Source organism: Canis lupus, chromosome 2 (assembly GCF_011100685.1).
Source record: "Canis lupus familiaris isolate Mischka breed German Shepherd chromosome 2, alternate assembly UU_Cfam_GSD_1.0, whole genome shotgun sequence".
Lineage (NCBI taxonomy): Eukaryota > Metazoa > Chordata > Mammalia > Carnivora > Canidae > Canis > Canis lupus.
In genome coordinates, this window is record NC_049223.1 from 35,427,818 (window position 1) to 35,630,557 (window position 202,740).

At 43.0% G+C, this 202,740-nt stretch overlaps 6 protein-coding genes, 2 long non-coding RNA genes and 1 pseudogene across 44 annotated transcripts; 5 read left to right on the top strand and 4 right to left on the bottom strand.

The window, feature by feature from the left end:
• Positions 1-5,580: 5,580 nt before the first annotated feature.
• On the bottom strand, positions 5,581-7,120 carry SLC25A2 (solute carrier family 25 member 2). Its single transcript, XM_038529615.1, has one exon. It carries the CDS (start codon positions 6,988-6,990, stop codon positions 6,085-6,087), a length of 906 nt encoding a protein of 301 aa, XP_038385543.1. The 5' UTR covers positions 6,991-7,120; the 3' UTR covers positions 5,581-6,084.
• Positions 7,121-7,311: 191 nt separating this feature from the next.
• On the top strand, positions 7,312-201,592 carry LOC478038 (protocadherin gamma-C5). 37 transcript variants are annotated; one of them, XM_038530434.1, is made up of 5 exons: positions 7,312-7,406; positions 20,823-20,908; positions 187,023-187,081; positions 194,711-194,799; positions 199,588-201,592. In XM_038530434.1, the coding sequence occupies exons 2-5, from the start codon at positions 20,906-20,908 to the stop codon at positions 199,812-199,814; spliced, it is 378 nt and encodes a 125-aa protein (XP_038386362.1). In that variant the 5' UTR covers positions 7,312-7,406; positions 20,823-20,905; the 3' UTR covers positions 199,815-201,592. The 37 variants fall into 37 exon arrangements, 32 of the variants coding, with proteins under 32 accessions (XP_038386362.1, XP_038386363.1, XP_038386333.1 ...); XM_038530435.1 differs by lacking the exon at positions 7,312-7,406 and adding an exon at positions 17,353-17,577; XM_038530405.1 differs by lacking the exons at positions 7,312-7,406; positions 20,823-20,908 and adding exons at positions 27,278-29,842; positions 38,589-38,669.
• TAF7 (TATA-box binding protein associated factor 7) lies at positions 14,937-17,260 on the bottom strand. The gene has a single exon (XM_038530445.1). It carries the CDS (start codon positions 16,508-16,510, stop codon positions 15,461-15,463), a length of 1,050 nt encoding a protein of 349 aa, XP_038386373.1. The 5' UTR covers positions 16,511-17,260; the 3' UTR covers positions 14,937-15,460.
• LOC119870210 lies at positions 51,071-58,406 on the bottom strand. Its single transcript, XR_005355462.1, has 2 exons — positions 56,788-58,406; positions 51,071-53,920 (listed from the first exon to the last, which is right to left on the bottom strand). It is a non-coding gene; the product is annotated as an uncharacterized LOC119870210 (long non-coding RNA).
• On the top strand, positions 70,225-76,290 carry LOC100685940 (protocadherin gamma-A6). The gene is given in 6 exon segments (XM_038530436.1): positions 70,225-72,424; positions 72,427-72,983; positions 72,986-73,667; positions 73,670-74,059; positions 74,062-74,670; positions 76,154-76,290. Coding segments are annotated over 5 exon segments (2,367 nt in total). The 5' UTR covers positions 70,225-72,213; the 3' UTR covers positions 74,589-74,670; positions 76,154-76,290.
• LOC111092022 (ATP synthase subunit f, mitochondrial-like) lies at positions 75,918-77,476 on the top strand. Its single transcript, XM_038530451.1, has one exon. The coding sequence runs from the start codon at positions 76,337-76,339 to the stop codon at positions 76,601-76,603; it is 267 nt and encodes an 88-aa protein (XP_038386379.1). The 5' UTR covers positions 75,918-76,336; the 3' UTR covers positions 76,604-77,476.
• Positions 103,565-104,549, top strand: LOC607624 (protocadherin gamma-A9; the record flags this gene model as incomplete). Its single annotated transcript, XM_038532048.1, is given in 4 exon segments — positions 103,565-103,764; positions 103,766-103,862; positions 103,865-103,958; positions 103,961-104,549. Coding segments are annotated over 4 exon segments (768 nt in total), but the record flags the coding sequence as incomplete, so codon positions are not given.
• LOC119870209 lies at positions 107,960-128,886 on the bottom strand. Its single transcript, XR_005355459.1, has 4 exons — positions 128,114-128,886; positions 124,404-124,817; positions 115,774-116,054; positions 107,960-109,824 (listed from the first exon to the last, which is right to left on the bottom strand). It is a non-coding gene; the product is annotated as an uncharacterized LOC119870209 (long non-coding RNA).
• On the top strand, positions 130,777-136,488 carry LOC119876070 (annotated as a pseudogene).
• Positions 201,593-202,740: the final 1,148 nt, after the last annotated feature.

Sequence of the window (202,740 nt, forward strand, 5' to 3'; positions counted from 1 at the left end):
GAACCTAGACTGGGAACCCAGAGAGCTGGTTATAGAAGAGTTGGCCATTTCTCCAAAGGCAGAAAGGAGCCTTTACTCTGAATCACTAAAGAGCCATTTGATTTTCAGCAGCAAAGAAAGTACACAGAAGGTTGCCTTAGTTAAAGTCTGCCAACAGTCCAAGTGGCTGAGGAGAACCTAGTGAAACGACTTCAAACTGGAGTAAAAATAATATTATAAGACAACCATCAGGCTTCCCTTTGGCAGAAATAATATTGTTTCTGGGGATATCCTCCCACATCCTGAATGTGTAGGATTGTTAAAAAGTGTTAAGTTTCTACAAAACTATTTACTGACCTGTGAAGTTTTTTTATCTCAAGGTGCAGATTTTTTTTTTTTAAGGTGCAGATTAAAAGCTAGTAATACCAAGTATGCTGAACTAGTTTTGGAAAAACCATTAAGCTTGGTTCAATGAACCAAGCATCAGTTGCCCAGCATCAACCTTAAAAAGGTAGGCCAGGACATAGGAAGATACTAGTCTATCTTTTAAACATCATTAACAGCCTGTATTTAAGTGTTGGGATTAGGAGGGAGCTAAGAACACTTTGGACAGTGTATTTCATGAGGCAGGCCACACAGACTTGGATGATAGTTCTGACACTGAAATAATTAACTTTCTAAAAAGATTCTCAGCAAAGACTTCTGGGCCATTCCAAATGAATCTAGAGACATCAGAGAGACCAGAGAGCTACACACTTAAATGGTGATCAAGTTGGAAATGCAGGCTCTGGGAAAAGGGATACCTTCTGAACTTGAGCAAAAAAATCTGTGATTTTTTTTTGTTGTTAAGATGGATGAATGGATGGATGGATTGATTGATTGATTGATTGATTGATTTCAGAGAGCTCTGAGTGCATAAGCATGAGCCAGGGAAGGAGCAGAAGGGAAGGAGAAGGAGGGGCCAAGAATCTCAAGGAGATCTCAGAGGAGCAGCTCAGAGCCCAACACAGCCGAACATGATCACAATCCTGTGATCCTGACCTGAGCCAAAATGAAGAGTTGGTCGCCCAACTCACTGAGCCACTCAGGCATCCCTAGTATTTTATCTACACAATTACTTCCTGAAAATAATATCACCCTTCTTTAGAGCTCTGAGCCAGAACAAAGAGAAACTATTTTTCTTTCTAATTCAGCAACTTGGGGATATTTTCTTGTTCAAGCAAGAAAATAGGCAAGTTTGACACTCTATTGTCAGATATGGTTCTTCTGAGGTATCCCATATACTAAACAGCTTGGTATCTCATTAAAGCTAGACAAGGAATGAATTTCTAGCTGCAACATCACTGTAGCATTGCAAGATGCAGACCACCAGGTCCTGAAAGTAAACCAAAAGGCATAGGAGAAAAGATTTTTCAAATTTGAGGGTTAAATTTTTATGTGAAAGTGAAATCTAAAATAAAGGTAGGTTGGGGGGATCCCTGGGTGGCTCAGCGGTTTAGCGCCTGCCTTTGGCCTAGGGCGCGATCCTGGAGTCCCAGGATCAAGTCCCACATCGGGCTCCCGGAATGGAGCCTGCTTCTCCCTCCTCCTGTGTCTCTGCCTCTCTCTCTCTATGTCTATCATAAATAAATAAATAAATAAATAAATAAATAAATAAATAAATAAATCTTTAAAAAAAATAAATAAATAAAATAAAATAAAGGTAGGTTGGGATCCCTGGGAGGCGCAGCGGTTTAGCGCCTGCCTTTGGCCCAGGGCGTGATCCTGGACACCCGGGATCGAATCCCACGTCGGGCTCCTGGCATGGAGCCTGCTTCTCCCTCCGCCTGTGTCCTGCCTCTCTCTCTGTGTGTGTGTGACTATCATAAATAAATAAAAATTAAAAAAAATAAATAAAATAAAGGTAGGTGTCGAAAAATGGATTTAACCAATTTTAATATTAGAGATAACTATCTCACCACCCACACACAAATAAATGGTAACTCTGTTGAGGTGATGGATGTGTTAACTAACCTAATTGTGGTAATCATTTCACAGGATACACATATGTCAAATCATCACATTGTATATCTCAACTTACATAATGTTATTCGTTAATTATATCTCAATAAAACTAGGGGAAAATAAAGAAATACCATGGACCAATTTAAAGAATATAAAAAAATCCCACAATACAAAAACAAAACACAATTAAGGAAAAGAGTTCCTTAAATTCAAAGATTCTCTTACTGATTTTACACACACATAAAATTTGGATTCTGCTTTTTCTTTTTTTTTTAATTTTTATTTATTTATGATAGTCACAGAGAGAGAGAGAGAGAGAGGCAGAGACACAGGCAGAGGGAGAAGCAGGCTCCATGCACCGGGAGCCCGATGTGGGATTCGATCCCAGGTCTCCAGGATCGCGCCCTGGGCCAAAGGCAGGCGCTAAACCGCTGCGCCACCCAGGGATCCCATGGATTCTGCTTTTTCATTTAAAACTTTATTATAGAGGGATGCCTGGGTGGCTCAGTGGTTGACACCTGCCTTTGGCTCAGTGCATGATCCCAGGGCTCTGGGATGGAGTCCCACATTGGGCTCCCTGAGGGGAGACTGCTTTTCCCTCTACTTATGTCTCTGCCTCTCTATGTCTCTCATGAGTAAATAAATAAAATCTTAAAAAATAAATAAATTTTATTCTAGAATATCACTCTTTTAACTTGCTTTAAAACAAGCATCTAAACCATGAGATCCCTGAGGACAGAAACCAGATGTCATTAATGTCTGAATACCCTTTTACACTGTAAATGGTGTTGATTAAATATTTTATTTAGGTAAATAATAATATAAAACTCAAATTTCTTTAAATACATTATTTCAAATTACTACATTTTTTTCTGTAGTACAAATCTAAAATGATACAAATTGTACCCAAATATCAAACCATGAATTAACCAAATTGAGTGGAAAAAAGTTCTCCTGACTTAGATTTCTATCTTTCTTACCTGCCTGTTTCTATTGAAGGTATTCTAAACCTTTGCTGGACAATGTGTAGAAAGGTCTGCCTGCAACAGGGCTGAGACAATCTCACAGGTGCTAGGCAGGGGGCCTGTGGACTCTGAGGAGGTCCACTTCCTGCTGGGAGCCAGTTCTATTCTCTATTTTGGTTTAATTCAGGTCTGCTTCACTGAAGCCCCACTAAGCAGCTACTGACCACTTAAGTATGAAATTTATAGAACAGGGGAGCCTGGGTGGCTTAGTCTGTTTGGCAGCCAACTCTTGATTTTGGCTCCAGTCATGATCTTAGCGTTCTGGAATCTGAGCCCTGTGTCAGGCTTCTTGCTCAGTGGGGAATCTGCTTGAGGATTCTCTCTCCCTTTCCCTTTGTTCTTCCCCATATCCTGCACCTCCGCACACACGTGCTTTCTCTAAAAGAAATAAATCTAAAAAAATAGGCCTTACCAAGTGTACAAGTTTCCTATATTTATATGATTTTCTACTTATACTTTTAGAAATCTGTACATTCCCAAAATATTTTGGGCCTCAGTAACACATTGCTTCAAATCTTAATTTTAAAAGCTGTTCTATTATCTTCTATGTCTTATAAGTACACTTTATCTGTTATACACTTGTGCATACTTATTAAGATATAAAATACACTTGCAAGTTAAAAAAAGAACATATGTACATATAAGTAACTTAAAAATTAAGTAGAAAAATGGTTTTCTTTTATTTATTTTTAAAGATTTTATTTATTCATTTGAGAGAAAGCAAGCACAAGCAGGGGGAACAGCAGAGGGAGAGGGAGAAGCAGACTCCCCAGTGAACAGGGGGCCTGACATAGGGCTCGATCCCAGGACCCTGGGATCACAACCTGAGTGGAAGGCAGATACTTAACTGACTGCCCTCCCAGATGCCCTGAAAAATAATTATTTTTAAATAAAAAGCAAATGGAAGACCAGACATTGCTCTTGAGCACATGAAGCACAGCACTGAGCCTCCTTTCCCCCAGATGTCTGCCACAATCATCATGTGTTAACGTCTCATCTCTCTGACCCTCTTGTTTCTGGCACTGTGGCTAGAGTTACCACAGAGACTTTATGGATAGCAAAAAGCCAAAGGAAACTGGAGATTCCACAGAAGATTCCCAACGGTGATAGACACATATAGTGTGTACTGTTAGCCTGCTTGTTTCAGTGTCACAGGCTTCTTAAGAACACTTTTTATTGTGAGAAATGCTGCAGGTCTTGGAGTAGCAAAGAATAATGAGGCTTACTTTAGTTGTAACCAGAATGACCCTCTGTATACCATATGACCAAAGAACAGGTATTTGTCTATCTCCAATTCTGTGAGGATCAGATCAACTCTGTTTTGTTTTGTTTTTTTTGTTGTTTTTGTTTTCTGTTTTTTTTCAATGCTTATACACATACAGATGATATGGTTTAGTACAATTGCTTATGTTTAATTGCCTTATAAAGTCACACCTCATATACAGTCATCGGTAAAATTCCCTGATTGTCAATACCAAATTTAGAAGGTTCAAACATTGTAAAAGAATGACAAAGAGTTATATACCTTGAGATAAATTTCAGGATGGGTCAGCTCTAGCTTTATTCACTGTGGAGTGAGTGCAAGTACTAAGTTCTGTCTAGTTCTACCTGAGAGGAAAGCACTACATCTATGAATACTGTCACCTACCACTAAACAATGAGCAAAGGTTCCTTTGGCTCTAGCACTCTGTGTTCCCCTGGAAAGGTTTCTGACTAGTGGTGGCAGAGAGGACAATGAATAACCCAAAATGCATCAACAGCCCCATCCCAATAATCAATCTCTCAATCTAAAGCCCAGCAGAGGAGGAAGCTCTTTGGGATGGAAGAAGAAGGTAAGTTGGTACAGATGAAGGCTGTGCCACTCCCAAGCCCTGATGCTATAAGCCACGCCTAACTAATAATGCAGAATATGGGGTCATATTTGAAAATGAATTTCACTATTTTAAGGATAGAGCATCTTGAACTGAAAAAAAAATCACTAAATTCTATCCTGAAATTAATAATATACCATACGTTAACTAAAGTTTAAATAAAACCCAAAACAAGATGCTTTCTGAATATACATATCTAAATATATATATATAAACATAGATATAGCACAGATATATATCTAACATATATCTAAATAGAGATATCATAGATATATCTAAATATATATGTAAAATAAAATAAAGGGCAGCCCTGATGGCCCAGCAGTTTAGTGTCTGCCTTCAGCCAGGGGGCCTGATCCTGGAGACCCGGGATCTGGTTCCACGTCCAGCTCCCTGCATGGAGCCTGCTTCTCCCTCTGCCTGTGTCTCTGCCTCTCTCTCTCTCTGTCATGAATAAATAAAATATTTTAAAAATAAAAAATATATTTTATATATTCATTTTATATATAATATATAATCCTGCATTTACATATACTTATGTAGAGCATCTTGAGAAAATGCAGTGTAGAGCATCTTGAGAAAATGCAGGATTGCTTATTCTGAAATTTTAACTCAAGAATGTAGAAGCTACACCAGCATGTGGGTATATTGTTCTTTTAAAAATCTGGATGCGTATTTGGGGTTTCAAGCACCACACAAAAGCTCTTTAAAAACTTTAATTGCCTAGTATAATGAACATATTAGGCAGAGGTTTAAAGAGACCTACATCTTAAATAGGTTAAGTCATCATTTATGACCATCTTCATGAAACATGGTTAACTCTTTCTGGTGATAGGAGATTAAACATGAAATCAAACAGTTTTACTCACAACAGATAACCAACTAAATTGCTTTACATGTACAGGTTTATACAAAAGCTGTGATATAACTATATTGACCATTTCAGATCAGGGTTATAGGCCACCTGCTCACTATGTATATCCTACCAAACACAAAAGCAACCATCTTTCTATTTTAAGACAATTATGGGCATAAATCATATGATGCAATATAGAAGTTCTTCTGTAAAGTTTAGAGTAGAAGAAAGGAAGACAAAAAATTCCCATGAAATAAAAAATAATTCCACACTGGTCCCGTACTCCATGAAACCAGAGATAAACTGTAGTCCTCTAGGCATTTACTTGGATCCAGTTCACCAAGACACTTCAGTATGCTTCAAACTGGTTCATCATCATTCTCCTACTATATTCATAAGCCAAAAATAGTGACCCATTGGCAGGGAACGCTCGAATCATAGTAGCTGTCAGCCCAGAATATAAAGCTGCTGTTCCTTCATTTTTCACCACACTTAGAAGCGTTCCCAGAAACCCAGCCTGTTTTCCAGATATGGAAAGAACCTGAATTCTGGATTTGATACAATCCACTGGGTATATGACAAGCCAAAGACAAATTCCAGCAATTCCACCACTTAACATCAAAGGGACAGGGCCTAGTTCATCTTTTGATCTCCCGGAGGCAAAAAATGACCGACTCAGTTCATAGCCACAGAAGAAGAAGAAATAGCCTGGTACTTCCTGAAGTAGAGTGCTCGAAAGTCCGTGGTAGAAGCCCAAGGGGCCTTCCTTTCTAAGGATACTTTTCACGACGGACCAGATTGTATTTTGGCTTTTTGCTATTTTCCCTGACATCTCCATTTCGTACATAGTCTGTAGCCGGCACTTCACAAGCTCAGTGGGACACAGGGCCAGCGCGGCAAACGCGGAGGCGAAGGAACCCGCAGCTGCCGCCTGCAGATCGGTCAGCTTCTCCTGCTCGTCCAATCCCACCACCTTCCTCACGAGCTGTTGGCAGAAGCCATAGCACATGAAGAGGACAGAGTTCTCGGCGACGTAGGCCATCAGCGCGGGGCCGGTTCCCTTGTAGAAGCCCCGAAAGCCCACTTGGGAGTACGTTTTCAGGCAGCAGTCCACGAGGCCCTTGTACAGGCCGGGGAACGTCTGCATCTTCACTTTCACTGTGTCGAAAGGCTGCCCGGTCAGGACACACGCCGTGCCCCCAACGGCACCCGCGGTGAGGTCGATGGCGGCTTGGACGGCAGGGTTGGACTTCATGGCGCGGGCCTCTGTGGGAGGCCACCCTGGCGCTCAGGGCGGGTGGCTCACGCCCAGCCGCGCACTCTCGGCTCTGCTCTCCCTGCTCGGCCCGAGAAGCCGCTTAACCCCAGGCGAGGCCTCGGGCCACCCTCCCCGCGCACTGAAATAACCCCCCGCCCCGCCCCGCCCCGGCCGGCGGGCTCGCGCCAGGCCCTCCCGCGCGGTGCGCCCCGCGGCCCGCCGCTCTCAGGCCCGGCAACCGCCGCCGCTGCCGCTGCCGCCGCCGCCGCCCGGAGCCCTCGCCCGCCCGCCTGGGACGCAGGCTAACGCCACGCCTCCCCCGCCCCTTCCTTACGTAGGTTCCACCCAGGAGCCCGACCCGGGGCTTGAACTCAAGGGTCCATGGCTTAACCGACTGAGCGCTCGGGCGCCGCGTAAGTACACACTTTTAATGAGTTTATGATACAGCGATGGAAACCTATTCGATAAATTCTTGCAGTGACGGCCAGAGACTAGACGCGGCTGTTAACCAGCGGGGGGGGGGGGGGGGGGAAGAAAAGCTTCCCTTTCCGGCTAGACCCCCCGCCTGAAGTCAAAGGGTCAAATCTACAGATACAAAGGTTTAAATTAGGGAAGACAAACTACCGGGGTTGGGGGGCAGGTTACATTACAATTGATGACTACTTTTGATCAGAAAACCCTTAACGTCGCCAGGACAGGATTGGCCGCGCCTCTCTGGGTCTTGCTCTTCCCTCTCCCGGGGAGGGGCGGGGGGAGGAGAAGTCAGAGGCGGGCGGATCCGCTCCGCCCTGCCCGCGGAGCTGGGTGGGGAATGGTTACTTTCGTGGGAACAACGCCAAAGATCTGCGGCTGGAGTCCTGAGAACTGGTGGCTCTGAGTCCTCATCATTTCTAGAGATAGGACGCGGCGCTTTACAACTGACTTGGGAAACGGGTATTGATACACTGGGAAGAAAGTGGATACAAAGGAGCTGTGTGGCTCCAGGGCTCTCTACTGGCTTTAAATCCCTGAAGAGCCAGAGCCTCCAGCGGCAGCAGAAGATCAGGATATAAAGAGAGAGAGAGAGAGAGAGAGAGAGAGAGAGAGAGAGAGAGAGAGGGAGAGAGAGAGAAAAGATCAGGATATAAATAAATGACAACAGGCCAAGCTTCCAAGGCAAGATGGGCTTTTGGACTTTAGCTTGAGGATACCGCTGTCAGGACACACTTTTCCCTCCCAGATAGGTGCTCATCATCCTCAGCGTTAGAATGAATTCTCTTGAGGTTTACACTCCTAAGGCCCAGTCGGTGTTGGACAGACGGAGGTAGGGCCTCTCCAAAATGGATGACCTAAGACTAATAGGTGGGGTCACCCTTTCCCCAGATGTCACCTCGGATAAGTTCCTAAAACTCATCAAGTCACAACTCGCGACCTACCGAGACCCCCCTAAAAGAACACCTGAATCAGCCAAAAACAAGAACATGCACCCTGTCTCACCTTATCACATAAAACCACATGTCCCTAACCACCCCATTTTTTCCCCCTTAACTTGCACAGGCATAAAAAAAAAAAACACACACACACACACCCCTTCCCCTCCTGGGCGCGACTTCCCTGACTCAGGCCTCCTCTCCGAGTCATGGAACCTCACCCGGGAGCGCTCCCTATTAAAGCACTCTCAGATCTACCGCCTGGCTCTGCTGTCTTTAATTTTCTCCACCAATCATTGAAAAAAAAAACAAACTCTAACAGTCAGTATTTTACTTCAGTGGTAAAAATGAAATGGAGAGGGGGCAGGAAGTAGGCTAAAACAATTCCCTCTTCGGAAAACTTTCCTTGTCAGATTATCTTCGGGTGTCAATGAATAGATAAAAGTGAGGCACTGTAAAGCAGATGATGTGTGAATAGCTTGCCAACAGGTAGACTTCCTTGTATTAGAGAGTGATCTGGCCTTTTCTTTGGAGAATGCCCAAATGTCAGTACTTGATTTCTTTTCGCTGGACCACATGGTTTTTTCAGAGAATAATCTTCAGATCTTAACTCTGTGTTGTGTGTCTGTGTGATATGTATGCCTTGGATATTGATTTAATGAGAGCAAGAATGGGAAAAAAGGGGTGACATTACCACAGTATATATAGATTCTCAGATAATTTTTTTGATGCCATACACTTCCTTATCTGTGCCTGTTTTTTTCTGAGTTTGAGCCTTCTTTGGTTCAATTTACCTAAAAAGTATACTTTCCATCTGTGGGCTGGGGAAGGAAGAGTCATCCAAGGGAGGGCTAGGGATCCTGGACATCCCACAACAATGAATATACTTTAATAAATCCCATATGTCCAGCTGCATACCTTTCTCCCTTCCTTGGAAACTTCTGCCTGCAAACACTGAGCTTCCCACAGGTTCTATATCAAGTGGCTTTGTCTCTCTTTGTATACTACTGCCTTTCAGACATTTAGCATGTAACTTTCTTTGATCTTTGAATTAATTTATCTGTCCTTCCTCTGCTTTGGCCTTCTGAAAAGGCCATTCACTGTCTCATCACTTACTCTTTTGACCTTGAGGCTTTTTTGTTATCTTGGTAAACTTTTTGACAGAGAAACTATGTGAGAACACTCCGCTTTTTTTACACTGGAGAAAGATTTTAAAATTCTTCATGTGAAAAAATAAAATAAAATAAAATTCTTCATGTGAGAACACTCTGCCTTTTTACACTAGAAAAATATTTTTAAATTCTTTTTTTTAAGTAAACTACCTCTAACTGGGGCTAGACCTTACAAGCCCAAGATCAAGGGTTGCATGCTCTCCTGGCTTCAACAGCCAAATTCCCTGAGGGATTTTTTGTTGTTTTGATATTACCCCCAAGGAAGAAGGGGGGAAAGAGCGTATTTTAATATTTATTGTGGAGACCCTATCAAGTTATCTATAAGTGCTTTCAAGATTTCAATGACCACTGATTGTCAATTAATTAGATCTGGTTCATTGTTCATTATTTTAAAAAACACGTACTGAGTTTATACAAACACAAGATATACAGTAAACTGCAATAAATCAACTGCTTTTGCATTAAGTTCATATATACGTTTTCAAGAAGCCAAATTAGTGATCCAAGCCAGGGATCACAAGGGCATTAATAGGGAAATGGTCTATACCTTCATTGAATTGCCAGGTATAGTTGCATAACTAGTAGAGACAGAGATCAAGTGCCATGAATTATTTTTTTTAAGATTTTATTTATTTATTTATTCATGAGAGACACAGAGAGAGAGGCAGAGACACAGGCAGAGGGAGAAGCAGGCTCCATGCAGGGAGCCCGACATGGGACTCGATCCTGGGTCTCCAGGATCACACCCTGAGCCAAAGGCAAACACTTTAACTGCTGAGCCACCTAGGCGTCCCAAGTGCCATGAATTAAACTAAACTGCTGGATTTGGAGAGAACAAATTCCAGCATATATTATATCACTGCCCACATAATAGGTAAGCAACTGCAACCATTTTTTTATTCTAACCAAAATGATGATGCTTCTGTTTTAAATTTAAGCAGTCTTCCCAAGCATACGCATCAGATAATAATGGCAAAGAATTTCCAGCTTCTCTTTGAAGACCATTACTCTTGACCAGATAAATGCCCAAATCACACGCTCCCTAGCAGTTATTAGATTGAATAGCTAGATAGAATTACCAGAGAAAGTGGAGTGTGAGCTAAGGCCTGAATGACAAAAAGCCAAACATGAGAGTATCTGAGACTGTTCCAGGAAAAGGGAACTGTACATGCTAAATAAAGCTCTTGTGGTGAAAGAGAAATTGGCACTTGAAGTACAGATAAAAGTCCAGTATGGCTGCTGTGTAGTGAGTAGTCTTCCCAGTCTATATTTTCACATAGAATTCTTACTGAGTAATAAAAGATAAGAACCAGAGTTTGATCTCCAAATTAAAAACGTCAGGCTTTATGACACTGGGAACTGAATATAAAGATCTCATTTACCTAGTCTGTAGATACAATGAAAATTGGATATTGTTATGTTTATTCCAGCATTTGATATAATGAAAAAATTAGAGATGTGTGGGTGGCAGAGGTTGAGCGTCTGCCTTCGGCTCAGGGCATGATCCCAGAGTCCCAGGATCAAGTCCCGAGCTGGGCTCCCTGCATGAAGCCTGCTTCTCCCTCTGCCTGTGTCTCTGCCTCTCTCTCTCTGTGTCTCTCATGAATAAATAAATAAATAAAATCTTTTAAAAAAACCTTTTTTAAATGAATAACCTGAATGACCAGCAATAAGGGAGTGGATAAAATGTTTTTTAAAAAAACCTGTATCATAACAGAAGCAGTAAATCTACATATACTGATAAGGATACTTATATATTTGAGTCATAAATTTTATAATAGTGTCTACAAAAAAATCATATATACTTTTTCTTTATAAAACTACATAAATATACATAACTAATTGTACACCAAATAAAGGCCTGGAATCATGTATCTCAAAATGTTAAGTTTACAAAGTTGGTGTGAAAGGGACTTTACCTTTTGTCTTTTGTACTATCCTGCACTGGAGCCACTTGGGTGGCTCAGTCTGTTAAGGGTCTGCATTTGGCTCAGGTCATGATCCCAGGGTCCTAGGATTGAGCCCCAGGTCTAGCTCCCTACCCAGTGGGATGTCTGCTTGTCCTTCTGCCCCTCCCCGTTCATGGTCTCTTTCTCTCTCTCTCTCAAATAAATAAAATATTTAAAAAATATATCTGCAGTGTTTAATATTGAGAACTGTACCCTGACTATATACCATACTCATTAGCCAAGGGAACTGTGAGAAAAGTGCATCCTTTTGATAACACAGGACTTAACTTTAAAAGGGAAATGGATCTCTATCTTCTTAAGTTTTTCTCTTTTGAAGTTTGCCAAAGAGATTAATTACTCTTCCGGATTTCTAAATACAAAGCCACGTTATTAAAAAAATCAAGTAAAAGACAAAATTATAGTAGTTAGCTGAGTCAGTTTATGCTACAGATATAAACAGATATGCTGCAGAAGTAAACTGTCTTCTGTTGTAATTAGATTTTTTCATTTGAAATCAGCCACTTAAAATGGATTTTTTAATACTTTTCTTCTTGATCATTTTTTTTAATTTTTTAATTTTTTTATTTTTATTTATTCATGATAGGCACACAGTGAGAGAGAGAGAGGCAGAGACACAGGCAGAGGGAGAAGCAGGCTCCATGCACTGGGAGCCTGACGTGGGATTCGATCCCAGATCTCCAGGATCGCGCCCTGGGCCAAAGGCAGGCACCAAACCGCTGCGCCACCCAGGGATCCCTCTTCTTGACCATTTTTAATTCAAATAATTATTTAATCCCTGTTATGTTCAGACACTAGTAAATAGGCAATAATAGATTGCTTTTACTGTTAATTTGCTGTATTTCAGGCATTGTTCTAAGTCCTTTATTTGTATCAACTAGATATACATAGTATTATCACAATGTTATTTAATGATGAGAATACTAAGAAAAAACAGATTAAGTTACTGGCCCAAGAGCACACAACTAATAGGTCACTGAGCTAGCATACAAATCCAGGCACTGCATCTTTTGACCTTGCAATCTTAATCTCTTTTTCTTTAGTAAGTTTACAGTAACTAACAAGCCAAACTGCCTACTCTCAGTGAACTTACAGCCTAGTAAGCCTACTAGGATGAGCCATAGGTAGTTTACACTTTGGTATGACAAATGCTTAAGACTATTTTAGAGTACATGAGATTTTAATAGACACTAAATGTTTAGTTCAGTACTTCATATCCAGTGTTGGTACTGTGTGGCACAATAAGTATTTGTGGAATGACAGGGAAACACTGAGTAGAGGCAAAGCCGTAACTGAGTTGCTCTAGATGGAGATCAAGACAGCCTTGCTAAAGTTAGTAATATTTAGTTTGAGAACTGAAGGTTAAGTAGGGTTTGACCAAATATGTCTTTTAGATAGTGACGTAAAATAAGTGAGAGGATGTGGTGAGATGAGGGTGAAAAGGTAATTTATGCACTCACAATCTGTCTTTTTAAAAATATAAACTTAGTTTTGGGGTACCTGGGTGGCTCAGTCAGTTAAGTGTCTGCTTTTGGCTGTCATGATCCCAGGGTTCTGAGATTGAGCCCTGCATCAGGCTCCCTGCTCTGAAGGAAGCCTGCTTCTCCTTATCCCTGCCACACCCCTGTGCTTATGCCATCAAATAAATAAGTAAAATCTTTAAAATATATATATTTATAAACTTAATCCTGAAAGCAGTGGTGTAACATTAAAGGGTTTTAAGAAGGGGAATGACATGATCATATATATCCTAGGGAGATCACTTTGGTGACCAAGTCAAAAAACTAAATTGGATAAGAAAAAAAAAGTTTGTACACATACTCACAACCAGTTAGAGAGCTACTGCCAATTGCTAGGCAAGAGATAATAATGACTTGAACTAGGGCAGTGTCAGGGGATGAAGTAGTGATTTAAAGCGCTTTTTAGGAAGTAGACTCAGTAGTCCATGGGTGAGTGGTCAAAGTTATGGCTTATGCTTCTAGCTTCATTAACTGGAATGTGTAGTAGGGCCATATATTTTCACTTAAGTCATAATACAAGGAGGTAGAGCAGGTTTTTAAAGGAGGAAATGAGTTCCATTTTGAACAAGAGTTGAGTTGCCTGAGGGATACTTACAAGGATTTCCAATACACGGGTGAATATACTAAATCTAAACATTGATGGGATCAGGCTGAGAAACAAGGATTTGAGAATCAGCATAGTGCTAGTAACTGAAAGAGTAGTCCCACAATCACTAGACAATTTTGTTACTGTATGCAGCATCTCTCATTCCTATATAGATGAACTCAGCCTTCACTGGTGTTGACACCTTCACAAGAATAAATTATTTTGATAAATAACTCACTGTAAAAGGTAAATATAGTGGGAGCTTTTCAGTATCGATGCTGTTAAGTGTAGCAAGATACTAAAGGTACTAAAACAGAATTTATTACCTACCATCCTAAAATACTAAGAAAACTTGCTTCTTCTTCTTTGCAAAAATCAAGAAATAATCCAAAGTTTGGATACTGGGAGAAACCTTAAGCCTCTATATTCTGTACTGAAATCTGAAAAGTATGACAACATTTTGGTAAAAGAGAAATGAGGAGATAATCTGAGAGAAAAATTAGTCTTGTGAGATCTCCAAACATTAGCATGTATGATTTTAGACTTGAGACGTCTGGACAATTAACATTTCACCATTGCTGTTTCTTATCAAATACAACTAAATCAGGCTTTAAATGTTTGCTTCATGAGGCCAATTTTCAAGCTAACTTTGACTCCTCCCGTCAGAAGTGAACTGCAAAATGCAACTCTGCATTTTGTCAAATTTTTCAGTTTTCACAAATAGCTCGTGCCAAGGCATTACATTGGAATCTTAAGAATATATGAAAAATTTTAAAGAAACTTTGAAATATCCCACTATAGTGATGACTTCCTTTTGAACAATTTTGACGAACATGGACATATCACCTGAGTTCTGTACATACTATTAAATAATTGCAGGAATGGAAGTTGAAAATATTTAGAAATGCAATCAATCCAAAACAATGGGTTGATTACGTGAACAGTACGTAAGAGCCTTTGCTTTGTTTCTACTATTTTAACAAGATGAGTGTAGTGCTTTAAAAAAAAAAAAAAAGACAAAAATAGACCTTCATGTACAAAAGTTAGGATAGTTTAGGAAGGTTCTGTACGCAGTATTTTCTTAACCTACATATGTAACAGGTGGGTTGGAAAGTTAACATAAAGCAAAGACAGATTTCCCAATCTTTTTGACCCTACTGTGTTTTCTTAAAACTCAACATAACTTCTTTCCCTACAAAACAGGATCAAATCAGTCATTAAACCCCACCAAGAGACCACCTCACCAGAGGACCTGATACCCACTACCCCTTAAAGAGCAAGACACATCATGAGGTGAAAATTAGTTGCTTTTATTTATTGTTAAAACAACTTTTTGAAATGGTTTATAACCCTACATACATAAGAACGCTTTGAATACCTGGGAAAATAGCTACTACTTCATGGGAAAACATGCAAACCAACATCACTGCCTGCACACTAGACTCTGCTTACTGATTTCTGATGGCATCACAGAGAAGGAACAGCCACTCTGGCAAATGGAGAAACAGCAGCAAAATCCTTCAGTAAAGTTTTAATTACTAAGGTTACACTGTTCATTCCACTGAGCCTACAATTTTCCTACAATCACTTATCTGTCTATACATTCTTACTTTCTACAGGACACAGAGCAAAGTGGTTCTGACAAACAAGATAGCAATTCACATATTTGTAAGACAAATTCAGTAGATAACAGTGAAGAAAATGAGAACTACTGCAGTTATATCTAGTCCAGGTGTGATGAAGCCAAGATTCTTCTTTCAATGCTAAGGAATGAAAGCAGTCTTAGGAATGAAATTAAATACGAGAGCTCTTTTCACTTCTCCAGGAGTGATTCTAGCTCTTCCTGCAAAGAGCTGAGCTGCTCCCTTTCTCGGTCTTCCTTTTGTTTGAGTTCATCCAGCACGGCCTGAAATCTATTCTTGAGAGCCAGGTTTTCGACTTTCATAATGAGATCCTCCTGTCGTTTTGCCCTATCCTGGGTCTCTTGTAGTTTGCCTTTCATATTATCAATCTGTTTCTGAATTCCCATAACCAGTTGGTTGGTCCCCTCATTTTCTTGGTGCTGTTCATCTGATTCATTCAGCTTCTCCTGTAGCTGTCTTTCCAGATCTTCCTCAGTGTCAATGATGTTTATATCTTCTTCATCTTGATGCTGCGTCTCATCTTCATCTTCACTGCTGCTACTGAGGTCATTGAATATCTCCCGAAGCTCATCATGTTCTAATGAGTCATGGCCCTGCCTGTGACCAGACATTCCTGGAGAAGATATATCAAGGCCTTGATTTTCTGTTTCTTTTGTTTCATCTTCAGCAATTATCTCCCAACGAGTACTCACAGCTTCAGCATCTGTACTTAGCAACCGCTTCACTTCCTTCTCCACATCTGGAGATTCAATATACTTCTTCTTTGCTGTCTTCCGAAACCTTCTCTTTCTGACATTTTTTAGAGGCAGAGTAATTCCATGGTTCCATATAAACTTCTTCTCTTTGTCCTTATCCTTTTTCTTGCTTGCTTTGGGATCAGTAGTAGCAACTGGTTCCTCCACAGGAGGATAGAGATCACCATCAACTGTGGAGACAAGCATCTGACATATATCAGCTGTCTTGTAAAAAGTTTTTTTATCAATGGTTTTCAGGCTTTCCATAACACATGGCAGATCTACCAATTTGGAGGCCAATGGAACCCGGTCCACTCTGACGATTCCGTGACGTCCATCAGGGTGTAACTCAATTGTCAGTCTGTCCTTCAGATTGACATGACCAGACTGTACTGCCCGTCTCACAGTAGAGGCATATTCCGGAGGTAGCCGTAAAATAAACTGGCTCTCCAGTTCGTGAGGAGCATCATCTTTGCTCTTACTCATCTTTCCTTCTTTGAGACTCACTTCTCAACCACCACTTGTTGCACTTTAAGTTCCAGCTACTGACAACAGGTGGAGGCCAGTTTGTTATGAACTGAAATCCTTAATTACAAAAGTTTTAAGCAGAATAGGAGCTAAGCGTCTACTGTGAATTAAGGCCCAAGTCTTTATAAATCTGCTGTGATTGAAATACCAGTCGTTAGGGACACTAATCAATTAAGTCCATTTAAAACTATTAGCTGCAATTCAAGTTCCAACCTCTAGATGCCGCTGCCGGACAATGCAGACCGAGCTACCTAGCAGGAAAGCAAATGGCGGCTTCTGCGAAATGATTTTCGACACAAAAAGTAAGGCCCAGCAGACACTCCCATTTTACACTCTCTCCCGGAACAAAGGTATTCAAAAAGCAGAACGCAGTGAGCTTTCTTCGCCTTGGGTACTTACAATCCAGTGACGATTATAAGCCCAGCTTCTCCGGATAGGAGCGAGCGGAAGAGGCAGCCACTCCGAGCAAGACGGCCAGGAGCCGAGCGTCTCCTTCTTTATTCCTTTGTTCTTCCCAGGTCTTAGGAAAGTGATCCGCTACCGATTATCAATGAAATGCCGACGGCGGGCAGTGCGAAATCTCGCCGAGATCCGCAGCGCCAGACTCGGCAGCTCCGCAGCTCGGGGGATCTCAGTCCGGAGCTGCAGACCTAGCGGAGAAGAAAGCACTACGTCACACCGTGGGGCGGCTATGAGTGACAGCACGATTAAAGCGGAAGTCCGGGCTGCCCCAGCGCGCGCAGGCGCAATTACATTATCCGGGGACTTGTCCTCTCGCGATGATTTGACTTTACGCGAGAAAACGATAAATGTTTCATAAAGAGCTGTTGGTTTGAAAATATTTACAGACAAACATTGCAGCGAAGACATTGGCCCTCGCGTTCACCTTTCCCGCTCCGCTAAGCCAGAACATTTATTGGTCGCCGTGGTCCGGTTATCTCCTAGGCTTCTGAGTGATTTCCGGAAACAGGGCGTCCGTGCAGAAATCGTCTTTGCCTTTTGGAACATCTCGGATGCTCCCCACGGTATATCCATTCTGGAGCAGATACAAGAATTATAGTTAACTATAATTGTTATATATATAACAGTGGATTTTAAACTACTCAAATCAGTGGAGTGAGAAGGACATGCTGACCACTATATCATTCTAAGTATATGTTTTGTTAATTATGGAAAATGCCTGGAGGGGACCCATGCCTTAGGGACTCTTTCTTTTTTGAAAAACCACAAGGGTACATGAGTTATTCCTCTTTTTAATATGTTTGACGTAGATCTAAATGTAAACAAAGAAGCGAGTGTTCTTCTGGAGGCATATATTCGTTTAGAACATAATTGTCTGACAAACGGTCTGATTGAAGTAGAATAAAATTGAAGTATTACTCCCTGTCACGCATTTGCCTGTACTTTTTAAGTTAGGATTTTTTTTTTCATTCCACATCTACTCTTTTGAAACTGTTTTCTGCTTGTCACTTCTACGGGTAGTGAGGTACTCATTTGCATGTTTTGTAGTGTTTAGGCCTAAATATGTAACAGTTTACATTTGCTCCTATTCATTTCCATTTATTTTTTAATAGGATCAGTTTGGTTAAGCATCAAGGTCATTAAAATTTTGTTTCTGTCTTCTAAAATATGAACAACTTCATCTAAATTTAAGCAAACTCACTTAAAATGTGATTAACACTTTCAGAATTCGTTTTGTTTAGGTACTTGACTGTTTCTCTTGCACCAGATTGGAAGCTCTGTGATAATCAGGGAGTTTTTGATATCCCTGTTCATGGTGTCCCAGGACCTATTACCAAAACATGGGAAACACAAAAAAATATTTGCTAATTGAATGAAAGTTGATTCATTTAGAAATGACATATAGTCTGTTTCCCATAATAAATAATTTGTGAGAGACAATACATTCTAAAATGAGACAGAGCTACTTTATATATATTTTCTCTCTAGCCAAGGGCAGTGCCAATTGTGAGTGGAGAGGTTTCCTAAAAGTGCGTGTGAATGTGTCTGTTTTGGTTTAGGTAGTCTGTGGTATTGGGTGTCATGTGAGGAAATTAAAATGGCCTGGCACCAGTTTGGATTTTTTAAAATTAAGTTTGAAGGAGAAATTACATTCTTCCAGATAACTACATTCGTTCTGTTTGTTCTATAATGTGTTGCAGAATATTAGCTGATTTCAAACTGTAATTTCCCAGAATCATCTATTTCCTCTTTTTGAAGGTGAACTTTCAGTGTGTCTGTCCCTTAATTATACCTGGTTTTATTTATCTTATACATATAGGAGGATATCTGCTGGCTTCTGCATAGCACTTTATTTAACCATATAAAATGTAAGGATATGCCTATACATAAAAATAATCCAAGTATTGTTTGCATTTTAATTGCCTGGCTTTTTTGATGCTCAAATATCCTTGTCACAGAAAATAAGATAAATTCTATGTTATTCTGATCTGTCAAAATTATGATATATTTTAGTTAATAAAGCTTTAAATGGAATATTGTCAGAGATAATTAAAAGGATTAACTGAAATTTTCCCTAAAGTATCTGCCTCCTTCAATCCTGAACATATTTTATGCTTTTGAGTTTAACACATTTTGTAAATGCTGTTTTTTTTTTAGGAAAAATTACATCAATTCTAAAATGAAGGGCTGGGGGCATCTGGGCGGCTTAGTGGTTTAGCGTCTGCCTTTGGCTCAGGGCGTGATCCCAGAGTCCCCAGATCGAGTCCCGCATTGGGCTCCCTGCATGGAGCCTGCTTCTCCTCTGCCTGAGTCTCTGCCTCTGTGTCTCTCATGAATAAATACATAAAATCTTAAAAAAAAATAAGACTAAGGGCTCTCCCATTTCACCCACTACCCTAATGTTTATTGATTAATCCAGGTTTTTTAAAAATCAAATCCATTAGGGATACAGAAACACTCTAAACTGATGAAGGAATTACATTCCTGTGGTTGTTCCATGATATATCTAAGATACTAGCAAACCAAAGATTTGGGGAGAGCAAAAAATTCACCATTGTGGTAACAAGTCCTCCAAAGAGTTCCTTTCTATAATAAAGGAGTATCACAATGAGGCTAATGCTGGATGTTTGAAAATTCTCTTTAATAAACTTTTAATAAACTTTCACACTCCTTATGTTGTGGAGATTAAAAAATTATCAGTGATGGAAGAAGCCTTGCTTATATTTTGGGTATCAAAAATTATACGGGTGAGCAAATTGCAGATACCCCCAAAAAGTACACTTATCCACTGGTTTATCATTATATAAATAGCAATAAACAAGTTATCAGGGGTGCCTGGCTGGCTAAGTCTGTAAAGCACGTAACTCTTGATCTTGTAGTTGTAAGTTTGAGTCTCACATTGAGTGGGGAGATTACTTAAAAATAAAATCTTAAAGGAGTTCCTGGCTGGTTCACTTGAACGAGCATCCAACTCTTGATCTCAGGGTCATGAGTTTGAGCCCCACATTAGGTATACACAGGGATTACTTAATAAAACTTAAAATAATAAGATGAAATCTTAAAAGCAGGTTAGCTAAAATGTAGCAGTCTCCTGTATCAAGTGGGATATGCTCTTTTCGTTTTTAATGATTTTATTTATTTATTTGAGAGAGAGAGAGAGAGAGAGAGAGAGCATGAGCTGGAAGATGGTTGGAGGGAGAAGCCGACTCCCCATTGAACAGGGAACCCGAATAGGGGCTCAATCCAAGACCCTGAGATCATGACCTGAGATGACGGCAGACACAGACTGAGCCACCTAGGTACCTAAAGTAGGATATTTTCTATAGAAAAAAAAACAACCCAATTTACGCTGATTTAAACAATTAGAAAATCTGTTATCATAAAAACCAGATAGTCTAGAGCAACTCTGTCCAATAGAGATATAATGTAAGCTACAGATGAAAGCCACCAATGTGAATTAAATTACCTAGTAACCAAGAAACAAGTGAAGTTAATTTCAATAATTTTATTTAACTTAATTCAAACTATCATTTCCACATGTAATCAGTGCAGTAATTATTAATGATATATTTTACATTCTTATTTTGTACTAAATCTTCATAACTTGGTGCATATTTCACACTGCACATCCCAATTTGGACTAGCCATATTTCAAATGCTCAGTGGCCACATGTAGCTTGGACAATGCCATTCTTGAAAATATGGCTCCCTCTAGGTATAATAGAATCATGACTTGGCACAAATTGTTTTTCTCTTCCTAATTTTGGAGAATGATCATTTATTTATACTTTTTCTGTTATTCTTTCAGCTTTGCCCTCGTCTTGTAAACTTCTCGAGTCTGTGGTCACAAGAAATCTGCCAGTAGTAACCAGAGAACTTCCTTCCTTGTCCATGGTAAGTTCAGAGTGGCTCCTCCCAACCAAAGTTCATGTTTCAATCTGATTGGACAAACTTAGATCATGTACCTATCCCTGGCTCAATAATAGTCACTAGGACTATTAGTATACCCTATAACACCTGCTAATACTTACTATCCCCTGAGCCATACCATTTTCAGTGTGGTGGGAAGGAGGTGATGTTTGGTAATGTCTGGAGACACTTTTGATTGTCACAACTATGGGGGTTGGGTCTACTGGTATCTAGAGTGGAGACTAGAAATGCTGCTAAATACCCTACAATACACATAACAGCCTTCTTTCCCACAACAAAGAGCTATCTGGCTCAAAATTAATACCATGGTTGAGGAATCTTATTAAGTCTATATTCTTAACTAAACACTGACAAGAGGAATGAGACTACCATTATTGGTTTAGATCTGTCAGAACCTATTAAAGAGGTTTAGCTTCCCATTTCAGAAGATGGGCTTCTAAACTTAAAAAAAGGAAATGTTAGAAGAGAGCAAAGGGCATAAATAACTTAGTCCATTTGAATTACTGTAACAAAATACCATAAACAGTGGCTTGTAAACAATACAAATTTATTTCTCAGATCTGGGGACTGAAGTCAGACATAAAGGTGCCAGCAGATTTAGTGTCTGGTAAGGGCAAGCTTCTGGGTTCATAAACAGCAGACTTTTTACTATAACCTCACATGGTGGAAGAGGTGAGGGAGTTCTTTTCAGCCTCTTTTACAAGGCACTAATACCATTCATGAAGACTGCACCCTCATGGCCTAATCACCTCTCCAAAGCCTCCAAATATGATCACACTGGAGATTAGGTTTCAACATATGGATTTGAGGGGACACAAATACCAGTCTATAAAAGCTACCAGTAGTATCCTTGAAAAAGCTGATTATTTGGGGGGTTATAATAGTATATGTATAATTCCAAAACATACAAGTGGACAATAAGCACATAAAAAAATGCTCAACAGGGATGCCTGGGGGGCTCAGCGGCTGAGCGTCTGCCTTCGACCCAGGGTGTGATCCCAAGGATCTGGGATGGAGTCCTGCATCGGGCTCCTTGCAGAGAGCCTGTTTCTCCCTCAGCCTGTGTCTCTGCCTCTCTCTCTCTCTCGCTGTGTCTCTCATGAATAAATAAAAATCTTTAAAAAAAAAAGATGGGTCAACATCACTAATTGTTAGGGAAACACAAATCAAAACAATTGAGATACCACCTTATACCGTTAGGATGACTACTAAAAAAAATAACTCAGGAAATATAAAAATTTTGACAGGGATGTGAAATATTTGAAACCTTTGTGCATTGTTGGTGGGAATGTAAATTGGTACAGCCAGTGTGGAAAACAATGTGGAATTTCCTCAAAAAACTAAAAATAGAATTATTGTATGATCCAGCAATTCCACTTCTTTGTATATATCCAAAAGAATTGAAAGCAGAATCTCAGAGACATTTGTACACCCATGCTCATAGCAACGTTATTCATAGTAACTAAAACTTAGAAGCAACCCAAGTGTCTATCAACAGATGAATGAAGCAAAATGTAGTCTGTACATACAATGGAATATTGTTCAACCTTAAAAAAGAAGGAAATTCTGACATATGCTACAACACAGATGAACTTTGAGGATATTATGCTATGGAAATAAGCCAGTCATAAAAAGATAAATGCTGCTTGATTCTACTTGTATGAGGTATTTAGAGTAGCCAAAAATCATAGAAAATAGTGTTTGCCAGGGGCTGGAGAGAGGGGAGAATGAATAGTTATTAGGTAATGGGTATGGGTTTCAGTTTTACAAGATTAAAAGGGTTCTGGAGATGGATAGTAGTACTGATTGCACAACATTATGAATGTATTTTAATACCACTGAACTGTGTACTTAACAATTGTTTTAAAAGATGGTTAAGATCTTAAGTTTTATTTTATGTGTATATTACCACAATAAAAAAGAAAAAAGTGTATATGTACTTACAAAGTATGAATAGTCATCAAATATGATAGAATGATTTTATAATTACTGGTAGTTTAAATTTTTTATCAGTATTTTCTACTTTTGTACAATAAAAAATTTTATTGTAGAATTTACAGTGAGAATGTCATTTTGTAATGAAAAATTATTTTTACAATGGATAATTTCTTGACCAGAAAATTTTTTTTAAGGAAAAGAGGCTTCAGTAGTGTATTATCCTCAAAAAGAAATATCAAGAGGGAAAATTCTGTGTGAATTATTTTAAGTTGATGAGTTTTAATAAAAGCATTCTATTTTAATAATGTGAAAAGGCCATTTTAAAATATTTTGTCAAAAAGAAATAACAACTTGCAGCCTTTGTCTAAAATAAGTCTTGGAAATAAAGCAAATACAGTCTTCTGAATTTGAGAAATAACATTCAGTTGATACTGTACCAGATCTCTGGGTGCCACTGTCTGCCAATCCATGGCTAGAGTGAAACAAAGCAATCCATTGGTATTTGGACCCAGTGATCCCTGCTGACTTTTGTGAAATAACTCTGGAGTGGATTCCAAACATCTTCTCTCCCACTATCTTTTCCAAATATCTGGGTCAGAAATGTCAGGATGTTTAATGACCCACAGTGAGATGTTGCCTTTTCTCTCCAGCGCACCTTTGTTATTTGGGAGCAACCATGGCAAGGTGTATTAGAATCTGAGAAGCAGCACCAAGAAGAGATAAGAAGTCCTCTGAAGGGAAGGCCGACCATGGGCAGAAAGCAGTTTCCTTTACTCATGTCTTTATTCAGCCTAGTGAACTACACATCAGATGGGCTGCAACATTGCAGAAGAGAATCCACTGGTTTAAAAGTAGAGAATCTAGGCAGAGAAGTGTGTCTCAGTGAGGAGAACTGCAAGTAAGTGCTAGGAAGCCTCTTTACCACCAGTGAGGCCAGAAGGGAAGAGAATGACAGCCTAGATCTAGCAGATATGCTAAAGGAAGTCTTTAGGCCCCTGAAACTGGAACCCTCAGGGGAAATTCCATAAATGCCTTTCATATACATGTATTCACTCTGAATATAAATAATTTATAGCTTTTAATAGACATTTTGTTTTAAAAATTGTGGAAAACATCTTAATAGTAGCATAGTTCACTCTAAAACCTCAGCATGTTTGGATCCTGCAAGTAATTCTCTATAAATTTATCACATTAATTTCAGTAGCTTTCTCCCTAGTCCCCACAAGTAAAAGAGATAACTAGGGCAGGAATGGACCAGAGGAGCAGAGTTGCCACCACTTAGTGTTGGGGAGGGGTAGAAACAGCTCATGACAACGTACAAGAGTTGGATGCTAATGCCGTCCTCCCATACTGAGCCACAAGGAGTACAGCAGAATCTGCCTGCAGGAAAACCTGCTCTCCAATACATCCTCTGCATTCTTCAGGTTGTTCCCCCACTGACCTAAATGACACCCTTAAGGTAGAGTTCCCCTACACTTACTACACAATGTCACAGGGCATGCAGCATACATCTGTCATCCAATAACAACAGTATCATCTTTGATTTTGGAGCATGAGATTTGCATCATGGAATAGAAGAGAAGATTAGAGGCAGTTTAAGGGCCCATTTCAGAATCCTGATTGAAACAGAGGTCGAGAACTATAATTCTGTGCAGAGGACTTTCAGCTGAGTGTTTAGTACTATTAAAGGCAACAACTAGGGATGCCTGGCTGGCTCAGCGGTTGAGTTTCTGCCTTCAGCTCAGGGAGTGATCCTGGAGTCCAGGGATCAGGTCCCACATCGGGCTCCCTGCATGAAGCCTGCTTCTCCTTCTGCCTCTCTCTCTCTCTCTCATAAATAAAATCTTAAAAAACAAAGGCAACAACTACAGTTGTCCAAGCCAAAACAATGGAGAGATGAAAGATCTCCTTATTACAGGAAGTAATAAACACATAGTCAAACAGTTCACCTGTAAAAATTACTATGAATTCTTTCTAAGCTACAGGCAGATGGAATTCTAAACTGGGAGCAGAACATGAAGGGCAGTGTTACCACCAAAGCCACCAAGGACAAGCTGTCCTCCTCCAGGGCAAGCATCACCTTGGGTATCACCCCCATCAACAAAAATGCTCTTGTTCTCCAGCAGGCCTCTTATATGGCCCAGGATAATAGGAACACCTGCTCAAACCTCCGTCATACACTTCAGTACTTCTTACCCAGATGTGGGGCCCTATGTGCCTATTGCTTCCTGACCAGCAACCCGGTACAGTGTGCAGCATCACCCAACATGTCAGTAAGTGCGGAGCAGCCTCCTTATGATGATAGACCACCACAACAGAATGCACAGGAAACACTGTGCCAGGAGCTGCAGCAAGAATTCATGCCCTCTGATGTGGCACCATGCACAATGCAACTGGCTACCTGGTCACCAAGGTGGGTGCCAACTGAAGAGCTTTGCCTGGCTGTCCTATCACATGCTTCAGACCAGCTAATATGACTCTTCAACCTAGGAAAGCACAAGAGAGATTAGTACTGTGGTGCTATTGGCAACAGAGATGCTGCTCCACAGAGCTTGATGGTCACTGTGCACAGTACCAACAGTCATCATGCTACACCTTGTCTTTGCCTACAGTTTGAAGGAGTTCCTGCCACAATGGTAGCAATGTGGCACCAGCAATGGCCTGGTACCTGCTGCCAGGCAGGCAAAGCTACAGTTTTACCTGGTTGTGGACTTGTCCTTTGTGCTCTTCTCAAAGTGACTAACCATCACTCTGGTCCTGTGAGGCTCCTCCAGCCCTACTTTCAGTCTTATCTTTGGTCCAAGCATAGATTTGGAGTTGCTTCTACTTCAGCCAGTGAGATTTGCCCTATCTCTACAAACTTTTTGTGGCTTCAGGTATTGCAAAATCTTAATTTCTTTAAGTTAATTCAAGAAACATCTTTTAACTGGACATTCTCTGTGGTGCCTGCACTGCAACCTTCATTATTACATTGGATTCAAATATTTACCTGTGAGTTTTAACACTTTTGTTTTGTAAATATCCTGCTATAAATCAGCCCTGCTTGGTTTTTGCTGTTGTTGGAGGAGAAGCTCTACAAGTTCACTTTATAATTTCTGCATTTTACTTTCTTTCATTTGCCCAGACAATCCCATTGGTGAAAAGTTTGTGCTATTACTGTACATTCTAAAAACTTACATTTTCTGCTAAAAAGTCCTTTCCTTGAAATATTGAAAGAAATTCACTGAATCTTTCTGCCTTTGGACTCCGTATAGTTAGTTATACTTGTTTTGAGAAGCTGAGAAACCATAGATTCAGTTTTACAGGAATGAATATTCTCTTTCCAAAAACTATTCTTGTGGCTTTTGTTTCCTTTATTTCCTTCTTCTCTGGACCATTTTCAGTCATGTCCATGGGTTGACCACCAGTATCTGGTCCAATTAGTTCCTAAAATGTAAACATCTGGAATGCAGAGATCATTCTTACCTAACTTTTGGGTAGAGATAAATCACTCCAAGCCTCAGACATTTTAGTTAGTAACCTTTTACTAATATTGCACTGAGTAAAATAAGGAAGGCAATCTAGTTTAAAAGTCTTGCTATTTAGAAGACCAATTTCTCCTGAAGAACATATTGTGATTTTAGGAGAATGCATATTATTTTAATGGCCTGTCTAAAAATAAAGATGTGGCCATTTCCTTTTCATTTTTGAAGACCATCATTACCTCTTGTGCCTCTTAAATTTGAAGTCTTAGATATTTATATGACATTTTTCCAGTGAAATTCCAAGATCCCAGTGTTATTTTATTCAAAATATATTAACTTTGGGTGAATGAAAGGTCTTTTAAAATACATGTAATACATAGACACTTCAGAAAAGGGGGAAAACAGGGATGTGGGTAAAACATGTCCTTCAGAATTCAAAGGTTTCAGATAAATATTCAAAGCACAATGGAAAAAGGACAGTCCATTTTTCAAAAGGCCAGCTTACATTCTAAAAGTTTATTTATCCCCTGTTTTTTTTTCAATCTCCAGTCAGAGGACAGTTGCTCTTCTAGTCTGAGAAACTGTCAAGTGGTCAAGATATAGTGGAGAGGTGGAGGTATGATTTTTGTTTGCTGTGATGATATTACCTGAATAGCAAACAGGGAAAGCAGATAGCTTAGATATGCTTAGATTCTCCTGTATATTGCAATTTAGTAAAGATACAGTTAAATAAACATAGTAGTTTCTGATTTTCATGCATATATTGTATAATGCATAACTACTTCCTTGACAATAAACCAAGACTTAAGGAAAGAGGAGTTAAGGAGAAGGAAAAGTTAAGTATTATATAGGGGTGTAGTAACCGGTGCGGACTCTGGGCGCCGCTGTTCACCAGTCTAGGAGATAGAAGGCAGCGCGCACGCACACACACCCCAGAAGAAAAAAGAAAAAAATTGCTTCTTAGAACCTCCATCAGAGGTTTCAATCCATCAGATTGAAAACCGTTTCCATGAAGCTCCCCAGACCCTACTTCTGGACTACTTTTTGCTCTGAAATCTGAAAATTCGGTTAATTTGAGCTTAGAAGAACAAAGAAACAATACTCTTGGTACTGGACTGGGAGAAAACTACGAAGGGAGAGAGCGATGGTGATTCGGCGGAAGCGGCCCAGCTGCAGCGAGCTGTACCTGCTGTGCTTTTTTCTGGGGCTGTCGTTGGAAGCTTGGGCCGGAAAGATCCGGTACGTGGTGCCAGAAGAGACAGAGAAAGCTTTCTTCGTGGGCAACATCGCTGAAGACCTGGGGCTACAACCTCAGGAGTTCAAAGAGCGCGGAGTCCGCATCGTCTCCAGAGGTAGGACGCAGCTTTTCGCTCTGAACCCTCGAAGCGGCAGCTTGGTCACCGCGGACAGGATAGACAGGGAGGAGCTCTGCGCTCAGAGAGCGCGGTGCCTGGTCAATTTTAACATCTTGGTAGAGGATAAAATGAAGCTTTTCCCTGTTGAAGTAGAAATAATTGATATTAATGACAACACTCCCCAATTTCAGTTAGAGGAAGTAGAATTTAAAATGAATGAAATAACTGCTCCAGGTACCAGGATCCCTTTGCCTTTTGGGCAAGACCCTGATGTGGGTATGAATTCACTACAGAGTTACCAGCTCAGCTCCAATCCTCATTTCTCCCTGGATGTGCAACAGGGAACTGATGGATCCCAACACCCAGAGATGGTGCTGCAGAGTCCCCTGGATAGGGAAGAAAAAGCTATGCACCACCTCCTCCTCACAGCCTCTGATGGGGGCAGCCCAGTCCGTTCAGGAACCCTCCACATTCGTGTTCGGGTGGTAGATGCAAATGACAACCCTCCAGCATTTACTCAAGCACAGTACCACATGAGTGTCCCAGAGAATGTGCCACTGGGCACTCAGCTGCTTATGGTAAAAGCTACTGACCCAGATGAAGGAGCCAATGGGGAAGTATCATACTCATTTCACAATATAGACCACAAAATAGCCCACATTTTTCAGCTGAATTCTTACACAGGAGAAATATCAAATAAAGAAGCCCTGGATTACGAAGAACACAAAAGTTATCCAATGGAAATTCAAGCTCAGGATGGTGCCGGCCTCATGGCCAGAGCTAAGGTGCTGGTCAAAGTTCTAGACATAAATGATAATGCCCCAGAGGTGACCATGACCTCTGTCACCACTGCAGTCCCAGAAAACTCTCCTCCTGGAGCTATAATTGCTCTTATCAGTGTGCATGACCAGGATTCTGAAGAGAATGGTGACACTACATGTTCCATTGCTGGAAATATACCGTTTAAATTAGAAAAGTTGGATGAAAACTATTACCATTTAGTGACAGAAAGAACACTGGACAGAGAACTTACCTCCAGGTACAACATCACAGTAACAGCAGCAGATCATGGAACTCCAGCTCTGTATACTGAAACCCACATTTCACTCCAAGTGACAGATATCAATGACAACCCCCCTGTTTTTCCTCAGAACTCCTACTCTACCTTCATTCTGGAAAACAATCCCAGAGGTGCCTCCTTTTTCTCTGCCATAGCCTATGATGCAGACAGCAATGAGAACGCACTAGTCACTTACTCCTTGGTGGAGGACACCATCCAAGGGATGCCTCTGTCCTCGTATGTTTCCATCAACTCAGACACTGGGGTCTTATATGCCCTGCGATCCTTCGACTATGAACAGTTCCAGGACCTTCAACTGAGAGTGATAGCCTGTGACAGTGGGGACCCCCCACTCAGCAGCAATGTATCAATTAGCCTGTTCGTGCTAGACCAGAACGACAATGCGCCAGAAATCTTGTACCCCGTCCTCCCCACCGACGGTTCCACAGGCGTGGAGCTGGCGCCCCGCTCCGCAGAGCCTGGCTACCTGGTCACCAAGGTGGTGGCAGTGGACAGAGACTCGGGCCAGAACGCCTGGCTGTCCTACCACCTGCTCAAGGCCAGCGAGCCTGGGCTCTTCCAGGTGGGGCTGCACACGGGAGAGGTGCGCACAGCGCGGGCCCTGCTGGACAGAGACGCGCTCAAGCAGAGCCTGGTGGTGGCGGTGCAGGACCACGGCCAGCCCCCTCTCTCGGCCACCGTCACGCTCACTGTGGCCATTGCTGACAGCATCCCAGATGTCCTGGCTGACTTGGGCAGCCTGGAAGCCCCACGTGACTCCCAAGCTTCAGACCTCACGCTGTACCTGGTGGTGGCCGTGGCCGCAGTCTCCTGCGTCTTCCTCGCCTTTGTCATCGTGCTGCTGGCGCTCAGGCTGAGGCGCTGGCACGCGTCGCGTCTGCTCCAGGCTGCAGGAGGAGGGCTGCTGGGCGCGCCGGCCTCGGCCTCGCAGTTTGTGGGCGTGGACGGGGTGCGGGCGTTCCTGCAGACCTATTCTCACGAGGTGTCCCTGACCGCGGGCTCGCGGGAGAGTCACGTGATCTTCCCGCAGCCCAACTATGCGGACACGCTCCTCAGCCAGGAGAGCTGTGAGAAAAGCGAGCCTCTTCTGGTAACTCAGGATTTACTTGAAGACAAAAAGGAAACATTTTCTCAGGTAAACTTTTCGTAAATTTATCTAGGTAAAAATAATTACTGAATTTACTTACTGTCACTCCTTACTCCTCACAGTTCTATTTCCCCACATATCTTTGCAGAGTTTTATTTACAGATTCTGGAAAATTATTATTAAGTGATTATATCCAGGTATAATGTAGGTGGTTGGAATAGAGTATGTGTGAGGTGCAATCTTGGTTGTGGAAAGAGCACTGCATTAGAAACAAAAAGATAGGACTTCTAATATTTTCTTCCTTTCCTCTAGCCAAAGAATTTTTCTGGTTTTACCATTCACTTATCTGGCAAGGGTAGGGGTTTGACTAGAACAGATCCACCAATATTTATGTGATTAATAATGTTTTCAAATTTCTCACAGGTATAAATACTAACTTATCCTTAAACTTAATAAAACTATCACCTGGCAAGGTGCTATTTTATTTAGGGAATTTTGAAGAGGTAAGATTGTCTCAAGTAATATTTTTAGTTGTGTTATAATTAAAATGTAGAAATATATATGGCTTGTAAATTTTTTGTTGAATATCTTAGCCCTTGGTTTAGGCTTTTATTTTGAGATATTTTATGCATTCTGAAGAATACATTAGATATTTAAGTAACTTACAAAATGAGGTAATAAAGTGAATGACAGAAAATTTACTGTGCAACTTGAGAAATAATTTTGAAGCCTCTTGACTTGTGTATTACGCCCATAATGGAAGTGACTAGCAAAAACAAGTATATATTCCATTTTAATATGTGTGTTATTTCTTCACAAGAAATATATCATAGGGGAGTAAGTCCCTGCTTTTATATAGTTACTGTGCTCCAATAATTTAAAGATATATATAAAATATAAATAGAAGATTTTGTTATGCTATATGTTGGCAAATTGAACTCCAATAAAAAAATTTAAAAAAACAAAATATAAATAGAAGAAAGCAAAAGCAAAAAAAAAAAAAAAAAGAAGAAGAAAGCAAAAGCATGGTAAGGTGCAAATGAAAGATAAATGTATAAATGGACTGAAGATGGAACAGAAGGTGGTGAACCAGGCTAAAGCTGTGAGAATTCTAGTCTGGCTCAGATGCAGGCATTGAAGGTCAGGAGGTTGTTCAGCACTGTAACAGAGACAAAGTGCTTCAGGTTAAACAAGGAACCTGAGTCAGACTTAGTCTTTGATCCAAAATAAGCAGTTTGGCCCCCCTCATCTAGTTAAAAGGGAAAGAAACTGCTTTAAAAGGCTGCCTACCAATGCCTGCGAAAGGAGACAATCTGCGGACAAAAGGAGAGAAGTGGATATAGATGCTAGCTTCAGAAAATGAACAGACATGAGATGTAATATTTACAGTATTACTGCTGCACACCATTAAATGACTTACTTATGGCCCAAGACCTGGAATAGAAGCAATTTCAAAACCATAAGAGACAAAACCCTGAACCTAGGACAGTAGCAGAGTGGGGGAAAAAAAGTAGAAGAGAGACAGCAATTAAGGAAAACAAAAACCAACTCTTCCACTTAAATGTACAAAAATGTTGAAACACATCGTCTTCTGGAATTATTGTTGCTAATGAGATACTATCAACAAATTGTCCTTATTTTAAGATATCTGTCTTCTCTGTGGTGCCTTTTTAAAAATATCTCTCATCCTTGCTGTATATCTAAGTCTTGATTTTTATTATTTTCTGTTTGGATTACACTCTCAGTAACATAAGTTATTTTATGGAGCACCTGGGTGGCTCAGTTGGTTAAACGTCCTACTCTTGGTTTTGGTTCAGGTCTTAATCTCAGGATCCTAGGATGGATCCACCTGGAAGGCTCCACCTTCAGTGGGGAGTAATCTTGAGGATTCCTCTCCCTCTGCCCCTCCCCTACATGTGTGCTTTCTCTCTCTCTTTCTCTCACTCTCTCTCAAATAAATAAACACATCTTTTAAAAAGTATAACATATAAATAACATAGGTTATTTCAATTCTGGATTTTCTTAGCTGGTGTTAATTTAAAATTTTGCTTCTGTGTGTATATAAATGAGCTAGGTTTACTTATTAAAGCACAGAGATTACCAAGTTGGATGATTTTAAAAATCCATCTAGGGATCCCTGGGTGGCGCAGCGGTTTAGCACCTGCCTTTGGCCCAGGGCGCGATCCTGGAGACCCGGGATCAAATCCCACATCGGGCTCCCGGTGCATGGAGCCCGCTTCTCCCTCTGCCTGTGTCTCTGCCTCTCTCTCTCTCTCTCTGTGTGTGTGTGTGTGACTATCATAAATAAATAAAAAATTAAAAAAAATCCATCTATACTCTGCCAACAAGATACATGTTCAAAACAAAATTACACTGAAATATTGAAAATAAAAATATACATATATACACACACAAAAGAAAGCAGCCATGTTGATTTTAATATAACAGCAAAATAGTGTTTAAGACAGCAAACATTAATGGTGACTTTTTAAATGAACTGACCATAATTACAAAAACAAACAAAAATATATAAAAAAGATGAGCCCCCATCACTGAACAACATAGCTTTGAAAATAATACCAGGAGGGATGCCTGGGTGGCTCAGTGGTTGAGCATCTGCCTTCAGCTCAGGAGGTGATCCCGGTGTCCAGGATCAAGTCCAGCATTGGGCTCCCTGCAGGGAGCCTGCTTCTCCCTCTCCGTACATCTCTGCCTCTCTCTCTCTCTGTGTCTCTCATGAATAAATAAAATCTTTAAAAAAATAAAAAAGAAAATAATACCATGAGATTTAAACTCCATTCCATAAGAAATAATACACCCTACAGGCACAAAATTACTAAACATATAGAACATTTGAACAGAATCTCTAAGCTTGATCTAATAAATCTGTATAGAATCCTATGCAAAACAAATATAGAATAGCTATTCTTTATACGAGCATATGGAAAATCTACAGCAATTTAGTATATAGTCATCACAAAAAAGGCAGAGCAAATTTCAAAGTACCGATAATATAATGCCTTATACATATTTATGATTATGTTATATGTAACATAACATATTATATATAACTTAGTTCAAAAACCTGGGTGGGGGAAATAGGGAGAGGTAAGTAAAATGGTATAAACTTTCAGTTGTAAAATGAATAAGGCCTGAGTATCTATTGTATAACATGGAGACTACATTGTATAATAGCAATTTGCTCAGAAAGAACTTAAATGATCTCTCTGAGCAAAAAAAGAATATTTGAGGTGAAAGATGTGTTAATTAATTCGATGGGGGAATCCTTTCACAGTGTATACATATATGAAATCATTGCATTGTGCAGTTTAAATATCTTACAATTTTATTTATTGATTATAATTCAGTAAAGCTGGAAAAATTACAAAGCAAACATTTAAAAACAGTAAAAGGGGGCAGCCCTGGTGGCGCAGCGGTTTGGCGCCGCCTGCAGCCTGGGGTGTGATCCTGGAGACCCGGGATCAAGTCCCACATCAAGCTCCCTGAATGGAGCCTGCTTCTCCCTCTCCCTGTGTCTCTGCCTCTCTCTCTCTGTGTCTATAAATAAATTTTAAAAATCTTAAAAAATAAATAAATAAAAACAGTAAAAGGAGGGACGCCTGGGTGACTCAGTCAATTAAGCATCTGCCTTTGGCTCATGTCATGATCTTGGAGTCCTGGGATTGAGCCCAGACTCCCTGCTCTGCTTCTTCCTTTCTCCCTCTGCCTGCCACCCCGCCTACTCGTGCGTTCTCTCTCTCTCAAATGAATAAAATATTTTTAAAAATAAATAAATAAAAATAGTAAAAGGAAACAAAAAAGCTTTGGACACTTAAATCTATATCCCTAAATTACTCTTGAATTTAAAAAATCACGATGGAAATAACTGTTTAGAAAGGAACAAAAACAAAATTATTATTTAAAACTGTGGAATATAGGGGCGCCAGACTGGTTCAGTCAGTTGAACGTTCAATTCTTGATCTTAGGGTCATGAGTTAAAGCCCCATGTTGGGTGTGGAGCCTACTTAAAATAAATAAAATAAAATAAAATAAAATAAAATAAATAAAATAGTGGAATACCTAAAAGAGTACTTAGGGGTAAATTAATAGACAAAATAACTCAAAGCAAAACAAAACAAATTATTTAAAATAAGTGAATTGAGCAAGACCCTCCAAGAAATGAAGCAAACAAAAACCATCGTATCAGCAGAAACTTAAGGAAAATAATAGGAAAAATAACAAAGATAAGAGTATAAATTATTGATGTGCAAACAAGGATGAATTCTGATGATGAAGCAATAGAAGCAGACAATAAAAGTCATACTGAGACCAGTGGGGAGAAATTAAAATTCTATGAAGTTCAGTGCTAGGACTAATACAGAATAGGCAGTTGGCATGACTAAAATTCTTTTTAAAGATTCTATTTTTTTAAAGATTGATTTTATTTATTTATTTATTTATTATTTATTCATTCATGAGAGATGGGGGGAGAGAGAGAGAGAAAGAGAAAGAGAAAAGAAGAGATATAGGCAGAGGGAGAAGCAGGCTCCATGCAGGGAGCCCGATGTGGGACTTGATCCCGGGACTCCAGGATCACGCCCTGAGCCAAAGGCAGATGCTTAACCACTGGGCCACCCCAGGTGTCCCTTTTTTGAAAGATTCTAAAAGAAAAGTCCAAATTCTGATTTAAAACAAAGATTTGGAAAAGGAGAAAGAAAAGCAAGAGAGGCTGGGGAAATTAAAACAACTTGATACAAAGGAAGAAGCATGAGTGGGAAATAATATACAGAGTAAAACCAGATCATCAAAGAACGGATAAGTCTTTTTTTTTTTTTTAGAACATATAAGTCTTTAGAGAGCTGCCATAAGGGATGTCGATCAGTTACTTAATGAGACTTGAAAGTATCAAAACAATGTTAATGAAAAGATTTTAAAAATCTAAAAAAGTAGGGTCCCTACTAGAAAATAAAGTAAGTTGATATCACTTGTTGCCATTTTTTTCCATTCTCAGAGGAATGGATAAAACTAAAAATGAAAAAAGTTCAACAAGGAAGAAACCAAAAGATAAATAGATTGAAGTGAGATCAAGGGTGGGCAAACTCATTTAAGAATGTTGATTCAAAAATCTTAATTAAGATATTATCGAAGGGCACTTGAGTAGCTCAGTTGGTTAGGCTCAGGTCATGATCTCAGGGGGGGTTTGAGCCCCACTGTCAGGCACCCTGCTCAGTGGGGAGTCTGCTTCTCCCTCTCCCTCTGCCCTTATCCCTGCTTGTGCTCTCTTTTTCTCTCTCAAATAAATAAAATATTGAAAAAGAAAACAAAAAACAAGCCCCCTTCACTTTCCTTAATATTCCATGCAGCCTTTTACCTCCAAGCATTTGTACTGAGGTTCTAGAACATTACTCCAGCCTCCTCTTGACCCGTTCCTACCCTTTAGGAGTCCTCTTCAACAATGTATTGAAAATGTTCTGACCCCCCAGATCTAGGTTGAATACCCTTCTTATGTACTCTTTTCCATTGCGCAGTATTTCCTACCTTTGTAGCAGTTAACATATTCTATTGAAATACTGTAGTTTTCTGTGTCCTCTTCTATCCTCTAAGCTTCCTGAGAACAAGGACTGTGTTCATCAGGTTCACCATTTCTTTCTCCAGCATCAATCAGGCAAAGTGCCAGGTATACAATAGTCACCCAATCAAGTGTCTGATAACTCAATTTTTAAAATACAGATGAAGTTAAATTCTAAGACATCAAGCACAGAAATACAGACTATATGACTTTAGAAGATAAGGTAGCTAATGTTACAAAGTTGAACTTACTGCCTTTGAATATAAAATAAGTTGGAAATATTTGGAGCAAGGGCAGCAGCAGCCTTGATGAATGCCTTGAGTGTTCACTGATAATACTTTCCTAACAACTACTATCAAGGTCACATTTGTTTACAAATTCTTATTAATTCTGAGGAAAAGACTCCTGACTTGAAAGGGCTGCTTCTAAGATATCTTAAAACTAAGATTCTTCAAAGCAACTTGAAAATAACAAAGCTAACAAGCAAGAAATAACCTGGGTTTGCCTTAGAGGGTGCAGAGATTACTTAGGCCTCTGAGCGTCGCTGTTGACCACCTAAGAAGTAAAAGCCTGCAAGACCTCCAGTCCAACAATCCGGTTCCCACAACAAAAAGGGCTGGGCATTTGGCCCCCAAGCTTCCGGACAGAAAAAAAAAAAATCAGTCCAGCAGCTTAAATTTCTCTCTACAGTGACCTGGGTTCTGTGAATGTTGGTCTCCTCAGACACTGAGGAATAGAGAGTGGAATCTCGCACTGGATGCTGGAAGTTGCCTGGGAGAAAATATTGCAGCAGAAGAAATGGCGGCTCTGCAAAAGTTGCCACAACACGGAAGGCTTATGCTGCTGTGCTTTCTTTTGGCTGTCTTGTGTGAGGCCAGAGCTTGGCAGATGCACTATTCTGTGCCAGAAGAGATTGACAAAGACTCCTTTGTGGGCGACATCGCCAAGGACCTGGGGCTGGAGCCCCTGGTACTGGCAGAACGTGGAGTCCGCATCATCTCCAGAGGTAGGACGCAGCTTTTTGCTCTGAATCTGAGAAGTGGCAGTTTGGTCACCGCAGACAGGATAGACCGAGAGGAGCTCTGCGCTCAGAGCGTGCGGTGCCTGGTGAATTTTAACATACTCCTAGAAGACAAATTGAGTATTTATTCAGTAGAAGTGGAAATAACAGATATTAACGATAATGCCCCTCGCTTTGGAGTAGAAGAACTAGAGCTAAAAATCAGTGAAACGACTACGCCAGGATTCCGAATTCCCCTAAAGAGTGCACATGATGCAGACGTAGGAGAAAACACCCTTCAGAAGTACGAACTGAACCCAAATGACCACTTCTCCCTGGATGTGCGAAGCCGAGTGGATGGGAACAAGTACCCTGAGCTGGTGCTGGAGCACTCCCTGGACCGCGAGGAAAAGGCTTTTCACCACCTTATCCTTGTGGCTTTGGATGGGGGCAGTCCCATCCGATCTGGCACTTCCCGCATCCGTGTGACTGTCCTGGATGCAAACGACAATGCGCCTGTATTTACACAGCCCGAATACCGTGTAAGTGTTCCTGAAAGTATGCCCATAGGCACCCGGATACTCACAGTGACTGCCACTGACGCAGATGAGGGATACAATGCCCAAGTGGCATATTTTCAAGAGAAAAACCTGGGAGAAACCTCGAAGGTATTTGAGCTTGAGTCGACATCTGGAGATATAATAATCACAAAGAGTTTAGATTATGAGGATGCCAAAGTCCATGAAATTGATATTGAAGCTCAGGATGGCCCGGGCCTTTTGACCAGAACAAAGGTTATTGTGACAGTTCTGGATGTGAATGACAATGCCCCAGAATTTTACGTGACATCTGCTACTAGCTCAATTCCTGAAGACTCTCCTCCAGGAACCATAATTGCACTTTTCAATGTACATGACAGAGACTCTGGGCAGAATGCATTTATCACATGTTCACTCCCAGAGAACCTTCCTTTCAAGTTAGAAGGATCAGTGGACAATTATCACCGACTGGTTACAACCAGAACCCTTGACAGGGAACAGTTTTCCTCTTACAACATCACTGTGACTGCTAAAGATGGAGGGAAACCGTCTCTGTCCACGGATGCTCACATTTTGCTTCAGGTGGCAGACATCAATGACAACCCACCCACCTTCCCCCACATGTCCTACTCTGCCTACATTCCTGAAAACAACCCCAGGGGTGCCTCCATAATTTCCGTGGTGGCCCATGACCCTGACAGTGAGGACAATGGCCATGTAACTTATTCTTTGATTGAAGACACTCTTCATGGTGCACCCCTGTCCTCTTACATCTCCATCAACTCTGACACTGGCATCCTGTATGCCCTGTGCTCCTTTGACTACGAGCAGTTCCAGGATTTGCAGCTGTGGTTGACTGCGTGGGACAGTGGGAACCCTCCACTCAGCAGCAATGTGTCAATTAGCATATTCGTGCTGGACCAAAATGACAATGCGCCTGAAATCTTGTACCCCGTCCTCCCCACCGACGGTTCCACAGGCGTGGAGCTGGCGCCCCGCTCCGCAGAGCCTGGCTACCTGGTCACCAAGGTGGTGGCAGTGGACAGAGACTCTGGCCAGAACGCCTGGCTGTCCTACCACCTGCTCAAGGCCAGCGAGCCTGGGCTCTTCCAGGTGGGGCTGCACACGGGAGAGGTGCGCACAGCGCGGGCCCTGCTGGACAGAGACGCGCTCAAGCAGAGCCTGGTGGTGGCGGTGCAGGACCACGGCCAGCCCCCTCTCTCGGCCACCGTCACGCTCACTGTGGCCATTGCTGACAGCATCCCAGATGTCCTGGCTGACTTGGGCAGCCTGGAAGCCCCACGTGACTCCCAAGCTTCAGACCTCACGCTGTACCTGGTGGTGGCCGTGGCCGCAGTCTCCTGCGTCTTCCTCGCCTTTGTCATCGTGCTGCTGGCGCTCAGGCTGAGGCGCTGGCACGCGTCGCGTCTGCTCCAGGCTGCAGGAGGAGGGCTGCTGGGCGCGCCGGCCTCGGCCTCGCAGTTTGTGGGCGTGGACGGGGTGCGGGCGTTCCTGCAGACCTATTCTCACGAGGTGTCCCTGACCGCGGGCTCGCGGGAGAGTCACGTGATCTTCCCGCAGCCCAACTATGCGGACACGCTCCTCAGCCAGGAGAGCTGTGGGAAAAAGGATTTTCTGTCAGCCGCCCCTCAGTCTTTACTTGAAGAGAAAGGAGAAGAAACATTTTCTCAGGTAAACTCCCTTCACAATATACTTACGAGTTATTGCTAAAATAAACATGTATTTATTTACCTAGCTCCCTCCATTGTTTACATCTTTTCTGTTTCACATATTTCCTTATGAATCTATCAATTTTTAGGAAATGAGTCCTGATGAATTATTTCTCAGTAGTTCTAACTGTTCACATCCTGTAAGGGGAAGTGGGGCTAGAATCATTGTATAATGAGTATAAATCAGGAGTTCGTATCACGTGAATATTTAGGTTATCACAGAGCATTCCATTAGGAACTGGTGTATCTGGTTTCTCATACTTCCTTTCACATCTCTGGACAAATAATCTAATACACCTGAGTCAATAATTCTTTTTCCATTAAAAATATGAAGGTTGAGGAGCTCCTGGCTGGCTCAGTTGGTGAACCATGCTACTCTCGATCTGGGAGTCATGAGTTTGATCCCCACGTTGAGGGTAGAGGGTTCTTTTTTAATACAATAAAAAGATAATTTTAAAAAAATAAAAGTTGAATTTTATGTTTATTCAAGTGCTTTAAAATTCAAGGTTTTGTTTTACATTTTAATCTATGAATAACGAAATTCTTTAGTTTCTTCTCACTCAATTTTAATATTTTTTCCTTCAGTTTGACAGTGAGGTGCTTCATTTTATTTGATTTGTATGACCTTCTCTATTTAAAAAATGGAAATTTAGAAATATATGTGTTTCATTGTGTTTTAGGAAGGTTTGTCATGGTATCTGCTTAGTTAAAAATCTTATTCTAAAGTAGCTGTTGCTTGAGAAAGTGATTATTGTTTGCTCTATAGTAAATGGGTTGTGTAATAGTAAACACATGTTTACAGTAAACACAATAAAAACATGTTTTTATTTTCTTACATCTGGAACCTTTTTATCATTAAAAATAATATATATCCTCAAGGGATTCAGAGACCATATCAAATAATTATGCAAATATGATTATTATTATGATTATTGTTTGCTCTATAGTAAATGGGTTGTGTAATAGTAAACACATGTTTACAGTAAACACAATAAAAACATGTTTTTATTTTCTTACATCTGGAACCTTTTTATCATTAAAAATAATATATATCCTCAAGGGATTCAGAGACCATATCAAATAATTGCCTCTAAAAATCCCCCTTATACTTTTCTCCTCTCAAAGATTCCTACTCACAGCAACTGTTCCCTCACCTAACCTCAATCCCTGTCACAACCACTGTCTTCCTTCCTCATTCCTCTTTCCAAGTTGGCTTTTAGTATATTTATTATGCTTTTAATAATGAAAACAAAGACTACAATAATATTCTATATAACTGGGATCATTTTAAGTTTTGATTTGGAAGTAATCATATACTGAATCTTGTATTTAATGGTATTATCATCTTTCAAGGTGCTATGATTTTTTATTATATTTAAGGGCATTTGAGGAGAGCTGATCTAAGCCAATGTTTCTTGTGTTTATTATTATTGCATAATTCTCAGAGATAAAACTGGAACTTATTGTGGAATAATTAATCATAACATCTTTACTTGTAGGTAATAAAATATAAACAGAAAAATTAAAACCAGAATTCCTTTAGTGTTTAGAATATCTCTTCACAAGAATAAACACTTTATGGATAAGTTTATAACACTACATGCTTGAAGTGACAAATATATTTCTATTTCTGTGCTTGGAGAGGAAAACAAATAGAGAGGGTTTCTGGAGCATAAAACAAATGTTTATCTCTACTAGTTTCACTTTTGGTCTTTAAAAACCACCCTCACTCTAGATTTAGACAAAGTGAACTACTTCCAGTACCCTGAAGTTCTGTGATTTCTCTCTCACGTCTAGACTTTGGCATACTGTTCTTTCTCACATCCAGGCCTTTTCCCTGATCCACTTCTGTCCTGTTTCTTGGGAGAGCCTTTGCTATCCTTCAAGGCCAGGTTGGAGGCCCTCCCATCACCTTTGGCTTCTCCCATTATGTTAGTTTTCTCAATGCACTGGAATTCCTTGTTTGATTTTATATATTCACAGCTTGGGTGTGTGTGGGAGGAAGTGGTTCTGTTCATATCATTTACCTTGAATCCCCAATTATATGTTTAAAGAATGGGTTAAATTACAAATATTGAAACTAAGATGTCAGCTTATCAAGGACAAACTTCAATAAATATAACCTATAAATACGGCTGATATTTCTTTGTGGTTTTTAAACTGAACATTTCAAAGTTCCACCATGTTTGAAGCATATTGGTGGTGTTAAGGTTAGAACATGACTTATTGAGGAACTTGAAGTTACACACTTTAACATAGAGCAGTTCAACTGTGCTAAATAGACACCAAAACCATTACCTCTGATGAAGAGTGTTTCAGGTGTTAGGAAACTTAAAAATTACTGACATGGGTTTGTCTCAGAGGGTGCAGTAAACCATTAGGCCTCTGAGTGTCGCTGTTGACCACTTAAGGAGGCAAACGGAGCTGGGGAGCTAGTCACCATTTTCTCCATCCTAAAAAGCAAAGAACCAGTCGATCAGACTCCGGAAGTCCGAGGCTGCTACAAAGCTCACTTTGTCAGTCACCCAGCTCTGTGACCCATAAATTAGGACCATAAAAGGCTTAGTTCCTTGAGAAAAAATAAGATTTGAGTCCGTCGTGGGCAATTGGAACCGAATTCACAGAAAACAATTCACCAAAGAGGAAATGACCAAATACCTGAGATTCAAACACCGCGGAGGATTGGCCCTGCTGTGCATACTTCTGGGGATGCTGTGCAAGTCTGGATCTGGGCAGATCCACTACTCAGTTCAGGAGGAGCTGGACAAAGGCTCCTTTGTGGGCAACATCTCCAAGAACCTGGGACTCGAGCCCTGGCAGCTGATGGAGCACGGAGTCCGCATCGTCTCTAGAGGTAGGACGCGGCTCTTTGCTCTGAACCTGCGAAGCGGCAGCTTGATTACAGCAGGCAGGATAGACCGGGAGGAGCTCTGCGCTCAGATCACACTGTGTCTGGTAAAATTTAATATCTTGGTTGAAGACAAATTGAAAATTTTTGAAGTACAAATAGAAATTAAAGACATTAATGATAATGCTCCTGATTTTCTAACAGAGGAATTGGAAATAAAAATCGGTGAACTAACAGCTCCTGGAACTCGATTTCCACTTAAGACTGCATTTGACCCAGATGTGGGCATGAACTCCCTTCAGAACTATCACCTCAGCCTCAATGACTACTTTTCCCTGACTGTGAAGCATGTCTCTGGCGGGGCCAAGTACCCAGAGCTAGTGCTGGAGAGGGCTTTGGACCGTGAGCAAAAGAAAATTCACCAGCTTGTCCTCATTGCTTCTGATGGTGGCAACCCTGTCCTCTCTGGCAACTTGTGCATCCGAGTGATAGTTCTGGATGCAAATGACAACCCACCAGTGTTTACTCAATCTGAATATCAAGTAAGTGTTCAGGAGAACTTGCCAGTGGGTACCACGCTGCTCACAGTGAATGCCACTGACCCTGATGAAGGATTCAATGCTCAAGTGTCCTATATTCTAGATAAAATGCCTGGGAAAGTCGCTCAGATTTTTTATCTCAATTCAGTGACTGGAGATATATCAATTTTGAGGAGTCTAGATTATGAGGATGCCATGTTCTATGAAATTAAAGTTGAAGCACAAGATGGACCCGGTCTTTTTTCAAGAGCTAAGATCTTAGTCACAGTTCTGGATGTGAATGACAATGCCCCAGAAGTTACAATCACTTCTCTTACTGGATCAGTCCCAGAAGAGGCTACTGCTGGAAGAGAAATTGCCCTTATCAATGTGCATGACCGAGATTCTGGGCAAAATGGGCAAGTCACAGTTTTTGTCCTGGGAAATATGCCATTTAATTTAGAAAAATCAATAGACCAATATTACCGATTAGTGACAGCCAGATCTTTAGATCGTGAACAGGTGTCTGAATACAACATCACTCTCAGAGCCACAGATGGGGGAAATCCCCCACTGTCCACAAACACTCATATCATTGTGCATGTTGCAGACATCAATGACAACCCACCTGCCTTCAGTCAGGCCACCTACTCTGCCTACATTCTTGAAAACAATCCTAGGGGAGCTTCCATCTTCTGTGTGACCACCCAGGATCCGGATAGCATCCACAACGCCCACATTACTTACGCACTGATGGAGGATACTATCCAGGGAGTGCCTCTCTCCACCTATGTCTCCATCAATTCCAACACTGGTGTCCTGTATGCGCTCTGTTCCTTTGACTATGAGCAGGTTAGAGACCTACACCTATTGGTGACAGCCTGTGACAATGGGAACCCTCCACTCAGCAGCAATGTGTCAATTAGCATATTCGTGCTGGACCAAAATGACAATGCGCCTGAAATCTTGTACCCCACCCTCCCCACCGACGGTTCCACAGGCGTGGAGCTGGCGCCCCGCTCCGCAGAGCCCGGCTACCTGGTCACCAAGGTGGTGGCAGTGGACAGAGACTCGGGCCAGAACGCCTGGCTGTCCTACCACCTGCTCAAGGCCAGCGAGCCTGGGCTCTTCCAGGTGGGGCTGCACACGGGAGAGGTGCGCACAGCGCGGGCCCTGCTGGACAGAGACGCGCTCAAGCAGAGCCTGGTGGTGGCGGTGCAGGACCATGGCCAGCCCCCTCTCTCGGCCACCGTCACGCTCACTGTGGCCATTGCTGACAGCATCCCAGATGTCCTGGCTGACTTGGGCAGCCTGGAAGCCCCACGTGACTCCCAAGCTTCAGACCTCACGCTGTACCTGGTGGTGGCCGTGGCCGCAGTCTCCTGCGTCTTCCTCGCCTTTGTCGTCGTGCTGCTGGCGCTCAGGCTGAGGCGCTGGCACGCGTCGCGTCTGCTCCAGGCTGCAGGAGGAGGGCTGCTGGGCGTGCCGGCCTCAGCCTCGCAGTTTGTGGGCGTGGACGGGGTGCGGGCGTTCCTGCAGACCTATTCTCACGAGGTGTCCCTGACCGCGGGCTCGCGGGAGAGTCACGTGATCTTCCCGCAGCCCAACTATGTGGACACGCTCCTCAGCCAGGAGAGCTGTGGGAAAAGCGAGCCTCTTCTGATAACTCAGGATATATCGGAAACGAAAGGAAACTCCAGCTTACTTAAGGTAGGTTTCTTTCTTTCTTGGAATATTATAAAGAACAATTATGCTGGCGTGGCTAATATAAAGGTTTTAATACAAATTTTTTTTGAAAATAAAACAACGTGGTCGTCTTCAGTTTTGTTGTTTAAATATTTGTTTCTCTCTTCTTCTGGGCTTATGGTAGAGCTGATCTTCCTGACGTGGTTATGACTAAGTAGGCCTAAGTAACTAGTTCTATTATATAATAAATGAGAATAATATGTGCCTCTTCCTGGAGGAAGCTCCTGTTGGCATTGTAAGAATTTCCAGATTTCTAAGTTATTTTTTGAAATTGTGGCTGTTCCTTCTATCTGAATGCTTGAATATAGCAAGAGCTCTGTGGTTGTCATTCACTAATGTGTATACCTTTGATAAATAGACCTTTTTCATTTTAATTTCCTGTGATTTGAGGTTTGTTGCTCCAAACTATTTAGCTTATCCTCACTGGTACAAATAAAAAATATAAATATTAGGTATTTTAGACTCCTGTAAAATGATGCTTGCTCTTTCCATGCCGCGCCATATTCTTCATCTCAATGACATAAAAACTGTTGAGTAAAAAAATGTAAAGTTTGGTCAAATGTTTTTACGTGGCCTGTATTTCTTACTGTGTATACCTGAGGTATGCGTGATGTATGTGCTCATTCATACTGATTTCAGCCTTTTGTCTGAAGGTGGGGAGGTCAATTGCCTAAACTGTTAGGAGTCTTGAAGTGACATTTCTTGTCCTTTGAGAAGGATAAGAAAATGCCGGAGATATGTTTCAGTCTCAGCAGGACAATTCCAGACCAGCTACTCCAACAATGGAATAGAGTCCTTTCTTGAGCCAGAAATTTTTGGCTCATTTTGAAATTTATGAAATTCACCCATCAAATCACCTCAGACAGTCATCCAAAATCTATTTCATTAGGTTTCAAATAAAGTAACATATCTCTCCCTCCATACATTAGAAGGAGATATTATATTCAATAGTGTGAGATGCAGGGCCTGAGCCAAATAACTGAGAGCAGAGCAGAGGAAGGTATATTTTCACTCAAACATGCAAATACCTCACAGAAAAAGCACATGATCTTCAAAATGTCTTCTTTAAGGAAGAGTCTTTATATTAGTATCACTTTCTTCATGAGAAAAATTGCTAAATGGGTAGTGCCCCAGGAACTTCAGCTGCTCTAAGAGATTTTCTAATAATCCTGTATAAAACAAAGTCTACACAAATGTTATGAAAGTGTACAGAGAGTACAAAGACTGTACAATTTCCATCAACTTGTATAGATGCTGAAAAGTCTCAGACATTCCATTTTCATAGAAAGGATTTTCTTAAGGATAGGCAAGAATTCATTACAATAGAAAGGGAGAAGGTTAATGGCAAAAGGAAGAGAAAATATAAATTCATAAAGTAGGGAAAACAATGAAAATAAGGTCATAGGAAAATAGTCTGTTATGACTGGAGTGTAATGTGAGTTTGGATTAACATTGCAAAATAGGAGAATAAATCATTATATTGGTATCTAATTTGGTAATGCATTTGAAATAAAAGTATTTGTTTTAGTTATTCAAGGTGAGTTCAAGGATTATAAGGTAAGTTCCAAAATGGAGTGTCTAAGGACTCTCAACACCTCTCCAAGATTTACCAGTGATCAAGTCAAACTCACTATACGTATCAATGGAATAAATCAGCTGGATCTGAGTATTGGCATTATGGTGTATTACATATACATTCATATAATAAAAAGCACTGATTTCATAAAAATAATAAATATGGCATTCACAAGATTCAGCTGTATAAAAGCATGTGTACTAAATTGTCACTTTAACAAAGTTATCAGGCTGTGCTGTACTTAATGAGAAGACTACCTGTTTTTATTTTATTTTATTTTTTTAAGACTACCTGTTTTTAAAAAGTGAGCAATACATTAAAATAAGTCTAGGGTCTTGACTTTTTTGCAAAGATTGTATCTTTGAAAAGTATTACTGAATTGATAAAGTATTTTTGGAGAGAGTTAAAATACTATATAAAGGAGGTTATGGATTTTACAAAAATGTATGGATCATAGTTCACGAAAGTGTGGGTAAAAAGCCAGTAACTTATTTCATCTGCACTACTCACACCAGTGTTCACCAATACAGTGAAATCACTGAAGATATTTTTACCCCCTAAACTGAAAAAAGGTGGTATGCCTTGTGAATTTTTTAATGCAAAAAAGAATGTAAAATGATAACAATACTTACGAAATGATAAAAACTAGAACATGCCAAATATAGAGGGTAAATATGAATACTTAGGTTTTCAACAAGTAAGATACATAGATTTGAGAGCTTGCTCGTGGAGGGTAAATGGCTGGACAATATGCAGTTCTCCCAGACAACCTCCGGGCGCCGCTGTTGACCAAAGGGAAGAAAGGTTCTAAATTCTGTGGGAGACTTAGGCGGTGTTTTCCTGCTTTGTCCTGCACACATAAGAAGGCGGAGGCTGCACCCACCAACTCAAGTCCTGCCCTCAAATCACAAAAGCCCAGGTGCTGTCTTTTATTTTTTTAAACATCTCAGAGACATCCTGAAAAGAAGCTTCCCGGTGAGATAAAAAAAAATGCAAAGAAGCTCCGGAAAAACTGAACTGATGAAAATTCAGGTACTGTTTCTCTTTCTGCTGTCTTTGCTGTGGGGGGCTATATCCCAGCAGATCCAGTACACTATTCCAGAGGAGCAGGCCAAGGGCTTGCGGGTGGGGAACCTTGCCAAGGACCTGAAGCTCAGTGTCCAGGAGTTGCCAGCTCGAAAACTGTGGGTTAGTGCAGAGAATTTCTTCAGTGTGAGTACAGAGAGTGGGGATTTGTTAGTGAATGGTAGAATAGATCGAGAAGAAATTTGCGGGAGGAAATCGGAGTGTACACTAGAATTTGAAATGGTTGCTGAAAATCCAATGAATGTTTTCCATGTGATTGTTGAAATCCAAGATATTAATGACAATGCACCACGTTTCATGGCAAAAGTCATTGACTTGGAAATCTGTGAGTCAGCCTTACCAGGTGTAAAATTCCCTTTGGATTCTGCACAAGATGCAGATGCAGAAAGTAACTCATTGAAGATATACACTATCAACCCCAATGAACACTTCTCTGTGACAATGAAGGAAAGTCCTGATGGAAGTAAATACCCAGAATTACTGCTGGAAAAACCTCTGGACAGAGAACAGCAGAGCTCTCACCAGTTAATCCTGACTGCCATGGACGGTGGAGACCCTCCCCTAAGCGGCACCACCCAGATTCGGATTCAGGTCACCGATGCCAATGATAATGCTCCAGTGTTCAGCCAGGACACATACAGAGTTAGCCTCCAAGAAAACGTGCCCTGGGGGACCTCTCTGCTGCAAGTGATGGCTACCGACCAGGACGAGGGTGTTAATGCAGAGATCACCTATGCCTTCCTCAGTGCCCCAACAAGTACCAGCCTCCTCTTCAATCTCAATCCAAATACCGGTGACATTACAACCAATGGTACACTGGACTTTGAAAAGACAAGTAGATACATGCTGGTTGTAGAAGCCAAGGATGGAGGAGTGCACACGGCTCACTGTAATGTTCAGATTGAAATTGTTGATGAGAATGACAATGCTCCAGAGGTTACATTGATGTCCTTTTCTAACCAGATTCCAGAGGATTCAGATCTTGGAACTGTAATAGCCCTATTTAAAGTGAGAGACCAGGACTCTGGGCAAAACAGTCTGGTTACCTGCTATATTCAGGAAGAAGGTCCTTTCAAATTAGAATCCACCTCCAAGAATTATTACAAGCTGGTGATTGACAGTGCCCTAGATAGGGAGCAGATGGCAGAGTACAATGTCACCATTACAGCCACAGACAAGGGCAAGCCATCCCTATCCTCCAGTAAAAGCGTCTTCCTACACATCACGGATGTCAACGACAACGCACCAGTTTTCCAGCAGGCCTCCTACGTGGTCCACGTGGCCGAAAACAACCCTCCTGGAGCCTCCATCGCCCAAGTCAGCGCCTCCGACCCCGACCTGGGACCCAACGGCCGCGTCTCCTACTCCATCGTGGCCAGCGACCTGGAGCCACGGGCGCTGGCGTCCTACGTGTCGGTGAGCGCGCAGAGCGGCGTGGTGTTCGCGCAGCGCGCCTTCGACCACGAGCAGCTGCGCGCCTTCGAGCTGACCCTGCAGGCCCGCGACCAGGGCTCGCCCGCGCTCAGCGCCAACGTGAGCCTGCGCGTGTTGGTGGGCGACCGCAACGACAACGCGCCGCGGGTGCTGTACCCGGCGCTGGGGCCCGACGGCTCGGCGCTCTTCGACACGGTGCCGCGCGCCGCGCAGCCCGGCTACCTGGTCACCAAGGTGGTGGCGGTGGACGCCGACTCGGGACACAATGCCTGGCTGTCATACCACGTGCTGCAGGCCAGCGAGCCGGGACTCTTCAGCCTGGGGCTGCGCACGGGCGAGGTGCGCACGGCGCGTGCTTTGGGCGACAGGGACGCGGCCCGCCAGCGCCTGCTGGTCGCTGTGCGGGATGGGGGACAGCCGCCCCTCTCGGCCACAGCCACGCTGCTCCTGGTTTTCGCTGACAGCTTGCAGGAGGCGCTGCCAGACGTCAGCGAGCGCCAGGCGCCCGCTGATCCCCAGGCTGAGCTGCAGTTCTACCTGGTGGTGGCTTTGGCCTTGATCTCCGTGCTCTTCCTCCTCGCGGTGATTCTGGCGGTTGCCCTGCGCCTGGGACGCTCCTCCAGCCCCACCACCTGGGGCTGCCTTCGGCCTGGTCTGTGTGTCAAGTCCGGACCTGTGGTTCCTCCCAACTGTAGCGAAGGGACTTTGCCTTATTCCTACAATCTGTGCATTGCCTCACAATCAGCTAAGACAGAGTTTAATTTTCCCAACCTGAAACCAGAAATGGTTCCTCCTCGGGATCTCCTTTGTGATGATCCTTCTATGGATGGATGTGTCAACAATGAAGACCCCCAACTCGTTTATGAATCAGCTTTTGCCTCTCACGTGAGTTTCTGCAAACCTACTTTTATTCTCCTGTAGTGCATAATTATTTTTTACTATTGTTCATTTTTCTAGTGATAATTCTAGTAGAAGAGGTGTATGGGACGGGTGGAGTTTGGTTCCTTGATTGTTCAGTAGTCTTGGCAATTGCCTAATTAATACTTCTCAATCTGTACTGTTAACAATTTTGTATGATCAGAAATTATTGCTAAAGAGAGCTTGTTCTTGGATGCTACTTTTAATAATAACACTGCCTTTCTTAGTTGATGTGTGATACCTTTTTTAAAGCTTTATTCTTAGTATATGGTTTGCCAAAGTGAGCACTCAAGCTTTATTCTTTATAAATGTAGTTACAGTTCTACTTAAGTTAGTTTATGTTCATCTTCATCAAATATATTATAGTTTTTCATCTTTTGCTGCAATGTGTATTTTTAGTAGAGCCTTCATAATTATGCCTCTTAGCACTTCTTTGCCTTATCACATGTAGTAAAGACCAATTTGATCGCTAATTTTGGATCAATTTTATTAACACTCCATAATCTCATTCAAAAATAAATTTCCAGTCACCTGGCTGGTTCAGTCAGTAGAACATGTGAGTCTTGATATCTGTGTTGTGGGTTCCAGCCACACACTGAGTGTAGAGATTACTTAAAAATAAAATCTTTAAAAAAAATCTTAACCATTCTTCAGTAATTTATTTTTATACTCTTTATACTTTGTCAGTTATGATAAGGAATGTAATGAAACTTTTTTTTAAAGACTTATTTACTTATTCTTGATAGACACACAGAAAGAGAGAGAGAGAGAGAGAGAGAGAGAGAGAGAGAGGCAGAGACACAGGCAGAGGGAGAAGCAGGCTCCATGCAGGGAGCCCAAAGCGGGACTCGATCCCCAGACTCCAGGATCGCGCCCTGGGCCAAAGGCAGGCACAAAACCGCTGAGCCACCCAGGGCTCACCCTGAAACTTTTTGTATATAAAGCCTCTCTCATATTTCTTTTTTTAAGTATAGGTTTCTGAGAAGTGAGTCTAAGTTTTTCTTTTTTTTTTTTTTTGAGTCTGTTTTTCAAAACATCGCATTTTACCTCCTAATCCCCAGCAATTTGTGAGTCCTTTGAGGAATGTGAAAATTACCTTTAATTTGCTCCCCAAAGTCTTGATGATTTTATTACTCTGAATAAATAATGGACTTTCTTGTCTGATTAAAATTTATGAATAACTTCTAGAAGCTAATTAGTATGTGAGGAATAATCTAAAGAATTGGCTATTTGGTGCTTTATATCAAATTTTGTAAAATTAGGGGCAGCCCCGGTGGCGCAGCGGTTTAGCGCTGCCTGCAGCCCAGGGCGTGATCCTGGAGACCCTGGATCGTGTCCCATGTCAGGCTCTCTGTATGATGCCTCCTTCTCCCTCTGCCTGTGTCTCTCCCTCTCTCTCTGTCTCTATGAATAAATAAATAAAATCTTTAAAAATTTTTTTGTAAAATTAGTTAATTAGTCAAAGTATTCATTTATAAGAAAACTGAAACATTCAGTAATAACATATATACAACTACTAAAAATTTTCCTTTTTTGTAGTTATTTCTAAAATCAGATCTACAATAAACTTATAAATGATAGTAAAATAATAATACCTTCTGGATGTGTCTTTATGTGAAAAAAGATACTGAAAATGTCTGTTTTTTTACAAAGTTTCCATTTAACTTTCCTGTCATTATTTATTTTAATATCAGTTACTTATTATTTTAGGCTTTGCAGTTATATTAGTGATACACTCATTAAACATTGGAAAAACTTTGTGTTTGAGTGTCTACTCTATGGAAGGTGCTGTTCTAAAGTTTTAGTGCACACTGTGAACATGATGGTCACAAACATAGCCTGTGACCTAAAATCTTCTAATACAAAATTAATGAACAAATTAACTTCCCAGACCTACTATCATATTTGCCAAGCCCATTTGCACGGGGTTAAGGATAGCTCTTGAACAGTAGATGTTTTCTTAAAAGGGAATTCAAAAGTTGCGCCAGATTCTAAAGGGTCAACTCATGTGAGGGAACTTATTTCTATAAGGAAGGACTAAACCTCCAACTTCTCTGAACTGACACTGTTTTTTCACCTACCTATGCTTTCATTCTTCAAGTTCATCCTTGTTTCTGGAAAGGATAAATGTGTCCCTTACACAGTGCACTGCACCAAAAATGGACTGTGAAAATAAATAATGGAAAAGTTTAAAAGATAAAAATTCTTAGAAAAAATAATTTTTCTTTGAAAATAAATTACTTTGGAAGGTTTATTGTACAGTAAGCTTTGGATCATGCTTGGATTTTCATTGCAAATAAAAACAGGAGCTTGAATTTTATTCTTTTAGGAAAAATAGGTTATGAAAAAGAAATGATATAAACAGGTAGTGCTTTTCTTTACCAAAAATATATTGCAGTAACAGGTTAGGACTCTGAGTGTCGCTGTTCACCAATCAGGGGAAACGTAACCAGGAATTTAATCCGAACCAGAAGATTTCTGCATCACAAAGTATTAGCCCTGTGGCTTTAGGAAGCTTAAGACTGGACCCCAGAATTCCAACATCCAACGGTGAAAGCACATAATCTTGGACCCCGAAGATCCTGGGGCTCCTCTGGTCTCCACTGAGGAAACACCCAAGTGCAAGCTATTCCGCAGCGGGGCGGTAATGGCGGCTCCTCCTTATCACCCAGACTGCAGCCGGCTGGTCGGGATTTGCGTTCTCCTGGGGGCCCTGTGGAAAATCCAGGCCGAACAGATCCGCTACTCTGTGCCTGAGGAGCTGGAGAAAGGCTCTTATGTGGGCAATATCGCCAAGGACCTGGGACTGGAGCCCCGGGAGCTGGAGGAGCGTGGAGTCCGCATTGTTTCCAGAGGTAGGACGCAGCTCTTTGCTCTGAACCTGCGAAGCGGCAGCTTGGTCACGGCGGGTAGGATAGACCGGGAGGAGCTCTGTGACAGATCTCCAAAGTGTGTAGTAAGCCTGGAGATTCTTCTGGAAGACAAAGTGAAGATTTTTGGAATAGAAGTGGAAATTATCGATGTTAATGATAATGCGCCCACCTTTGGGATAGAGCAAAGGGAAATAAAAGTTGCTGAAAATGAAAATCCTGGGACAAGATTTCCTCTTCCTGAAGCTTTTGATCCAGATGTAGGAGTAAACTCCTTGCAGGGTTACCAGCTCAGCTCGAATGTTCACTTCTCCCTAGACGTGCCAAGTGGAGCAGATGGCATTAAGTCCCCTGAGCTGGTGCTGGAGCTTGCCCTAGACCGAGAAGAAGAGGCAGTTCACCACCTCCTTCTCACTGCCTTTGACGGAGGTGACTTGGCTCACTCTGGCACTGTCAAGATTCATGTAACACTTGTGGATACCAACGACAATGCTCCTGTATTCACTCAGCCAGAGTACCATGTGAATGTTCTAGAGAACGTGCCAGTGGGCTACCGGCTACTCACTGTAAAAGCCACTGATCCAGATGAAGGAGCCAACGGAGAAGTAACCTATTCTTTCCGCAAAGTGAGAGATAAAATGTCCCAACTATTCCAATTGAATTCTTTGACTGGGGACATAACAATATTGGGGGATCTAGATTATGAAAACTCTGGATTTCATGATATAGATGTAGAAGCCCATGATGGACCTGGTCTCCGAGCCAGAAGTAAGGTACTGGTGACAGTTCTGGATGTAAATGACAATGCTCCAGAAGTCACTGTTACATCTCTCACCAGCTCTATCCAAGAAACTTCTTCCCCAGGTACAGTAATTGCGCTTTTCAATGTACATGACAGTGATTCAGGAGAGAATGGCCTTGTCACATGTTCTATTCTGGATAATCTGCCATTCACACTTGAAAAGACCTATGGAAATTATCATCGGTTGTTGACACGCAAAACACTGGATAGGGAAGAGGTCTCAGAATACAACATCACAGTAACTGCCACTGATCATGGAATTCCACCACTGTCCACAGAAACTCACATATCACTGCAGGTGGCAGACATCAATGACAACCCACCTGCTTTCCCTCACGCTTCCTACTCTGCCTACATTCCTGAAAACAACCCCAAAGGAGCCTCCATTTTATCCATGTCTGCCCAGGACCCTGACAGCATGGAGAATGCCAGAGTCACTTACTCCTTGGCTGAGGACACACTCCATGGGATGCCTCTCTCCTCCTATGTTTCCATCAACTCTGATACTGGTGTCCTGTATGCACTGCACTCCTTCGACTATGAGCAGATTAGAGACCTGCAACTGTTAGTGACAGCCAGCGACAGCGGGGAACCTCCACTCAGCAGCAATGTGTCTTTGAGTATTTTCATTCTGGACCAAAATGACAATGCCCCCGAAATCCTGTACCCCACCCTCCCCACTGATGGTTCCACAGGTGTGGAGCTGGCTCCTCGATATGCAGAGTCTGGCTACCTGGTCACCAAGGTGGTGGCAGTGGACAGAGACTCTGGCCAGAATGCCTGGCTGTCCTACCACCTGCTCAAGGCCAGCGAGCCTGGGCTCTTCCAGGTGGGGCTGCACACAGGAGAGGTGCACACAGCTCGGGCCCTGCTGGACAGAGATGTGCTCAAGCAGAGCCTGGTGGTGGCGGTGCAGGACCACGGCCAGCCCCCTCTCTCGGCCACCGTCACGCTCACTGTGGCCCTGGCCAACAGCATCCCAGACATCCTGGCCGACCTAAGCAGCCTCGAGTCTCCTGACAACCCAGACGACTCTGACCTCACACTGTACCTGGTGGTGGCCGTGGCCGCAGTCTCCTGCGTCTTCCTCGCCTTTGTCATCGTGCTGCTGGCGCTCAGGCTGAGGCGCTGGCACGCGTCGCGTCTGCTCCAGGCTGCAGGAGGAGGGCTGCTGGGCGTGCCGGCCTCGGCCTCGCAGTTTGTGGGCATGGACGGGGTGCGGGCGTTCCTGCAGACCTATTCTCACGAGGTGTCCCTGACCGCGGGCTCGCGGGAGAGTCACGTGATCTTCCCGCAGCCCAACTATGCGGACACGCTCCTCAGCCAGGACAGCTGTGGGAAAAGCGAGCCTCTTCTGATAACTCAGGATATATCCGAAACGAAAGGAGACGCTAGTCTTCATCAGGTGAGTCAATCTTGCCACATCAAAACATAGGCAGAGAGCAATATAAATGTCTCCAATTGAATAAGATAGGTAATATATAAAGACATTTGTCTTTTAGTCTTCTATTACTTTAAAGGGGAGGGGCAAGTGATACCTCAAAAATAATATCAGTTACTACTCATAAAAGTTATTTATTTCATTTGTAGTCTTCATTCAGTTTTAGTCTCAGCAGCAATTTCTTAATTTTATACCTCTAAGCATCTCCCTCCTTTAAGTGTCATTTTCATTTAGATATTAGTGAAAGGATAGATTAGAACTGTGAAATGTGGAGCATTTGGCTGCTCAGTGGGTAGAGTATGCAACTCTCGATCTTAGAGTCATGAGTTCGGGCCTCGTGTTGGGGTAGAGATTACTTCTTTTTTTTCTTTTTTTAATTTTAAAGATTTTATTTATTTATTCATGAGAGACAGAGAGAGAGAAGCAGAGAAACAGGCAGAGGGAGAAGTTGGCTCCATACAGGGAGCCTGATGTGGGACTTGATCCCAGGTCTCCAGGATCATGCCCTGGGCTGAAGGCAGGCACTAAACCACTGAACCACCCAGGCTGCCCTATTTTTTATTTTTCTAACTAGGTTCCACACCCATGGTGAAGCCCAACACAGGGCTCGAACTCACAATCCTGAGATCAGGACCAGAGCTGAAATCAAGAGTAGGCGGCTTAATGGACTGAGTCATTGAGATGCTCTAGATGATGACTTAAAAAAAAAGAACTGAAATGAAAGGCAATTGTATAAAATCATATTATTCTGTCGTATGATGCTGTTATTGATTCTAGCTTGACTTTTTAAATTTCCTCTTTTCTACTTTGAAATTTTCTTTTTTCTGAAAATTAAACAGTGACAATTTATAAATACTGGAGGAAATTTAACTTTTAGGTATAATTTTAATAGGGATAGTTTCTCAATTGGATTGGTGTATTTCACATATTTTGTTGTTGCAGTTTTTGAGAGGCACCAGCAGTAACTATGTGATTCCTTTGGCATACTTCTTTGATTACCAAAAATATTGACCATTATTTCATTCATCTTTAAGTAGGTTGAAGGAATAATTTTAGTAATTTCTAAATTTTGGGGTACCTGGGTGGCTCAGTTGGTTGAGCATCTGCCTTCAGCTTGGTCATGATCCCAAGGTCCTGGGATGGAGCCCCACATCATGCTGAGCAGGGAGTCTGCTTCTCCCTCTTCTCCTGGTTCATGCTATCTCTTGCTATCTGTGTCACTATCTCTTTCTCTAAGTAAATAAATCATTTAACTAAATAATAATTTCTAAATTTCCTATTATGGCATCACAATGAAATCCTTCTTGATTTCTAAGGAAAATATAAGTTTCAAAACCTTTCCTTTCGCATCATGAGAGTGACTTATAAATGTTGGGTAACTTGGATTCTGTATTGATACAATTTATGCTACGTAGTAAGTAAGCCTCATCGTTGCTCCTGAAAATTGCTCTCAGTTAGCTTTGAGATGGCTCTGGGATGATCTGATATGGGGAAAATATTTTGCATGCAAGGGATATACAACACTTTTGTTCTTTGTGCCTTCCTTTAGTTCTGTGAGTTAACTAAGAATTTGTGAATGTCTAGGGCTACACAAATTAGTGCTCTTTAGATAGCCAGGAATTGTAGTAATAGATTGTGGACTATGCTTCAATTCAACTTAAGAAGGAGCATTTTAGTTTCTAAATGCTTTTTGTCTTTGTGGGAAACTGTGAGATACATGGAAAAATAGAATGTCATGTGATACAATTAGCTGACAGGGGGAAAGGAGAGAGAGGAAATATTGAGATTCTGAGGAGAGATTAAAATACTGAAGCCGGGGCACCTGCGTGGCTCAATAGGTTAAGCATCTGCCTTTGGCTCAGATCATGATCCCAGAGTCCTGGGATCAAGTCCAGAATTGGGCTCCCTGCTTAGCAGGGAGTCAACTTCACCCTCTTCCTCTGCCTGCCACTCCTCCTGCTGTTCTGTCTCTCTCTCTCTCTCTCTCTCTCAAATAAATAAATAAATGAAGTCTTTTTAAAAATAAATAAAATACTGAAAAAAATAAAATAAAAAAAAGAAAAAAAGAAAAAAAATAAGATAAAATACTGAAGCTTTAAAATAAAATTTGGAAATATCAATTGGCCTGAAACTGCATCAAGCATATTTGGATGCTGGCATTAGGAATATATTCCAGAATCAGAGTGATACATATTTTAAATGTCTAGGAGAACAGTAGATAATTGTTACACTAATATCACACAGAAAATGTATTTTTATTTGAGTAGCCACTTGATTTATTTTAGAAAATAGTATTTCTGGTTAAGTAAATTATTGTGCAACCATATGATGGAAGAAATAAATGAGAAAGCCCTTTATGTACTGATACGAAATAATTTCATGATATAATGAGTGAAAATGCAGAATATGTTATATTGTATACTTACATTTATGTATTAAAGGGGGGAGAACATTTATAAAAATCTGCACTATACAAAACATCTCTCTGGAATGGTACACAAAAAAAAGTAACACTTATTTCTCCTGGAACAAATGAGTTCATGAAAGCAGAGGAGAAAATGTTCTGCATATACCTTTTCAATTTGGAACTATATGGATATATACCATTTTAAAAATTAATAAATACTCTCAGTAAATTAAAAAAAATGTATTTCGCAAAACATTTACAAGAAATTGGTGCACTTCCACGAGAAGACCTCTGGGTGTCGGTGTAGGTCAAAAAAGTGAGAGAAGATGCATTTGGGAGCCTCTTAGAGGGTAACTTCCTGCTCAAACCAGCCATATAGAGGAGACCAGTAAAGATTCAGATACGGAAAACAAAAGCAGAAAGAGAGACCCTACCCGGCATTTTGCCATCCACAGAGGGCTTATTTCTCCTCTTGACCAAAAAGCAGAGCCACGGTGGAGAAAGAGGATGAGGCCGAGAGCAGAGTGGAGCAGCCCAGCGCGGTGGCGGCAGGTATTGTTGCCCTTCCTGATGTCTTTGTTCTGCGGGGCTCTCCCGGATCAGATCCGCTATTCAATTCCTGAAGAGCTGGCCAAAAACTCGGTGGTAGGAAACCTCGCCAAGGATCTGGGGCTCAGTGTCCGGGACTTGCCAGCCCGGAAACTGCGTGTTAGCGCGGAGAAAGAATATTTCACTGTAAATCCTGAAAGTGGGGACTTACTTGTGAGTGACAGAATAGATCGAGAGCAGATATGCGGAAAGAAGTCTCTGTGTATTCTGGATTTCGATACTGTCGCTGAAAACCCACTAAATATCTTTCACGTAGCAGTACTAGTGCAGGATATAAATGACAACACCCCAGTATTCAAACATAATAAGATTGATTTAAAAATTGGAGAATCCACCAAGCCAGGTAAAACATTTCCACTAGACCCGGCCCTGGATTCAGATGCTGGTCCTAACTCACTGCAAAGATACCATCTTAATGACAATGAGCACTTTGATCTCTCAGAGAAACAGACTCCAAATGGACATAAATATCCTGAGTTGATTCTGAAACATTTTCTAGACAGAGAAAAACAGAGTTTCCATCAATTGGTTCTAACAGCTGTGGACGGTGGGGACCCACCCCAGAGCGGCACCACCCAGATCCAAATTCAAGTGACCGATGCTAATGATAACCCTCCAGTGTTCATCCAAGACATCTACAAGGTCAGCCTGCAGGAAGGTGTGCCCCGGGGCTTCTCTGTGCTTCGGGTAACAGCCACTGACCAGGATGAGGGTGTCAACGCAGAGATCACCTACTCCTTTCATAATGTGGATGAACTAGTGGAACAGTTTTTTAACTTAGATAAAACAACAGGAGAAATCACAACAAAGGATTATTTTGATTTTGAAACTGCTAATAGTTACACTCTCAGTGTAGAAGCAAAAGATCCTGGAGATCTAGCAGCCCACTGCAGTATCCAAGTTGAAATTCTCGATGAAAATGATTGTGCACCTGAAGTGATGATGACTTCAATATTTACTCCTCTACCAGAAGATTCGCCACCAGGAACTGTGGTCGCCTTGATAAAAACAAGGGATAGAGACTCTGGAGAAAATGGAGAAGTTTACTGCAGCATCTTGGGAAAGGCCGACTTTATACTGAATTCTTACTCAAAGAACTATTACAAGCTAGTGACAGATGGTCCCCTGGACCGGGAGGAGATTCCGGAATACAACATCAGTGTAATGGCCACCGACAGGGGAAAGCCGCCCCTCTCTTCTAGTATAAGCATCACTCTGCACATTGCGGATGTCAACGACAACACGCCAGTTTTCCAGCAGGCCTCCTACGTGGTCCACGTGGCCGAAAACAACCCTCCTGGAGCCTCCATCGCCCAAGTCAGCGCCTCCGACCCCGACCTGGGGCCCAACGGCCGCGTCTCCTACTCCATCGTGGCCAGCGACCTGGAGCCACGGGCGCTGGCGTCCTACGTGTCGGTGAGCGCGCAGAGCGGCGTGGTGTTCGCGCAGCGCGCCTTCGACCACGAGCAGCTGCGCGCCTTCGAGCTGACCCTGCAGGCCCGCGACCAGGGCTCGCCCGCGCTCAGCGCCAACGTGAGCCTGCGCGTGTTGGTGGGCGACCGCAACGACAACGCGCCGCGGGTGCTGTACCCGGCGCTGGGGCCCGACGGCTCGGCGCTCTTCGACACGGTGCCGCGCGCCGCGCAGCCCGGCTACCTGGTCACCAAGGTGGTGGCGGTGGACGCCGACTCGGGACACAATGCCTGGCTGTCATACCACGTGCTGCAGGCCAGCGAGCCGGGACTCTTCAGCCTGGGGCTGCGCACGGGCGAGGTGCGCACGGCGCGTGCTTTGGGCGACAGGGACGCGGCCCGCCAGCGCCTGCTGGTCGCTGTGCGGGACGGGGGACAGCCGCCCCTCTCGGCCACAGCCACGCTGCTCCTGGTTTTCGCTGACAGCTTGCAGGAGGCGCTGCCAGACGTCAGCGAGCGCCAGGCGCCCGCTGATCCCCAGGCTGAGCTGCAGTTCTACCTGGTGGTGGCTTTGGCCTTGATCTCCGTGCTCTTCCTCCTCGCGGTGATTCTGGCGGTTGCCCTGCGCCTGGGACGCTCCTCCAGCCCCACCACCTGGGGCTGCCTTCGGCCTGGTCTGTGTGTCAAGTCCGGACCTGTGGTTCCTCCCAACTGTAGCGAAGGGACTTTGCCTTATTCCTACAATCTGTGCATTGCCTCACAATCAGCTAAGACAGAGTTTAATTTTCTTAATGTCACCCCGGAAGTGACTCCCTCTCAGGATCTCCTCTGTGAAGATGCCTCTTGGGTACCAAATACAAATCATGAAGGTTTACCATTTACATCAGATATTATTTTAAAGGTGAGCTTTAATTTACTTATTTTTACTTTGGTTGTCAATGTTTGTTAGCAAATCACCCAACTGCAGTAGAAGTCTATTTCGTATTTTGTCTTGTGGGTTCAATTTAGGAGTTTTCTGCCTCAATTATCTTAATCTAGCTTAACTAAATCTTTGACACGGGTTTTTCTATCTGATGTATGAGATTTATTTGTCCATAATTACAAGCCTGTACTACCTGAAATATTTCTCTTTCTTTTTTTAAAAAAGATTTTATTTATTCATGAGAGAGAGAGGCAGAGACACAGGCAGGGGAGAAGCAGACTCCATGCAGAGAGCCTGATGTGGGACTCCAGGATCACACCCTGGGCCGAAGGCAGGCGCTAAACCTCTGAGCCACCCAGGGATCCCCAATATTTCTCTTTCTTCTTAATTTCTATATTCCTTTCCTATGAAATTTCTTTACTATTGGGACCTTACGCTATTACTTTCACCTTCAGGGTCTTCATTACTCAAATTTTAGTTTTACTTCCTCTTAAAATTATAGCATTTCAGGGATCCCTGGGTGGCACAGCGGTTTAGCGCCTGCCTTTGGCCCAGGGCGTGATCCTGGAGACCCGGGATCGAGTCCCACGTCGGGCTCCCGGTGCATGGAGCCTGCTTCTCCCTCTGCCTGTGTCTCTGCCTCTCTCTCTCTCTCTCTCTGTGACTATCATAAATTAAAAAAATATATAGCATTTCAGAGTAAAGAGAGCTCTCTATGTTGCTAGCTTGAGATAACTGGGAACAAAAAAAAGGAAGGAAGGAAGGAGAAAGAAAGAAAGAAAAAAGAAAAAAAGAAAAGAAAGAAAGAAAGAAAGAAAGAAAGAAAGAAAGAAAGAAAGAAAGAAAGAAAGAAAGAAATTACCCAGTGTGGTGGTTGCCAACAGCAAGGGACAGGTAGGACTGAATTGTAGACCAGCATTCTAAGTGTCTTTTCAAGCTAAGCGTCCTGAGATCTCAGATCTGTTTTTAAAGGATGGGCAACATTTGAGGCCTGCAGTGCCTATTTTATGAGTGTATTTATTAAATGTGAGAAATCTTTCTCATTCATCCAAATAGCTTTTGTGAAAAATTGCACATTGATAAAAGTTTTGCAAACTGTGCTTACATTGTTTACTTAAATTTTTCTTTTTGAATTTTCTAATTATAGATATAAATGTCTTCATTTTCTTTTTCTTTTTTTATAAATTTATTTTTTATTGGTGTTCAACTTCCAACATATAGAATAACACCCAGCATTTTCTTTTTCTATGTAGGTGTCATTAGGTAAAAAATGCTTTTCTCACTTAATGGACTCTCTGAAATACCCTTTTTTCCCAATCATGAGGCGTTTTTTTCCCCTTCTACCATATAAAGGTGATAACATTAAATATCTCTCTCAATATAGGAAGACCACTCACTGCCTGCTCACTGAGTATCTGGGCATGTTTTTTGGCATAGGTAATGAACTAAAGCCCTTTCCTTCAGTCACTATACGGATTTCTCCAAGATCTGTCACTGTAAAATGCCTAACTCCAGTTTATACATGGTAATAGGAAAATATAGATAATGCAAAGTTAACCCAACTCGAACTCTTAGTCTGATGTGGTTTAACTTTCAAATTCTTAGTGTGAAAATCTGGGAACTTTCTCAAAGACCTCACAAATAACAAAATTGCCTCTTTATTTTTTTCTGTTTATGACAGCTAATACAATTTGCTTGAATTAGCAGGCGTTTTTGCACAAGTGCAATGAGAGTTAGGTTTCTTTCCTTGACATTCTTATGCACAATGGGCACATTTTCATTAATATACCCGAAATAAAAATATGAAATTTTAAAACCTACAAAACTAAGAATTCCAGTGTCCTAATACAATGAACTCAGCATAGGTAGGAGGTAAATAAAGGACATAGGCTCAATGGCACTTAAATAAAACTTTTCTAAGGAAATAAAAATCTAATAATTATATTGATTTTAAGGTTTGTTGAAGACTTTTGCCATTTCAGAATTAAATATAAACAGTGTCACTTGATAATAAGTTAAAGATACAGCAAAATTATTAGAAACAAAATATGATTAAACATTTATGAAATAAAACGGAATTGGTGTAGTAACTGGTTAGGACTCTGAGTGTCGCTGTTCACCAAAGTGGAAGAGCTGCTTGCTGATACGACCTGACTCTCAGCTCCTTCCGCATTAAACAAACAGACCCAAGAAGTTTTTGGGAATAGCCTCGCATTTGTGTCAAGTAATATGCTCCTTTTGGCTTGAAAGAAAGAAGGAAACAGCAGACTGGAATTAGGACTAAGAAAACTGGTCGGAGAGAAAGCAATGGCGGATCCACTGAGGGGTTGGTGCTGCATAGAGCCGCTCTTGCTCTTCCTGTTCCTGGAGACACTGTGGGGAGTCAGAGCCGCGCAGATCCACTACTCGGTGCTGGAAGAGCTGGACAAAGGATCCTTCGTGGGCAACATCGCCAAGGACCTGGGGCTGGAGCCCCGGGAGCTGGCGGAGCGCGGAGCCCGCATCGTCTCCAGAGGTAGGACACAGCTTTTCGCTCTGAACCCAATAAGCGGCAGCTTGGTCACTGTGGACAGGATAGACCGAGAGGAGCTCTGCGCTCAGAGCATGCCGTGTTTGGTGAGTTTTAACATCTTGGTTGAGAATAATATGAAAATTTATGGAGTAGAAATAGAAATAATAGATATTAATGACAACTTTCCGCGATTCCGGGATGAGGAAGTAAAAGTAAAAATTAATGAAAATGCGGCTACTGGAACGCGATTAGCACTTCCCTTCGCTCGAGATGCTGATGTGAGTGTGAACTCCCTCCAGAGTTATCAACTCAGCCCCAATATCCATTTCTCTCTGGAAGAGAAAAGCGGAGATGATGGACAAAAATACCCAGAACTGGTACTGGAGAAGCCCTTGGACCGCGAGAAAGTAGCTGCCCACAACCTGCTCCTCACAGCTTTAGATGGTGGGGACCCCATACTCTCTAGTACTATGCACATACGAGTGATGGTCCTTGATGCAAATGATAATGCACCCTTGTTCTCTCTACCTGAGTACAGAGTGAGTGTACCAGAGAACATACCGGTAGGCACTCGGCTGCTTATGCTAACTGCCACAGATCCAGATGAGGGAATAAATGGGGAATTAACTTACTCTTTTCACAATGAAGACGACAAAATTTCAAAGACTTTCCAACTTGATTCGAAACTGGGTGAAATCTTGACTCTGCAATCACTGGATTATGAAGAATCCAGATTCTACCTCATGGAAGTGATAGCTCAGGATGGAGGTGCTCTTCTTGCCAGTGCTAAGGTGCTGATCACAGTACAAGACGTGAATGACAATGTCCCAGAAGTGATCCTCACCTCTCGTGCTAGTTCTGTTTCTGAGGACTGTCCTCCTGGAACCATAATTGCACTGTTTAGTGTACATGATGGTGATTCTGGAGAGAATGGAGAGATCCTATGTTCTATCCCTAGGAACTTGCCTTTTAAATTGGAAAAGTCAGTTGATAATTACTATCACTTATTGACCACAAAAGCCCTGGACCGAGAAGAGATCTCAAATTATAACATCACAGTCATGGTCATTGACTGTGGAAACCCACCCCTATCTACAGAAAGCTACATTTCCCTTAATGTGGCAGACATCAATGACAACCCTCCCATCTTTCCTCACACCCCATACTCCACCTACATCCTGGAAAACAATCCCAGAGGCATCTCAGTCTTATCTGTGACTGCGCAGGACCCCGACAGCGGCAACAATGCCAAAGTCACTTATTCTCTGGCCGAGGACACATTTCAAGGAATACCTCTATCCTCCTATGTCTCCATCAATTCCAACACAGGCGTCCTGTATGCTCTGGACTCTTTTGACTATGAGCAGGTTAAAGACCTGCAGCTGTGGGTAATGGCCAGTGACAATGGAGACCCTCCACTTAGTAGCAACATATCACTGAGGCTGTTCGTGCTGGATCAGAATGACAATGTGCCTGAAATCCTGTACCCCAGCATTCCCACGGATGGCTCCACAGGCGTGGAGCTGGCGCCCCGCTCCGCAGAGCCCGGCTACCTGGTCACCAAGGTGGTGGCAGTGGACAGAGACTCTGGCCAGAATGCCTGGCTGTCCTACCACCTGCTCAAGGCCAGTGAGCCTGGGCTCTTCCAGGTGGGGCTGCACACGGGAGAGGTGCGCACAGCGCGGGCCCTGCTGGACAGAGACGCGCTCAAGCAGAGCCTGGTGGTGGCGGTGCAGGACCACGGCCAGCCCCCTCTCTCGGCCACCGTCACGCTCACTGTGGCCATTGCTGACAGCATCCCAGATGTCCTGGCTGACTTGGGCAGCCTGGAAGCCCCACGTGACTCCCAAGCTTCAGACCTCACGCTGTACCTGGTGGTGGCCGTGGCCGCAGTCTCCTGCGTCTTCCTCGCCTTTGTCATCGTGCTGCTGGCGCTCAGGCTGAGGCGCTGGCACGCATCGCGTCTGCTCCAGGCTGCAGGAGGAGGGCTGCTGGGCGCGCCGGCCTCGGCCTCGCAGTTTGTGGGCGTGGACGGGGTGCGGGCGTTCCTGCAGACCTATTCTCACGAGGTGTCCCTGACCGCGGGCTCGCGGGAGAGTCACGTGATCTTCCCGCAGCCCAACTATGTGGACACGCTCCTCAGCCAGGAGAGCTGTGGGAAAAGCGAGCCTCTTCTGATATCTGAGGAGATCAATGTAAATGAAGAACTAGGAGTTGTTCAGGTGAGATTCTTTTTCAGTATGCTTGCTTGTAGCTTTTTTTTTTTCATTTGTTTCCTTAATCTGTTTTCTGCCACATTCGAAACTGATTAATTATGGAAATATTGAATCGTATGTTTCATTCAGAGATCAAGTTGATCTAATTGGGTGATTGATGCTATCTCCGTTTGCTTTCAGGTTATATTTTGGGTTTAAAGCCTTCTTTTTTCAATACGTAAAATTTTAGACAATCTAGCTGATACCCATAGGCTTAAAAGAAAGTGGTTAAACACAATCATCTTACCCAAAGACTTTCTTACACTAGAATTGTTATTATGTTAATAGAAGAGTTGTTTGGTTAGTCCAAGTTGTTATATGTAATATTCTCTTTTGGATATTTGTGTAAACACCAATAGCGAATAGGTTTTGGAAAGGATGGTATACAGCACTGATATTTTAGTATACCTTCACTTTGCATAAGGAAATAATTTATAGTATTTTCATAAATCAATGGAAGAATATAGAAAACTTCTACATGATAAAAATCAGAAAAACAGATTAAATTTATAGTCTATGGCATTCTCAAGTCTGAGAACTTTGGGTTAACCTATGTAATTACTGGACACCCATATTTGTTGAAAGAAGAAATCAGTGAGAAGGAACCTTAAAACTACTTTATTCAGTGTGCATAGGTGGCTCAGTCAGCTAAGCATGGGACTCTTGATTTGGGCTCAGGTCATGGTCCTCAGGGTGTTGGGGTAGAGTCCCAAATGGGGCTTCTGGCTCAGGGCAGAGTCTCCTTGAGATTTCCTTCCTTATTCCTCTGCCCTTTACACCTCCACCCCCACATGCATTCTCTAAAAAGAAATAAATATTTTTTTAAAAAAAACTATACTTTATTCTGTGGTGCAGTTTAAAATCTCCAAAGAATTAGATTCTGCTACATGCATTAATACAAATATGCCACACACCTGGCATCTTCTGGTTACAGATAACCCTTCCCTTTTCAGAGTCAGTATCTACTTGAATGTTTGCACCTATGCACGCGTCAGTAAAATTCTGCTTTATCACTAGAGCCTAAGATTTGTACTTGGAAAATCAATTCAACATAAAAATTGTTTGAAACTTTAAAATTCATTTCTCAGGGGTATGCTCTTCTTAAATTAATAATTTTTCTTAATTAAATGCAAGTCTATGGGTCTCAGATTTCTTGAGTGTGTGTTGTGTAATGGAAGAACTGCTCCCTGCATTTTTGGTATCTAATCTACTATAGATGATTTTCAGATGCTTCATTTTAAGATTTTCAATCATCCAAATATTGTACTTTCAACAGCTTCTTCAGTTGCAAAGTGTGACTAAATAGGAGAAACGGCAATAAAATATTATGAATGGGATGGTAGGCTACATCACCTGACCAAACAAATGGTTTATTGTTACATGTGGGAACCACTTGATTTTTGTTTCTTAAATAATTATTTCAAAAAAATAATTATTTCAAGGTGATCCAATATTTGTATATTGAAGGGGATCCAATTATATCTATATATGGTTAATTCTGATTGCAGTGTAAAATGTGCAGACCCACTGAATACTGAATGCATCCAAAGAGTAGTGAGAATTTGTGTGATGGAGATTGGTATCATTCACTTCTACATGAAAACTCACTTTTCTATTATATTTTATAATAAATAGTATTTTTATATTTTTCATTATATTTTTAAAATAGATTTTGGATATGAGTTAACGTTTTCGTGCAATGGAAAATACCTCTTAAACCTCTATAAACTTCAATAGATTTTATGTAATAAAATGCTTGATCCAACACTGAGTGTATATACTATCTACACTCGTTTAAATATTTGAATCTTTAGTTTCATATGTGCTCTAAAAAGATAACTCTCCTGTATTAAATGTTCACACCACGTTGGAAAGGCACTTGTTCAGTCATATTTTGGAGCAAAGTTTTGAGTCTATGTTTTTTATGTTTGTATGAAGTAGAGATATCAGTGAGTTTGTCTAGAATCCTGAATATGGTGAGTAGTTTAAGATGTCAAATGCTATTCTACTGTTAGTTCAGCATTGCTACTCACTAAGTTTCAGGATTACAATGTATTGTATAGGCTTTAAAAATTTCTTTATGAAGATTTCTAGTTTTGAAAAAAAGATTTCTAGTTGTGGAAATTGAATCAAAACAGTAAGACACCTATCAGAAACATAAAATTGACATGCTTATTGACAAAGGAAGAATGTCAATAACAAAGGGTTGGAAAAAAAAAAAACAAAGGGTTGGGATAATCTGATAGTAACCTGGGGACCAAGGAAAAGTGGACAACATAGATTACTTTAGAATATATAACTAAGGACTCATACTTTATCTCTAAAATTTAAATAATTTACCGTTGCTAGGCGACTTCAGAAGAAACGATATACAGTTAAAGACAATGGTAATGTAGTGTGAAAAAATAAAATCCGTGGAATAGTTTTTAAATCATGATCGTTTAAAAGTAGACACTTGGAAACCAAGGAAAAGAGAGTTTCTTGCTTCTTACCGTACATCTATTTTATAAGGACAACCATATCTTTTCTTACCTATCAATTATTTTGGGGGTAAAGTGATAATGATAATATATAGGGAAGTAAAACACAGGATAAAACTAAAAGCTATGAGATTTGTAACGTTTATAAGTTAGAAGAAAAGCGAGTGTAATAACCATACATATCAAGCTGATATTTCAAGCATTTTCACATTACAATTTCTGCCATAACCTACTACTTTCATTTGTGTCATTTTCTACATATCATTTCATTTGGTCTTCAGTTTTACTAAGGAACACAGGACAGAAGTTATGACCATTTTATGAAAATGGAAATGAAAACCATGATGATGCCAATAAACATCTTCAGCAAGTTACCTCTGCTCTTTGAGAAGTAAAAATCATTTGATTTAGATGGATAAAGTTCAAGTTCAAATAAAACGACCTGCCAGATTTTAAATATAGTAGATATTTAAAATATTAAAATCCTTGTAAGATGGGAAGAATGAGATCTGTCCTGACACAGAATTTTCTTCTAACCCACTCCTTATTTGGAGCTCATTTAGTAACCACTACTGCAGTTTTGCACCCGAGACGCGGGGTGCCACTGTTGCCTAGTACTGAGCGAAGTATCAGCTTCTCCCGACGCAAAGGAATCGCCTGCCTACCCCGGAATGGCGGTAACTGGGCACTCTCCGATTCTCTCCCGCTGACCTATCTGTTAAACAATCTGCCTGCCAAGACAAATCTAGGAGTTGCTCCTGCTCAAAGAATTCTTGGGATCCTTTGGCAATCGTAGGTCTTTGGCAAAGTCGCACAAAACAGGATGGGAGACCGTTTGGGACAGAAGGACTCCGCCGGGTGGAGACGAATGGCGTTTCTCTTTTGGCTGGTTTTGTTCAGCCCAGTGATACCGGAGCAGATCCGGTACACTATTCCAGAGGAGCTGGCCATGGGCTCTCTGGTGGGGAACCTCGCCAAGGATCTGGGGCTTGGCGTGCAAGATTTGCGTACTCGAAACCTGAGGATTAGTGCACAGAAGAAATTCTTTACAGTAAGTACTGAAAATGGGGACTTACTTGTGAGTCACCGTATAGACAGGGAGCAAATTTGTGGCAAGAAGTCAACATGTGTTCTAGAATTTGAAATGGTCGCTGAAAAGCCTTTGAACTTTTTTCATATAAGTGTGGTAATTCAGGATGTCAATGACAACCCACCAACCTTTAGCCAAAGTATCACTGAACTGGAAATTAGTGAACTGGCCCTAACTGGAGCCACTTTTGCACTGGAATCCGCACAAGATTCAGATGTAGGTGTCAATTCCCTGCAGCAGTACTACCTCAACCCCAACCCACACTTCTCTTTGATTCAGAAGGAGAACCCAGATGGCAGTAGGTATCCAGAACTGGTAGTGAAGACTCCCCTGGACAGGGAAGAGCAGTCCTGCCACCACCTGGTCCTCACCGCTGTGGATGAAGGGGACCCAGCCAGAAGCTGCACTACCCAGATAAGGGTGGTTGTGGCAGATGCAAATGATAACCCACCAGTGTTCACCCAGGATGTGTACAGGGTCAGTGTTCTAGAGAACCTGCCCGTGGGCTCCTCTGTACTGAGTGTGATGGCCACTGACTTGGATGAGGGGGTCAATGCTGAGATCACCTATGCTTTCATCAACATTGGTAATGTAGTGAGACAGCTGTTCAGACTGGACAGTAAAACAGGGGAACTCACCACTGGGGGAGGACTGGACTTTGAAGAGAGAGAGAGCTACACAATTGGGGTGGAAGCAAAGGATGGTGGACGTCACACAGCACACTGTAAAATTCAAATAGATATTCTGGATGAAAATGACAATGCACCTGATGTAATCCTGGATTCTGAATCTAAACATATTCAAGAAGATACTGAGCTGGGGACGGTTGTTGCCCTGATAAAAACACGTGACCTAGATTCAGGATTTAATGGGGAAGTTTTCTGCCAACTAAAAGGAAAGTTCCCATTTAAAATAGTTCAAGATACAAAAAATACATACAAGTTGGTCACAGATGGAGCCTTAGATAGAGAACAGACTCCAGAATATAACGTAACTATCACTGTAACCGACAGGGGAAAGCCGCCCCTCTCTTCTAGTATAAGCATCACTCTGCACATTGCGGATGTCAACGACAACGCGCCAGTTTTCCAGCAGGCCTCCTACGTGGTCCACGTGGCCGAAAACAACCCTCCTGCAGCCTCCATCGCCCAAGTCAGCGCCTCCGACCCCGACCTGGGGCCCAACGGCCGCGTCTCCTACTCCATCGTGGCCAGCGACCTGGAGCCACGGGCGCTGGCGTCCTACGTGTCGGTGAGCGCGCAGAGCGGCGTGGTGTTCGCGCAGCGCGCCTTCGACCACGAGCAGCTGCGCGCCTTCGAGCTGACCCTGCAGGCCCGCGACCAGGGCTCGCCCGCGCTCAGCGCCAACGTGAGCCTGCGCGTGTTGGTGGGCGACCGCAACGACAACGCGCCGCGGGTGCTGTACCCGGCGCTGGGGCCCGACGGCTCGGCGCTCTTCGACACGGTGCCGCGCGCCGCGCAGCCCGGCTACCTGGTCACCAAGGTGGTGGCGGTGGACGCCGACTCGGGACACAATGCCTGGCTGTCATACCACGTGCTGCAGGCCAGCGAGCCGGGACTCTTCAGCCTGGGGCTGCGCACGGGCGAGGTGCGCACGGCGCGTGCTTTGGGCGACAGGGACGCGGCCCGCCAGCGCCTGCTGGTCGCTGTGCGGGATGGGGGACAGCCGCCCCTCTCGGCCACAGCCACGCTGCTCCTGGTTTTCGCTGACAGCTTGCAGGAGGCGCTGCCAGACGTCAGCGAGCGCCAGGCGCCCGCTGATCCCCAGGCTGAGCTGCAGTTCTACCTGGTGGTGGCTTTGGCCTTGATCTCCGTGCTCTTCCTCCTCGCGGTGATTCTGGCGGTTGCCCTGCGCCTGCGACGCTCCTCCAGCTCCACCACCTGGGGCTGCTTTCAGACCAATGTTTGCTCCAAGACTGAATCTGGAGTTATCTCCAGTTACAGCGAAGGGACTTTGCCTTATTCTTACAATCTTTGTGCTGCCTCACATTCCTCAAAGACTGACTTTAAATTTCTCAATATAAAGCCTGAAAATGTTCCACCACAAGATCTTCTCTGTAATGAAGCCTCTTGGTTTGAAAGTACCAGCATTGTAGATTCCCAGATGACTTCTAATTCAGTCAGTTTGCAGCAGGTGAGTTATTTCAAAGCCCTTTATTTCCATAAGCATAGCTAGATGTCAGTAATTGCTATAGAAGTAAAATGTATAGAGGCTATATGCCTTGATTTTATTGTGTTTTGTTGATTTTTCTGGGCATTACTTGGGAAATGCGTTTAGAATTTTTTTGTTCATTTATCTGTGTTGCAGTCTTTCATGGAAAATGGCCTTGTGATGCTGAAATTTTTGTTAAATTTTTTAAGATTTTATTTATTTATGAGAGGCAGACAGAGAGAGAGAGAGAGAGAGAGGCAGAGACACAGGCAGAGGCAGAGGGAGAAGTAGGCTCCACGCAGGGAGCCTGATGTGGGACTCCATCCCAGGTCTCCAGGATCACACCCTGGGCTGAAGGCGTTGCTAAACCACTGGGCCACTGGGGCTGCCCAATTTTTGTTAAATCTAAAACCATCAGGGTGCCTAGGTGGTTCAGTCAATTGAGCAACTGCCTTAGACTCAGGTTATGATCCCAGGATCCTGAGATTGACCCCTAATTGGTTTCCCTGCTCAACAGGGAGCCTGTTTCTCCCTCTTCCTCTGTAGCTCCCCATTTGTGTACTAGCGTGAGCTCTCTATCTCCCCCTCTCAAATAAATAAATGAAATCTTTTTTGGGATGCCTGGGTGGCTCAGCAGTTGAGCATCTGCCTTTGGCTCAGGGCCTGATCCCAGATTCCCGGGATCAAGCGCTGCATCAGGCTCCTTGCATGGAGCCTGCTTCTCCTCCCTTTGCCTGTGTCTCTGCCTCTCTTTCTGTGTCTCTCATGAATAAATAAATAAAATCTTAAAAAAATTTTTAAATCTAAAAGCATATATCCTGAAACATTTTGATAATTAGTATCACGCGGTCATTGAGAAACATTATCTATACATAATTAAACACAAATGAAGGCAATAAGTGGTTTAGTTTCAATCCAGTTAATCCTAAACTACATATAATATATAAATATAAATTTTTGCCATTGTAGCAAATATATTTTCACGTTTTATTTTAAAACTTTTTTATTCATCTAAGCAAGCTCTACACCCAACAGAGGGCTCAAATTCACGACCCCTGGAGCACCTGGGTGGCTCAGTGGTTGAGTGCCTACTTTCAGCTCAGGGTTGTAATCCCAGGGTTCTGGGATGAAGTCCCGCATTAGGCTCCCCAAGGAGTCCGCAGAGGGAGAACTCTGCCTATGTTTCTGCCTCTCTCTGTGTGTCATAAATAAATAAATAAATACATACATACATACATACATACATACAATCTTTTAAAAGAAATTCATGACTCTCAAGATCAAGAGTTGCAGTCTCCACCGACTGGGCAGCCCAAAACCCCCTTTTCATTTTTAAAAAATTATACAGAAATATTGCCTGAGTTAGGTTGTTTGTTAACCTATGCATTAATAAAATAGGTAGTGACATCTAAAAATGACAATACTTGTAACTAACTGGCAGTAGGTGGATAAGTCCAAATGTGTCTTTGGTGCCCTTACTGAAAATGGGACAAAAGAGACTTTTAACTACAGAGAACAAATTGAGGGTTGCTGGAAAGGAGGTGGACAAGGGGGATGGACTAAATGAGTGATGGGTATTAAAGAAGGCACTTGTGATGAGCACAGGGTGTTATATGTAAGTGATGAATCTCTAGATTTTATTCCTGAGACTAATATTACACTATAGGTTAACTAACTAGAATTTAAATAAGAACTTGGATCATAAAGAATGAAAATGGGACAAATATAAATGATGGAATGTGAAAATTCAAGACTTACATGAAAATGTAATCTTATTTCTGTTCTCCAAGGCCCTAGGAGCTATAACACAAAAATAAATGGTAAATTACAGGGAACATATAAAATTATTCAAATATGCTCTTTTATTCTTTTGGGGGAGAGAAACACTATGAGTGACATGTAAGTAGATTTAGCAGAAATAAGGTTTTCTATATGATGGTTTCACAAAAATGGTGCAGTATTAAATTAGAACTCTTAAGTGTCACTGTTCACTAACCCAGGCAAGGAAAGCAATGATAACTCAAGTTATATCCCCCAGCACAGAGATCAGACATGGTTTCACCAGTTGCGCAGAAATTCTAGTCTAAAGCGCTTCTCGGGATCCCTGGGTGGCGCAGCGGTTTGGCGCCTGCCTTTGGCCCCGGGCACGATCCTGGAGACCCGGGATCGAATCCCACGTCCGGCTCCCTGCATGGAGTCTGCTTCTCCCTCTGCCTGTGTCTCTGCCTCTCTGTCTCTCTCTGTGTGACTATCATGAATAAATAAATAAAATCTTTAAAAAAATAAAGCACTTCTCATCTGACCTCCACTTGTTTATGGACCTTGGCTTCCAATTCTGAGAAGCACCAAAGTGATTGCAAGCCTGTTCCCCCTACTCAAATCCCAAGGAAGTCCATAAGGAGCCAGTAATGGCTGCTCTGCAAAAGTGCCAGCACCACAGCGTGATAGTGGTGCTCTTCATTCTAGGGACTCTGTGGGAAGCTGAGGCCAGGCAGATCTGTTATTCCATTCCTGAGGAGTTAGACAAAGATTCCTTCATGGGAAACATAGCTGACGATCTGGGGCTGGGGCCCTAGGAGCTGGTGGAGCATGGAGTCTGAATCATCTCCAGAGGAAGATGTAACTTTTTGCTCTGAACCTGTAAAGCAGCAGCTTGGTCACTGCAGGCAGGATAGACCGTGAGGAGCTCTGTGCCCAGACTGCACCGTGCCTGGTGAGTTTTAGCGTCCTTATTGAGGATAAACTGAATCTTTATTCCATACAAGTGGAAATAGTGGCCATTAATGACAATACACCCTGATTCTTCAGGGAAGAATTGGAAGTGAAAATTCTGGAAAACGCAGTCCCATCCTCTCGTTTTCCACTATTGGAGGTCTATGACTTGGATGTAGGAATGAACTCTCTTCAGGGCTTCAAACTCAGTGAGAATAGTCACTTCTCAGTGGACGTGTGGAGCGAAGCCAGTAGGCCCAAGTATCCAGAGCTGGTGCTGGAGCATGCACTGGATCGGGAGGGACAGGCCATTTATCACTTGGTCCTTACTGCTGTGGATGATGGTGATCCTGTCCACTCAGGCACTGCAAGAATTCTGGTAATTGTCCTAGACGTTAATGACAATGCTCTGGTGTCTACTCAGTCTGTCTACCGTGTGAGCATTCCTGAAAATTTGCCAGTAGGTATGTACCAGTATTGTCGGTAAATGCTACTGATCAGGATGAAGGAGTTCACGCAGAAGTAACGTATTCCTTCCTGAAGGTAACAGAAAAGATCTCAAAGATTTTCTGCTTAAATGTTTCCACTGGAGAACTATCAACTTCTGCAAATCTAGACTATGAGGACTCAAGTTTTTATGAGCTGGATGTTGAAGCCAGGGATCGGCCAGGTCTACTTGACAGAGCAAAAGCCTTAAAAACTATCTTGGATGTAAATGATAATGTACCAGAAGTGGTAGTTACATCCGGAAGCAGATCAGTTGCAGAAAGTACGCCTCCAGGAACAATAATCGCTCTTTTTCAAGTATATGATAGAGACTCTGGACTGAATGGCCTGGTAACATGTACTATCTCTAGAAGTCTGACATTTGAACTGGAAAAATCAGTAGAAAATTATTATCAATTAGTGACAAATACAGTACTAGATGGAGAACAGGTATCCCTGTACAACATCACTATAACCGCTACAGATAAAGGAATTCCACCTTTGTCTACAGAAATACTTACCTACCTAGATGTGGCAGATACCGACAACCCGCCCGCCTTCCCCCAGTCCTCCTATTCTGTCTACATCCCTGAAAACAACCCTAGAGGTGCCTCCATCTTCTCTGTGACTGCACATGATCCAGACAGCCAGGAGAATGCCCATGTCACTACTCCCTGTCTGAAGACACTCTCCAGGAGGCATCTCTATCCTCCTATGTGTCCATCAACTCTGACACCGGTATCCTGTATGCTTTGCACTCCTTTGGCTATGAGCTTTTCTGTGACCTGCAGTTGAGAGTAACTGCACAAGATAGAGGGGACCCACCACTTAACAGCAATGTGACCTTGAGTATATTCGTGCTGGACCACAATGACAACACACCAGAAATCCTGTACCCTTCCCTCCCCAATGATGGTTTCACAAGTGTGGAGCTGGCTCCCCGATATGCAGAGTCCGGCTACCTGGTCACCAAAGTGGTGGCAGTGGACAGAGACTCAGGCCAGAACATCTGGCTGTCCTACCGCCTGCTCAAGGCCAGCGAGCCTGGGCTCTTCGAGGTGGGCTGCACACGGGAGAGGTGTGCACAACGCGGGCCCTGCTGGACAGAGATGCGCTCAAGCAGAGCCTGGTGGTGGCGGTGCAGGACCACGGCCAGCCCCCTCTCTCGGCCACCGTCACGCTCACCGTGGCTGTGGCGGACAGCATCCCCGACATCTCAGCGGACCTGGGCAGCATCAGGACCTCAGCTGACCCAGACGACTCCGACCTCAGGCTGTACCTGGTGGTGGCTGTGGCCTCAGTCTCCTGCGTCTTCCTTGCCTTTGTCATCGTGCTGCTGGCGCTCAAGCTGAGGCGCTGGCACGCATCACGTCTGCTCCAGGCTGCAGGAGGAGGGCTGCTGGGCGTGCCGGCCTCGGCCTCGCAGTTTGTGGGCGTGGACGGGGTGGGGGCGTTCCTGCAGACCTATTCTCAGGAGGTGTCCCTGACTGCCAGCTCGCAGGGGAGTCATGTGATCTTCCCGCAGCCCAACTATGTGGACAGGCTCCTCAGCCAGGACAGCTGTGAGAAAAACGAGCCTCTTTGATTCAGGAAGACTCGGGTTTTTTTTTTTTTTTTTTTTTTTTTTAGACTCGGGGTTTTGTAAAGAGGAAGATTCCCTTTTCCAGGTGAGGTTATTCCTTCTATTGGTTTTATTTGAGCAGGAAAGTTTAAAATTTTCTTTGATCTGCTTAGTTTTCTTACTCTTTGCATTGAGTCAGTTTTCAGAAGCTTCATTTTTATATCAGTAGAGCTCTATTAAATCTTAGTACTCTCTAATTTCACGAAAAACTTCTTAATAATGTATGCTGTAGGTTTTCTTTACTTTTCTCCTGCTAACAAGCCATTCATGCCTTGGGTTACGTCTCTTTTGTTAGGGTTTCCCCCACCCCCACCCTCACCCTGCATTGTGACATTTGTAAGATTCTTTTCCTAATGGGGGCACCTGTGTGGCCCAGTCTGGTTAAACTCTTGATTTCAGCTCAAGTCATGGTCTCAAGGTCCTGATCCTAGAGTGAGACTGAGCCAGGAACCCAGGGCTCTGCACTTATAATGGAGCCTGCTTAAGACTCTATTTCTGTACAAATCAAAACCACAATGAGATACCACCTCAAACCAGTGAGAATAGAGGAAATTAATAAGACAGGAAACAACAAATGTTGGAGAGGATGTGAAGAAAGGGGAGCCCTTTTGCACTGTTGGTAGGAATGTAAACTGGTACAGCCACTCTGGAAAACTGCATGGAGGTTCCTCAAAGAGTTAAAAATAGAACTGCCCTGTGACCCAGCAATTGCACTGCTGGGGATTTGCCCCAAAGGTCCAGATGTAGTGAAACACCAGAACACCTGCACCCCAATGTTTATAGCAGCAATGTCCACAGTAGCCAAACTGTGGAAGGAGCTTCGGTGTCCATTGAAAGATGAATGGATAAAGAAGATGTGGTATATGTATACAATGAAATATTACTCAGCCATTAGAAATGACAAATACCCACCATTTGCTTCGACGTGGATGGAACTGGAGGGTATTATGCTGAGTGAAATTAGTCAGTCGGAGAAGGACAAACGTTATATGGTCTCATTCATTTGGGGAATATAAAAAATAGTGAAAGGGAGTAAAGGGGAAAGGAGAGAAAATGAGTGAAAATATCAGTGAGGGTGACAGAACATGAGAGACTCCTAACTCTGGGAAACAAACAAGGGGTAGTAGAAGGGGGGATGGGCAGGGGGATGGGATGACTAGGTGACAGGCACTGAGGGGGGCACTTGACAGGATGAGCACTGAGTGATATGCTATATGTTGGCAAATTGAACTCCAATGTAAAAAAAAGACTCTATTTCCCTTTTCCTCTGCCTCTTCTCCACCCTGCATGCTCTGTCTCCTCTCTCTGTAAAATAAATAAATAAAATCTTTTTTCTTAAAGATTCTCTTTCTGATGTAAAAAAAAAAAACCCAACTGAATTGCAGCCTCTTTTAAGAAGATCAAGGTCTCAGTTTTTCCCCAATATTAACTAAAAGGAAGTGTTTTATAAAATAATGGAGATCTAAAAAAATAAAAAATAAAAAAAATAATGGAGATCTGTGAGAGATATTTCCCTTTTTTCTACATAGCAATCAAAATTATTTTTATGAAAGAGAAAAGTAACTGATGTCTATACCAGAGAAGACCTGATCTTTGGTGTTAGAAGACCTGAATAATATTCCTGGAACTGTTATTCTCTTGGGCCACAATGTCTATAGTTTTCAAATTAACATGAAAATTAAAAAGACTTGGCGGACACCCAGGACTCCAAGATGGCGTCGCCCATACCAGTGAAGGAAAAGAAGCTCATGGAGGTGAAACTAGGAGAGCTGCCAGGCTCGATACTGATGCAGGATTTCACCTCTAAGGGCATCACTGGAGCATTTCAAAGAGGTTACTACGGGTATTACAACAAGTATATCAATGTGAAGAAAGGGGGCGTTGCTGGGATTTCTATGGTGCTGGCTGCTTATGTGCTTTTCAACTACTGTTGTTCTTACAAGGAGCTCAAACATCAACAGCTACGCAAGTACCACTGAAGAGGGCCCAGTGTGGAAGCACATTTGGCATTCCTGACCATGACTTTTGCCTGGCATCTTTGATCCTTCCGTTGCTTAATTCATAATTAATATCCAATAAAAGTTGACTGGTACTTGAAAAAAATTAAAAAGACTTGTCTTATCTACCTCATGCAAATTCTGAGAAAATATAATAAAATAATTTTTATAAAGCATTATAGTGAACAAATATTTGTTGATATCACCAGTATTATAATTTTGATTGTCAACCATGTAAGCACCTGATGCTGTATGCCTACTACAGTGTCTTCTGCAATCTATGTGCTTGATGATATTTAAAAATGAGAGTGAATTTTTAAATATGCTCATTGTGTCCACTTACAAGGCCATATCCCTAAAAAATAGAGGGCTAAAGAGTGGGAGAATGAAGGATTAACAGTATTCAAATAAGAATTTAAACAATTTAGCAAATTTAACCCATATAAAATAAGGCTTCTGTCATGTAGAAACTCTTCAAATAATTAAGGAAAGGAAGGTTGTCATTAGAAGAATGATTAGTCTAATTCATCATGGCTCAAAGGTGTGAATGAAACTGTGGCTTGGTGTGTAGAAAAAAACGAAGTTTTGAGTTGTTGAAGTTGTTCTAATGGAAAATGGATTGCCTCAGAAGTAGGAGGTTCTACTATTAGCTCTTTTCAAAAGTAAGTTGATGGCCTGGAGTTCATAGAATACAGAGGATAATAGATTTTGATGAGTTGTTTAAGTACATGATAGCCAAGGTCTTTGCCAGTCCTAAGTTGGAGGATTCTATGATCTGGTAATGCAATGATTGGCCACTTATGCTTCTAAATTTGCTATGCCATTTAACATAAATAATTAGGGCGGCCCAGGTGGCTCAGCAGTTTAGTGCCGCCTTCAGCCTAGGGTGTGATCCTGGAGACCTGGGATCAAGTCCCTCGTCGGGCTCCCTTCATGGAGCCTGCTTCTCTCCCTCTGCCTGTGTGTGTGTGTGTGTGTGTGTGTGTGTGTGTCTCATGCATAAATAAATAAAATATTAAAAAACATAAATAATTGAAAAGCTGTCTTGAAAATTAATGAGAACCTGCTTTGTAACCTGAAATAATCAGTCCTCTTTAAGATAATACTGAGTTGATGCCTTTGAATTAGGTACTAAAGGTAATATGTTTCTCTAAATCAATATTGTGATATTTACATCCCAGCAATTATTGTAAAATTCTTTATTACAAGATTCCAAATGTGTATGTCTAAGACATTCCATTCACATACATTTTTGAATCTGATTTATTTGGATGTTTGTGACATAATTCTTTGATTTTTTTTTAAAAAAGATTTCATTAATTTATTTAAGAGATAATGAGTACAGAGGAGGGGCAGAGGGAGAGAGAGTGAAGCAGACTCCCAGCTGAGCAGGAAGCCCAATGTAGCTGAGTAGGAAGCCCAATGTGGGGCTCAATCAGAGGACCTGGAGATCATTGCAGTCACTTAAGCATCCGACTCTTGGTTTCAGCTCAGATGGTGATCTCAGGTCCCCACGTGATCTCCATGCTCAGCACAGAGTCTGCTTAAGACTCACTCCCCTTCTCCCTTTACTCCTACCCCTGTGCATGTGCTCTCTTGCTCTCTCTCTCTCTCAAATAAATAAATAAATCTTTTAAAGAATAATTTAATAGTAAATAATTTTAAAGAACTTGAATCTTGGGTATTGGTCATAGGAGTCAGATTGTCTCATCCAAGCATTAAGATTTGGTTCATATGATCTCAGAGTATAAATACTATTTTTTATATCACTAACTCTGGATGATTTAAACTATATCTTGAAACAACTAAACAAAAATAAATTACATCTTGAACCTCCATTTATAAGCACAGCTCACTAACTGGGTTTTATGGATAGTAGACTGGCTTATTTTCTTATCTGCTCACACACTAACTGGGGTAGTATAGAATGGTTTATTTTATTCTCTTATCCGAGTTACCTCTGACCATTTCATTTAAATGAATAAAATATTTTAGTGAGAGAAAACTATCAGATTCTACTCTCAATAATAATCATTCATGTAGACCAATCATGGAATTTGCTAAATTCTGACTAAGGCTCTTGGAATTATATATCATATAGATGATTGATAATAAGATAAGCAGTCAGAAATTTTGAGTATATACTGAATTTTGAGGCATAAGGAAAAAAGCATACTAAGTTATTGGGCTAGTTTTTAATCCCTGAACACCACCCATCTGATCAAACTTCTGTTGAGGTAGCAGTTGTCAAAGGGAAGGAGTAAAATTTCAGATAGAAAATACTGGGATGCCTGGGTGGCTCAGCGGTTGAGCTCCTCCCTTCGGCACAGGGCGTGATCCCAGAATCCGGGATCAAGTCCCACATTGGGCTCCCTGCACGGAGCCTGCTTCTCTCTCTGTCTGTGTCTCTGCCCACCCCCCCCCCCGTATCTCTCATGAATAAATAAAATAAAATCTTTAAAAAAATAAAAAAGAAATAGAAATAGAAAATACCTGCATCTTTACCTGGGGATGAAAACCTAAACAAAACTCCAAACAAATGTTTCCTCAATAGAAAAAAATTCCATGAAGAAAGGAGAGGATGGATCCCTGGGTGGCTCAGTCATTTGGCGCCTGCCTTTGGCCCAGGGCGTGATCCTGGAGTCCCGGGATCGAGTCCCACATCAGGCTCCCTGCATCAGGCTCCCTGCTTCTCCCTCTGCCTGTGTCTCTGCTCTCTCTCTCTCTCTCTCTCTCTCTCTCTCTCCCTCTCTTATGAATAAATAAAATCTTTAAAAAAGAAAAGAAAAAAAAAGAAAGGAGAGGAGATGAATAACTCAATGTCTGGGAAGTCAATTAGACTTTTCACAGAATTTTTTTCCATAGAATTTTTTTTAATGCAAGTAGAAAACTGAAAGTCGATTCTTCCCAATAACTCAATCAATAATAACATACTTCTTTTAAAACTGTAAACATTTCAATTTTATATAGTAGGCTTGTGTTATATTTAATATATTTTAGTGGTCTTGTGAAGATCTTTAATATTTAAATTTATGTTGTAGAATATCTTAGAAAACTTTGATTACTAGAGATAATGCATACAGTTACTCCCTTAAATATGCTTTTTGTTCAGAGTATGTTCATAATTTTATTTATCTAGATTTTACTTATTTAGCTCCAAAGAAGTTATCCAGAAGTAATAAGTTAATTGAGACTTTTTTAAAATAGTAGAATAAGAAACAAATATGAGATGACACCATGAATTTTGAAGTGTTAGGTAGAAAAAGATCACAGCATCAGGAACTGTAATATCCAGACACAAAATTTTGTTTGAAAATGTCTGCAAGTACCTATGATCTCTAATGACTTTGCTTACATCAACAGAAAGTTCAAAATTACTACTAAACAAATAGTATTTAGCTTCCACTTATGGAATTAATCTGTAATGCTCATATCGGCTCCTTTGAACAAAATGTTATTTTTATCTACTTAGTGAAAGCAAACATGGTTATGAATTATTTTGATAGATTGAAACAGCATTTCATTCAATGCATTGCCTATATTTTGGACCAGTGCCATCAGAGAGCAGAAATATATTACTTAGTTGGGAAGTCCCCAGCAACTAAGCGAATAAGCATTTTCAGTGTTACTTCTGATTTCTCCTTCTGGTGCTCCTATCTACTCCCCTATGGCTTAAAATAATTTACAAAGGAGGGTTATTTCCCTTTTTAACGTTTATTTATTTATATAAATAATCTCTACACCCAACATGGGGCCTGAATTTACAGCCCTGAAATCAAAAGTTATGTTCTTTTCTGACTCAGTCAGGCACCCCATAAGGTAAGTTTATTTCTTACTAGCTCTTCATTTCAGGACAGGCAACTCTTCTCCTGCAATTAGGTGTAAAGAACTTTATTTCTATCAGCTAAGGGTAAACTCAGATCCATCAACACTTCAGTTTTACTTAACATCATTGGAACAATTGGTACCTCTAAGAATCTTCTCAGGACAGTGTATACTCAAAGGCTATCTGGAGGCCCACCTTTTTTCAATTATTCTAGAATCTGGTAGGATGATTATTTGAATTGCATAATGAAAAACAAGTCTACACCCACTTTCTTATGAATCTACAGGCAGCAGAATCTCTGCAAATTCCTGCCTTCTGTGCAAAATTAGTTGCTTCTATAGCTGATTGTTGGTCCTTGGGTTCTCACTTCCTCTCTAATGGCACTTTTTGAGAATAAAGTATCGGCCAAGGCAAATGATTATCTTTTTTCTTCTCAGAACACTGGGAGTGAGGATATTTGTATTCCAACCATGATTCTATTATATAGTCAAGGACAAGGCACTTCCTTCTGATTTAAAAAATCATTAAAATGAAGGTATAGGACTATATCATCGCTAATATTCCCTCCAATCAAAAACTGTATTAAATTACCTCTCTGTATTTTAAAGAAAATTTGAGTCTCTCTGATCCTTACATTGTGGTGTCTAGAACATAGTAGGTGTTCAATATTATTGAATTAATTTGTTACACTCTGGTGTAAACAGTTTCTATATAATATCTTTCTCTTGTATACATAGACACTTTTCAAAATAAGTCATACTTTTTTACTTGCAAACACTGTGTTCTATGAAGTCTGAGGCAGTACCCAACATCATTTCAAAGTTAAAATGCAAAACAGAAAAAATGTTTTAAATTATCTAGAATTAATAAGTACCTATCATGAACAGTGTTGCATTAATTCATTTTCTTGAAATGTATTTTTAAATTATATCAGAGATCTGTAGATCGAAATAATATAAATGAAATAATTTTGAAAGATAAAACAACTTCCTGAAAAATCAGTTATTTTGCTTCAATATGGTGCAGTAACTTAGTAAGGACTCTGAGCGCCGCTGTTCACCAACCAGGGGGAAAATGGTGCAAAAGATCTGCCAGAACCACTGAGCTTTTGCCATAGGGAGAAACACCTGACTAAGACAACTCTCTTCCAAGCTGCATCAAACTCAGGTCTCTTATACTAGATTCTAGGCTTCTTTTACGAATACAAAAGATTCCACGCTGACACACTGGCATCCAGAAGCATAACAGGAGATTGCCCAGCGTCTGAACAAGATCAGCACAACAATGGCGGCTCCGCAGAAGGGTGGGGACTACAGAGGATTCATCCTGCTCTCGATTCTCCTGGGGACCCGGAGGGGAGCTTGGGCAGGACATATTCTTTACTCCGTGCCAGAGGAGACAGACAAAGGGTCTTTTGTGGGTAATATCGCTAAGGACCTGGGGCTGGAGCCCCTGGAGCTGGCGGAGCGCGGAGCCCGCATCGTCTCCACAGGTAGGACGCAGCTCTTTGCTCTGAACCTGCGAAGCGGCAGCTTGGTCACGGCGGACAGGATAGACCGGGAGGAGCTCTGCGCTCAGAGCGCGCGGTGCCTGGTGAACTTTAACATTCTGATGGATAAAATGAATCTTTACCCTATAGAAGTGGAAATAATAGATATTAATGACAACGCTCCTAGATTCTTGATGAAAGAAATGACTGTAAAAATAACAGAGAACACTGCTCCTGGGGTGCGATATCCGTTAAATGAGGCTCGGGATCCAGATGTAGGCACGAACTCCATCCAGAGCTACCAGCTCAACTCCAATCAGCATTTCTCCCTGGTTGTGCAGACTGGAGACGATGGAGCTAAATATCCAGAATTAGTGCTGGAAAGGGTGCTGGATCGAGAGGAGGAGGCGGTTCACCACCTACTTCTCACAGCCTCTGATGGTGGCAACCCACCCCGATCAGAAACCGCCCGCATCCAAGTAACAGTGGTAGATGTGAATGATCATGCGCCAGTCTTCTCTTTGCCTCAGTACCAAGTTAGTGTCCCTGAGAACATGCCAGTGGGCACAATATTGCTAACAGTACATGCTGTTGACCTGGATGAGGGACTCAATGGAGAAGTGACATATTCTTTCCGGAAAATAACTCAGAAGATTCTACAGATATTCCAACTGAACCCTCATACAGGAGAATTATCAACTTTAGAAGGCCTAGATTATGAAGTGTCTAACTACTATGAAATGGAAGTTCAGGCTCAGGATGGTCCTGGTAGTATGACAAGGGCTAAAGTAATGATCACAATTTTAGATGTGAATGACAATACCCCAGAAGTGACTGTAACATCTGTAAGCAACTTGATCCCTGAAGACACTCCTCTTGGAACAGTAGTTGCTCTTTTCTACCTTCAAGATCGAGATTCCGGCGAGAATGGTGAGGTGACCTGCACTATATCAGAAAATCTGCCTTTTAAATTAGAAAGATCAATAGACAACTATTATAGGTTAGTGACAGCGAAAAACCTAGATCGGGAAAAACTTTCTGTGTATAACATCACACTGAAAGCCACAGATGGTGGAACTCCACCCAGGTCCTCAGAAACTCACATCTCCATGAATGTGGCAGATACCAACGACAACCCACCTGCCTTCCCCCAGTCCTCCTATTCTGTCTACATCCCTGAAAACAACCCTAGAGGTGCCTCCATCTTCTCTGTGACTGCACATGATCCAGACAGCCAGGAGAATGCCCATGTCACTTACTCTCTGTCTGAAGACACGCTCCAGGGGGCATCTCTATCCTCCTATGTGTCCATCAACTCTGACACCGGTATCCTGTATGCTTTGCACTCCTTTGACTATGAGCTGTTCCGTGACCTGCAGTTGAGAGTAACTGCACAAGACAGAGGGGACCCACCACTTAGCAGCAATGTGACCTTGAGTATATTCGTGCTGGACCAAAATGACAATGCACCTGAAATATTGTACCCCACCCTCCCCATCGACGGTTCCACAGGCGTCGAGCTGGCTCCCCGATTTGCAGAGTCTGGCTACCTGGTCACCAAAGTGGTGGCAGTGGACAGAGACTCAGGCCAGAACGCCTGGCTGTCCTACCACCTGCTCAAGGCCAGCGAGCCTGGGCTCTTCGAGGTGGGGCTGCACACGGGAGAGGTGCGCACAGCGCGGGCCCTGCTGGACAGAGATGCGCTCAAGCAGAGCCTGGTGGTGGCGGTGCAGGACCATGGCCAGCCTCCTCTCTCGGCCACCGTCACACTCACCGTGGCTGTGGCGGACAGCATCCCCGACATCCTGGCAGACCTGGGCAGTCTGGAGCCCCCGGCTGACCCTAATGCCTCAGGCCTCACGCTGTACCTGGTGGTGGCCGTGGCCGCAGTCTCCTGTGTCTTTCTCGCCTTTGTCATGGTGCTGCTGGCGCTCAGGCTGAGACGCTGGCACGCATCGCGTCTGCTCCAGGCTGCAGGAGGGCTGCTGGGCGTGCCGGCCTCGGCCTCGCAGTTTGTGGGCGTGGACGGGGTGCGGGCGTTCCTGCAGACCTATTCTCACGAGGTGTCCCTGACCGCGGGCTCTCAGGGGAGTCATGTGATCTTCCCGCAGCCCAACTATGCAGATATGCTTATCAGTTTGGAGACTTGTGAGAAAAAAGATCCCTTATCCATCGATTTTCATGAATGTAAGGATGAAGCTGAAAACATTCAGGTGAGTTCACTGATTTATCTTTATGTCCTCAAGGAATATTATTTTGTGTAATTTTCTTTGTTGTTTTGTAAAAGAATTGTTTTGAAGATGTGATGAAAAACCTTTAGGAATGCCTGAATGGCTCAGCAGTTGAGCATCTGCCTTTGGCCCAGGGCGTCATCCTGGAGTTCTAGGGTGGAGTCCTACATCAGGCTCTCCGCATGGCGCCCACTTCATCCTCTACCTATGTTTCTGCCTCTGTGTGTGTGTCTTATGAATAAATAAAAAATAAAATCTTTTAAAAAAAACCTTTAAAGAGGTAAAGCAAGCTCAACGATGTATTTCGGTGGCTGATACTTTAACATAGAACACTTACTGGCATAGGTTTTGGTGTCCTTTCGGTAGTGAAAGCCTGTGGACAAGATTGTGAATAAGTGGACTATCACATTTTTATACCTTCCACCTATTTTCCACTCAGTGTTCTTAACTCATGTGTTTTATAAATGAGAATCAATTGTTACATCTTTCTCATTGCCCTAGGATACCCACCTCCCCTCTGGTATCCATCAGTTTGTTCTCAATAGTTAAGAGTCTGGTTCTTGGAGGTGGCTTCATTGGTTAAGCATCCAGTTGTTGATCTCTGCTCAGCTTTGATCTCAGGATCATGAGTTCAAGTCCTGCCCTGTGTTGGGCCCTATATGGGCATGGAGCCTACTTAGAGAAAAAAAAAAGTCTGTTTCTTGGCTTGTCTCTCTCTTTTTTCCTTGCTCATTTGTTTCATTTCTTAAATTCCAAATATGAATGAAATCATATGGTAGTTGTTTTTCTCTGATTGACTTATCTTACTTAGCATTATAATCTGTAGCTCCCTCCATCTTGTTGCAAATGGCAAGATTTCATTCTTTTATGGCTGAATAATATTCCATTGAGATATATATATATATCATATTTTATTTATCCATTCATCAATCAATAGACACTTAGGCTGTTTCCATAATATGGCTAGTTTAAATAATGCTGCTATAAACATAGGAGTGCATGTATCCCTTTGAATTAGTGTTTTTATATCTTGGTATATACCCATTAGCACCATTACCGGATCATAGGGTGGTTCTATTTTTAACTTTTTGATAAACTTTCATACTGTTTTCCACAGTAGCTGCATCAGTTTGCATTCCCACCAACAGTGTAAGAGGGCTGCTTTTTGTCCACATCCTTACCAATACTTGTCATTTCTTGTGTTTTTTATTTTAGCCATTCTGACAGGTAGGAGGTGATATGTCACTTCCTGACATACTTAAAGCATAATCACCTATTGAAGTTAGCTTATGCTAGATTATAATAATGCCTACAGATTGAAATGTGTGGGGTGCCTAAGTGGCTTAGGCCCTTGGCTCAGGTCATGATCTCAAGGTCCTGGGATGGAGCCCTGAGTGGACTCCATGCTCAGTGGGGAATCTGTTTCTCTCTCTCCCTCTGCCCCTCCCTCTGCTTGTGCTCTCTTTCTCTCTACCTCAAATAAATAAAGTCTTAAAAAAAGATTAAATGTATGCATCAAGCTTTATTAAGATCTCTATCAATGACATGGATCTAATGCAATAATAAAGGTTATTGTCTGAAAGCAATAAGATATGACATCAAATAAAATGTAATTTCAAGTGAAACTTGTGACATAAACAGTTACATGTATCAAAACAGAATTCCATTGGGATATTTTAGTGGTACAGACATGTGAAGTGTTTGTGAACTCTCCTAGTGGGAGTTTGGGAATGCTTGCTTTATGAAACAACCATATACTCAAGTATTAGGCCAGAAGTTGATTCAATTTATTGGATCTGCTGAAATATTCTGTTACAAATAATCCAGTCTGGGGTTAACTACTTCTATATTCATTATATAACATTTCAGTAAAGCTCGGTATATCAGTTGATTAGCAACTAGAAGAGGATGATGATGACAAGTAATCTTGTTTGCTTGGATCTACTTGTTTACTTGGATCTACTTGTTTACTAGGAACTATGCAAAATATTGTTCCCTTGTAACTTTGAAGATTGATGTTACATTTTGTAACCAGGATATTAATTGTGCAATAAGAGGGAGGGGGTAGGCTATTTCCTGGCTGTGTTTAAAGTCTCAAGTATTAAATAAAAGGACAGGACTTTTTTTCTAACATAGCATTGAGTTTGGTGGTATTTTGCATAAAAGGGGATTGCAATAGTGCAGAAGTATGTTTCAGATATTATACAGTATTCAGATGTATAATCACTTGGAGAGAAGACAATATTACTGACATTTTGTGAGGCAGAAATATGATTATCAGGGATTCCTGGGTGGCTGAGCGGTTGAGCATCAGCATTTGGCTCAGGGCTTGAGCCCTGGTCCGAGTACAAGGCCGCATCAGACTCTCTGCAAGGAGCTTGCTTCTCCCTCTCTCTGTGTCTCTGCCTCTCTCTGTGTCTCTCATGAATAAATAAAATCTTTTTTAAAAAGAAATATGATTAACAGATATTTTGAAGAGGAAAATCCAACCAGATTCATTAAATACATACAAATATTTTTAAACAAAGGAAAGAAACCACCACTAAACGCAATAGTATGTTACTGCAAATGAATATTCTAAGGACTATATCATCAAGAGATATTGTATTTAAGCACACAGCTGGAAACCGGTATCTCACTGCAGTAGACCAGGGTTAGTGACTTTCTGTTGCAAGACAAAATATATATCTCTGCTGACTTTAAAGATTGATGTTATATTTTATAACAGAAAAGTAATGTGCAATGTAAAGGAGAGGGAATAGGCTAACATTCTTCCCAGCTGTCATTTCCTTAACTGGTAGAAGTGTATGTCAGATAATATTACTATAAAGAAATTGTGGAAGCTATTTTGAAAGAAAGAAGAGTTTAGAGGTAAATATAAATTGTGCCCTTTTTAAGACAATTTAGCATTACTGATGGTTTCTGAAAAATTGAAATGACCATAGAAGTACCCAAAAAGTAAGGAAATCAAGAGAAAGTAGAAACAAGGAAAGAAGGATAAAACTTTATTCATATACTGCTAGTTAATAAGTATTCAAAATTACTGTACTCTGAGATCCTTTAGGCAAAGTCTGTTACAGTCATCTATTTCAGTGCGAATTGAAGAAAGAGGAACAATTATGTCAACATATTGATTAACCTAAAAACCTGGAAATTTGGTATATTTATGTAGCTAATACTATGAAATAATCGTCATTAAATATATACACATATAAAAAGGATTTGTTCAATTAGACACAGGATTATAATTATAGTAGCTGGTTAAACTGAAGCATCCAAGGCTGCAGTTTCCTAGTGCGGACTGTGGGCGCCGCTGTTGGCCAAAGTGGAGAGCTTGGGCACTGGCGATCTCCTCGCGCAGCCGCAGCGCACTTTCCCTATCAGACTCTCTAGCCCGAGCCTTTAACACCACTTCCTCCTTTGGAAAAGAAGAAACCCCGACCCTCACACAGGACTTACAGCCTTTTTGGAGCTCCGGACATCTGCGGCACAGAGATCATTTGTAATCCGGCGTCTCCGGGCCGGTGAGCAACCTGAGCGGAGCAACAGGGATGGGGAGCGGCGCTGGAGAGAGGGGCTGGGCTGAGAGGTGGCCAGTGCTCTTTCCCTTCCTGCTGTCTTTGTTCTGCTGGGCGCTCTCGGAGCAGATCCGCTACCGGATTCCCGAGGAAATGCCCGAGGGTTCGGTGGTGGGGAACCTCGCCAAGGATTTGGGACTCAGCGTGCACGAGTTACCGACTCGACAACTGCGCATCAGTTTGGAGAAGCCTTACTTCACCGTGAGCGCCAAGAGCGGGGAATTACTTGTGAGCAGCAGGCTAGACCGGGAGCAGATGTGCGGGAAGAAGTCAGCCTGTACTCTGGAATTTGAGGCTGTTGCTGAAAATCCGTTGAACTTTTATCACGTGAGTGTGGACGTCGAAGATATTAATGACCACACGCCAAAATTCACCCAAACTTCTTTTGATCTGCAAATAAGTGAGTCTACAAAGCCCGGGGCACGATTTATTTTAGGATCTGCTCATGATGGGGATATTGGTACCAACTCACTACAGAGTTACCAGCTCAACCCCAATGATCATTTCTCACTCGTGAATAAAGATAAATTAGATGGCAGTAAATACCCTGAACTCGTACTACAGACGCCGTTAGACCGGGAAGAGCAGAAATCCTACAGGTTGACCTTGACTGCGTTGGACTGCGGGGATCCACCCCTAAGTAGTACTGCCCAGATACAGGTCCTAGTGACTGATGCCAACGATAACCCTCCCGTGTTCAGTCAAGAGCTATACAAGGTAGGCCTTCCGGAAAATGTGCTTCCGGGCACCACTGTGCTTCAAGTGATGGCCACCGATCAGGATGAGGGTGTCAATGCCCAGATCACCTTCTCTTTCACTGAAGCAGGCCAGATCACCCAGTTTGACCTGAATGCTAATACTGGAGAAATTACTATTCTAAATACATTAGATTTTGAGGAAGTCAAGGAATATTCCATTGTTTTGGAAGCAAGGGATGGTGGAGGAATGATTGCCCAATGTACCGTGGAGATAGAGGTCCAAGACATAAATGACAATTTCCCAGAAGTGGTATTCCAATCTCTGCCAGATCTTATTATGGAGGACACCAAGCTGGGAACACACGTTGCTTTGCTTAAAATCCGTGACAAGGATTCTGGACACAACGGAGAAGTTACCTGTAAATTAGAAGGTGATGTTCCATTTAAAATACTTTCTTCTTCTATGAACACCTATAAATTAGTGACAGATGCAGTTCTAGACCGCGAGCAGACCACTGAGTACAATGTCACCATCACAGCCACCGACAGGGGAAAGCCGCCTCTTTCCTCCAGCTCAAGCTTCACCCTACACATCGGCGATGTCAACGACAACGCGCCAGTTTTCCAGCAGGCCTCCTACGTGGTCCACGTGGCCGAAAACAACCCTCCTGGAGCCTCCATCGCCCAAGTCAGCGCCTCCGACCCCGACCTGGGGCCCAACGGCCGCGTCTCCTACTCCATCGTGGCCAGCGACCTGGAGCCACGGGCGCTGGCGTCCTACGTGTCGGTGAGCGCGCAGAGCGGCGTGGTGTTCGCGCAGCGCGCCTTCGACCACGAGCAGCTGCGCGCCTTCGAGCTGACCCTGCAGGCCCGCGACCAGGGCTCGCCCGCGCTCAGCGCCAACGTGAGCCTGCGCGTGTTGGTGGGCGACCGCAACGACAACGCGCCGCGGGTGCTGTACCCGGCGCTGGGGCCCGACGGCTCGGCGCTCTTCGACACGGTGCCGCGCGCCGCGCAGCCCGGCTACCTGGTCACCAAGGTGGTGGCGGTGGACGCCGACTCGGGACACAATGCCTGGCTGTCATACCACGTGCTGCAGGCCAGCGAGCCGGGACTCTTCAGCCTGGGGCTGCGCACGGGCGAGGTGCGCACGGCGCGTGCTTTGGGCGACAGGGACGCGGCCCGCCAGCGCCTGCTGGTCGCTGTGCGGGATGGGGGACAGCCGCCCCTCTCGGCCACAGCCACGCTGCTCCTGGTTTTCGCTGACAGCTTGCAGGAGGCGCTGCCAGACGTCAGCGAGCGCCAGGCGCCCGCTGATCCCCAGGCTGAGCTGCAGTTCTACCTGGTGGTGGCTTTGGCCTTGATCTCCGTGCTCTTCCTCCTCGCGGTGATTCTGGCGGTTGCCCTGCGCCTGCGACGCTCCTCCAGCTCCACCACCTGGGGCTGCTTTCAGACCAATGTTTGCTCCAAGACTGAATCTGGAGTTATCTCCAGTTACAGCGAAGGGACTTTGCCTTATTCCTACAATTTGTGTGTTGCCCATACTGGAAAGACAGAGTTTAATTTTCTGAAATGTAATGAGCAGTTGAGTTCAGAACAAGACATACATTCTGATGATTCATCTGGGGCCTTATTTCCACTTTGCAAATCCAGTGAGTCAACCTCCCATACGGTGAGTTTTCTTTTAAGCATAACCTGCTTCTTATGATCTATCCAATTGTTTTATATTCATAGGAAAATACACAATTTGTAAATCTAAAAGTTTCTCTAAAAAGTCAGAAGTCTGTCATACTATTCTTCAAGGGAAGTTGAAGCAGGAGCAGTTACGTCTCTTTTAGGAATGTCTTACCTGGCTCAGATCTACAAAGCAGTGAGAGGGTGGTTTTATCTATGAAGGGAAACAGTGTTAGAGACTATCCTCCAAAAGCTAATGAGATTTCTTCCTATTTTTTTCTTCCTATTATTATGTGTGTATATATATATATATATATGGCTGGACATTCTTTAAGTGTAAAAGTGGGCAGTCATTTAAGTAACCCTTTAAAACAAACAAGCTAAAATTAGACATTTTTCTTAACTGATTTAACTGTTGTTTTGCTTCCTATATTTTTTTCCTTTTGTTTCAAAGCCTCCTAAATATCTTAACCTGGGTTTATGTAGATGGATACATTGCAATGGTGTGTATGTTTAAAAGCATTTTACTCACTAGTAAGACCATTATGCTCACCAGAAGATAAACATACTTTCTTTTACATAAACAGCATAGGTTTTCATACACAACCCTATATAATTTTAAACTATTTTGCAGCCTTAATATAGTCAGAGGTCTTCTAGTCATTCTCTTATCTCTAGGAGAAAAATAGAGTCTTCAGTTCTTCAAATCTTAGACAAAATTGCCAATGTGATGTGCATACAAATATATATTATAATACTTTTTAATATAATTTAACTTTTTAATATAATTAAAAAGTTTTCATCTTTGCTAGATTTCTGTTAGTAACCACTCAGTTACTGGCCACTTCACAAACTACTGAAGAAAAAAGCCAATTTTTTTTGTACCCACACTTTTTGACTGCTTGGTGATAATTATGTGTTCTGTTTTTGTGGTTCTCTTTATCAAAATACTAATTAAGATAAAATTAACTTTAGATCCAATAAAAATATACAAAAATATGTAAATCAAACTTCAGCAAAAAATATACAAAAATAAAAATAATAAAATTAACTTTAAAATAGATCTTTCTTAAGGAGTTAGTTAAGTCGGTTTAAAAATGTAAACATCCCTCATTGTAGAAGAGTAAGATGGAGATTTGCTTTTCCTTGTGTATTCATTTGTATTTCAAAAATATTTCCTATTCAAATAGAAAAAATACATTATTTAAATAATGGAGTGCCTGGGTGGCTTCGTCAGTTAAACCTCTGCCTTCAACTCAGGTCAATATCTCAGGATCTTGGGATCAAACCCCACATGGGCTCTGTGCATCTTGAAGAGTCTGCTTGTCCCTCTCCTCCTCCCTCTGCTCCTCCCACCACTCACAGTCTCTCTGAAATACAATACAATACAATACAATACAATACAATACAATACAATACAATACAATACAATAAAATCTTAAAACAAAACAAGGGTGCCTGGCTGGCTCAGTTGGTATAGCACTGGATTCTTCATTTTGGGGTTGAGTTTGAGCCCCACCTTGGGTATAGAGATTATAAATAAATAAATAAATAAATAAATAAATAAATAAATAAATAAATAAATAAAGTAAAATAATATAATCTCATGAACATTGAAAGTAAAAGCATTTATCCTGTTAAAATTTCACAATATTAATTTGAAAACAATCAATATGTAATTAAAATGGCATTTTAAAAAGAAACTTAGAAATCAACAGCTCTAAAAGATTACTATAATGATTAATTGGTTTACATCAAGTACAATATCTTCTGAGTCAATCATTTTCAATAGCTCTACTTTAGTCTAAAAATGAATTTACTTCCAGTGACAACTGGAGTCCTTAGTTAAGAATAGATTTACAATAAATCTTAGAGCATAGTAAGAAATGAAATTTAATGATTTACATTTTGAGTAAATTGGGGATTCCTGGGTGACTCAGCGGTTTAGCGCCTGCCTTTGGCCCAGGACTGATCCTGGAATCCCAGGATCAAGTCCCACATGGGGCTCCCTGCATGGAGCCTGCTTCTCCCTCTACCTGTGTCTCTGCCTCTCTCTCTCTCTCTCTCTGTGTCTCATGAATAAATAAATAAAATCTTTTTTAAAAAAAAGTAAATGTATTCCAGAAATTTGAGTAATGTGAGATTCACCCATAAATTTTGGGGGATCATTTAATAATACTATATAAAACTTTAATCCTACTTAATCTCATGCTTCTTGGCAATGACTTTTAAAATCTGAATTCAGAAACAAACTAAATAAATTCAAAACATACTATAAAAGGCAAGTAGTATTTTTTTTTTCTCTCAATAACCTAGCGCATATTATTACATTTCTAAGTGGGTGCAGTAACTGCTTAGGACTCTAAGCGCCGCTGTTCACCTACTTGGAGATCAATGTAACAAAATGCCATCCGGTTACTAAGCGCTCCCATTTCGCAAAGACCCACAGATCCCACAAACCAACTGCAGGGCTGCGGAAACTCTCTCCCTACATCTGAGACACTCTAGTTTTCTATAAGATGATCTTCATAGCATCAGCAAAAAGGTAAACACGACACATATGCCCAATGAGGATTCTGAGTGGATTCAGTAGTAAAAGAATAATGGCTGCTCCAAAAAATTACCAGAGACGCGGCAACCTGGTCCTGCTGTGCGCGCTCCTGGGCACGCTGGGGGAAATGGGGAGAGGACAGATCCACTATTCAGTGCCAGAAGAGAGCGACAAAGGATCCTTTGTGGGTAACATCTCCAAGGACCTGAATCTGGAGTCACACGAGCTCGTGAAGCACGGAGTCCGCATCGTCTCCAGAGGTAGGACACAGCTTTTTGCTCTGCACCAGAAAACTGGCAGCTTGCTCACAGCGGAGAGGATAGACCGGGAGGAGCTCTGTGCTCAGAATGCGCGGTGTTTAGTACATATCAACATCTTGGCTGAAGGCAAAGGAAAACTTTTCAGGATAGAAATAGAAATCACTGATATCAATGATAATAACCCAAAATTCCAGGTCGAAAATGTGGAAATGAAAATTAATGAAATCGCTGCACCTGGAACACGTTATCCCCTCCCAGAGGCTGTTGACCCGGATGTGGGCATGAATTCCTTACAGAGCTACCAGCTCAGCCCCAATCGCCACTTCTCCCTGGACGTGCAAACTGGAGAGGATGGAACTCTACACCCAGAGCTGGTGCTGGAGCAGGCCCTGGACCGCGAGGAAGAGGCTGTTCACCACCTGGTCCTCAGCGCCTCTGACGGCGGTGACCCGCGTCGCTCCAGCACCATGCATATCCACGTGACGGTGTTGGATACAAACGACAATGCCCCGGTTTTTACTCTACCGGTTTACCGAGTGAAAGTCCCAGAGAACGTGCCCCTGGGCACCCGGCTGCTTACTGTGAGCGCCAGCGACCCAGATGAGGGAGCCAACGGAGAAGTGGTCTACAGATTCTGGAAAATTAGTGAAAAACAATCTCCGTTATTCCAGCTTAATGAAAATACTGGGGAAATATCAACAGCAGGGGATCTAGACTATGAAGAATGTGCATTTTATGAAATGGAAATACAAGCTGAAGATGTAGGGGCACTTTTGGGGAGGACCAGAGTACTCATTTCAGTGGAAGATGTAAATGACAATAGACCAGAAGTGATCATTACATCTCTGTTTAGCCCAGTCTTGGAAAATAGTCTTCCTGGGACAGTAATTGCCTTCTTGAATGTGCATGACCGAGACTCTGGGAAGAATGGTCAAGTTGTCTGTTACACACCTCATAATTTACCTTTTCAATTAGAAAAATCAATAGATAATTACTATAGATTGGTGACATGGAAATATCTGGACCGAGAAAAGGTTTCTATGTACAATATCACAGTGATGGCTTCAGATCTAGGAACTCCTTCTCTATCTACAGAAACTTACATCATTCTCTATGTGGCAGATATCAATGACAATCCACCCACCTTCCTTCAAGTCTCCTATTCAGCCTATATCCCAGAGAACAACCCCAGAGGTGCCTCCATCTTCACTATGATGGCTTACGACCCCGACAGTGGCAAAAACGCCCAGGTCACATACTCTGTGACCGAGGACATCATCATGGGGGGGCCTCTATCCTCCTATGTCTCCATCGACTCAGACACAGGCATCCTATATGCATTGTGCTCCTTTGATTATGAGCACATACGAGACTTGCAGTTACTGGTGACTGCCAGCGATAGTGGGGACCCTCCACTTAGCAGCAACGTGTCACTGACCGTGTTCGTGTTGGACCAGAATGACAACAGACCAGAGATCCTGTACCCTGCCCTCCCCACTGATGGTTCCACAGGCGTGGAGCTGGCGCCCCGCTCCGCAGAACCCAGCTACCTGGTCACCAAGGTGGTGGCAGTGGACAGAGACTCAGGCCAGAATGCCTGGCTGTCCTACCACCTGCTCAAGGCCAGCGAGCCTGGGCTCTTCGAGGTGGGGCTGCACACGGGAGAGGTGCGCACAGCTCGGGCCCTGCTGGACAGAGACGCGCTCAAGCAGAGCCTGGTGGTGGCGGTGCAGGACCACGGCCAGCCCCCTCTCTCGGCCACCGTCACGCTCACCGTGGCTGTGGCAGACAGCATCCCCGACATCTTGGCGGACCTGGGCAGCATCAGGACCTCAGCTGACCCAGACGACTCCGATCTCACGCTGTACCTGGTGGTGGCGGTGGCCGCAGTCTCCTGCGTCTTCCTCGCCTTTGTCATCGTGCTGCTGGCGCTCAGGCTGAGGCGCTGGCACGCGTCGCGTCTGCTCCAGGCTGCAGGAGGAGGGCTGCTGGGCGCGCCGGCCTCGGCCTCACAGTTTGTGGGCGTGGACGGGGTGCGGGCGTTCCTGCAGACCTATTCTCACGAGGTGTCCCTGACCGCGGGCTCGCGGGAGAGTCACGTGATCTTCCCGCAGCCCAACTATGTGGACACACTAATCAGTCTGGAGAGCTGTGAGAAAAATGATTCTTTGTTAACATGCGTGGATCTTCATGAATGTAAGGATGAAACTACTTCTGTTCAGGTGAGTTCAGTTCTTTGTTCATGTTTAATTCTCAAAAGAATTGTATTTTTTTTATAAATTTATGTTCTTAGAACACAGTTCTTGGAGATAGTTCAAATTTTTTTTAAATGACAGAAAGTTTTTGGTTTGTTTTATTGGTGATACTATAAAATTGAGGTTCTAATCATGATAATTTGCTTCCTTTGCTTTATAAAGGCTCAGACACATTGTTTAAATGTTAAACTCTCAACTTTTTAAAATCCATATGTGGGACACCTGGCTGGCTCATTCAGTAGAGCATGTGATTCTTGATCTCAGGGTAGTGAGTTCTAGCCCAGCTTTGGGTGTAGAGCTTACTTTAAAAAAATTATTAAATAGGGGCGCCTGTGTGTTTGGCTCAGTTGGGCCTCAGACTCTTGGTTTCTGCTTCGGTAGTGATCTCATGGGTCATGGGATCAAGTCTTGATAGGGCTCCTGGCTCATTGAGGAGTCTGCTTGAAGGTTCTTTCCCTCTGCCCCTCCCTGCACTTCTGCTCAAGCTTTCTCTCAGTTATATATATTTTTTTTCTCAGAAAAAATAGCGGAGACTTTTAAATCCTTGTATTAGCTTAGTAAAAGTAAACTACATCTCACAATTTTAGGATTCTGTTTAGGGTTGGATCTTGAGGGTCTAAGGTTTTCTAGGCTTTTGAAGATTTCTTCACTTCAGTCCCCTTTTATGAGGCTTGTGTTTGCATCAGTACCTTTCAATTTTTAATACTTATTATATTTCAAAATGCAAATACATTTGAAAGGGTGGAACCCTATAGTAGGTGAGGCTGGTTCCCTTATGTGTCAGTGGTCTCCAAGAGCTCATACTAAAGTGGACATAGAATCTAAAGTTTAAAATGTCCAGCTCCCCCAAGGAAACAAAAATAAAAACAACAAAATCATATTTGAAGTAAAATATCCTTTTGTAATATGCAGAAAACATATTTTCAGTAAGTAAGAAAATATGTAAAATACAGAAAACATACTTTCAGTAAGTTCCAATGAGTTCTTTTGATTGGGCAGCCATGTGAAATGTGCTGTGTTCTCATGGTGAGAGATTTTGAGAATGTTGGTTTTAAGAAAAAGTTTAATATAAACAGATTCTAAACAAGCTGATCAACTCAATTAGAAAATAATTCCATCTGGATTATATGTTTTCTGTATTCCTTGTTACAGCTTTAATAGTGCTCTTAATTTGTCATCACATGAGAATGAAAATAAAGCATTTGTTATAAAAAGGTTACTTCCCAAGGATTGTGTAGTGTTTCTTCCTATTTTGCATGTACTGTGGGTGGGATTTAACTTCATATTTTCTGTAGTGTGTCTTCCTATTTTGCATGTACTGTGGGTGGGATTTAACTTCATGTTTTCTGTAGTGTGTGTGCACAGATATTTGAGGGAATAACTATATTATTGACACTATGCTATTTTTAATTTTTAAGATTTTATTTATTTATTCATGGGGGGGGGGGGAATGGACACTGGCAGAGGGAGAAGCAGACTCCATGCCGGGAGCCTGATGTGGGACTTGATCCTGGGTCTCCAGGATCACATCCTGGGATGAAGGCGGCGCTAAACCACTGAGCCACCCGGGCTGCCCAACGCTTTGCCAATTTTAAAAGTGTTTGGAAATTTACCCTGATGGAAAGTCCTTTTCTCTTGTTCAAAACATTCACTGATTGTTTAAATATTTCAACAAATGGAGTAAAATAATTAGAACAAATGTCATTTGCCGAGGAAATTTATGTGAATAAACTTACCATAAGCTCAATTCTAAAGTTATTACTTCCGGACAAAATAGGTACATAGATAAGAAAGTAATGTGATCTACAATTCTTTTGTGACTTTGTATTGAATAATAGATAAACATTTCCCTGGTGACTTAAGAATGAACTAATGTAATACATTGGGTATGACGTAAACCAAGTAATTTTGAGACATGAAGAAGAAGGTAGAGTAAATCATCTCTTGGCTGCATCATAGGGACAGGGTTTTTTTTAAATGAATACTTCCTTAGATAGTTAAAAGAGTAAAAAGAAATTATTTTTAAAACAGAGGATTGATATTATCAGAAGAAAGAGATGTTTGAAGATGTATAAAATTGCACAACTTTACAGAATAATTTTCTTTTTTAAAAAGATTTTATTTATTTATTCATGAGAGACCCAGAGAGAGAGGCAGAGACACACACAGGCAGAGGGAGAAGCAGGCTCCACGCAGGGAGCCCAATGTGGGACTCAATCCTAGGACTCCAGAATCATGCCCTGGGCCAAAGGCAGGCACTAAACCACTGAGCCACCCAGGCGTTCCATACAGAATAATTTTCATCAGTGTTAGTATTCTCTAATATATGTGATATTAAACAGCATCAATCGTGTAGAAATGTTGGGGAAAACATTTAGGAACCAGTGAAAGAAGATTAAAATTGTCTCACATTCCATACTTAATAAGGAGAAATAAATTTTTGAAGTCAGTAGATGATAAACTCTCTGAGGTCAGGCCTCTGTCATTCATTTTTATATTGCCACTGACAAGGGCAGTTAATTAGCACAAGGCAAAAGTTCAATGTATGTTTCTAGTAGGGGGAAATGGATGGACTAGTATCTGTAGGTTTCTAAAAAACAACATATTTCTAATAATTTGAAAACATGTCAAAAGCTACCTTAAAGAAGGCTTTATAATTTAATATATTAAATATGTTAACATAAAAACAAGGCTGTTCAGTTAGATTGTAATTACAGTAGCTGGTTAAACTGAAGCATCCAAGGCTGCAGTTTCCTAGTGCGGACTGTGGGCGCCGCTGTTGGCCAAAGTGGAGAGCTTGGGCACTGGCGATCTCCTCGCGCAGCCGCAGCGCACTTTCCCTATCAGACTCTCTAGCCCGAGCCTTTAACACCACTTCCTCCTTTGGAAAAGAAGAAACCCCGACCCTCACACAGGACTTACAGCCTTTTCGGAGCTCCGGACATCAGCGGCACAGAGATCATTTGTAATCCGGCGTCTCCGGGCCGGTGAGCAACCTGAGCGGAGCAACAGGGATGGGGAGCGGCGCTGGAGAGAGGGGCTGGGCTGAGAGGTGGCCAGTGCTCCTTCCCTTCCTGCTGTCTTTGTTCTGCTGGGCGCTCTCGGAGCAGATCCGCTACCGGATTCCCGAGGAAATGCCCGAGGGTTCGGTGGTGGGGAACCTCGCCAAGGATTTGGGACTCAGCGTGCACGAGTTACCGACTCGACAACTGCGCATCAGTTTGGAGAAGCCTTACTTCACCGTGAGCGCCAAGAGCGGGGAGTTACTTGTGAGCAGCAGGCTAGACCGGGAGCAGATGTGCGGGAAGAAGTCAGCCTGTACTCTGGAATTTGAGGCTGTTGCTGAAAATCCGTTGAACTTTTATCACGTGAGTGTGGACGTCGAAGATATTAATGACCACACGCCAAAATTCACCCAAACTTCTTTTGATCTGCAAATAAGTGAGTCTACTGTGCCAGGCACTCGGTTTATATTAGAAGCAGCAGAAGATGCAGATATTGGCTTAAATGGTCTTCAGATTTATAAACTCTCTCTTAGCCCTCGTTTCTCATTGATAAATAAGGATAAATTAGATGGCAGTAAATACCCAGAACTGGCACTGGAGAAACGTTTAGACCGGGAACAACAGAGTTACCATTGTCTAGTTTTGACTGCCTTGGATGGTGGAGATCCGCCGCTCAGCGGCACCACTGAACTCCAGATCCAGGTCACTGATGCCAATGATAACCCCCCTGTTTTCAACCAGGACATATACAGAGTAAGCCTTCCAGAAAACGTGCCCCCAGGGACTGCAGTGCTGCAGGTGTCAGCCACTGACCAAGATGAGGGCATCAACTCTGAAATCACTTACTCCTTCTACAGGACAGGGCAAGTCTTCAGTCTGAATTCAAAGACCGGGGAAATCACAACTCTAAGGACGCTGGATTTCGAAGAAACCAAGGAATATTCTATAGTGGTAGAAGGGAGGGATGGTGGAGGACTAGCTGCGCAATGTACGGTAGAAATTAACATTCAAGATGAAAATGACAATAGTCCAGAAGTTACATTCCATTCTCTAGCCGAAATGATTCTGGAAAACGGACCACCAGGAACGCTAATTGCTTTGATCAAGATACATGATCAAGATTCCGGGGAGAATGGGGAGGTTAATTGTCGATTAGAGGGTGAAGTTCCTTTTCAGATTACCTCTTCATCCAAAAATTCATATAAGTTAGTAATAGACGGGACTCTGGACCGAGAACAGACCCCTGAGTACAATGTCACCATCACAGCCACCGACAGGGGAAAGCCGCCCCTCTCTTCTAGTATAAGCATCACTCTGCACATTGCGGATGTCAACGACAACGCGCCAGTTTTCCAGCAGGCCTCCTACGAGGTCCACGTGGCCGAAAACAACCCTCCTGGAGCCTCCATCGCCCAAGTCAGTGCCTCCGACCCCGACCTGGGGCCCAACGGCCGCGTCTCCTACTCCATCGTGGCCAGCGACCTGGAGCCACGGGCGCTGGCGTCCTACGTGTCGGTGAGCGCGCAGAGCGGCGTGGTGTTCGCGCAGCGCGCCTTCGACCACGAGCAGCTGCGCGCCTTCGAGCTGACCCTGCAGGCCCGCGACCAGGGCTCGCCCGCGCTCAGCGCCAACGTGAGCCTGCGCGTGTTGGTGGGCGACCGCAACGACAACGCGCCGCGGGTGCTGTACCCGGCGCTGGGGCCCGACGGCTCGGCGCTCTTCGACACGGTGCCGCGCGCCGCGCAGCCCGGCTACCTGGTCACCAAGGTGGTGGCGGTGGACGCCGACTCGGGACACAATGCCTGGCTGTCATACCACGTGCTGCAGGCCAGCGAGCCGGGACTCTTCAGCCTGGGGCTGCGCACGGGCGAGGTGCGCACGGCGCGTGCTTTGGGCGACAGGGACGCGGCCCGCCAGCGCCTGCTGGTCGCTGTGCGGGATGGGGGACAGCCGCCCCTCTCGGCCACAGCCACGCTGCTCCTGGTTTTCGCTGACAGCTTGCAGGAGGCGCTGCCAGACGTCAGCGAGCGCCAGGCGCCCGCTGATCCCCAGGCTGAGCTGCAGTTCTACCTGGTGGTGGCTTTGGCCTTGATCTCCGTGCTCTTCCTCCTCGCGGTGATTCTGGCGGTTGCCCTGCGCCTGCGACGCTCCTCCAGCTCCACCACCTGGGGCTGCCTTCGGCCTGGTCTGTGTGTCAAGTCCGGACCTGTGGTTCCTCCCAACTGTAGCGAAGGGACTTTGCCTTATTCCTACAATTTGTGCGTTGCCCATACTGGAAAGACAGAGTTTAATTTTCTGAAATGTAACGAGCAGTTGAGTTCAGGACAAGATATACTACTCTGCAGTGATTCATCTGGGGCCTTATTTCCACTTTATAATACCAATGAGTCGACTTCCCATCCTGAAACTCTAACCTCGGTGAGTTCTATTTAAGTATCTTCTTGTCATCTATCAAATTTTTCATATTTATATGGAAATATATTGCATTTCTAAGAGTAGTGAGTTTTCTTAAAGATATTATAGCCCATCAGAAAGCTGTATTTCCATTCCTTAAGGATATTGGTGAGTTGGGAGTAGTTATGTGACATATAATACAGTTATAACACAAGTTCATATTTACAAAGTAGTGAGAGCGTGCTCCTTGCATCACAGCAAAAGCATTATATCAATTTCACATTTTTTGTAGGTAATAAAATTTACCCACTCTTTGCCTCACTTAACGTGAATTTTTTTACATATAAGTAAACATTAAATTTAAAGTAGGTGATCATTTAATTCATCCTTTAAAGCAAAGAAACTACTACTAGCCATCTTCTTTCCATAGTATAGCTTCCATCTTTTAAAATGTTTATTTCGCATATGTAGTTCCTTATATCTACCTAGTCATGACTGTTGAATACTTTAAAATTGTAAGAAAATAGTTTAGTAGGGGAGAGGGAGAGGGAGACTCAGTGAACTCATCAGAAGATGCAATCACTATCTAAATTCCTTCAAATTTTCTTGAATTTAAAATCCTCCTCTTAAAAAAAATCTTCCTCTTTCTGTTATAGTTAATAGACACTTGGCAAAAAAAAAAAAAAAAAAAAAAAAAAAAAAAAAAAAAAAAAAAAAAAAGGAAATGCCCTTGCCTCTATCACTTGCTGTCATTCCTGACCTATATTTTTGGAAGACGTTGGGAAAGTCACTGGATTTGTCTTATTATTTGGAACTCTAAACATTAGTGAGTAGAGGTTTTCTCATCCTTGTATCTGTAGGAGGGAAGGAGAATCCTGAATTTTCCATTTTATGACAAAAAAAACTAATTTTAGGCTCTAAGTTACCATTTCTTTTTTTTAAGATTTTATTTATTCATGAGAGACTCAGAGAGAGGCAGAGACAGAAGAAGCAGGCTCCATGCAAGGAGCCGGATATGGGACTGGATCCCAGAACTCCAGGATCACACCCTGAGCCAAAGGCCAGATGCTCAACAGCTGAGCCAGCCACCCAGGCATCCCTAAGTTATCATTTCTTAAGAATAGGTCTTCTACGTAGTCTTTCTTATCAGTTGCTTCAATAAATGGTATCTTTACAAACTGCTGAAAGAATTTTTTTAATATAAGCTCTATGTCTGGTGTGGGGCTTCATTTCACCACCCTGAAATCAAGAGTCACATGTTCAACTATTGGAGCCAGCCAGGTTCCTCTGAAAGAATTTCTTGTAATCACACTTATTGCTTTGTAGTGATAGTAATGTGTTCTACATCTGGTCCTCTTTTTCTCTCTAATTATTACAGAGATTTAAATGACCTTTATTTTTTAAATATTTATTTATTTATTTATTTATGAGAGAGAGAGAGAGGCAGAGACACAGGAGGAGGGAGAAGCAGACTCCGTGCCGGGAGCCTGACGTGGGACTCGATCTCAGGACTCCAGGATCGCGCCCTGGGCCAAAGGCAGGCGCTAAACCACCACTGAGCCATCCAGGCATCCCCTTAAATGACCTTTAAAATAAGAAGTTTAAGACTACTTTAAAATTGCATAATTTCTTTATGGAAGGATTGAAATGGAAACTTGCTTTTCACTGTGTGTTTATTTGAATATTCCAAATGCCATAGACTGTGTATGCATTATGTATTCTCATAGAAAACTAAAAAATTTTTTGAAATACCATAAATGTTTAACATCCACAAATATGTAACTTAAAAATAATTATTTCAAACTTTATCAATATTAGGTAAGAAAATCTATTACTCTTGCCTAATTAAAATTATTTTGGTGAATGAAATTTTAAGGAAACTTTAATCCAGCAAATTTACTATCTGAATAAATTAACCTTATAAAACAATTTCAAAGTAAATAGTCCATATATTCACTCAATATAACTTATGTAATGTATGTATAATGTATAAAACTAAGAAAAATATGAATGTATTTCCAGAGGATTGCACATCTTAGTTACTTCAGAAAAATGACATTTAGAAAAATTTTGAAGCATTATAAAAAGGAAATTAGAATAATTTACATATATAAAATGAGAGCAAAATTCTACCACGAAGAAAAAAAATTCTACAGAGTAAGTTAATCTGATATTAAGAAAAAATGTTGAGGGGACCCAGGTGGCTCAGTCGGTTAAACCTCTGACTCTTGCTCTCAGCTCGGGTCTTGATCTCAGGGTCCTAAATTCAAGGCCTACATTCAGCTCTGTGCTGGGCGTGGAGCCTCCTTAAAAAAAGAGGAGATCCCTGGGTGGCTCAGCAGGTTTTGTGCTTGCCTTCCACCCAGGGTGTGATCCTGGAGTCCTGGGATCGAGTCCCACGTCAGGCTCCCTGCATGGAGCCTCCTTCTCCCTCTGCCTGTGTCTGCCTCTCTCTCTCTCTGTGTCTCTCATGAATAAATTTTTAAAAATCTTTAAAAAAAAAGAAAGAAATGGCGACTTAACGTGTATTATTAGAAGCTTCATTCTACTTCATTTTCAACTAACATATCCAGAAATGGTATTTGCTTTTGAAGTGAGAATGCAAGAAACAGACAAGTCCACAATCATGGTTAGAAAAATATTTTCTTTTTTAGTCATCTATAATCATCATCTCAGTGGGTGTAGTGACAGATTAGGACTCTAAGCGCCGCTGTTCGCCAGCTCTAAGAAAAGCTAAATGAGCTCTCTCATTTCCGGAAGTTACGATCTACAGCTACGCAAAGCTTCACAGATGCTTTGAATCGCAGCAAAAGCTGCAACAAAACTCACCCTCTTAACTTGCGGATCTTTGGTTTCTCCTAAGAAAAAAAGATCATCGTAATTTGCAGAAGGAAAAAAAGGAGTCAATTTGCACAGAAAGCTTTCTGGAAAAAAAAATACATAATGAAGCAACGATGGCCACTCCACTGAGTCTCCCGCCCCACTAAGGACTGGTTCTGCTGTGCCTTTTCCTGGACAGGCTGTGGGAGATCAGAGCCAGCCAGATCTGCTATTCGGTGCCTGAAGAGACAGAAAACGACTATATCGTGTAGGGACATCTCCAATGATCTGGGGCTGGAGCCCCGGGAGCTGGCGGAGCGCGGAGTCCGCATCCTCTCCAGGAGTAGGACACAGATTTTCAGGAAGCAGCAGCTTGATCACCGCGGACAGGATAGACCGGGAGGAGCTCCGCGCTCGGAGCGCGCGGTGCCTGGTGAACTTTGAAGTCCAGGTGGAAGACGGAGTAAAACATTACGGAATAAAAAAAAAAAAAAAAAACATTACGGAATAGAAGTAGAAGTGACTGCTATAAACGACAGTGCGCCACAATTCCAGGCTGAGAACTGGAAATGAAAATTAATGAAATCACTGTGCGTGGAACACATCCCCTCCCCGAGGCTGTTGACCCGGATGTGGGCATGAATTCCTTATAGAGCTACCAGTTCAGCCCCAATCGCCACTTCTCCCTGGACGTGCAAACTGGAGAGGATGGAACTCTACACCCAGAGCTGGTACTGGAGTAGGCCCTGGACCGCGAGGAAGAGGCTGTTCACCACCTGGTCCTCAGCGCCGCTGACGGTGGTGACCCGCGTTGCTCCATCCAACACCGTGCACATCCACGTGAAGGTGTTGGCTACAAACGACAATGCCCCGGTTTTTACTCTACCGATTTACCGAAAGTTCCAGAGAACGTGCCCCCGGGCTGCTTGCTGTGAGCGCCAGCGACCCAGATGAGGGAGCCAACGGAGAAGTGGTCTACAGATTCTGGAAAATTAGTGAAAAACAATCTCCGTTATTCCAGATTAATGAAAATACTGGGGAAATATCAACAGCAGGGGATCTAGACTATGAAGAATGTGCATTTTATTTTTTAAAAAAATACTTATTTATTCATGAGAGACACAGAGAGAGAGACAGAGACAGAGACGTAGGCAGAGAGAGAAGCAGGCTCCATGCAGGAGCCTGATGTAGAACTCGATCCCAGGACTCCAGGATCACGCCCTGGTCCAAAGGCAGACGCTCAACCGCTGAGCCACCCAGGCATCCCAGAATGTGCATTTTATGAAATGGAAATACAAGCTGAAGATGGAGCGGCACTTTTGGGGAGGACCAGAATACTCATTTTAGTGGAAGATGTAAAGGACAATAGACTGGAAGTGATCATTACATCTCTGTTTAGTCCAGTCTTGGAAAATACTCTTCCTAGGACAGTAATTGCCTTCTTGAATTTGCATGACCGAGACTCTGGGAAGAATGGTCAAGTTGTCTGTTACACACACACCTCATAATTTACTCTTTCAATTAGGAAATTTAATAGATTATTATAGATTGTTGACAGTGCACATTCTTAACAGAGGGGGGAAAAGCCTTCTGAATATCACATCACAGTAACTGCAACAGACAGAGGACTCGCCCTTGTCCATAGAAATTTACATCAACATACACCTTCAGCATCAAGGATAGCCCACCTTCCTTCTCTGGAAACTCCTACGACTAAGTATGAGGAGACAGACTGATGTCTCCCTGCAAACAACCTTAGAGGCATCTTCATCTTCTTGGTGACATCCCATGACACTGACAGCAATGAGAACACCCTGGTGTTATTTACACCTTGGCTGAGGACACTATCCAAGTATCGCATCTTTCTTCCTATATCTGCATCAACTCCGACACTGGCATGATATACATGCTGCACTCCTTCACCTTTGAGCTGTTTCATGATCTTTAAATGCAAGTGAGGGCAAGCCACAGGGGGAACCCACCATTAGCAGCAACGTGTCGCTGAACTTGTTTGTGCTGGACAATGCACCAAAGATCCTGTACCTCACTCTCCGCCACTGATGGTACCACCAGTGTGGAGCTGACATTCCAGTATCCAGAACCTGGCTACCTGGTAACCAAGGTGGTGGCTGTAGAAAGAGACTCAGGTCAGAATGCCTGGCTGTCGTACCACCTGCTCAAGGCCAGTGAACTTGGGCTCTTTGAGGTACAGGGCCTTCTGGACAGAGACAGGCTCCAGCAGAACCTGGTGGTAGGTCATCCCCCTCTCTCACCCACTATCACACTCACTGTGACCTTGGCTAACATTCCAGATGTGCTGGCTGACTTTAACAGTCTGGAGGTCTCTGCACACCCAGAGACCTCAGATCTCACTTTATACTTAGTGGTGGCAGTGCCTGCAATCTCCTGGCTCTTCCTCACCTTTGTCATTGTGTTGCTGGCACTCAGGTTGTGGCGCTGGCACACCTCACATCTATTCCACGCTTTGGGAGTTGGATTGGCTGGTGCGCTTTCTTCTCACTTTGTGTGTATGGACCGGGTACTGGCTTTTCTGCCGACTTATTCCCAGGAAGCTTCATTCATGGTGGACTCCTGGGAGAGTCACGTGATCTTTCCCCAGCCCAAGTATGACAACATGCTGATCAGCCAGAGGGCTGGAAGAAAAATGACCTTTTATATGTTTCAGATGATTCTAAGTTTCCTATAGAAGACACCTCTTTGGTATCAGTAAGTTCCATTTTTCCTTTATTTTCTATTATAATTGGTTTTCTCTTCAAGTTTTGCACTTAAGGCATGATACACCATTAATATAAGATTAACACATACATGTGTGTTAACATATTTCACACAGTTTTCACTGGGCCTAATTTTTCCTCTAACATCTATAGGAGGCATTTATTGGTTATATCACTGACAAAATTTTCACTTTCTCATAATTAAATTAATCGAGGGTCAATGGAAACCTTTTTCATGGGACTACTCCTATTACTGAGCATTGAAATGGGCTATTTGGGTGGGGTTGCTTGGTTGGTTATCAGTTTACTATTAATTCTTAGGGGTAGGGTAGTTTTCCATCCCCAAAATTTACTATTGTTGTTATCTTTAGTGGTCCCATTGTGAACTTCTTACATATCTTTGAAACTCTTACATACCGCTGAAACATAACTACAGCTCATACTGATTTTGTAAAGGCACATTAGTGAGAAAACACATCCATTCTTCTTGAAGAAAGTGGAAGCCCAGACTTTTTTTGCTTTTCTGTTTCTCTGATAGGACAATACGCCTTTGAGGTTTTGTTTTTCAGATCACATATTTGTAGAGGTTGTTTGAATTTAAAGATAATTTCTGAAGGAAGAATGATACTTCACTTAGAGGCGTTTCTGAGAATGAACACCAAGAGGAAAAACCAACGGAGATGAACATTATTCCTCAATTACCTGTTTTCTTATGGCTCAATTCTCCAACCTACAGGCTAGAAATAAATCTGGATAAGGGAGACAGTTTAGGAAAATATTTTCAGGAACTGCCGGGAAAAGTTCTAAAAATATTTTATTAGCTTTTAGCTATAAGGAAAACAGTATTTGATTTTAAACATAGTGTCATTTTAAGTAATAAAAGACATTCCAGCAGTCTTTATTTTTTATTAATTTTTTGAGAGTGAAAGGGGGTGGAGCAGACAGAGGGGGAGAGAATCTTAAGCAGACTCTCCACTCAGGAGCCTGAAGGGGGGCTGGATATCAAGATGCAGAGATCATGACCTGAGCAAAATCAAGAGTCAGAGGCTTAACCAACTAAGCCACCCAGGCCCCCCTCCATGAGACTTTAAAAATAAGCTTTGAAGTTGACTCAAAATTCTATTCTAAACATGCTGGGTATAGGGTTAAAAAGTCTGGAAAACTATTATGACATACAGACATTATAATTATTTCAAATACTCTAATCCTAAGCTAGTAAGAAAAAACTAAAGCATGCGGGTCATATTTTTGACTGTGATGTTGGGAAACCATTACTTGACATTTCTGTCCTGGGGAGTAACCATTGGGACTTAGTATTCATAAATATTAAATATGCGTTAATGTGGGAAAAAGAACAGATATTGATGATGGCTTGTATATCATGATGTAACTACTATTCTCTACCATTAATAATACCATTTGCAAGCTCACTGCACGGATAACTGGGCAGAGTGTAAAATGCTGAATTTTACTTTTCTCAAACAAGATAGGACTTTTACATTGGTCACGATTTATATAACAAAATAGGCTTAAAGATAAAATCATTGCTTATCTTAATGTTTCATCTTAAAAGAAGAATTAAAATATCTTGGATTTGCTTCAAAATAATGAGGACTTACTATATATTTTAAATGAAGATGGCCTTGTATTGATCATTATTGCTGTTGGGTGACAAATATGCGAAGATTCAATAATAATACTCCCTACTTTTGTATAAGTTTGAAATTTTTTCCATAATAAATTTCTTTTAAAAACTATATAGGGGCACCTGGGTGGCTCAGTGGTTGAGTGCCTTTGACTGGGGTTGTGATCCTGGGGTCCTGGGATAGAGTCTTGCATTGGGCTCCCTTCAGGGAGCCTGCTTCTTCCTCTGCCTGTGTCTCTGCCTCTCTCTGTGTCTTTCATGAGTCAATAAAATCTTTTTTTTAAAAAAAAAACTAAGTATATATGCTGTAATACTTCAGTAAAACTAAAATTTGGAGCTATTATATAAGTGCATTTTCAAAGAGCAATATATACATATCCTCTCTCTCTGCACACACACATATTTCTTTCGTATACATTTCTCTATTTCTCTCTATATACAATCAGCTCCCAGCTCACCGGTGTTGCAGTAAAGCCACTTACTGGGATAAGTAGGCCAATGCAGAAGTAAAATATTACATCAGGAGCACTTCTCAGAGTATAGGGCCTATATAGAAATATATAGGAATTTCGAAGAGCTATATAAATATTCTAGAGATATTCTAGAGAAAAATTGGATTCGAGGAACCAGACTGCGGTTCCACACGGGGCCTCTGGGCGCCGCTGTCGGCCAGTACAGGGCAAGCGCAGTCGTTCGGGATTCCTCAGTCTCCAGCCTGGGCTTTCCTGCGCAGTCACCAACACATACGGAAGGAAACCCGCTCACACACTGAGACTCCGGGCCGCGCAGACTGCCCAACATCCACGAATTCCCAGCGCCGCCTGTCATGGGCGGAATGTTCTTCTAGTGACGCCGCGGATTGCAGTTTCTTCAGCTTTCCGGAAAGACTGGGACCCAGCGAGAACTAGAGCACGCAATGGGAGGGAGCTGTGTTCGGAGGCGGCCAGCCGGCAGGCGGCAAGTACTGTTTCCCTTCCTGCTACCTTTGTTCTACCCCGCGATCTGCGAGCCCATCCGCTACTCGATTCCCGAGGAACTAGCCAAGGGCTCGGTGGTGGGGAACCTCGCCAAGGATCTTGGGCTCAGCGTCCTGGATGTGTCGGCTCGGAAGCTGCGAGTTAGTGCGGAGAAGCTGCTTTTCTACGTAGACGCAGAGAGTGGGGACTTACTTGTGAAAGACCGAATAGACCGTGAGCAGATATGCAAAGAGAGAAGAAGATGTGAGTTGCAGTTGGAAGCCGTGGTGGAAAATCCTTTAAATATTTTTCATATCATTGTGGTTGTTGAGGATATTAACGACCATGCCCCTCAATTCCATAAAGATGAAATAAACTTTGAAATCAGTGAATCTGTATCCGAAGGTGCACGAATATCTCTTGACCCTGCCACTGACCCCGATATAAACACGAACTCAGTTAAAGATTATCAGATAAATCCTAACCCTTATTTCTCATTAATGGTTAGAGTTAATTCTGATGGTGGTAAATACCCAGAGTTATCTTTGGAGAAGCTCCTAGACCGTGAAGAACAGCGTTCTCATCGCTTGATACTGACTGCCTTGGATGGGGGGAACCCATCAAAAAGTGCCACCACTGCAATAGAAATCTTTGTCAGGGATGCCAATGATAACTTCCCAGTGTTTAGCAAAAATGAATATACTATCAGTGTTAGTGAGAATCTGCCCCCCGGATCCTCTGTGTTGCAGGTGACAGCCACTGACAAAGATGAGGGCATCAATGCAGAAGTAAACTACTATTTCAGGAGCACTGCTCAGAGTACAAGGCACATGTTCTCACTGGATGAGAAAACAGGTACGATTAAGAATAACCAGCCATTGGATTTTGAAGATACAGAAAGATACACCATGGAAGTGGAGGCAAGGGATGGAGGTGGTCTCTCTACCCAATGTAAAGTAATCATAGAAATCCTAGATGAAAACGATAATGACCCGGAAATAATCATCACTTCTCTCTCTGATGAAATTTTGGAGGATTCTCTTCCAGGAATGGTCGTGGCTCTCTTCAAAACACAGGACCAGGATTCTGGGGAAAATGGAGAAGTCACATGTAATTTAAGTAGAGATATTCCATTTAAGATTCATTCTTCATCTAATAATTACTACAAGCTGGTTACAGATGGAGCCTTAGATCGAGAGCACAGTCCCCAGTACAATGTCACCATCACAGCCACCGACAGGGGAAAGCCGCCCCTCTCTTCTAGTATAAGCATCACTCTGCACATTGCGGATGTCAACGACAACGCGCCAGTTTTCCAGCAGGCCTCCTACGTGGTCCACGTGGCCGAAAACAACCCTCCTGGAGCCTCCATCGCCCAAGTCAGCGCCTCCGACCCCGACCTGGGGCCCAACGGCCGCGTCTCCTACTCCATCGTGGCCAGCGACCTGGAGCCACGGGCGCTGGCGTCCTACGTGTCGGTGAGCGCGCAGAGCGGCGTGGTGTTCGCGCAGCGCGCCTTCGACCACGAGCAGCTGCGCGCCTTCGAGCTGACCCTGCAGGCCCGCGACCAGGGCTCGCCCGCGCTCAGCGCCAACGTGAGCCTGCGCGTGTTGGTGGGCGACCGCAACGACAACGCGCCGCGGGTGCTGTACCCGGCGCTGGGGCCCGACGGCTCGGCGCTCTTCGACACGGTGCCGCGCGCCGCGCAGCCCGGCTACCTGGTCACCAAGGTGGTGGCGGTGGACGCCGACTCGGGACACAATGCCTGGCTGTCATACCACGTGCTGCAGGCCAGCGAGCCGGGACTCTTCAGCCTGGGGCTGCGCACGGGCGAGGTGCGCACGGCGCGTGCTTTGGGCGACAGGGACGCGGCCCGCCAGCGCCTGCTGGTCGCTGTGCGGGATGGGGGACAGCCGCCCCTCTCGGCCACAGCCACGCTGCTCCTGGTTTTCGCTGACAGCTTGCAGGAGGCGCTGCCAGACGTCAGCGAGCGCCAGGCGCCCGCTGATCCCCAGGCTGAGCTGCAGTTCTACCTGGTGGTGGCTTTGGCCTTGATCTCCGTGCTCTTCCTCCTCGCGGTGATTCTGGCGGTTGCCCTGCGCCTGCGACGCTCCTCCAGCTCCACCACCTGGGGCTGCCTTCGGCCTGGTCTGTGTGTCAAGTCCGGACCTGTGGTTCCTCCCAACTGTAGCGAAGGGACTTTGCCCTATTCCTACAATTTGTGCGTTGCCCATACTGGAAAGACAGAGTTTAATTTTCTGAAATGTAACGAGCAGTTGAGTTCAGGACAAGATATACTACTCTGCAATGATTCATCTGGGGCCTTAATTCCACTTCAGGATGGGCATGATTTGACTGCGCATCCTGAGACTTTCACACAGGTGAGTTCCACTTTTGTGTCTTCTTTAATATTCTACTAGTTTCTCTTATTTCTGTAACTAATCATCTTTTTGTGTTCTTAGTGTTTACTCTGTGGGTTATATTTTTCAAGATTTACTCGTTTCATAAGTTGCTCTATAATTCAGAAATAATGTCACTAAATTGGAGATATCTAGTCAAGTTCAGATTAGCAAAACAGGTAGTGACTTCTTACAAAAAATGAGTAATTATTCAAATCTGATAAGATTTAAGATGAATTTTCCATATCCTACTTATATGTTTTGAGTTTAAGAATATTAAGCTACCCATTAAGTATCAAAGGAAGTGCTTTTTTCAAAGAAACATATATTGCAAATAATGTCCTGGGTATATTTAGGTACTTCCATTTATTTTAGTAATTTAAAAAACTAAGCAAGCTGGGTGCAGATCCACAAGTCTCTGAAATTCTATGCAAAGTTATTTTCCTTAGGAGATGAGTCAACCTTGTTTTCCATTGCCAAGTTTTCAATGCTCCCCAGAACTTAATACTAACTACCCTAGAAGAATTTTTCTCTTCAACTTTTGGGTTTTCTCGTTGTCTTCTTATGTTCATCTTTCCTTGGAGCTCAAATTGTACTTCCTAATCTTTTATCTTCTACATTGCAAGATAATTTCCAAGAAAGCGAATGAAATATTGCCTTTTGTACTTTGTCTCTGATTGTCTGATTTTGTCTTTCAAGACAAAATATAAAATCTTTTAAGAGTTCCATGCTTGGGGGTATAGTGACATAAACATTTCTGAACTTGTTCTCTAAATGAAAAATGTGAACCTAGGGGTGTCTGGGTGGCTCAGTTGGTGAAGTATCTGCCTTCACCTCAGGACAGGCTCCCATGGCCTCCCTGCTGCATGAAGAGCTTGCTTCTCCCCCTCCCTCTGCAGCTCCCCCTACTTGTGCTCTCTTTCTGTCAAATAAATAAAATCTTTTTTTAAAGTACATCACTATTCTAACTTTGTAAAAACTGTAGCTTGAAATTCTTATAGATATTTTTCTTCCCATTACAACACAGGCACGTTATATTTCTTTTAGTTTGTGGTTACTTGCTCAATTCATTTAAACAGGCCAGATTAGCTTCTAATTATATATGCCTATAATAACAAATGTTTTTTCAAAAAATTCACAAAGGCTCAATAAAACTGTTTTAGAAATAAGAATATTGGGGCACCTGGGTGGCTTAGTGATTGAGCTTCTGCCTTTGGCTCAGGTCGTGATCTGGGGGTAGTGGGATTGAGTCCCGCATCAGGCTCCCCACAGGGAGCCTGCTTCTCCCTCTACCCTATGTCTGCCTCTCTCTCTCTGTGTTTCTCATGAACAAAAAAAAAAGAAAAGAAAAGAAAGAAAGAAAGAAAGAAAGAAAGAAAGAAAGAAAGAAAGAAAGAAAGAAAAAGTATTTTGAAAACCTTTTCCACAGGGATCCCTGGGTGGCACAGCGGTTTGGCGCGGGCCTTTGGCCCAGGGCGCGATCCTGGAGACCCGGGATCGAATCCCACGTCGGGCTCCCAGTGCATGGAGCCTGCTTCTCCCTCTGCCTATGTCTCTGCTTCTCTCTCTCTCTCTCTGTGACTATCATAAATAAATAAAAATTAAAAAAAAGAAAACCTTTTCCACAATATTCATGCTAAACAAATTTAATTAACTGGTTAATTAGCTTAAAGCTCAAATAAAAAATTAAGTGAATTATAAAGGGTATATCTCATACAGTCTCTATATGAATGTCTATTAAACATACTGAGATCATTTCAATCAAAATTTCAAATAAAATTGTAAGACTCTTCTGAATATAGTTAGAAGCTTGTAGGAAATAAAATAGGCATTATTTAACCTTTTACAGTGGGTACGTTTCTTTTCTTAAAAATTTTTTAAAATTTTTGTTTATTTATGATAGTCACAGAGAGAGAAAGAGAGAAAGGCAGAGACATAGACAGAGGGAGAAGCAGGCTCCATGCACCTGGAGCCCGATGTGGGATTGGATCCCGGGTCTCCAGGATCGCGCCCTGGGCCAAAGGCAGGCGCCAAACCGCTGCGCCACCCAGGGATCCCAGTGGGTACGTTTCTACTGAGAAAATGAGTATTGCAAATATGGATTTGACCAGTTACTTTCATTTAATATTTTATAGTACTTTCATTCCATTTATCCTACTCAGTGAGAAACCTACAAATAGTAGTTGGCTTAAGGAATATCAGCTGAGAAACCAAAACAGTTTTGTAAAATAAAATATCCAACAAAGAGTAGCGTTTTTTTCCATTGCATACATAGTGGGTGCAGTAACTCCTGAGGACTCTGAGCGCCGCTGTTCACCTACTAGGTGAGATACACAGCCTGTGCTCAATCCGGATTTTCAGGGCTCTGACTACACAAAGCTCCTCAGTTTCTACAGACCGGCTGCTGGGCTTCAGCGAAACTGTCTCCAGAATTTAAGGTGCCTAGGCTACACGAGGCACCCAGAAGCCAGAGAAAGAAAACGGAAGCTGTCAAAACGCAGAGTATTCGCTGTGTATCCCGCTAGCGAATATTTGGCGAGACTTCCTTGACTAGACAACAATGGCTGCTAGAAGGAACCGCTCCCACCGCACAGCGCTGGTTCTGCTCTGTCTTTTTCTCCGTCTGTCATGGGAGGCTGAAGCCCGGCAGATCCGCTACTCCGTTCCTGAGGAGTTAGAGAAAGGCTCTTTCGTGGGCAACATCGCCAAGGACCTGGGGCTGGAGCCCTGGGAGCTGGCGGAGCGCGGAGCCCGCATCGTCTCCAGAGGTAGGACACAGCTTTTTGCTCTGAACCCGCGAAGCGGCAGCTTGGTCACCGCGGACAGGATAGACCGGGAGGAGCTCTGCGCTCAGAGCGCGCGGTGCCTGGTGAATTTTAACATTCTCGTGGAAGATAGGGTGAAACTTTTTGGGATAGAAATAGAAGTAACTGATATCAACGATAATGCCCCAAAATTCCAAGCAGAAAATGTAGACGTAAAAATTAATGAAAACGTCGCTCCAGGAATGCGTTTTCCTCTCCTGGAAGCTGTTGATCCAGATGTGGGTGAGAACTCCCTCCAAAGCTACCAGCTCAGCTCCAATAAGCACTTCTCCTTGGCAGTTCAGAGCCGTGCCAGTGGAGTCAAATACCCGGAGCTGGTGCTGGAGCATGCCCTGGATCGTGAGGAAGAGGCTGTGCACCATCTTGTCCTCACTGCCTTGGACGGGGGTGACCCTCTCCTATCTGGTACGGTTCTCATCAGTGTGACTGTCTTCGATACGAATGACAACGCACCAGTCTTTACCTTGCCAGAATATCGAGTGAGTGTTCTGGAGAACTTGCCTGTGGGGACACACCTGCTGAGAGTCACTGCCACAGACAAGGATGAAGGAGCCAATGGAGAAGTAACATATTCGTTCCGAAAATCACCTGACACACAATTGTTGAAATTCCAACTAAACAAAAATACTGGGGAAATAAAATTATCAGAAGATCTAGATTATGAAGAAACAGATTTCTATGAATTAGAAATACAAGCAGAAGATGGAGGAGCATATCATGCAATGGCAAAAGTATTTATTACAGTAGAAGATGTAAATGACAACAGTCCAGAGGTGACTGTTACATCTCTGTTTAGTCCCCTATTGGAAGACTCACCTCTGGGGACTGTTATAGCTCTTTTAAATGTGCATGATCCAGACTCTGGTCAGAATGGACAGGTCACCTGTTCAATATCAGGAGATCTACCATTTAAGTTAGAAAAATCCATCGACAGTTATTATAGGCTGGTGACACACAGAACCCTGGACAGGGAACAGGTATCCTCTTACAATATCACAGTGACAGCCATGGATGGAGGAAATCCACCCCTATTAACGGACACTCACTTCACCCTGCAAGTGGCAGATATTAATGATAACCCACCCACCTTTTCCCACATCTCCTACTTCACCTATATCTTGGAGAACAACCCTAGAGGTGCCTCCATCTTCTCGGTAACTGCACTAGACCCAGACAGCAAAGAGAATGCTCAGGTTATTTACTCCCTAGCTGAAAACACTTTCCAGGAAGCCCCTCTATCCTCCTATATTTCTATAAACTCAGACACAGGAGTCCTGTATGCACTGCGATCCTTTGACTATGAACAGTTTCGTGATCTACAGATTCAGGTGATTGCCACTGACAGTGGGGACCCACCACTCAGCAGCAACATGTCATTGAGTATATTCGTGCTGGACCAGAATGACAATGCACCAGAGATCCTGTACCCTACCCTCCCCATCGATGGCTCCACTGGTGTGGAGCTGGCTCCCCGATACGCAGAGCCTGGCTACCTGGTCACCAAGGTGGTGGCAGTGGACAGAGACTCGGGCCAGAACGCCTGGCTGTCCTACCACCTGCTCAAGGCCAGCGAGCCTGGGCTCTTCCAGGTGGGGCTGCACACGGGAGAGGTGCGCACAGCGCGGGCCCTGCTGGACAGAGACGCGCTCAAGCAGAGCCTGGTGGTGGCGGTGCAGGACCACGGCCAGCCCCCTCTCTCGGCCACCGTCACGCTCACTGTGGCCATTGCTGACAGCATCCCAGATGTCCTGGCTGACTTGGGCAGCCTGGAAGCCCCACGTGACTCCCAAGCTTCAGACCTCACGCTGTACCTGGTGGTGGCCGTGGCCGCAGTCTCCTGCGTCTTCCTCGCCTTTGTCATCGTGCTGCTGGCGCTCAGGCTGAGGCGCTGGCACGTGTCGCGTCTGCTCCAGGCTGCAGGAGGAGGGCTGCTGGGCGCGCCGGCCTCGGCCTCGCAGTTTGTGGGCGTGGACGGGGTGCGGGCGTTCCTGCAGACCTATTCTCACGAGGTGTCCCTGACCGCGGGCTCGCGGGAGAGTCACGTGATCTTCCCGCAGCCCAACTATGTGGACACGCTCCTCAGCCAGGAGAGCTGTGAGAAAAAGGATCGTTTGTCTTTGTTGGATGATTCGAAGTTTCCTATAGAAGACACCCCTTTGGCTCCAGTGAGTTTTACTCTCTTTAAGAATTATAATTGGTATCACTTTTAGGTTTACAGCATAATGATAGAATATTTCAATCTATATTTTCACTTTTTCCTCCGTTTCAGTGATATTTGTTTCTTGTTAAAAGAAGAACAGAACTTGATGGTTAGTAAGGTTAATATGTTTTTGCTTTCCGGTCAATATTCACTTAATCCCAGTGAAGGCCTATGGTTACAAGCTGTTATGGTTTGCCTTGCAGAACCTTCTACTTTATAGTTTTGTTTAGTATAGTATGACAGTCCCTGAGAGGACTCTCATATAGAAGTGTCTGTCAATTTATGTGCACTTCTGTTGGCCACATGTTGAAATCCTCCTTAGGCAACCCTAGCTCTTGTTTTGAAGGCGGGCTGGTAAGAATAGGTGAATATCAGAACTAAAAGCATTAGCTTCATTGGAAACAACCCAAATACAAGATTCCTCAATGTTGTTCTTCCCAACACCTTTGTGGTTTTCTTTTCAACCTATACCTTGTAGTGATAGTTACAGCTAAATATGCTTCCTAGATAGATTTGAATTTTTCATTAATATTCTATTGACAATTGATAACAATGTGATAATAATGTGTGCTTAAATATTTCCAAGTGTAATCATAATTGGTAACAATGCAACATCCCTTTTGCTTGCCATTCTAATTTCATACTATTATATGGAAGACATAGCATTTTAATTTGACTTTCCTTACTCAGTAGGGATTCTAAAGAACTTATAGAAGGTTAACATATAGAAGCAAATTTTGGGTTCTTCTGTCAGCATTTTTCGTTAAATTCTCTCATGTCTAAGGATGAAAAAAATATAGACTGGGGATACAGGTTCGTACATGTTTCTAAGTACAGGAGCAAAAGATCTGTGCCAACAGTATTTCAGTAGCTCTTTAATGTAGAAGAAAGAAGACCCACCTCAATTTCTGAAAACTCTGAAATTAGGAGTCACAATAAACTTAGAGAAATATCATTTCTGTGGGAGATCTGAATATAAGCAGAGATGTACACAAAATTATTCTAAACAAATGATCAGTAGAGTTATGATCGGTGATCAGTAAGCCCATTTACTTTATTGAAGATGGTTATGTGCTTGGTTTGATATCTTACTTTTAATTTATTATTTATATTCTTCTAAACTAATATGGTAGCACAAAGTCAAAGAATGCCCTAATGTGTCTCAAAATATTTAGGGAATCATGACTTTTCTCATGTCATCTAACATTTGTTCAATAATAGGTCTGTGGGGGGATCCCTGGGTGGCTCAGCGGTTTGGCGCCTGCCTTTGGCCCAGGGCGCGATCCTGGAGACCCGGTATTGAGTCCTGCATCGGGTTCCCTGCATGGAGCCTGCTTCTCCCTCCGCCTGTGTCTCTGCCTCTTTCTCTCTCTCTATCACAAATAAAAATAAATAAATCTTTTTTAAAAATGCAATAATAGTTCTGTGGAAGGAGAGCACATCTCTTTGGGTCAGTTTTTAGCTTAAATTATTGAAACAGGGATCCCAGGGATCCCTGGGTGGCTCAGCGGTTTAGCGCCTGCCTTTGGCCCAGGGTGTGATCCTGGAGACCCGGTATTGAGTCCTGCATCGGGTTCCCTGCATGGAGCCTGCTTCTCCCTCTGCCTGTGTCTCTGCCTCTCTCTCTCTCCATGCCTCCCATGAATAAATAAATAAAATCTTGAAAAAAAACTTATTGAAACAGACATTTTAAATTTCTGTCTTTGGGGTCAAAATTACTATGCATCTGTCTGAAATAATTTTTTGTTCTGAAAAATACTGACTTAAAAAAACTCTTTTGATATGTAGCTATTTTAAGTGTTTTAAAATATTATTATTTAAAGGCAGTAGAGAACACTTTAGATGATTGTAATGAATATGGGAATGACTGCCTTCTAGTTCCTAAATATGGAGGATGGATTAATACTTTCTAGCTAAACATAAGCTAGTATTGAAGACAAAAAAAGGTTTTGCTTGTCTTCAGTACTTGCCTTTGTGGATGATACCTTAAAAAAGGAACAGCAGTGATTACTTCTGGATGGGAGAACTGGATAGCAACAGGCCATGGGATAGAAGACCTACTTTCCACTCTATATTCTGTGGTTTTTTTGAATTTTGAAAAATCTTTTTACCTGCTCAGAGACTATGTAAATTTTTAACATATATAACATATGATAGTTTTGACCATGTGAAACATATTTCATGATGAAAATGAAATCAGTGAAAAATAAGATTCATTATTTTAGCAGTTATCATCTTACATTTTAAAAAAGATTTCCTGGGGCGCCTGGGTGGCTCAGTCGGTAGAACATGCAACTCTTGATCTTGGGGTTGTGGGTTCGAGCCCCACATTGGGTGAAAAGGTTACTTAAATGTTTTAGAAATTAAAAAAATAAAAGGATTTCCTGATAGAAAAACTAGATTGCGGTTCCACACAGAGCCTCTGGGCGCCGCTGTCGGCCAGTACAGGGCAAGTGCTATCGCCTGGGGATTCCTCTGCCTCTAGCCTGGGTTTTCCTGTGCAGTCAACGACATAAAGAACCGCTTACACTCCGGTTCCTGGCTGCGCATACTCTCCCCAGCACACAGAGATTCCCAGTCCCAAGACCCTAGGCTCTGTATGTTCTGGGCCGAATGCTACCAGTGTGATAGCATGCACTTTCTCCAGCTGGAAAGACTGGGACCCAGCAAGAACTAGAGCACGCAATGGGAGGGAGCTGTGTTCGGAGGCGGCCAGCCGGCAAGCGGCAAGTACTGTTTCCCTTCCTGCTACCTTTGTTCTACCCCGCGATCTGCGAGCCCATCCGCTACTCGATTCCCGAGGAACTGGCCAAGGGCTCGGTGGTGGGGAACCTCGCCAAGGATCTTGGGCTCAGCGTCCTGGATGTGTCGGCTCGGAAGCTGCGAGTTAGTGCGGAGAAGCTGCTTTTCTACGTAGACGCAGAGAGTGGGGACTTACTTGTGAAAGACCGAATAGACCGTGAGCAGATATGCAAAGAGAGAAGAAGATGTGAGTTGCAGTTGGAAGCCGTGGTGGAAAATCCTTTAAATATTTTTCATATCATTGTGGTTGTTGAGGATATTAACGACCATGCCCCTCAATTCCATAAAGGTGAAATAAACTTAGAAATCAGTGAATCTGTCACCCCAGGGACTGGAATAATTCTTGAGTCTGCAGAAGATCCTGATATTAATATGAATTCACTGAACAAATACCAACTAAGTCCAAATGAGTATTTCTCCTTGGAGGTGAAAGACAATCCCGATGGTGGCAAATATCCAGAATTAGTACTGAAGAAGACCCTGGACCGAGAAACACAAAGCTCTCATCATTTGGTACTAACAGCCTTAGATAGCGGGGATCCACCACAAAGCAGCACAGCTCAGATCCGAATCCTGGTGGTGGATGCCAATGATAACCCTCCAGTGTTCAGCCAAAATATGTACAAGGTCAGTCTTCGAGAAGGCGTGCCCCCAGGCACTTTGGTGGTGAAGGTGAGTGCCACTGACCAAGATGAAGGCTTCAATGCTGAGATTACCTACTCATTCCTTGGTGTGGTTAATAAAGCCCAGCACGTGTTCTCTCTGGATTCTGCTACAGGAAGCATTATAACTCATCAACCCTTGGATTTTGAAGAAGTAGAAAGATATACCATGGATGTAGAAGCCAAGGACCGAGGATCCCTCTCTACACAGTGTAAAGTAATCGTAGAAGTTCTAGACGAAAATGACAACAACCCTGAAATAATCATTACTTCTCTCTCTGATCAGATTTTGGAGGATTCCCATCCAGGAATGGTCGTGGCTCTCTTCAAAACACAGGACCAGGATTCTGGGGAAAACGGAGAAGTCACATGTAATTTAAGTAGAGATATTCCATTTAAGATTCATTCTTCATCTAATAATTACTACAAGCTGGTTACAGATGGAGCCTTAGATCGAGAGCACAGTCCCCAGTACAATGTCACCATCACAGCCACCGACAGGGGAAAGCCGCCCCTCTCTTCTAGTATAAGCATCACTCTGCACATTGCGGATGTCAACGACAACGCGCCAGTTTTCCAGCAGGCCTCCTACGTGGTCCACGTGGCCGAAAACAACCCTCCTGGAGCCTCCATCGCCCAAGTCAGCGCCTCCGACCCCGACCTGGGGCCCAACGGCCACGTCTCCTACTCCATCGTGGCCAGCGACCTGGAGCCACGGGCGCTGGCGTCCTACGTGTCGGTGAGCGCGCAGAGCGGCGTGGTGTTCGCGCAGCGCGCCTTCGACCACGAGCAGCTGCGCGCCTTCGAGCTGACCCTGCAGGCCCGCGACCAGGGCTCGCCCGCGCTCAGCGCCAACGTGAGCCTGCGCGTGTTGGTGGGCGACCGCAACGACAACGCGCCGCGGGTGCTGTACCCGGCGCTGGGGCCCGACGGCTCGGCGCTCTTCGACACGGTGCCGCGCGCCGCGCAGCCCGGCTACCTGGTCACCAAGGTGGTGGCGGTGGACGCCGACTCGGGACACAATGCCTGGCTGTCATACCACGTGCTGCAGGCCAGCGAGCCGGGACTCTTCAGCCTGGGGCTGCGCACGGGCGAGGTGCGCACGGCGCGTGCTTTGGGCGACAGGGACGCGGCCCGCCAGCGCCTGCTGGTCGCTGTGCGGGATGGGGGACAGCCGCCCCTCTCGGCCACAGCCACGCTGCTCCTGGTTTTCGCTGACAGCTTGCAGGAGGCGCTGCCAGACGTCAGCGAGCGCCAGGCGCCCGCTGATCCCCAGGCTGAGCTGCAGTTCTACCTGGTGGTGGCTTTGGCCTTGATCTCCGTGCTCTTCCTCCTCGCGGTGATTCTGGCGGTTGCCCTGCGCTTGAGAAGCTCTTCCAGCCTGGCCACAGGAGGCTGCTTTGAGTCTGTTCTCTGCTCCAAGTCTGGACCCGAGATTCCTTCTAACTACAGTGAAGGAACATTGCCCTATGCTTATAATTTGTGTGTGCCTGGCGATCAAACTAATGTGGAATTTAATTTTCTCACATCTGTTGATCATTTTCCAGCCACACAAGATATTCTCAACAAAGATAGCTCTTTGGGGCTATCAGCTAGCATTTTAATTCCTAATGTTGAAGCAGACAAGAAGACTTTTAAACAGGTAAGTATTTAAAATAACTTTTTATATTCTAATATGCCAATATTTTTCAATATGCCATCGTTTAAAGATTCTAAATAAAGGGGCATGTGACTTGCTCAGTTGGTAGAGCACGTGTTTCTTAATCTCAAGGTTATGCGTTCAATCCCAACTTGGGCATAGAGCTTACTTAAAAATAAAATAATGATTCTAGATTCAGTCTCTTGATGAAGTTCTTAAGGGTAAATCTAAGTCAAACCTATTGGTATAACTGTTTAAAGTTTACAATGGAGTCCTTCTCCATTCAGAGTAAAAATATATATGTATAGAAATCTCTGGCAACTTTTTCATGAAATAGGCTATTACTTAAGAATATGGAACACAATTATAGTTTTATGTTTTGGTATTTTAAATGACTACCCTAATGCCATCCAAATTTTCTCAAATGTTTCCTATTTATTTTACTCAATAAAGAAATATTGTTAGGAATTATAGTCATGTGCCCTGATATTTTTTTGGAACTGTGCTAGTTCCACATCCACAAATACTATTCCCTTCAGTTGTTAAAAATCAATAGGAAGGAAATCTAACCTACAAGTTTTCAGTTCCAGTAGTATTTAAAAATATTTTAAAAAAATATTTTTTAAATTAAGCAAGCTCTTTTTAATAATTATTACTTTTATTAAGTGCTCTTAGTAAATCTTTATCACATTATGTAACTCTTTATTGTGTGCAATTTTCATTGTTATAAATATGTATAATTATTGGAAAAGTGTGTAATAACTTACGGAAGACACATTAGTTGGGTTTTCTTACTCGTTGCAATAATAAGATTCGGCTCTAGGCGCCGCTCTTCACCAATCAGGGAATGGGAAGCTGCAAGCAGCAGTCCCTTCCTCCCTCCCTCATCTCTACAACACAAAGCGGAGTAATATGGATACTCACAGATCCTGATGCTGGAAACAAAGTGGTTCGCTCTCTAGTATATTTTGGCTGCAATCATTCCGGAACCTCGTAGATACATAAGCCGATTCAGAACAAAACAGCTCAGGAAATCAGAGAATATATGCTCAGTTTACTGCCATGGGGAATCCGCTACTACGCCTGGACCGCAGCGGGCTGGTCCTCCTGTACATTTTTCTGAGGACTCTACAGGAGTCTGAGGCAGGGCATATCCGATATTCGGTGCCTGAAGAGACAGACAAAGGCTTCTTCGTGGGCAATATTTCCAATGACCTAGTGTTGGAGCCCTGGGAGCTGGCGGAACGCCGCATCCGCATCATCTCCAGAGATAGGATGCAGCTTTTCGCTCTGAATCCGCGAAGTGGCAGCTTGATCACTGCAGGTAGGTTAGACCGGGAGGAGCTCTGTGAGACAGTGTCTTCCTGTTTTTTAAATATAGAGATACTTGTGGAAGATACCCTGAAAATTTATGGAGTAGAGGTGGAAATAATGGATATTAATGATAATGCCCCCAGCTTTCAGGAGGCGGAAATAGAGATAAAAGTCAGTGAGCACGCAAGTCCCGGATCCAGATTTCCCCTTCCTAGCGCTAGGGATCCAGATGTGGGAATGAACTCCCTTCAGCGCTACCAGCTCAATCCTAATAGTTACTTTTCCTTACAAATGCGAGGTGGAACAGATGGGGCCAAGAATCCAGAACTAGTGCTGGAGGGGAGTCTGGACAGAGAGAGAGAGGCTGCTCACCACCTCCTCCTCACAGCCTTTGATGGAGGAGATCCCATCCACCAGGGTGCTGTTGCCATTCATGTGGTGGTCCTCGACGTAAATGACCATGTACCAAAGTTTACACAGTCTGTATATCGAGTGAGTATTCCTGAGGATCTCAGCTCTGGAACTCGGGTTCTCATGGTAAATGCAACTGATCCAGATGAGGGAATCAATGGGGAAGTGGTGTATTCATTCAGGAATATGGAAAGCAAAACTTCTGAAATATTCCAACTGGATTCTCAAACTGGAGAAGTCTTAATACGAGGTTCTCTGGATTTTGAGAAATATAGATTCTATGAGATGGAAATTCAAGGTCAAGATGGTGGAGGTCTTTCCACCACTGCTAAGGTGTTCATCACAGTTGTGGATGTGAATGATAATGCTCCAGAAATAACTATCACATCTTCTACTAACTCAGTGCTGGAGAACTCTCCTCCAGGTACAGTTATTGCTCTTCTAAATGTACAAGATCAAGACTCTGGAGAAAATGGTCAAGTCTCATGTTTCATTCCTAACAGTCTGCCTTTTAAATTAGAAAAGACTTATGGAAATTATTACAAATTGATAACAAACAGAATGCTGGACAGGGAGCAGGTCCACAGCTATAATATAACCTTGGTAGCCAAAGATCAGGGATTTCCACCCTTGTCTACAGAAACTCACATTTCAATAAAGGTAGCAGACGACAATGATAATCCGCCCACTTTTGTTGACTCATCTTACTCTGTCTACATTCCTGAAAACAACCCCAGAGGAGCCTCCTTCTTCTCAGTGATGGCACTTGACCTGGACAGCAGAGAGAACTCCCAAGTCACTTATTCCTTGGTGGAAGATACCCTCCAGGGAGCACCTTTATCCTCCTACATCTCCATTAACTCAGATACTGGCACCCTGTATGCCCTGCACTCCTTTGACTATGAACAGTTTCGTGACCTGCAACTGTGGGTGACAGCAAAGGATAGTGGAAACCCATCACTCAGCAGCAATGTGTCTGTCAGCATATTCGTGCTGGACCAGAATGACAATGCACCAGAGATCCTGTACCCTACCCTCCCCATCGATGGCTCCACTGGTGTGGAGCTGGCTCCCCGATATGCAGAGCCTGGCTACCTGGTCACCAAAGTTGTGGCAGTGGACAAAGACTCTGGCCAGAACGCCTGGCTGTCCTACCACCTGCTCAAGGCCAGCGAGCCTGGGCTCTTCCAGGTGGGGCTGCACACGGGAGAGGTGCGCACAGCGCGGGCCCTGCTAGACAGAGACGCCCTCAAGCAGAGCCTGGTGGTGGCGGTGCAGGACCACGGCCAGCCCCCTCTCTCGGCCACCGTCACGCTCACTGTGGCCATTGCTGACAGCATCCCAGATGTCCTGGCTGACTTGGGCAGCCTGGAAGCCCCACGTGACTCCCAAGCTTCAGACCTCACGCTGTACCTGGTGGTGGCAGTGGCCGCAGTCTCCTGCGTCTTCCTCGCCTTTGTCATCGTGCTGCTGGCGCTCAGGCTGAGGCGCTGGCACGCGTCGCGTCTGCTCCAGGCTGCAGGAGGAGGGCTGCTGGGCGCGCCGGCCTCGGCCTCGCAGTTTGTGGGCGTGGACGGGGTGCGGGCGTTCCTGCAGACCTATTCTCACGAGGTGTCCCTGACCGCGGGCTCGCGGGAGAGTCACGTGATCTTCCCGCAGCCCAACTATGCGGACACGCTCCTCAGCCAGTACAGCTGTGGGAAAAGCGAGCCACTCTTGATTACTGAAAATTCAGCGGCTGATTTAGGCAATCCGGACTCTACGAATAATCAGGTGAGATTATCTGCCTCCCAGTTGTTAGTATCGCTGCACAAGTCTTTTAGGTGGCTTTTTCAAAACAAAACAAAACAAAACCAACCTGTTTTTAGTGGGAGGATGTATTCGGTTTATACATATTTAGAGCAATACATGTGCGTTCCTGTACTTTATCTTTCAACAAATTAACATCACTTTTCAGAAAAGTTTTTCTCTTCGTCTGGCATATTCTCTTTTGATTCTAAAGGTCTAATTCAGCTATCATGGCTTGCTATATAATAAGTTAAATTTTAGTAATATTTTTCTATCATCAGTCTCTGTGGCTATCAATGTAAACTGGTGAGGATTCAAATTAATGATTCACAGTTTTTATTTATTTCCCTATTACAACTTCACATTGCCTTCACTAATTTATAATTATATCCTACCATTATTTACTTTATTTCTAATGTCCAAATTTGACCTTGTTGATTCAGTGGCATATACTCTGTAGTTCTTTTCCTTATCTATACACACATATATACACACTTGCAGGTGTTTACACATGTAAGCTTTTCTTTGAGCCTGAAACAATTATATTTTGATCTCTGATGGGTGATGATATGTTTAAATTATGTTGATTATTTCAACTTTGTCTCTTTTATTTATACTACCAAAACATAAAAATCGACTGCTTTTTTACTACTAGATTCTCTTGGGAGTGAAAATATAGAGTATACTTCTTTTTTCTAGGCATCTTTTCTGTTTCTACGATGGAGTCATTTGATTCTTCTCTTCTGAAGAAATAGTTGACTAAAACTGGTATTATTTCCTTTTATTCTTGTACTTGTGTGTAAGATTTTTTTTACGTGGTAAGTTCACTTGAGGAAATAATTTTGATCCTATGCTTCTCAAAAAGTCATTTACAAATTGACTAAACATGTTTATACTTTCAGATTTACTGATGTGATCCACTTTGTGAATATGAGAGATGGGGTAGTTATTTGGACCTTGTGAGACTGATTTAGCTGTATTTTTTGTTTTGTTTTGTTTTCAATATGCCTATGAGTCATGGATTCCTTTTTTATTTCCTTTGAAAATTCATTTTGTATTATATTTAAGTATGCTCGATCCTTCCTTATATCAGAACCAACTTGTAATTGAAGCTCTGGTAGTTACCTAATGACCTATGTGTTATCTGAAACAATGTCTAGGAAAGTCAAGTGAGAAAAGGAGACTTACTGAGGATATTTGATCACAGGAATCATCTCCATAATCAATTCAGCTTAGTTTGAATTGATCATGCCACTTTGAGATGTTTGGCCCAGATTATTTACATATTCAGGTTCCCTTTCAAGTTTTCCTTTCTCATTCAGGAATTGACCTTAATATATTTAACTATAATTGAGTGTCTAATGTTTGGGCAAAAAAGAATTTCAACTGTAGGAAAGGGGAATCCTGCAAATTTAGATGCCTAAATTTGTCTCGATGTCAAGAAAAATGTCAGAATGCTTTGAGGATGTAGGAATAAATTTTATGCCTATGGATGTGGAAACAGAAAAAAAGATTTAAGGCATTTTTACTTGAATTGAAATTAGATGAGTAAAAAGGATATGATTTGCTGGGAGAGGGAGGTTGTTACATGTATTTTTTAAACATTGAACAGTTAGGAGCTGGCAACCAAAATCTTGGAGAACAAACAGGACAGGTTATCTTTGAAACATGAGATTAAGACAGTTATTTTGACTCAGAGTTAGTGATAACGATCTGTTAGGGTACAACATGTGATCCAGTTAGAGGATAAAAATAAAACACTCTCACATTTTTGCATGTCATTAAATTCCTATGGTAACCTACAAGGGAATGCTTTTGTATTTTATGGTGAAAGTGTACAATTGATAATCCTTTTCAAAGATGTCTTTTATAAGTGGCAAGGAAGATTATATGTCATTGGCCATCCTTATCCTGAGTATGCCTTTGAACTCTCCTCCAGTTACCTCCGGAAAAAGGAGGAGGAAAGTTATCTGCACATAATATTGAAGATAATACTAGGTGGTATTTCATGGCTGTAAAAATTTACCTATGTCACTTGGAGGCTATTTTATCACAGGTCTTTGTTTTAAGTTGGGAGAGAAGACTTTGCTTTGTTACTCCAGTATGTGCACTGCCTCCTGGGTTAATGGCTCTTCTATAGAATCATATTTTAAAGGAAACTTCTTTGATAGTAAACACTGGAAAATAGACACATCTGAAACTCATACATTGCCTCATTCCCTCTACATCAGTTCAACAATCTGTCAGATTAGTGACTGCCATTATTTGCAAGGCTTCAAACTGCAGTTTTCTTAGTAGACTCCAAGCGCCGCTGTTGGCCAATGCGCTGCAAGAGCTGGAGCCCACGAGCTACCTGATTTTCTGCACAGTCACGGAAGCAATTCTAAAAGGAGATAAAGCCCAGAATTCGGGGCTTTTTCTCTGCTTAGCAAAAATGATTCTGAAATACGAAATAGGATGCCTTGAAACTGAGAGTGTTGAGTTTTCTACGCATTAACAGGAAATATTTTAAACACAATTTGTAAAGCATCGTCTTATAACATCTGAGGCTGCGGCAGCGCACGAAAGGATGGGAACTAGGGTGAAGCAGAGGAGCCATTTCGGGCAGCGGCAAGTACTCTTTCCCTTCCTGCTGCCTTTGTTCTGTGGGGGGCTTTCTGAGCAGATCCGCTACTCTATTCCCGAAGAAATGGCCAAGGGCTCAGTGGTAGGGAACCTAGCTAAAGACCTGGGGCTGCATGTAGAAGATTTACTGAACCGAAACCTCAGAATTAGTGCAGAGAAACAATACTTTACCATAAACACGGAGAATGGCAACATATTCGTCAGTGAAAGAATAGATAGAGAGTCACTTTGTCTCCAAAATCCCCAGTGTATTGTGCCCTTAGAGATCGTGGCAGAGAATCCTCTAAATGTTTTTCACGTATTGGTGAGAGTAGAAGATATAAATGACAATACACCTTATTTTCCCCAAAATAGCATTGTTTTACAAATCAATGAATTTGCAATGCTAGGAACTCGGTTCGGTATGGAATCTGCTATAGATGCAGATGTAGGACCTAACTCTCTCCAGAGTTACCAACTCAGCCATAATGAGCATTTTTCTCTGCTGGTGAAGGATAAGACTGCAGGCAAGAATGCCCCAGAATTAATACTGGAGAAGCCCCTGGACCGAGAACACCAGAGCTCCCATCTTCTGGTCCTGACCGCAATGGACGGGGGTGACCCTGTCCAAAGTGGCACCATTCAAATCAAGATTGAAGTCACCGACGCCAATGATAACGCCCCAGTGTTCAGTCAGGATGTGTACAAAGTTAGCCTTCCAGAGAACTTACCCTCAGGCACCTCTGTACTCAAGGTGACAGCCATCGACCAAGATGAGGGCATCAATGCAGAGATCACCTACTCCTTCAAAACATTAAGAGATATTGGAAATATGTTTATACTAGACCATCAAAGTGGAGAAATTAAATCCAAAGGTCCCATAGACTTCGAAATCAGTAGAAGTTATACCATTAACATAGAAGCCAAGGATGGTGGAGGCATGGCCACTGAATGTAAAATTATAGTAGAAATTTTAGATGAGAATGACAATGCCCCGGAGGTTATTTTCACTTCAGTGTCTAGTTCCATAACCGAGGACACAGAACACGGGATGGTGATTGCTCTGTTCAAAACACATGACAAAGATTCGGGAGAAAACGGAGAGGTCACATGCCTCATAAAAGAAAAAGTTCCTTTCAAAATTGAATCTTCTGCCAATAATTACTACAAGCTTGTAACAGATGGGGCCCTGGACCGGGAGAAGACCTCTTCCTATAATGTCACTATTACAGCCACCGACAGGGGAAAGCCGCCCCTCTCTTCCAGTTCAAGCATCACTCTGCACATCACCGACGTCAACGACAACGCGCCAGTTTTCCAGCAGGCCTCCTACGTGGTCCACGTGGCCGAAAACAACCCTCCTGCAGCCTCCATCGCCCAAGTCAGCGCCTCCGACCCCGACCTGGGGCCCAACGGCCGCGTCTCCTACTCCATCGTGGCCAGCGACCTGGAGCCACGGGCGCTGGCGTCCTACGTGTCGGTGAGCGCGCAGAGCGGCGTGGTGTTCGCGCAGCGCGCCTTCGACCACGAGCAGCTGCGCGCCTTCGAGCTGACCCTGCAGGCCCGCGACCAGGGCTCGCCCGCGCTCAGCGCCAACGTGAGCCTGCGCGTGTTGGTGGGCGACCGCAACGACAACGCGCCGCGGGTGCTGTACCCGGCGCTGGGGCCCGACGGCTCGGCGCTCTTCGACACGGTGCCGCGCGCCGCGCAGCCCGGCTACCTGGTCACCAAGGTGGTGGCGGTGGACGCCGACTCGGGACACAATGCCTGGCTGTCATACCACGTGCTGCAGGCCAGCGAGCCGGGACTCTTCAGCCTGGGGCTGCGCACGGGCGAGGTGCGCACGGCGCGTGCTTTGGGCGACAGGGACGCGGCCCGCCAGCGCCTGCTGGTCGCTGTGCGGGATGGGGGACAGCCGCCCCTCTCGGCCACAGCCACGCTGCTCCTGGTTTTCGCTGACAGCTTGCAGGAGGCGCTGCCAGACGTCAGCGAGCGCCAGGCGCCCGCTGATCCCCAGGCTGAGCTGCAGTTCTACCTGGTGGTGGCTTTGGCCTTGATCTCCGTGCTCTTCCTCCTCGCGGTGATTCTGGCGGTTGCCCTGCGCCTGGGACGCTCCTCCAGCTCCACCACCTGGGGCTGCCTTCGGCCTGGTCTGTGTGTCAAGTCCGGACCTGTGGTTCCTCCCAACTGTAGCGAAGGGACTTTGCCTTATGCCTACAATCTGTGCATTGCCTCTGATTCTCAGAAAGCAAGGCTTAATTTTCGCACTATGACTAAAGAAATGGGCCCCCCACAAGATCTCTCTAATGAAGCTTCTTTGGAAATAAGTGTCACTGAGGAGAATAACAAATTAAGCACTAACTCTGATGCTTCTGTTCGCGTGAGTTTCAACAAACAGGTTTGGTTTAATTTTCAAATAATATTTTGGCAAAAAAATCTTAGATCATATCTACTATTACTTTGTTTGTTTACTCTCAATATTTTCCTTTCCTTTTTGTGTAGACCAGTAACTTCATTATTAGCCCTCAAACAAGTATTTTGAAATATTTTGACAATTTCACCTGTGATAGTCTTCATCCACCTACACACAAAATCTCCTGTTCTGTGACAAGTGGGTATTATGATGCTGTTGCCACGTAAATATTTATAACTGAAACATTAATGTTTTCTTTCTGTGGGTGTTTCTCTTTCTCAAAACATCAATATCTTGAGCATATAGTGCTTTTTCTCTATAATTACAAAGTAAGAGAAAAACGGAGAAGAAAAGTTTTATTTTTAAAGGACAGAGTAATATTTTCATAATATTACATTCATTAGGGATTCTTTGAATCCCACTGAATAGGCTGATTTTATTCCCAATATTTTCTCAAAACTATCTATAGATTTCCTTCCAGTTTTAGGGATATGTAGTGGCATGCCTGCCAAACATGTTTTATCCTCAGAATCTAAACATTTACATTTATGAAAGCAGAATAGTAAGAATTTTTTCCTATATTTTGATGAGTTTTCAAAGGTATCATCAGTTATTTTCAGTAAATGGAATTGGTTTTGTTGCTCAGAAAAAGGTAAGTTAATAATATTTTCTGGATTGCTAATTGTGAAATACTACCCTTATTTCTAGTAAGTGCAAGTTGAAATGCTTCCATTTTGTCCTAAAATTGTTTATTTGTCTTAGTTGACTTATCACTGAGCTTCTGATAATGTCTACAATTGCATTTCTTATTTTTAGGTTTCCATATTGTAAAATTTTTATTTTTATTTTTAAAATATATATATTTTTATAGATTCTATTTATTTATTTATTCATGAGAGACACAGAGAGAGAGAGAGAGGCAGAGACACAGGCAGAGGGAGGAGCAGGCTCCACGCAGGGCGTCTGATGTGGGACTTGATCTTGGGTCTCCTGGATCAGGCCCTGGGCCAAAGGCAGGCGCTAAACCACTAAGCCACCCGGGCTGCCCCCAAATTTTTATTTTTAAATACTAGATGTTGACAACCTTTTAAAATAGCTCTTCTCTTTAGATAAATTTAAAAATCTGTAAAAAAAAAAAAAAGATGCCCCCTATTACAGCCAAGTGAGAAAGTTTAATTTATATAATTGTATGATTTCTCATAATTGGAAACGCCTAGGAAGATGGCCCATAATTGGTGTTTTCTGGGGATGGTGATATCAAATTAGGTGCACTAAGATTGTAAGGTTAAAATTACTTTGTATGGAAACTTCAAATTCATTTAAAAGCTCATTGGAAAAAACAGAATATAGATACAGAAAATCTCAAGAAAGCAGCTCTGTATGAAAAATACTAGGGAAATACAAAGAGGTTGACTGAAATTTCTACTAAACGGAACTTACATCCCTATTTGAAGAACAGTAGGTGGAGCTATTTAAGGTACAAAACCCAAAAATCCTTCCTGGAGTTCAAGATTGTGCAGTAATTGGTTAGGACTCTGAGTGCTGCTGTTCACCAATCAGGGAGAGAAAAACAGAGATCGGGCTTTCCTCCTGCTTGCCCTGTGGGCGCCTGAAACACAAAAAAGCCCAGATAGAAACTAACCATCTCCGGGGCTGTGTAGAAATTGTTGGAATCGAAAGATGGGAAAAGCTGGTCCTGACTTTGGTGGTGTAGGGAAGAAGTGGAAGTGATATCCTCCAGAAAAGTGGCAATGATGCCTAAGCGCCTGCATCAGGACTGCAAAGGGCTTGTCCTGCTGGGAGTTCTCCTGGGGATTCTATGGGATACTGGATGCACCCAAATTCACTATTTAGTTCCTGTGGAGCTGGAGAAAGGCTCTAGAGTGGGCAACATCGCCAAGGACCTGGGGTTGGAGCCCCAGGAACTAGAGGAGCGCAGAGCCCAGAGCCCAGAGCCCGTATAGTCTCCAAAGGTAGGAGTCAACTTTTCTGAACCCTCTGAACCCTCGAAGCGGCAGCCTAATCTCTGCAGGCAGGATAGACCGGGAAGAGCTCTGTATGGGGGTCTTCAGTTGTCAATTAAATCTGGAGATTCTGTTGGAGGGTAAAGTAAAAATATATGGGGTAGTGGCAGAAGTGAGAGACATTAACGATAATGCCCCCTATTTCCAGGAAGATGAATTAGAAATAAAAATGAGCGAAAACGCAGTCACTGGGTTGCGGTTCCCGCTTCCCCACGCTTGGGATCTGGATTTCAGGAAGAATGCTCTCCAGAGGTACAGACTCAGTAGTAATACTCACTTCTCCTTGGATGTACAAAGTGGAGCGGATGATAACAAGTACCCCGAATTGGTGTTGGAGTGCGCCTTGGACCGGGAGCAGAAGGCTGTTCATCACCTGGTTCTCACGGCCTCCTATGGGGGCGACCCAGTGCACAGGAACAGAACGCGCATCCAGGTGATGGTAGTTGATGTGAATAACACACCAGTATTTGCTCAGCCTGAGTACCACGTGAGCGTTCCTGAGAATGTGGCCATAGGCACAAAGCTGCTTTTGGTAAGCGCCACCGACCCTGATGAAGGAGCCACTGCGGAAGTGATGTATTCCTTCCTTTATGTGGACAAAAAGGCGGCCCAAGTTCAAGTTTTCAAAGTAGATGCTAATTTAGGGACAGTTTGAACAATAGGGGAGCTGAACTACGAGGAATCTATGAGATGGAAGTGCAAGCAATGGATGACTCAGGATATTCAGCTCGAGCCATAGTCTTGATCACAGTATTGGACGTAAATCATAACATCCCTGAAGTAGTTGTCACCTCTCTCTCCAGCTCCATTCTGGAAAACACTCCCAGAGGGACATTAATTGCCCTTTTAAATGTAAATGATCAAGACTCTGGAGAAAACCGACAAGTGACTTGCTTCATTGGGGGAATCTGGAATTTAAATTAGAAAAGTCTTATGGAAATTACCATAGTTTAGTGACAGATGCACTCCTAGACTGGGAACAGGTTCCTAGCTACATCACAGTGACTGCCAGTGACATAGGAAGTCCTTCCCTGTCCACGGAAACTCACATCTCACTGAAAATAGCAGATACCAACGACAACCGCCCATCTTCTCTGACCCCTTCTACTCCGCTTTTATCGTGGAGAATAACTCTAATGTCCCAACAGCCTCCATAATGTCTGTGACCGCCTATGACCCTGACTATGGAGAGAACGCCCAGGTCACTTACTCTTTGGTGGAAGACACTCTCCCAGGACCGCCCCTATCCTCCTACATCTCCATCAACTCCAACACTGGCGTTCTGTACGCCCTGCATTCCTTCGACTATGAACAGTTGCAAGACTTGCAGCTACAAGTGATGGCCTACAACAGCAGTGACCGCTCAGCAGCAACGTGCCTCTGAGTCTGTCTGTGCTGGACCAGAACAGACAAAACGACGTGCCAGAAATCTTGTACCCCATCCTCCCCACTGACCGTTCCACAGGCATGGAGCTGGCGTCCCGCTCCACAGAGCCCGGCTACCTGGTCACCAAGGTGGTGGCAGTGGACAAAGACTCTGGCCAGAACGCCTGGCTGTCCTACCACCTGCTCAAGGCCAGCGAGCCTGGGCTCTTCCAGGTGGGGCTGCACACGGGAGAGGTGCGCACAGCGCGGGCCCTGCTGGACAGAGACGCGCTCAAGCAGAGCCTGGTGGTGGCGGTGCAGGACCACGGCCAGCCCCCTCTCTCGGCCACCGTCACGCTCACTGTGGCCATTGCTGACAGCATCCCAGATGTCCTGGCTGACTTGGGCAGCCTGGAAGCCCCACGTGACTCCCAAGCTTCAGACCTCACGCTGTACCTGGTGGTGGCAGTGGCCGCAGTCTCCTGCGTCTTCCTCGCCTTTGTCATCGTGCTGCTGGCGCTCAGGCTGAGGCGCTGGCACGCGTCGCGTCTGCTCCAGGCTGCAGGAGGAGGGCTGCTGGGCGCGCCGGCCTCGGCCTCGCAGTTTGTGGGCGTGGACGGGGTGCGGGCGTTCCTGCAGACCTATTCTCACGAGGTGTCCCTGACCGCGGGCTCGCGGGAGAGTCACGTGATCTTCCCGCAGCCCAACTATGCGGACACGCTCCTCAGCCAGGAGAGCTGTGGGAAAAGTGAGCCTCTTTTGCTCTCGGGTGGTTCAGCGTTTTTTAAAGATAATCATGCATTAATTCAGGTAAGGACATATCAAATATTCTTCCCAGGGTTTTGGACAAAGTATCTAAAAAATCTCAGTGTGGGGGCAGCCCCGGTGGCGCAGCGGTTTAGCGCCGCCTGCAGACCAGGGTGTGATCCTGGAGACGGGGTATGGAGTCCCACATCAGGCTCCCTGCATGGTGCCTGCTTCTCCCTCTGCCTGTGTCTCTGCCTCTCTCTCTCTAGCTGTGTCTCTATGAATAAACAAATAAAATCTTAAAAAAAAATCTCAGTGTGGGTAGTGTATATTCAGAACTTAGAGGGCAGACACTAGAAAACTTATCTATGCGTGGTAGACACCAAGGACAACTTGGAGGCCTTCCCTCGGGGCTTACTTCACGCCTTCTCTCACGCCTTATTTATAACAATGTTTATATATTATATATAAAAATATATAACCACTTTGGTACCTTTTAAATATATACTTTTTCTAATTAACCAGCTGTGCTTGCTTTTAATTGTTTTTTTCTTACCGTTGGCCACAAAACATTTTTATGTTGAACATCTGATGCCAGTTTATCCATTAAAACCCCAAATTCTTGGGTAGGGATTCACTCTTTTTATTTTTATTTTCTTTTAAATATTTATTTATTTATTCATGAGAGACACAGGCAGAGGGAGAAGCAGGCCCCATGCAGGGAGCCTGATGTGGGACTTGATTCCAGGACTCCAGGATCACGCCCTGGGCCCAAGGCAGGTTCTAAACCGCTGAGCCACCCAGGGATCCCCATCACTCTAATCTTTTAAAAGTATTAAGGATATTTTAAATAAACTTTTGTGAGTAGAGGGGCTTCTGACTACTACTTCTAATTTGTGAAGTTGCTAACAAATTCATAAAGTGCATTTGGTTTCTTTTTTAATGGATTATTTATTCATAAGAGACACAGAGAGGCAGAGAGAGAAGCAGTCTTCCTGCGGGGAGCCTGATGAGGACTCGATCCCGGGACCTAATGAAGATCATAATCTGAGCCCAAGGCAGATGCTCAATTACTGAGCCACCAGGCGCCCCACATTTAGTTTCTTTTATTTTATTTTATTTTATTTTATTTTATTTATTTATTTATTTATTTTTTTAGTTTCTTTTAAAGTGAAGTAATTCTGGTCATTAGGGATGCATATGTTTATACTTTCTCAGGTGTTAAGTCATTTCATGGTTTCACACAATTCTTGAACTTCCAAATATACCCGGTTTATTTCCTACATACTTAAAACTTTGTCATTGAAATATGCAAACAGGGATGCCCAACCGGCTAAGTCAGTAAAGCATGTGACTCGTGATATGGGGTTATGAGTTCAAGTACCATATTGGGTGTAGAGATTGCCTAAAAGTAAAATCTTAAAAAAAGAAAAAAGAAATACACAAATAGGTAAGTGTTGTAATGAAGAAAACTGAAGAGATTATTTTTCATCCCCATTGTAGATTTTGGGAATGCAATGTTTGTATGTATTTCCAGGAGAGATTTCTTTACTCACACTGATGATCTTAATGATGGCTTTGTGAAACACTCAGTTAACAAATTGTGTTTTGAATGCATTTTTGGTAATGTAGTGCATTTGCAGTAGTCTCTCTTCTTATGTAAGTTTCTGTAACTTTCACACATGGAAAAAATTATGGAAAGTGCCCAGATTCTAAGTGTTTCTTGAGAACCTTATGCTTACTACAATGTTGAACCTAAATTGAATGCAAATGTATATTGGGAAAGAGTTGCTGGAACCTGTGAGAAGTTTGGATCTTTGGGTGAATTCTGTAAAGGAGTGGGAATCATAGCATCATTATTATTTTCTCTTCCTTTGTTACTTGCCTCTTTTCAAAAATACAACAGTCAGTTAATATATAGAATTATAAAAGAGATTATACATCATTTGAGAAAGGTAATTAAGCATCTCTAAAATGAGACAGTTACTGCTAATGAGATTGACTTGTCACTTTATGCTTCATGACAACTAGTTCAAGAAAGGAAAGATAGTATGGTTCTATTTGTCTGATTTTTTAAAAGGAAGTTTTTGAGCCTGCCTGAAAATGCAAATTTTTTATTGATATTAAGTTCCAAATGGAACTTAATAAGTAGTTTTGTAAATGATAACAATGGGGGGGCACCTGAGTGGGTCAGTCGGTTAAGTGTTTGCCTTTGGCTAGCATCATGATCCCAGGGTCCTGGGATAGAGCCCCATGTCATACTACCTGCTCAGCGAGGAGTCTGCTTTTCCCTTTCCCTCTGCCCCCCCTCAAATTAATGGATAAAATCTAAAAATAAATGATATCAATGAGATTAGAGGGCAGTATGACCTCTTGTTTTGTAAAGGCTGTCAAATTGTTTATCACAAGGCCAGTTCTCACATGGTGGGCAGTTCAAAATGAAAGACATAACACACAATAGAAATATTCGGCTAACACATAAAAAATGCTCCACAGCACTTGGCATCAGGGAAATATAAATTAAATATAAATTAAAACCACAATGAGATACCACCTTATACTGGTCAGAATGGCTAAAATTAACAAGACAGGAAATAACAAATGTTGGTGAGGATGCAGAGAAAGAAGAACCCTTTTACACTGTTGGTGAGAATGCAAGCTGATACAGCCACTCTGGAAAAATGATATAGAGGTTCCTCAAGAAGTTAAAAATAGAAGTACCCTACCACCCAGCAATTGCACTACTAAGTATTTACCCCAAACATATAAATGTAGTGGTTCAAAGGGGCACCTGCACCCCAGTGTTCATAACAGCAATATCCTCAATAGCCAAACTGTGGAAAGAACCATTGACAGATAAATGGATAAAGAAGAATATATGTATATAATATATATAAATATATATAAATATATACTGTGTGTATATGTACATATACACACACACTCAATGGAAAAATGAAATATTAGCCATCAGAAAGGGTGAATAGTTACCATTTACATCGATGTGGATGGATGGAACTGGAGGGTATTATGCTGAACAAAATAAGTCAATCAGAGAAAGACACTTTTCCTATGGTTTCACTCATGTGGAATATACAAAACCGTGCAGAGGATCATAGGGGAAGAGAGGAAAAACTGAATGGGAAATCATCAGAGAGGAAGAGAAACCATGAGAGACTCTTAACTCTAGGAAACAAACAGGTTGCTGGAAGAGAAGAGGTGGGTGGGAGCATAGGGTCATCGGGTGGTTGGGTGATGGGATGATGGGCATGAAGGGGGGTATGTATTGTGATGAGCACTGGGTGTTATACACAGCTGATGAATTGTTGAACACTACATCGGAAACTATGTACTATATGTTGGCTAATTGAATTTAAATAAAAAAAAGAAGTTATTTAGGAAACCTGCTATGGTCCAGTCCTGCTGACTGCTGTTTACTTAACCTGATTAGAGACAAATCATTAAAAGTTAGAAAAAAAATTAGGGCAATGAACAATTATGACTCTTAAGCCGAATCTCAAGTATCAGTGATCTCAACTAATGCTTCTAGTTGAGCTAAATAGGCTTCATTAATTAGTTGAATGAGTGAATGAACAAATATATGTGCTCTGGGGATTACCTTCTAGCTGTATTCTAAGATGCAGTTTGATAGAAAAGTAGGAGCTTTGCAATGTGGTAAAATTACTAACTTTGTGACCTTTGACAAGTTATTTAATGTCAGCTTCAGCAAAATTGGAACAATAATATATAATTTGAAAGATTGTGGTGAGGACTAGTGATAACATATAAACCACATGGTTCATAATAGGTGCCACTTTTTTTTTACATCATTGATATAAAAAGAAGTCAAGCGTTTTAGTGTCAGCACATTTAACATTCTGTTGGGAAAAAGTGATAATGATTTGTGTGATTCTCTGGGTGGTCTAATGGGCTGTCCTGTGAGTGGAAGTAAAACTATTCTAAAGCTTTTATGAAGGCTAATCTAAAAAGCTTTGGGGCACCTGGGTGGCTAAATTAGTTAAGCGTATGTCTTCGGCCCAGGTCATGGTCCTGGGATAGAGCCTCTCATCAGGCTCTCTGCTCAGTGGGGAGTCTGCTTCTCCCTCACCCCTCTCCTCTGCTTGTGATCTTTCCATTTCTTATGCTGTCTCTCTCAAATAAATAAAATCTTAAAATAATAAAAATTAGATTATAATTGACATACAATATTATATTAGTTTCAGGTACATGACAGTGATTCCGTATTTTTTAAAAAGAGTGTGTGAGCAGGGGGAGGAGCAGAGGAAAGGGAGACGATCTCTAGAGTAGACTCCACACTGAATGCAGAGCCCATCATGACCCCCAAGATCATGACCTGAGCCATAATCGAGAGCCTCAACCAACTCAGACACCAAGTACCCTTTAGGATTTTTACACATTATGAAATGATCACCTCTGTAAGTCTAGTTACTGTCACTATACAAATTTATTACAGTATTATCAATTGTATTCAATATGTTACATCTAAATGACTTGTTTTATAACTGGTTTGTTTCAATTAATCCCCTTCACCTGGGGATTAGGTGATGGATGGCTTACAAATAGCACAAATGTACTGCTTACTGTTTTAAAGGCTGGAATTCTGGGATAAGGGTGCCAAGATAGTCAGGTGAGGACTTTCTTGTAGGTCATAGATTTTTGACTGTATCCTCACATGGCAGAAGAGGCAAAGGATCTCCCTAGGCACATTATTGTTTGAGAAACCCGTTTAAGGTCATAAAAGATAGGGGAGCCATTGTTTTGGATGGGACAGCTTTATGAATGTTAATTTTTCTCTCTCTGAACTGTAATGAAACATTAGACAAGCATCCTATGAAATTTCTTATTTGTTTTTTTATAAATTTATTTTTTATTGGTGTTCAATTTGCCAACATATAGAGTAACACCCAGGGCTCATCCCATCAAGTGCCCCTCTCAGTGCCCGTCACCCAGTCACCCCCACCCCCCGCCCACCTCCCTTTCTACAACCCCTAGTTCGTTTCCCAGAGTTAGGAGTCTTCTTAGTTGTTTTAAAATATTTTATGGGGATCCCTGGGTGGCGCAGCGGTTTGGCGCCTGCCTTTGGCCCAGGGCGCGATCCTGGAGACCCGGGATCGAATCCCACATCAGGCTCCCGGTGCATGGAGCCTGCTTCTCCCTCTGCCCATGTCTCTGCCTCTCACTCTTTCTCTCTCTGTGACTATCATAAATTAAAAAAAAATTAAAAAAAATAAAAAAAATAAAATAAAATATTTTATGTATTTGACAAAGAGAGAGCAAGCAAGAACAAGTAGGGGGAGCAGCAGAGGAAGAGGGAGAAGCAGGCTGTCTGCTGAGCAGGGAGCTCCTCCCTAGGGCTTGATCCCAGGATGCTGGGATCATGACCTAAGCTGAAGGCAGATGCTTAACCAACTGAGCCACCCAGGCACCCCTGAAATTTCTTATTTAAAGGACCTAGTTACTCCATTAGGATTGCTAGGATGACTTAACTAGAGGATATATCATCAAAACCTGAAAGCTGGAGTTACTTGGTTTGGGCCACATGAGAGTTTAAGCTAACATAATGTATTTAATGTAAAATGTCAATCTTAGCTTTAGGATATTTATTGATAATTTAGGATTGATAATTAGGATATTTGGGTTTTTTAGAGTAACTAGGCAGTGGATTTGGGTGTTTATTTTTGTGCTGGTTCCAGTAATGAAATTTTGTGGAGAACTTGGCTTATCTTTCTACGTGTTAAGGATTGTGGGTTTGAGTTCACTCAATCTAATAAGTTAAAGTGTTCAGCTATAATTTAAAAGTTACAGCCCTACTATTTCATAGCACCTAAAGTTGAAATATAATCTATCAACAGACACTCTTCCCCCACCCACACACATCATTCTGGAAGAGATATTATGCTGTTTGAAGCAGAAATAGGCTAGGATCTTTGGTGAGACTGTACAACTTGTTGAGACTATGCAACCCACATATCATTTTAAACTGAATTAGAAGGCTGATGATAAATGAGTGGACTGTATCAGTTTTCTCAGTCACATGTGACAGTATAGCTGTGATAATGAGTTTAATTTTTCTGGTGAAAAACTTGCTTTTTCTTCATGCAAGATACCAAGTTCAAAAAAATAAACACCTTCACATTAATATGTGTAATTCTTTGTATATTAACTATACCTCTATAAAGCTACTTAAAATTTTTTAAAGCAAACAGTGTGAAGGGATATTGACCAAAAAATGACTATTTATATTAGGAAAGAGATTTACTCTCCAGAGTTAAATTTTAAGAGTTAATCTTTAGGAAACCATATCTAGTGAAAAGTTACCATAAAAGAATGTACTATTGGGATCCCTGGGTGGCGCAGCGGTTTGGCGCCTGCCTTTGGCCCAGGGCGCGATCCTGGAGACCTGGGATCGAATCCCACATCGGGCTCCCAGTGCATGGAGCCTGCTTCTCCCTCTGCCTGTGTCTCTGCCTCTCTCTCTCTCTCTCTCTCTCTCTGTGTGTGTGTGACTATCATAAAAAAAAAAGAATGTACCATTTAGGATTCTTAAAATACTGATAGGAAAATATAAAGATAGTCTATGGCAAAGGTAATTGAAAAAAATCTTTGATAGAGGATGAATTTCACTGGTACCAAATGGAAGAGTTATGGTTTAAGATGTGAAGAGATTGTCATCAGATGAACCAGAGACTCAAAATAATTTATATGTAAAAGAAATCAATACTTGGGCAATTTATCTTAGAGAAGCCATAAAAATATCTATGTATAATGTTATTAATGACAAATACAATTTCATAGCTTATCTTTAAGTCTCTGAAGCATTTCACACAATGATTTGTACCCCTTCTAAATAGTCAGTAAAAGGGTTAAGTTCAGTGATTAGGAAGTGGTGTCTACATAGATCAATGGAACAGAATAGAAAACCCAGAAATGGACCCAAAACTATATGGTCAACTCACCTTTGACAAAGCAGGAAAGAATATCCAATGTAAAAAAGTCCCTTCAACAAATGATGTTGGGAAACCTCGACAGCTACATGCATTAGAATGAAACTGGACCACGTTCTTATACTGTACACAAAATAAATTTAAAATGTATGAAAGATCTAAATGTAAGACAGGGAACCATCAAAATGGTAGAGGAAAACACCAGCAACCTCTTTGACCTTGGCTGCAGCAACTTTTTACTAGACACGTTTCCAGAGGCAAGGGAAATAAAAGCAAAAATGAACTTTTAGGACCTCATGAAGATAATAAAGCTATGTACAGTGAAGGAAACAATTTGCAAAATTAAAAGACAACTGATGTAATGGGAGAAGATATTTGGAAATGACATATCAGATAAAGGGCTAGTATCCAGGATCTATGAAGAACTTATCAAACTCAACACCCAAAAATCAAATAATCCAGCTAAGAAGTGGGCAGAAGACATGAATAGACATCCAGAAAGAAGACATCCAGGTGTGCTAACAGGCACATGAGAAAATCCTTAACATTACTCATCGTCAGGGAAATACAAATCAAAACCACGATGAGATACCACCTCATACCTGTCAGAATGGCTAAACTTAACACAGGAAGCAATAGATATCAGTGAGAATGAGGAGAAAGGGGAACCCTCTTAAACTGTTGGTGGGAATGTAAACTGATGCAGCTACCTTGGAAAACAGTATGGAGATTCCTCAAAAAGTTAAAAATAGGACTATGATCCAGCAATTGCACTACTAGGTATTTACTCAAAGGATACAAAAATAGTTGCCTCAATACATAGGCTTTTCATATTATGTAACTTCTTATAAGATTTCTATGTATTTGCAACTGAAGATCCAGCCCGTAGTTCATCCCGAGACTATGTTATATGAAAAAGTAAAACTTCCCTACAAAAACACTTTTGAAAAAGAGACAGCCTTAAAATATCTTAAGCATCAAGAAAATATAAAAAGAAATCACCACTTTGACATTGTATCCTGGCATCCCTGAGAATATAAATTCCCATGAATATTTAATTGGATGAATAAGGCTGTACTACTACTGCCTTTCAGCTTGCAAATTCCAGTGAGAAACATCTTTATCTTTGTTCTTAACTCTCCAGAATATCAACCTCTGATTACTTCAGGCTATAGTTCTAAGGCAGGGACTCCGAGTGCTGCTGTGAGTCAGTGTGGAAATAGAGATTTACAAAGAGATCTGTAAAGGTTTCTGTTGGGTCACTTTCCTCATGAGATCTTATCAAAGATATGGGGCTAGGTGTCCTGGACTTGCTCTTTCAGAAGCTGTGAATTAATGTAGAAAAAGAATAGTTCACTCTGAAGTGAAGAAAATAGACACTTAACTTGTAACAGGTTGGACCTGGAATATATATACCCCTATACGATAGTTTGTATCAAATGTTTAGAAATGGTAGTTGAAAACCCTTTAAATGTTTTCCACATTAATATAGATGTGCAAGATGCAAATGATAATACTCTCCAGCTCATTGGTAGTGTTACTGACTCAAATATCTGAATTGACCCAGGTTGGGGCAAGATTTGTTATAGAACCTACAGAAGATACTGATGTTGGAAGCAGTTGATGCATCTGCTCCTCAGTTTCAGCCAGAAGGTATATGGGGTCAGCTTTTGAGAAGACATGCCTCCTGGGCACCTCCATGGTGAGGGTAAGGACCACTGCTCATATGAGAGTAGCAATGTGAGATCAGATATGTCTTTGCAGTCCAGAGTACTCGTATCCAATTTGGTCTTGATCACAATCCAGGCAAAATGAAAACTTTAGGTACATTGGGCTATGATGAGATATAAAAATGTTCCATGGTTTTGGAAGTAAGGAATGGTGGGAGGTGAGGACCGGTTGCCTAGTGTAGTTGAGATCAAAATTCTGGATAATAATGACAAAGTCCCAGAGCTGATTTTTACCTCTATCTCAATAATGATTCCTGAAGAGTCTGCACTTTTGACAGTAATGATTCTGTTTAAAACACAGGATTCAGGGACATCAGGGTTGCTCAGTGGTTGAGCATCTGCCTTTGGTTCGGTCCTGGTCCCAGGGTCCTGGGATCAAATCCTGCATCAGGCTCCCTGCAGGGAGCCTGCTTCTCTGCCTATGTCTCTGCCTCTCTCTGTGTGTCTCTCATGAATAAATAAGTAAAATCTTTAAAAAAAAATAAACACAGGATCCAGATTCAGTAGAAAATAGGGAGGTCACATGTCTGGTATAGATTCAGAATCGAATCTTCTACCAGTAATTACTACATGCTTGCAATGGGTGGGGTGGGCCCTAGACAGGGGAGCTGACCCTAGGGTACAAGTGAAATGAAATTTAAAATGAAATTTAAAAAATTTTTACAATAACATCCAAAGCCATAAAATATGTAGGAATAATTTAATTAAAAATATATGACTTCTATATTAAAAACTCTGAAACACTGCTAAAAGAAGTTAAAGAAGATCTAAATACATGGAAATATAGGGTACAATGTTCCCATCATGGCCACGGACAAACAAGTCACCTCTCCCCTAGCAGAAATGCCACTTTACACCTTGGTGACATCAGCAACAAGCCAGTTTTCCACCAGGCCTCCTAGGTGGTCCACATGGCCAAGAACAGCCCTCCCAGCACCTCCATTGCTCAAGTCTGCAGCTCAAGTCCTGATCTGGGACCCAACAGCAGTATCTCTTATTCCTTTGTGGCCAATTTGGATACTTAAAGTGAGTTTGAGGTAGCGCAGAATGCTGTTCCATGTAATCAGGTGGATCTAAATAATGTTGGCATAGCATTTCACTCAACTTACACTTTACAAACATTTGTAAAATTATAGAATAATATTTACATATAAAATTCCTTGTTATATATCCCTGTCAGTGGTTTGGAAGATTGCAGTCTAAAATATAACAATGAATTATAAATATATAATATAAAATTATATAAATATAAAAGGAAAAAGAAATATCAACTGTTGGAAAGTGCAACTTAGGTAAAGTGGGTAATAAGGAACCTGTGTCTGATTGGTTAGTCATGGTAGGATTCCTTATTGATGTGAATTCTGTTGTCTGTTTAAGCTATGTTTATTTTATTGTAAATGCTACCTGGCTGTTGATCTCTAAAAGGAATTCGAGAAATTAGGTAATAAGGAGTCTTCAACCTGGATTCCACTGCTCACCGAAGAGTTTGCTAAAGCTAGGAAATCAAGAAAAGGCAAGCATCTCAACAACTATGTTTCACTTGCATATACTGGTTTTATCTTGTGTAGTATTTTCTCTAGCACTGTGTTAGGGAAGGCCCTGAATATTCCTGGTGAGCAAAGGGCACTTATTTGACATCTATTGACTCTTCTATTTACCTTATTTTAAACTGACTTTTGCACGTGATATGAGGTAGTAATTCAGTGAGGTAGGAGTCAAGATTCTTGGTCCCTGTATGATGCCCAGTTTCTCCAACATCATTTGTTGAAAGGATGTTCCTTTTTCTATTAAAATGCTTTGGTACTCTTGTTGCAAATCATTTGATACAAATGGGTCTAGACTCCCTGTGATGTGCTGTAGGCATCTTTGTCCTTTTGCCACAATTGCACTGTCTTAATTATTAAAGATTTATAGTAAGTCCTGAAGTCAGGTAGGCAAATCTTCCATCTTTTTTCTTGTTTTTCAACACTTTTTTGACTATTCATGATCCTTTCTCTTTCCAAATAAAAATAATTTTCTTACTTTCTGGAGAGAAAAAGCCTGCAAGAAATTTGAATGGGATTGCATTGAATCTATAAATCTTTTGGGAGAGAGGTCATCTGAACAATATTGAGACTTACAGCTTCTGAGAATGATATTATATTTCCATGTATTTAGATCTTCTTTAACTTCTTTTAGCAGTGTTTCAGAGTTTTTAATATAGAAGTCATATATCTTTAATTAAATTATTCCTACATATTTTATGGCTTTGGATGTTATTGTAAAAATTTTTTAAATTTCATTTTCTGATCATTGCTGGTTTACAGAAAAACTTGATTTTTTGTATCAAGAATATCAACAAAATCATATGGTTCTAAAAAACAAGGAGTATAACATACTCTATTTTCTTAGTGTGTGAATATAATGTAAAAGAGTATAGTATAAGCTTAGACCACTAATACGTAAATTTAGGCATCCATTCTCTGAAATAGATAGGTTGGAAGAGCCTATCCAAAAACAGAGTAAACACTAGTGTCTGCGCCATGTCTAGCAGTGGTTGGATCATTTGTTCATTTATATAACAAATATTTATTAAATGCCTGCTACTTGCAAACCACTATCCTAGGTTGCAAGGGTGCACTAATGAATAGGGCAGATATGATTCCTGACATAATGAATCCCTTTATAACCTGTGGTCTTTTATAAGTCTGATAAATGCTACCAAAGAGAAAAACAAGGATGCTAAGAGAGCTTGTAACAGGGAACCTACCCTAGTCTGGGAGGGTCAGGGAGAGGTTCTTTCAGGAATTGATAAATTTAGCATGAGATCTGAAAGATGAGTAGAGTGTAGCTAGGTAACAAGGAGATTAAGGGAGAAATTGGCAGAGGAATTAGATGTAAAGATCCTTAAAAAAGAAAAGATCCTTTAAAAAGAAGGTGAGCAATTGAAAAAGAAGGCTGGGGAGGCTAAAAGTGTTAAATAAATAGATGAGGTACATCAATTACAAGACAGAGTCCCGTAAACCATATTAAAGATTCTGAGTTTTATTTAAGTACTTTTGTACTTAGGAGCTTTTGAATCATTTTAAACAAGGCAGTGGCAAGATATGATTTGAATTTTTAAAAAGATTTCTCTGGTGGTTTTGTGGAAAAAATGATTTATGAGGGTAACAAATGGAAGTAGAGAGAACTGATGGGAGACTATGGTGATATTCCTGATAAGAAATGGTGCTGGGTCAGATTAAAGGGAAGGCAGAGGATGTAGAAATAAATGGATGGATTGGATATACATTTAAGAAATAGATACAACAAGACAATAGTGGAATGGTGAAATGTAAACTCCTTAAGGTCAGGGACTATTTCCTTTATTTATATACTTCAGTGCCTGGAAAGATCAGCCTGGCACTGGTAGATTTAAAATTAAATATTGTTGACTGAATGAATACAGTGGATGAAAGAGAGGGGGATTAATAATCATTTCCATATTTGTGAATTAATGAACTGGATGGACATAGGTACCATCTGTAAGTTGTGGAAGACTAGAGAAGGGTAGATGACACAGAAATTAGGAGTTGAGTTGTAAACAAGTTGTTTGGGATTCTGTGAAACATCCAAGTGCAGATACTAAGAGTGTGGTTGGACATAAGGTAACTATTCTTTTACTCTGATTACTTCCATTGTGATAATCCATTCAGATGGGTAGATCCTTACCAGCCTGAGCATGATAAGCTTCCTGGTAGCTCTACACTGGTATGTTTTGGGACTCATCACAGTGCTTCCCCTTTGCTTTATTTTTCTTATCACTTTTTCACAATTAGAGACTTCTGTTATGCAGAGAATCTCAGTGGGTTTTTTTAAAATATTTATTTATTTATTTATTTATTTATTTATTTATGAGAGAGAGAGAGAGAGAGAGAGAGAGAGAGAGAGAGGCAGAGACACAGGAGGAGGGAAAAGCAGGCTCCATGCAGGGAGCCTGACGTGGGACTCGATCCCGGGACTCCAGGATCACACCCTGGGCCAAAGGCAGGTGCTAAACCGCTGAGCCACCCAGGGATCCCAATCTCAGTGTTTAATTCATGCTCATTCTATTTTTTAGACTAGTTCTGATGCCGAGTTCTTTTCTGCACACAACCTGGGATTGTGTTTGGATTATAATTTACCAGGCTGTTTTAATTTGTTGTTGCTTAATTTTCTTTCATTTGATTGTATATTTTTCTTTTTTAAATTATTATTATTATTTTATTTATTCATGAGAGATGCACAGAGAGAGAGAGAGAGAGAGAGAGAGAGAGGCACAGACACAGGCAGAGGGAGAAGCAGGCTCCATGCAGGGAGCCTGACGCAGTACTTGATCCCGGGTCTCCAGGACCAGGCCCTGGGCTGAAGGCAGGTGCTAAACCGCTGAGCCACCTGGGCTTCCCTGATTGTATATTTTTCATGCAAATTTTTAAGCCTAGTATTTTTCCACTATCTATTGTTGGCTTACAAATAGTAAAATTTCAGATAAGGAACATTTGTGATAAGAGATACATAGCGATAATAATAAAATTGTTGGACTTTAGTATTATAAATGCGTATGGAAGATAAACCTGTACATGCCTTAGGCATCCTTTATGGTCCTTAGTAACCATGTTTAAAAAGGTAGTAATATGGGTGAGCACTGGGTGTTATGCTATATGTTGGCAAATTGAACTCCAATTTTAAAAAAAGGTAGTAATTTTTGTTCTGTGGCTGTTATCTGACATACGTTTGCTTCTTCCTCAATGTGTTATCTTCCTCTCCCTAATACGAATATAAGCTCCTTCATGACAAAGATTTATTTTTTCCATGCTATATTTTTAAGGCCTGTAATAGTGCTTGACATTGTTAAGCTCTAAGTGAGTATTTCCTGAATAAATTAATGGTAATAAAGCATTTTCAGTTGAAACCAACAGTATTAATGATGGTAGATAGATAGTGGATTATATGGGTGTATACGTTTGCCCAAACTCATTGAACTCAGATCCTTGCTCTTCACTGTCTATGAACAATAGCTCAATTTAAAAAGAGACTAAAAAAATAAAACATCAGAGTCCCCCCCCACCCAGTCTTGCCTCCAGACTCACCACCAAGACATCATTACCGTTAATATCTGATTATGTATACTCACAAGTATTTTTTTGTATGTATGGGTGTGCGTATGCTTTTTTGCATAACAGGGATCATTTCATAGTAAGGATACTATTCTGCAACTTGCTTTTTCCAATTAATATTTCAGGTACACCTTTTCAGTTGAGTCCTTATGTCTGCCATATACCCCAGTCTTAGCAATTTTCCTCTATTTTGTGATAAAAAACATATTTACATGGTTCAGAAAAGGATGTATAATAGGTATATATTGTCTTATTCCCATTCCTGACCTATTTTTCTACCTCTTTTTCCTCCTGCCCCTATACATTTTATTCGTTCTTAAGTATCCTTTCAGCGTTTCTTTATACAGTTAGGGACAAATATGGATATATTTTTCTTCCACTTTTATTACAAAAAAAGATATACTGTTCTCTATCTTGATTTCATGACTCTACAATGTATGCTTTAAAAATCTTTCCATATTAATACCTAAGAAAGTTTTTTTAAAAAAACCAGGTGCCTGGTATTCCATTGTGCTGCTTATTTATCTGTATCCTGGTAAATAAGTTCATACTTGGGATGTTTCCAGTCTTTGAGTATCACAAACAACTGCACTGAATAGTCTTGTATTTACATTATTTTGTGCATGTGCAGTATATATCTGGAATGAATTCCCAAAACTAGAATTGCTGGGTCAGTCAAAGAGTAAATAGGTTTGTAATGTTGATAGGTGCCTTCACAGCAAGTTTTCTTTTTAACTATTTTGAAATAGTTTCAAATTGACAGGAGAGTTTCAAGAATTGCACAAAGAACTGTATATCCTTTAGCCAAAGTCACCTATTGTTAATATACATTTTGTTACATTTCTTTTATTCTTTTTATTCTCTTTATCATTCTCATATATATGTGTATGTTTGTGTACATGTGTATATGTATTTATATGTGTGTACACACACTATTTTTTATGAACCACTTGTGAGTAAGTTGTAGACATCATGTCTCTTTTATTCCTAAATACTTAATGGTGTATTTCCAAAGAACAAGGACATTCTTTTATATACCTGAATCATAGTAATAAAAATAAGAGTTTAATATTGATAGAATATTTATTTATTGTCTACATTCAAACTTTACCAATACTTCACAGTAATTTTTCATTTAGTTGTCACGTTTCCTTAGTTCATTTTAATCTGACAGTTAAAGCTCAGCATTGCTTTGTTTTGTCTAACACTGAAAGTCTTTTGATTCATCGAATACCTTTAATTTTGTTTTGTTTTGTTTCCTTGTGATAATATTTAATTAAGACATTTTTTGGTAACTATCCATTGCTGTGCAAAAAAGTACCACAAAATTTAGTATCTTAATACAACAGATTTCTATTATCTCATACGTTTTGTGGATCTGGAATCTGGGTATGGCTTTGCTGGGTGTCTCTGTTCAAAGTTTCTCTTAAGGCTACAAACAAGGTGTCAGCTAGGATTCTTATCTGAAGATTCAACAAGGGAGGATCCACTTCTGACCTCTCTTACACAGTTATTGTAGAGATTCTGTTCCTCATGGGTCACTGGACTGAGGGCCTCATTGTTTTGCTTGCTATCTGCTAGAGGGCCTTATAACCCTCACTTCCTTGCCGTGTGCACCACTCCATAGGGGCAGCTCAAAATAGAACATCTGGATTCTGTCAGAGCAAGCAATGGAGAGAGCAAGTAATGGGCAAACAAGATGAAAGCCACAATCTTTTTGTAAAGCTAATTTTTAAAATGACATACAATAACTTTTGATATATTCACTTCATTAGATGCGTGTATTTTGGGGCACCTGGGCGGCTGAGTCTGTTAAGTGTCCAACTCTTGATTTTGACTTAGGTCATGCTCTCAGAATAATGAGATCGAGTCCCATGTTGGGATCTGCAGTGGGCTAAACCTGCTTAAGATTCTCTTTCTCCCTCCCCGCCTCCGCCCTAAAAAATAAAGAAGAATGTCTCTTAGTCCAGCCCACACTCAAGGGGATACAATTTTCTAACTCCATTTATAATATTTTCTTCTACATTTATTAGTTGGCCTTAGACTATAAGGAAGAGCTTTCCCTTCTGTTTTATTTATTCCATTATGGTTCATGGGTTTTTTTTTTTTTTCAGTGTGTTATATAGCATTATTACTCTTATTTGTTTTGGTCCCAAATTGTGGATTTTATTTTATTTTATTTTATTTTATTTTATTTTATTTTTAATTTTATTTATTTATGATAGTCACACACACACAGAGAGAGAGAGAGAGAGAGAGACAGGCAGAGGGAGAAGCAGGCTCCATGCACCGGGAGCCCGACGTGGGATTCAATCCCGGGTCTCCAGGATTGCGCCCTGGGCCAAAGGCAGGCGCCAAACCGCTGTGCCACCCAGGGATCCCTGGATTTTATTTTAGATTTTGATTTATTTTGATCCCAGATGGTTTTGCTAGGGAGGGCCTTTTCAAGATGCCTTTGTGCCCTTTCACCATCCCTCTATCATTTTCTTGAGTACTTTCTTACTTTCTGACACAAGGTGTTACAGAAGTATCTTACATTTTTTCTGTTCCAGTCATTAGACAAACCATTTATCCAAAAAGCCCTGCTTCTTTTTACTAGAAAGTATTAATTAAAAGTTAAAATCTAGTGTAGGTGTGCTTACTGCTAATGGGCTGTCACTATGTCTAGATTTTTTCAGTAGATAGAGCTAGGAAACAAACACACATACAAAACACACACACACACACACACACACACACATCTATACACACACACTTCCAAAATCATGAGTTCATATTAATTTCTGCAATTCAGATTCTTCCTAGCTTTCCCCCCTCCACCTTTGTATTTTTCTTTTCCAAAAGTGAGAACTCTCGTTCCCCAAATTATGAATATACTTACTTAACTCTAAAGCACACAGAAAGTAGCTTCAGAATTGTTACATCCATACCAAAGAGAAAAATCTGTAGAGTTCAAGATTTGCCTGCAGTTGTTGCTCATTAAACTCAGCTATTCTGTCTCATATAATGTACTAAATACATAATAGCTGTACTATTTTTCTTACTTCCCTATAAGAATGCTTCATGTTTTCATAAACTTTTTTTAAAGGTCACAGAACAATTCTCATTAACCCCATTGGTTGTTAAGATCACTTTGCACAGCTTCGGTCTGGTCATTCTTATAGTTACAGTCATTCTTACAGTTACAATCATTCTTTTTTTATTTTTAATTTTTAAAAAATTTTTAAAAGATTTTATTTATTTATTCATAGAGACACACACAGAGAGAGAGGCAGAGACAGGCAGAGGGAGAAGCAGGCACCATGCAGGGAGCCCGATGTGGGACTCCATCCCGGGACTCCAGGATCACACCCTGGGCTGCTGGTGGCGCTAAACCGCTGCGCCACCTGGGCTGCCCCATTCTTTTTTTTAAATATTTTATTTATTTATTAATGAGACACACACACACACACACACAGAGAGAGAGAGAGAGAGGGGCAGAGACACAGGCAGAGGGAGAAGCAGGCTCCATGCAGGGAGTCCGACGTGGGACTCGATCCCGGGACTCCAGGATCACATCCTGGGCCGACGGCAGGTGCTAAACCACTGAGCCACCCAGGGATCCCCCAGTTACAATCATTCTTACAGTTGTGCACTACTGTGCTAAGTAAGGAATACCTATATATACTCTTTTGCATTTTGTTTTAAAATAATTTTTGATCAGTTTTGCTGTGGTATAATTTATATATAATAAAATGTACTTTTAAAAATTACACAGCTCATTGAATTTTGACAAACGTTTATACATTGTAATCATTTGTACAATCAAAATATGGAACAATTCTGTAACCTTCAGAAGCTTTCTCATGCCCCTTCACAATCATTTCCACACATCCCTGGCTCTAGGCAACCACTGATCTACTTCCTGTCACTATAAATTAGTTTTGTCTCTTTCAGAATTTCATCTGAATGGAATCCTATAACATGTACTCTTTTGTGTCTGTTTTCTTTTGTTCTGCATGTTTTTGAGCTTGGTTCACCTTGTTGCACGTATTAGCTCGTTTCTGAAAATAATGAAAATAATGCATCGTATATGTATATCACAATTTGTTTATACATTCACCTCTTGATGGACATTTGAGTTGTTTCCCAGTTTGGTGTTATTCTTAGTTAAGTTTATGTGAATATTTGTATACAAATATTTTTGTGAGCATATTTTTAGTTTCTCAGGGAAATACCTAAAAGAACAATTACTGTATCATATAATATGGAAATTATATATTTAGCTTTATAAAAAGCTGCAAAACTATTTTTCAAAGTGGTAATACCACTTTACCTTCCCATTGGCATTGTATGACGACTTCACTTATTCTATGTTCTCACCAATGCTTCCTATTGTTTACCTTTTTAATTTTAGCCATCCTAGTGGGTATGTAGTACTACCTCATTGTTGTTTTAATTTGTGTTTTTCTGTTAACTAAAGATATTGAACATGTTTCATGTGTGTGTGGACTATTTGTGTGTCATCTTCTTGCAGTGTCCATTCAAGTCTTCTGTTCATCTTTAACTTAGTTATTTGTCTTCCTAAAACTGAGTTGGAGTTTAAATATATGTTCTGGATGTGACTTCTTTGTCACATACATGTTTTGTGGAAATTGTGACTTGTCTTAAAGACTGACTTGACTTTTCATTTTCTTAGTGGTTTCTTTTGAAGAGAAGAAGTTGTAATTTTTTCTTTTTTTCTTCTTTGTTTTTTTATATTCAACTTAAGAGTTTATAGAGATACCTGGGTGACTCATCAGTTAAGTTTTTCGATTGTGCTTTGGTATCCTACCCATAAGTCCTGAATATTTTTCTCCTATATCTTCTAAAAGTTTTTTTTGCTTTAAGTTTTTTTTTTATTTTTTCTTTTTTTTTTTTTTAATTTATGATAGTCACAGAGAGAGAGAGAGAGAGAGAGAGAGAGAGAGAGGCAGAGACACAGGCAGAGGGAGAAGCAGGCTCCATGCACCGAGAGCCCGATGTGGGATTCGATCCCGGGTCTCCAGGATCGCGCCCTGGGCCAAAGGCAGGCGCTAACCCGCTGCGCCACCCAGGGATCCCTGCTTTAAGTTTTATGTTGAGGGATCCCTGGGTGGTGCAGCGGTTTGGCGCCTGCCTTTGGCCCAGGGCGCGATCCTGGAGACTCGGGATCAAATCCCACGTCGGGCTCCCTGCATGAAGCCTGCTTCTCCCTCTGCCTGTGTCTCTGCCTCTCTCTCTCTGTGTGACTATCATGAATAAATAAATAAAATCTTAAAAAAAAGTTTTATGTTGACATTTTGAGTTAAGTTTTGTATAAGGGGATCCCTGGGTGACTCAAGCGGTTTAGCACCTGCCTTTGGTCCAGGGCGTGATCCTAGAGTCCCGGGATTGAGTCCCGCATCAGGCTCCTGCATGGAGCCTGCTTCTCTCTCTGCCTCTCTCTGCCTCTCTCATGAATAAATAAATAAAATCTTTAAAAAAAAGTTTTGTATAAGGTGTGGGGTTTAGGTTGAGATTTTTTGTCTAGGAATGATCAGTGGTTTCAGTACCATTTGTTGAAAAGGCTACCCTTCCTCTGGTGAATTCCTTTTGCACTTTTGTCAAAAATCGTTTGACTAAACAAACGTGTAGGCAAGGGTGTACTGGGGATTTGAGGAGGATGCTTTTGTAATAATCAGGACATGGAAATATGTAGGAGTTGGTGGCAGTCATGGTAAGACGATAAGAGGAGGCAGTTTTCCTTAGCATGAAGTTATACCATGAAGAATGCAATTGTTTTGTTTTGTTTTGTTTGAGGGAGAGGGAAAGTTAGAGGGAGAGAGAGAGACAATCTTATCCATGGCCCACATCTAGTGCAGAGCCCAACACAAGGCTTGATCTAACAACCCTGAGATCATGACCAAAGCTGAGATAGAGTCGGATGCTTAGTTGACTGAGCCACCCAGGCGCCCCTGAAGAATACTTTTGTATGTTAAATAAAGAAAGGAATGAAATCAGGTCCTTCATGACGTGTTTATGACCCTGCATCAAACTAATGATACCTACTTACTTCTGGACTTAAGCTTATGTAAGCCAATAAATCTTCTTTATGGCTTTAAAAAATAAGTTGGCCATATCTGTGTAGGTCTACTTCTGGGTTCTCTATTCTGTTTTATTGACCTGTGTGCATACTTCTTTTCTAATTCCACATTCTGTATGTAGATTACTATAACTATATGGTAAATCTGAGATTGGTTTAAGTAATCCCTCCCACTCTATTCTTCTTTTTCAAGATTGTTTTAGCTATTCTAGAGTCTGTTCCTTTACATGTACATGTTAGAATAAATTTGTTAGTAGTACAAAAAAGTATCTTGCTCATCTTTTGAGGAATTGTGTTAAACATAGAGCTCAAAGTGGAGGTGGGGAGGAATTGACATCTTTACTATGTTGATTCTTCCGAATCATGAATATTGTTTTTCTCTCTGTTTATTTAGATATTCTTTTATTTCTCTCATCAGAATTTTTAGTTTCAGTCTAGAAGTTCTGTGCATATTTTGTTAGTTATGCTTAAGAATTTCACTTTTTTGAGCAATTGTAAGTGGCATTGAATTTTAGTTTCCACATGTTCAACCATTGTGTATAGAAATAAACTAGATTTTGGGGCACCTGGTGGGTTGGTCAGTTAAATGTCTGCCTTTAGCTCAGGTCATGGTCCCAGGGTCTTGGGATAGAACCCTGTTTTGGGCATCCTGCTCAGCAGGAAGTCTACTTCTCCCTCTCCTTCTAGCCCTCCCCCTTGCTCCTGCTCTTGCTCTCTTTCTCTCTTTTTTTTCTCTCTTTCTCTCTTGCACACTCTCTCTCAAGTGAATAAATTAAAACGTCTTTTAAAAAAAGAAATAAAATAAATTTTCATAAGTTGATCTTGTATCCTGTAACTTTGCTGCAGTCACTTAGTAGTTCTAGGAATTTTCTTGCAGATTCTTTGGGATTTCCTTTGTACATAATTGTGTCATTTGCAAATAGGGACAGTATTATTTTTTCCCTCTAATCTGTGTGTCTTTTTTTTCCCCTAGCCTTACTGCATTGGCTAGAATTTCTAGTATTACGTTGACTAAGAATAGTGAGAATGGACATCTTTGTTTTCTTCTTGATATTAAGGGGGGAAATTTAGTCTTTCACTCTTAAGTATCACATTTACTATAGGTTTGTGTGGATGTGCATTATTAAGTTGAGGACGATCTCCTCTGTTCTTAGTTTTCTAAGTTTCTTTTTTTTTTTTATTAAATCATGAATGGGTGTTGAATTATGTCACATACTTTTTCTGCACCATGATACATGATTGTGTAATTTTTCTTCCTTAGCTTATTGATATGGTGAAATATACTAATTAATTTTCAAATATTGAACCGGCCTTGCATCTCTGGAATAAATTCCACTTAGTTATGCTGTATAATTCTTTTTACATGTTGCTGAATTCCATTTACTTATATTTTATTAGGACTTTATATTTATGAGGGATATTTGTTTATAGTTTTTTGTGCTGCCTTTGTCTGGCTTTGGTATTATAAAACTGGATTCATAAAATGAATTAGGGAGTATTTTCTCAGGGGGCCTGGGTGGCTTAGTCAGTTAAGCATTTAACTCTTGATTTCAGCTCAGGTCATGATCTCAGGGTTGTGAGATTGAACTCCTCTTTGGGCTCCATGCCCAGCAAGGAGTGTGCTTCTCTCTTTCCACCCCTCCCCTCACATCTGCATGTGCTCTGTCTCTCAAATAAATAAATCAATCTTAAAAAAAAAAAAAAAGAAAGCATTTTCTCCTCTTATCTAGAGGAGAATTGGTGTTAATTCTTTAAAAATTCGGAAGAATTCTCCAGTGAAACCATCTAGGCCTGTAAAATTTGGTGGGTGGGTGGCAGATTTTTAAACTATGAATTCGGAGATCCCTGGGTGGCTCAGTGGTTTAGTGCCTGCCTTTGGCCCAGGGTGCGATCCTGGAGTCCCAGGATCGAGTTCCACGTCGGGCTCCTGGCATGGAGCCTGCTTCTCCCTCCTCCTGTGTCTCTGCCTCTCTCTCTCTCTCTCTCTCTCTCTCTCTCTCATGAGTAAATAAATTTTAAAAAAATAATAAACTATGAATTCAATTTGTCTGCTAGCTGTAGGACTTTATAGGTTATCTATTTCATATTGAGTTAGTATTGTAGCAATTTTTGTTTTTCAGCAGTTGGTCCATTTTATCAAAATTGTTGAGTTTATGTGCATATAGTTGTTCATAATTTTCTCTTATAGTCCTTTTAATGTCTATGGGGTCTGTAGTGATAGCCCCTGTTTCACTGTGGATATTGAATTGGCCATCCTTTTTTTAAAGATTTATTTGAGAGAGGGAGAGAGAATATGAGTGGAAAGAAGGAACATAGGGAGAAATTGTCAAGCAGACTCCTTACAGAATGCACAGCTCAGCACGGCACTAGATCCCACAAGCCTGAGATCATGACCTGAGCTGAAACCAAGAGTTGCCCACTTAACTGAGTGATCCAAGCACCCCTAGATTCTCCATCTTGATAGAGTTTGTCATTTAATCAGTTTACTAATTTTAGTAGTTTACAAAGCACCAGCTTTTTGTGCCATTGATTTTTTCTATTTTAAGTTTTATTGATTTGTTTCTTTTTAAATAGCTAAATTGAGGTATAATTTACATATCATGAACTTAACCCATTTTAAGGTATAGCTAGACAAATCTTAATAAATTCATTTCGTTGTACAATCATCCCCACTCTCCAGTTTTAGAACATTTTCTTCACCCAAAGATTTCCATTTTGTCTGTTTGTAGTCAATTTCTACCCCCAGCCCCAGGCAACCACTTATCAGCTTTCAGTCTGTATAGTTTTTTTCTTATCTCAAAATTTCGTATCAATCCAGTCATACAATGTATAGTTTTTATGTTGGCTTCTTTCACTTGGCACAGTGTTGTTGATTCATCCATATTATAGCAGGTATCAGAATTTCATTGCTTATACTGTTGAATAGTATTTCATTGTATGGCTATACCACATTTTGTTTATCCATGTGTCGTCCATTGATAGATATATGGGTTGATTCCAGTTTATGGCTGTTATGAAAAATATTGCTGTGAACATTTGTTGCAAGTCTTTGTATGAACGTGTTTTAATTTCTCCTGGGTTTATACCTAGAAGTTTAATATCATTGACTTATGATCTTATATTTTTTATAATTTCCTCTGCTTGTTTTGTGTTTATTTTGCTCTTCTTTTTCAAGTTTCTTGACTTGGGAACATGGTTGACTAATTTGAAAACTTTTATCTTTAGTGCTATACATTTCCCTGTCAGAACTGCTTTAGTTGCAACACACAGATTTTGATAAGTGTAGTTTCATTTTCATTCAGTTCAATATATTGTTAATTGTCCTTTGAAACTTACTCATTGACCCATGGGTTACTTAGAACTGTGTCATTTTATTTCCAACTGTTTGGAGATTTTCTTGTTACTTTTCTGTTACTGATTTTCAGTTTAATTCTAGTATGGTCAAAGCATATATTCTGTTTGATTTCTGTTTTTAAAAAGTTTCTTGAGATTTGGGGTTTTTTATCCTGGATATGATCAGAGTGTTCCATGAGTGCTTGAGAAGAATATAAATTCTGCTCTTGGGTGGAACTTGGGTTCTATAAGTGTCAGTTAGGTCCTGTTAATTAATGGTGCTGTTAACTTCTATATTCTAGTTAATAATTTTGTCAATTGTTGAAAAAGAGTTTAATCAAGTATTATTCACTTCTTCAATATCCTTGTTAGTAGTTCTGTCCGTTGTTGTCAGATTGCTGAAGTCTCCAACTTTAATGATGAATCTATTTTACATTTGAGTTTTATCAGATTTTGCTTCATGTATTTTGAAGTGCTCTTATTTGGTATGTACACATTTAAGATGGCTATGTGGTCCTAGAGGATTGACCCTTTTATCATTATACAAGGTTCTTCTTTGTTTCTTGTAATTTTCTTTGGGTAAAAGGACATTTAAGATTGTTAAATCTTCATACTCGATAAACTTATTTTTTTGTTGCTTTGGAATGTTTCTCTTTACCTCTCCTAGTCTGTCTTTTCTTAAGGCCTCCTTTTTTCTGATATTGATACAGCCATTCCAGCTTTCTTTTTTTTTTAAAGATTTTATTTATTTATTCATAGAGACACAGAGAGAGAGGCAGAGACACAGGCAGAGGGAGAAGCAGGCTCCATGCAGAGAGCCTGACGTGGGACTCGATCCAGGGTCTCCAGGATCACGCCCTGGGCTGCAGGCGGCGCTAAACCGCTGCGCCACCCGGGCTGCCCCCATTCCAGCTTTCTTATAATTAGCATTTGCCTGGTATCTTTTCCCATTCTTTATATATAAAGTTCATTTTCTGTAGGAAGGATATTATTGAGTCTTGCTTTTTTTTTTAATCCCTCTCTTACTTTTAATTAGAATTTTCAGATCAGGGCAGCCCCGGTGGTTCAGTGGTTTAGCACCGCCTTCAGTCCGGGCATGATCCTGGAGTCCTGGGATCGAGTCCCACATCATGCTCCCTGCATGGAGCCTGCTCCTCCCTCTGCCTGTGTCTCTACCTCTTTCTCTGTGTGTATCTCTCATGAATAAATAAATAAAATCTTAAAAAAAAAGAATTTTCAGATCACTTATATTTAATGTCTACCATCTTACTTTTTGTTTTCTTCTTATCCCATCCATTGCTTATTTCTTCATTCGCCTTTTCATGCCTTATTTTATTTAAGATTTTATTTATTTGAGAGAGAGAGAAAATGAATAGTGGGGAGAGGCCAAGAGTGGGGTAGAGAGAGATGCAGACTCCCTGTTGAGCAGGAAGCCTGTTGCAGAGCTTGATCCTAGGACCCAGAGATGATGACCTGAGCTGAGGCAGATGCTTAACCCACTGAACCACCCAGGTGTCCCTCATGCCTTCTTTTAGATTGAGTATTGCTTAGTATTCCATATTGTCTCTGATATTAATTTATTATATATATGCTCTTTAATTTTTAAGTGGTTGTTCTAGGGTTTATACTAGTTTATACTATGCACCTTTAGCTTATCACCATAAATATAATTAAACTAATATTACACCCACTTTGCATATAATGTAGGTGCCCTTTATACTTCCATTTTTACCCTCTTTGTGTATGTGTACACTGTTACTGCCTCACACGTTATTTGTGTAATATTTTAAGCCCCACAATATGTTGTTATTTTTGCTTTAAATAATTATCTTTTAAAGAAACTAGAAAGTGAGAAGTTTTTCATATGTAACCTACATTTTTTAGATTATTTATTCATGAGAGACACAGAGAGAGAGGCAGAGACATAGGCAGAGGGAGAAGCAGGCTCCCCACAAAGAGCCTGATATGGGATTCTATCCCAGGACTCTGGTATTATGACCTGAGCCAAGGCTGATGCTCAACCACTGAGCCACCCAGGTGCCCCATAACCTGCATTTTTACCATTTCTGTCACTTTACATAGATCCAAGTTTCCATCTGGTGTCATTTTCCTTCAGACTAAAGAACTTCCTTTAGGACAGCCCAAGTAGCTCAGCAGGTTAGGACTGCCTTCATCCCAGAGTGTGATCCTGGAGACCTGGGATCAAGTCCCACGTCGGGCTCCCTGCATGGAGCCTGCTTCTACCTCTGCCCATGTCTCTGCCTCTCTCTCTCTCTCTCTCTATGTGTCTGTCATGAATGAATAAATAAAATCTAAAAAAATAATGAACTTCCTTTAATGTTTCTTGCAGTATAGTCCTCTGGTAACATATCTTCTTGTTTTTTTGTTTGTTTAAAAAAAATCTTTATTTCACCTTCATTTCTGAAGATACTTTTGCTGGATATAGAATTCTAGATTGACTTTTTTTCTTTTAGTGCTTTGAAGATATTATTTTTCTCTATTCTGCCTTCTGTTGTCTGTAATGAGAAGTTTACAGTCTTTCTTTTTTTTTGTTCCTCTGTATCTAATGTTTCTTTTTCTCTGACTGCTTTTAAATTTTTCTCTTTATCTATGATTTTCAGAAATTTTATTATGGTGGACCTTACTGTGTTTTTCTTGGTGTTTATCCTTCTTGGGACTTACTGAGCTTCTTGAGTCTGTGGATCTACACTTTTCTTTAAATTTGGAAAGTTTTGCACCCTGATGTTTCTAGCAGCAATGTCCACAATAGCCAAACTGTGGAAGGAGCCTCAGTGTCCATCGAAAGATGAATGGATAAAGAAGATGTGGCTTATGTATACAATGGAATATTACTCAGCCATTAGAAATTACAAATACCCACCATTTGCTTCGACGTGGATGGAACTGGAGGGTATTATGCTGAGTGAAATAAGTCAATTGGAGAAGGACAAACATTATATGGTCTCATTCATTTGGGGAAATATAAATAATAGTGAAAGGGAATAAAGGGGAAGGGAGAAGAAATGGGTGGGAAATATCAGAAAGGGAGACAGAACATGAGAGACTCCTAACTCTGGGAAACGAACTAGGGGTGGTGGAAGGGGAGGAGGGAGGGGGTGGGGGTGACTGGGTGGTGGGCACTGAGGGGGGCTCTTGACAGGATGAGCACTGGGTGTTATTCTGTATGTTGGCAACTTGGACACCAATAAAAAATAAATTTATTATTAAAAAAATAAATTTGGAAAGTTTTGGGCTAGATTCAAATATTCTTACAGACACATGCACAGTTATGGAACTCCAATCTTACTTATGTTAGACCAATTTATATTTTCCCACAAGTTGCTGAAACTGAATTTTCAGTATTTTTTCTCTGTATTTTTCAATTTGGATAATTTCCGTTACTATGTGTTCAAGTTCAGTGATTTTCTTTAGTGTCTAGGCTGCTGTTAATCCCATCTAGTGAAGTTTTCATTTCATATATGTTATTTTTCACTTTTAGAAATTCCATTTAATTCTTTGATTTCTCTTCATTTCTATCGTCTTCATGTTTTTCTAAATTCTTGAAAGCATTCATGTTAGCTGTTTTTTTATTTAAATTCAATTGCCAACATATAACACCCAGTGCTCATCACATCACATGTTCTCCTGTCACCCAATGCCCCATTCCCCCTACCTCCTCGTTTGCAACCTACCTCCCCGTTTGCAACCCTTTGTTTCCCAGAGTCAAGAATCTCTCATGGTTTGTCCTCTAATTTTTCCCCATTCAGTTTACCCCCCTTCCCTTGTGGTACCTTTCACTATTATATTGCACATATGAGTGAAACCATATGATAATTTTCTTTCTCCAGTGGACTTATTTCACTCAGCATTAACACCCTCCATAATAGCTGTCTTAAGGTCATTGTCTGCTAATTTAATTACTTCTGTCATTTCTAGTGATGATTTTATTCCTTTTTTAAAAAGAAGATTTTATTTATTTATTTGACAGAGCATGAGCAGGAGGAGTGGCAGGCAGAAGAGAGGGAGAAGCAGGCTCCCCATTGAGCAAGGAGCCCAATATGGGGCTTGATCCCAGGAACCTGGGATCATGACCTGAGCTAAAGGCAGACACTTAACCAACTGAGTCACCCAGGCACTCCTTCTTCCTGGCTTTAAGTCACATTTGCTGATTATTTACATGCCTAGTAATGTTTTTGTTGGATAGCAGACCATGTAAATGCTGCATTGTTAAATATTTGGGTTTTGTTGTCTGTCTTTAAAAAGTATTGAAATTTGTTTGAAGGTAGTTATTTGCAGATCTGGTTGATTTTTTCAAGGCTTGTTTTTAAATTTTGTTAGGACAGGTCTACAGAAACCTTTGCATTGGGCTAGTTAGCTTGCTACTAAGTTGTGATCTTTCTTTTGACTGTTCATCATGATTTTTATATTCTGGCTGAATGAAATCCAAATATTTACTATTCCTGTGTGAACTCCAGAAATTGTTCAGCTAATAGCTTCCTTGTTTTTTGCCTAGCTCCAGGAAAATTATCAGTCTATGCATGCTCTGTTAGTGTTCATCCAGAGACTCAGGGGATCCTTATCCAGACTTCCAGAGTTCTTTACATAGCTCCATTCTCTGTTCCACAAATTCTAGCTGCCTCAGTCTTCCCAAACTCTCATTTCTACTTCTGAATTTAGCAAGGCTACTTTGTTATTTTTGGGTTTCCCCATTTATGCCCCATGATCTGAATTTTGCCTCCAGGCAAAATGCTAGAGATCCTAGGACTCACCTTACTTGTTTCTCTTCTCTTGGTCTCCCACTCCTTTTAAGCCACTGTCTAAAAAGCATTTTTTTCCACATATTTTCATCAGTTTTCAAGTTGCTTATAATGGTACAGCTAGTTCTATGATCAGAAGCAAAATGATCAGAAGCAAAAGTTATCACTTTGCTTTTTGTACTAATATTATATCCTGGAAATCACTGTATATCAATTTATAGAGATCTTCATTTTTTAATTGCTTCATTAAACTCTATTATAGTGACATGTAATAGTCTATTCAATAAATCTATAGTTTGCCATTTAGGTAATTTCTAATCTTTTTGCAATTACAAATTATGCTGTAATGAATAACCTGATACATATGCATTTTTATAATTTTTGAGGTGTATGTTCAGGGTATATTCCTAAAAGTGTGATTACTAGGTCATAGGGTAAATGCATACATAGATTCATTAGCTATAACTATTTCCTTCAATATAGGTTGTACTGTTTTGTGTTCCTACCAGTAGATGAGAATACTTATTTTCCTGTAGCCACCTCTACAGATTATGTTGTCAGGATTTTTAAATTTTTGCCAGTGTGATTATTTTAAAAATCTCAAGAGTTTTGATTAGAGTTTCTTTCGTTATGATTGAATTTAAAGATCTTTTCAGCTATTTAAGAGTCTATCTCTTTTTAAAAATTGTTCATGTCTTATCATTTTCCTATGTGATTTTTTAGTGTCTTGTCCTAAAATTTTAAAAAAGTTATTTATATATTTAGAGATATTAGCCCTTTGCCCAAGACAGAAGTTTCAAATATTTTTCCCAGTATGTCATTTGTCTTTCAGCTTTGTTTAGGGTATTTTTTTTTTTTGCAGTACAGCCTTTTTTCCTTTTTATTTTTATCTAATCAAATTCATCAGTCTTCTCTCATATTGCATTTAGGTTTTGAGTCATGCTGAGAAAGCCTTGCCCCACAGTGGGGTTATAGAAAAATTCAATTTTCTTCTAGTACTCATATGATTTTTGGTTTTTACATTTGGGTCCTTGATCTGTGTGGCTTTTATTCTAGTGTGTACTGAGGTATGGATCTAATTTTCTTTTATTTTTTCAACTGGCTGTCTGATTGTCTTCAGTACTATTTATTTAAAAATTCATCTTTGTCTCAGTGATTTGAAATAGCATCTTTATTCTAAACTAAACTTCTATATTGATAGAAGGCTTAAAGGTCAAAAAGCTACACTTTCTTAAAGTTATCAATATATTTGAAGTGAACTACTTCATTAAATAATAAACAATCATACAAGGCTATATTGGTGAGAACTGATAATAATTTAGATAAAAATATAATAGTATGCTGAGGAAAAAGTAAACAAATTTTATTTCTCTAAGGAGAGTTTATTTTGCAGGTGGTTTCCTGTCATGTTTGAGTTTCTAATAAACAGTAAGAGAATACTAATGTGATTAAGACTAGATAAGATTAGCATTCAAATGGGTGAAGAGTTAAACATATTTTTTTCTTAAACTTTTGATCTCCGAAATCACTGACTGTAGTTTCAAAATGTTTTTTAAAGATTTTATTTAGGGGCACTTGGGTGGATCAGTTGGTTAAGCACCTGCCTTCAGCTCAGGTCATAGTTTCAGAGTCCTGGGATCTAGCCCTGCATCGGGCTCCCTGCTTCTTCCTCTCCCTTCATCCATCCCTTTCTCTCTCTCTCTCTCTCTGTCTGAGAGGAAGCATTCATGTGTGCATGAGGGGGTGGGGAGCGGAGGAGGGGCGGGAAGTAGTGGAGGGAGAGGGAAAGAATCTTAAGCAGACTCTGCTGAGCACAGAGTCCAAGCGGGGCTCAATCTCACTACCCTGAGATTATGACCTGACGCAAAACCAAGAATCAGATGCTCAGCTCAACCAACTGAGCCACCCAGGTGCCCCTATAGTTTCAAAATATTGTTTTAATTTAAATGCAATTAACATATAGTGTATTAGTTTCAGAGGTAGAGTTTAGTGGTCCACCAGTTGCATCTAGCACCCAGTGCTCATTACATCAAGATCCTTCCTTAATGTCCATCACTCAGTTACCTCATCCCCCCTACCTACCTCCCCTCTAGCAACCCTCAGTTTGTTTCCTAGAGTTAAGAGTCTTTTATGGTTTGTCTTCCTTTCTGATTTCATCTTACTTTATTTTTCCCTCCTTTCCCCTATAATCCTGTGTTTTGTTTTTTATTGATGAGATAATTTCTTCTTGTTCTGAGGGGAGAAAGAATGAAGGTCTTAGAAAACTTATTCTTAAGATTCATAGATCTTTTCAAATCAAAGTATGCAAGATATTTTTTCATGTAAATAAACATCAGGTAAATATTATGGCTAAACTCTAGCTTATTCACCAACTTCTGTAAATTGTGGTACATGTCTAATGAATCTATTGGTTATCTGTTTTTATACTAGTTCTCCTTAAGTGATGCCTTAATTTGACCTTAGAATATTTCTCAATTAGGCAAATTAAGTTAAATTGAAAGACTACTAGGTGATATTTAGGATTTTAAGGGGATAATACAACTTCCTTGAATGCAATAATTTAGCAGTACCAGGAGCAGGATTTTCTGATATTACTGATCCTCTGAGAATAAATAATATAAACAATATATGAATAATATAAATAATAATAATATGATTTATTACCTAATATTTAAAAGAGATATTAGGACACATTTTGTTTTATAAATAATACGTTGATGATGATAATAATAATAATAATATGAAGATGATGATGATGATGTAGTTACCCAATGCTTAAAAAAGATATTAGGACACGTTTTTGGAGAGGTTCCTCTGTGCCAGGCAAAGCCAGCTTTGTGAACATGATCTATGCAGTCACATCGGTCCCCTTTCTTAGAAGGGCCCTGAATTTTGGCTAATGCCCTGCTGTTACTGTCTTGAAATATTTAATTTTTAAACAAGGAGCCCTCTGTTTTCATTTTTCATTGGCCTTACAAATTAGTCAACCAGTCATAGGACAGTATTTAAGGTATTTGACTTAGGTAGTAGCAGTAGAGAGGGAAAGTAATTGATAGAGTCAAAATACATTTTGGACATAGTAAGCATTGGCATGTCCTGGTAGCTAACTGAATGTGGGAATATAGAAAAAGATGTTAAGAATGACTTGGGGATTTTTTTAAAGAAGGTTTTACTTTTAAGTTATCTCTGCACTCAATGTGGGGTTTTGAAGTCAAAACCCCAAGATCAAGAGTTGCATGCCTTACCAACTGAGCCAGCCAGGCACCCTGGACTTGGGTTTTTTGACTCAGCGGTTGCCTGAGGCTAGGGGTAAGGAGCAAGAATTGACTGCAGACATGATTAAGGCATTTTTGGGGTGATGGGAATATAGTAAAACTGGATTGTGGTGTTGACTGCATAACTATAAATTTACTAAAAATCATTGTCTAGGTGAACTCTGTGATAAGTATAAAGCTATTAGAATATTAACAGTTTGAAATGTCAGTGGTTGTGTTAAGGGGTGCTATTATTATTCCCATTTTATATATAAAGAAAATTAAAAAGAAATTAAAAATAAGAATTTCGGGGATCCCTGGGTGGCACAGCGGTTTAGCGCCTGCCTTTGGCCCAGGGCGCGATCCTGGAGACCCAGGATCGAATCCCACATCGGGTTCCCGGTGCATGGAGCCTGCTTCTCCCTCTGCCTATGTCTCTGCCCCTCTCTCTCTCTCTCTGTGTGACTATCATAAATAAATAAAAATTTAAAAAAAATAAGAATTTCATGGTTACACAGCCACTAAGTATAATATCCAGTAGTGAAACTCAGGTCTTTCGACATTTAGGCTTCATTCTTGACAACTGTAATATATTTACTTTCTGTTTTAAAATTGTCTTTGGGCAGTCCGGGTGGCTCAGCGGTTTAGCACCGCCTTCAGCCCAGGGGTGTGATCCTGGAGAGCCAGGATTGAGCCCCATGTTGGACTCCCTGCATGGAGCCTGCTTCTCCCACTGCCTGTATCTCTGTCTCTGTCTCTCTCTCTCTCTCTGTCTCTCATGAATAAATAAATAAAATCTTAAAAAATAAAATAAAATTGTCTTTGCTGTATCTCATTGATCAGAAGCTCTCTTGAAGTAATAGAAAAGAGGGGCACCTGGGTGGCTAAGTTGGTTAAGCATCTGCCTTCAGCTTAGGTCATGATCCTGGAGTCCTGGAATTGAGCCCCACATTGGGCTCCCTGCTCAGCGGGGAATTTGGTTTCCCCACTCCCTCTGCCCTTCCCCTTGGTTGTGTTCTCTTTCTTTCCTTCAAATAAATAAATAAATAAACGAAATATTCATTTAAAAAATTATAGAAAAGAAAGAAAGGATATCGTAAAATTGTGTTGATCCCATAACATTAGTGCTTCCATTTGCCCTTAATAAAGGCAGCACATAAAGCATCCAATCCTATCTTTGTTTTTTTCTCTAGTGTGAATTTTACCACACCTTATTTGTCTCTTTAGCAAACTGTATTTTGTTTTTCAAATAATTAGGTTAAGAAATAGTTTCGTTAGGCCTACTGGTAGCTTGAAAGAGTGACTGTATCTTCCAAAAAATGCATACACTTAGGGAAAATGAATGCATAAAATTGATTGTATGTAATCCTTAGTGCATTTTTTGATTACTAGGCCACTGGCATAAAGATTGCTGTGTTAATAAGCATTAGATATAGAGATATGTTGGTCAAATTTACTAGATGAATACATTCTAGGACTCTAATGTATAGTATATTGATTGTAGTTAACAGTACTGTAATATATATTTGGAATTTGCTGAGAGTGTATCTTTTTTAAAATTAATCAATTTTTTGTACATATTTTTTAATTGGAGTTCAGTTTGCCAACATATAGCATAACACCCAGTGCCCATCCCATCAAGTGCCCCCCTCAGTGCCCGTCACCCAGTCACTCCCACCCCCCGCCCACCTCCCTTTCCACCACCCCTTGTTCATTTCCCAGAGTTAGGAGTCTCTCATGTTCTGTCTCCCTTTCTGATATTTCCCACTCATTTTTTCTCCTTTCCCCTTTATTCCCTTTCACTATTTTTTATATTCCCCAAATGAATGAGACCATAATGTCTGTCCTTCTCCGATTGACTTATTTCACTCAGCATAATTGTTCTCACTACACACACACACATCAGTAACCGATGGCAGTGATGGATGTGTTAATTATGTTCTGGTAATTATTTTATAATATAGTAAAACATCATGTTTACACCTTTTTTTTTTTAGATTTTATTTATTTATTCATGAGAGACACAGAGAGAGAGGCAGAGGGAAAAGCAGGCTCCATGCAGGTAGCCCAATGCAGGACTTGACCCTGGAACTTGAGGATCATTTCCTGAGCCGAAGGCAGTTCAACCACGGAGCCACCCAGGTGTCCCCATGTTTACACCTTAAATTTTTACAATTATATTTGTCAGTTATTTTTTTTAAGATTTTATTTATTTGAGAGAGAGAGAGAGAGAGAGAGAGAACACAAGTGGCAGGGAGGGAGAGAAGGAGGTGGAAAAGTATATTCTATTGCTGATCAGGGAGCCAACCTAGGGCTCGATCCCAGAACCCTCATTAAGCAGATGCTTAAATGATTGAGCCCCCCAGGTTGCCCTCAAGTATACTTTAATAAAGTAGGGGGAGGGAGAAGCTCAGTAGTAAGTGCCTACTGTACTAGATGCCAGGGATATAAGTGGTTGTCAAAACAGCCATGGTCTCAACCTCCTACAGCTTTTTTTTTTTTTTTAGTGGAAGAAGCAGACATTATGCTTAAACAATAAATAATTATAAAATATTAAATTCGGGATCCCTGGGTGGCGCAGTGGTTTAGCTCCTGCCTTTGGCCCAGGGCGCGATCCTGGAGACCCGGGATCGAATCCCACGTCAGGCTCCCGGTGCATGGAGCCTGCTTCTCCCTCTGCCTATGTCTCTGCCTCTCTCTCTCTGTGTGTGTGACTATCATAAATAAATGAAAAAAATTATGAAATATTAAATTCTAAAATATTAAGTTCTAAAATTGTTCAACAAAGGAAAATATAAGGTGCTCTGAGAATATAACAAAGAATCCTGGTTTTAACTGGAGTTTAGTGGAAGACCTCTATTAGGAAATAGCATTTAAAGTGAGATCTGAAAGATTCATAGAAATTAGCAAAGCAAAGGGAGGGAGGGGAGAGCAGCTTTCCTAGGAGAGGAGTATCCTTTGTAAAGGCTCTGGGGCACAAGAAAGCTTGGCTGATGACCATACCTTATAATGGAGTGTCAAGAGAAGACATGAGGATTTAGATACTGTGCAAAGGATTTGGTATTTTATTTCAAGAGCAGTGAGATGCTACTGAGGAGTTTTCAGCTGGATAATTGTATCATCTTATTAAAACTTTAAGATCAAGGACACTTGGTGGCTCAGTAGGTGAATGTCCAACTCTTGGTTTCAGCTCAGGTCATGCCCTCAGAGTCATGGCATCCTGCTCAGGGTTGGGCTCCATGTTCAGCATGGAGTGTGCTTGAGATTCTCTCCCTCTGCTCCTACCCCCGCTTGTACACTCTGTCAAATAAATAAATATTTTTAAAAATGTTTTAAGGTCATTGTGGCTACTGTGGAAAATGGATCCAAGAGGGTTCTGCTGGCTTATAAAGAGGTCTTAAGAAAACTGTGGATCTTATTATAAGTGGGAAAACTATTTCAGCTTTTAAATGAGAAGCCATGTTGTAATTAAGTCATGGTGAATGGAAAAAAAATGATAAATCAGTACATTTCCAAATAAACCACAGATCAGTGTTTTTCAAACCCTAATGTTCATTAGATCACACAGGTATTTTGTTAAATCAAAATCTGGCCAGTAGGTACAGAGTGGAGCACTTCTGCATTTCTGACAAGCTCCTAGGTGATGCCTATGCCATTGGTTCTTGGCTCACACTTTGAGTAACAAGTGACTAGGCTATATTCTATATTCTAAACATATTCCATAGACTATATTCTGTCTTTGATGCCCATCATTCTTCTTGGTCAATTGTCATAGTATTTAAAATTAGAGGGTTTAAAAGATAAAGTATTGAGGACATGGAGAAAGAGGTCAAATAGGGCTTTTCATCTCTTCAGTAAGTACCCTCTATATACTGATTTATCTAACCTATTTCCCTGCCTCATGGTTTATTCATACTTCAGAAAGGACTGTATGCAATCAAAGTGATGTCCAAGACAAGTATACAGAAATAGTATAAGGCTCTAAAACTTTACATCTCATAGTTAATGGAGTGATTTGCATCAGTAATAGAGGCTTACTCTATGCCAGGCATTTTACCTGCCTTATTCATTTTATAAGATAAGAAACCCAGAAATCCTGTGAGAATGTACAACTTAGCTAGCTTATTTCATACTTGATTCTCTTATGTATTATCCTAATCATTGCTATTTTGTTTGTTTCATGAATTATAATCCTAAATGCAGAAAACTCAAGGCTCTTTATTCTATGGGTTAAAGACTTTTGTATTCTCTGAAGACTATGAAGCTTTGCTGCTGTATCTCAGTCATTTTTGTAAAGGTGATAAATAGGCCTGGATTTTTTCTGTTTTGGAGGGAGGGGGATATTATCCTTTTTATTTTTATTTTTATTTTTTTTAGCAATGCAACCTCTCTTTGTGGCATATGAACACAGGATGTTGAGAAATGGATTGATCATGTAAAAAGAAGCATTTGGGATTATGCTTTATGCTTGTTTTGAAAGACGGGATAGGGAAATGTCATGTTGCTCTCTGGTTCTTAAGAAATGAAATCTAGGGCAGCTCTGGTGGCGCAGCGGTTTAGTGCCGCCTGCAGCCCAGGGTGTGATCCTGGAGACCCTGGATCGAGTCCCACATCAGGCTCCTTACATGGAGCCTGCTTCTCCCTCTGCCTGTGTCTCTGCCTCTCTCTCTCTCTCTCTCTCTCTCTCTCTCTGTGTGTGTGTTTCTCATGAATAAATAAATAAATAAATCTTAAAAAAAAAGAAATGAGATCTAAACATTCACTTTTAAAAGAAACTCTAATTTTAAATTTCATAAAACAGTTAAACAAAGAGTGGCTCCTGTTGATTTTCTCTACTGAAAAAGTAACAGAATTGTACAGTCTCATTAGGTAAAAGATAAAGCTGAAATTATTCACATTTCCAGAGAAATGTTAAATGCCCCCTTACATGTAGGAGTCCAGTTAGGTAGGATTTACCTAGCCCTCTGACTAACCAAATTTGTGTTTTTCTGGGCAGTGTTGTGCCTTTTTAGGTTTGTTTTGACCCTCCCTTCTTGTCACTTACACACGTTATATGGTCTCATTCATTTGGGGAATATAAAAAATAGTGAAAAGGAATAAAGGGGAAAGGAGAAAAATGAGTGGGAAATATCAGAAAGGGAGACAGAACATGAAAGACACCTAACTCTGGGAAACGAATCTAGGGGTGGTGGAAGGGGAGGTGGGCGAGGGTTGGGGGGGTGACTGGGTGACCTGCACTGAGGTGGGCACTTGACGGGATGAGCACTGGGTGTTATTCTATATGTTGGCAAATTGAACACCAATAAAAAATAAATTTATAAAAAAATAAAATAAAATGTAGAATAGGCCTTGGCTCAGTTTGAAAACTTGCAGAACGGCCAGCTTCATCGCTCTGCAGTTGGCTTTCCAGGCTAAGATAGGTATACAGATATACACACAACTGCCAAGGAAGGCACTTTGGCCTTACTCTGGAAAGAATCCAAAGGAAAGTGAAGTTTCTGTCGTAGCGTTTGTCCTGCGCTTGGAGAGCCCGGCGCTAGCGCATTCTTCGTGCAGTTATTGGCTGGGACTCTGCGTGCCGCTGTCGGCCAATGAAGACGCTGGAGATCCGGTCCCGGCCCGTCCCCTCTCCGCGCCCTGGGATGAGGCAGAGACTGAACAGCCGGCGAGCAAATCAACGGCATCCAGAAAGCCATGTCCGACTCCGCGCCCTGCGCTCAAGCGCTAACCCGCTGAAAGTTTCTCAGCGAAAAAGCCGGAAAGATCTGGACCCCGCTAAGAAGAACTACCTTTGAGTGAGATGGTCTCAGAGGCCTGCAGGAGCGGACTGGTAAGCACCGGGAAAGTGGTGGGAATTTTGTTTCTGCTTGGTGCTTTGCACAAGGGTTCTGCGGTGGTTCGCTATGAGATCCTGGAGGAGAGAGAGAAAGGTTTTGCAGTGGGCAACGTGGTCACGGACCTTGGTTTGGATCTCGGCAGCCTGTCAACCCGTAGGCTCCAGGTGTTGCCCGGAGCTAGCCGAAGGTTCTTTGAGGTGAACCGGAAGACTGGAGAGATGTTCGTGAACGACCGCCTGGATCGAGAGGAGCTTTGCGGGACATTGCCCTCCTGTACCATAACTCTGGAGCTGGTAGTGGAGACCCCACTAGAGCTGTTCAGCGCAGAAGTGGTGGTCCAGGATATTAACGACAACAATCCCACTTTCCCTACACGGGAAATGAAATTGGAGATTAGCGAGGCGGTGGCCCCAGGCACGCGCTTCCCGCTGGAGAGCGCGCATGATCCTGATGTAGGAAGCAACTCTTTACAAACCTATGAGCTGAGCCTCAATGAGTACTTTGCGCTTCGCGTTCAGACGCGAGAGGACAGCACCAAGTATGCGGAGCTGGTGCTGGAGCGCGGCCTTGATTGGGAGCGAGAGCCAAGTCTCCAGTTGGTGCTGACGGCTTTGGATGGAGGAACCCCGGCTCGATCCGCCACCCTTCCCATTCGTATCACTGTGCTGGACGCGAATGACAATGCACCCGCCTTCAATCAGTCTTTGTACCGCGCGAGTGTCCTGGAGGATGCACCCCCCGGCACTGTCGTGGTTCAAGTTCATGCAACCGATCTGGATGAAGGCCCCAATGGTGAAATAATTTACTCTTTTGGCAACCACAACCGCGCCAGTGTGCGAGACCTGTTCTCCTTAGACCCTGTAACGGGTATGCTGACAATCAAGGGTCTCCTGGACTTCGAAGACACAAAGCTCCACGAGATTTACATACAGGCCAAAGACAAAGGTGCCACTCCAGAAGGGGCACATTGCAAAGTTTTAGTAGAGGTTGTGGATGTGAATGACAATGCCCCAGAGATCACAGTCACCTCTGTGTACAGCCCAGTCCCCGAGGATGCCCCTCTTGGAACTGTCATTGCTTTGCTCAGCGTGATTGATCTGGATGCTGGGGAGAATGGATTGGTGACTTGTGAGGTTCCTCCAGGTCTCCCCTTCAGCCTTACTTCTTCCCTCAAGAATTATTTTACTTTGAAAACCAGCGTAGCCCTGGATCGTGAGACTGTCCCAGAATACAACCTCAGCATCACCGCTCGAGATGCAGGAACCCCTTCCCTCTCAGCTCTTACAGTCGTGCGGGTACAAGTATCTGACATCAACGACAACCCTCCACAGTCTTCCCAATCCTCTTATGATGTTTATGTTGAGGAAAATAACATCCCTGGGGTTCCAATACTAAACCTAAGTGTCTGGGACCCAGATGCCCCGCAGAATGCCCACCTTTCCTTCTTTCTCTTGGAGCAAGGAACTGAAAATGGGCTAGTGGGCCGCTATTTCACAATAAATCGCGACAATGGCATTGTGTCATCCTTAGTATCCCTGGATTATGAAGATCGACGAGAATTTGAAATAACAGTTTACGTCACTGATGGGGGCACTCCAGTCCTGACCACCAACATCAGCGTGAATATATTTGTCACTGACCGCAATGACAACGCCCCCCAGGTCTTATACCCCCGGCCTGGCCGGGCTTCGGTGGAGATGCTGCCCAGATCTACTGCTGCTGGTCATGTGGTCACACGGGTGGTAGGCTGGGACCCTGATGCAGGGCACAATGCCTGGCTCTGCTACAGCCTCCTGGGAGCCTCCAACCAAAGCCTTTTTGCTGTGGGGCTTCACACAGGTCAAGTCAGCACTTCCCGCCCAGTCCAGGACACAGATGTGCCCAGGCAGACTCTTATGGTCTTGATCAAAGACAATGGGGAGCCATCACTGTCCACCACGGCAACCCTGACTGTGTCAGTAACTGAGGAATCTCCTGAAGCCCGGGCTGAGTTCCCCTCCGGCTCTGGCCCTCGGGAGCAGAATAAAAATCTCACCTTTTATCTACTCCTCTCTCTAATCCTGGTTTCTGTGGGGTTTGCAGTCACAGTATTGGGAGTGATTATATTCAAAGTTTACAAGTGGAAACAGTCCAAGCACCTGTACCGAGCTCCAGTGAGCTCCCTGTACCGAACACCAGTGTCCTCTCTACATGCAGATGCCGTGCGGAGTGGCCTGATGCCACCGCACCTTTACCACCAGGTGTACCTTACCACTGACTCACGCCACAGTGACCCACTGCTGAAGAAAGCTGGGGCTGCCAGCCCACTGACCAGCCACCAGAACACCCTGAGGAGCTGTGATCCTGTGTTCTATAGGCAAGTTTTGGGTGCAGAGAGCTCCCCTCCCGGACAGGTAAGGGTTAGCATTAAAATTAATGGTTTACTGATAATTTTCCTTTTCCTGTACAGATCCCATACCTTGTTCTCAGATGTTTTTCTATGAAGGAAATAAAATTCTAGGCATACTTTAAATTTTAATTCAAATACACTGCTGGAAATAATGTGTACATTACTTACAAAATATTTTTATGTTATAGTAGAAATGCATGCATGTTATAGAAAATTTGGAAACTAGAGAAGAGTATAAAGGAATAATAACTAACGTGAATCCCCAAACCTAAACATATAACCACCATTAAAAAAAAAAAGTAAAAGTAATCATTTATTTTGAAAATAAACCCAGACAATCCAAAAGAACATACAGTGCAAATTGAAAATTCTTTTGTACCCCCAGTGTTATTCTCTATCCTTCCAGCATATTTTTCTTAAGTATTTATACAACGTAAAAGGTAGGTAAATTTGTATCTTGGGAAAGGTAAAGCTTTTATTTATTTAGGCTGGTGTGCAGGTAACTACAAGGCTTTTGTCTTGGAGCAAAACCTATACACACTTCCAGCTGTGGGAGAGAACCACTGTTATTTTATTACTAATAAGTATGTTATTGTTATTAACCCTTAGATTTGGCAGTTAGATGGGGCTCCACTACTCATCAGCTATGGGTCCTTGGCCAGGTTAATCTCAAAGCGAGGTGTACCATAAGTGTTAAAAAAAATTCTTAGTTATTACTATTATTATTTTTATCCTTTACCTACCTCAAATCTTAAACACACCTTGGAAATGAGAAAATCTGGAGATAGCCAAAAATGACAAAGTAGAGGCAAAAATGGAAACGCTAAGGAAAGATAACAGCCAGAAAGAAGCAGCTGTCAGACTGGAAAACAACTGGCATTTTCCCTAGAACAGTGTTCTTAAACTTGGTTGCACACTAGAATTACCTGGGGACCTCTTAAAAAGGGGTCATACCCCAGACCAATTAAAGCACAATCTCTGGGTGTGAGACGCAGAGATCAGTATTTCTTGAAGGTCCCCAAGTGATTCTAAGGTGCAGACTAGTTTGAAAAACTACTGCTCTAGAATCTACAAGTCTTATCAACCCATTTATGAAGCAAAATGTAGTTCTGGTGTTCATAGAACCAGACTTAATGGGTCAGGTTGAACTTAGAAAATTCTGTTATTTCCCAACCTTAAAATGTATAGAATAGCTCTATCAACTTGTTGAACTGCTATGGTTATACCTGAAACTAAGGTAGCATTGTGTGCTACCTCAAATAAATGTGTTTTAAAAATAAGAGGAGCAAGGTGGGGAAGACCTAAGAGGATGCTTTAGTCATCTAAAGATAAAATCTTAAAAAAAATAAAAAATAAAAAAAATAAAGATAAAATCTTCCTAAACCACTAGCAGCTGGGCAGCTATTTAAAAATCTAGAGCTGGGCAATGGGTATGGAACCTCTTTGAGGGATGACAAAAAATGTTCTATAATTAGACTGTGGTGATGGTTGTATCCTTTTAGTCTATGTGAATATACTAAAAACCATCAGATTGTGCACCTTAAATGAATGAATTATATGGTATGTGAACTATATCTCAATAAAGCTGTTTTTACCTTGTAAAGATGGGAGAATCACACACCTAGCATAAGTCAGGGATATGTGGGATTAAGGCTTTAGGATGTGCCAATGCCAGTTGTCAACCATATGCTTGTTGGTTTGAGTGTTAACTTGCAGATATTAAGACCTAAAAGAGGTGTAGTTCTTGGATCTGAAAGGCATGAGTAAAAGGCCAGTTTATAGTCATACAGATGACAAACTAGTAGAAAATATCATTTAAGATGTTATAGAAAGAGACTTCGTTTCTTTCCAGACAAACCAGGGTTGGGAGTAGGGGGATTCCTAGTACCGCACATAATAGTTGTTTAGCTTTAGGCACATCTCTTAACCTCTTTGAACTTGTTTCTTCATCTCTAAAATACAGATGACATCTTTCAAAATAATTGTGTAAGTTAAAAGTAAGGCATATAAAACATAGTGAATATACTCATGTAAAGTGTTAAGTATTCAATAAATATTTGTTGAACTAATAAATAACAATAATTCACCATTTATTGAGCATCCGTATGTGCAGACACTGTAAAAGATGAAAAGACACACTTCCTGTCAATATGGTATATAGAGTACCATAGCAAACAGACATGAAAAAAAAATAAAAGAGGGGCACTGGGTGGCTCAGTGGTTGAGCGTCTGCCTTTGGTTCAGATTGTGATCCTGGGGTCCTGGGATTGAGTCCCACATCAGACTCCCCACATGGAGCCTGCTTCTCCCTCTGCCTGTGTCTCTGCCTCTCTGTGTCTCTCAGGAAAAAATAAAATCTTCTAAAAAAAAGACAGTGAAATCTGCATAACACAAGAGGCTATCTGGGGCAAAGAGAAAGAAACACCTAAGCCATCTTGGGGAAATGAGGAAGACTTCATAGAGGTGGTGATGCTTGAGCTGAGAACTAAAAGTTGAGCTGAGAGCTAAGAACTTAAGTTGAGAAATAAAAGAGAAGCAGGAAAAGGGCCCTTGCAGGAAATTTCATGCAGATGGATAATATTACATTATTGCTAGACCTTAAATTGCATTTGTAAAACAGTCTTGGCAAGAGATCAGGTGCTGCAAGTAGGCAGGAGTTAGATCTTGAGTTACTTTTAGGCCAGGCCCAGGAGTTTTGATTTTATTCTGTAGCAGTGATGGTCACTACAAAATTTTGGACTCAAGTATGTATGATGCATCTAGGGTTTTTTTGTTTTGTTTTGTTTTAGAGAGATTATCCTGGCACCTATCAATAAAATAGGTCACAGAAACCCAGATCCCTCTCTTTCAGACAAGAATATAGGTTTTTGGCCTCACCAAAGTCAGAAGCATATTCCTAAGGATTACAAATTTGATTAAAAATCTGGGGAGGGTAAGAAACTTTTGCTTTGCTGCTGGTTTTCACAGCCTGTGGTGTCCTAGGTAAGGATTCAGATGAGTTAAGAAATCTTATGTACAAATCAGGCTGGATTTTTCTCTTTGTGCTTTGATGTGTTTGTCACTAGGATTATAGTTTGCAGGTAACTACAGTGTGAGATGATCTGTGTTTCTCTGTGTATGCAAGGTGGTAGCAGACTCCTGAGAGGGTCTTAATCAGGGAGGGAGTAGAGTAAACCCAGTCTCCAGCTCCAAGAGGCCCCCTGGGGCCAAGTGAAAGGCTTGCTGTTTGAAACTGTCTCTCTTGGTAAATTAACAACAAATCAAGCATACCATGGTATCAAATAAAGGGGATTCGTGGACATGGTGCTGTTAGTTGCTGATCTCAATCATTCAAGGAAGCTATTAAATCTGTGAGCATTAGCATTCTGCCAGGTAATGAGATCTAGTCCTTAGTGTGCCTCGCAGACACACTGATTCTTTACTGATTTGGAACATCTCCCTCTCCTGGCTCCCTCCTTGCTTCATCTTCTAAACTGTCCTTGAAATCAATGAATGGTGATTCAGTATATCACTAGCTAGTGTCTGAATAAGAGAGATTTGGTTTCTACTGTGCCTCCTGTTACAACAAAAACGTGCACTGCATAAATTTAATTGGCTACATTAATGTGTAAGTTTTATCTGCAAAGGGATGGATATGTTTCTGAATAATCTGCAGAGGGGCAGAATTCTGAGTGTATGGCACTGCTTCTAATTAGCTGTTGCTTTAAAACAACCAGATTGAGGCAGACGCTACCCATTTAGAATATTGGTGGATGACAACACTGGCTTGAACAAAGTGACCAGTCTCAAATGGCTACTCCTCTCTGGGCTGCAGGTTGCTAGGGCTCTGGCTGTCTGTTCCCCCAACCCCCTCAAAAAAGGGCGGGGGAAATTGGTGTGTTAGGGGGAAAAAGAACACACATACATGTTGTCTGCCTTTCATAGAGATAATAAACCTACAGAAAGAAATGCTGTTGAGTGGGAGGAAGGCGAAAATATAGGTGGTTTTTTGTTTTGGGTTTTTTTTTCCTCCAGTTCTGCGACGCATTAACCCTGCTGCTGTTGGGATGTTCTCTGCTCAGCCTATTGGCTGAGCCCAGGAGCTGCTGTCCGCCAATCGGGTGGTGGAAGGCAGACAAATCTACCCCGCCACCAGCAAAAACGGCGCGTAACCCTTGCGGTGCCGGCCCAGCCCCGCCAGAGCTGGCGCCACGAAAGAGAGATAGGTGTCTCCAGCTGCTGTTGCCGTTTGGGGCGGGTCGGCTTCTTCTGCTTCCCAGGACCAGGTAGAGGAATAGCGGGAAGCAGCAATGCTCCGCAAGGTGGGAAGCTGGGTAGAAATCTGCTGGGGGGCTACCCTTTTGTTCCTCATTTGCCACCTGGGTTACGTTTGTGGGCAGATCCGCTACCCGGTCCCAGAGGAGTCACAGGAAGGGACTTTTGTAGGGAATGTCGCCCAAGATTTCCTGCTGGATACAGAGAGTCTGTCAGCTCGTAGGCTGCAGGTTGCTGGAGAGGTGAACCAAAGACACTTCCGTGTGGATTTGGACAGCGGAGCCCTGCTCATCAAGAATCCAATTGATCGAGAGGCACTGTGTGGACTCAGTGCCAGCTGCATCGTGCCCCTGGAGTTTGTAACTGAAGGGCCTTTAGAAATGTACCGAGCGGAGGTAGAGATTGTGGATGTGAATGATCACGCCCCCCGATTTCCTCGGCAGCAGCTGGACTTGGAAATTGGGGAGGCAGCTCCTCCAGGACAGCGTTTCCCCTTGGAAAAGGCTCAGGATGCAGATGTGGGGAGCAATTCTATCAGCAGCTATAGACTAAGCTCCAATGAACACTTTGCACTGGATGTCAAGAAGCGCAGCGACGGCAGCCTGGTCCCAGAGCTGCTCCTGGAGAAGCCTTTGGATCGAGAGAAGCAATCAGACTACCGCCTGGTGCTGACTGCTGTGGATGGAGGGAACCCCCCGAGATCTGGCACCGCAGAGCTCCGGGTATCAGTGCTGGACGTGAATGACAACGCCCCAGCCTTCCAGCAATCCAGCTACAGGATTAGCGTGTTGGAGAGTGCCCCAGCCGGCATGCTGCTCATCCAGCTCAATGCCTCTGACCCAGACCTGGGTCCCAGTGGTAACGTCACCTTTTCTTTCAGTGGTCACACCCCTGATCGTGTGAGAAACCTCTTTAGCCTTCACCCTACTACTGGAAAGCTTACCCTTCAGGGGCCCCTAGACTTTGAGAGTGAGAATTACTATGAATTTGATATTCGGGCTCGTGATGGGGGTTCTCCAGCCATGGAGCAACATTGCAGCCTTCGGGTGGATCTCCTAGATGTAAATGACAATGCCCCACACATCACAGTGACCTCGGAGCTTGGGACTCTTCCAGAGAGTGCAGAACCCGGGACTGTAGTGGCACTCATCAGTGTACAGGACCCTGACTCAGGGTCAAACGGAGACGTGAGCCTCCGTATTCCAGACCACCTGCCATTTGCCCTCAAATCTGCCTTCAGGAACCAATTCTCCCTGGTAACTGCTGGGCCCTTGGACAGAGAGGCCAAATCCAGCTATGACATTATGGTCACTGCTTCTGATGCTGGGAATCCTCCTCTGAGTACCCAGAGGACTATTTTCCTCAATATTTCAGATGTGAATGATAACCCACCCTCTTTCTTCCAGAGGTCACATGAGGTGTTTGTTCCTGAGAACAATCGCCCAGGGGACCTGCTTTGTTCCCTTGCAGCCTCTGATCCAGACTCTGGCTTGAATGCGCTTATCTCCTACTCTCTCCTGGAGCCCAGAAATCGAGATGTTTCAGCTTCTTCTTTTATCTCTCTGAACCCCCAGACAGGAGCTGTTCATGCTACTCGATCCTTTGACTATGAGCAAACACAGACACTGCAGTTTGAGGTACAGGCCCGAGATCGAGGCAACCCACCTCTTAGTAGCACTGTGACAGTTCGTCTCTTTGTGCTGGACCTCAACGACAATGCCCCAGCGGTGCTCCGCCCTAGGGCCCGGCCTGGTTCCTTATGTCCTCAAGCACTGCCTCCATCAGTTGGTGCTGGCCATCTAGTCACAAAGGTGACTGCCGTGGACTTGGATTCAGGTTACAATGCTTGGGTTTCCTATCAGCTCCTGGAGGCGCCGGACCCCAGCCTGTTCGCAGTCTCTCGCTATGCTGGGGAGGTACGGACAGCAGTTCCCATCCCAGCTGATCTCCCACCACAGAAGCTGGTCATTGTGGTAAAGGATAGTGGTAGCCCACCACTCTCTACCTCTGTTACTCTTCTAGTGTCCTTGGAGGAAGATACTCATCCAGTTGTCCCTGATCTTCGAGAATCTTCAGCCCCAAGAGAAGGAGAATCCCGCCTGACCCTCTACTTGGCTGTATCGCTAGTGGCAATTTGCTTTGTCTCCTTTGGCTCCTTTGTGGCACTGCTCTCAAAGTGTCTGCGTGGGGCTGCCTGTGGAGTGACGTGCTTTCCTGCTGGCACCTGTGCCTGTCTCACCCGATCTCGAAGGAGGGAGGGGCTTCCCCCTTCCAATGGGATCCTTCGAATCCAGCTAGGGTCAGATGATCCTATCAAGTTTGTTGATGTGGGTGGCCACTCTCATGGCTGCACACCCTTGGCTTCTGCGCCCACTCGGAGCGATAGCTTCATGATGGTGAAGTCACCAAGTGCACCTATGGCAGGGGAGCCTGTTCGCCCAAGCTGCCCACCCTCTGATCTTCTGTATGGGCTAGAGGTGAGACCTTTGCAGGCTCAGCCAACGCTTGAGGGTTATTCTGATCCAGGCATATGGCTGGGTCATGTCTTGGTGTCTCTACACGAACCCTTAGTGAATGGTAATTATGTGGTAGATGGTGTGCTTTAGAAGTGTGGTGTGAATAATCAGAAAGCTGTCACAGACTAGTACTTGTGGTGGGTTATGCCATTATCCGAGTGTAAGAGATGAAGGTAATGATCAAGAGTCAGTGTATTGTGGGAGCATGCTGCCAGCATATGGGAGCATGGAAGGCTCTGTTGCACAAGGGTAGGACATACCAGGCAGTCACCTAAACCCAAGAGGTTCCTTTCTCTTCCTGAATGAGGTGGCCAGGTTCTGGACTACCTTAACTCCAGGTTACCATTTCCCAGTGAATTGAGGGGGACTAATATATCTGCCCCACAGTATCAAGTACTCCTTAACCTACCACAGACAGAACTCTCTGCTTGAAACAGCAGAGAGCACCAAGAGGAGAGAGCCGAGGTAGTTAGAGAGGCATCAAGGTACAAGCAGAGATTTTTCATTCCAGGTCTTCAGGAATCTCAGTCACTGAGATTTGAGCTAGATGTGGGATAATGGGGGCAGGGGAGCATTACTTCTTTGGAGGTGGAGGAGAAAGCAATGTAAGTGAAACCATTTAATGTCAGAAAACTGGTTTGTAGCTGAGGAACTCAGAGATAGCCACTTTGGGAGTCTTTAAGTAGAGTTCTGAATTGGTGAAACCATAAATCCTGGAAACCATGCCCAGCTTCTTCCAGGTGACCTGGGTCAGTCTCAGGAACATCCCCCAGAAGTATGACAACCAGAGGCTGTCATACTCATTCCACAGCTCAAGTCATGGATCTCAGAAAAGCTGAGTCCTATACCCATCAGCTGATATTGAGATTCCTCAAAACACTGATGGGGAGTCAGAACAAGGCTTTATAGGATCCTAACAAATCTCATCTCTCACTTAGCAGCATTTGGCAAGATGGGGGAAGGAGGAGGTTCACATGGGCTTCACAGGGAACCTCCCCTGGAAGGACAGAATTTTGTTGGGTTAAGCAAAGTTAGTGGAATCTTCTAAAGTCCTAAGGGAAGTTGCTGGGACAGAACACTGAGAAGTTTTGTACCACTTTGTCTTCCCTGTTGAGCACCATCTGAGCTGTCAAGCTTTGCTGCCAAGGGGGCTGAATCAACCTGCAGCATGAAATGAGTGGGGAAGTAGGAGGCTTCGTTGACACAGATTTGTCTGTTCCTAAGGTTTCCAGGATTGAGGAGATTTCATAATTGGTTGAGAGCAGACAGACTTTTTGGCCAATCAGACTCAGAGCAGAGGTGGGGGATCTATCTGTTCTTCCTGCCCACCTCTCCTCCCCCTGTTCCCCAGCTCCACTCAGATTCAATTCCCATCCCCCCCCCACCCCCGCCATTTGGTGACTAAGAACTGCTGCAGGCAGACAAACCTCGGAGCAGTTTTTAAGAGGCTGAAAGGAGACATAAGAGATTTCAGCTGCTACATTTCCAAGACTTGGGTCTACCTTGGAGACAGGACAGCATAGAGTGAGTGTCCAGGAAAGACCTTCTGGGTCATGGGGCCCAAGACACCCCCACAGCTCACTGGGAAATGGCAAGTGCTGTGCATGTTGTCCTTGTGCTGCTGGGGCTGGGTGTCCGGGCAGCTTCGTTACTCAGTGGTGGAGGAGTCTGAGCCGGGGACGCTGGTGGGGAATGTTGCTCAGGATCTAGGCTTAAAGGTGACAGATCTGTTGAGCCGCCGCCTGCGATTGGGGTCTGAGGAAAATGAACACTATTTTTCCCTGAGCTTGATGAGTGGTGCTCTGGCAGTGAAGCAGAAGATTGACCGGGAAAGCTTGTGTGGTGCCAGTACAAGCTGCCTGCTACCAGTGCAGGTGGTGACTGAACATCCCCTGGAACTAATCCGCGTAGAGGTGGAGATCCTGGATCTCAATGACAACTCCCCGAGCTTTGCCACCTCTGTGCGGGAGATACGCATCTCAGAATCGGCTGCACTTGGGGCACGATTCCCGCTAGATAGTGCCCAGGATCCGGATGTGGGCACCAATACCGTGAGCTTCTATACTCTAAGCCCCAGCAGCCACTTGTCTCTGAATGTGAAGACCCTGAAAGATGGGAAGCTCTTCCCAGAGCTGGTGCTAGAGCAGCAGCTGGATCGTGAAGCCCAGGCAAGACATCAGCTGGTCCTCACTGCTGTGGACGGGGGTGTCCCAGCCCGCTCAGGAACCACTCTTATCTCTGTGATTGTGCTGGATGTCAATGACAATGCCCCAGCCTTTCAGTCCTCGGTTCTACGTGTGGGGCTCCCAGAGAATGCCCCCATCGGTACACTGCTGCTCCGCCTCAATGCCACGGATCCAGACGAGGGCACTAATGGCCAGCTAGACTATTCTTTTGGAGACCATACATCTGAGGTAGTGCGTAATCTCTTTGGCCTAGACCCTAGCAGTGGAGCAATCCATGTGTTGGGTCCCATAGACTTTGAGGAGTCAAGTTTCTATGAAATTCATGCAAGAGCCCGTGACCAGGGACAGCCAGCCATGGAAGGCCACTGTATGATTCAAGTGGATGTGGGAGATGCCAATGATAATGCCCCAGAAGTACTACTGGCCTCTTTAGTCAATCCTATCCTGGAGAGCACACCAGTGGGCACAGTAGTGGGCTTGTTTAATGTGCGGGATCGAGACTCGGGTAGAAATGGTGAAGTGAGCCTTGATCTCTCCCCGGACCTGCCATTTCAGATTAAGCCTTCTGAGAACCACTACTCACTACTAACCAGCCAGCCTTTAGACCGGGAGACCACATCCCACTATATTATAGAGCTGTTGGCCAGTGATGCGGGCTCACCTCCCCTGCATGCACATCTCACCATCAGACTCAACATTTCAGATGTTAATGACAATGCACCCTACTTTACCCAACAGCTCTATACTGCTTATATCCCAGAAAACCGGCCTCCAGGTTCCCTTCTCTGCATTGTGGCTGCCTCAGATCCAGACACCGGGGATAATGCCCACCTCACCTACTCCATTGTAGGGAGTCAGATTCAGGGAGCCCCAGCTTCCTCCTTTGTATATGTCAACCCTGAGGATGGGCGAGTCTTTGCCCAGCGCACCTTTGACTATGAATTGCTGCAAATGCTGCAGGTCATGGTGGGGGTTCGAGACTCTGGCTCTCCCCCACTGCATTCTAACGCATCTCTACATGTGTTTGTCCTGGACCAGAATGATAATGCGCCAGCTGTGCTGCACCCAAGACCCGGCTGGGAACTCTCTGTCCCCCAGCGTCTCCCTCGCTCTGCTCCTCCTGGCTCCTTGGTCACCAAAGTGACAGCTGTGGATGCTGATGCAGGCCACAATGCCTGGCTCTCCTATTCCTTGTTGCCACAGTCCACGGCTCCAGGACTGTTCCTGGTGTCTGCACATACTGGCGAGGTGCGCACAGCCCGGGCCTTACAGGAGGATGACTCTGACACCCAGCAGGTTGTGATCCTGGTGAGGGACAACGGTGACCCTTCACTCTCCTCTACAGCCACAGTGCTGCTGGTTCTGGAGGATGAGGATCCTGAGGAAATGCCCAAATCCAACGATTTCCTCTCAAACCCTCCTGAGCGCTCAGACCTTACCCTTTACCTCATTGTGGCTCTTGCAGCCATCAGCCTCTTATCCTTAGTCACCTTCACCTTTCTGTCAGCTAAGTGCCTTCAGGGGCACACAGATGCCAATGGGGGTGGGAGCCAGTGCTGCAGGCGCCAGGACTCCCCCTCTCGGGACTTCTATAAGCAGTCTAGTCCCAACCTGCAGGTGAGCTCAGACGGCACACTCAAGTACATGGAGGTGACGCTGCGGCCCACGGACTCACAGAGCCACTGCTACAGGACGTGCTTCTCGCCAGCCTCAGATGGTAGTGACTTCACTTTTCTAAGGCCCCTCAGTGTCCAGCAGCCCTCAGCTCTGGGGCTGGAGCCTGATGCCTACCGGTCCCGCTCCAATACGTTGCGGGAGCGGAGCCAGGTGAGGGGCTCCACACCACCCAGGGCGACCCCTGTGGGCTGCCTTGGAGAAGCAGCCCATCCATAGAAGGGACTTTGAATTTGCATCCACTCCTCTCTCAGGTGGGGGTGGGGGCTGTGGGGATGGAGGGGTGCGTGGAGCTCAGTGTTGCCTATATTTTGCACGATTTGGGGGACCTTTTGGACTGATTGCATGGAACACCAAAGTGGGGTTAGGACTCTGAGTACCAGGAAGTGGTGGTGATTGTAGGTGAGGGGGAAGTAGAGCCAGTCTTTGCCACCCACAATGAAAAAAGGCTGGGGTCCAGTAATCTTTACGGCTGGGTTTGGTTATGGGAGGCTGGTCCTGGGTGGAGTCAGTCACGAATCTCCGCCTGTATCCAGCCTCCCCAACTCCTGAGGCAGCTTGCTCTGCCAGTCTCGAGGTTTTCCTCTTTCCACTCCCTTGATGGGTGACTTCAGCTGTTCTTCTCAGCCATCCTTATTCACCCATCAAGCAAACGTATCTGTAGACAGGATAGGTGTTCACTCATGCTTCGTGTGTGTCCTCCCTGCAGAACACACCACTGGCCACATGCACCGATGGGCTCGCCTCACCTCATCACACACACACACACACCTGCATTGGGCTTACATGCATACCACATGTAACTACCAGTGCTTGCTGCCAAGTTCACACTCACTGACTGTCCCCAGGCCCCTCGCAGCTTCCTAACCACCTGGCTGCTGGCCTCAGAGGTACTCATGGTGTGATTTCCCAGGGTCTGCAAGGACTAAGGAGCCTCTTCCTGCCTCTCCACCTGGGACTAGACCAGGTCATCTCTGGCAAGGGTATAAGTCTGGGAACTCTAGGGCAGTGGTAGGCTGCTCTATCCTGCTGGGGCTTTATGCAGAGGTCAGCGGTGCCTCCAGCCCAAAAGCCTCAGGGGCTGGCTGAGCTACTCCATGGCTTAAGGGTTGGATAGGCAGGTGGCAGGAATGTGAAGCACTTGGACTCTGGACACTCAGAGAGATAGGCGTTTGGCTCTGTCACAACCTTTATGTGTTCCTACCATCTAGGATCAGGGCTTTGGGAGGTGACCACAGTCTCTGAGATTCTGTCAAGTTCTTCGTTCTCTGCCTGATGGAAAGCCACAGCCTCTGCCGGATGCCAGGGTGTCCTCGTGAGTGGGGCAACTATAGTAGTACAAGACACAAGTTTCCCCAATCTCGGGAACTTTTATTTAATAGCTATGTTTTACCCTGCCTCTACTGAATCAGAACTAGTTTGAAACAACACCCCCACGTGACCGCTGACTGAGAGAGCCTTACTGCCGTACTTCCTCTGAGTACCACATCTCACTTGCTCTCCCCGACATTTTTGTGGATAGATACTAGCTTCCCCACTTGATGACTGAATTTCACAGAGGTTACATGACTTGCTCAAGTTCCCAGGGTAAGTGGTAGAGAAAGATCTAATTCGGGTCCAACTCCAGAATTTATACTTTGAGTCACTTGCACTTGTAAAGCTGGAGTGCAGAAGGACAGTCTGCATCTGCTGGGATGGGGCATAGATGGGATTTTTTGTCTTTTCAGGCTTTATATGTTAGAGAAAAGTCTTCTGGAGCTCCTTATCACTGAACACACTCTGGATCCGCCATCCTTATGCCTTCCTGTGATTTGTCATGGTTCTTGCATCTCCATGCAGGTTCTCCTGTGTCTAAGGCTGAGGAGTAGGCATCTCACAGCAGCCCTGGACTGGTGCTGGTAACTCGTATTGTACCTGGGATGCTGAATTTCTGGGTTCTGCTCATATCACTGCCATCTGTGCACCTCAGAGAGAGTCATTTGTCAGCCTTGGGCCTGTCTTCTCCCCAGTGTAACCAGAGTGGCTCATATTTCTCCTCCACTTCTGGGGGTGAGCCTGAGAGTTAACTGCCAGCTCACCTCAGAATGAGTAAGGAGATGGCTCAAGGAGTGCTCCATGTGCAATGGGACAATACTCTCTCTGGACTCAGGAGTGAAGTGGCTGGCCAGAGTCCCGCACCTTCATCCAGGTGGGACGTGACTACAGATCAGCTCCTTCGGAGCCCTGGAGACTTAGCTGGCTCTGCTCAGAGGCTGTGGGAGCCCCATCTCTGCTGGGCTCCATCCCAGCAGTTCTCTCCATCCCAGACAGAGCAGCCTTGTTCTTTCCTTCTCAGTCACAGCCATTGACTGGCAGGGTTCTGGGGGTGAGAGTTTCTTGGATCCCCTGCAAAGAATCTGTCTGGCATGACTCCTAAATTAATAATGTGTTTAGCTGTGGGAAGGGATCATTGAGAGCCAAGGGCCTGGAGGAGGTGTCCCTCTGAATATGTTATAACACAACCTGGCGCCAAAAGGGTTACCCCGGAGCAGCAGCCATCTTGCTGCAAGAATGCTTTGTTCCCAGCTGAGGAGCTGAATCCATTCTTTCTAGGGCTGGTGGAATTCTCATCGAAAATCTCCTCAACCACTTTCGATGGGGGGCTGGGGGGGTAGGGGGGCTTCTCTACACCCCTCCTTCTGGTTCTGCAGAAGAGACTTTCAGCACTTGAATCTCAGCTCACAAGTTTTGAGTCTCTGGGCTGGGAGGAATGGGCTCTGCCTTTGGCAGAGGAATCTTTGGGTTTGCTGGTCAGATAAGTGTTATTTTATCTCTCTGTCTCTCAGACCTCTGAGACTTGGAGCACATTTTGTCTTTGGAGATGTCTTCCCCTCCCTCCTCTTATCCTGTTTTCTTCTCTGAGTCTATTTCCCTTTTCCCTCCCTGCCCAGCCCCAGATTCTGGTGACATTCTGACTGTGTGTGATACTCAGCCCCTTTTTCCCCTCTGTTTTCTCCACAGCAAGCCCCGCCCAACACGGACTGGCGATTCTCTCAGGCCCAGAGACCCGGCACCAGCGGGTAGGTGACTGCCTCTCCAGCCCACCCTCTTCTCTGCGGCATTTCCTCAGTGATGACGTGGGAGGCGGTGGGGGAAGGCTCAGAATTTGCTACAAATCGCTCCTTCCCTGAGTTCCAGATTCCAGGGAAGTTTTAGTGTATTGGGGGCTGGTGCACAGACCCCAGAAGGAAGAGGCTGGTACTCTGGCTCTCTGAAAGCTCGCTCCACATGCTCAGCCCCTTCCTGCTCCCCATGCAAACCTGTTCGCATCTCCTCGCCTGAGGTTGGTCTCTTGGTGGGAAGGGAGTGTTTTATACCCATCTAATTCCTACATCCCCCTGCTTCAGGTTGGGCTGGGGTTCAGGCAGAGACTCGAGGGATAGGAGGAGGAGGAGGCACTATCAGCAGTCAGAGCCACCTCCAGAGCCAGTAGGACTGAGCAGGGACAGAGGTGCGGGAGGCCAGGCAGCTGTGGGGGAAGGTGGAGGCTACACAGCTAGAGGCGGGACTGGAGAGGGAGCTCGAAGGGCAGGTGTCCCGGTCCTGCCCTGGCTCCAGGCTGCCCCAGGTCCCTGAAGCTGGTCCTGCCCTATTGTCTCTGCCAGTCTTTCTTATCTCTTTGCCCTCCCCTCAGTCTCTGTCTCATTCACAGTCTCTGCCTCTCCCTCTCTTTCTGTCTCCACCTCAGTTTCAGTCTTTATTGCTGCCTCTTGGTCCCTGCCATCTCTATCTATTTGCACTGATCTGTGCCTTTCATGGCACCTGCCATGCTGGATGCTCAGTCAATGTCGAATTAATAAATGTGACTCAGCCTCTGTCACATCTCTTCTCCATTTCCATTTCCCTGTCTCTTCCCTTGACCTCTTTCCTGTGTTTCCCTCTTGCCTACCATCCTTGTGTTCCTCTGTCTCTTGGCTTCCTAATCTCATATTGTTTCTGCTTCCCTCTCTGTTCGCAGGCTATGTCTCTTTCCTTATCTGTCTCTGAGCATGGAGTCTGTCTCTATCTGAATCCCTGAGCCTGTTTCTGTTACTCTTTCTTTATCTCTCTTTGTCTCCCTTATCCTGTCTTGCATTTCTTTGTACTTGTGGGCAAGCCAGCACACACATGCCCTCCCTCCCCTTCACACACAGTCTTTGATCACTACACACCCTCCCTGTCCAGGCTGCCCCAGCTGCTCATTTCAATTGAGTATGAATTCCTGCTGAGACAGGAACCCCCTGTGGGTGGTGGGGAGGGAAACTAGAAAGATCTTCAGTTGGTCTGAGGGGAGTGAGATGGGCTCTGGGCCAGGCCTCCCTGTTGGGAATCTGGAGCCTGGAGGAGTCCAAGGAATCCAGGAGAGGGAGAGAGGGGGCAGAGTTTAGGCCCCCTTCCCCTGCTGGTCAGACACACTCAAAGCCTGCATTTCCCTGCACGCTTCACATGGTGAGCTCGCACTGCCTCAAGAATCCTGGAGACCTTAGTATACATGGTGGGAACTCCACCACCTTGGCATGTTCAATCTTGCACATGTATCAGGAACTCAGGACATTTCCTAGAAGTCCCCCAGAAGGCAACAAGCCAGATGGCTTGGACTGCTCTTGCCCCTCCCTTGACCCCTCTCTTCTTTTTCCCCAGTGGCCTTGCCAGCCTTTCTATAGTTGATCGGTTAGGTCACTCATATGTTCACTCACGTATTCATTCAGTCGTCACTTACTTACTGGGCATCTACTATGAGCCAGACCCTTTTCTAAATGCTGTCTTTCAAGAATGAACACGCAGAACTCATAGACTTCCAGGCTAGCAGGTGAGACAGAAAATTGACAACAATCACACTAAAAAATAAAAAAATAAAATAAAAAAAAATACTAGTTACAAACCATAGCAAGTTCTGAAAAGAAGAGAATCATGTGAGTGTAATGGTAGAGTGGAGAAAGCCTCTAGGAGGAAGTGACCTTTGAGCTGAGGTGGTGAGAAGCACTGGACAACTTCTAGCCCCTGTGCCCACATGCACCCCAGACCATAAGTTGGTCCTGAAACAGAATTCATTGCTGAAGCTGGAAGGCCCACAGATTGCTTCTGATGTCCCCTCTGGGTTGGGCACCCTACCCCTGCCTCAAGTCCCTTTTCATCAAATAAGAGACTTGGAGGCCTGAAATACACAGGAGCTATTGGGAGAGATATAAGAGAAGGTTCCCTACCTTAGTTAACTTGAGGGAGATGGCACAGACATTCCTGATTGAGTTCCATGATGCCACAGATGAAATAACCATTAAGGGTTCAGTCCAGCAAATACAGCTTTCCTCCTTCATTCATACCATAGTTAGTAAACACCTCTTATAGGCCAGATGGTATTCTAGGTGAAGGAGGCAATAAAATAGGCCTGCCCCCTGCCTTCAAGGAGTTTACCATGTGTTGAATGAGGCAAATACTAACCAAATATAAAAAATAAACATAAGATTGCAGTTATCACAAGTGCTAAGAAGAGCAGTACCTGGTGGTGAGAGCATAAAATAGGGGTTTGACCTGGTCAGGGGGCAGAAGGACATCTAAGAGGAAATGAAGTCATGCTGAGATCTGAATGCTGAATGTAAATTTACCAGCTGAAGGAGAGAGGGAGGAGCATATGCAAAGGCCTTGTGGCAAGGCTTCTCAGAATCAACAAAATGACTGGGAATTCTTTCTTGCCACCACTCTGATGAGTAAATTGGAGTGAGAGGATGAAGAGGAAAGATTTCTCTTATTCAGACTAACTGGTTCTCGTTCCAGACCACTTCCCTGCTCCACACCATCCCTACCATCTTGGGTACTGGCACATAAGCTTCAGAGCAGGGCTGGTGTTGAGCTCTCTAGTAAACCTAGTTCAGGTTCAAATTGGCACTGGGTCACATACCTAGACCAAGGGGATAAAGACATGCTTTGCCAGGTGCTCCTCCTTCCAGCTGGAATCCCTTCTCAAGTCATCCTTCTGGGTTCTTATCTCAACAGCTGTTAGGCACTGAATCCAGCAAACTACTTGTTCCTTCTTGGGCTGTAAACCATGCCCTGCCCTGCAGCTGTTCCCAGTCTCTGCTCAGGGGAGAGAATCTCCATTTAGCTTCTCCCAGTCTCCATTCTGTTCTCCCTTGATAGCTCCCTACGACCTTCCATTCCCCATCCTAGGAGAGATACTAGCCCTGCTCTCCCTCGCTTAGGCAGTCATTCAGCAGACAAGTAGCAACTTATTTTTTTTTTCTCCTTATAAAAAAATACACGCTCATTATAGAAGCATGAGAAATAGAGAAAAAATTTAAAAGAAAAAGCACTATTAATTTCACAACCCAGACAACTCTCACTAACATTTGTTGAATATGGAAATTTTCAAATATGTACAAAAGTAGAACTGTGTAATGAACCTCTCTGATCCTGATGTCCAGCTTCAACTAATGCCCTACTTTGTTTCACTTGGGTCTCTACCCTGTTACTCCCTTAAGCTATTTTGAAACAGACTTTAGCCATCATATAATTTCATCTGCGTCTTCACTGTCTTTAACAGACAATTCTTTTTTTTAAACACGTAAGCACTAATATTAATAAACTATTAATACTGAATAATATAATATTATAAGCTAGTATCATCAAATACTCAGTCTTTATTGACATTTCCCCAGTTATGTGTCTGTTAATGCATTTGCACACTTACCCAAATTAAGGTCCACATTTTGTATTTGGTTGAGTGTCTCAAATCTCTTAAACTTTTTAATATTTTCATATGTGTATTTCTAAACTTTTTTTCTTTGTGCACCCAAACAACACGCACAGGTTTCTTTTCTCTTTTTTTTTTTTTAAATCTGATTTACCTAAATAAATTGTTCACAAACTTGTTCACAAAATATCAAGAACTCGGGTGGTATATTTCTCACCATTTTTTTTTGCTAGTAATTGAGTTCCATCAGCATTATCACCTGTTTGTGTTCTCTTTGCAATATACCACGAGAATCTCCCCCGTCAAAAAAATTTTCAGAAGTTAGTTATTTGTTTCATAACAGCCCTTCATATGGACATGTGATGTAGATTTTAAAAGGTTGACAGGCTTTTACTACATCACAAAATACATAGGTATTTATATTTTAACAGTTAAATCCAGGCTACTGTCAGAGTGCCTTCCCCGGGTTGCATCCTGCTACAGGGAACCTTCTTCACAGCCCAGCTTCTGGGTTGTTCCTTCGCACTCACATCCAGTGCGCCAGAATATAGACTTCTTAGTGCAAGAAATGTGTCTGTGAACGCTTATGTTTTAGGGCCTGCTGCAGGCACTGACACATGGTGGATCCTTGGAAAATGGTCGATTAGACATAGTCCATCTCCTCTACTTTCATTTTTCACCATCTCCTAAATCCTGGAAGGGTCCCCTAGCCCCACTGCCTGCTGGGGCTACAGGGCCTCCGTGGGGAAGCCTCGTGTGGTGTCACGTGTAAGAGGATAGGCTCCAGAGTCACACGAGGCCTCTTTTTGGTCACAGCTCTGCCAGTTACCAGCTCTATGGCTTTAGGAGTCTTTCAATCCCTCTGAGCCCCAAGATTCATCTTCTGGAAAATAGAATCCTGAGAACACTTATCTGCAGGTGGTTCTGAGGCTCAAATAGTCAAGCTAAGCTATAACTGAACTAGCTATAAACTAAATATAAATGTAAACTGTATCTGAACTAAATATATATAACCAAATGTTATATGTATATAACTAAACTAAATTGTATATAATTTAGCCCAGAGAATAGGAAGCTCTCTGCAAATTGTTCAAAAAGAAGTCTCTCCCCCCTCTACTTATCTCATGCCCAGCTTCAAAGAGCTGGCTGCCCGCTCATCTGCTTAGCTTCCAGCGTTCAGCCATTGCCCAAGAATCCTCCCTGCAGCCCAGCCCACGATGGTTCCAGACCCAGCCCTTAACTCACCTTTATTCCCTCAACACCATTACCCAGTCCTCACAGGGCTGCCTCCTAACCTGGTACCTGACCCTGTGGTTCACCCCGGAGGGCTTCTCCTGCTCCCCCACCTTCGTCTTGTTCTCCCCCACTCCATCCCAGTTAGGCTGTCCTTCTTGGCATGAGGCAGCCTTGTGCCCTCCAGGAGGCCCAGTGCCAGCTCAGCAGGGCTGCAGGTAAAGACTCCTGGATTTCCTGGAGCATCCAGTTGAACTGCCCAACTTTTTTCTGGCCTCAGAGGCTTGGGGGCATGTTGCTCTCTCTGCCGGGAAAGCGCTCTCTGCCTGCAATCTTCTGTCGCTTTTTTACTTTGAAATGTTTCAAACTTGTCAAAACCAGTGTGATGAACGTGGAAATACTGTTTTGACCTAGATGGTCTCATCAATTGTTAAGATTTTGCACGTTTGTTTTTTCTCTCTCCGCACACACACCAAACATTTTTTTTCTGAACCATTTGAGAGTGGCAGACATCATAAAATTTGAAAAACTTTGGTATATAACTCTTAATAATAGTAGCGTTCTCATACAAACCATAAAAGAACAATCCCGTTTGAGAAATTTAGCATTAATGCAATAATAATATATAGTCCGCTAGTAGATTTTCATAAATGTTCTTGAAATGTACTTTTAACCTGTTTGGTAGTTTGGGTTTTTTTGTTTTTTTAAAGTAAGCTCTGTACTCAACATGGACCTTGAATCCATGATTCTAAGTTTGCATGCTCTACTGATTGAGCCAGCCACACCTCTGGTATTTTTTTTTTTAAATCTAAGATTCAATCAGAGAGCATAAATTGCAACTGCTTGCTGTATCTCTTTCATCTCCTTTAATGTAGAACAGCCTCCTTACCTTTTTTGTTTGCTTTTCATGACAGACGTTTTTTAGAGTCCCAGCCAGTTGTCTTTTAAAATGTCCCACAATCTGAATTTGCTTATGATTTTCTCACAGAGAAATGAGGTTAACAGTTTTGGTAGGAATACTGCCTGGTGACCCTGTACACCTCCCACCACATTACGTGGGGAATGACTTCATGTCAGTCTATCTAGTTGTCAGGGCTCCTCACTTTGTTCACTAAGTTAAGTGGTATCTCCAGATATCTCCATTACAAAGATATTTTTAAATATTAGATTAATAAATTGTGAGTGATATTTGAGACTGTGCAGCAAGCGTTTGCTTTTATTATTTTAGTATTCGCTGATGGTTGCTGGTTACAAGGTGGGGATTTTCTATCATTCCTCCTACTTTTGTTTAGCTGGAATTGTCCTGCAGATCACCTGGAAATTTCTTCAAATTTAAATTCCCTGTCTTCTAGTTTCCCTTTTCCTCAGGGAAGCCTGGGCTGATTGAGCTCCCCAGCCCCTACTAAATCAAGAGTTGGCTCTACACCTGGCTCTTTGCCTACATGGCACTTGTCAGAGTTATGATTAAATAACTATGCAATTATTTAATGTCAGCCTCTCAGTATGGACTGTGAGCATCATAGAGACAAACTATTTCAGTCATGTTCCCAACTATAACCCCAGTACCTAGCCCAGTGTCTGGTGTGCAGTCGTTGCTCAGTAAATGTTGGTTGAATAAATGGACACAGAATTCCACCTCTTCTCACTCTGAGGAGAGGAAATGAGCATCCTACTTTCCCCTTCAACCCTCAGTCTCCGTTTGATATGATGGTGTAGAGGTCACACATTGCAGCTGTGCTCTGATCTAAGTCCACCTCCCTGGGGATGGGGAATCCCAGATCAGGGGAAACCATAAGCAGGGACAGGACTTGGAAAAAAAGCATTTCCTGGATGTGCTCACCCACCATGACAGAATGCACAGATGTGCTCACCCTCACTCATGTTCACTCTTATGCATTTTCTCTCTCTCTCTCTCTCACACACACTCTCTCTCTCTCACCCTTTCTCTCTCTCATACGTGTTCAAGGCCTGCCCTGCAGCCACTCCCCTGGTGCCAAATCCTTCCCTCATAGTGACCTAACTCTCCATGGATATTTTCCCATCCATTCAGGCAAAAACTATTTATTGATGAACTTCGGTGTGCCAGATGGTGCCAAGGATCACCTAATGGACTGTGTGTGTGTCAGGGTGTTTCCCTTTCCCCTCAGAAACAGAAATAATGTCATACTGCAAAGTCCCAAAAATGCATGACAATAGTCACTGTGGTAAAAATCCAAGCTGGATTGGAATTCCTTTGGATCCTTTATAGGTTAGCATTTTTAACAATTATCAATCACTTCATGTTTTTTCTCAATGCTTAGAGTGTCTGACGGTCTTCGTTAGGTGCTTCAGTAGGAGGCAGGTACCATAGCAGGGTCAGTGCCCCTGGAGCTGTCATGGGGAGGCACCTGGCCTGGTCTGGGTGGGCTTAGGGATCCCTCTGACAGATTTTATTCATGTTACCAAAGCAGAGGTAGGAAACTGGCAGTCTGGAGAACAGTATCTGATGATCTGCTGTGAGAGGGAACTTGAGGAATTAGGGAAGTGCCTCAGAAAAGGTTTGATTTTTATAGATGATGCAAGGCAAGCAAGTATGCTAAGCAAATTTTTCAAAGGAATTGCAAATATTACATGCTCTAATCCTACAGGCCATCTTTTGGCATGGGATGAAGATACAGAGTACTAGATTTGGGTTCCCTGGGAGAGGACAGGAGGGGCCTGAGTGGGGCTGGCCTGGAAGACTGTATTCACCATCCCGCTCTCTCCTCAGCTCCCAAAATGGTGATGAAACCGGCACCTGGCCCAACAACCAATTTGACACAGAGATGCTGCAAGCTATGATCTTGGCCTCTGCCAGTGGTAAGTTGTGCCCTCTGTGTGTTGGGATGGGAGATGTGAGGTTCTAGGAGAATAGAAGTCACCTGCCTTAACCTGCATGGCGTCTCTGGATCTTTCAGCTGCTCTGAGAAGACTCACAAATCCTGGACAAAAAGCCAGATTGAGAAGCAGTTCAGGGTCCTGGGATGTCTAGAGGGAGTGGAAATAGAAAGATTGAGGGAATGTAGAGCAGTAGTGTTGAGAGTCCAGTTTCAGAAGGGGATGGCATAGGTCAGATGCTAGTTCTGTTACTTACTATCTTTGTGAATTTGATCAGTTTGCTTAATCTTACTAACCCTTCTTCAGCCAGGAAAATGGAGGCAGTGGCCTCAAAGGGTTGTTGTGAGGATTAAATGAGATGCCACCACAGAGCACAAAGCACTGGGCGTGACCCAGGCAAGCCTTCAGTCTGTGCACATGGGTGTGAGAGAATGCACTTGGACCCTTCACTTTTTTGTTGCTCCTCCCCCCCACAGAGCAGGATTTTGATTTTTCTAGAAGGCTGACAGAGATCTTCATATGTGATAGAGATTCAGCCCCTGATTGTTGTCCCTGAAGAGTCAAAAGGGTCCTGAGCAGGGGAAACAGAACGATATTAGTACTTAAGAGCACAGGCTTTGGAGGCAGGCCAACCTGGATTCAAATCCTGGCACCCATGCTTCACTGTGAGTTCTCAAGGAAGGTCCTAAGCCCCTGTGAGCCTCAGTTTCAATGACTATAAAATACTATGACAGATCTTACAGCAGTGTTGTGAGGGCCAAAGGGAGGGCCTTAGCGCAGGAATGCCCGAGTACAGGCATGCTCCACAGTGGCTAAAATTGATTAACTTGTATCTTTATTGACCCATAAAAAGCAGAATTAGAAAAATGCCTATTAATAAGGACCAGTTGTGGGAGCAGCAAACCCTAAGCTTCCTGTGGAGAGTGTCAGAGGATTAAGGCATCAAGGCTTAACACAGTGCAGTCAAAGCCCTGGCCCCGAGCATGTGTGGAGGGCTGGTAGAGAACCAGGTAAAATCAGAACAAAAATCACTAAAATCACACCCCTGTACTGTCCTGGGTACATGCTAGGCAAACTTGATGGGCCTTACATCAATTAATCCTCTTACTAGCTCTGCAAGGCAGGTCTGTGATTACTTATATTTGACAAATGAGAGAACTGAGAAAACCCTTGCTCCCAGGTCCTCATTTTGAGCTGCAGATGCATGATTCTAATGTAGTCTGACTCTCAGGTTGATGCCTTTTCTTCTGTGGTGACCACGTCTGCCTGTAGATGTAGCCTATATTTCCCTTGTAGCCGAATAGGTGCAGAGGGTCAGGTCCTCTTCCTATCTTGCTTTATTCTCTCTGACTAGAGGTGCCAGATAAAATACAGGATGTTCAGTTAATTTTAACTTCACATAAGCAACAAATAGTATTTTAGCTTAAGCAGGCACCAAATGTTAGTATTGGGACATACTATAGAAAAAAATTGCTCATTGTTTATGTGAAGTTCATATTTAATCAGGCATCCTGCATTTTTTTGTTGTTGTTAAATCTGGTGAACATCTCCCAGATGCCTGTGGGCCTGAGTGAAGCCGGGCCCATGGTAGGTGAAGAGGGTGAGGAAGAGGAAGTGACAGAGCCGGCCCAGGTCGGGAGTGCTGTGCTTCTGGAGAGGCCAAATACAGAGTGTGACAGAGGCAGGTGGGTGGGTCTGGGAGATGCCAAGCCGGGTTCTTGAGGAAAGTAAACTGACAGGCATATTTAGCTCTTGTGGTTTTTAGCATTACAGCCAGGAAGCAGGCTTTTTGACCTAAATCCACATTTATAAAACAGAAATGGAATTGGTATTTATGGCCTACAACTATCCTGGGTCACTGCAGGCTGGCTCCCCAGTCAGGGCTCCACCCCTCCAGCCCACACAGCGTCTGACCTGAGTATAAGCTTGGGCCTTGGGGAATGGATCCAGAAGGTTGAAGTGGCAGGGTCAGGCCCTACTCTCACTTTCATACCTGCTTCCCTGTCTTGAAGCCAGAGAGGTTCCTGGAGTCCAGCCCAGCCTGGCGCTAGGGGCTGCTGAGGGGGAGTAAGTATGAAGGAAACTAAGTACATTTGGGAGGTTTTTAAAATAAACATTTGGAGGGAAGTGTGTTTTCAAGGAGGTTCTGGTTTGTGGTTCAACTGACCCTGGTCTGGCTTGACCAGGCGTCCCTGTCTGGAGATGCTGTTTCAGCGCTGGGTTGGGGTGAGAAGGGCAGGGGGGTTGGGGTGGCCAGGAGCTGGCGAGGAGGCCAGCGCAGCTCTCACTTTCAGGCCAGAGCTTTTTAAAGATTTTATTTTTAAGTAATCTCTACAGGCAACATGGGACTCGAACTCCCAACTCTGAGATGGAGAGTCCCATGCCCCTCCTAGGGAGCCAGCCAGGCACCTCTTCCTTGCTGCTTTTTTTTTTTTTTTTTTAAGATTTTATTTATTTATTCATGAGAGACAGAGAGAAAGAGAGACAGAGGCGGAGGCACAGGCAGAGGGAGAAGCAGGCTCCACACAGGGAGCCTGACGTGGGACTCGATCCGGGGTCTCCAGGATCATGCCCTGGGCTGAAGGCGACGCTAAACCGCTGAGCCACCCGGGCTGCCCTTCCTTGTTGCTTTTTAAAGCGTGTTTCTCTTTGGAATAGAAAAGACCTTGGTCCCCCGCTCACTGCTGTGATGGAGGGATAGGAGGAGGGGCTGCTGAAGAATTGATTGTACAGGTCAGAGCCTGTAGTCTGCCTTCTCCCCGCTCAGATTTATACCTGGGAAAGCAGAGGCCTGAATCACGCAGGGCCTCTGCCAAGGTCACCCAGTTTTTTTTAGTGGCAGAGCTGACCAGAAGGAACTCGAGTGCCAGCCTTGTTCTCTTATGCTCCAGATTTGCACATCATCTCCCTCCTGGTCCAGCCCAACCTTGATGCTCCCATAGGACCTGGGCCGATGGCAGGCCTGTGCTCCTGGTGAGAGGTGGCAAGACCTGCCTTTGTCATTTCCATCCGCTTAGGGTGCTCCCTAGAGATCTAGGATGTTTGTGGGACATAGGTGGGCCTGGCCTGCAATGACCCAGTCAAACCCATACCTTCTCCCTGTTTCTCCCCATTTATTTTCCTTTCTCAAGAGCCTGTGTGCATGCGTGCATGTGTGTGTGAGTGCGTGTGTGCATGTGTGTGTGTGTGTGTCCCTCCACCCCCCCCTTTCTGGCACCTCTGAAGTCTCCCCTTAGGCCTTAAATCACTCTGGAATCCTGGCTCTTTGAAGCCCATGCTGGGCCCCTACCTCCAACCCCTCCATTCCCAGGCTGAATGAGGGGTGCTGCAGGGGAGGGTGAGCTGGGCTCCCTCCTGGAGTTAATTAGGGAAAACGTTGGGAAGTCAGTTGAATGAAAGGGCTGGGGGAGGGGCCCAGCCTGGAGAAAGAGAGCAGGAAGTGGGCAGCTGCTCCCTCCCACTCAACCTCTCTTCCACACAAACCCCCAAACCCCTCACATCCTGGGATTTGGGACTTGAAATGGAGGTTGTAGAAACCTGAGCGCTGGCGCAGGGAGGTGGAAAGCCAGAGTCCCCCCTCACCCCCTCCCTCCTCCCCCTCCATTCCCTTCTCCTTGCCCCTCCCCCTCGGGTGCTGGTCTCTTTCTCAGTCCCTGGTTAGTGTCCCAGGATTAGTCAGCCTCTCTGGCTTTAGGCTTTAGTCTGCCTCTCGACCCACTCCCAGGGTCTAGGGTGGAGTCAAGGGCAGCTGGGAGGAGTGCTCCTCTGCCCTCGGGGCTGGGGCTGGCCTGGGAATTCCTGGGGCTTTAACCCTTCCGCTGCCAGAGGACTCCAGCAGAAGCCCTTGTGAACTCTGAGTCGTGGAAAGTTTTGCTTTTCCTTGCTGGCCCCATTGGGGGAACATGTAGAGTAGACTAGAAGTAATGACACACACTTGGCAGTGGTGAGGGTGGTGGCAGCCACGCCTCACGATGGGCAAGTACCAGGTGCCTGGGTACTGCGTGCTGCTATGGCTTTGAGTTAGTCTTTTACCTTCTCTGGGCCTTGCTTTCCTCTTCTGTAGAGTGAGGATAAATACCACATATCTCACTGGATTGTCTTGGGGAGCTGAAAGCCATCATGCCCGTGCACTCTCTAGCCAAGTGCCTGGCACAGAGTAGGCATCGGCTACTGGTACTATTATGAAATGAATGCCTGAGAACCACCGCCCTCCCCAGACTAACAACGGAACTGCTAAATACCCACTCTGTGGGTGCTGGCAGGAGAAGGATGGAAGGACCAACAGGTCCTGGTTGCAGCCCTCCAGGAGACCAAGGTCCAGTGTGGAAGGAAACCAGGGCGACTCCCTTGAGGACGGTTAGGGCAAGAATTTGAGAGCGTTTATCTCAGCCCTGAGAAAAGTAACAGCTAGCACGTTTTAAGCCCTTGCCGTGTGATGGGCACTATTCTAGGTGCTTTATATGCTTCATGATCCTGGTTAGCCTTAACCCAAACCTGAAGGGGTAGATGCTATTTTTAACCAGTTTCACAGATCAGAAAACTGAGGAGACTTAGGGGAGTTTAGGTAGACTTGCCCCAAATCAGTTAGTAGGTAAAGGAGCTGGGAATCAAATCTAGGCTGTGTCACTTACCCCCCCACCCCTTGTGCATAGAGGTGGTATTCCCAGGGCTCGTGGGCACTTGGCAGGCATTCATTCACTGGTTGTGCTCTCACAGAGTGACTGCTGGGGACTCAGAGTTTAGCTCCTGACCTTCCTCTGTCTCTTGCAGAAGCTGCTGATGGGAGCTCCACCTTGGGAGGGGGCGCTGGCACCATGGGCCTAAGTGCCCGCTACGGGCCCCAGTTTACCCTGCAGCACGTGCCCGACTACCGCCAGAACGTCTACATCCCCGGCAGCAATGCCACACTGACCAACGCAGCTGGCAAGCGAGATGGCAAGGCCCCCGCAGGTGGCAACGGCAGCAAGAAGAAGTCAGGCAAAAAGGAGAAGAAGTAACGCAGAGGCCAGGCCCAGAGAGCCACAGGGTGGCTTCCCCCCCCCCCCCCCCCCCGCCCCAGCCAGCCCAGTCTCTCCCTTACCTGTACCCAAGCCTCGATTTTCGGGGCTCACCCCCACGATACTGGTAGGGGTCCAGGCCATGCTCCCCTTGGGAAAAGAAACAAGTGCCCAGTCAACACCCCCCTCTCTGCCCCCAAGGGATCGAATATGCAAAGGGAGTTCTGCTGGGAACCCCCATCCAATCAATTGCTGTGCCCGTGGGGGTAGTGGGGTTTGTGTAGACACCATTTATCACTCCTCCTTAAGTTACAGCTGGACTTTCCCATCTTCCAAATTCAATCAGACCCATCTGCCATCCCCTGCCTCCCTCCTTCTCCCTACCCCCTCGGCAGCCCTCTTTCGTAAGTAGGGTGGTCGGGGTGTTGAGGTACCTGGTGACCTAAAAAGTCTCACAGTTCTGAAGAGTTAGAAGGCCATCATAACCTTTAGGCCTCTCCAATTCTCAAACTTCCTCCAAGCATGGTTTGGTGCCAGTCCTTTCATCTCCTTCCCGAGACCAGGCTCAAGTTTTGGGAGATGCAGTCACCATTCCCATGGTACTGATGCTTACTGGATTTAGGTGTGTGGGGGGGTGGCATGTAGCTACCATGCCTCTTCCAAACACCCTCGGGACCAGTGTTTTGTTCTGTTTTTCATTGTTTGATGTTCCCACTGCATGCTGTGACTTTCCCCTCCCCAAACAAGAGACTCCATTGCATGTTCCAAGACAGTATGGGGTGGTGAGATGAAAGGAAGTGTGTGGATGTGGGGGATGGACAAAGCTTGACTGACCGGTTATCAGGGTCTTGTAGAAGGCTTTGTATGTCACCAGGGTACTGGCCAGATCCCCAATTCCAGCCATAAACCAAGTACCAGGCTGGGCCCTCATGTACCATGTAAAGGCAGTAAACTTTGGGCTAAGCTGTTAACATCAGTAGGTTTAAACTGGCATTACAGTCAGAGGAAGGTGTGAGGACATTTAGGACCAGGCCCCTGGAGAGGTCAGAGGGCCCTCTGTGGGTGCTGGGTACTCCAGAGGTGCCAGTGATCTAAGAATCATTGTGGCCCCAGCAGTGAGGGAGGGTCGGGCTGGGCCATTCTTGGTCCCTGGGTTTTGGGGAGACATGGAGCTAGACCTGGGACCAAATGGATGGGATGTCTCAGCCTGGGATCAGGGCTTCTCTGTGGGGCCCTGCGCTCCCCAAGCCTCTGTTCCTTCATTTTGCCAGGTGCCATTTCTTCCCCAGAAGGCCACTGTCCGGGCCCCTCACCAGTCTGCCCCCCAGTGGCCAGAGCCTGGTTGAAGTCCCCCAGTGCCTCCTTGTGCATAGACCTTTCTCTGCCCACCCCTGTCTACCCCGCCCCAGCCTCGTACACCCAGCGGGGCTGTGCAAGAACCCCACCCCAGCCCCGACAGTAGTATAGAGCCCCCCCTTTCGGCTGGTGTAGAGTAGCCAATAGTGTAGTGCGGTGTGCTTTCCCGTGGTGGCGGGTGGGTGGAGGGCTCCGTGCCAACTGCCCTTGAATCCGCCAGCGGCGGCCGTGCTGTGTTTTGTGCTGTGTCCACGCGCTGCGGCGCCCCCCTCCCCTGTACTGACGCCTAGAAGTGCTTCTCTTTGCATAGTCACGTAGCTGCCCCACCCACTCCCCTTCCTGTGTTTCACGCAAGTTTTATACTCTAATATTTATATGGCTTTTTTTCTTTGAAAAAAATTAAAACGTTTCTTCTGAAAGCTTGAACGCTTCTGTGTAAGGGATGGAGGCTCCTGGCGAGTATGGATGAAGGGATGCGCAGAGCGGTGCGTGCTGGACGAAGGGCGGCGGGATCGCCAGGCGACGATGATGTTTGCGTCTCGGTTTGGTGTCATTGCCCACGAGTCTGTATGTGACTGTCACGTGGCTGTGTGCTAGAGGTACTGCTGTGCAGCGGCAGCAGAGCACGACTGTGATTGTGCTTGTGGCTCGGTATTGCGCTGCGTGTAATCGGCTTCTGCGTCTGCTGTGGAGGCGGGCATTTCTGAGTGCAGCGTGTCAGCGTGCAGTGGAGTGTGCAGTTGGGCGAAGGCTGCTGTCTCCCTTGCGGCCCTAGGCGCCAGGATCCAGGCGGGAGAGGATGCCCCGGGGCGGGGCGGGAGCGCGTTGGCGCCCGCTACAGAGCTGGAAACGGGCTGGTGCACCTTTCCTTGGTCTCGCCTCTTCCCTGCAAAATTAACGCCCCGGAGTACCTTTGTGGGCTTCTCTGAAGGAGGGGCGCGCCTCCTTTGCCCATCCCCCTACTGCCGAGTGAGTTTGGGAACACTGTGGGAGTGGGAGGCCATGCGCGCACAGGCCCAGGCTATAGCCTGGACCTCAGTTTACCCATCTGGAATTGAGCTTCTCACTCCGCAGCAAAGCCAAGATTAGAAGGTTCAGCGCTTTGTTGCTGGGGAGGGGACCGCGGCGTCAAGGGCCGTGGGAAACGACGTTGCAGGCCGGTGGCCGGCCGACCCAGGTGGCCCGCCCTCTCTGCGCTTTCACTCTTCAGTTAGTCCTCCTCCTCCCCTCCCCTGCCTCCCCCTTGAAGCACACTGGGAGTCCGGTCTCCTGCAGGACGTACGGAAGGTGGAGAGAAGGCCGAGCGGAAGGACAGGCACAGGGACCCCCCCGGGGCGGGGCGGGGGGTGCGCTGGTCAGCGAGGGGATGCCTAACCGCGGGGCGGAAGGAGACCGTCACTGGGTGTGCGGGGCGCAGGGCCGCGTCGGCTCGCCCTCGGAGCCCTTCGCCGGCTCTGCCAGCGCCTGAAGACTGTCGTCATGGAAACCAAGCCTCCCAACTAAGCATCTGGAGGCGACGTTCTTGTGTGGGAGGAAGGGCGGTGAGCGCGGTTTGGGATGGAAGCAGGGT

Excerpts from the sequence above, each read along its gene's own strand:
- LOC111092022 (XM_038530451.1), top strand. The coding sequence starts at position 76,337 with ATGGCGTCGCCCATACCAGTGAAGGAAAAGAAGCTCATGGAGGTGAAA.
- TAF7 (XM_038530445.1), bottom strand. The coding sequence starts at position 16,510 with ATGAGTAAGAGCAAAGATGATGCTCCTCACGAACTGGAGAGCCAGTTT.
- LOC478038 (XM_038530401.1), top strand. The coding sequence starts at position 92,685 with ATGAGGATTCTGAGTGGATTCAGTAGTAAAAGAATAATGGCTGCTCCA. Across the intron at positions 187,082-194,710 it reads CAGAGACCCGGCACCAGCGG|CTCCCAAAATGGTGATGAAA; the intron begins GTAGGTGACTGC and ends CTCTCTCCTCAG. Across the intron at positions 194,800-199,587 it reads GATCTTGGCCTCTGCCAGTG|AAGCTGCTGATGGGAGCTCC; the intron begins GTAAGTTGTGCC and ends TGTCTCTTGCAG.
- SLC25A2 (XM_038529615.1), bottom strand. The coding sequence starts at position 6,990 with ATGAAGTCCAACCCTGCCGTCCAAGCCGCCATCGACCTCACCGCGGGT.